This window comes from Pectinophora gossypiella, chromosome 25 (assembly GCF_024362695.1).
Source record: "Pectinophora gossypiella chromosome 25, ilPecGoss1.1, whole genome shotgun sequence".
Lineage (NCBI taxonomy): Eukaryota > Metazoa > Arthropoda > Insecta > Lepidoptera > Gelechiidae > Pectinophora > Pectinophora gossypiella.
In genome coordinates, this window is record NC_065428.1 from 5,810,467 (window position 1) to 6,087,433 (window position 276,967).

Here is a 276,967-nt window from a genome sequence, read left to right on the forward strand (position 1 = left end):
TGTCTACCCTACTGGTGCAGTGAGCGAGATGTTCTGCCGACGCGGGTCGAGGCACCGCCTGCTTGCTTCCACCAACGTCGTCGTGTGCGCGGCGCGCGACTGGCCCGCTAGCTTCCTACACGAGCTCTGGCGAAGCCTCCACACCCCATAACATAACATAAACAGCCTATATACGTCCCACTACCGGGCACAGGCCTCCCCTCAATCAACCGGAGGGGGTATAGAGCATACTCCACCACGCTGCTCCAATGCGGGTTGGCGGAGGTGTTTTTACGACTAATAGCCGGGACTAACGGCTTGACGTGCCCTCCGAAGCACGGATCCATCTTACATTTTCGGACAATCAGGTGATTCAAGCCTGAAAAGTCCTTACCAAACAAAGGACAGTCTCACAAAGTGATTTCGACAATGTCCCCATCGGGAATCGAACCCGGACCTCCAGATCGTGAGCCTAACGCTCTAACCACTAGACCGCGGAGGCTGTTACACTACTCCCCACTCCATTTGGGATAAAAGAACTATTTTATTTTTTAAATAATGATAATCACAATTTTGAATCATAATTGTATTAATTTAATTTATTGGATATGGATATTTTAATCTGGAATAAATTAATTTATTATTGAAATTAGCTCCATTTAAATCATTGGGGAGTATCGGTCTGTTTACCCTACAATAAGGTGCTTTGCATCTCGGAATAGCATTTACCCTCGTCTCCTCTGAATAGGCGGTGACATTGATGTGGGTGGATGAAATTTAGCGATAAGCGTGCCTGTTGCCAGACTCACGCCTGTATTCAACACTTCACGCCACCAAAACGGTTTATTATATTTACTAAATGGCTGTAAAAGGATAAATGGTGAAATAAATTTTCATAAATGGACTTACCCTTGGTATGATAAAACAAAATACACAATACTAACTGGGTTAGGCCAAGGAGTACGTATAATACTCTGTTTTAAGTTTACTTGGTTATTATCATTATTAAAACACATAATAACGGGTTCTTACCGCGTTTAAAGTAGGGATATGAGACCCCCGAATTTCGACACTGTTGCAAGTGCCATGATCACGGGATGACTGAAATTATGGATCTACCTACTCCACCCCAATCTCATCAGTCATCCCGTGATCATGGCACTTGCAACAGTGTCGAAATATCGGGGGTCTCATATCCCTACTTTAAACGCGGTAAAAACCCGTTATTATGTGTTTCAATTACGTAATACTCGTTTATAATGAAAGTTTATTTACGTAGATAGACAAACCATAAATTCATAAGCTTGCGTCCGCAGGTATGGTTCTCAAGATTATCTTTTCATCTGCATGAAAATGACTTGAAATGAAACAGGTTTTAATATAGGCGAATATTAAATATTTTATTTGTAATATAAATCCTAAATTTATCAGCAATTTACAGGAAATCCAGCGAGATTGTATGGTGTACATGGGTGTAAAACAAACATTGATTATTCCGAAAATCGATGCAATAAGTACATAATACATACATCATTTTGTTTCCGAATATGACATATAAGTAAGAAAAACAAATTTACCCTATAGATTCATTTAAAGGCAAACTTTAAAATAATAATTTCAGGATAAAAAACAAGCGGGTATTCAGCCACTAAATTCTATTTTTAATAATCTTAACACTACATTTATCATCAATAAAATCTTAAATATCCAACAAACTTTGAAAGAAGGAAAAAGATATGGAATGTTTAATAATTATAAAAGCAATAGCTCGAAGAATTGTATTTTTGATTGACACGAAGTAGTGTGACCAAAATTTTGAAATAGAAAAACGGGACAGATACCTATATATTATTTATTATATTTTTATAAATTCCCACTTTTTTCTACTCTTTAGTATTCATGAGACACGTCAATCCAATCTATTGATAGATAAGTGTAGTTTTGAGTTGCAACGGTTTCAGAATTGACTTTTAATTGTTTAAAAAGAATTGACATACCATTCACGATTACTCACTTTTACGTAACTATTAACGACAAGTTAGTCTGACTTCGTATGTTTGTTGCAATAAATTAAACTAGCAATATTAACTAACACAAAAATAAAATATTAACCTAAAGTTATATATAAACTTGTTGAACTAAGTTTGTTCATTTACTTACATTAAATTATGTAAATCTGTCAATCTGAATATTGGATACTAGATTTATACAAAAACTTCATAAACAAAACCACATCTTTTGCCTTTAATTAACTTGAAATATGCTGCCAAATCATAAACTAATAGCCAAATAACATAAACATTTTTATTGTGTTTAAAAAAACTCATTATTTATCTGGCTCGCATTCGTGACAAAACAGTAAATTAGATGTTAAAAACGATTAAAAATCCCAAATAAACAAAATAAAATATCACATAATAAAACTGTAACTCATTTACAAATGATAAACAAACCCCAAAGTTTCCTTCCACAGATTACAGTAAAATGTAGTTCCATACGAAGCCAGAGACTTTCCACGTTCTACCGCGGTGTGGTCACCTTAGTTGGTGGTGTCCTTGCGCACCTTGTGGCCACGGAAAGAGGCTTGAATCTTGGTCGCGGCCTTGTTCAAATCTGGGTCGGTCATGTCGATTTTCTCGATGTCTTCCTGTGAAGAAATGAGTAGTAGATTTTAGTTTTTGGATACTTCGTATAAACGCAGTTATATCTTAGAGTAATTATTAAAACAATATCCTTATTATAGTGGTAAATAAAGTCGATCTTATTAATCAGAGAGGTAACAGCGAAACCAAGAGGAACCTATTACATATGGAGACACTCCTCTTCTTATCATGGAGGTTATGAGGTGGATTACCAACCTCATCAACCCTGGTGTCAGGGTTACTATTGAGCCGGCAAAGGCTCCTGACATGGCTCCTGTAACGACTACATACTTACATCAGTAAGTAGTAACCGGGACCAACAGCTAAACGTGCCTTCTGAAGCACGGATCATCTTACTATCGGACAATCAGGTGATCAGCCTGTAATGTCCTTACCACACTAAGGAACACAAAGTGATTTTCGTGATATGTCCCCACCGGGATTCGAACCCAGGGCCTCCGGATCGTGAGACCAACGCTCAACCACTGGACCACGGATACCGTTAATGACACATGAGGACATTTAATGAGATTTACGGTTTAATTTGACAAAAAAGTTAATGTGACATGGTTTCAAAATGTAGTACCCGTATGAGCATTCGTGACCGTACAATGCAAGGGTGTATTGTAAAGATCAACCAATCAATCAATAATACTCTATTGCACAACAACATATACAAAGGACATAAACATACGAATAAAACTAAGCACAAAAGGCGGCCTTATTACTAAACATAAAAAAAAGAAAAAAGAAAGATATAAAAAGAAGATCAAAAGGTAAAGATCTACTTTTAAAGCAAATAAACATTTTTTTTATTTTTATTTTTGGGAAACGTGGCTTAGAAAGTCCCTTATCACCAAGTTTCATCAACAAAAATCATATTATACGATCATGATTTCTCAAAAAGTCGTTTACGTGGTTTTCATCTTAAAGCGACAATCATCACCATCATCACCAGCCCATTAACGTCCCCACTGCTGGGGCACGGGCCTTCCCTATGGATGGATAGGGAGATCGGGCCTTAAACCATCACGCGGGCCCAGTGCGGATTGATGGTTATTAACGACTGCTAATGCAGCCGGGACCAACGGCTTAACGTGCCTTCCGAAGCACGGAGGAGCTTGATGTGAAAACTTTTTTTTGTGGTCACCCATCCTATGACCGGCCTTTGCGAAAGTTGCTTAACCTCAACAATCGCAGACCGAGCGCGTTTACCGCTGCGCCACCGAGCTCCTCAAAGCTTATTACGGAGTTTTATCAACAAAAATCATATTATACGATCATGATTTCTCAAAAATTCGTTTACGTGGTTTTCATCTTAAGGCGACTATATAGGTAATTAATTTTGATATTACATGATACGTTACTTATAATTAGGAAAGTTATAATGAGTAAGTTAGGTAACATAATTTAAATCCTCTTTCAAGTCAGGAATATGTCGGAAATTAGTTAGACATCAGATGTCTATTCATCATCATCCCCCTAGCATTATCCCGTTTTCCACAGGGTCCGCTTACCCAACCTGAAAATTTGACAGGTCCGGTTTTTTACAGAAGCTACTGTCTGTCTGACCTTCCAACCCGCGAAGGGAAAACCAGTTCATACAGGTTAGGTCACATACCTCCGAAAATGCATTTCTCGGGAATGTGGGTTTCCTCACGGTATTTTTCTTCACCGGTGAGCACGTGATGAACAATCATTGGTTCAGACCTGTGCTAGATTCGAACCTGCGACCTCAAAGCGAGAGGCAAGCGTTCTACCAACTGGGATACCACGGCATTACTTCAGATTTCTATTAATATAAATAAATTGTAATTAAAGAAATAACTTGTTGCTAGGTACGGATCCACACCTACAATAAACCTTTTTTAATAATTATGTAGGTACATAATGTGGGTTGTGAGGTGGATTGTCAACCCCATCAACCTTGGTGTCAGGGTTACCATTTGGCCGCCAAGATACCTTGACATGGTTCATGTAATGACTACTAAATTACATCAGTAAGTAGTAACCGGGACCAACGGCTTAACACAATTTTGGACAATCAGGTGATCAGCCTGTAATGTCCTAACCAAATTAGGGATCACAAAGTGATTTTTGTCCCCACCGGGATTTGAACGCGAAACCTATAGACCGTGACCCCAACGTTTAGACCACTGGACCATGGGGGCCGTTTAATGTGGATAAAGTAGATGGATTAGAGGCAGGGGACGACTCATGAAAGTGGGCAAGGATTGTGAGAAGAAGGATATGTGTGTAGCAGAGTACAAACTCTGCACATACTGGCCTTTCGTTCTGACCGTCATCATTTTAGATTACGAAATTCTCATTCCATTCCGCATTTCCTTTCATTTTACACTTTTTTGACTCATTGCATCCCCGACCTTTATAAACACAACACAAATATATTATACTGTTTAGGGCCGTGCCCTCTAATTCTTGATTCTTTTGTGAAGTGTGTATATTGTGAACTATGTATGTTTGTGAAGTGCTTTTAATAAAATGTATATATTCCTGCTTGCTTCTAATTTATCATCGTTATCACCAATCATTCAGGGGAATGATTGGTGATACAGAGTAGGGACTCTGCCGGCACGTCGGGATACCATATCCTCAGCACCCAGCGTGCCGCATGTTTGTGGCAGATGAGACGAAGACGAAGACTAAGACGAAGTTTGACAGACCCCACAGTGAGATAAGGGCCGGAGGATCGTTATTAGGATGTGTAGGGTCATGCCTGACATAAAATACTTATGCCTAATGAAAAAAAAAATGTAGAAAGACAGATGTACACATACATACATACATAAACTCACGCCCGCAATCCCTAATGGGGTGGGCAGAGCCACAAGTAATCAAAGACAACTTGCAGCCACTGTTGATACGAAGTCCTAAGATGGATATGATGAACCTTATGGTGATAAGGGATCAGCCTATCGCCCATAACATTAGTCCATCATGTTAGAGAACGCAATCCCTCTGTCGGTTTTTACGACATGCCCGGGAAGACAAGCAGCTGAACGTGTTCTATGTTTTTTATTTGCTCCCAGAACAGCATAGAATCAAATAAAGAAACTACGATAAAATTAATAACTTGATTTGATTCCCACATAAAAAAAACGCATACCGGTTGATATGGTTCACATATCCTGAGGCACAGTCTTCTCTTTTAAACTTCTATTTTGTTGTGCCCGAAAGGGTCTATGATGCGAAACTCATAATTATGTAACTTACAAACTTGTACACCATCATAGTATGCAAATAAAGAATATTGAAATATATATATTCTTTATAAATATATATATATATATAGATATATATATATATATATATATATATATATATATATCTGGAGCTGAACATTAATATTATTTTTTATGAAATTTGGCATGTCACGTAATACTTCAAACAACCCAGAGGTTGCTAGGGTAGTTACAAGGAACAAAAGTTCCGAAGGTTGTGGGATTTTCGAACGTGTGTTCTGGGGATGTTAAAGCCGTGGTAGCCCAGTTGGTAGAACGCTTGACTCACATTTTGAGGTCTCAGATTCGAATCCCAGCATAGGTCTAAAACCAACGATTTTGGATTTGGATATGCTCACGAAACCCACATTCCGCAGAAATGCATTTCGGAGGTGTGTAACCTAACCTATATTGGGCTGGTTTTCCCTTCGCGGGATAGAAGCTCAGACAGGCAGTTGCTTTTGTAAAAAACTGGACCTGTCAAATATTCAGTTAGGTAAGCGGGCCTTGTGAAAAAATCGCTAAGGAGATGATGATGTTCAGGGGATGTTGTCAGCAAGGCAACCAGCCAGGACGTGAAGTTAGCAAACCAGAGAGTTTGATATCGTTAGAATATCATCTTAGCTTAAATGTCAACGTACATTCCACTCTTACCTCCCTACTCTTCAAAATACAAGAGGCGACCCAAATACCACAAATCAAAGACCAAAGAATCGGAGTATAAGTAATATATACGGCAGAGCCAAATCCGCAAAAAGGTTCGATAGAAAACATCGCCAAAACCTCAATTCATTTTACAGATCGAGTCACTAACTCGTCGCAGATTCCGAAGGATTATTTACGACCGCCTTTTGTGCAAATACATTAAGGCTCAACGGTAAGGTATCTTCGTCGAATAGTACCCGTGATTGCCTTTTCGGAAAACGCCTTGACTTACATTTCAGTGTCACGGGTTCGAATCCTGCTAATGATCTAAACCGCTGAATTCGAGTTTATGAATTTGAATTCATGTTTGGATCAATGTATTTATTGGTAAGTCGTACTTCTAGATTGTACCCGCAATCTTTCAATTTCAATTTTTACATTTACCTCGCTTCATGGTTGTCTGAAAGAAATCGCTTTAAGCGATAAGGCCACCATTTGCCATGTACCTGGTTAAGAGTCTTTTATAATTATATATTTTTATTTGGGTGCAATAAAGTATATTTTTATCATAGTTAATTAATAGCTCGTGGTTTTCAGTTACATTGGCTCTCAAACATAGCCGGCGAGAAGAGTTAGTGACATCGTAACGAAAACTTTACGAGATGATTCTGACTATGATTCTGAGTTGATATCAAGTGCTTCTATGCTGTTCTGGGAGCAAATAAAAAACATAGAACACGTTCAGCTGCTTGTCTTCCCGGGCATGTCGTAAAATCCGACAGAGGGATTGTGTCCTCTAAATGACGGGCTAATGTTATGGGCGATAGGCTGATCCCTTATAACCATAAGGTTTATCATAATCCATCTTAGGACTTCGTATCAACAGTGGCTGCAAGTTGTCTTTGATTACTTGTGGCTCTGCCCACCCCATTAGGGATTACGGGCGTGAGTTTATGTATGTATGTATGTATGTATGTATCAAGTGGAATTTTCCGTCGCAAAAGTAGGTAGGGATCTGTAAATAAATAGAAAAAAACACAAAATTTTTCACGAAATTTCCGATAAGAGATTCCGCTTGGTGTCTACTCAGAATCATGGTCTGAATCATCCTCGTATTCGTGACGATGTCACACCTTACACATATACACAAGTCATGTCAGGGGCCTTTGACGGCTCAATAGTAACCCTGATACCAGGGTTGATGAGGTTGGTAATCCACCTCACAACTCACACGAGAGAAGAAGACCTTATTGGTACCATGTACGTATATATACTAGGCTAAAGAGGCCTCCAGTAGGTTCCAATCGATAGCTTCGAAAATGTTTCATCAATCGTTAGATACGTGAGCTAACTTGCATTAGGACTTTACAGTGGAAATTCTCCTTCAAAAATGCTTGGTGAATACGGGAGTTTGAATTTCTTTTGGCGAGGAAATTTTAAGTACATTTTTTTTTATTTTAAAAATGCAAAGTATGTAAGAAGGTATAGTGACAATGAAGAATATTATAAAGATGACTATAATGACATTTATTCTTCTACCCAAGACTCGAACCATCTCACATTGGGTCGAAAGCGCTATTGCAGGGACTTACGATTCAACTTTCGTTAATCACATATTTGATTATGCCAATAGATAGCGCTAATCAAACACAATAAATTTGGTAATTTTTTCCTAAATTTTATACTTTGGTCAGAAAAAAACATTTTCTGTTTTTTTTTGTATGAAACGTATCAAAGACAGTTAAATTTCTGCCAAGTCCATACCGATCCAGCCGCGAGACCTTATTTTCTGTAATCTTTGCCATAGATGCATCTATGGCAAAAAAATGTTTGTAAAATAACCTACCTAAACACATAAAAAGACTCATTCACCGCATTCAAAACCAAACTTGTCCAGTATATATCTACAAACAAATTTTAATCTTCACTTTAAAACTAATGTTGTTTAACCCTTTCACGGACAAAGACCATGGGTCATTGATGGTTCATAATATAACACCTTGGAATCGGAACGTCTGTAGACGTTCTGTCCTTGAAAATGTAAAAATCCTAGTTAGATGCAGTGAATGTGTTCTTGTTTTCTTAATATCTACTGCTTCTACGAGGTGTCATAATATTTGATTCATCTACGTTTCATTGTCACAACTTTTTTCCCATGTAAGTGACATTGTATGTCTTGCGATGAGAAAGTAAAAAATATTCATTAAACCTGACAGTCCTTAAATATAAAATGTGTCCTTCTATCTTTTTTTTCAATCAAAATAACGAAAATAATGTAATTTATGTCGGTGATATTATTGATGATAACAGACAGACAATGACGAAAATAATGATAGGAAAGTCGCAGCTAACAACAGTGTAATGATGTCAGTAACGACGTACCTTATCCTGCTGCTCCTTGTCCTTCTCAGCCTGGGTCTGCTTGCGGGCCTGGTGGCCTCTGAACGAGGCCTGGATCTTGGTCGCTGCGTTACATAGGTCTGGAAAGAAGAGAACAATATGTTAATATTTGTTTTCGCATAAGAGCTACGCGACGACGCGACGCGGCGACACAACGTCAGCGCCGCGCACGCTCGGCGTTCGGCAGCCGGCCAGCGCTGGCGTCGCGTAGCCGTCGCGCTGACGCTGGAACGATGACGACCCTCGAAAAACGCTAGTGGGGGGGGGGAGGGGGGTCTCTAAAATGTTCAGCAGCTTATCTATCTAAGCACTTTGAAGTTGTCAGAAGATCGAGTCCTTGCTTTTAGGTTAAGATCTGGGCACATTCCATTAAAGAGCTTTGCTTACTTAACGAAAAAACCTCTTCCCCAAACTGCGAAGTTTGTGGGAAGAGGAAAGATACATACCATATCTCATATGAATGTACTCGGAACAATTAAAATTAGGAGTCAGAATAGTGATATAGGTATCTTGGAGCCCTTTTTATCAGAGCTTACGAGCAGAGAATCATATTTGATTTATGCTTTCATTCACAACAGCATTACATCTTAGGCTGTTGTGGGTGGGGGCATGAATTAAATATGTTTTTTTATCATTTTATCAGTTTTAGTCAGTCTTGACCGACGGGGCTGACATAACAAATTATGTTAAAAGCCCTTAAAAAGTAAATAAAAGACTTAAAAAAAAGATCGAGTCCTTTTTAATTACAAGTGATCATCCTCTCGGCATATAAAAATGATTAATACTACGTATAGAACGGCAACTTTCCGCTCCCCACCAGCGACTGATATAGTTTTACCTCACCCCCCTCCTCGGTCTTATTTTAGTCTGGTGGGAATCTTGTAAAACGTATACCCTTAAAAGATATGAAGCATTCAAATACCGCGAAATTTATTTAAAGAAATGGTATTACATGAACGACCGGCGCCATGTTATTGTAAATTACAATACGGAGTGATTGGCAGCTTCGTTTCCAATAATATTGGAAATGTAATATTTGAATATGTTCGTTGAACATGTTTTATTGCAAGTTGTAGATTGTATTTTTATTTAAGGCAATTTATATCACTATAGCACAGGTACACCGGCTTTCTTCTCAAACGGGGAGCGCCGGTTCCTACATTTTTTTTGTGTGCAGTTTTCACTAACACAGTTTTCACTAACACATAGAAAAGAATCGATCGGCTCGTACATCACTATGCTAATGACGTCACAACACTAGCATACGTATTTTGACAGATCAAATTGATAGCGCGCATTGAGACTATTGTAAAAGGTTATCTTATTGAAATATAATAACTAGGTAATTGTACTAAAGTGGTCGTTTTGTTTATTAGTACTTAGTTCATCTTGCGATGGATGCACCTCTGCTACCCTAATTGGGATAAGTTGGTAATTTCAATCCGCGTAAAAATTCAAAGTAATAATTACGAGGTTTTGTTAACAAAAATAAAATCCCAGTGTGATTTTTCAACATACATACATAAACTGACGCCCGTTATTCCTAATGGGGGCAGAGCCACAAATAATCAAAGACAACTTGCAGCTACTGTTGATACGATGTCGTAAGCTGGATATGATGAACCTTATAGTGAAAAGGAATCAGCCTATCGCCCATAACATTAGGCCATCATGTTAAAGGACACAAACATATTGATTTTTCAAACAAGCGATTATGTGGTTTTTACAACAAGCCGACGATATAGGTAGGTATATAAAGTTTAAACTACGACCAATAATTAATTGCCTTTTGCAATATTCAAATACACCACGCGCTGTGGTCGTAATTAATTAATGTAAAAACACTGAACCACAATTATATGACATTTACAATTGTTTTCCACATACATTTTTGTAAATTGTTTTATTTACTTACATTATATAGAAAATCGAATCTAGTAAGGCGTGAAACAATTTATTGTATTAAGTAAAATCAGTAATTATATCCCGTAACTAATAGCTGCCTGGAAGAAATTGCAATATCAGCAATAAGGTCGTCTTTTGTACCAATTGTTTAATATTAAAGGTAACATAACACCAGCATAAACATTTTATTTTATTTTATTATTTTTTTTATTTACCAGCGTTCGAACCCAGAACCTCCAGATCGCCAACCCAACGCTCAACGACTGGATTACGGAGGCTGTAAATGTAAACTTTACGCATCCGTGGTATGGTATAACAATACAACATTATAACTTGTAAGAAATTACCATACATTACACAAATGAGAATTTAATTTTAATCCCAGTCGCAAAGGAAATACATCTGTTCGAAGCCTCGTTTGTAACTTGTGTGAGAACAAACTGACGGAACTTACATACTTGTTGTTTCGAAGTTAAGATACGTACATAGAAAATTAATTAATGTTCGGTAAGGGCCCTATCTCACCAGGACATCATGGTGGCGCAACCAGCAAAATGTATGCAGTTGTATAAACATCATCACCAGCCCATTAACGTCCCCACTGCTGGGGCACGGGCCTTCCCTATGGATGGATAGGGAGATCGGGCTTTAAACCATCACGCGGGCCCAGTGCGGATTGATGGTTATTAACGACTGCTAATGCAGCCGGGACCAATGGCTTAACGTGCCTTCCGAAGCACGGAGGAGCTCGAGATGCAAACTTTTTTTTTGTGGTCATCCATCCTATGACCGGCCTTTGCGAAAGTTGCTTTACTTCAACAATCGCAGACCGAGCGCGTTAACCGCTGCGCCACCGAGCTCCTCATAAAAAAGTTGTATAAACATTACCTCACTATTCAACCAACAAGACACCATGGGATATACAAAGTTCACATTAAAGCAATTAATCCTAAAAGCAATGTTGTTATTTGACATTTCCGTACATAAAAATAAGTGCGTAATGTGAACACATATCGAATAGCAAAATTGTTTTTTTAGTAGAATTGCTTCAATGTGGCGTTTTCATTTCCCCCGGTGTCTTGTTGCATAGTAACGGATGAAATATCCACTGTTGTGTCGACGTACTTTGTCGGTTTTTACGAACGACATAAGATATTCTCAGAATTACTTAAATACAAAAAAAAAAACACAAAATAAAGAAAAACAAAAAATATTTAAAAAACTACAGAAAACCATTAGTCTTCCTGACTTATCTCATTATTATCAGCAAAGTGGTCACCAATTGTCCGCTGAAAATGTCCGGGTGGATAACATCATTTATCATAGTAAAGAATAGTTCCCTTTTTAGAACGGTTTTTTGGCTCTCCAGACGGGCGTAAGACTCTTTTGTGAGAATTTACTGAGAAAAAGTTTGCTCTAGATATTTTTGGTGGCAGTTCTGTTAGATATATGCAGGATGTTAGTGACATCGTCCGAATACTAAAGGGGATGATTCAGACCGTGATTCTGATTTAATATCAAGTGGATTTTCTTATTTTTTTAATCTTCTTCTCTTTCTTCTATCGTGTGGATTGTGAGGTGAATTACCAACTCCATCAACCCTGGTGTCAGGGTTATTACTGAGCCGCCAAAGGCCCCTGACATGGCTCATGTAACGACTACATACTTACATCAGTAAGTAGTAACCGGGACCAACAGCTTAACGTGCCTTCCGAAGCACGGATCATCTTACTTAATTAATACATCATCTTACTTATTTTTTAATTATTTTCAATTTCAAAAATACAATGAAAATTTCTTCTTGAAAATAGGTAATTATCACGTTAAAACTGTTCAATGCCAGTTGTTGTGGCACGTTGTACCGGGTGAGAACCTTCAGCGCTCCCCATTTGTCCGGCCAAGTAGTTAATGCCATCTGCGGCAAATCTACAATAAGTCACGTCAAAAAAAATGTTCAACGCCATTTATATTGTTTTCGGTGGACGAAGTCTGGAAACTCTCTCATTAGAAATACAATAGGTATTCAAAAATACTATAAGCCATGTCAAAAATAACCTTCTATTAAATAAAAAAAGGAAAGCAATCCATCACACCATCCTTTCAAACGTTTTCAACTTAATGGGAAAACAATTTGAGTCGCAATGAATCGAAATGACTCATCGAAACTATGGTGGAATCGAGTAGCAATTATCGAGATGACATTGTGAATAAAATCGATTCTATTATTTCGCCCTATTGCAATGGAATTCTACCTATTGGTAACAAAGCCTGCCTCTATCGGGCCAGACCTGTATTAAACGAATGTTCGTTTGTATGAAGTAGTGGTTAGAATCGGGTCAGTAGAACTGCCAACTTAGTGAAATGAGCGAATGCAAAACTTTTATTTTAGATTTGAGGATAAAAACTGCCAATGTTGATTTTTCTTAAATTTGACAGTTCCCCACACTATTTGAGTAAACAAACATTTGGTTATATTTTTACGCTATAACTCCTTGTGCAGCGTTTAACTGCAAAATCATAGTGTTATGTTTATTCCCTAAGGATCGGAAGGAAGAAAACTTAGAAAAACTTACTTTGAATTAAAACTGCGTGTCGTTTTCGTAACTTATCCGTCAGATGGAATACACTCCACACTGCTCACAATCCGGAGGTCCCGGGTTCGAATCCCGGTGGGGACGTATCACAAAAATCACTTTGTGATCCCTAGTTTGGTTAGAACATTACAGGCTGATCACCTGATTGTTCGAAAGTAACACGATCTGTGCTTCGGAAGGCACGTTAAGCCGTTGGTCCTGGTTACAATACGCTACGGCTACAATACAACCATCTGTCTAGCGTTATCCCGTTTTCACGGGGTCCGTTTACCTAACCTTAATATTTTACAGGTCCGGTTTTATACAGAAGCGACTGTTGACTGTGAAGGGAAAACCAGCCCAATACTGTATTGGGCTGTATTGGGCGCAATCCTCATGTATGTATATATGGGGTATGGGTTTTACCTTAGAGGTAAAACCACATGAGCCCCGTTTTGAGTGCCGACGCTCATGTCAACAGACATTTAACACGATCACGTAAGCAACGTCAAAGCAACGTAATGTGGAATATCGTCTTATCACGTCGAAATCAAATGTCAGTTATAACGCAGAACGTTCAAGAACGTTAAAGTTTCTTTGTAAAGATATGAAACTAAGTCATAACGCCACAATGTTTCATAATCTGAGACCTTTACCGCCACTGCATATATTTTTTTCCCACTTTAGTTACAAGTCACCCACACATTAATAAGTGGTTAACTTACACGCGCAACGTCATTACACATCGACGAGGGGAGAGGAGAGGGTAGTCAGCGCTGTTTCATGACGCAACGTGTATATACGTTGAATAGTGACGTTTTATGACGTTGTTCTACAATACAGGGTTCAACTTTAAAGTGGGCACAACGTGTATAAACGATGACGTGTTACGACGTTACGGTAATGACGTAATTATATGGCAGTAACGTGTATGATCGTCCACTAATTTGTATGAAGGGTTAGTAGTAGTTAGTAGTTAACGGCCTCTGTGGTCCAGTGGTTGAGTGTTAGACTCACGATCCGGAGGCACCGGGTTCGAATCCCGGTGAAGACATATCACAAAAATCACTTTCAGATCAAAATTAAACTATTATACTATTTACTGATGTAAGTGATAATCGTAATATGAGCCATGTCAGTGGCCTTTGGCGGCTTAATCATAACCCTGACACCAGGGTTGATGAGGTTGGTATTCCACCTCACAACCCACACGATAAGAAGAAGAAGAAGTTAGCAGTTACTTACGCGAACGTGTTAAAGGATCCATTCGTACCGATTTTACTCAAGTGGACGCGCAGCCTAATGGCACATTTGTCAAAGATTCACCAAGTGGCAGACTAACGATGACATGAATCTTCGGTATAATTTTTCATGGAACAGCGAATGCGTACGACAGGCGAAGGATGTAGGCTTCAGCGAATTTTACTGCTTTTGGCACAAAGCTTGAAGTAGTTTCTATTTTACTATGTTTTAGTTCAACACAATGTACGCATATAGCTTCGGGAAGTTACGAATATTTTATGATAATATTATAAGGGTAATGTTAGGGTAAGGTTGACCGAGAGTTGAAAACTCTCGGCATGTCGTGGGAACAAGCGACAGACGCTGCAAAAGATCGCGAGGAGATCATAATAATGATAATTATTATTACCCGAATTGACCCGATCTTTATTCAAGCTCAACTCTCAATAATATAAAGTAATGGCCCCGATTCCTGCAAACACCTCCTAATTTTATTTTAAGTTATACCTGTCATTTTCTTATCCTCCGAAAAGGAAGGTGATTGACATCTGCTAATTTTAAAATGAATGAATAACCCGGGCGAATAAAATATATGCAACCCGTTTGACGTGTGCTGTCAACTTAATTCTGTCGGATTATTGGTCAATATAAAATTTTGCCTAAAATTGACGTGTGTTCCATAAAGTTTCTGTCGATTACCCGTACCTTTCTTTTTCAGCGGATAAAAAAAATTACAAGTATAACTTAAAATGAAATTAGATGGTGTATACTGGCATTAGCACCATTAATAATGCAATTTTCTCACGAACTTTATGGTGTCTCTATTTACAAAGTAGCGAACTGAAGTTACGTTCTAATATTTCAGTGAAGCGTACTCTGAAATATGAAGCCTTCTACGTTTGCGACGTAGTGAAACGTGATGTTACGTTCACAGATATGTGACGTCTGATTCAAGTGTGTGTCTGAGTGTCAGCGAATGGCGAGATGCATAAAGTTGGGTTATACCATAAAATGGGGAACCGATGGCCGCTGGGGCGGAAAGGTTCTAGAATGGCGACCACGTGTCGGACGACGCTCAGTGGGTAGGCCCGCTACAAGGTGGACCGACGATCTGGTGAAGGTCGCGGGAAGCCGCTGGATGCGGGCAGCGTAGGACCGATCGTCGTGGAGATCCTTGGGGGAGGCCTATGCCCAGCAGTGGGCGTCGTACGGCTGTTGATGATGATACCATAAAATAAAGAATAATACTACGTATAGAACAGTAACTCTCCGCCCCGTACAAATACGTTTCGGGCGTCGACTTCACCCCCTCTGGGTACTTTAGTCTTAAATAGCCGTAAACCGCTAAGGAGTAAGGGGAAGAGCGCGTGTATTCTCTCTCGCACTTAGGCATCAGCCGGCACACGGTTAAAATGTTTTTTTTTTTAATATGAAGTGTTCGGGGTTTGGTAATACACAAGTATCTATATTGTGTGTACCTAACTGCGTCTTAGGCGACAACGCGGGTGTCCTCAGCGCTCCACATTTGTTCGGCCAAGTGGTTAATGCCACATGAGGCAAACCTACAATAAGACACGTCTAAAACATTTCATTATATGTACTCAAGTATATAATATTTCAATCATATTTCCTCTCGGGTTCTCTAAAGTATCTATTATGGTTATTTTTTCAATCAATCAATAATTCTTTATTGCACAAATACAAAAGTATAGGACCTGTACAAACGAATACAATAACCACAATAGGCGGCCTTATTGCTAAACAGCAATTTCTGCCATGTAACCTTAGGGTGAAGACTTTAGGGTGAGGTGAGGGTTTATAGGGTGTTTTTCCAGCGCTTATTCATTTGACACCATTTTAGTCCAGTTAAGCCCTCCATTCTTCGCCAACATCACATCTCAAACTAATATTCAATATTCTTTATTTGCATACTATGATTGATGGTGTACAAGTTTGTAAGTTACATTACGAGTTTCACATCATAGACCCTTTCGGGCACAACAAAATATAAGTTTAAAAGAGAGAAGAAAGCTTTTCAAATAGTAACATCAGTATCATTAAGGTATTCACTCGTGCTGTAGTAACATTTATGATAATGAACTATGCATGTTAAAACCCGCCTTCTCGCTAGCACTTGAACGAGTACCGGTCCTAGTGAAGCGCAGTACAGTGTAAGTTCATTATATTATGATGCACTCCAGTTGCTTGAGAGCAGTCTGACGCGATGTATTTTGATGTAGCGACTATCTTTGTTTATTTAGAGTTATTCTGAGTTGATATTAAGTGGAATTTTTCATCGCAAAAATATAGAATTATAAAATGAACAAAAAGAAATAAAAAATAAACACGAATTTTGCGGCGGTATTCGTTACGATGTCACTTCTCTTCTTTTTTCGTGTGGGTTGTGAGGTCGATTACCAACCCCATTAACCCTGGTGTTAGGGTTATTATTGAGACGCCATAGGCCCCTGACATGACTCATGTAACGACTACGAACTTACATCAGTAAGTAGTAACCTGGACCAACGGCTTAACATGCCTTCCGAAGCACGGATCATGTTACTTTCGGACAATCAGGTGATCAGCCTGTAATGTCCTAACCAAACTAGGGATCACAAAGTGATTTTTGTGATTTGTCCCCACCGGGATTCGAACCCGGAACTTCCGGATCGTAATCGTGACTAACATTCTGTATAGTTGTGAGCCTATATTAAGTACGTGTTATGTTACTTTGTATTTGTAGTTGTATGTGCAGAACACATTAGATCGTAATATTTGCATGTGAACATTACATTAGACTATTGTATGATTCCGATGTCGGTTCACCAACTACCCACATATTAATATTCCAATTTGAATGATACAAGACATGCGAGAGGTATTATTTCAGTATTCAGTTCATACACATTACATTCTTCATGTCGTATCTACTTAAGTAATTGTTTTATGGTGGATGGGTTATCTTTGTTTATGGACAGTTCCTGCAAAGTTTGCATAGGATATTGCGCGATTAATTATCCGGGAAGCCCAGCTGGAAAACTTGACTCCAGCTCTCGAGGTCGCAGCTTCGACTCTTGAGGTCGCAGTAGTAACCGGGACCAATGGCTTAACGCGCCTTCCGAATCACGGATCATCTTACTTTCGGACAATCAGGTGTTCAGCCTGTAATGTCCTAACCAAACTAGGGATCACAAAATGATTTTTGTGATATGTCCCCACCGGGATTCGAATCCAGGACCTCCGGTTCGTGAGCCCAACGCTCAACCACTGGACCACAGAGGCCGTTAGGTGAAATAATTATGAAGTACTTATGATAAATTGTGGACTCAGCGATTAAGACGCTGAAACCAACCTTTATGATTATTATGGTAGCTCATTTATCATATCCATGTTAGAACTCCATGACTGTGGTTGCAAATATCCGTCATCATAAGGTTTAACCTATCCATCAAGTTGTATGACTGATTGCGGGTATATTGCTGTCAACCCCGATAAAAGTATGGGCATGATGTAACCGTATATACCTGTGAACGTTAACATTACATAAGCTCATTACTTTATCCCAATTGGGGGTGTCAGAAGTATATCCATGGCAAGATGAACTAAGTACACACTCCTCGCCGATATTTCTGTTAAACCAACGTGGCAGGTTGATGAATTTATGAAGGAAACGATTATATTTCTTTCATCATCATCAATTTAAGAGCTACGCTCTTGTTGGTGCAGCATTTTCCATGCTACTTTTTTAGGGAAAAATAGGGCCTCTTGCCTTCCGCCCAATATATTTGTTTACTTCATCATCATCATCATCAGCCCATTAACGTCCCCACTGCTGGGGCACGGGCCTTCCCTATGGATGGATAGGGAGATCGGGCCTTAAACCATCACGCGGGCCCAGTGCGGATTGATGGTTATTAACGACTGTTAATGCAGCCGGGACCAACGGCTTAACGTGCCGTCCGAAGCACAGAGGAGCTCGAGATGAAAACTTTTTTTTTGTGGTCACCCATCCTATGACCGGCCTTTGCGAAAGTTGCTTAACTTCAACAATCGCAGACCGAGCGCGTTTACCGCTGCGCCACCGAGCTCCTCATTTGTTTACTTACCTTTGTTTATTTACCTAAAACGTTTTATAATTTTGTTCGTTTTCCCATTTTCCAACAAACCGTCCGCAATTTCCCTGTCATTCTGCAATCCTCTCTTTTCTTTCGCTCACTCCTCGCTCACTCTTTCACACACCTTTGCGTTACGTTTCATTCGGCCTACCATTCCTACACTCGGCTTTTCTTTTTTTTTTTTGACGTGACTTATTGTAGATTTGCCGCAGATGGCATTAACTACTTGGCTGGACAAATGGGGAGCGCTGAAGGCTCTCACCCGGTACAACGTTTAAGACAACAGGCCTGATGATGACCAGTTGGGCGCGAACCTCGGCTCAGGGCGTCGTCTGAGAGGAAAAGTATTTGAAAGAATTAATCGACCCTAGTAGGTCAATAGCGTTAAGCGCTGATTGAGGGAAGTCGTCGACCACGCCGGCGGGGTCGGTATCGGGGTCCTCTACACGCGGCCATCCTGCTCTCAGTCTGTGCTCAGACTGACACGTTCTAATATTACATTTACTTACAGTTAATAATTATTATGATAATAGAAACCTTGCATAATTCTCCTTTGACGAGTATATTACAGTGACCTACTAGACCTCCCGAGTCGGCTTTCGCCGGATTATCTGTCTGCTTAAGCCGTAATTAGCGGCTTTCGGCTTATATCTGTTTAATTAAGGATACCTCTTTGATAAACTATTTATTGAAGCCGCTCGGGAGAATTCTTTGAAGTCAAATACACTCCTGCCAAAGGCTTTGTATTTAGTTGACTACAGTACTTACGATGTTATAATAAGTTCTGAAATTAATTGTATGCGATAGATTTTCTCTTTTATCGTGTGGGTTGTGAGGCGGAATACCAACCTCATCAACCCTGGTGTCAGGGTTATGATTGAGCCGCCAAAGCCCCCTGACATGGCTCATGTAATGACTACGTACTTACATCAGTAAATAGTGACCGGGACCAACGGCTTAACGTGCCTTCCGAAGCACGGATCATCTTACTTTCGGACAATCAGGTGATCAGCCTGTAATGTCCTAACCAAACTAGCAATCACAAAGTATTTTTTGTGATATGTCTCCACCGGGATTCGAACCCGGGGCCTCCGGATCGTGAGTCAACCTCAACCACTGGACCACAGAGGGCGTTATCAGTTGGAAAGTAATTCTAAAATCAATGTTCACAGTTCACTAACACGATGTGTATTAGGGCGCATTCAACATGAAGAAAAAACATGTTTTAACAAATTCAAATTGGTGTGTTATTTTAGGGAACTACGCGTCTAATAACAGAGGAATAAGGTAAAGGTAGAGTTTGACAGCCTCCGTGGTTTAGTGGTTAGAGAGTTAGGCTCACGATCTGGAGGTCCGGGTTCGATTCCCGATGGGGACATTGTCGAAATTACTTTGTGAGACTGTCCTTTGTTTGGTAAGGACTTTTCAGGCTTGAATCACCTGCTTGTCCGAAAAAGTATGATGATTCCGTGCTTCGGAGGGCACGTTAAGCCATTGGTCCCGGTTATTGGCCGTAAAAGCACCTCCACCAACCCGCATTGGAGCAGCGTGGTGGAGTATGCTCAATAGTAACCCTGACACCAGGGCTGATGGGGTTGGTAATCCACCTCACAACCCACACGATAGAAGAAGTTTGTGCCTCCTAAGAAATGCACGAATGAAGAAATGTTGCAAGACGATACAATTTCAAAGGTGTAGGAAATGAAACTGGTCGAGGTTTACCGTTAGGAAATTGCTAAGCGAAATTGGATTGCATTCCACCGTAGTGGATTTATTTTCGTAAATATTTTTGGAACTGATCTTTGGCGATAGTTTTTCCCTGATAGGCTGTGTGCCCTAAATGGGAAGCAATTATTAAAAATAACACATACAGCCTATAAACGTCCCACTGCTGGGCACAGGCCTACCCTCAATCAACTGGAGGGGGTATGGAGCATACTCCACCACGCTGCTCCAATGCGGGTTGGTGGAGGTGTTTTTACGGCTAGAAGCCGGGACCAACGGCTTAACGTGCCCTCTGAAGCACGGAATCATGTTACTTTTTCGGACAATCAGGTGAGTCAAGCCTGGAAAATCCTTACCAAACAAAGGACTCACAAAGTGATTTCGACAATGTCCCCATCGGGAATTAAACCCGGACCTCCAGATCGTGAGCCTAACGCTCTAACCACTAGACCACGGAGGCTGTTGCCACGAAGCAATTATTAGCTCATAAATGTTATCGTCTCTTGGCCTCTATAGCTATAAATACACCAATTGACCAGCCATCGTGACGTCTGGACCACCGGTCACCTTTTAATGTTATTTTATTGTTAAAATACTTCGGAAGCAATTCTCTAGTGATCGGCACTAGGTGGCCCCTAGCTCAGCCGCTGGTGCGGAGCAGAGAGTTGCCGTTCTAGACGTAGTATTATTCCTTATTCTATGGTGGTGGTTAGACCTTTTTCTAAGAAATTATCATCAAAAATCCTTACTCTCACTAGGGGGCAGGTTAGGTTGTTGATACGGGCCCTCACGGGGCATTGTAGACTCAATAAGCACCTACACAGAATGGAGCTGACCGAGTCTCCTCTATGCAGATTCTGCTTAGGGGAAGATGAGACGCCACTACATCTGCTATGCAGCTGTGAGGCTCTCATACATAGTAGAAGCCGTACACTTGGGGGCCACATAATGGACCCCCAGGAAGTCATGGAGCTTTCTCCCAAAAAGACGTTGGATCTATTCGAACGGATCGGTCTAGAGGAGGATTTTTAAATGTAGGGATTTAGGGTCACAATAGATCTGTCAAGGTCGCAGTGACCCCGCGGGCTGCATTCGGTCCGGCCCTCACAACTTTCAAATAATAAATAATAAAATAATAATGGTGGTGGTTTATGTACGTATGCAGCGGAGATTTTCCCGACGAAAATTAAGTCCTGTTACAGCACCTGCCGACAGCGGTAAAAGGCAGGTATCGATTTTGTATTGTGTGTTGTGTAAGTGATAACTTGACTGATGTTTCCGACAAGTAACCTTAAAATGGAATGTCTGTTTTACTAATGGACGCAGAGGAATGTGTATTAGTTACAAATATATATATCCTAGTATATATATATACTAGCGACCCGCCCCGGCTTTGCTCGGGTGCAATGCTGAGGAAAAAATGAACGTAATTTACGACATCACATTAAAAACCTCAAAAATAACAGTATTTCTTCACTATTTAATGAATGTTACTATATATATATATATATATAAACCTTCCTCTTGAATCACTCCATGTATTTAAAAAAACCGCATCAAAATCCGTTGCGTAGTTTTAAAGATTTAAGCGTACATATGGATATAGGGACAGAAAAAGCGACTTTGTTTTATACTATGTAGTGATAAGCACTAGAGATCTTCTTCTTATCGTGTGGGTTGTGAGGTGAAATATCAGCCTCATCAATCCTGGTGTCAGGGTTATTATTGAGCCGCCAAAGGCCCCCGAAGTGGCTCATGTAACAACTACATACTTACATCAGTAAGTGGCACTTGAGTTGCACCGACTACTCGCCGAATAGGACGCTGGTTGCCAGAGTTGCCATTCTATACGTAGTATTATTCCTTATTCTATGGCAATGTCCTGTACCTAAATTAATGCACAATAAAAATCTTTAACTTTTTATCTTTATCCCTTAGTATTTCAAGGGAGTTAAAAAGCCACATCGAATCAATTTATTTTTATACGCGCAAATGTCAAATTGCAATATTGCTTGTTTAGATGAATAGCTTCGATGTGGCATTTAAGCTATTGTTTATTGAGGCATCCATCCATCTCTCGGGATTACGGTATGGTTTTGACGTTTAATTAATAGTCATTTCTGAAAACCGGTAAATTACTACTTTCATGCAAGGAGATTTGTTCTTATCACAGGAAAGGTAAAAACTATGTTCGAATATTAGAAAAAAAAAACTTTTATATGAAGTAACTTAAGAAAAGGAATGATAAAATTGCAGACTATCACATCAAATATACATTATATTACCTCTTTAAGTCTTTATTCTATACCGGTATAGGCTTTGCACCAATGAGTTATTAAATTATCTTATGAGTAGTTTTCACTAACGCAGTTGGCTCGACCATTACAGACGGCGATACGGCTCACCACCTATCACGTTTGTCTAATAGAAAGCTCGGTGAGGCGTGGGTTTGGTCCTTAGTTCATCTTATGATGGATGTACCTCTGACTCCCATTAGATACCAATTTAATGGTAACACTCATGTAACACTTACGTCATCAAACGGCTAGCAATGGCGGCTTTTAGCGTACCTTGGCTTAGCATACCATAGGATTGAGCATAAGTACCTTGTTTTGTTGTATAATGTTCGTACCTACACTGAACTAAATCCCTTAGGCTTAATCTTGACAACACTTGATTCGGGTTCGCAGTCGGCTTAAGGTTTCCCAAAATGTTTTAGGGACTAAAAGATGGTTTGTTAGCTCATTTGTTAACCTCAGCGATAAATATGGTGATAACATAAAATATGAAAGTAGCTAAGTTAGTTTGTTAAACACTTTGTTAAATGTTCTTTTATACATATAAATTGTTGTTATATATCAAATATCATATCAAATAATATTACAATGCTATTTGGCATTTATATAGAGGAGCTCGGTGGCGCAGCGGTAAACGCGCTCGGTCTGCGATTGTTGAAGTTAAGCAACTTTCGCAAAGGCCGGTCATAGGATGGGTGACCACAAAAGAAAAAGTTTTCATCTTGAACTCCTCTGTGCTTCGGAAGGCACGTTAAGCCGTTGGTCCCGGCTGCATTAGCAGTCGTTAATAACCATCAATCCGCACTGGGCCCGCGTGATGGTTTAAGGCCCGATCTCCCTATCCATCCATAGGGAAGGCCCGTGCCCCAGCAGTGGGGACGTTAATGGGCTGGTGATGATGATCAAATATACGTATATAATTATATTGCTATGAATAAGAATAATAATGCTAAGAATAATAATGGGTAGAAGTTGTTGTTGAAGAACAGAGAGAGACTCGAGGCCTTTGAAATGTGGTGTTGGAGGAGGATGGAAATAATAAGTTGGACAGAAAGGGTTACAAATGAGGAAGTGCTAGTAAGAGTAAGGGAAAAGAGACAAATACTGAGAATTATTGAGGACAGAAGAGGCAAGATGATTGGACACCTAATAAGACACGACGAATATATTAAAAACATCATAGAAGGAAAGCTAGAAGGAAAAAGAGAAAGGGGAAGAGCTTGCATGGAACAGATTAAAGAAAAGGTTAACGTCGTGTCTTATAGGGAAATCAAGGAATTGGCCTTTGATAGACTGGAATGGAAAATGCTACATCGACAAGAGCGTGGCTCTTAAATTGATGATGATGAGAAGTTGTTGAGTGCCTGGGTGTGATAACAAGGCATCATTTATTTGTGGTAGCTTGTAATTGGCCTTTATTTAATACTAAGTGTAACATTGTGTGAATTAAGCTGTAAGCTCCTCAAACAAAATAAAATAAATAATAAAATAAAATAAAAACAAATATAAGAGATGCATTATGTCTGATATCCATGAAATTAGAAGGTTGGACGAAGGGAAATCTATACAGCGCTCTCTGTTTTTCTAGGAAATGTAGTCTGGAAAGTCTTTCATTTTTTTCGTTAATGGATCTGACCTGAAGGGTTGTATTTATTTTTAAAATCTGTAGTTTGTTGTAGGTAATTACGTTGAAGTTTCAACACAACAACAGAGAATATAATGAACTGAAATAAAAGGGAATGAAATGAAATAAGTGGGAAAATTTTACAATCATTAGTGGAACGAAACTTGGGTACGTAGCGAACGATTTCTAAAGCTCTCTTCAACTTATGTTTTCCTGGTACTCCAACATGCTATTGTTAGATGTTTTTCTCGGAAAATATAAATTTATAAAATGTTTTCCAGTGCATTTCTGTATAAATAAAATCACTGACTATTGTGTTGATTTGTTCTCGTTCAGTGTATTAGGAGAAATATGGTTGTTTACGAAATAACTAAGCGTCGGGAAAGTATGGCATTTATATTATAAAGATGATAATATAACACTCATGCTTATCGCAAGATGGACTAAGTACAAACTAGGGATCACTAAGTGATCTTTGTGATATTACCCCACCGGGATTCGAACCCGGGGCCTCCGGATCGTGAGACCAACGCTCAACCACTGGACCACAGAAGCCACTGGGGGCCGTTGTAGGTGGTGGTATACCGTGATAAATAGCAAAATGTCCAAATCTAGCAGATGTCTTTAGAAAAGGTTTAGTATGATCTACTCTGAACCGGCGTGCGTGTACGAAACGATTGATGAATGTGGAGGAAGCAAGAGAAGTGTGTCAGGATCGAAGCATTTAGAATTTCATAGTTCTGCTTACCCCAGTGGGAAATAGGCGTGAGTTTATGTATGTATGTATGAAAAGCGAACAGATTATTATGATTTTCCGCTTCTTTTTATCGTGTGGGTTGTGAAGTGGAATACCAACCTCATCAACCCTGGTGTCAGGGTTATTACTGAGCCGCCGAAGGCCCCTGACATGAGTCATGTAATGACTACATGCTTACATTAGGAAGTAGTAACCGGGACCAACGGCTTAACGTGCCTTTCGAAGCACGGATCATCTGACTTTCGGACCGACAGGTGATCAGCCTGTAATGTCCTAACCAAACTAGGGATCACAAAGTGATTTTTGTGATATGTCTCCACCGGGATTCGAACCCGGGGCCTCCGGATCGTGAGCCCAACGTTCAACCACTGGACCACTGAGGCCGTTATGATTTTTCGCTGAATAAGTGTTTTCTTCTTTATTGGCTACGTTCGCAACAGTAAAGTACACAGCTTTAGTCAACTAATTAGTAGGTCAGTAAACTGTAGGTGCAAAACGAAACAAAACATTATTGCTACACTGATTCGGTGCAAATTCCAGTGTTTTGCTTTAGTTAATGAATGTTTGCATTTTAGAACAGTTCGTAGAAGCCGTGTGTTTGATTTGGTAGACAGACTGAATTACTGTGTAAAGTTTTGTCTAGAATGTCTGTGTAGGTGGCTTGTCCGCATTGTCTATTCTATTTCATAAAGGTTTAAATTTTACTAACTTAGATCATCATCCCCAGCCCATTAACGTCCCCACTGCTGGGGCACGGGCCTTCCCTATGGATGGATAGGGAGATCGGGCCTTAAACCACCACGCGGGCCCAGTGCGGATTGGTGGTTATTAACGCTTGCTAATGCAGCCGGGACCAACGACTTAACGTGCCTTCCGAAGCACGGAGGAGCTCGAGATGAAAACTTTTTTTTCTGTGGTCACCCATCCTATTACCGGCCTTTGCGAAAGTCGCTTAACTTCAACAATCGCAGACCGAGTGCGTTAACCGCTGCGCCACCGAGCTCCTCCACTAACTTAGATATAATATTCTATTACTAACAAAATATGGATAAAAATCTGAAAATAAAATATTTCAATCATTCCTTCATTCATTATGTATCTATTTATCTAAGTAGGTACATTGGCCCCGTTTCCTGCAGACCCCTCCCAATTTTACTTTAAGCTATACCCGTCATTTTCTTATCCGCCGAAAAGGAGAGGGACGGATGACTGACAATTGTTAATTTTAAAATGAATCAATACCGAACCCGGGCGAATAAAATAGACATCTCGCTCATATGCAACCCGTTTGACGTGTGCTGTCAACTTAATTCTGTCGGGTTATTGGTCAATATAAAACTTTGGGAGGGTCTGCCTAAAATTGAAGTGTGTTCCATACATTTTATGCCTGTCGATTACCCGTCCCTTTCCTTGTCGGCGGATAAGAAAATGACAGGAATAACTTAAAATAAAATTAGATGGTCTCTACTGGAATTAGCACCATTATTATGTTCTTATTATTATGCACCTATTTATTATTTATTTATTTACTGTTATGTAAGCGAGAGAAATACATAATCGAAGTCTTAGAAATCCTAGCAAACTTGTTTATACTTACATAAACAGCCTATATACGTCCCACTGCTGGGCACAGGTCTCCCCTCAATCAACCGGAGGGGGTATGGAGCATACTCCACCACGCTGCTCCAATGCAGGTTGGTGGAGGTGTTTTTACGGCTAATAGCCGGGACCAACGGCTTAACGTGCCCTCCGAAGCACGGAATCATCTTACTTTTTCGGACAATCAGGTGATTCAAGCCTAAAAAGTCCTTACCAAACGTGATTTCGACAATGTCCTCATCGGAAATCGAACCCAGACCTCCAGATCGTGAGCCATACGCTCTAACCACTAGACCACGGAGGCTGTTTTTTATACTTATAAATTTTATTTCATTTCATTTCCGGAGAAGAAACAAATGTGTTAATTAAAACTCTTTATAACAGAGCAACTCAACGTAGTTCTTATATCACATCAATACTTCATTATGTATACAAAAAATATTTTTCTCTTTTTTTTTTAATTAAGATGGGTTTGCTCTTGACTTCGTTCTTCCACAAGGAGAGAATCTTTCAACTAAAACTCGATCAAGAACCGAAAACCGACTCAAATGCAACAAAATTCCAAAGGCAATAAAAACATATCACGCTAACGGCACTGTGGAATATCCCACATATTCAGTTTTAACGGTCACAAATTCTAGTTTGGGAACTGTGATTAAAAGCTGCTGGCCTAATGGATACTTTGGATTAAGGCCAACATAGGTCTTGGGCAAATTTTGTTTTAGGAAGTTCAAATACCCAGTTGGCATGGCCCCTTGACTCTCAATTTGAGGTTGCAGGATCGAGTTGGTTCGAATCCAGCACAGGCCTAAATCAATGGTTTTCGAATTTGTTTTCGAATTTATGTTTGGATCATAAATTTTAATGATTATCACGTGTTCAGCGGTGAAGGAGAATATCGTAAGGAAACCCACATTCCCGAGAAATCTATTCGTGGGCTGGTTTTCCCTTCGCGGGTTGGAAGGTCTGACAGGCAATCGCTTCTGTAAAAACTGGACCTGAAAAATCTTCAGGTTAGGTACGCGGACCCCGTGAAAAACGGGATAACGCTAGGGAGATGATGAAAGTTTAAATAAATAGCTCTTTGCTTGGATATATGGTTTCGTTTGGAGATTCTTTGATGAAGCATGACTTATTTCAAATAGTTTGTTTCCCTACTTATTTGTTTTCATCAAAAGAATGATACTCGTAATTCTAAAAAGGCTCCTTCTGATGCAGTTAGTTTAAAAATAAGCCAAAAAAGCCGAAAACTTGTGTCCAAATACAAACCTATCAAAAAAAAAAATAGAACAAACCCAAAACTACTACACCGTTGTATTTAATTCTATAAATTATGTTATACAAACTGGATATGGATATGGAAAATACCCAAAATCCCAGCATACCCGAAAACTACCATAGCGTGTCAGGCATTTAATAGCCGTTACACGCAATAAGCCTACGGAAACAGGCATTCGGCAGACGCAGGCGTTGCAGGCATCGACAGGTCGTAATTCATAGATTGCAGCTCGATTACACACAAATGATTTATGGCTATAGACACTATATTTCACCTCGGAAACCGTAAAAGAGAGGGCCACAGCATTATATAACCAGTGATCGAATATTCGCCGGTTGACTACTATGAAAAAACTCGTTGTACTCCTGTGCTTCTATTAATTCCGCTTAGCTTATATTATGACTAACCTCCTAAGGCCCACGGCCCTACTAGTACCTAGTACTAATCCCATTGTTTAACTATTGTGTCTGGAAATCCGGGCCTTACGACGATAAATAGCACTTACTTTGAAAAAATCCCGCGAATAAAGATTGCATACAACAAAATGTTATAATTTTATGTTGAAGTGTGTACTTCAACAGCCTCCGTGGTCTAGTGGTTAGAGCGTAGTGGTTAGAAATAAAAATCGTTTTATACATAATCTTATCAGCTTTCTTTGTAGCTATTAAACGACATATTTCTAACATTTTTAAGTCGTTCTTATTTCGAATGTTTATTTTGTGTACTTGCAAAGTGATTATAATTTTAAAAGTGTAATGTGAAGTGTATATTTCAAGACATTCAAGCTTTATTGTCATCATTTATTTTGTAAAATTATGTACTTACATTTTGAGTTTCCTTAGAAACATAAGGCGTTTTCCCTGAGATGTACGATCTATGTTATGGTCTAAGTGAATGGCGTGCGCGTTGAATCGTTATGCAATGGGTCAATAAAGACCTTAGAGCACAGAATTGTTGATCACCATAGCCAGTCATTTATCTAGCTTTAGATGTAGACCTCAGTGGTCTAGTGGTTAGAGCGTTAGTCTCACGATCTGGAGGTCCGGGTTCGATTCCCGATGGGGACATTGTCGAAATCACTTTGTGAGACTGTCCTTTGTTTGGTAAGGACTTTTCAGGCTTGAATCACCTGATTGTCCGAAAAAGTAAGATGATTTCGTGCTTCGGAGGGCACGTTAAGCCGTTGGTCCCGGCTATTAGCCGTAAAAACACCTCCACCAACCCGCAGTGGAGCAGCGTGGTGGAGTATGCTCCATACCCCCTCCGATTGATTGAGGGGAGGCCTGTGCCCAGCAGTGGGACGTATATAGGCAGTTTATATGTGTACTTCAAGTCGACGAGAGAGATATGAGTCGACGATATTGCGTGTACAATCCCGTGGACTCATTATAAAATATGTAATGGGAAAAGTAACAACGAAACTTCCATTTTACGAAACTAACCTACAACAACCTATATCGAAAGTTGGAAATTGAGTTTTACTTTTATGCATAGCGGTTTTTGCATTTATGTCGCCGGAATTGAGTCAAAAATGTTGTGAATTTTGAAACGCAAAATGTTGCGGTGACCAAAATTCAATTTCGTTAAAATCAAATTACAACAACTCATTGAGATTGTTTTAAGTTTACGCGGTTATTATCATAATTAAAACACATAATAACGGGTTTTGACCACGTAAAAAAATAAATAAAAAAAATCGAAAATAAGAAATAATAATTAATAAATAGAAATATCGGGAGTCTCATATCCCTGATTCAAACGCGGTAAGAACCCGTTATTATGTGTTTTAATTATGATAATACCCGCGTAAACTTAAAACAGTCTCAATGAGTTGTTGTAATTTGATTGAGATTTTTTTTTGTAATTACATAACGTAGTCGTCGTCGTAGTCGTAGTGTCAAATGTTTGAATCCCCGCTCTTACTTCCCTCGGTCTTACTTTAGTCTTCGATCGTATGGCGTGTGTAAAACGAGGTTTTTTGTATGGAGTGCCTGGGGTGTGCTTTCAGACAGATCTTGGAACTTCTTATTTTTAAATCTCATGAATTGAGAGAAAAATCAAACCATTGTGTTTAGAAGTGGTAGTAGAAGTGTATAGTACATACTCTATATCTACACACACACACACACACATATTTAAATCATACCTTTCTCATATTATCAATTAGTATTAATAGTTTAAGCGCCTTTCTTGTTAACATAAGTTCGCCCGCACTGTATATTGTTACTCAGTAGGTCTTAGCCCTAGTCTATAGATACTTTGTAAGCTACTGAAATAAACATGTTTTTTACCTCGCCAGCTATTTTTAAAGTCCCATATAAAAGGAGGCCAGCCTCCGTGGTCTAGTGGTTCTAACCAGGGCTCACGATCTGGAGGTCCGAGTTCGATTCCCGATGGGGGCATTGTCGAAATCACTTTGTGAGACTGTCCTTTGTTTGGTAAGGATTTTTCAGGCTTGAATCACCTGATTCCGTGCTTCGAAAGGCACGTAAAGCCGTGATTGAGGGGAGGCCTGTGCCCAGCAGTGGGACGTATATAGGCTGTTCATGTATGTATATATGTAAAAGGAGGCGAAAGTATTCCCAAATCCTGGAAACCACGTGATTACAATTATCTGTGACCCAAACATAAATTCAAACTATTTTAAACCCATTTATCAACTATTTCAACTCGACTTTATAGTCGAATAAATTCAGTGGTTTAAGTGCGTGTTCACACCAAACGTATAGTCAGCCGCCGATTGTGCGCAGGCTCACTATAAGCCTCAGTGTGAACGTAAAAATAAATGGTATTTTTTGTTCACATTAAGCTTACAATACGCTGTAGCTGACAATACGCCATTGGTGTGAACAAAACAGTCGGCTTGTATACGTTCACACCAAATGCGTACGCTGAGCGGCCGACTATTTTTCATATAAAAGAGCTGACATACTTGACTGAACTGAATTGAAAACAATCCGCCGGCCGATTTGAATCCAATACGCTGGCGTTCAGCCGCGTAGCCAATCAGCGTCCGCGGCGGTAGTGACGCACTTTATTAGTCGGCCGCCGACTATCAGCGTCTACGCATAGCGTCATGGCGTATTGTCGGTTTGGTGTGAACGAAAAAGCGAATATGTATGGAATTACAATACACTGCGTAACGCTCGCTCACTGTCGGCGGCTGACAGTCAGTTTGGTGTGAACACTGCCTAAAGCCGGAGCCCGGATTCGTATCTTTGTCCCAGGTTCGAATCTCGGGTCGAGCTTAAAATAGCTACGCGTTCTCTAAACATGGCCACGGATTAAAAATCTAGTCACCTATTAACACCTTATCAGGGTTCATATTTTGGGAATATTCGTTGAACTGTATGGTCAACATAGTCTTTCGAACTGGAAAACCGTTTGAAGTTAATTTGGTACTGTCTTTAACAAGGTTATGCATCCAAAAGGGATTATGACCCTTCCAATTAATATTTCGCCGTGACCTTGTGAAAGTAGACCAGTAGCCCCCATCACCTATCACGTTAGTCTAACAGAAAGCTCGGTAAGGCGCGGTAACTTAGTTCATCTTGTGATGGATGTATCTCTGACTATCCCAATTGGGATATAGTCGATCTTATGTTATGTTGGGTAGTCAGAGGTCCAAGAGAGATCCTTAACTTGGAAGTGTTTTTCTTATTCTCCTTATAAGTATGTATTATATTTACTATACAGGCTATTTGTATGTATGTGTGTGTATGTATGTATGTATATATACTGTGTGTGTGTGTATTTATAATAATAATATATTGCGTATATTTATATATGTATGTGTATATATTTATATATATTTTTTTTATAAGTTGTTAATCGTTACATTTAAATTATAAGCAAAACAAACAATAATAACATAGATAGATACATTCTCATGATGAACTAGGTACTCACGCTTCACCGAGCTTTTTAGACCAACGTGATAAGTAGTGAGACGTATCGCTATCCATACTTAATGGCACTTAAGATAAATGAATAACTACCGCTACACTTCTACCATTCAGCTGAATCCTTAGAAGCGTCTGATTAGACCTTTTTCTCAGAAATTCTCATCAGAGATCTTTACTCTCTAGGGGGCGGGTAAGGATTTTAACAAGGGCCCTCACGGCGCATTGCAGACTCAACAAGGACCTACATAAAATGGAGCTGACCGAGTCCCCTTTATGCAGATTCTGTTTAAAGGAGAATGAGACGCCATTACACCTGCTGTGCAGCTGTGAGGCTCTCATACACAGTAGAAGCAGAACACTGGGGGGGCACGTAATAGATCCCCAGGTGGTCATGGAGCCTCCTTCCTAAAAGACGCTGGATCTAATCGTATGGATCGGTCTAGAGGAGGATTTGTAAATTTGTATTATCACAATAGATCTTGCTACGTCGTAGTGGGCATTCGGGCTGCATCAGTTCGAGGCATTTCAAACTCAAATAATAATAAATACACTTAACGATGTGAGCAGAAATTCAAGTTACTAGAAGAATACATTTGTGAGCTTCCTTACGGTATAAGTGCGAGTGAGACAGTTAGATCGAGCGCTCCCCCTTACTCCTTAGCGGCTTACGGCCATTGTCTTCTTCTTATCGTATGGGTTATTACCAACCTCATCAACCCTGGTGTCAGGGTTATTATTGCGCCGCCAAAGGCCCTTGACATGGCTCATGTAACGACTACATACTTACTTAAGTAGTAACCGGGACCAACAGCTTAACGTGCCTTCCGAAGCACGGATCATCTTACTTTCGGACAATAAGGTGCTCAGCCTGTAATGTCCTAAATAACTAGGGATCACAAAGTGATTTTTGTAATATGTCCCCACCGGGATTCGAACTCGGGGCCCTGGGATAGTGAGACCAATGCTCAACCACTGGACCACAGAGGCCGTTATGGCCATTATTACGGGTGAGGTAAATCTAGTTCAATCTAGTTACCGATCTATGATAGGTAGAATTATTTAGTCTATGACCGTGAAGTTCGCGGAAGACCTTCGAGGTAGGGTAAAAGAGAATCGATTATTCTTTTTTCGATTTCAAGGTTCAGGTTAAAGGAGGTTTTTAGGCAAGCCGTTTACTGGCAGTTGTAAAAATTGGTTATGCTTAACAATTTAAGTATACTAAATTTACTATAAGTAATTTATTTAAGTATATTATTTAGTAAATAGTCAAACATACCAATTAATAACTAACGTAATTATTCACATAATTTGTCCCATTTAATTTTTATTATCCAACATAAACAAATAAATATTGATAAATAATATGAGCCGACTAGTCGGCATTTATGCCGACGAATCGCCGACTAGTCACCGACTATAAATGTGGCCAGATAGTCGGCTTTCCCGACTAGTCGGTACATCTCTACTATTTATTCAAATGTGGATTTATTTTGTTGTAGGGGTTGTTTGAGGCGTGGTAGCCCAGTTGGTAGAACGCTTGTCTCACACTTTGAGGCAGGTGCTCAGCGGTGAAGGAAAACATCGTGAGGAAACCCACATTCCCGAGAAATGCTTTTTCGGAGGTATGTGACCTAACCTGTATTGGGCTGGTTTTCCCTTCGCGGGTTGGAAGGTCAGACAGGCAATCGCTTCTGTAAAAAAACCGGACCTGTCAAATCGTCAGGTTAGGTAAGCGGACCCTGTGAGAAACGGAATAGCGCTAGGGAGATGAGATATTTAACTACTTTTATTCTTTTGAATTATAGTGCTTTGTAATATACTGTGTGGCGCATCCTGAATATTCAATACTAAACTATCTTTCTGCATATGGGCTGGTTTTCCCTTCGCGAGTTGGAAGGTTAGAAATTCATTTCTCTGGAATGTGGGTTTCCTCACGACATTTTTCTTCACCGGGACTCGAAATCAGGTCTTCTGGATCGTTAGCTCAACACACACATACACAATACACACATTAAGTACAACAAATATCATACATAAAACACATGACATAGTATATTTAATTGTAAATATTGAAAGGTTTGTAAAGGCAATTTCTCCAAACCAATAGCGATTAGCATGTATTAAGTATGTTGAACACAAAGTAGTAATTCGTATGAATAGGACGTAGGTATAACGCCATAATATTTAATGATTAATGTTAACACTAATTTATCACATTTTAGACGTACAAATTACCTTATATAAAAAGTAATGGCCTATAATTTCTTGTTTAAAAAGAAAGGTAAGGCTTTTAAGAGTTAACGATGTTTAGATAAAAGTATTTTCTCGAGTTTGTTTATATCATTAATTGTAAAAGAAAATTTAAGGCTAAGGATTACTTATTTAAGAACCGCTTCAGGAAATTTTTACATCGTTAAGATTATTTAGGCACTTATAAATCTATTATTTTGTAATTGAGAACAATCAGAAGAAAAAATACTAAAAAGGGGATGATAGTTATACATGAGGAGCTCGGTGGCGCAGCGGTAAACGCACTCGGTCTGCGATTGTTGAAGTTAAGCAACTTTCGCAAAGGCCGGTCATAGGATGGGTGACCACAAAAGAAAAAGTTTTCATCTCGAGCTCCTCCGTGCTTTGGAAGGCACGTTAAGCCGTTGGTCCCGGCTGCATTAGCAGTCGTTAATAACCACCAATCCGCACTGGGCCCGCGTGGTGGTTTAAGGCCCGACCTCCCTATCCATCCATAGGGAAGGCCCGTGCCCCAGCTGTGGAGACGTTAATGATGATGATGAGTTTACATGTAATATACAGGCTGTTAGTGACATATCGTAAATAATAATAAGGGGGATGATTCAGCTTATGATTCTGAAATGGATATAATTTAATATTTTTCTCATACATACATAACATAAATAGCCTATATACGTCCCACTGCTGGGCACAGGCCTCCCCTCAATTAACCGGAGCATACCACCACCACGCTGCTCCATTGCGGGTTGGAGTCTTTTTCTCAGTTACCATTATTTCTCCCCTATTCCCAGTAGTCTTACCGAATAGTTGAATTACTGGGAAAAGCGAAGTCTTACTATTCAGTAAGACTATTGGGAAGGAAATTCCCTGTAGTTCAACTGGTAAGACTACTCGGTAAGAGTACTGGGAATTGAGGTTATTTCTGAGTCATAGACGATCACTAACTTAATAAAGGTGATATAAGTGATATTAACTCAGAATCATGGTCTGGATCATCCTCCTTAGTATTTATTCGTTAAGATGACAGGATTTTAGCCTGTATAAAATATAATAACTATTTGGCGATCGCAACCACCCCATTAAGAAGTACATGCCTCCGTATGATTTTATTGTTTCTCACATAATAAACTACTTAACAATTTTTTCTTTACGTTTAATGCCGCAAAACGTACTCACGAAAATACTTATATACGGAACATTATTCTGGTTCTTTGAAAGCTTTTTAATGTGTTTTTTTATAAGACGTGTTTTTTCCGTCGTTTAGGTATTTTATTTTTTTCTCATTTTCTCGTTCTCACTACCTTTATGGTAAGTATCGAGATTCGAGCGGAATCACCAATTCCTTTTCCGGTAGATAGATTAAATAAATTTTGTCAAAGTCGATGATTTTGTTTTTTCCGTAACATGCGTGGCACGTGATTTTGTTCGAATTTTTTACAGAACAACTTGACTTATTTGGGTTCACATATTAGCACCAATCGACAAAACAACATAATTATGTCTATATACCTAAAGATAAAATTTTGCGATTTACAAATTGGGACCCAAGATGTCACTTAGAAATAAATTTAAAGAAATTAATATTTTAACTTTGGCATCACATATCTTTGAAAACTTAATATATGTAAAAAAAACATATAGGATAATTTGCAAAAAATAGCGATCGGCACATTGTTAATACCAGGAATAAAAATAAACTTGCTTTACAAATCAGTCGATTACATAAGATTACTAAATCTTTTAAGGGGCAATGTATACGTTTTTACAATAAGATTCCCATTGACATTCAGAATTTGCCTTTCAACTGTTTTAAGACAGTAGTTAAACAAAAACTTTACAAAAAAGGTTATTATAAAGTTAGTGATTATTTAGAAGATATGAGTGCATGGGATTAACTGTCTGAGAACTGATATTAGGCAGCTAAATTACTCAATTGTATACCAATATTTTATGTTTTATGTTTATTTTTATTTTTTTAAAGAACGTCTAGGGCCCTGTGCCGAGGTTTTTCTTGCAGCTTCTTTTCCCCGGCTATACAGGTTGTGAGAAGCTGCAGTAGTTTTAGGCGGATGAGACGTTCGTTATGTAAAATTGACGATTCAAAGTGTAACTATGTTACCTACTGAATAAAGATATTTTTGAATTTGAATTTGAATTACCGTGACAACATTTTAACACGTTGCGCATGTTAGACCTACTGAGCTCTTTTACCCTTTTCTGAAGTAAACTTAGACGTAACAATACTTAAAACATTTTTTAAACTTCTTCTTATCGTGTGGTTTGTGAGGTGGAATACCAACCTTATCAATCCTGGTGTCAGGGTTATTATTGAGCCGCCAAAGGCCCCTGACATGGCTCATGTAACGATTACTAACTTACATCAGTAAGTAGTAACCGGGACCAACGGCTTGACGTGCCTTCCGAAGCACGGATCATCTTACTTTCGGACAATCGGGTGATCAGCCTGTAATGTCTTAACCAAACTAGGGACCACAACGTAATTTTTGTGATATGTCACCACCGGGAATCGAACCCAGGACCTTTGGATCGTGAGCCCAACGCTTAACCACTGGACTACGGAGGCGTTATGCCTCTATGCCCTACTGGGGTTTTGCCCTATTACCCTATTATGTTAGCCATACTGGGCCGTTTTACCCTTTTCTGAAGTAAACTTTGACGTAACAATACTTATACCATTTTTTAACTTATAAGTCCGTTTTCTGCTCTATGGTCTGTCCTTGTAAGTAACCAGACTTAACCGATTTGAAAACAAATAACTGAGTAAAGATAACGTCACAACCGACTAACTGGATTACAGCTAACGCATGACGGCACACGTAGACAGGATTAGTGGGTAAGTGGCATACACAAGTACACTTAGCTCCTTAGTCTATATTTACCTATTATGATTATTCAGTTCTTGTACTAACACAATCAGCCTCCGTGATCTAGTGGTTAGAGCGATAGGCTCACGATCTGGAGGACCGGGTTCGATTCCAGATATTTCGATCGTAAGAACTTTAATAAAATACCAGATAATATTTTAAATTTGTCAGAAAACAAATTTAAAGCTCATGTGAAGCTTATTTCATATAAAAAAGCTGACTAAGACTAATGACTACCTAAATGATATAAATGTCTGGTGTTAATTCAAAATGTTACATTGACCTTCAACAAGTTTATCCATGATAATTACGTTGAATAAATGATTCTGATTTCTGATTTCTTTGCAGGCTTGAATCACCTTCGGAGGGTACATTGGTCTTGGCTTTTACCCGTAAAAACACCTCCACCAACCCGCAGTGGAGTAGCGTGGTGGGATATACTCCATACCTCCTCCGGTTGATTGAGGGGAGGCCTGTGCCCAGCAGTGGGACGTATATACGTAGGCTGTTTATGTTATGTCACTTAATATGATTATTCAGTTCTCAAATTAACACAATGCATTACAAAATTGTAAGTAAATTATTAAATAAAAAAATAACATTACAGTCGAATAATAGAATTTCCTTTTGAAGTTCATCAAAAAACTCTCATCCAGTATGTTTTATATGAGTCTGTATTTGTTGTCTGTTGTTGTTGACTGTTGTTGTTGTCTGTTGTTATAGTCCGTTGTTGTTGTTGTCCATTGATATTAAATAGCCAGAAAATAGCTAAGTTTCAATTATATAAAAATAATACGTAGTTTATTTATCATTTACATTTATAATTTATCTCTAGAAAGCTCTATTCTGCATTTTACGAAATTGCATTCTGCATATTCAACTTTTAGTCAGCTAAACCTAAGTAAGTAACTATTTAGAGGTAAGTATAAATTGCTTTGAAAGCGTGAAATGGTTTTTGGCCCAACTTCCTTATAGTTTCTGCTTGAATGACCCCCGAAAAGCGATTAGCGAGTTTGGAAACTACCGGATACCAACTTATGAAGTACCTACCTTTGTAAGCAAAGTTCAGCACATTAAATGATTCTGTACTTAAATAATTTCTCGCCTCTTTTGTGTCTTACTTTATTGGTCTTAAATGGCCGTGGTTTGAGTAGGATGGGAGAGCGCGCGGGTTGTCTATCTCACTCACACTAACGCGCTAGGCACACAGTATGGATTCGATTTATGTATGGAGTGTCCGAGGTGTGCTCCCGGGGCAACGCGAGTATAAAAAGAGATAATATACAGGTGGGGGTGTTAGAGACATGGTAACGTAAACTTTGAGGGATGACTCAGGCCATGATTCTGAGTTTTTTTTTGACATGACTTATTGTAGATTTGCCGCAGATGGCATTAACTACTTGGCCGGACAAATGGGGAGCGCTGAAGGCTCTTACCCGGTATAACGTTTAAGACAATAGGCTTGAGGGTGCATACCTATATATATAAATACGGGTTATGTGTAGTCAAACACATAACCCTCTTTTTTCTTCGCCGCTGTCGGTTAAAAATAAAATTAGGTGTTTGGAGGAAACGGGTCCAATATAAGTTTAAAATATTTGTTACACTACGTATAACGTGACTTCAGGTTTCAAAAGAAACTTGTGTATGTGTACGTCATTAAAACTCAAACTGTAACAAGCCGGCTTATCCGGTTGTTGGGAACCGGGCGTTGAGCCAGACTAATGAACTGGGTCAGTATATCCGGGCCGATGCCGTTTCAACCGGATCGGATCGCAATCGTCGTGAATCCGAATCAAATTTGGAATATTCGTAGATGAAAATGGAAAATGATTTAAAAACTGTTATTTTTAGGAGCTAGTACTCGTACTAATTTCACATCTCAGATACTTCGTATAAAACACCTCGTTTTACACATACACTACACATTGATGTTATCGTTTACGCGCACGTGTGTGTAACGTCTGACGCCCATACGATTGAAGACTAAAGTAAGACCGAGGGGGTGAGGTAAACCTAGCTCAGCCGCTGGTGGGGAGCGGAGAGTTACCGTGCTATACGTAGTATTGTTCCTTGTTCTATGCTAATGTGTAAAAGAGAATAATAATAATAAAACGCTTGAAATTTGCTTATAATTCGAAGCCCTTCTAAGAGATGTCAGCGTATTGTGCGAAGTATAATTTCCACCATAACAATTCTAACCAGAACCCAAGCAATGTGATGGAGTATGCGCCCTAACATGATTAATATGAAAGGGCCGAACCCTGCATAATGTATACTCCCTTCCCTCATTGCCTACTGATTTCGGGAGGTTATTTCTTAATTATAGGAAAACAACATCCATTTCCCAGGGGTCTCAATGAACCATTACAATAGCTAAACAAAGCGAAGAAAGCGTAATTGTGATAAGACGTTGTTAAAAAACTTGTACATTGTAGTAAAAAACGCTGATTATTTTGGCACTTCGCATAATATTCACTTAAAAAAAAACACTAACTCACACTTCACTTTTTACAAAAGGTTGCAAACACCTCCGAGAATAAGAAATAGGCCGATGAGTATAAAATTAATTAAAAAGTAAAGAATTAATATTTTTTATTTATAACCTTTTTTTAAAGATATTTTTATGTTGCAATTGTCAACAGATGTACCTCATCGTAATTTTGAAGAGATAACCTTTGTATTTTAATCCTAATAATTGGGATATATCTTTTTATAATAGTTACTCTCATTATTTATACAACTGTATTGTTTATTTTTAAATCTCTTTCTAAAAAAAATAACAGAGTTACATTACAAAAATAAATTCATAAACAGAACAACATGTGACATTGATAAGAATATAAGGTCAATTCCATATACTTTTATCGCTGTCAAAGTCGTTTTTGTAATCGTGTGCAACTAGTGTAAAGTCCCGGATATAATAACTGTCTTTAAGTTCTAGAGATTTGTCACTTAGATGATAATATTCAGGAATTTTTAAGTTTGAATTTCGTTTAGTGCGTGCAGGTTTCAGGGAACAATGGTCATGCGATTAGGTGGGACATGTCTGCGGGGCTGTTCCACACTCACACTGAAGATCTGCCTCATCTGTGGAACTTCACCTGGCCAGGATTTCTTCGTTCCGGTCGACTTGCGTACGGAGCGTTATGTGTTTTACTAAATTATGACACAGATATAAATATACATGATATGCCAACTGATACAAATACGACTACAGCAAATCACAATGGTAAATCCCTTTCCGGAAGATGACGGAAAACGTGTTCATTTGTCAACCACGGCGAATGAGATCGTAGATTATGTCAAGATAATATTGCGATCTCTTCAATAAATAGCATAAAAGGTAGGCCTATGAACGTTCAGGTTAATAATGAGAATTACGGAATGGTTTTGCATGTGATTTCTTGTCACGGACAGCGCCGTAAATTACATAAACAGCCTATATACGTCCCATTATTTGGCACAGACTTCCCCTTAATCAACCGGAGGCGGTACGGAGCGTACTCCACCATGATGCTCCACTATGGGTTGATGAAGCTCCGAAGCACGCAATCATCTAACTTTTTCCGACAATCAGGCGATTCAAGCCTTTTAATATCCTAATCAAACAAAGAACAATCTCACAAAAAGATTTTGATAATATTCTCATCTGGTATCGAACCCGGACCTCCAGATCGCGAGCCCAATGCTCTAATCACTGGAATACGGAAGCTGTTCTACTCTTTCTACTCACAATATATACCAAACTTAATAAAAATGGAAACACCTTAGTTACTTACCTTCTAATCTACAGATTCTAATATGAATTGTTGCATTAGCCTGCGGGGTTAAAAACGCGACATCAAAGCAATTCATCTTAAGAAGCAATATTGCTATTTGTTAGTGGTGTGTATTGCGCACTAACTTTTATATGCGCAAATGTCAAATTGCAATATTGCTTTTTTAGATGAATTGCTTCGATTTCACCTTTTCAACTTCATTGTCTGATAATTAACTAAATTTTTTTTCGTAGTCTTCTCTCTCTAATTAATATCGCCAAGATAAACTGTTATAAGCCACTGGGCGTATAAACCCAGGTACTACAAATATAATTGAAACTATCAAACTGTAATATGAGCTACCTTTATTAATACCCGTTGTTACCAGGTGCCCGGGTTACCAGTACCCGGGCATCGCGCCAAAGTAATGAACCGGGTATGTTACCCGGTTTCAGTTGAACCGTTTCGAAATTTGAATATTCATGATAGCGGTAGAGGGAAATGATTATGGATATTTTATTCGTGTATCGGGTATTTTTAAGTGATTATTTTTACTAGCTTTTGCCCGCGACTTCGTCCGCGTGGCGTGTTTCTTTGTTTGTGTGGGAGTGCATGTCAAATTTTAAGCATCTAACTTATGCAGTTTAGATTTTTTTGATAAGTACAACATTTTTTTCCCGCTCTCATTTTTCAAAATACAGCCATATCTAACTAAACTTTATATTGACTAAGGTATGCATGCATGCTAGATTGAAAACATCTACTCGTATCTTACGCGGTTTAGATTTTTTCATACAAATATTTTTTCCTGCTAACTCCCGTTCCCGTGGGAATTTTGCAATATCCTGTTGCAACTAAGCTTTAAGTTTACTAAGGTACCTGCATGCCAAATTTCAAGCGTCTAAATTAAGTGGTTTAGATTTTTCATACAAAAGGATTTTCCCGCTAATTCCCGTTCCCGTGGGAATTTCGGGAATTCCTTTCTTAGTGCACCTCTACGGTACCTAAGCTACGTCCCTTCAAAATTTCAAGTGCCTACGTTTAGCCGTTAAGGCTGTGTGTTGATATGTCAGTCAGTCAGTTTCTCCTTTTATATATTTAGATAGATTAATTCAGAATCGTGGTCTGAATCATCCCCCCCCCCCCCAGTGTTCGTTACGATGTCACTAACACCCTGTATAATATAAAAATAAATCTGCCTACTTCTAAAATGTAACTCGTTGGGTTTTTCTTTTTTTGTAAGCTTAATGTGAGCATCCTGTCATTAATGACCTCAATTTGTTACACTCATTTCGTATTTACTGCTGTGACTTCTGTAAATCACTCTTTCGCACTGATGAATGGTACAATTTTTTCATAGGTATATTCACTAATTTATGAGCCACACTCGTGGTGTGTAGCATTCTCCATGCTAAGTTTTTAGGGAAAAATACGGCAGTGGTTTCCCTCTTGCCTTCCGCCCCGCAGTACCCTGTCTGACGCGAGTACGTACGATCTGGTGATCAACCTGTAATTTCCTAACCAAACTAGGGATCTCCATTTGTGATATATCCTACCGGGATTCGAGCCCAACTTTAACCACTGGACCGCTGAGGTTACGGGACCAACCACGGGACCTTATGATGGTATTGGGTATGATTTGTCTCACTACTGAGCCAAGCGATTCGTTTATAAAAAACATGATAGAAGGAACAAAATAAGGAAAAAGAGGAAGGAGTGGACCTAGGAGAACATTTATGAAACAAATTATGTACTTTATGTAAGCAAAACGCGGCGCGGGTTCGCATAAGTCTGCTCATAATTACAACGTAAGTACCTTTCTATCTGCGTAACTTATCTAGGGTAACCTTTAAATAGCTTAAGTTGGTTTGTTAAATACTTTGTCAAATGTTCTGTTTTATAAGCTGTTGGTTATCTAAATAAAATAAAATAAATAAAAAACTAAAATAAACAATTAAAATAAATAAATAAACAAAGAAAAATAAATCAGGTTTGTATTACTCATGTTCTTACGCATGTGTAGGTAGAGTTACTTTACTATCTTTAATGTCGCCTTTATACACTAGAATTGATTAAAATCGATATGGTCACAAGCTCGGGCACTATCCGATGTCGCTCCAATACACCTCAACACAATGTATTGCTTGTTATCGGCTTGAAATTGGATACATTGTGGCTCACGAATACATTGTGTCCCACGGATACACGATGCACCATTCCAATACACTTGTTATGCATAGTGTGACGTTGGGTAAGTAGGTAAATTGAGTGAGTATGTTAGGGCAAATTGGTAGGAAGCTTATATAGGTTTATCGTCTTGAGCTGATGACCTATTGTAGATATCGGTGTAAATAGTATTTTGCTTTTTTTATTGACATATCCAAATTGCTTTGGCTAAGGCCCTGGATAGTTAAAGAGTTATTACTTGCGGCTAAAATCCATGAGGTTTGAAAAAACCACACCGAAGCAGTTCTTTATTGCTTTTTTAGGTGAATTGCTTCGATTTGATTTTTTTTAACCCCCCAGGTATTGAAATTAGAATAAAATAAATAAAAAAAAAACAATCGGAATTGAAATTAACTAAAGAGTATGAGAAAGAACAAAATAAGAGTGAAAAGAATAAGCAATAGTAATGACCTTAAAATACCTGTAAAGTATCGGTTTCTTTATTTAAAATTAAAATAAAGATAAACATGTAAACTGGAAAGAGGTGTGTTATCTTCTTTATTTGAATTTTTTTATTTGAATTTCAACTTTTGGCTTTAATGTTTCGGTAAAAAATAAGTGACCTGGATATTTTAGAAAATTCTGGATGGCATAACAACAGTGCAACCGAAGTCAAAATCCTTTAAAATTGTATCGTTTTGTACTTGTCGGTTCCCGCGCTATGCGTCTTCAATCTCAATTTATCTTAGCCGTAAGGCATCCGACTGACGGGAAAAGAGTCTCGAAACGATAAACGAGCTGTTATAATGGCTCTATCTCTAAATGGGACAGGAGTGTTTGGAGTTTAAAAAATCTCTTGGAGGAAGAGCGGGCTGCGTTAGTAAGGTTGGAGCTTTGGAGGTTTTAAGTCCTTTAAATAAGCGATATTTATATTGTACATACAGACCACAGGCCGGTCACATTCGACGATCGATTTACGAATTTACAGTCGATATGTATGGGTGACATGTTAGGGTTTATGTAAAAGTTATATCTAAGTACCTGGCTAGTCAATTAATGAAAGTGAATGAAGAAATATAAAGAAATACGTCTGTACATTTTTTTAAGTTTACTCGGTTATTATCATAATAATTACCGCGATCATGGCACTTGCAACAGTGTCGAAATATCGGCAGTCTCATATCCCTACTTTAAACGCGGTAAGAACCCGTTGTTATGTGTTTTATATACGTCTGTAATCTATATAACTTTAATATTTAGACATCATACCAGTTTATATATTACCCAAAAAGATATAAATAGTGAATCATATGACGTCAAACAGATTAAAATAACGTAAGCGCACGACTATATTTCAATTGGGGTAGTCAGAGGCACATCCATCGCAAGATGAACTACTCGTAAGTACCAACACCTCACCGAGCTTTCTGTTAGACCAACATGGTGAGCCGTATAGCCATCTGTAATGGTTGAGCCAACTGTGTTAGTGAAAACTGCACTTAAGATAAATTATTAACTTTTGGCTGCGAGAGTATGCTGCCGTCGAAGAACATTTTTGGGGTACCGAATAGAGTATAGTACCCCGCTAGCTACGACTTAGTAGTGTGACTAGGGATCGACGACCCACTTGAGTCGTGAACTTCGATAGCGCGTTTCAGGACTGCTCTAATGAATGGTGGCGGCATCTGTTGCATGTGGGTGGAACTAGCTGGTCAACTAGTTCGGTCCGCCACAATCTCATTGGTGCAAGCCAGTGTACCACCTAAATTATTAAAATAGGTATACAAAAAATTCAGTAGCATGGAGAGTATTTGGAAAATGCTACACCGACAAGAGCGTGGCTCTTAAATTGATGATGATGACAAAAAATTCGTGTTATATAAATAAGTATTATTAAGGTAAAGTAATAAAATATCCGGTGTCATCAAAGGAAAATTAACTTTTTTCTAAGAAGGTAACTTGATAATTTCCTTACAAAAGAATCCTTTTCAATCTCGACATTGAACATGCTTAAACATATCTCATTTTTCTTATTAGATACTAAAAGAATGCTCAAAAAGTTCTTGAAGATAATTGGAAGCGTTGGACCGTATGAATCCGATAAACGTAGAAATATTTTACAACGAAAATAGCTGAGGGAATACACGTGCTGTTGGGCACTGTGCAAACAGTTGCTTGTGTCCACTCCAGCGTGATGGACGCGTTATATTGGGTGATGGGCTGGTCGCTTGACCGTTAATCGTATTAAAAACCTTAACCTTGTAGAAACTAATGTTTAAAACATTACCCTCCTTTGGCAATCAGGTAAAAAGGAGATCGGTACACCTTTTTCGTCTGTCATGTGGATTATCGACGGCCGACCACACCAACACTTGAATTGAATAGTTCTGACTGAAAAGTTTATCGGGAGATTTGGTCTTCTTCTATCATGTGGGTTGTGAGGTGGATTGCCAAGCTCATCAACCCTGATGTCAAGGTTATTATTAACCCGCCAAAGGCTTCTTAAATGACACATGTAACGACTACATGCTTACATCAGCAAGTAGTAACCGGGATCATCTTACTTTCGGACAATCAGGGGATCAGCCTCCAATGTTAATTCCTGATTTTATTATTTTTATAATAAATATGTTGACCTGTTGTTTACTTTCCAATTAATAGACTTGGCTTGGTTGACCTTGTAAAAGTATTGAGCCGCTAAAGGTCCCTAATATGGGAAACAGAGAAAAAGTACTACTGAATCGGACCTTTGCCTGCCAGGTTAGAAGGAAACCTTTCATTGGCTCTACTATTATAAGATAATGTAAATTCGGTTCGATATTCGAATTCAGATATTCGGTCCATTTTCCTTGTATAATTTTTCCGCGAGTTATTTATTGGGGAAAATACCCTGAGGTGAAATTCTTTTACCATAAACCCGCTTACGTTTTCAGGCGTCGCTATACTGGTGAAATCTCTATTTAAATGGCTTAAGATAACATCAAGACGCATACTCTTGAGCTCAGGGCTTTAGCTACTAAAGAGATTGTGTTGACGGAATTTGCAATGTGATTAAATTGGAAATACATAGTTACAAACATACGTAGTACAAACTCACTTGTTCTTCCTTGCGCTATCCCACTTTAGATGGGGTCGGCTCTCCTAATTTTGCGGCGCCATGACATTCTGTCTAGGGTTGTCGAGTCGGGTAAATTTTCATTTTGCAGTAATCGGGACATGCTGGTCCACCAAGTATAAGGAGGGCGTCCTCTGCCTCTTTTGTTCTCGGGTAGGCAAAGAGCTGTGTGGACTGCGTGGTGCTGGTCTCTCCGCATTACGTGGCCATACCACCTCAAACGAGAAACATAGTAGAAACTCACGCCTAAGTACGTATATCCCAAATGGGATAGTCAGAGGTACATCTATCGTAAGATGAACTAAGTACCCACACCGACCTTTTTGTTAGACCAACGTGATAGGTAGTGAGCCGTATCGCCGTCTTCACCGGTCGAGGCAACTGTGTTAGTGAAAACTGCACTTAAAATAAATTATTAAGTCATTGGTGCACGTCTGGTAGTGGGGTTGGAACCGGCGCTCTTCGTTTGAGAAGCAACTCGGTGAACCACACGACCAAAGTGACTTCACAGGTTTAGTTACAAATGACGATTGCATATCACTATTTCAAAGCCGTACTAGGACTCCTATCCTCCGCCTCTGAATAGTACTGACAGTTACTGCTGCCCTCTGTCAGGTTCCTGGTTACAGTCTCTGTGACTTGCCCCTTCCAGCTCCCATCTCCGTCACACCCCGTATCCCCGGGCAAGGGTTCTACACCTCACCTTGTCGCATATCATGCTGCCTAAACAGCGGCGACGAAAAAGTAACTTTACTTTCATAATACGTCTATTGGTTGAAGTCCGTGTTAGTTATACATAAAAAAAAATGTTTTTAAACAATATTGTTGCTTATTCCAGTACGGTCACGAGTACTAATATGTATACACTTTGCAACCATGTCACATTAACTTTTTTGACAATTTAAACTGTAAGCCTCATTAAATGTCAAGTATGATAGTGCGAGAGGGTTCTAAAGTGGGTACATGATATTGCTCATGACTGTACACACCATCTAAGTTTTTATCCGCCGAAAAAGAAAGAGACGGGGAATCGACAAGCATAAAATTGATGGCAAACACGTCTATTTTATGCAGAAATATAAAAATCTCTCCCAAAATTTTATATCGGCTAATAACCAGACAGCACACGTCAAACGGGTTGCATATTATTATCAGCGAGGTACCTATTTTATTCGCCCGGGCTATTCATTCATTCATTTTAAAATTAATAGCCGTCAAACATGCATCCTTTTCCTTTTGAGCGGATAAGAAAATGACAGGTATTACTTAAAATTAAATTAGGAATCGGGGCCATTGTAAATTATACCTTAGTTTGTTGTCTTATGTCGTAACAAATGATGAAATTACCTGAAACAAAATAAGGAATTGTTAGATGATTGAGGATTACGGTACGTATGTATCTTTCAATAATAATCTTTCTTTCTTTATTGAACACAGTATTACAATTTTACATTAATAAAAATACAGACAACTATAATCAATTACTTTAGTTATGCGGCGGTCCCTGCACTAAGCTCAGCTTGTATCGCAGGGGCCAGAGTACGATTTCCTATGTTAGGAATTACAAAATGGACACACGGACAGAATACAGAGCACTATGTATCTATAGTCAAACCATAAATTAATAATAGGTAGGTAACTATTTGAGATTGCCTGTTTGGGTCCGTTTAGGAATAGCTTACCAGTTATGTTTAAGTCCCATGTAATAGGCATGTGTAGTACGCTTTGCACTTCTCCAATGTGGCCCAGAGGTTCCCGTTCATTGGTTACCAGAAACACCCCCATATACAGCAATTATTCACAGCATTCAGCGATTATTTACGGATTAAAGACACATTCTGTACCTTTTTCAGAATTTTCTACCTTACTTCAGAAATCATTACTTTGTCGCTATCTCTTTCGCAATATTTCTTTTATTTTACTTCATACCTATTCGCAAGGAAGTGGACCATTAGCTCAAATAAAACTTATTGAAAGTCAAACTGAGAAATTGACCGAAATTGTTACAGTTATTAAAACTTTGCTGAAGAATAATAAACACATATTTGTTATGGACCGTGAAAGTATTTGTAAAAGCTGCTGGCATGAAGTAAAATAAATCAATCATTCAAAAGGGATAGTTACAAACTTATGATTTGTGAACTAAGGTAGGAAATTCTGATAAAGGTAAAGAATGGCACATATCTCCTTAACCGTTAATAATCGCTGAACATACATGGGGGTGTTTCTCGTAGCAAATGAGCCCCTCTATCTAATTATTCATTTTGAACGTGAATCTCTGGGCCACCCTTTATATGGCTGCTTACACATGTATGTATGCTAAATAGTGCGGTGTCAATTTCACAACTTATCTCCTTTAAATCGTCCATTGTGCTAGACTACGACTACCCATATTAATTTCCCATTCATATTCTAGGCACGTCCCGAATTTCAGAGACATTATTCACCTTCTAACTCAGACATGATAAATCATATCCCAGAGTCGTCGCTTGCATATCGATCAGACGTCATTCAGATGCCATTTTAGTAGCCAAAGTTGAAATTTCAATAATTTCATAGTATAAGTACTAAGAAGTCGTTATGCAGTCCAATTTGCTGCCCAAAGGACGTAATATACGATCCCGACGACCCGATTACTCTAGCCATAGATGCGGCCAATCAGCTCACGACAACACTTCAGAACGCCGATACCGACCCCGCTGGCGTAGTCGACGATTTCCCTCATTCAGCACTTATCGCTATCGACCCACTAGGGTGGATTATTCTTTCAAATATTATACTCTCATACGACGCCCTAAGCCGAGGCCCAACTGGGCAACCCTTAGGCCTGTTGTCTTAAATTTTGTAACTGGTGAGGGCCCTCAGCACTCCCCAAATGTCCGGCTAAGTAGTTAATGCCATCTGCGGTAAATATACAATAAGTCACGTCAAAATAAATAAAAAAGTAGATAAGTACTTATTTTCCTATCACGTTGGTCTAACAGAAAGCTTGATGAGGTGTGGGTTCTTATTTCATCTTGCCATGGATACACCTCTGACTACCCTATTACCCCCTATTAGGATATAGCCGTGAGTTTATTTTATGTTAAATAGTTATTTGATTCTGGACATATTCTGTATGGTAAATGAATGTAAGCGGCAGTTAGAAAATTAAATTTAAGCAGTTTCAGCCCCACTTTGCGGCCATTGTGGAAGTTATGAAAATATATGCTAAGGCAAGAGGATCGAGTCGATGAAGTGTGCTCCGTTCTTCCCGATGAATGATCAATAATGGGACGTTTATTCACATTGCATAAAGAGCTTACTTATGTCTTCTTCTATCGTGTGGGTTGTAAGGTGGATTACCAACCCCATCAACCCTGTTGTCAGGGTTACTATTGAGCCGCCAAAGGCCCCTGACAAGACGTATGTAACGACTATGTACTTACATCAGTAAGAAGTAACCGGGATCTGCGGCTTAACGTGCCTTCCGAAGCACGGATCATCTTACTTTCGGACAATCAAGTGATGAGCCTGTAATGTCCTAACCAAACGCTCAACAACTGGACCACAGAGGCCGTTATGGGTAACTATGTTTTATCTGAATGGAAAACGAATAGTTTTGGTGAGGTAAGTAAAATTTAATATAAGTATTCTACTTGGGAAAGGATCACGATAGTTCGATACCGTTACCGGTAAAATGGCCGACGGTAGCACTAAATTGCAATCAAAAACCTTTTAGCGGATTGGGCGCGTTGAAAGACCTTTGAACTCGCCTTAGACAATTTTGATCCTTTTGTTAAAGTGAAAATGGGTTTACGAACGTAAACTGCCTATATGCGTCCCTTTACTGGGCTGGCAGAGGAAGACCTAGAAGGACGTATATTGAACAAATTGGAGATGTCCTTAGAAAAGGTTTAGTACGATCTATTCTGAACCGGCGAGCGTGTATGAAACGATTGATGAATGTGGAGGTAGCAAGTGAAATGTGTCAGGATCGAAGCAAATGGCATTCCATAGTCTGTGCTTACCCCGGTGGGAAACAGGCGTGAGTTTATTTATGTATGTTTTTCTATGTATCTATCAACACGTTCATTACTAGGGATATTTTATATAAAACTTTAATAGACTAGTGTGGAAGTAGAGTGTGTTATTTTGAGACATAATTCAGCAATTTCGGTTTATGCATGTAATTCTAATCTTACATATGTCAGAAGTGAAAAGACAGATTGAAAAACAATATCGTATATAAAAGTAAAAATATTCTAAATAAAAAGATTTGATATCAAAAGTAACCTACACTAGTAACGATAAAAATGCAAATGAGAATTGCAACTTGTCTGTTTAAATATCACGTACTTATCTACAATTGTTTATTATCCCATGAAAATAAGTAAATAAACTTTTTATAATTCAAACATCCTGTGTTCGAGACATAATACTCCGCGCTCGAAATACGTGAAAAAAAAACCGAATCGAATAGTCGCCGTGTGAACGCAGCCTTACTCGATATTCTCAAATGAAAAAGCTAGCACAACAGGGGTTAAAAAGGCCACATTGAAGCAATTCATCTAAAAAGCAATTTTGCAATTTGACATTTGCGTATATAAAAGTAAGTGCGCAATACAATCAAATTCAGTATTAAGTCAATGCAGAGGTTGTCAATTTTCCAATCCATTGACTTTAACGTTGTCAAAAGAAATATTTGAATTCGTTCGATTGGATGCAGTGGAGAGCAAAAAATGAAATATAACGTTATTATAAGCTACTTCAGAAACAACCTCCATGGTCTAGTGGTTGAGCGCTGGGCTCACGATCCGGAGGTCCCGGGTTCGATTCCCGGTGGGGACATATCACAAAAAATTACTTTGTGCTAATTTTTCTGATATGTGGGAATTCCATAGTCTGTGCTTACCCCGGTGGGAAACAGGCGTGAGTTTATTTATGTATGTTTTCTGTGTATAAGTCAACACGTTCTTTGCTACGGATGTTTTATGTAAAACTTCAGTCGACGTAACGATAAAAATGCAAATGAGAGCTGCAACTTGTCTCTTTAACCGACAGGTCATGAACTGGGTTACCTACCTGAATTGTCGGTCGTTTCATGAAGAAAGTATTGATGCTTATTTATTACCCGACTTTTACGTTCAATTCGTTTCCACTGCAGTACGATGTCGATTTGCCTTTTGTTGAAGTTAAATTAAAAAAAAAAACTAAATTTGACCCAAGAAAGAATAAAACAAACAGGTCAAGCTAAATAAAACCGTTTAATAAAGAGAACGAATGGGAATGGTTGATTGGTAGCTCGGTGAGGTGTATGTACAGTCATGAGCAATATAATGTACCCACTTTAGGACTCTGTCGCACTAACATATTTGACATTTAGTGAGACTTACAGTTCAATTTGTCAAAAAAGTTAATGTGACATGTTACCAAAGTGTATACATATACATATTAATGCTCGTGACCGTACTTAGTTCATCTTGCGATGAAGGTACCTCCTGACTACCCCAATTGGGCTATAGTAGTGAGATTATGTTGTTTGTTAAAGAGAACACGACAAGTGCCATGAGCTAAATTCTTAATTATGAAGCCCATAAATTAATTTAAGTTATGAAGGGGTCATATAATTCCTAAGAGAGTAAAAGTTCGATCATCATCACTAATTTTAGAGCCACGCTCTTGTCGGTGTAGCATTCTCCATGCTACTTTTTAGGGACAAATAGGGTATTGTAGCGTTGACAGCGACTTTCCGAACGGCGACCCGCGCTACGGCGACTCTCTTTACGGCGAGTGGCCTTATTTTCCCTTTACGTCGAGCGAGTTTTGACGTTATTGTACAGTTATGGTAAAAACTGTTTTGCTGTTTTCTTATACTTTTCAGTTCGTTGTTTTTATATAAGTAGTAGTATTAGACCTATTCTTTTTATTTATGATTTGGTTTAAATAGACAAATACTTACAATTAATTTTCCTCGTATTATTTTCCTAGCTACTTACCTTTTAAGAAACATAATAATTATACTTATGTGGAGAAAATGGCTGCAACTAATGAAACTCCATTTTGATATAATAATATTATATTTTTATAAACATTGTTTTAAAAAGACCTATACCTTCTTTATATTGTGAAATAATACAATAGTTCTACGGTAGAACTGATAATTAAGTACATTTATCATGTAAATACAGGCTGGCGCAAACATAGGCCTCGTTAAGTTAAATTCTGCTTTAAAAATCTTGTAATGGATATTTCGAAGGATGAAACTTCCTGCGTAGCCTCTGTGTGGGGATGAGCCCACCCTACCTCTAGGACGCCGTCGGCAGGGCATTGAGAAAGGGTTGGTCCCAGGGCATAGGTGTTAGTTGCCGAACTCAGAGAATAAAAGGGATCTTAATAGAGTGCAAAAAAATAGAGAGTAGGATTGGGCGCCTTGAACATGATACTCTCCTATTGCAAGCAAAGCAAAGAGGATGGAATTAAAAATTTCACTTTTAAAAAATGTATATTAACATTACTTCTTCTTATACAGCAAAGAGTTTAGCATGTCTAGGTTATTTCATGATAACACAAATTTAGGAATAATCCTGTTATTACAATCAAGCAAAGCTTAGTCAAACCACTTAAACGCTAAAGTTTCACCCAAAAAGTGATATATTAAGTGCCTGGACGGCAGGTCTTAGGCAAAATCATGAAGCAAACCGCTGGATAGCAGGTCCTATACGAAGAGCATGATGTAGATGTAGAAGACAATTACTCCGAGTGTAAGCACAACATTATCTTAATGGGGAACTCCCCAGGTAGCCCTTGAAGATAGACATCCAAGTTGGACTTTGAACCCTGCAACAAAACGACATATTACAGGTCTGCCTACCCCGTTAAGACGCGGAAATATAGGTAAACCACATTACGTGTGACGGTATAACAGCATAATCGATAGTCAATGTACTAAGCCAATGATTTTTAGGTGGTTTTACAGTGATTATTATTCTGAGGGTTTTACACTGAAAGAAAGATAGTGAGATTAAGCCATTGTCATGGACATGTGGAACTTATTTTAGCCAAAGTTCAGAGATAATAATCACAAAAAAACTCACCAAAAGATTTTAACATCATTTCAACATCATTGACGTGGCACACCACTTTAAAAATAAGGCATGCAAAGGGAGCTTAACCCATACAGCCTAGTCTTTGGTCATCTTAATCTTTTTTAAGTTGCCATCGTCATTCGATAAATGTTAATTTGACACAACTTTTTCCAAGCGCGGAGGCACATACTCGCATGCGATTACCGGGTGAGAGCCTTCAGCGCTCCTCATTTGTCCGGCCATGTAGTTAATGCCATCTGCGGCAAATCTACAATAAGTCACGTCAAAAAAAAAAACTCGCATGCGATTCAGCCTTGTCGGAAGTCTAAAAACAGGTGTTACAAGAATACCAAACATAACTATTATGTTTAAGTAGGTACCATGATTATTTATAATCATTAAACCCGTTGCCTGAATAATATAAAATGAATTTTGATTTAGATAAGTAATACCTAATAAGTACCTAAAATATTTGTCCCTGGCTCCAAACGCGTGGAGAGTGTTTTCTATAGGTAGTACTATTTTATTAGTTATTGCTGTGCTGTAACGTAACACACAATCAAACTCACATTCGAATTTATTCTGTTCTATTTATTAGTTAGGATCAAATAAAATTGAACAATTTTAATAAATTATCATAGCATATAATCTTCTTTCAATCTAATTTACAGTTTTTGGTATGTATGTTTTGACTGTTTAGTATATTATAAGTAATAAAATTACAAATAATAAATAATGTTCCTGTCATGTCAAGCATTTGTCATGTCTATTGTTATTTTTATAGAATAAATTTCAATTTTATTGTAAAAATTCAATAACAGTATCAAAAAATTGTGAAACAAGGATGAAACAAAGTACTTACTCCTATTGTGTGGTTATCAGTGTTTGGAGTTATTCGTTGATAAATTTTGCCAAATAATCAAGAAAAGAATGGTCGATACTGGACTGGTCGAGTTACCTATATGCTAAGGTTGGACGAAATTCATTGAACGTTACTCTCTGATGTGAAAGTCACCAGTTTTTCAAAAAGTTGGAAGACAACGAATGCATCCGTTTACCAATTTCAGAGTTGAAGGAAAGGTTTGTCAATAAGGTAATTCGGCTATACTTACCTTTGCTATTAAAATATATGTAAATACCTAGGTATCCACTTTATTTATTTTTACATAAAAATACTCGAATAATCGAAATAATCGAATCATTGCTGCTTATCATCGTTATGTATCATAAAGAGTGTCACTCTTCCCTGGGAACAGAAGTTGCTATTGATCTGTTAAAAGCCACCAAGATTGCTCATGATCCAACTGAGTGCGAACTTACTTGTATGCTGAGGTGATGAGGTGAAAAGTCTTAGTCCGGGATAAGAATTTAGGCAATGCCTGAGAGTAACCACGTGGGCGCAGGATGATGTTGAAGCGATAGCAGGCCGGAGTGGACCTATAGCAGCAAGCGCCTAACAAGTACGGTAAAGCTACGGCTGCTTGAAAGTACATCAGGTGGGATTCATCTATTTTTACGTTTATAAGTAATTGACGAGGTGATGCTCTCCCAGCGAACCCGCTGCAGAGTTCATAGGTTCTTCGAGTACTAGAGAGATAATGAGAATACGCCACACAGTGTACGAGAAGAACACGAAAGGACGTCGAAGCTTATGTGTGTGCGCCTGTTCTGGAATTTTAAAAATATAAACGTTATATATATAAATAAGAGTCTATTGATGACAATGTGTTTTATTAATTTAAACCTCTCCACATCGGTTCTTAAAAGTTATCACATTATCATCCATCATTGCTGCTACTAAAACTATCATTTATATATTAATTGATAAACTTAATTATATCCTATACCTAACAGCATAAAGTTCTAGCTACGCAATAAGGCCGCTTTTGTAACAACTATTACTCTGAGATTGTTTAAATAATGTGTTTCTTCAGTATCCAATAAGCACTTTGTATTGTATTGATGACAGACTTAAATGAGGTTGGGCCGGACATGCTTGTCGCATGCACGCTGAGCGGTACGCACGGATCGTCACGCGTTGTGTCTTATGATGGCGCAACGACATGGACGCTTGCCGGAGGGACTGGCTGGAATGCGCTCAGGATCGCGATGATGGGAAGAGGAAGAGGAGGCCTTTGCTCAGCAGTCGGATCTTGTAGGCTAGATTAGACAAGATTGTATTGATAATTGAGAGTAGGTGCCAGTAACCAGCCATCCGAAAAGATATAAGTATATATTAAAAAAAATATCGAGATAAGATGTAAGTATATATACCTAGTAGCTTTGTATCACATATTTAATCCCATAAGATTACTGCATTTATAAAACAGGCTGGAAGGTTTTCAATATTATGAAACAAAAATGAACCAAAAATGCAATTATTTCAGTGGAAAAAAATATTGTATGTAGCGTGATTAAAATTGTGTTTTGAACTGTACATGTAAATGACAGATGTGATGTCAAGCAGTCGCCGTTCCGGGAATCGCTGTCCACGCTACAATTCCAAATAGGGCAGTGGTTTCCCTCTTGCCTTACGCCAAAAAACAAAAAAAGTTCGATAAATAACAATACAATACAAAAACTATTTATTGCACTTAAAATAAATATTAAAAATAAACAATTGTAATCAGTTAGATAGTACAACAGGCGGCCTTATTGCTAAGGTAGCTATCTCTTCCAGGCAACCTTGAGGCATAGAGATATAAAAATGAATTTAATTAAGAATAATCTCCCGTTATCTCGTTTTCAAGGGGTCCGCTTTCTGAACCTGAAGATTTGACAGGTCCAGCTTTTTACAAAAGCGAGATGGAAAACAGCCCAGTATAGGTTAGGTCCAGCCCAATACAGGTATTATTTTTTCTTCAGTCCTATAGAAAATTTGTTGAGGATTCAATTAGGAAGATTCATCAAATTTGACAGGTCCAGCTTTCTACAAAAGCGAAAAGGGTAACCAGTCCAGTATAGGTTAAGTCCAGCCCAATAATTAGTCCTATAGAAATTTTGTTAAGGATTCAATTCGTAAAAAATATAATAGCCTAGTCACCCCACTTCCGCAGAGCTACATAAAACTACCGCAACTGAGCTGTATCGACTTTTCAAATAGCTCAGTGACACATGGTCGAGCTATTTCCTTTCTGGCTCTGCTATTATAGCGCTTCGAGTGCAATAAACACTTTAGAATGAATGCCGTTAAGAAACAGAACGACTTTGGACGATAAATGCATCGCTATGACAGTACTCTAGACCAGACCTGAGTATATACCTAGAATGTTTTTTTTATTGAGCCGTTGGTCTCGACTAGCAGCCGTAAAACACCACCAACCAGCACTGGAGCAGCGTGGTGGAGTTGAGGGGAGACCCGTTCCCAGCAGTGGGACGTATATGGTGGCCGATGGCAGAAGCATTTATAACTATATAAAAATATTTGTTGCTTGATATTTGGATCAGAGTATACCTTATTGCTTCTCTTTATATTGATCATATTAATAATGGGTTGTGTTGTGCCTGAGTGTAATAAAAAGGGTCATCATTTATACCCAAAAACAAAGATGCCAGTAAGTAATTCACTGGCATTCGATTCAATCAAAATACTATCCATTCAATCAAATCCAATCAAATTTTGTACCACTAGTATCCGATGATCCTTTAATTTTTTTATAGGCAATTATTTTATTTAGCACTTTATATCGCAAATATGTAATTTCCTAGTGCTATACAGCTGGCAATGGGCAACTCTAGTTATCAAGACAAAATCGGACAGCAGCTATCTTCCGCTTAATTTCCCGAAGATATATCTTCCGGTGAAAAATGTTCAACGCCATTTAAATTGTCGCCTTCTCCTGAATTTTATCTTTGAGGTGGAAATATATCGCAGAGAGGTTCCTAGAATCCTTTGAGTGAGATTGGAAATGCTCGACAAAGTTGCAATGCTTGCTAGCTGGCTAGTCAGTCATTTGATGTGGCAATTTTGTAGCTTGCACTTTGAGCTTTACTGTGCTTCAAAAGACGAGACCTTGGCTCTTAACACAATTATAATATTGGCACGCACCTAATAATTCAACCAAAACCCAAGATGAATAACATCTCTCTTTAACCATACTACGTATAGAACGGTAACTCCCTCGGGTAGTAGCTTGCCTGCAAGAGATTGTTACCTTAGCAATAAGGCCGCCTGTTGTCCTCTTTAACTGATTACAATTTTTTTTGCAATAATTAGTTTTTGTAGTGTATTGTAACTCCCCCGCACTTATTCGTATCAGCCCCTCTAAAGTATCAATGTTGCCTGGAAGAAATTGCTGTTTAGCAATAAGGCCTCCTATTGTACATTTGATTGAGCAATAAAGAGTTTTGTTGTAAAAGCCCTATCCAACGCGATTTAACCGGTCTCACGGGCCATTACAAATGAAATTACAAAGAAAATCCAGTTGAATTTATTGTGCAATGTAAGATAAGTAAGTGCATCGTTATTCTCTGAATATTTCACTTTAAATGTCCTCTGCGGTTTGAGTTTTACTGTTTCAGTTCCTAGGTACCTAGATATTAGGTGTGAAGTTGCTATCTGTCTTTGGGATTTTTCTTAGGGTATTGTCTTGTGGCCTACTATAGCTCTGCTACAGATAGCACCCTAAATGTTGCCAAGTTTTGAGCCGATATTGTTTAGTTTGCCATCGACACGATAAGAAACAAAAATTGCCTATTGTGCTCTTTATTATGCCTGAAGGCTTTTTACAGAAGCGACTGCCTGTCTGACCTTCAAACCCGAGGGGAAAACCAGCCCAAAACTATCATATACCCCCGAATCGCAACTTTCGGGAATGTGGGTTTCCTCACGAAGATTTTCACCCCATAAAAATTTCATTTTACTTCAAAAGCACAAAGGCTGCTTACACAGATATTAGACAGAGTCATCTCCCTAGCGTTATCCCGGGGTTTCTTGAGGAGTCCGCTTAACCTGAAGATTTGACAGATCCTGCCTGCCCGAAGCGGGAACCAACCCAATACAGGTTAGGTCATTTCTCAGGAAATGCATTTCTCCGGAATGTGGGTTTCCTTGTTTTCCATTACTGCTGAGCACGTGATAATCATTTGTGATCCCAACATGGATTCGAAAACATATATTCGGAAATCATTGGTTTAGGCCCATGTTGAGATCTAAACCTACGACCTCACAGTGAGAGTCAAGCGTTCTTCCAATTGGGCCACTACATGGAGTCTGAAAGAACAAACAAAAAGAAACGCTAAGTTTCAGTAAATTCTTGACCCAATTTCGTCAAAACTCTTGCCAAATATAAGTTGAGGAAAAGCTCAGTTTTTCGCTACTTGCCAACTTCTCGCCTGACAAAAATACATTAGGCAGTCCTTATATTCTAAGCAAATTGACAGGCCCACAAATTTGCATCGTTATAGCAGTAAAAAAACGAAATAATGCGAAATATATAATGTTGTGCCGATCTTGAGACTTGGCCAAAAGGAAAATCTAGGGGACGATGACAATTCCTCCTTTCCCCTTTTATTTACTGTGGCGTCAGAAAGTCTACGACTGGTGATGACGTCACACAAGGCCGTTTGATATTTGTCACGGGATCCTTGGAGGCCATAACGTTCTGGCACAGATAACTAAGCACCCTAGACACAAATAATATAGTGCTTTATGTAAAGTTTTTTTATCATTAAGTTAATACCTATATTGTAACTCACAGGGCCTGTAACCTGGAACATCAGAGGTGGAGGACAGGAGTCCTAATACGGCTTTGAAATAGACGGCGCCATCCCACTTGCGTCAGACAGGGTACTGCGGGGCGGAAGGCAAGAGGGAAACCACTGTTCTATTTTTCCCTAAAAAAGTAACATGGAGAATGCTACACCGACAAGTACCTATATTGTATTCTTCCTGGCTAGTTCAAAGCATTCTAAATATCAAATAATAATGACAAATATCGGCGCCCGAAGGACGTTTTATACGATCCTGACAACATGATTCAAAATTCAAAAATATCTTCATTCAGTAGGTAACATAGTTACACTTCAATTTTTAGGTAACGAACGTCTCATCCGCCTAAAACTACTGCAGCTTCTCACAACCCGTATAGCTGGGGAAAAGAAGCTACTTACAAGAAAAACTCTAGATTACTCTAGACAACAAACACATCAGGGCTCCGATACTGACCCCTCCGGCGTGGTCTATGATTTCCCTCATTCAGCGTTTAACGCCGTCAGCCCATTAGGGTTGATTAATTCATCCAAAGAAGGGTGTTAGTGTTATCATAACGAATACTTGGAGGGATGATTCAGACCATGATTTCACTTGATATTAACTCAGAAACATGATCTGAATCATCTCCTCGGCATTTGTTACGATGCGTCACCCCAGGCGTGCAGTCTTAAATTTTTAAACCGCTATAATTAAATGCCATTTGAGGCAAACATACAATATGCCACGTCAAGAAAAAAAAAAGGCTAGCAACAAAATAAACTATATACTATGGACCCTTTGTCTGTTTGCCGATAATTTCATTAAAATCCCTTTGACTTGGCAACACAACAATAAATAGTATAGCTATATTCTAAGGATATGACGACCGGATTACCAGATTGTATGTCTGTTTCGCAGAATGTGCTGAAGTTCGATACAAAGACACATGGTATCGACTTTGATGGATTGACGAATGTCGGGGGAGAGGAATCGTATGTCATTGTGTAGGAAACCCGAGTGCTCAACAGGGCAGGAAATACGTACTGGTACCTATATGGATTATAGCATAAACTGATGGCAACTACAAATAATTAATAGACAATTTTTCTAAAAAGGCCACATTGGATAATTACACAATGTGGCCTATTTAGACCCCCAGCCCTCGTGGCACAGCGTCCGCACTGTTCACATCGCGAAGTATATCGATGACTTCGACCAATATCTACGTAGATAACATTCGCTGCTTCTATAGGTGGAATCCCTCTAATCTGTTATCTGGAGGTACTAGCCTTGAATAAAAGTTTATTTATATTTTCATATGTTAAGAAAATAATTGAATATCGCTCGCTTTATTCTTGTATTTTCGGTGCTATGTGACTTAACCTGTATTGGGCTGGCTTGCCTCTTGCGGGTTAGAAGGTCAAACAGATAGTCGCTTCTGTAAAACACCAAAGCATTGAGAACCTCTTGAATATTAAGTAACAAGCTAATGATCGCGATTGAGAGTGCAGGAACCCTGTGTCGTTGAGATCAAAGTATCGTTGAGAAGAGCAAAGTTAGCTATAACAAACTTTGCTCAAGTAAATTCCTATCTCAGTAACTTAAAGAGATACAATGTTACGTCTTAAAAGCTTTTGTGTTTCAGCTTTGTTGTAGAACAGGTTTATTGCGTAGGTAATTAGTTATAGTTACCATGTTGCAGCAAAGATTTTCCCTAGTTATGCCTAAGTAGAATATATGAGGCAGGCTAAATGCGTTGTGGGTCTGTAGGATCTCTGAGCGGAGTCTAGTAATATGTCATTCAGGTATGTGCAGTGATCCTGGCAAATTTGTTTATGATATAGTACCTAGCTGTACTTATAATGACATCACATCAGAAGTCAACGCACACACGAAATACTTATTTTCATTTTAGACACCGTATCTTTAATGTGGAATTATAATATTGTTAGTTTGAAGAAGAATAAGAATAAAATAAATTTATTCGCAGTAACAATTTACATTTGCTAAAAGAACAAGGTAATTATGAATATTACGAATACGCGCAAAAGGAAATGGCTCAGCTTGTGCTGTGATGGAGCCATGCTAAGGCGCCATCCAGCGCTGGTTTTCAGTCATTTCCTCTTCTTGTGATATTGTGCGGAAGTAATTGTCAACGAGGGCTAGAGGACATTAAATAGAAATATACAGCAGCTTTAGGTAAAAAAAAAAAAACTAAAAACAAAAGACAATTAAATAAAATTATAAGTAGGTAATAAATACGTAATGATATAATATAAATATATTCTGTACATTATTATTCAAAGGTGGGGATCTTAAATCATAACACACATCTCATATAATAAGGTGACCTAGTTTTGTAAGAAATCCTTCTGGGTCATTCAATAGAAAGCCTTACAGGGATGGCGTAGGCAAAAGGTTACAAAGAAACAAATAGAAATAAAATTGTTACAGTAAAAAAAAGATTCAAATTTTGCATTGTTCATTTATTTGAATTTCTTCTTTTACCACAGTTGGGAATTTGTTTTTTTTGTAAGCGTTTTTTATTAAAAGATTTGAGTGCGTCTGATCACGATCCAGTCTGGTCTAAAGCAGCAATGTGGTCTGAATTGGAGCACGCAAACACAAATAGTGCCTATTCAAATTCAAAAATGATTTATTCGGACAACATTAGATCCTAACAAAACTTACATACTAAGTTGGTTTACGAAATAAGGTGGACGATATTCGGATTGAAATCCGCCCGCCATCTCTTGCGTGGAGGACCCCGTTACCGACCCCGCCGGCGTGGTCGACGACTTCCCTCAATCAGCGCTTATTGCTATCGACCCGCTAGGGTCGATTAATTCTTTCAAATATTTTTCCTCTCAGACGACACCCTGAGCCGAGGTTCGCGCCCGACTGGTCACCCTCAGGCCTGTTGTCTTAAACGTTGTACCGGGTGAGAGCCTTCAGCGCTCCCCATTTGTCCGGCCAAGTAGTAAATGCCATCTGCGGCAAATCTACAATAAGTCGGGGAACAATGACACAGGAAGAGAATAACATTCTTTAGCAGTTTGCATAATCAAGGAGGTAACGAATCTAGCGGTTCGACGAGGAGGAATGTCGACCACATATGGATGGAATCCCTCCCCGCGCCGTGTCCCTGATGGTGAAAAGGTTAACATTATTTTATGATTCATCTATCAACCAAGTCATAATTCCTCTGAAAATATCGAGCTAACGTCAACACGAAATTGGGAAGATCTGATTAAAGCTAGCTTAAATCCATCCAGCTTCAAATAGCTTTCGGCGAAATGCAGAGTTTGATCAAATCTCTCGATTTTAGGTCAGCGTTGGAGTGCTCGATAATTTAATCAAGTCTTTTTATTTAGTTGAATAAATAATGTTTAATTTTGAATATAACAGATCACGCCTGTATAGCCGAAGGGGTAGGCATACATTAAGTTCCATGTAAAAAAGCGAGCCTATTGCCTTTAACCGGACACAAATTTTGAAAACCACGTGATATCATTCTATTCAAATGCTTCAGTGGTTTAGACCCCGTGCAGGGTTATCACGGATTCAATTTTGAATTTAGAATTTTTATTTAAATTTAAAAGTTTAGCAAAGAAAGCATGTCACTGGCCAGCGATAACCATTATCTGGTTATTACTGGCTATTTTTTAAAATATATTCTGACGGAGCGTTAGAATGTTGCTTGATTTTTCTTCTTTTATCGTGTGGGTTTTGAAGTGGATTACCAACCTTAGCAACCCTAGGATCAGGGTCATTATTAAGCCGCCAAAGTCCCCTCATAGCTTATGTACGTACGTCTTACATCACGCGCTCCCCATTTGTCCAGCCACGTAGTTAATGCCATCTGCGGCAAATCTACAATAAGTCACGTCAAAAAAAAAAGCTTACCCCGGTGGGAAATATATAATTTTAGTTTTAGTTAGTAATTTTAAAGCTTAATGTGCATCAAGATAAACCCCTTTGGGAGTTTATATAAATAAATAAAAAAATATTGATGTATTAATCAAGTGAAAGTTTTATTACCGTAACAGGATTTCGTTTCTTTTATTGCCCTCATTCGTCGAATTCGTATCTTATCTAATCGTTATCGGGTAATGTGTGTGGGTTTCCATTTTATCATGATCAAAGGTTCTGCAGGAAGCCACTTACCTAATTTTCGTATAACAAATTTTCTTTTCGGGAGTTTTTTTTTTGGGCCCTGTGCCGAGGTATTTCTTGCAACTTCTTTTCCCCGGCTATACCAGTTATGAGAAGCTGCAGTAGTTTTAGGCAGATGAGAAGATTTTATGTAAAAAAAAAAACATTTCAAAGTGTAAAACTATTTACCTACAGAATAAAAATATTTTTTGAATTCAAGTTTGCTGTGAGCAAGTTCAAATCCAGCACCGACCCAAACAAATGACTTTGAAAAATTTGCTTTCGAAATCATGTTTGGATCATAAAATGATTATCACGGTGCTCGACGTCTATATTGAAGAATTCGTCTTTCTAAAGCCGAGTAATGGGCCAGTGGGTTAGTCGGCCAAATCCGTAGCCTAGAGATGTAAAACAATCAATTTAAAACGTTTAAAACCAAATGTTGCCGTTTGAAACCCCAAATGAACAGTTTTAAATAGTTGAGAACTCGCTTACAAAAATAACCGAAATATTTTGTACACTAGATTATGGGCAAGTTTTAGTCATCTGACTTTAAGTAAGTACCTAGTTTATAGAAAATTAGTACATATACACCTACCTACACTACAGGGTGTTAGTGACATCGTAACGAATACTGAGGGGGTGATTCAGACCATGATTCTGAGTTAATATCAAGTGTAATTTTCCGTCGTTCTGAGTTGATATCAAGTGGAATGAAAATTACAATGGTTTTTTTAAATGATTTTAGTTCCATACTTTTGCCACAGAAAATTTTACTTGATATCAAGTCAGAATCATGGTATGAATCATCGTGTATGGTTTATTTCGGTTTTAGATGGCTGTAAACGGTTTCGTTTTAAACGAGTTGGTTTATTGGTTTTAAACCGGCCTTACTCCCGACCTATTTCTAGGCATAACAAAGCACTGTAGGACCTTTGAGCACAGAAATTTAAAAAATATAAAATTCTTATTCTACCACAAGAATCTATCTAAAAGTTTTAATACAAGCAAAATAGATTTACAATGACTCAGGGATTCTCCTGTAAAGTTACAGCATGGCTTCCGACCAAAGTCGTTACTAACTTCAGGTTGGTGAAAAAATCGATACAAGTTTGTAAGTTTACGACGTGAAGTTAGCTGCTAGTTGACTGTGTAGAAGTAAATTGTTCTAAAGTGTATCTACTTATATAACTTCTTTGCTGGAATAAATAAAAAAAGGTAAGTAAGTAAGTCAATAAAAAAAATAGAATGTGACCGAAAAAATAAAATAAAAAAGAACGGAGAGAAAATAATTACTATGCCTAATTATTTAAAGCTCGGTGAGGTGCGGGCACTTAGTTCATCTTGCGATGAATGTACCTCTGACTACCCCAATTGGGACATAGTCGTGAACTTTTTGGACGCCACATTACATAGACAAGTATACAGATGAATATAGTTGATGTTGCGTTTCGAAATCACCACCAATCAATATTCGATTTATTTCATTTTCAGGTTGCCTGGCAGAAATTGCTGTGTAGTAACAAGGCCGCTTATTGTGCTTATTTTATATGCGTAATATATGCGCATTATTGATTGATTGATTAATTTAAAACGACCGACTGCATTTTAGATTTAATTATGGTCTAAAAGCACAACGTAACAAAGTTGCAAAAGCTTAACTAACTGGGCCAACGTAATTTCAGCTTCAAACTTTTTACGTTTAACGAATTTTAATTTAATACGGTCACAAAACTATATTACAATCAAGTGAAATTTTAGACCAGTCTTTGTGTAAAACAGGAAAAAAGTTAATTTACATTTTTGCACCGACCCAATTCATTCTCAAAGGCTACATTTTAACTTTTTGTGATGTGAAATAAAGACCCATAATCCATTTATAAAAAAACCCATATTCCCGAGAAATGCGTTTTGGAGGTATGTGACATGACCTGTATTGGGCTGGTTTTCCCATCGGGATGCAAGATCTGACAGCAATCGTTTCTTTAATAAACCGGAACCATTAAATCTTCGTATTAGGTTAGCGGACCCTGTGAAAACGGGACAACACTAGGGATGTGATAATACCATGTCCTTCATGTCTATATTTTTTATGGTTTTATTTCGGCTCAATGCAAAACGCAAAAGGGGGCGGCCCAAAGAGACCTGGCGACTCTCGGTTGACCGACAAGTTGACCGAGAGTTGAAAACTCTCGGCATGTCATGGGAGCGTACCACAGAGACTACAAAAGATCGCGAGGAGTGGATATTTGTCATAGCCCTAAATCCCTGTTGGCAACATCAAAGTCTTATAATAATATATTTTACTGTAATTAATGAAATGAAATAAAATTTTATTCGCTCAATTTATATTTATTAGTACCACTCTAGGTACAAAAGATCTAAAATATATATTGTAACAAAAAAGTCCATCACTCAACCATATAGCGTACGAATATTAATATTAAATAATTTATAATTTAAGGAACATACTTACTTTAAATAAATCTGTCTTAAAAAAAAAAATACATATTTTAAATACACAAAAAAAATTAACCTTAATTTAAATAAACGGTTGTGACTTTAAATTAAAATATTCATTCACTGAATAAAAGGCATGGTGAATAAGAAATGTTTTAATTTACTTTTAAATATTGGCAATGGTAACTCCTTTATAGTAAATGGTAAGGCGTCATAATTTTTAATACAGATACAATTACATTATTATTGGTTAGAGTTAAATTAGTTCTCATACCTAATAATAATAAAACCATAATATATTTTGCTATGGCAATATGACAGGACTTACGCCACGGACTTTGCCGACTACGCATATTTTCTTATTTCTCGCTAACTTATATGTAAATAATTTCCTAGTTTTTAATTTAATACAGTCAACTTAACATCTCGAAGAGTTTTTATTTACCGGAGCAACCGTCGCCTCCAACCATCCCAACAGGGGATAAAAGGATTAGAAGAAGATTGGCTCAATGCTACACCGACAAGAGTATGACTCTTACTTTACAGGACAACATAATATAAGCTATAGACTATATCCCCACTATGGTTGTCAGAGGTACGGTCACGAGCATCAATATGCAAACATTTTTGTACCATATCACAGGATTTTCTTTGACAAATTGCACTGTTAGGTCTCACTAAATGTCAAACATGTTAGCGCGACAGAGTCCTAAAGTGGGTACATTATATTGCTCATGACTGTACATCCATCGCAAGATAAACTAAGTACCTACACCTTACCGAGCTTTCTGTTAGACCAACGTGATTGGAAGCCGTATCGCCGTCTCAAATTCAAAGTCAAATTCAAAAATATCTTTTTTCAGTAAATCAGAAATCAGAATCATTTATTCAACGTAATTATCATGGATAAACTTGTTGAAGGTCAATGTAACATTTCTGAATTTACGTCATTTCGCAAGGTGTTATGGCTGAGGAGAAGAAATGACAAGAAACTGCAACAGCAACACATCTTTTAAACCAATAAGGGTACATTACAAGTTATTTAATAACTAGAGGAACACATTCAATACCAGACATTTACAGACGTAGGTAACATTGTTACACTTTGAATCGTCAATTTTTACATAACGAACGTCTCATCCGCCTAAAACTACTGCAGCTTCACACAAACACACACGTTACAGAAGTCAAGACACAAATAATTTTCTGATAAGCATTAATAAGAAAAGTGAAGGTAAAGTTATACTTAAGTACAGTTGGTTGGAATAAGAAATCGCAAAGTAAGGAAACAGGTCTGTTGATAAAACTTACGACATTATCGCGTTCCGAGAGATTGCTGAGATAAAGTTGCCGACGACAAAATTTGGGTAAACGAAAAGGTTTCTTTGGCCGAAAAGTTGCTTGTTTTTGTTTTACTCGGGTTGTTATTACAAAGCACTACATTTTTTTATGAAGATGAGACGCTATGACACTTATTGTGCAGCTGTAAGGGTCTCGTACACAGCAGCCGGATACTGGAAGACCATGTAATGGACTCCAAGGATATCATGGACCTTCCTTCTAAACATACACTGGATCTTATCAACCGGATTGGTCTGAAGGAGAACTTTTAAATTAGGGACTTGGTCACGGGTTGTATCAGCTCGAACGATACTTTATGCACTCTATTACTGCAACCTGCGTATATTGCGATTGTCGTCTTAAGCCCTACTCTATTTAGATATGTTAGTGACATCTTAACGAAAACTTTGAGGCATGTTTCTATTTAAAGTATTTTATTCTACTTATTCTTTTTTTATTCAATGATTCTATTTATAGAGGTTATGGATTCTTTTTATATCACCGGTAAGATATATATTTCCACAAAGTAACGTCTGATTTATATATTGCATCTGAAATTTAACTAGTTATTTTTTCAAAATATTTTTTTTTATTATTATTTCAAAATCCCATTTTTAATCAACTCTCGGTTTCACAAAAAGCTTCCAATTGTCACAAAAACGGGCAATAACAATGAACCGCTGTCGTTCAAATCCCAAATCCATTAATTCTGAAGCTACAGACAACAATGGAATCACAAACACACTCTGGAATACACATTTCTACATCAACATGTACAAAATAATACAATACTCATTTCTCTGATGATTTAATCCTTTTATTTCGAAATGATTGCTACGATTTGATAATTAATTCATTAAATGACGGTATTATAATGACATAAACGTGTGTATATCAGCCCGGTCTGCATGTCGACTTTGCGGCGCGCGGCGAATTATATCGAGAGTTTCGGCCAATAAACGCGAATAAAATCTACGTATATAGACGTCGAACGGCTATTGGCCGCCACGAGGGCATCATACTATAGCATCATGCCTGTATTCCTAATGGCGTAGGCAGAGTTGTATAGTAAATACACTTTATATACCTACTCCTCACCGTCTAGCATCATCTCCTTAGCGTCGTCATCACGTTTTTCACAGGTTCCCTTACCTAACCTGAAGATTTGACAGGTCCGGTGTTTTACTGCTGACTGGCGACTGCCTGTCTAACCCGCGAAAGGAAAACCAGCCCAATATAGGTTAGGTCACATACCTCCGAAATACATTTCTTGGAAATGTGGGGTTCCTCACGATGTTTTCCTTCGCCGCTGAGCACGTTATAAGTAATCATTAATGATCCAAACATGAATTCGAAAACAAATTTGAAAATCTCGGAATCTTGGATTCGAACCTGCATTCTACCAACTGGGCTACTACGCCTATAAGGAATAACACTGCGGTTTAAGGCCCATGTAACACGGGGCGAGCCTATTGAAAACTAAAAAAATAAAAAAAGTAATAAAAATAATAATAATATTAGAAATTTATGTAACGTCTTAAACCTAAATAAAGATTCTATCTATCTATCTATTGTAGGAGTTTGTATTGTGGCGTACCTAATAGAAATAAATCCTTTTTCTTTCTTTCTTTTGCCATGAACCGGTGACAAATTAACGGGTGATTTTTTGCTGGACTAGTCCCCACTGGTTTAATTCGCAGAGTCTCCGTATCACGGGCCCAAAACTCGAGTGTCTGTATTATATAAAAGTATAAACAGGGTGCCCCAAATTGAAAAGTTAGATAGAGGGGCTCATTGGCTACCAGAGACACCCCCATCTATGTTCAGCGATTATTTGCACTTTAGGATGTGATCTATTTTCTACCTTTTTGCAAGGTCCAGACCTTAGTTCAGAAATCATAATTTTGCCGCTATCTCTTTCAAAATAACTATTTTATATTGCTTCGTACTTATTTCTAAGGAAGTGGACACCTAGCTGAAATAAAATAAAAATAGCCAAATCGAAGATAAAAAGAAAGTTAATGGAAGTCATATAAAGTTAAAAAAAAAGAAATACCCACAAACTACAAATGCTAGAAGTCATAAACTTTGCATGGGGGTTCCTTTTAGGTCCCAGGTATAGAATAATAACACTAAGTATAGAACGGCAACTCTCTGCTCCCCACCAGCGACTGAGCTAGGTTTACCTCACCTCTTTCGGTCTTACTTTATTCTTCAATCGTTGTGATATTATTATATACTTATAAATAATAAATGTAGTTCCGTTGACCAACGGGTACATTCGCCCCTCACTTCTTACCTGTCACTCGTGACGTGCGGACGTGCCTTCGAGCTGCGGGCTTACTTACTGATTACCAATACTTGTATCATTTACCTACCTGTACTTGCTGTGACAGCCCAGGAAATAACAATCGTTTCGGCGTTAGACGTCATCACGTCACACACACAGATGCGCGTGTACGATAACGTAAATGTGTAGTGTCTGTGTAAAACGAGGTATTTGGTATGAAGTGTCCGGGGTGTGTCTTGGTTTTGTTACAAACTTTTGACGCGGGGATACCGGTTGAGAATTGGGATCAGGGTTCCCTGGATTTTGGGTTCTAGGGATTATAAGGTTGGTCCACCAACCAGTAATAGAAAGAGGGTAGTGACGAATACTTTGTAGGTGTACTCTCTGTGTAAAATGAGCTGTTTTGTATGAAGTGTCCGGGATGTGCCCAGAATTCAGGCCTCTGTATTTTTAAAAATAATGTCTAGCTCAGTAAAATTAGTGATTATATTTCAATAAAGATACAGTTTTACTTTAGCTTCAATGCGCGGTACAAGTTACATGTGCCAAAGTGCAAAAGTCAGTGCTGTGACATTAATTAGCATAGTGATGTATCAATCGACGTGCGGCCGACTGATTTTGTTTTATATATTTCGAACGTGAGGTCTTCATACAAATGTTCCTAAAATTCCAGCGTGAAAATAACCTTTTAACTTTATTCATTTAACTTTCTGAATTGGGCCTGTTGTGCCGTTCCTCTTTGCAAACGAATGAACTCGAATGCCAGTTGTTTTGATATCGCCTTTGTTATTGCGAACGTGCGGGCTTGATTCTGTGAAATTTCAAAACGAAATTTCAAGCGAAAATAAAAAAAGTAAATTTTCAGAAATACATACTTAGAATTTGAATTTGGAGTACATACTTGACGCCCCGACCTATATCCTCTCGGTGCTGGGTTTAATTCTCGGTCTTCTTATCGTGTGGGTTGTGAGGTGGAATACCAACCTCATCAACCCTGCTATCAGGTTATGATTGAGCCGCCAAATGCCCCTGACATGGCTCATGTAACGATTACTCACTTACATCAGTAAATAGTAACCGGGACCAACGGCTTAACGTGCCTTCCGGATGCAAATTATCTTCTGATTACTTGTGGCTCCTCCGTGCTTCGGAAGGCACGTTAAGCCGTTGGTCCCGGCTGCATTAGCAGTCGTTAATAACCACCAATCCGCACTGGGCCCGAGTGGTGGTTTAAGGCCAGATCTCTCTACCCATCCATAGGGAAGGCCCATGCCCCAGCAGTGGGCACGTTAATTGGCTGGTGATGATGATGATGCCCAGCAGTGGGCGTCGTACGGCTGATGATGATGATGACTAGTCTCTCAGACACCCTGAGCCGTGGTTGGCGCCCAACTGGGCACCCACACGCCTGTTGTCTTAATTTTTTGTGCCGAGTGACAGCCTTCAGCTCCCCATTTGTCCGGCCAAGTAATGCCATTTGCGGCAAGTCTACAATAAGTTACGTCAAAAAAAAATACATATCAACCCACCTGAAGGAGAGTTCAAAAATGTTCATTTTTGAACTCTCCTTCAGAGTTCAAAAATGAATTAATACTCAGGCAACTATATTATAATATGTTTTATATTATACTTAATTTTATCATACTACGTAAATATTAAAAAAACATAATTTGCAGCGTGTGTTTACGTGAACACGATAAACTCAAAAACTACCAAACGGATTTTCATACGGGTTTCACCATTGAATAGAGTGATTTAAGAGGAAGGTTTTAGAATATAATTCATTAATTACCCTTTTGAAACCGGGGCGGGTTGCTTGTTAGAGCTAAATATATGAGTAGACCCACGTATAATCCGAAGTCTAATTTCCGTTAACTTTTGATGCGCATTTTATATCGTCACTGGAAAAGCAAAATTACGTAAGCGCCAATATCGTAATATTGCAGTCAATGTTTTAATGTCTTACTAGATACTTATAGAAAATGAAAAAAGCTATGTAGTATGTTACTATGTTACGTTGACGTCATGTAAATTGAATAAATGGATAAAAAAAACGAAAAATAAACTTTAAATTACTTTTTCCCGAAATGGCCTCTTGGCGCTTACGTATTTTTGCCTTTTCAGTGACGATAATACGTAATGTTGAAGCGGATCCCAATTCGAGTAGGCAACGAAACTTCAAACCGCAACTGAAATAATTATATTAGCTGTCCATTGCCACTAGTGAATGTAAAACAGGGAAACATAATAAAATTGTGGTAATGTTCAGATGTCAGGGGCTTACTAACCGAATTTACTGTGGACGGTTGAAGTTAAATGGAATTGTTCCTAATGGAATAGGGACAACAAAATTTTCAGCATCATCTCCTTAGCATTATTCCGTTTTTCACAGGGTCCGCTTACCTGAAGATTTGACAGGTCCAGTTTTTTACAGAAGCGACTGCCTGTCTGACTTTCCAAGCCGAAGAGAAAACCAGCCCAATACAGGTTAAGTCACGTACCTCCGAAAATGCATTTCTCGGGATTATGGGTTTCCTCACGATGTTTTCCTTCACCGCTGAGCACGTGATAATCATTTATGATCATGAATTCGAAAACAAATCCGGCAATCATTGGTTTAGGCATGTTTTTTTTTAATTGGTTTAGGCATGTACTTGATTCGAACCACAAATTGTTTGTCAGAGACGACAAACTTTTATCTTTTTAATTATATTATCTGCGAGGAGTGGACGAAAAGTGGGAAGGCCTTTACCTAATAGTCACGTACTGCAGGCTAAAGTCAATGTGATGGTGTGAACTCCAGTCATGCCATTCATCAAGAATTGAATTGAATTGAACACCAGTCATTTGTTCGCGAAACTCGTGTAAGTTATGCCTTACCTAGTACAAATCGATGATGGACTGCTTACCTACTAATTATAGTAATATTATAATGCTATTTGGCCATCTCTCTATGGGTACAGATGTATAGTTCACCGTGCTTTCAAGTAAACAGAATTATATTTCGTGCACAGATGAAGGCCAGGGAAGCAAACATGAAATATTCAATGATCTGTCTCGACCGTGGCCAACATTAAAACAGATGGGTACAGGAGAAGTCGAGATGCTTTAAATATTTAACAGAGAACTTGCGGCAGACTCATTGTAATTTAAAGGAAAACTATTTATGGCGCTGCCTGGTAGATATTGCAATCTTATGTTTACAATGGTGCATAGCAATTGGTGTAGTCGCTTCTGTAAAAAACCGGACCTGTCAAATCGCCATGTTAGGTAAGCGCCGTCTTCTTCTCTCGTGTGGGTTGAGAGGTGGATTACCAACCTCATCAACCCTAGGGTCAGGATTACTATTGAGCCGCCAAAGGCTCCTAACATGACTCACGTAACAACTACTTACTTACATCAGTAAGTAGTAACCGGGACCAACGGCTTAACGTGCCGGATCGTCTTACTTTCGGACAATCAGGTGATCAGCCAGTAATGTTCTAACCAAACTAGGGATCAATGTTTAGCTAAACATGTCATGGACCTGTATAATTTATTCCATCTCTGTATACCGTGTTTAAAGCAAATAAAGATTCTATTCTATTCTATTCTATTCTATTCTATTCTAAAGAAATTTTTGTGATATTTCCCCACCGGGATTCCAACTCGGGACCTCCGGATCGTGAGCCTAACGCTCAACTACTGGACCACGGAGGACGTTTAGCGCCCTCTAAAAACAGGATAAGGTTAGGGAGATGTTGATGATGATAACATTGGTGCACAGTAACTCTGACACCAGGGATGATGAGGGTGGTCATCTACCTCACAACCCACCAAGATTGGTGCTGGCTGATTCCCGTACACACCATCTAATTTCATTTTAAGTTATACCTGTCATTTTCTAATCCGCCGAATTATAAGGTACGGGTAATCGACAGGCGTAAATGTTAAGGATGACACGTTAATTTAAGGCAGAAATGTAAATTACCCTCTAAAAATTTTACATTGCCCAATAACCCGACAGAATTAAGTTGACAGCACACGTCAAACGGGTTGCATATTAGTGAGATATCTATTTGATATGGCTAGTTACAAAGTCCCTCTGTAAGTTTTCCGGCTTGCCCGAGAAGGTAAGCCGAAAGCCTTTGTTTTTTTTATATTTGCTTGCAGTCTGGCAAGGAATCTTTTCCTAAAAAAATGTATTTCAGTTTCATAATAAGTAAGTTTGACATTATCTCAAGTAAATAAATGATTAACGATCTTTTTTTAGGCTTTAGTAAGAAAAAGTGCTGAACTTTCTTTATTGCTTTTCAGTTACAATATTTATTAGAAATGTATCTTTTGAAGAGAAAATACTTCAGAAGGAAACTTGAAGTGGCTTCTTTAACAAGATTTTGATCGGTTTTTGTTTAGACTATTGACGTTATAATTTTATTATATAAGTTCGCTTTATGTCTAGTAAATAAGTTTGTAGAAATTTTCAAAGAGTAAGTAGGTACTACTAGGTAGGTAGGTACTTACCTACGTTTATAAGGCGATTCTCAAACGATGCAGATTTTGTTCTTGTGTTAGACATCAGCGGATTACATACAGTCAATACGACCTTGTGGAGTTCCCGAGTTCGAATCTCAGTAGGGAAATATGACAAAAATGACTTTGTGATTTCTAGTTTGATTAGGACATTACCATGCTGATCACCTGCTTGTCCGAAGGTAAGATGTTCTTGTGTAGCGTCTTTTTTATTTTTATATTCTTTCTTTTCTGTCATACAGTTATTAAAGACTTCGATACCCACCCCGCGTGGTCGATGATTTCTCTCATTCAGAGTTTACCGCTATCAACACAATATAGAGTCGATTAATTCTTTCAAATATTATACCTTCAGACGACGCCCTGAGCCGAGGTTCGTGCCCAACTGCGCACCATCTGACATGTTGTCTTAAATTTTGTACCGGGTGAGAGCCCTCAGCGCTTCCCATTTTTCCTGCTAAGTAGTTAAAGCCATCTACGGCAAGTTTACAATAAGCCACGTCAAAGAGAAGAAAAAAAGTGACAACCCATTGTGTTGTGTATTGAAAGAAACAACAAGGCAAGTAGCTTACTGGACAGGTATCTCAAATGAGAAAAGTGCAAGGAAAATGTATTATATTTTCCATGAAACAAGATGTTGTGAAGCTGTCTGAAAATACTTTCACGGCGTCATGCCAACAGACTTGTTGAAGTCACGACAGAAATAGCTACGAGAGGGAATTTTATACATTGTTGACGCTTGCGACAAGTTTCTAGAAAGGAGGTGTTTTGTCCAAAAGTTGGGTGGGAAACAATCTGAAAACTTTATATTTGATCTGAAAACTTTCCCTAAGTGTTGTTTTGTTTGCCGCCCAGAGTAGTCTATTTCAAAGCCGTACTAGGATTCCTGTCCTCCTACTTTAAATAGTACAAACAGCAACTGCTGCTTTCTGTCAGGTTCCAGGTTACAGTCACTGTGACTCGCCTCTTCCGTTCCGTTCCCACTCGCGTCAGACAGAGTACTGCGAGGCGGAAGGCAAGAGGGCGACTACTGCTCTATTTTACCTTAAAAAGTAGCACGACCACTGTTGGAAACACCAACATTACCAACGTAATTTTCGCTGTCAATTTGACAACCAACGTCCTTTTTTTTGTAGCTGTCATAATTTTTTGATATAATATATAGTTCTCCATATTGATTTATCGAACATCGTTCGCATTGTAGTCAAAAATACTTACAAAAATATACGTGAAAGTGCTACCAACAAATCGTGGTTTTCTTCCATTGTGCTTCCACCACACACCAGCCCTTCAGCCCAACAGAAGTTGTACACCACAGATAATTGATAACACGTGGTTTCCAGGACTTGTGCCCGGTTAATGGCAGTAGGCTCACCACCAATTACATGGGATTTAAACATAGCTGGCGAAGAGTGGGCGTATATACCATAAACCTCTGCTTACCTCTTTAGGGATACAGGAGTAATCGTTCAAATATAAGCCTTCGACTATATCCCAATCGGGTTTTGGTCTCAATCACATGATGAACAGAGTACCCACAACTCACCGAACTTTCTGTTAGACCGACGTGATAGGTGGTGAGCCGTATCGGCGTCTATAATGGTCGAGGCAACTGTGTTAGTAAAAACTGCACTTAAATTAAGATAAAGTGAATAACTCATTGATGCTAGGCCGGTACCGGGGTTCCAACCGGCGCTCCCCGAATAAGAAGCGAGCCCGTCTATGGTCATGTCATCATGAATTTCCGGCAAAGTAGTTAATGCCATTTGTGGCAAATCTACAATTAGTCACGTCCAAAAAACAACATATCATGAATAAAATACTTTCCGTCGAAATTTTAAAAATTACTTCTATAATAAGTTTGTAGATGTACCTACACAATACACATGTACTGTACAGTGTTGTTATCCTAAGTACCATTATTTATTTCCAAAATATTTTTCATTTATAAACCTTTATTGAATTAAAGCGAAATGTACTTAAGTACGGAGAACTTTCAGTTCCTAATTTGTTGGCTCTGCGTGTCTGAGGCACATAAAATTAAACAATTTAAAAGAATCAATATAGTTATCTCTATATCTCTTGTTTAGTCTCTAACTTGACACGACTTGACGCCTTTTTAGTATCTTCATCACGAATACATATATCCTTTTTGTCCAACCAATCGACGATAAGGAGGGTTATGCCATTTTTAGGTACATATTTGAAAATAAGTGTACGGTTACGAGTACTAATATGAACGTTGATAACATGTCACATAAACATTTTTGACAAATTGAACCGTAAGTCTCTTTAAATGTCAAACATGATAGTGCGACAGGGTTCTAAAGTGGATACATGATATAGCTCATGAATGTACCACATCATCCCTAATTCAAAAGCTACGCTCTTGTCGGTGTATGCTATTTTGTTGGGGAAAAATAGAGCAGTGATTTCCCTCTTGCCTTCTGTCCCACAATACTCTATCTGACGAGAGTGGGATGGCGCCCAGCGTAGTTTATTTCAAAGCCGTACTAGGTGATGAAATCTAAGGGAATGCAAACAGTGCCTGACAAAACTTGAAGAGCAATGTCACGCTTATCCGTAACGTTCTTGAAATATAGACAGGCTTGCTCTCTGTCATCGATCTCATCATACGCGCTCATCTACATCTCTGTATTTTAAGAGAATATCTCATTAGTGCTTCGGAGGGCACGTTAAGCCGTTGGTCCCGGCTATTAGCCGTAAAACACCTCCACCAACCCGCAGTGGAGCAGCGTGGTGGAGTATGCTCCATACCCCCCGGTTGATTGAGGGGAGGCCTGTGCCCAGCAGTGGGACGTATATAGGCTGTTTATGTATGTGTTATGTATCTCATTAAAACTGTTAATTACTACATTCAAACGGGGTTTAATTTCATCAGGTTATGGGCCCAGCACGCTTCCACTGCTAGGACTCCTGACCGCCGCTGAATAGTACTGACAGTTACTGCTGCCCTCTGTCAGGTTCTAGGTTACAGTTCCTGTGACTCGCCCCTTCCGTCTTACATTGCAGTATCGATGGCTCCCATTTCCGCTTCTGTAACCGTAGAGGTATTCACCCGTTTCTCTGAGCAAGTGTACGGTCACGAGCATTAATATGTATACACTTTGGTACCATGTCACATTAACTTTTTTGACAAATTGAACCGTAAGTCTCACTAAATGTCAAATATGTTAGTGCGACAGAGTCCTAAAGTGGGTACATTATATTGCTCATTACTTTACCTATGTACTTATCTATTATTATAAAATATGCGACAAGCTTCCCTTCAACTCTCAAGGAACCCTGATGTTCACGGTCTGTAGAAGTTTCCACATCGCTTGCTAATCGAATACACTCTGATTTCACCACTCGAGCGGGAGGGTGTTCTCGGGATCCTCTCAAAATAGTACTAGAGCTGTTTGCCATTTTCTCCGGCTTCCATGTTTAGTAGGAAAATATAACATTAATAAAAACGTTAGTTTTTTTTACATAGGTAGTCTCAGATAGAAAATAATTAATCAACTTAATATCGACTGCTACATCACTATGCTCATAAACACCACAACACTAGGTTACGCACTTTGACAGAACTACGTAATTCTTGACCGCGCATTGAGACGATTGTAAAATGTTATCTTGTTGAAATATAATCAATTTTTGTACTGAATTGGTCGTTCTGTTTAATAGTAGGTAGGTAATCTTTGAAACTACGTACTGAACCCATTTAAAAGTAGATTTTGTTATGTCAGTGCACTTTTCACTGACTCTGTTGGCTAGACTTTTATAGATGGCGATACGGCTCACCACCTATCACGTTGGCCTAACAGAAAGCTTGATGAGGTGTTAGTACTTAGTTCATCGGTCTCCAACTATACTGGACGCCGATTGCTGCACTCTCTGTTGCACTTGCGAGGCTTACGGGCGACCATAGTGACGTACCACTGTTGTGTCGATAGTAATAATATAAAAAATATATAATGTTTGCACACAATGCGCCCATCCCTAGCGCAGCGATATTTATGGCACCGCGGGCAGCGAGCGCTTGATTTTAGTATAGTCAAATCAGTTACTTTTTACTTAAACGTCAAAACACGAAATTACTATTAGTGTATAAAGGAAGCTAGTGGACCCCAATATTAATTTCTCATACGACGAAACTTTGCAGTATGATAAAGGAGAATACATACAAAAACTTCGTTCCCTACTCTATATGGAATTCGTATGAAAAAGCACCCTCTGACGTCATAGAAGAACATGATAAAATGTCCTCAGACTTATTATTACGTTTTTCATGATCAAAATTCATAAATAATGTTAAATACTTTATTTATTCGTAGGTTAAATAGAAAAAGATAATGTTTTTCTTCAGTTTTGGATACATAAACTCACGCCTATTTCCCACCGGGGTAAGATGAGGCTATGGAATTCCATTTGCTTCGATCCTGATACTAGTCTTGCTTCTCCACATTTATCAATTGTCAGTTCGTCAGTTTTAGGTCTGTCTTTATTTAGTAATCAGATATTATAAGTATTTTCAATTCGTCATATTTTTTCTAAGACCTATTCGGCGTCCGAAGGACGTAATATACGGTCCCGACGACCCGATTACTCTAGCCGAAGAGGCGGCCAATCAGCTCGCGACAACAAACATTTCAGGACCCCGATACCGACCCGCCGGCGTGGTCGACGAATTCCTTCAATCAGCGCTTATCTCTATCTTTGGCGATTAATTCTTTCAAATATTTTTCCTCAGACGACGCCCTGAGCCGAGGTTCGCGCCCAACTGGGCACCCTCAGGCCTGTTGTCTTAAACGTTGTACCGGGTGAGAGCCTTCAGCGCTCCGCATTTGTCCGGCCAAGTAGTTAATGCCATCTGCGGCAAATCTGCAATAAGTCACGTCAAAAAAAAGTCTAAGACCTAGGATACTACGAGATTCTGTCATAACTGACTGACTTACCTTTATCATCAGCTCGGAACTCGGCCTCGAGCTCGGCCTTGCTGGGCTCCGGCTCGGGCTGCTGCGGCTGCTTGCTACTGGCCTTCATACTCATTGATTTCCTAGTCTTGTGCCCCCTGAACACTGCCTGGATCTTGGTCGCCGCCTGCTCTTCCGACGGGAGGTCCTTGTCTGGTTTGTCTGTGGAAGAAGACAGGAGAAGTTAGAAAATAATGTTATCTTCTTCTATCGTGTGGGTTGTGAGGTGGATTGCCAACCACATCAACCCTGGTCCGGGTTACTATAGAGCCGCCAAAGGCCCCAGACATGGCTCAAGTAACGACTACTAACTTACATAAGTAGTAAGTAACCAGGACCAACGGCTTAACGTGCCTTCCTAAACACGGATCATCTTACTATAATGTCGTAACCAAACTAGAGATGAGAAAGTAATTTTTGTGATAGGTATGTCCGCACCGGGATTTGAACCTGGGACCTCCGGAGCGTGAGCCTATAGCTCAACCACTGGACCACGGAGGCCGGTAAAGTTATGAAGCGCGACAAGAACAGCTGTCTCCTTCTCTCATGTGGGTTGTGAGGTCAGTGACTGATATCACCAACCCTGGTGTCAGGGTTTCTATTGAGACGCCAAACGCCCCTGACATGGCTCATGTAACGACTACATACTTACTAAGTAAATCACAGCTGAGAGCGATGTTAAATTGTTTTTTTTTTTTTTGAATTTATTTCCTAGATTCAATTATAAGAAGATTTGGCGTCCATTCAAGAAATAAAACAAAAGGACATTCTTTTTGTTTGAAACAAAGTTAGTTTCTATTTAAATCCGTTCGAATTTAATACCCTGCCAAATTGAATTCGGCTTGAATGAGAATATGACTCAATTCTTTACTTATACATTTACGTATACTGTGATTTTCGGGAAAGGTGTAGTTACTATTGAAGTACTCTGTGTAAGGTGATTCTCACACTGCCCCGCATGATGCAGCGTAGCGCGTGGATGCGTGTTCTTCCGTTGCTTGTAAGTATCTCCGTTTGTATAGAAAACACGCACAGTCTAACACACAGAAAATGCATCCACGCGCGTTCATGCGGATCACGCGCATACAAGCGGAGAAACATGCACCCCCGCGCGTAGGTGCGGGGCGAGACAAGGTATGGCACACCGAATCCCGCAGTGCCGCGCGTGATTTTGGAACGGCTTTGAATGAAATGAGAGCCGCCGTGCGTTAATCTACAAAACGCCCAGCGCGTGAGTGCGTAAAAAACCCACACGATGATGCAGATCTGCGCTCCCGCAGGTATGCGCGTAGGTGCGTCGACACGCAACATGCAGCATGATGCGGGGCAGTGTGAGAATCGCCTAAATACTATTAAGCGTCGTATTTCTTTTGGCTTTGCCCAACCCATTTAATATCACAGGCACGCCTTAATAATAAAATACTTTATTGTGCTTAATAGCACCAAAATGCACACAACAATATAATCGTTAGATTTACATATTTTATGCACACATAAAATGTTGTATAATAAATATGGAAAGGGATGCTTAGATGGTTCGGACATGAAGAGATAATGAGCGAAGGTAGACTTCATCATCATCAGTTTAAGAGCCACGCTTTTGTCGGTGCAGCATTTTCCATGCTACTTTTTAGAAGGTAGACTTACGAAAATTATTTATGATGCGGGTGGAAGTGGAGCTTCGATGTGGCCATTTTAACCCCCACAGGTCAAGAGTCTACACCAGCGAGCATGCATGAAGTCTTTGATGAGAGTAGAAGGAGTCCCGTAATTTCAGTGTATGTACAGTCATGAGCACTATCATGTACCCACTTTAAAACCCTGTCGCACTATCATATTTGACATTTAAGGAGACTTACGGTTTAAATTGCCAAAAAAGTTAATGTGAAATGGTTGCAAAGTGTAAACATATTAGTACTCGTGACCGTATACCAATTTCTTTCGCCCTATGGTTGCATGGAAGAAATTGCTGTTTAGCAACAAAGCCGCCGATTGAACTTCTGCTGTCATTTTGTAATTGTATTTTATGTTCTGTTAACGTACAATAAACTGTTTTGAATTGAACAAGCGAATGTGGTGTGTGAACGAGAAATAGGCGGGATCTTAAGGATATATGTCATCATCATCATCATCAGTCCATTAACGTCCCCATTGCTGGGACACGGGCCTTCCCTATGGATGGATAGAGAGATCGGGCCTTAAACCATCACGCGGGCCCAGTGCGGATTGATGGTTATTAACGACTGCTAATGCAGCCGGGACCAACGGCTTAACGTGCCTTCCGTTAGCACGGAGGAGCTCGAGATGAAAACTTTTTTTTTGTGGTCTCCCATCCTATAACCGGCTTTTGCGAAAGTTGCTTAACTTCAACAATCGCAGACCGAGCGCGTTAACCGCTGCACCACCGAGCTCCTCCACCTAGGATATATGTAGCAAATATGAATTAAAACTCATAGCTTTGGCCTGTGAATCACGGGCTGCGACTAAAAAGCAATCAAAGCCATGGACTTTCGGCTGAATATCCAATGACGTCGTGAAGACTATTCGGCTTAATTGAAAAAGTTTTCCCTTTGTATTATATTGAGAATGCGGAATATTGCGGGATGTCCCTAAAAACAATTCCCAGAAGTTTAAAGCCGGATTTAAATTGGAAATTGTTTTTTTGTCATAAATTGTTCATTTTAATAACTAACTGGTATACTTGTAGTACTTCTTCTTCTTCTAACGTGTGGGTTGTGAGGTGGAGTACCAACCTCATCAACGCTGGTGTCAGGGTTACTATTGAGCCGCCAAAGGCCCCTGACATGGCCTGCATGGTGACTTGTAGTACCATTGTTAGTACACATTACATAAAGAGATCACTCGTATTTCCGTTTGGAATAATCCCCTGTAAGTCACAAAACGGGACAAAAAAAAAACGCCTTAAGGACTAAACGCGCTCGGTCTGCGATTGTTGAAGTTAAGCAACTTTCGCAAAGGCCGGTCATAGGATGGGTCACCACAAAAATAAAAAGTTTTCATCTCGAGCTCCTCCGTGCTTCGGAAGGCACGTTAAGCCGTTGTTCCCGGCTGCATTAGCAGTCGTTAATAACCACCAATCCGCACTGGGCCCGCGTGGTTGTTTAAGGCCCCATCTCCCTATCCATCCATAGGGAAGGCCCGTGCCCCTACAGTGGGGACGTTATGATGATGATGATGACTAACAAGTAATAGCATTTTATCAGTACGACACAGCAAGTTTGCTTTAAAACATGACAGACTAGAGACGGAAGATGAAACGTAAACATCGAAACATTTAATAACAATATTATGTAAATTAACCCAATTCCGAATAGGGAAATCAAATTAGTCTAATAAGTATAAATGTAGGTGTGATGTCAGGTTAACAGAGGTGTAAATAAACACTCCATTGAAAGGGATATCAAGGCAAAAAATTACAGACAAGTTATGTTTTAATGGAACCTTAACTATGTATTCTTTAGAGACAAGTTGACAACTATTATTTTATGTAATTTACAGCTCTTAAAATTACTTGAACGCATCGGTTATTGAGGCGTCGCGAGCTAAACATCGCTGTCATGAATGGTCTCATACACCGCTGTATGTTTGAATTCACCGCGAATCGCGTCGCGAAGTATATACTTTATTTTATAGTAAATACTTATAAAATGAAGGTTCCATCAAACACACGATCGGTAATAATTGTACAAAACTCTGAAAAAGATTATAATAAAAAGAACTTTTAATTATTTAATCACTGGACCACGAACGATAAAAGGTATGAAACACACAAAAATGCAACATCAATTATAAAAATGTTTGAATCAAACATGGTAGATAGTAGATAGAAATGGTATATTAAAAAACCGAGGTGTGCCTATAGCAACAATAGTAATAGGTTGATTCTCTCAGACAAATAATATTTTCAATATTATTTTTGTCGCGTCGGTTGAAATGACTGTCAGCTGGAATAAATCTCTTTCTTAGAGATAAGCTTACTTTCTATCTGTTTTCCTTTTGTTTTTTTTTATTGTGTAAAATAAATAAATATACAATACTTAAGCTCTTTAAATGGTATTGTCCTTCATTTTTGATAAGTGCAAGACAGAGATAGGACTAGTTTTAAAACTGTCAGATCAAATTAAAATAAAGTTAGTGTCTGCCAGAATCGGCCTATTACTACGCTTTTATTATCCTTAAAAATGGACATACCGTCAGCAAAGAAAACACCTCGATTTTTTTCTACCATTAAATTTGAGTAATAAATAACAGACGTTAGGAATTACCAGACCAGGGCTTGAATAACTGAAATAAAACGGTTAGCGGTACGATGTCATAATTACGGTACCTTCAAATGACGATACTGCTATTTTCTACCGAAAAATAAAGGTACTTAAGATTAACGATACCGAAATTATAATAGAAAGGTTATATATGAAATGTAGAACTGGCAACGTCTCGTGTTATTTTAGAGAACTGGCAGCATCGCGCACACAGCTCATCGATTTTTCGGTACCGAAAATGATTTCGGTTAGGAATTGACAAATAAAGCGCTACCGTTACCGTTATTAAACCGGTACCTTAATAACAATTCTCAACCGTTATGGCTCTACCTTTAAATTAATTCTAATTCAAATTTATTTTATTGCTCGAAAATATTTACAAAAGATAATTAACTGAGTGCACGGCAAATGGCGGCGCATAAAATCGGTACCGTATTTTATATCTTTTTTTTTACCTTAACCGTTTTCAAGCCCTGCAGAGCAAACATGCGCAACGTGATAAAATTATAGAACGATTCAATAAATTTTGTCGGAATCAATAAGTCTGTTTTTTTTTTTCTTAACATGCGTGGTATGTGATTTTGTTCATATTTTGAAAGAACGACATGACTTATTTGGATTCACATTATTAGCACCAGTCGACAAAACGACATAATTATATCGTCAAAATCGATAAAATGTCCGTGACAATTTTTTATCACATTGCGTATTTTAGCCCTACTGGAGGGTACACACAATATTTGGGATTTATGAATAGATGTGGCGGTCGCCACTGACCTAACAGAAACCTGGTAAGCGGCATTGCGCCTGCGACTGTCGATGGTGTATAGCCTCTCAGTGATGAATGGTCCTGTATCCTGTTATAAACATGAATATTGTAATATTAGAAGATAAATTTAATTTTTAGATTAGGAGATAATTATGTACCAGAGCAATGAGAAGATAGGTAATTGACCCGATTCCTGTAGACAAATCCTAATTTTAGTTTCAACAGTATAGCTATTATAGTTTCGGAGAAAAGTGGCTGTGACATACGGACGGACGGACAGACATGACGAATCTATAAGGGTTCCGTTTTTTGCCATTTTGCCATTAGGCTACGGAACCCTAAAACCTAAAATATTCACATGGATTACTGTATTCTTACATAAATGTATGTGGGATATATAAATAAAACGGGATATTTTAAATATCTTTTTTCCTCTCTCTTTCTCTCCTTATATTTTAACAAAATCCTCTAACCCGACCGACATTGCACCATAGACTCCCTTTCTTACTTTTTAAAACCGCCTTACGTCCCATTCAACCATCCTTTCATACCATAAACAATCAAATTCTCATTCATTATCATACATACATACATAAACTCACGCCCGTAATCCCTAATGGGGTGGGCAGAGCCACAAGTAATCAAAGACAACTTGCAGCCACTGTTGATACGATGTCGTAAGTTGGATATGATGAACCTTATGGTGATAAGGGATCAGCCTATCGCCCATAACATTAGTCCATCATGTTAGAGGACACAATCCCTCTGTCGGTTTTTACGACATGCCCGGGAAGACAAACAGCTGAACGTGTTCTATGTTTTTTATTTGCTCCCAGAACAGCATAGAAGCACCCATTCATTATCCTTCCATAGTATTCTCACTTTCCTACATGTATGTGTGTGTGTATGTATTTCATACACAATGAGATTGCACTCGGTAGTTTGAGTTCATGAATTTTCATGAGCCGAGGCTTCCGTGATTCCTCTCGTTTCCCGTATTATATGAAGAGCCCATAATTTTTGGTTGAGACCGAACTTAGTGTATGTATGTATGTGATTATACTGCTAGTAATTTTGCTTTAACACGTTCACTATGTAACGTCATCAAAATCGGACTTGTTCCTGGCAAATAAGTTAGTTAGGAGCGTCTGTTCTATTATTATTGTGCAAATGCAAGTAATTATATAAATCCGTTGGTCCCGGCTATTAGCCGTAGGGCTGTAGAACACTCCACCAACCGGCGTGTTGGTGTATGCTGCATACCCCCTCCGGCTGATTGAGGGGAGGCCTGTGCCCAGCAGTAAAACGCATATAGGCTGTTCATATTTTGTAAGTAAGGCCCCGATTCCTGCAGACACCGCCTAATTTTATTTTATGTTATATCCGTCATTTTCATATCCGTCGAAAAGGAAAGAGACGGATGATTCACAGCTCTTAATTTTAGGAAGAATGAGTAAATGAATGAATAACCCGGGCAAATCAAAATGTACGTTGCTGGTATGCAATCCGTTTGACGTGCTGTCTACTTAACTGTGTCGGGTTATTGACGGATGTAAAATTTTTAGACGGTTGGTTTAGATTCGTGCTTAAAATTGACGTGTGTTCCATAAATTTTATGCTTGTCGATTACCCGTCCCTTTCCTTTTCGGCGGATAAGAAAATGACAGATATAACTTAAAATAAAATTAGATGGTATTTACAGGAATTAGCACCACTATTTATGTATACGCGTTCATCTTGAGTAAACAATGTAACAAGACCATTTTACTTAAGTAGCGTGCCCTACTTAAGTTATCTCCTTGGAAGCCTCTTTACGTAGTTAAGTGAATGTAAACAAGAGAGCGAGATGCAACACTTAGTACTATATCTCTCTGTTTACGTAGATACGTACTAAGTGTTCCTGTTCTAAATATTTAGCTAAATAACGAATAATACTCGAGATAACGACGCTTATAAACTGCCTATATACGTCCCACTACTGAGCACAGGCCTCCCCTCAATCAACCGGAAGGGGTATGGAGCATACTCCACCACGCTGCTCCACTGCGGGTTGGTGGAGGTGTTTTTACGGCTAATAGCCGGGACCAACGGCTTAACGTGCCCTCCGAAGCACGGAATCATCTCACTTTTTCGTAAAATCAGGTGATTCAAGCCTGAAAAGTCCTTACCAAACAAAGGATAGTCTCACAAAGTGATTTCGACAATGTCCCCATCGGGAATGGAACCCGGACCTCCAGATCGTGAGACTAACGCTCTAACCACTAGACCACGGAGGCTGTTAACGACGTTCAATAGGTACAATTTCCCAGTGGTTCGTAAAACAGCTGTTACTTAAATAAAAACTAATAGGGGCCATTCCCAACGATATCACAAAACTCAAGTACTTACAGAAACATCGTGTTTTTTTTTCTAAATTGACTTTAAAAAGCACTGCTACTTGGCCGAACAAGCGGAGAACGTACAAATAAACAGCATTCCAGAGGGTGCTTAGCTAGAGATGAGCGCTGGGGGTCGGTAACATTTACCACGCCAGCGGGGTCGGTATAAAAGAGCTGCACGGGCGGCACGGGTATCGTTATCGAGGGCAATTCCCAATAGACGCAGTAAGTTTTATCTATGTAGAGAAACGTCGTACGGGTATACAAGTCAGGGGCTTTTGATGGCTCACTAATAACCCTGACGCCATGGTTGATGAGGTTGGTAATCCACCTTACAACCCACACGATAGAAGAAGAAGTAGTTCCGAAGGACGTAATATACGATCCCGACGACCCGATTACTCTAGCCATAGAGGCGGCCAATCAGCTCACGGCAACCAACACTTCAGAACCCCGATACCGACCCAGCCGGTGTGGTCGACGATTTCTCTCATTCAGCGCTTATCGCAATCTATCCACTAGGATCGATTAATTTTTCAAATATTTTCCTCTCAGACGACGCCTTGAGCCGAGGTTCGCACCCAATTGGGCACCCTAAGGCCTGTTGTGTTAAATTTTGTACCGGGTGAGAGCCCTTAGCGCTCCCCATTTGGCCGGCCAAATAGTTAATGTCATTTGCGGCAAAACTAGTAGTTACATGATAATTCGCTTCCATCGGTTTACGATTCGTCGGCCATTATCGGAAATTGTAAAAGAACGCTCACCGGGAAAGCATATAGCTAACCGTAACTTATTTAAGTGGAAGTTTCCGAAGGCTACTACGTATTTTTCTCATGCAATACTGATAAGCAGTCGCCGATTCTATGCGAGTTGTAAGTGCACTTAACCATCTTCTTCTATCGTGTGGGTTGTGAGGTGGATTATCAACCCCGTCAACCTTGGTATCAGGGTCATTATTGAACCGCCATAGGCCCCTGACATGACTCATGTAATGACTACGTACAGTCATGAGCAATATAATGTACCCACTTTAGGACTGTCCCACTAACATATTTCACATTTAGTGAGACTTACTTACAGTTCAATTTGTCAAAAAAGTTAATGTGACATGGTACCAAAGTGTATACATATTAATGCTCGTGACCGTACTTACATCAGCAAGTAAGTAGTAGCCGGGACCAACGGCTTAACGCGCCTTAGCGTGACGAGACTCAATAATAACCCTGACACCAGGGTTGATGAGGTTGGTAATCCACCTCACAATCCACACGATAGAAGAAGACAATATTAGCTGATGGTACCTATGTGGCGAAGCAACACAAATGTCGCTGACAGTCAGTACCGTCCATACGTTTACTGTGAACACCAAACAAAGACCGTAGTAAACCGTGCTAACTACTTCTAAAACTAATTAAGGCTGTATTCTTAAGGTAACCTGTTTTGCTGGAGGTTCTCAAGGGTACTTCGCTTCGGATCGGCTTTTTTATTTACTTAGAGTCATGGCCACTGTGGTCACTGTGGTGTGTCCTGTCTCCTATCGTGTGGGTTGTGAGGTGAATTAACAACCTCATCAACACCAGGGTTGACACCAGTGTCAGGGTTATTATTGAGCCGCCAAAGGCCCCTGACATAGCTCAACAACTACTCACTTACATCAGTAAGTAGTAACCGGGACCAACGGCTTAATGTGCACGGATTATCTTACTTTTGGACAATCAGGTGATCAGGTGATGTCCTAACGAAACGAGGGATCACAAAGTGATTGTTGTTAATGTTCCCACCGGGATTCCTGTGTCGGGATTTTTGTAGTCCTGTGGTATACCAGCTTCCCAAACGGGGTCGACTTTGCGTACCGGACTTGCACCAATGTGTTCTTAATTTACAGTGGAGTTTTCACTAATACATTTGACCATTATAGACGGTGATACGGCTCACCACTTATCACGTCGGTGTAATAGGCTGCGTTTCCATTGACGCGGAGCTGTGCGGAGATGAGCGGAGATGTGCAGGAATCGACCAATCACCGTGAGGGAGAGAGCGACGGAGCTTCTTCGTTTTTCGCTCTCTCGGACGCTGTGATTGGTCAAATCCGGACATGTCCGCTCTTCTCCGCCCATCTCCGCGAAAACATACGCCATTTTTAATAATATAAATACTCGATTCATGCGTATGTTGTGATTTTATACCTGTGATTGTTGTGGTTATAGATGCTTTACATTTCCTCCATTTTATATTACTTACCTATTCGTATACTAGTCAGGGCATGGATAACAATGGAGTCGCGTCAAATGGGAACAAAGACCTTAATAAAATAACGAATCTGATAGTAATTGAAAATAAATGTAGCCGGGTATTCAGAGCCGGAACCCTTTGGGGTTTCCTGTACCCTCGCTTGTCGTTCCAAATAATAACGAATTATTTTGTAACTCCCTACTCGCGAAAGCGTCTATTTACGTATAGATAGCCATAACGTCGTAGTATTAGTCACTGTGGTATATTGGCTTACTTCTCAAACGGAAAGCGCCGGTTCGAATTGGACTTGTATCAATGAGTTATAAATTTATCTTAAGCAGTTTTCACTAACACAGTTGGCTCGATCATTATAGACGGCGATACGGTTCACCTATCAAGTTGGTCTAACAAAAAGCTCGTTGAAGTGTGGGTTTGGTTCATCTTGCGATGGATGTACCTCTGACTACCTTTTACCTAATTCGGATATTGTCATGAGCTTATGTTTATATATAGCGTCGCCTTATTGACTGATAGTTTATACAAAAAGAAGTTTTATTAATGTTAAAAAGAGTTTTAAATTGTTGACATTATTTTCAGACGTGACCATAGATTAAGGAATAATAACTACGTATAGAACGGCAACTCTCCGCTCCCACCAGCGGCTGAGCTAGGTTTACCTCACCCCCTCGGTCTTACTTTAGTCTTCAATCCTAGCGTCAGACGTCACACACACAGTTGCGCGTGTACTTTAACGTCAATGTGTAGTGTCTGTGTAAAAGAGTTTTTTTTTGTATGAAGTGTCTGGGGAAAGACAGCGTGCCTATTGCTAGGTTTTGTTTACAAAAATCACATCCAAATGTGATTTTCCAAAGAAGCATTACGTGGTTATCACTATAAGGCGAAGATAGTTGATTTCCCGGAAGAAATTGCTACCCTAGCAATGAGGCGTGAGGAAATGTGTTGGTCCAACGGCTTGCCGTGCCTTTCAAACCAAGGGACTCAGCTCACGAAGCTCAGTCCTTATAAACTTTTTCTTCTACCTTTTTTCGCTTCACCCGCTCAATTCTTCCCGGCCTAATATGCACAAATTACAAGACCACGGTAACATTTGTTACAGGGGAAACCAATTAATTTAATTTCCAATGAGAAACGGTTGTTTAATTTCGGGATTAAAGCACTCGCGAACCAATTTATCAAATACGTGAAACGGAGCGTGTTTTAAGCTGAACACACACAGAGACGTTGCCAGGTGTATTCTGGTTTTTTTTTTTTATATGTGAGCTTCCTCACGATGTAATTCGGGCAGGAGCGAGTCTTGAGTTTATGCGACCGAGTGACCAAGTAGTGAATGCCATACGTAGCAAATCTATGATAAGACTCGTCAAAAAAGAACGTTAATGCGTTTCGGTATTTTTTATTGCCGGCGTGCGTGTACGAAACGATTGATGAATGTGAAGGAAGCAAGAAAAGTGTGTCAGGATCGAAGCAAATGGAATTCCATAATCTTTGCTTACCCCGGTGGGAAATAGGCGTGAGTTTATAATATATATAGGGATGTAGAATTTAAAGGGAATTGTATTTATCTTCACTCCATTCATTTTTTTAATTCTTTACAAAAACAAATACACCTTTACACTCCGACCCCAATAATCATAGACAACTTTTTATTTTTAAAACAAAAAACTTCCTTCCGTCCCAATCATTAACTATCCTAAATTCATACCATAGACAACCAAATCACCATTAATTATCCTTCCATAATATTCTCTCTTACTTTTTTTTCACTTACGTTCCGTTATACTCACTTTGCTACACGTAAGTGTATGTATGCCTTTTCATTTATATTGTCTTTGTCAGAGAAAAAGTATGTAGTTTCGATTGCATACAATATCTAGAGGCGCGTCTCTTGGGTGTCTGTGCCTCGACGCTGCCTCGACACTTGATTGTGTGGGCGTCGCGCCTTAGCAAGAGAGTGAAAAGAAAGAAGAAACTGTGGAAAAAGTGCCTTTTTCCGGTAAGCACTGAAAACAGCATGACTTAAGGGAAGCCTTATGGAGAAATGACTGCGAAAAATGTTCGTTAGGTACCTACTCGAAAGTACGGGTTCTATTATTCTTGGTAATTTTCTATTTATCTTTGGTCGAACGAAGTCAAAATGATCAAATTGGAAATGACACTAAGATCTGTCGGGATGTCATTTTTGAAGAATGATTTTTAATACATACAAGCTTAAATAAACTCACGCCTATTTCCCACCGGGGTTAGCAGAGATTTACTTTGATCCTGACATAATAATAATATACACATACATTGTATACTTTATTAATAAAATACAGCTATTTTATAGCTGAAGTATTTTTTTTTTTAATGCTAATTCACGGGAAAAGAAATGAGCACAAAATGGTACTAAGGTAGCAATGTTTTCCAGTTAAATTATATTATATTAGTTCATTACTTATTGCACAGCCTTGGAAAGAACAATATGTAAGATCTTAAACCTAAATATATATTTTATCTATCTATTTAAGAAGATTATTCCGTAAAATTAAGACGTCTAAAATACGGACAAAATTGCGGATGTAAGATACCTACGGACAAAACCTACCGTTGGGTTTTTAAAAGGCTTTTAAGACAATTTACTGAGGCACCTATTTCCTTTAGTCGTAAACTACGTTCTAACAACGTAAATGCTGTTCAGATAGTGAAAGAAATTGGCTTTTTCTTGCAACTAGTTCATTTTCTAATGCAAGTTAAAATGGAAACGTGAAGTACTTTAAGTAGTGTGAATTGTGCAGAATTTGTTAAGTGGATTTTTTTATGAATTTCAACTAAAAAAGTATTTAAAAAAAAATTATGTACTGTATATCTTATTTCTCATAAGACAGTGTTTTAATTACTTATAATTATTTGCTGATTGTACAAAATGCTAATTTGGGCCAAAGTAAATATTAAGCTTTGTCATATAAAAAAGAAGGAATATGAAATAGGACGAAGCGAATTATATTTTTGACGAAGGAAGCATTATTGTTTGGGACGAGCTAAGTTTTTTAACGTGGAACTCAGTGGGACAAATAAAGAATAAATCGAAAAAGTAGACAAAGAAATTACCTAGAGGAGGCTAAGGCCTCCTTGCTTTGATAAGTCAAAGCATTTTTTTTTTCAGGCAACCACTTTCAATCAGTCAGTGTTCGTCTTTAGAAGAAATACTCAAATCTTAATCGCGAGATAGTTTTATTCAATAAACGACTTTAAAAAAGGAAATATAAGATACGTTTGAAAGACTGCCGATTATAAAAATATTTTGGAATTTAGCCAAGTCTGTGTACTATAAAGAATTTAGTGTTTTCATGCCTCATAAATGTGAAATAGGATAAAAGCATACACAGAGCAGACAACTATTTTACATACACAGAGCATAATCGACATGAAATATAGTTAGTTATATAAATATAGTTGTAAGGCCGCCTATTGTGCTTATGTTTTTAATCGTATGTTTATGTCCTTTGTATAAGTCGTTGTGCAATAAAGTATTATTGATTGATTGATTGTTATTCCTTGTTTTTTTATACTTGTTTCTGTGGTGTCCCTTTCTAATAAATATTTTACACGTTTTTTAAACTTTCTATCAACGAGCGAAATCAAAGATGACCAACTCGTTAGAGATCACAAAACTATAATAATGTAAAAAACCTTACACCCCCGTTGCTATGCGCCATATAATCAACATACCTAGACAACTGGGGTTGCCAGATCTGACGCCAACACTTTCTATCTTTCTTAATTGTTGAAAAATATCTACGACTGTATATTGCATAACCCTGGGCGAGTAAGAAACAGAAATGATCAGTCTCTTACGTTCATGGATAAGACTGCGTACACTACAGTAGTTACCGTAATTAGTAGTCGTAGTACTGATGTTACAAACATTATAGAAGGAAAAATTTAAGGGAAGAGAGGAAGAGGTAGGCCTAGGATAACATTTATGAAACAAATAAAAGAGAAGGTGCAGGTCGTGTCGTATCGGGAGGTGAAGGTTTTGGCGGGAAGAAGAGAGGAATGGCGGTTACTCCACCGACAAGAGCGCAGCTCTTAAATAGAGAGAGAGAGAGAATACTGATGGTAATGAGAGACTTTCCAGGCTACGTTCTCGATAAATAATATAGATGGCGCTGTTGGGATTTAACGTGATAATTACGTATTTTCTCATTACTCGGGTACATAATTATTCAAAAATATGATGATGATGATGATGTGATCCAGCCGATTTCGGCTACAGCGACTGCTTCAAGGCGAGGCATATATAAAAATAATCGTTGCTAGATATTTGAATCAGATTATGTATAGAATGAGGCCCGATCTCCCTATCCATCCATAGGGAAGGCCCGTGCCCCAGCAGTGGGGACGTTAATGGGCTGGTGATGATGATGTATAGAATTATGTTGCTACCTATATTGCTTCTACTTATTATGAACAGAATACTAATGGGTGGAATTGTTGTGCCTGGGCTTCGGTTACGATAACGGATCCCTTTAAAAAGTCTTAAAATATTTTTGCCTTTGGTTTTGGTTTCATACAAGATCATTACCCCGGCCCCAGGGGGACAAAGTTATCTTCTCTGCCCTCCACTGGGACAGTTCCTCTTCGGTGCGTCCTTGCCGCGAGGATAGGCGCCTCTTACTTCTGTAGGTCAGAGTGAGATGGCTGAGTTCGGATAGGTACCTAGACCTACGGGGTATAACGTAGAACCCTTACCTAGGGATACGGGTGAAGACCTCAACGGTTTCAGAGGCGGAGATGGGAGCCATCGGTACGGCAATGCAGAACGAAAGAGGCGAGTCACAGGGATGGTAATCTAGAACCTGACAGAGGGCAGCAGTAACTGTCAGTATTATTCAGAGGCGGAGGACAGGAGTCCTAGTACGACTTTGAAATAGACTACTCTGGGCGCCTTCTCACCCGCGTCCTGCGTTACTGCGGGGCGGGAGGCAAGAGGAAACCCACTGTCCTATTTTTCCCTAAAAAGTAGCATGGAGAATGTTACACAAAAGCGTCGCTCTTAAATTAGTGATGAGATTAATTTTACCAACTAATTTATTCTAAACCTGCTTCCTTAGAGCCTGTGTAATTTCAAGTCAGGGTACAGTGTCCCACAAAGCTTTTGTGCCCCTTTGTAGTTACATTCTGGTACATTTTCACAATTTCCTTGTACATTTTGTCATACTAATGTTGCTGTATTCCTTGTCCGCCATGTAATAATATAAGGAGATTAGGTTTTGAGGAAAATTTCTGGTATTTGTTTACATATTACGTGAAATATTCAGTCTTCTCCTATCGTGGTCTATGAGCCCTGGTGTTAGGATTATTATTGAGCTGCCAAAGGCCCCTGACGTGATTCATGTAACGACTACGTGCTACTTAACGGGACCAGCGGCTTAACGTGCCTTCGGTATAGTTCCGAAGCACGGATCATCTTACTTTCGGACAAATGGGTGATCAGCCTGCAATGTTCTAAAGAAACCAGGTCGCACAGAGAGATTTTTGTGATATTATTATGTCCCCATCGGCATTCGAACCCGGAATTTCAGGATCGTGAGCCCAACGCTCAAGCACTGGACCGCGGAAGGCGTTTCAGTAAAAGCAGAGAATAGAGAATAATAATGTATTATTATATCGATATCTTAATTGTGAAGACCATGTAAGCGCATTTTTGAAAGATCACCATCTAAGGTGATTTTCTTCAACAAAACCTTTAATAAATTACTTTCAATTATTTTCAATCTGTGTAAAAATTGAGTCTACTTCCAATTTTTTTAGCTGGATTAAAACTAGTTTGTCTTTTGCGAGGTTTTGTTAACAAAAATCACATCCGGTTTATGTTCCGTCCGATTATTAAAAAAAGCGCTTACCAGATTTTCACTATAAGGCAACGATATAGAGCGGTAACATTCCGCCCCGCACCTATTCGTATCTGGCGCCTACCTCACCCCCTCTGGGTCTTATTTAGTCATAAATGGTCATAAGCCGCTAGGGGCAATTATTTTATTTTAACGCGATGAATGGGTGTTGTTTTAATGTCATGGATGTCGAGACAAAGCTCTGAGGTATAAGGGCATCATTTAAAAAAAAGAACTTGGTACGAAGGACTGTTTCTCTCCCGCACTTATGCGTTAGGCGGGAAGAATGAAGTTTTAGGGGTGTGCTATAGCAAAAAAAAAAATGTTAGAAAGTGAAGAAATAAAATAAATCCCTGCCCGGAACGCTCCCGCTATCTCCACTAGTGCACAGACCTTTAAAGTCTTTATAAAATTATTTGGCATATAATTGGGCATTAACTACTTGACCGGACAAATGGGGAGGTCTGAACGCCCTGAGAATTTCCTCGAAATTCTCAAAATGGATGGTATTTAAACATTGTTTAATACACATTCATTGCAAAATGTAAAATAAAAAAAAACCACTTGCGCTGTTCCTATATGAGTACCTCAAAATATCCCAGCTTAAAGAAAAAAGATCTAGTAACAAGAATTTTAGCTTCATTTTTGTGGTACATTTTATTTTGGCTGACTAGCCTACTTTACGTTTAAAACTAAGCTACGGGCTTTTATGCATTCTGTCTCCCGCTAGAAATGCAACTTTACTATTTATGTCTCTGCTGAGAATAAAATAAAAGTGGGTCTCACAATGTGGCATGTATGAACCGAGAAATAAAATTACGTTTAGAATGTTTTAAGCTTAAACATTTTTTAGCTGGACGGATTTGGGTGTTGGTATATAAATAAATTAAGAACTGTATTAACACATAAAGGGATGCGCTTAGAGTAGGTATTTTACACATGGTGCCTGTTTAATAAAACTTACAATTGTAAATTACAACGACAATTTGATGTTCATTACGTAGCTAATATGAAACTGCAAAATATTCGTGATCACACACTCCGCAGTGTACATCAAATTGTCATTGTAATTTACAATTGTAAGTTTTATTAAACAGGCCCATGGTGTTAGTGACATCGTAACGAACACTCTGAGGGATGATTCAGACAAATATTCTGATTTAATATCAAGTGGATTTTACCATCACAAAAGTATGGAACTGAATATAATTAAAAAGAAACACTAAAAAATGTTCATGAATTTTCCGATTGGAAATTTCATTTGTTGTCAACTCAGAATCATGGTCTGAATCATTATCTATGTTTAACTCCCATGTAATAGGTGCAAGTAGGTATATTGGCACAGATCATGGTACCACTTGATTTCAACTAACAACACACTTTTTTTTGTCTGTAAGAAAAAAGAAAGTTTATTTACTGGCATCATCACTAATTTAAGAGGCACGCCTTTATCGGTGTAGCGTTCTCCATTCTTGTCTATCAAAGGCCAATTATTTTACTTCTCTAAAAACACGAAATTTGCCTTCTCTTTGATCTGTTCTCTGTAATAACTTACTTTACTAAAGCCATATAAAACTAGTATGTACCTATATTTGAGTACAGCACAGCATACACTTTGTATTTGCTTTCTAATTTTACTCTTGCTTGTTCTACTTTGTAGAGAACATTATTTATTATAAGCCACACTAATATCCCACGGCCTGGACTATCAAAGGGAATATTTTATCAGGCGCAGCCTGCATATTCCGTTCCATACTACAGTTTCACCTTTATGAAAAAATGTGATACACAATGTTGAAACGGCATTTCGCCTGAAATGTGAAATAAAACCGACACCAGTTAAATGGGTCACTTTTTCGAATACGAATACGACATGTTTCGAATACGAAAAATACGAATACACATTCGCAGGTTATTTGATTTGTAACTAGAAGAAGCTTTGAGAAATTAAAACGTAAGTTGAAAGAATTTGTCTCAGTGCCTGACTTGCAATGAGTTATTAATTTCACTAATACTGTTCGCTCGACCATAATAGACGGCGAAGCGATTCGGCTCATCCTATCACGTTGGTCTAACAGAAAGCTCGGTGAGGCGGCGTACACCATCTTTGTTCATCATGTGTTGGAAAATACCTCTGACTCGCCCAATTGTGATTATAGTCTTCAGGTTATGTTTGAAAGAATTTGTGCTAATATCTACTTCGGTATACTTCTGGCTTGGGAGTAAATATTAATGTTTACCTGCTTATAATCCTAAGAATGTCGTAAATTTCGACATAGTAAAGGCGGATTTAAATATTGCAAGGCATGTTTAAATTCAAAAATATCTTTATTCAGTAGGTAACATAGTAACACTTTGAATCGTCAATTTTTACATAACGAACGTCTCATCCGCCTAAAACTACTGCAGCTTTTCACAACCTGTATAGGCGGGGAAAAAAAGCTGCAAGAAAAACTTCGGCACAGGGCCCTAGACGTTCTTTAAAAAAAAAATAAACTTAAAATATTGAGTAATTTAGCTGCCTAATATCAGTTCTCAGACAGTTAATCCCATGCATTAATATCTTCTAAATAATCAGTAACTTCAAAAATTCTCATACGCCGCATGTCTTGCAATGTTTGTACATTCATATTCGATGCGTGGCATATGCTACGCACGTATAACATGCATAGCATGGTGTGCGGCGTACGGCGTGCGAGGCACATGCTTCGCAATTTACAATCACATGACACCAGCTCCGCGGCCCGTGCTAAGCTCATGTTACAGCATTATGCTGTGGAAGATCCTTTTTTATTTTGGACGTTTATTTTAGGTGCTTAATTTTTATAATATTTTTAATAACATTAAAGTTTGTTAATGTCGCGTCCAATATGAATTTTTCTTTTGTAGTCTTAGTCTGCATAATATAAAGCAGACTAGAAACAAGGTATAAACATAAAGTTCGCCACAAAATTGTCCCTCTCAACGCGAGACAAAGGAAGCAATTGAGGCAAGAACCTCCTCTGAGGACGTCGCTCGTGTGAAATTTTAAACACGACACGTTCATCGAGACTGCTGTGAATTCTATTTATCTATCTGTAGATAAACTGTCGCTTTTATGGTAGACTGGGAGAGGATGAAAAACATAGACTCAGCATATAATATTCTATTACATAATATGAAAATCACGCCCGCAATGCCTAATGGGGTAGGTGAAGCTACAAGTAAACAAAAGATACGTAACTTAGGGTTTTTTTTTAAAGCACAGAGTAACAGGTAAGGGAAACTTACAAAGAAAAAAATAACAAAAATTATCTCGATAAATTTACTCGCGAAGTTCCTGCGCACATTCACCGAAGTGTATCCTATAAAATACAGACAGACAAGCTAGTCTTCGTCTGTGGTCTAGACTTTGGAGTCGAGTCTTCACTAACGAGTAAGTAGTAGTAAATACAATTGGCGATCAAATTCTAATTTCTTCCACAAAACCTAAAGATTCAATACATTGTCAAAGTAACTTGTGGCGTCACTCCTCGACTTCCCACCCCTTGTATCGGGGGTAAATTACTCATTATCCCTGCCTCAGAGCACGGTTCGTTACCGCTGACGGAATAGTGTCAGTAGACCACTCTAGTGGAGTGTCGCTGTGTCAGCTACACTAGAGCACTATCGAGCTAGCGACACTCGTGTAAACACGCTTTGTTGCTGAGACTAGTGTCGCGTGCTTTTCGTAGATCATTTTTTTAACCCCCGACGCAAAAACGACGGTGTGTGTGTAAATGTGTATGTGTCTGTCTGTGGCATCGTAGCTCCCAAACGGATGATCCGATTTTAATGCGGTTTTTTTGTTTGAAAGGTATATCAGTCGAGACTGTTCTTAGCTATGTTTGGTGGAAATCGGTTCGGTCTTTAAGGTCATCAGGTTTGTTAGGTGTGATAGGAATGTTACACGCTCAGTTTGCTTGCAAGCATATGTGGGATCTGACATTTGAAATTCATTCATTCATTATTTATTTTTTGAATTCTCAATTAATTCTTTATTTTTTTTTCTTTTTTTTTGTCTTCTGGAACCACTGAGCTGGTCTGCTGTTAGCGTACTTTTTTTCTGGTCGGGGGTTTTTTATATTTTTAATTTAATTTTTCATAGATTTACTACTACCGTAGATTGAACATCAGCGCTCAAAAATTGGGACGCTAAGTTACTGTTAATATAGCGACGAAAATAATATAAATTAAATAAATGCTGTTGCCGAAAGCTGTTTTTTTTTAAATTCAAATCACATTGTTCAGCTATTACGTTTGTAAATCTGCGCCTTAGAAGGTTTTTTTCTGAAGGTTTATTGTTTTACAGTGTTTGACATTATAAACCAGTGAAGGTTAATGTTGTCTTAACCTTTCGATGTCCCCTTTGTTCAACCCGCGTTCTACTCTTGATACAATAAATAAATAATGAATTGCTTTAGAGCTAAATTAGAACGGTAAACGTTTAGCTATTACAGTAAGTAGGTACCTATCTATAAACAGTACTATAGCCAGTTGGCCAGTTAGAAGAACGCTTGGCTCTCACTGTCTGGTCGCCGGTTCGAATCTCAGCACGGGATTTAAACAATGATTTTCGAATTGGTTTTCGTGTCCATTTGGATCATAAAACTAAATGTTTATCACAACTCAGCGGCGAAGGAAATCGACATCCCCTCTTCCCGAGAAATTAGTTTCGAAGGTATATGATCTAACCTGTATTGGGCTGGTTTTCCCTTCGTGGGTTGGAGAGTCAGACAGGTAATCACTTCTGTAAAACTGTTCCTTGTGTGGCCAAGACACTACAGGCTGAATTCACCTGATTGTCCGATAAATAAGACGTAGATAATCCCGGTCCAGCATGCATAGAATCCATTCAATTTGTAAATATAGCATGAAATACTAATCCGATCAGTCCGTATCATCCCACAGTTGGGTATAGACCTCCGTCCATTTATCATCGTCCGTTCCTACTCTAACCATACATATACCACACCCGGACACTCCATACAAACAACCTCGTTTTACACAGACATCACACATTGACATTATCGTACACGCACATCTGTGTGTGTGACGTCTGACGGCATACGATTCAAGTCTAAACTATGTTCGGGGGTTTCTAGCGGGAAACGAAAGCAGGGCGGGCAATACCTGCGTTACAAAGACGTGCTCAAGCGCAACCTTGTGGCTTGTGATATTCCACCTGATAGTTGGGAGGAGCGAGCTCGTCTTAGACCGGAATGGCGTTACACTGTCCACAAAAACGTGGAACTGTACGAAAACAAGCGTTTAGAAGATCTTGACGTAAAACGTCAAATACGGAAGACTCGACACAAGCCCTCCTACAACTATACATTTAATTCTGCTGGCCAGTTATTCTGTGCGCCATGTGGCCGAATCTTCAAATCGAAGTTCGGTTTTGCTAGTCATATTAGAGCCTATCATAACATCGACCTGGGATAGACATTTAGGAGTCGCCGTCGCCGGACACGGCTTGGATGATGATGATGATGATGATGTTCGGGGGGTGGGGGAGGGGGGGGGGGGGTTAAATTTAGCTCAGACTCTGGTGGGGAGCGGAGAGTTGCCTTTCTATACGTAGTTTTAGTCTTTGCATATACACTACTTTGTCAAATTTATATTATTCATTAAACCATGTAGCCTCTCATATTATAACCCTGGTTGTATACATGTAATACTATAAAACCTCTGATGTAGGTAACAACTGTGCCCCAGTATGCCGCATTATTATTGCACGTCCAATTACCAACAGGCTGGGCAGATGAGCTGGAAAATATTTCATTTAGCGGACTATGTGGTTTCCTCTTTAATTAAGAAAATGCTTGATTAATATTAACTTGCTCGTGTCGAGCGGTAATGAAAATGTATCCTTTCAATTTATTTTGTCTGTGGGTGTTGTTCGAGGTATATAAAGGAGGATTCTATATTCTGATAGTGTTTCATCAGATTGTGGTTGTACTTAAGTACGCAACTCTAATACCAAACAGCCTTATAATAATTAAAACATATAATAACGGGTTCTTACCGCGTTTAAATCAGGGATATGAGACTCCTCATATTTCGACACTGTTGCAAGTGCCATGATAACGGGGTAACTGATGAGATTGGAGTGGAGTAGGTTGATCCATAATTTTCTACGGGCAGACATATCTGTCTACCCTGTCATATCCCTGATTTAAACGCGGTAAGAACCCGTTATTATGTGTTTTACTCGTAATTATGATAATAACCGCGTAAACCTAAAACAATGTTTAAAATAATTGCTTGTATTCTGCTTCGCTGGGTATTAGATTAGGCTATTCTTTTTATTAAACAATTTTATTAACTGCAGTTTTCACTAACACAGCCGGGTCGACCTTTATAGACGGCGCGCGGCGATACGGCTCATCACCCATCGCGATGGTCTAGCACAAAGCTCGGTGAGGCGTGGGTACTTAGTTCATCAATCAATCAATAATACTTTATTGCACAACAACATATACAAAGGACATAAACATACGAATAAAACATAAGCACAATAGGCGGCCTTATTGCTAAACAGCAATTTCTGCCAGGCAACCTTAGGGTGAAAGAAGATTATTCATTGGAGCACGGGCTGGTGCAATAAACATATAATGATACATAACAAAAAAAAAATATGAATAATAAATAATATATACTTATCTAAAGAAATAATATAAAAAATACAATATATATATATATAAATATATATAAACATACACACATATATACACGCATACATAAACATACATACAAATAGCCTATACAATATAATACATATAAGGAGAAAAAAGAAAACCACTTCCAAGTTATGCCTGCAGGAAAAGCGCCTTCACTCATCATGCGATGGATGTACCTCTGACTACTCCAAACGCGATTTAGTCGTGAGCTTATGTTGTGTTTTTGTTTTCTCTCTCTCTCTCTATTTAAGAGCTGCGCTCTTGTCGGTGGAGTAATCGCCATTCCTCTCTTCTTCCCACCAAAACCTTCACCTCCCGATATGACACGACCTGCACATTCTCTTTTATTTGTTTCATAAATGTTACCCTAGGTCTACCCCTTCCTCTCTTCCCTTCAATTTTTCCTTCTATAATGTTTGTTATAAATGAATCGTGTCGTATCAGGTGGCCAATCATATTTCCTCTCCGGTTCTCTTTTTATTCCCCGTAAAACTAATGACCCGTCCCTTCTTCGCACGGGAAGAGTATTATGTGAGTTTGGAGTAAAGAACTCCTGTTGTGTTGTGTTGTGAATCTCTTTAGCCATAGAAGCGGATAATCAGGTCGCGACAACAAACCACAGGACTATGATACCGACTCCGCCGGCGTGGTCGACGATTTCCTTCAAATAATTTATAATCCGATGATTATTAGATGATTCCGTGCTTCGGAGGGCACGTCAAGCCGTTGGTCCCGGTTATTAGCCGTAAAAAAAATACCTCCACCAATCCGCATTGGAGCAGCGTAGGAGTATGCCTGTGCTCAGCAGTGGGACTTATATAGGCTGTTTATATTATGTTATGTAATATACTGGGTGTTAGTGACATCGTAACGAATACTGAGGGGGTCGATTCAGACAATGATTCTGAGTTAAAATCAAGTGGAATTTTCCGTCGCAAAATCCATGATTTTTTTTTAGTTTTTTTAAATTATTTTCAATTCTATACTTTTGCGATGGAAAATTCCACTTTATATTAACTCAGAATAATCAGATGAATCATCCCTCTCAGTATTCGTTACGATGACACTTACACCCCGTACAAGTACATACGGTAGCCATATAAGTAGGTATGGATGTTAGTGACACCGTAACGAATACTGAGGGGGATGGTTCAGACCATGATTCTGAGTTGATATCAAGTGGAATTTCGTGTTAAAAAATTCATGAAAATTTTTCTTTTCTTTTTAATTATTTTCCAATCCATACTTTTGCGACGGAAATTTCTACTTGATATCAACTCAGAATCATGGCCTGAATCACCCCTCAAAGTTTTCGTTACGATGTCACTAACACCCTGTATAATCCTAAAAGACGACGCGCCCAACTGGGCACTGTCAGGCTTGTTGTCTTAAATTTTGTACCCGGTGAGAACCCTCAGCGCTCCCCATTTGTTCGAAGAAATAGTTAATGCCATTTTTGGAAAATCTACGTTAAGTCCAGTAAAAATAAACCTAAAAAACTATGAATCTTAGTTTAGATTCTATGCAAAAGTAATTTTGCAAACATAAACATTCTCAGAACTGGAATCCCGGCTGTCTACAGTGGCACTCCAATTTACTCTATTTTACTCCATTGAACAAACTAATTCTAGTGCCAGTTGCTCTCAACTCCAAGCTAGTTGGGAAGTTCTGAATTTCATAATGTAGTATGATTTATCTAGTTATGTTTTATACGGTATTCTGGTCTAGGAATCTAGGTCGTAAGGTAAGCTGGCTAGGGTTGTGTGTGTTATTCATCTTCTATCGTGTGGGTTGTGTGGTGGATTACCAACCTCATCAACCCTGGTGTCAGGGTTACTATTGAGCCGCCAAAGGCTTTGACATGGATCATGTAACGACTACTAAATTACATCGGTAAGTAGTAACCGGGACCAACAGCTTAATTTGCCTTCCGAAGCACGGATCATCTTACTTTCGAACAATCAGGTGATCAGCCTGTAATGTCCTCACCAAACTAGGGATCACAAAGTGATTTCTGTGACATGTCCCCACCGGTATTTGAACCCGTGACCTCCGAATCGTGAGCCCAACGCTGAAACCACGGAGGCCGTGTGTGAATATAGTCTGGTTCATATAGCTGATTTCAAATTAAGTAACATAAATAGGAAATGTTTCGTTACCTCTTTTTCGTTATTCATGAATGTAGTAATAAAAATACACAATACATATAAATGCGTTTTTTTTTTGTAAATATTACTCCAGTTATCTATAGAAAGTGAAGAAAATACTGGTATTTTCTTTATTTTCATAAAATTACGTAGTAAAGTAGGTTTTTACCTTTAAAAAATAAAAACAAAAGGTAAGATATGTAGAGTTACAAGTCAGGAAATGTTTTTGTAGTTTCAGGAAGAGATCGTGACACATAACGTAAAATTATAAGGCCTACTTACACGGGACTTTTTCTTTTTTCAAAATAGACTTAACAATTTTTTTTATCCATTGCAAAAGTGCCCACAGTAACTGACCGACTCTCAGTGAGTGCTGAGTGGTTCAGTAATAGTGTATGCATTAGCAATGAGCTAGCTGACGTCTGGTTATATAGCTGATGTATGATTCAATCAGCTTTAGCTTGGGCTTGTATTTACTTAGCTTGGAGTGCTAAGGAAATTTGAAAAGAAGCCACGGCATAGTTGGTAGAACGCTTTCCTCTCACTTTTTCCAAACCAATGATTGTCGAATTTGTTTTCAAATTCATGTTTGGATCATAAATGAAAACCCACGTTCCCTAGAAATGCATTTTCGGAAGTATGTGACCTAACCTTCGCGGGTTGGAAGGTCAGACAGGCAGTCGCTGCTGTAAAAAGGCGGACCTGTCAAATCTTCAGGTTAGGTAAGCGCACCATGTGAAAAATTGGATAAAATTTGGGAGATGACGGCGTACTAAGGAATTTGTTAAATAAAATGCAATTTATTTTGTTTTTCAAAAGAGCAAACAAGTTCTGTGTGTTAACATAATCAAACCTAAAGAAAGATTTAATCTGTCTATCTACTTAATTAGGTACTAAAATGTATGCAATAAATTTACAACAGTCACTTTTAAACATTCACGTACATAAGACAGTAAAATAGCATAAAAATTTAAATATGGAAGATGGACTTAAATTCGAAATATCGCGAGATACTCGTATACAAATGAAATGCATCATTGTTTGTCTTTTTTAAATGTCAATTTGTACAAGTTTTGTCTCTGATGTTTTTGTGTTGCTATTGTGTAATTATTTCCTTCTTTAAATCCTATTTTAGATTTATACGAAAGAAAGAAACGTACGTACCTTCAACCAAGTAAATACTATTTTTTTCTTTTCATTTCTTCACTTTTATTTGCAAAAAAACTATGAGTATTCTAAATATTTAATGTGTTGAAAGTTATGAATCGATTATAGGGCTGTTCCCACGTTTGTCAACAGACAATCAATAGTCATTCAACAGCCTTGATTATAAGGTCTTAGTGACGACAAAATAGCAAAGTAGAACATGCATAGTTTCCTTGAATAATTTATAGAATGGTTTTAAACCGTTTATTATTGGAAAAAGCTGGTGTGTTTTCACACGTTGTCGATGCGCTTTTGTTATTTCCATCATAATATTGGTAAAAATAATTTATGATACATCCGCTTGCTTTAGTACTAAACTATTTATTTTCTAAACTGTAGAATTTAGATATTATTTAAAATAAGAACGTTTTATAAGTAGATAATTTTATCAACTTTCTTTGTAACTATTAAACTAAACATGAGTAACATTTCGAATCCTTTTTATTTCGACAGTTCATCTTGTGTATTAAAAAGTTATTATAATTTTAATATAATATATTGTGGTATGCAATAAAAATAGATAATTTCTATCTACGTATGACCACGGAATATTAAGGAAGAAAAGACGATAGCTTATTTTGCAATAAAATCGGCGACGTGTAATTATGTTGGCAACATAAGGCCAGAGACTTAAGGTCTAATATTGTTTTAAAAATCCTCATTGTTTGACTATTGTGTCTGGAAAACTGATCCTTGCGAGGAAAGAGTAACCCATATACTAGAATTCCTTAATATACCTACCAATTGAATAAAGATATTTTGAGTTTGATGTTTTTACAAGAAAACACCAGACAGTATTTTGAATTTTTCAGAAAATAAAAAAGCTCATGTGAAGCTTACTTTGCGTAAATAAAACTTATTATAAGATTCATGATTACCTAATAAAAAGGCCTGGTATTAAACGTGTTCCTATAGTTATTAAATCACTTGTAATGTACACCAACATCAATTTAAAAGATGTGTTGCTGTTGCAGTTTCTTGTAATTTCTTCTCCTCAGCCATAACACCTTGCGAAATGACGTAGATTCAAAAAGTTTATCTATGATAATTGCATTGAATAAATGATTCTGATTTCTGATAGAGTTTGAGTCAATCAATCAGTGCCTGACCAGTCAATCCATAATTACGGTCACTGCACCGCGACCGAAACGTTTAATAATAATACTTATATAGTGTGTATTGACTGAATCATCCCTCAGTTTTCGTTACGATGTCACTAACACCCTGTATTTAGGAAAATAGAGTACAAGTTGTGTAATGAGTTGTTATATGCATCCCTGCAAATTTATATGCAGACACTAAGGATTTGCATACATGCATACACATACATAAACTAACGACCGTAATTCCTAAGATATGATAAACAGCGAAGCTTATTTCCAGATAGACATGGAAAGCATTTTCGCGTGATATTTGAAATAATAAATTTGAAATATTTTAATTTGATATGGGGACATTGTCGAAATCACTTTGTGAGACTGTCCTTTGTTTGGTAAGGACTTTTCAGGCTTGAATCACCTGATTGTCCGAAAAAGTAAAATGATTCCGTGCTTCGGAGGGCACGTTAAGCCGTTGGTCCCGGCTATTAGCCGTAAAAACACCTCCACCAACCCGCAGTGGAGCAGCGTGGTGGAGTATGCTCCATACCCTCTCCGGTTGATTGAGAGGAGGCCTGTGCCCAGCAGTGGGACGTATATAGGCTATTTATGTTATGTTATAATTTTGATGATCCACCACTCATCGTAACATCACGCAATTCTTATTTACACAATGCTTTACCTCATTGTAATAGTTTGCAGTTTTGACTAATTTAAGTTAATTTGGCTAATATAAGTTATATGTTAATTTTTATGATAATTTTGGGAAACTTTGTAAACCTAAATTTTAGCACACCTACATTTAATTTTACCTTATTCGTACAAACGCAGCAACCTAATTGTAATTTGGTTCCCCAAGATACAGGCTCTGCCTAGTTTGGGGACCTCTGCTCAGTTTTTTAAGAGATGGATTGATTTGGGTCTAAGTTTAAATATATCTCTGTATTTATAATTAAATGAATGTACCTAATTAAGTCCTATATAGGATACAATAAACAATATTTTCATTTTTTTTTTATTTTTTTTTCAACAGAAGAAAAATATATTTTTTTCAATTACATAAAGCTTTTTCGAGAAAATAAAATATTTTAAGAGGTATAAAATAAGCGCTTGTATTTTTTTAAATACTTATCCGAAAACTATCAAGTAGCCAATTGTGAAAGTAACTCTTGTCTGTCTGTCCGCTCACGCTTAAACCGCTGAACCGATTTAGATGAATTTTTTATAAAGATAGTTTGAGACATAGGAAAGATTGTAGGATATTTTTATCGCGGAAATCACCCTCTAAGGGGATGAAAAGTGGATGGAAAAAAGTACACGCGAACAAAGTCGCGGGCAGAAAGGTATTTTATGTAATATTTGACTTCAACATGCCCAGGATGATAAACAGTTGAACGCATTCTTTGTTTTTATTTTATTTTTAGACAATCACATTTTTTACATAATATTTAAATGACTTCAAAAATAACACAAGCTGCAACTGTTTCTCACCGCTCGCGCAAAATGCTAGAGATTTTCCGGAAAATAAAATCTATTTTATTATACCAGTACGTGGGCCACGAAATAAAGTAACATTAGTATGATAAAATGTACAGGAAAATTGTAAAATCTATCCACGTTATAAGCTACAAAAGTATTTGTATTTTGCGCTGATATTATGTTGAAAAACAGCCTCCGTGGTCTAGTGGTTAGAAAGATAGGCTCGCGATCTGGAGGTCCGGGTTCGATTGCCGATGGGGACATTGTCGAAATGACTTTGTGAGACTGTCCTTTGTTTTGTAAAGATTTTGCAGGCTGGAATCACCTGATTGTCCGAAAAAAAAAGAAAATTCCGTGATTCTGGCGGCACGTTAAGCCGTTGGTCCAGGCTATTACCCGAAAAATACCTCCAGGTACTGCCATCTGCGGCACGGCACATCTAAAATAAGTCACGTCAAAAAAAAAATTGCCCGACCCGAGATTCAAACCAGTGTCCTTACTTACAATAACTGCCTCTGTGGTTCAATGGTTGTGCGTTGGACTCAAGATCTGGAGGCCCCGGATTCGTATCTCGGTGGGGACATATCACAAAAATCACTTTGTGATCCCTAGTTTGGTTAGGACATCACAGGCTGATCACATGATTTTCCGAAAGTAAGATGATCCGTACTTCAAAAGGCACTTTAAGCCGTTGTCCCGGTTACTATTTACTGATGTAAGTGAGTAATCGTTACATGAGCCACGTCAGGGGCCTTTGGCGGATCAGCCATAAACTTGACACCAGGGTTGATGAGGCTAGTATTCCACCTCGCAACCCACACGATAAGAAGAAGAGACTCACTATGTACCTAAGTCACGCGTTCTATTAGGCTGGGCTATCACATATTTTTTAAAATTCGAATATATTTGTAAGTACGAAAATGTTTTTTTTTTCCACAAACCGTTTTTATTCTGATCGGTGGCAATATCCTCTTTTTAATGGCGGAAAAAAGTCCGGATATTAAAGCAGGTGGACATTCACACAATAGAGGCTGCCAGTAAGCGAGAAATACCTTTTTTCGGGTTAAAAAAGACATTTTAAGGACGTTTGACATAATATTTGATATAATTTACAAAGATACATTTGATATTCTCCGCATCGGGTACTTTCGGAAATGAGCATTCAGTTGCTTTTGATATTTAACCGACTTTAAAACAGAAGGAGGTTATCAGTTTGACCCTTAATGCATGTAATAGTGTTTTAGCATAAGGAGACATAATTATTTATGCCGCTTATTAAAAAAAAATTAAAGTAAGTATATTAAGTCAATCATTTTCGTTACTTTTGAGGTGACTTATTGGTAATTAGCCAATAGATGGCACTTGGTCGGACAAATGGGTAGCGCTGAGGGCTCTCACCCGGTATACAATTTAAGACAGCATAGAAGTCAAATTCAGTGGTTTTGAGTCCGAGCTAGGATTCAAACCTGTGACACTACGAGGTCATGGGCTCTCCGAACATCTTTATACATATATATAAGTGATGAGTTTATACGGTTTATAAGGTTATTCCCAGAATAAACTAGACTTTACAAAGAGGAAGCTAAACTTTACGCCATAATGATAACAATTATTATAATAAACCTTACTTACAATAAAACTCATGAACATTTCACAACAGAACTCCAAATTGTTCGTTACAAAAACAATAATATTTCCTTTGAACAAAAGTCTCGACTTATTAAATAACTCAGCAATCCCCAAAGGAAGAACGTAGACGGAAAAAGTGGAGAAACATTCTCCATTTTAATTTTGATTTTGCTTTTAATTTTGGACGTGGTTCGTAAAATGAATTATTCAACTTGCAACATCCCGCTGGCTGAGAGTTAGGTGGATGTTCCAATGTTGGCGTGTAACGATGGGCAAACTGGTTGTAGATTTGCTTCAGCTGGCGTTCGTTATCCAGACAAATGGGGACTAAAGGCTCACGCACGGTGTAAAAACTCAGGGTAAAAATATAAGACCACACTCGTGAAGGTGACGCGAAGGGACAGCAAACTTCAGGATCAGGGCGTAGAACAGTTATCTTTAGGCGGATAGTCAAATATTATGAAAGTATTTTATGTATTCAATCTGCATTGAAACCTGCGCTCCTGGTATCATCATCACCAGCCCATTAACGTCCCCACTGCTGGGGCACGGGCCTTCCCTATGGATGGATAGGGAGATCGGGCCTTAAACTACCACGCGGGCCCAGTGCGGATTGATGGTTATTAACGACTGCTAATGCAGCCGGGACCAACGGCTTAACGTGCTTTCCGAAGCACGGAGGAGCTCGAGATGAAAACTTTTTTTTGTGGTCACCCATGCTATGACCGGCCTTTGCGAAAGTTGCTTAACTTCAACATTCGCAGACCGAGCGCGTTTACCGCTGCGCCACCGAGCTCGTCAAGCTCCGAGCTTCTGGTATGTTAAACATAAAAGTACACGGAAGAATGTACACATTAAGTTATGTAATTGTTTATTCAATGTGGATGGTAAGCAAAAAAAGGGCCGAGTCAGTTGTAAAGTCCATTTAATATGATTATGGGAAAGCGTGTGTGTGCTATAAAATCTACCTTACGTTTTCAGTTCTTATAATCAAAAACAACCTGTAATGTTCTACTGCTGGGAACAAGCATCCCTTCAATCAAATATGAGTATGGAGCATACTCCACTTCGCAGCTCCACTGTGGGTTAGTGAACCGCCGTGGTCCAGTGGTTAAGCTCGACTCTCACGATTCGGAGGTCCTGGTTTTGATTCCCAAGAAAGACATGAATTTTACGAGGGAAAATTCCACGTGATATAAACTCGGAATCATGGTCTAAATCATCTCTCTCAGCATTCGTTATGATGTCACTTACACCCCGTACAAGTACATACAGGTTGCCAAAGAAGTACGTATGGGTGTAAGTGACACCGTAACGAATACTGAGGGGGATGATTCAGACCATGATTCTGAGTCGATATCAAGTGAAATTTCCTATCGGAAAAGTATAGGATTGAAAATAATTTAAAAAATCTAAAAGCAATAAGGATTTTTTTGACGGAATATTCCAATTGATATTAACTCAGAGTCATGGTCTGAATCATCCCCCTTAGTATTCGTTACGATGTCACTAACACCCTGTACGTGCATGTATATAAAAGCCAGAATTCATAATTGATAAATATACATATGGGGTATTTATAAATATACAACGTAAACACATACATATTCAACTGGATTTTTATTTAATCCGACATCGTACCAAATACTACTGAAACGTGGTTTGCTTTTGAATTCATGTACCGACTTGCTTTGTAGACTAACAAAGGACTTAACGCGGAAAATAAATTGTATATTGCTTCAACATTTTACGTATTCAGCGATTCACACACGACGCGGTTTCTGAAGCGTTGAAATCCCTCTAGTATTTTTACATCAAGGTAAAACTAGTTAAGTATAGTTAATTTAAGTTAAGTAATATCTTTGAATTATGGCATTGACAGTGGCTCCCGCTACAGTGAGTCTCTTTACGGCGAGTAGCTTTATATTCCCTCTACGTCGAGCGAGTTTTGATGTTATAGTAGGTACAGTTCTTTATGGTAGAAAGTCGTTTGCTGTTTTCTCAGGCTTTTTAGTTCGTTGTTTTTATATAATTAGTACAGCCTTAGACCTATTCTTTTATTTGTGATTTGGTTTAAATAAACATATACATAAACAGCCTATATACGTCCCACTGCTGGGCACAGTCCTCCCCTCAATCAACCGGAGGGGGTATGGAGCATACTCCATCATGCTGCTCCAATGCGGGTTGATGGAAGTGTTTTTACGGCTAATAGCCGGGACCAACCGCTTAACGTGCCCTCCGAAGCACGGAATCATCTCACTTTTTCGTACAATCAGGTGATTCAAGCCTAAAAAGTCCTTACCAAACAAAGGAGAGTCTCACAAAATTATGCTTACTTACAATTAATTTTCCTCTCAATATTTTCGTACTTGCCTTTTAAATAACCAACTTATGATAGGTATGTGGATCAAATAGAATTACAAATCAAATCAATTGCGTTGTGCATTGTACTTGTTCGCAAAAAACGTTGAACTGACGCCGCGGCTACGCGACGCTAGCGCAGCGCACGCTGGGCGTTCGGCCGCCGGCCAACGCTGGCGTCGCGTCGCCGCGGCGTCGACGTCGCGTGGACGTTCCGCGGACGCTGGCACGACGACGACGCTCGAAAGACGCTAGTGAGGGGGGTCTCTTATGTCTTTCGACGAGTTTGCAGTTGTGTTTACCCCAATAATAAAATTATCCACCCCACAACCAAAACGATAGGAGGATAAAATTAAGATTATCCCTCTCTCATTGCTAAACGGGTTTACAATATAAAAGTCCCTCTGGTAAATACAAGTTTTGCCCAACGTCTGGGACACTATGCTCGGGCTAAAATCTATAACACAGTTGCTAACCACTGTGACATCAAATCCAGCACTGTTAGGGCTGCAAAACTCTCAATTGTAACATGGTTAAAGTCCCTTGACTATGATACTACGGAATCACTTTTACATCCTTGCATCTAATATCTTCTACCTTCTTTTAAAAATACTTGCGTAACATACTCGTTCATAACATACCTTCATACAAACTCACCCTTACACCCACACATACTTATATTCACATACATAAATTGGAAAAACGTACACCCTCACACACATAAAATTATCCTAACTCTGACCCCCACACATACACTCTCACATACATAAATACATATGCACTTATTTTGATACTGACTTATTATTGTTATGATTACTTCTACTATTACACTGGCATACACTAAACTCGTATACTCACTCATTCATATTGCTACTTAACACACACCCTTCGCTCTAATACTTAGATGTAAGTTTAATTTTAAGTTTCCTTTGGCAAACTATGCGCCAATATCACATGTACCCATTTTTTTACGGTTTCCCAAGATACAGGCTCCGCCTAGTTTGGGAACCTCTGTTCATTTGGATATATTTTTAATATAAGTACTCATCCTATTTTATGTGCCAATTTGTATTGTTTTCTGGTAATAAAAACATTTTTCATTTCATTTCATTTTCATTATTCTTTACTACTAAATTAATAGGTTTTGTTTTATGTAGTTGTTACATGAGCCATGTCAGTGGGCCATTGGCGGCTCAATACTTTTTACCTTAAACGAACAATAAAATGAAATTACACACATAAAATCACACCCGCAATTTTAATGGGGTGGGAAGAGTCATAAATAATCAAGGACCGACCCAAGATGGATGTGATAAACCTCAAGAGAATTTTCCAACAAGTTAGGATATACACAATTCGTTTGTCGGATATTACGACATGCTCGAAAAGACAAGCAGCGGAAACGTGAAATGGAATTACTTAAGTATAAATTTTACCTGTCTGAACGTTCACCACTCTTTTGTGGTGTCCTAACGGGAATACCTGCGCTCAATGGATCTCGAGAATTTCGTGCGACAGCCAGGTCAAACCACAGGTATTTAGCTTAAAGCCTGATCTAAATGTTGCATACCTACTCGTAGGCTATAAGGCTCAGACTCCACCAAAACGAAGCGGAAAGGGGGTGCGTTTTGTTATCTAATTCCATCGGCATTGGAGACACATCTCATGGAATTCCATTTGCTTCGATTCTGACACACTTCTCTTACTTCCTCCATATTCATCAATCGCTTCATACACGCACGCCGGTTCAGAGTAGATCGTATTAAACATTTTCTGAGGACATCTCCAATTTGGTCAATGTAAGAAGTCCTTCTCGGTCTTCCTCTGCCTGCCCTACCATCAACGTTCGCTGTATATACCGCTTTTGCAATAAGACAAGAAGTCAGGTAAAGCAATAAATAAAGGTACGTACACCCTCTGTATGCACTGGGCTTAAGCCTGCTCTACACCTAGCCATATTACACGACTATGGAGACCGCCAATGTGCAGTTTGGGTATGTAAGGCATTTGTAATGCCCAGTTTATGTTCATAATACTCAAATTTATTTTCTTATCGTTGTCTCAGGGAAAACTACGTAAACGCCTTTTAAAAAGTCAACAAAGACTAGAAAGGGCTGTGTTAGTAGATTTTTACGTAAAAATTGAGGCTACTCACAAACCTGGATTAAAACTAACGTGTCTGTTGCGAGGTTTTGTTAATAGGCGATTGCGTGATTTTCATTTAAATCGACGACATACATATATAAGCTCACGCCTATTTCCCACCGAGGTAAGCAGAGACTATAGAATTCCATTTGTTAAAACGACGACTATTTTGAAAAATCTATAAATTAACAAAACCCAATAAAGAAGCTAGACAGCTAGATTAAATCCAGGTAAAAAATTGTGGTTTCTATTTTTACTCGAATTGAAATCGATTGAAAGAAATCGAGGGTTTGCTATAGAAAATCACATCAGCACTCGCGACACGACACTAGAATTCGTCGCTGACGTCGCAAACAGACGTACTTGCAATGTTTTGCTAAACTAATTTGTATCTTATTGACAATTGCTAATGGTGCAAATCAGATTCGCCAAAATTTTGAGATACGTCTGTTTGCGACGTCCGCGACGAATTATATCGAGGGCTTTGACCAATAGACGTTCGACGTAAATAGTATAATAATTCGCGCCGCACTGCGGTTGCTGTGCAGAACATGCTGAGTGTGACTTTTCAAAAAGGCACTTTCGTGGTTTTCCTTGCACATGCCAGCTACTTTCATGTGTATTTCCGCTTTTACACTAGATAAGATAAGATAAGATAAGATAAGATAAGATATTTATTGCATTCCTGATGTTTTACAAAGGTCTTAAAAATAAAAGAAAGTACAAACAGGAACCCTGTAAGGGCACTACAACAGCTTAAAATTTAAAGAAAAAATAGTAAAGATCATGTTAAAAAAATAAAATAAGAATAAAAGATAGCTACATTTACAATTATCAGTATTTCATAGATTCGTTAAAAAACTCATGCAGCGTATAGAATGCTTTTTCAGTTAAGTATTTTTTTAACGACAATTTAAAAAAATACTTAACTGAAAAAGCATTCTATACGCTGCATGAGTTTTTTAACGAATCTATGAAATACTGATAATTGTAAATGTAGCTATCTTTTATTCTTATTTTATTTTTTTAACTATCTCTTTTATAACTAAACTAAGAACTCTACGCCTTATAAACTGAATATTCAGGCCAAAAGATTAAGGAAGTTTAGTAGGTACTGAATGAGATAGATGTTTGAGTAGTAAGTTTTAACTTAGGAAGTCGTATGCTCTGGTATTATGTTCCGTTAAAGGGTGAGGATTTGGTACCTGGTATGATGCGATTGCGAATACAGTTTTATTACCAGACCGGAAGCGTAGGATGAAGAATAATACTACGTATAGAACGGTAACTCTCTGCCCCGCACCAAATCGTGTCGGGCGCGCGAGCCAGATTTACCTCACCCCCTCTGGGTTTAACTTTAGTCTTAATGACCATAAGCCGTTGAGGAGTAAGGGAGAGCGCGGACGGACTATCTATGTCGCTCGCACTTACGCGGTTAGACTGCGTATCTATCTGCTGTCTATCTCGTCATATAAGTCAGAAGGTTTCTTCAGAAGGTTTTATAACGCGCCCGGGAAGAAAACAGCTACTGGGGACGGCCTCTGTGGTCCAAAGGTTGAGCGTTGGGCCCACGATCCCGAGGTCACGGATTCGAATCCCGGTGGGGTAATATCACAAAAATCACTTTGTGATCCCTAGTTTGGTTAGGACATCACAGGCTGATCATCTGATTGTCTGAAAGTAAGATGATCCGTGCTTCGGAAGGCACGTTAAGCCGTTGATCCCGGTTACTGCTTATTGATGTAAGTAGTCGTTACATGGGTCATGTTAGGGGCCTTTGGCGGATCTGTAATAACCGGAGACCAGGGTTGATGAGGTTGGTATTCCACCTCACAACCCACACGATAAGAAGAACTGCTGGGGCTGGGTTGGTGGAACACCTCAGGCTAGATAGGATAAGATCTTTGGTTTCCCGTGTATGCAATAAAGTATCTGTTAATTTTATTCCGCTAACGCTCCTCAGCGTGCTATGATCTCAAGTTTTATTTGAGTTACAAACTCCACTTCGAAGTTAATAAAGTTGGATCTGTGCTGCACTTCTGTTACCGCATAATGTTCTACTGAATGCCTTGTCTTGTGGTAGTGTAATGGCATTAATGACAGTTTAATAAAGTTGACATAAAACATTCGTGAATCCTCTCTTCATCTCACTCTAGCAAATGACAGTTCTAAGTCACAGAAAAGGATAGAACGAGGCATAGTTTCATCAAACTCTCTATTCATTTACGTTAGACCTTTCCTGAGAAATCCTAAGTTGAGGATTGTTTCAACTTGAATACCCTCAGGAATGTTGTTTCCTATACCCAAAGATTGAATGGATGAGATGGCTATTTCAGCAATAAGGCCACGTGGTGAGGTGATACAACTACCACATAACTGATTGTAATTGTTTATTGTAAGTACAACAAAGGGTTTTCTATTTGTTGTTAGTATAAACGAATGCATTTTTAAGGTTTTTTACCTACACTGTCTATCTATCTATTCGGCCTTTGTCCACCCACTGCTGGGTATAGGACTCCTTTCTTTCACACCATCCTTTCCGGTCCTGTGCAAATCTTATCCATTGCTTTCCGGCGTACCTCACAATGTCATCCGACCACCGGGCTGGTGGTCTGCCTCGATATCGCATACCATCCCTTGGCCACCAGTAACAGCCGTAGCCTATCTGTTATCTCCCCGTCTTACCAAATGTAATGACAATGTATAAAAAATACAAATAAATTTATGAATATGAATGTCCTGCCCATCTCCACTTAACCCTAGCGATTCGTATACCTACATCTTTGACTTTAGTACGTTGCCGTATTTCGACGTTTCTCGTCCTTTCTTTATATTCTAGTAGATAAAAACTTAATTTTAATTTAACAGTTCTAAAACTAGCTCTGTCTCTTTCTTCCACTCAACGTAAGTGAAGGACGGCACTATTTTTAAAGCTGTCATACTAAAACAAGTTTAAGTTCTGGCTGCCAGAAACGTCTTTTTCCAGTAAAATTGGGCATCTCGTAATAAAAACGAGTTAATTAATTACGTGGTCTTAATTAAGACAGTTGTCTTTATATTAGCAGAAGTCGTCACTCAGAGCTTTTTGAGGAACTGTGTTACCCCAAATTTAACGCGAGCGAAGCCGCAGGCAATAGCTATGAGGCTATATTTAAGTATGTATGATTATTACGCCACTTTCATAAATTTAATTTAAAGTGGTATAAAGTAGGTTTATACACTTATATTCCTAACCAGCTATCTTTAAGTCTCATACAGGGTATTAGTGACATCGTAATGAAAACTTTGATGATTGATTCAGACCATAATATTGAGTTGAGTTGAGTTATCAAGCGGAATTTTCCGTCGCAAAAGTATGGAACTGAAAATAAATTTCATGAATTTTCCGAGAGAAAATTTCACTTGTTATCACCTCAGAATCATGGTCTGAATCCTCCTCAGTATTCGTAACGGTGTCACTAACACCCACATGTACCTGTATGTACTTGTACGGGGTGGAAGTGACATCGTAACGAATACTGAAGGAGATAATTCAGCTCATTATTCTGAGTTAATATCAAGTGAAATTTTTCATCGCAAAAAAATCTTGAATTTTGCGACGGAAAATTCCACTTGACATTAAATCAAAATCATGGTCTGAATTTTCCCCTCAGTATTCGGTACAATGTCACTAACACCTTGTATAATAGGGGACGAGCCTATTGCCGTTATCAGATGACAGACGAACATAGAATGTTCTGGATTCAGCTATCGATTACGATTCGACAGAGCTTAGTTTGCAGAGCATCTATTACATTAACGTTTGGCATGGACAAGGGCACGACACAAAGGCATTTGGAGCACAAAAGGAAATTGGATTTGCTTACAACTAGAACCACAAGAAGTTCGGAATATCTCTAGTTTCAGAGAATTGAAGAAGACTTTAGCTAAGTAAATTAACGCTAGCGAGGCAAATCATTCGTCCAAAGGTATCATCTTACTTTATTTATTAAGTACAGGGTACCCCAAGGCTCAGGGCGTCGTCTGAGAGGAAAAAATATTTGAAAAAGTTAATCGACCCGAGTGGACCACATCGGCGGGGTCGGTATCGGGGTCCTAACCGACGCACATTACACAGCCCTATTAATGCAGTAGCATTTTCCTCTACTCTTGTTTAAAACAGAATTTCAGTAGTCATTTGATATTTGTACCTACTTTTAGTTTCTCCTTCTTCCGTTTACAGTTTACTTGGTCCCAGTTTGAATCGGTATTCTTAGACGTTGCCTCAACCTTACCTCGAGCTTACTCCAGCGAGGTTGAGTGTTGGCAAGACGTCATTATTTTTTTTTAATTATGTTGGCTCTAACCACTAGACCACGGAGGCTGTGGCCCACGATCTGGAGGGCCGGGTTCGATTCCCGACGGGGTAATTGTCGAAATCACTTTGTGAGACTGTCCTTTGTTTGGTAAGGACTTTTCAGGCTTGAATCATCTGATTGTCCGAAAAAGTAAGATGATTCCGTGCTTCGGAGGGCACGTTAAGTCGTTGGTCCCGGCTATTAGCCGTAAAAACACCTCGACCAACCCGCAGTGGAGCAGCGTGGTGGAGTATGCTCCATACCCCCTCCGGTTGATTGAGGGGAGGCTTGTGCTCAGCAGTGGGACGTATATAGGCTGTTTATGTTGCGTGGCTCTTAAATTGATGATGATGATGTTATGTAATTATGTTGGCAGTATGACATGCTCGACTCCGGTGAGAAAAGTTTTCAAGTCGCGGACGAAAATGTCAACTTAAAATATAGTGTTACTTAAAACATAGTGTTCAGCTGAGGCCGATTCGAATGCAGGAGGTTTCGTGTTCATCATCACCAGCCCATTAACGTCCCCACTGCTGGGGCACGCGCCTTCTCTATGGATGGATAGGGAGATCGGGCCTTAAACCACCACGCGGGCCCAGTGGGGATTGGTTTCGTGTTAACATCTTAAAATACACAACATGTGTACCTCGTAATCCCTAGGGGGCAGTGTCAAACTTATAAAATTATATTTTATGACAAGCAAAATTCCACGTTTTATGACCAAAATTGCAATAGTACTACTAGATGCACTATATGGAAGTGAAACGTGGACTATGACAGAGAGACAGAGAGAGGTTTAAAGTGTTTGAGATGATGGTGATGCCGAAGGATAGAGGGTATAAGCTGGACCGAAATGGTGTCAAATGAAAAATTGCTGTAAATAGTAGAAAAACAAGAAACGTAACAGAGACTTTAGAGAAAAGAGGAAATATGTTTGGCCCCCTGATACGACACGATTCATTTATAAAGAAGAAGAAGAAGATCATACAAGGAAAAAAATAAGGAAAGAAAGGAAAGGATAGACTTAGGAGAACATTTATGAAATAAATAAAAGAGAAGGTGCAGGTCGTGTTGCATCAGGAGGTGAAGGATTTTGCGGAGAGAAGAGAGGAATGTCGATTACTCTACCGACAAGAGCGCGGCTCTTAAATAATGAGAGAGAGAGAGAGACAGACCACTGGAACAGTGCAAATATTTGCGTTAACTTGCTACTCTGGGTAGGCTGAGCACATGTTTGCAAGGCAACCATCGACCGGATACGATGAGCGTGAGTTCAACCACTGTGCTCACTTGAAGTGGAATATTTTTGGGTATAATGGATATGGCAGAATTAGTATATTTAATATACTTATTGGTATATGATACGGCAGAGGCATATAATATAAATAATTATTGCTTGATATTTGCATCATATTTGGATCATGAGGAACTTGATGGCGCAGCGGTAAACGCGCTCGGTCTGCGATTGTTGAAGTTAAGCAACTTTCGCAAAGGCCGGTCATAGGATGGGTGACCACAAAAACAAAGTTTTCATCTCGAGCTCCTACATGCTTCGGAAGGCACGTTAAGCCGTTGGTCCCAGCTGCATTAGCAGTCGTTAAGAACCACCAATCCGCACTGGGCCCGCGCGGTGGTTTAAGGCCCGATCTCCCTATTCATCCATAGGGAAGGCCCGTGCCCCAGCAGTGGGGACATTACCATTAACGTCAGCCCATGCTGATGATGATGATTTGGATCATATGATACAGAATTATGTAGCAACATAATTACACAATACATCTTTTACCCATTAATATTTATTAGGTCGTACGTAGGTGTAATAACAGTGGTCATCATTTAACCTCAAACACAAAGATAAAAGATGCATATATTATATCTGTTATCCATGAAATTAGAAGGTAAAACGAAGCAAATCTGTACAGCGCCATCTATATATTTTTTGGGCAACTTAGCCTGGAAAGTGCCTCATTGCAAATTCTCACTCACTCAACCGGATATAAAACAACCGCATCCACGTAGCTGACATCGGGGTATCTGAGCTGGGAGGTCACCAGTGACGTCATACCCGGGTCGTTCCAGCCTTCAACACCCACCTGACGAAATACCACCCGGGTGGGTTGTGGTGTAACTATCAGCGGTAAACGGAATTATTGAGGATACAACAGTAAACTGCGGTTAGAAACAGGTAAATGGGACATTGATAGCCTAAGACATTGCCAAATTGACTTCTATTTGACTAATACATACATACATACATAAACTCACACCTATTTCCCACCGGGGTAAGCAGAGACTATAGAATTCCATTTGCTTCTATCCTGACACACTTCTCTTGCCTCCTCCACACTCATCAATCGCTTCATACACGCACGCCGGTTCAGAGTAGATCGTATTGAACCTTTTCTAAGGACATCTCCAATTTGATCATCGTAAGTCCTTCTCGGTCTTCCTCTGCCAGCCCTACCATCAACTTTCGCTTTATATACCGCTTTTGCAATTCTATTATCCTTCATCCGCTCAACGTGTCCAAACCAACCTAACATTCCCTTCTCAATCCTAGTCACTATATCGTCTTTTACACCACATCTCTGTCTTATCACACTGTTTCTTACTCTATCACTCAACTTCACACCGCAGATATTTGACAAATAAAGGGGAATTATGGCGGGGAGTGTGGATAATCCTGTCTTACGCCACTGGACAAAAATGCATGGGGCAACATATTATTATGATGTAAATTGTAAATAGAATAGATACTAAGTTTCCTACTAACATAGTTTTTAAGTTTTTTGTCACTAACACGATATGGATTTTGGTCCGAAATAAAAGTTTATTATTATTATTTCATCATCTCCCCAGCATTATCCCGTTTTTCACAGGGTCCGCTTTTCTAACCTGATTTAATAGGTCCGGTTTTTCACGGAAGCGACTACCTGTCTGACTTACCAACCCGCGAAGGGAAATCCAACTCAGTACAGGTTAGATCACATACCTCCGAGAATACATTTCTCGGGAATGTGGGTTTCATCACGATTTTCCTTCACCGCTGAGCACGTGATAATCATTTATGATCCAATCATGAATTCGAAAACAAACTCGATAATTATTGGTTTAGGCCTGTGCTGGATTCAAATCTGCGACCTCAAAGTGAGAGGCAAGCGTTCTACCAACTGGGCTAACACGGCTATTAAACTTCTTGGAAGTCTAAGAATGAATTAAAAAAATAACACTCTAGTCTTGCGTTCTTTTTTTAGTACGTCAGAGAGTAAGCAAATTAGTACTTTAAAATTCTATTACAGTCTCTCAACCTTTGATCTTTTAATATTTGAAGAGATGTAAGCCGGGAAGTGTAGACCTTAATAGGCGGGGCGAGATATTCACACTCCAAAAGTATTGTAAACAATTTACGAATACATCAAAGATATTCCAATTTATCCATCCTTGAGAAAAAGATAAAAAATATGAGTAGATAAGTATTTGTATCTACCTAATTCAGTTCGTATCGATGTTTCAAGTGCAGTTTTAAAATCACGGATGTACGTACAGTACATACATTGACTAAACTGAAGATGCCCTTAGAAACGGTTCAGTACTTTCTACTCTGAACCGGCGTGCGTGTATGAAAGTATTGATAGTGGAGGAAGCAAGAGAAGTGTGTCTCTGCTTACCCCGTTAGGAAATAGGCGTGAGTATGTATGTACATTATGTAGTTTCAGAATCATAGAAGTATTATAATCGTCGTAGTCTTTCCGATCTAGGAGGCATGTGTGCGCCAGAGACATTCTAGGTTGTCTGTTCGATTAGACAATTAGTTTATTTTTGGAATACTTTTGTTTTTCTTTTCTTCTTCTTTGCGAGTCGATGGCGATCGATATTTAATTTTTGCTGACCAGTAATTGGCCACGCTTACAGCATTGTTGTTTTTCTTTTAATTTGATTTTTCTGTCTCTATTTTTTTTTGTGAAATCAAGCCAAGTTTCAAACCAAGTAAAAAATTGTGGAGTAAAAACGTAATTCTCATTGTTCGTATTATTCTAATACTACCTCTGGGTTGGCTGGAAGAGATCTCTCTTAGAGATAAGTCCACCCTTGTAAACGTCAATTTCTTGTTTGTGATGTAACTAGTTGTTAAGTGCAATAAAGTATATAAATAAATTCTAAAAAACAATGTGATTCAAACATCAAACAACAATATTTTTTATATTATATGCATTAGTTCTTATAATATAAAAATAGTTATAATAAAAATAAAAGTAACTACTATTATTAATTATTTTTTGAACATCGACGGCGCTTAGAGCTTGACGCCAAGCGCGATGAATTGAAAGCCCGACCGCCTACGGCGGTCAATTATGCATATTTAAATGGTGTACTCACATGCCCACTATGTGCGAGGATCTTTTCCAATAAGATTGGCTATATAAGCCACATGCAAGCACATGAACGTCGGAGTTGAAGCAGTCGCCGTACCCGAAATCGGCTGGATCGCATCATCATCATCATTATTATTGGCCACACAAATCGTGTTATTAACCAGCCATTAGACATAGTTAACCGTCAACACAGTACAATTACGCACATGTTTCATCAATAAGTTAGCGAGGACGAGATACAATGGAACTGTCTTAGACATCAAATTAATACAGTATTATTTATGGGCGAATCGATTCCGTGATAAGGTCGTATTAAGGGAAATCATATTGCTCGTGTGGTTTGTAAGTATTTGTAAATAGATTTGATTTTGATTTATTTATTCATCATTTTGTTGTACACGGGGTAATGTAATCTGTTTATATGTATCTACATATTTGTCTTAGACAAAATTATTAGCCAATAAGTTACAAAGACCAAGAAGAGCTTACATGGAACAGATTAAAGAGAAGGTGAACGTCGTGTCTTATAAGGAAGTGAAAGAGTTTGCTTTTGATAGACAAGAATGGAGAATGCTACACCGACAAGAGCGTGACTCTGTAACTGCAACATTTCTAAATTAACAATAAAAGTATTTTTCCTATTTCGTTTCAACACGTACCATCAATATATCTCCCCTTAAGGTTTCACCTCGAAATGCCAAACAAGTATAATAACAAAAAGGAACACGGCTTTACGAGCTTTGAAAACCAAATTAATTGGCAAGTTTTAATCTTTTCAGGAACTAAAAACGATTACCGGCGTGAGAAAGGTGACAAGAGAAAGCTGGCAAAGTTGATAGGAGTAAGGACTAAGTTTTTTCATCATTATCCCCCTAGCATTATCCCGTTTTCACAGGGTCCGCTTACCTAACCTGAAGATTTGACAGGTCCGGTTTTTTACAGAAGCGACTGCCTGTCTGACATTCCAACCCGCGAAGGGAAAACCAGCCCAATACAGACAGGTTAGGTCACATACCTCCGAAAATGCATTTTCGGGAATGTCTTCACGATGTTTTCCTTCACCGTTGAGCGCGCAATAATAATTTATGATACAAACATGAATTCGAAAACAAATTCGACAATCATTGACTTAGGCCTGTGCTGGATTCGAACCTGCGACCTCAAAGTGAGAGGCAAGCGTTCTGAATCTGGGCTACCGCGGCCCCTGTTTTGGTACAACTAGCGAAGAAAATTATAGCGTTTCCATTTTAATGTCATATACTTACAGACAGTAATAATAACATACAAGTTGTGAGCAGATACAATGTAGCGTAAAATATGTAATTTTAAATCATTTATATAATATTTTTATATTGACGTGAATGATTACGGACGTGATAAATGTATACAGGGTGTTAGTGACATCGTAACGAAAACGTTAAGCGATAATTCAGGACATTATTCTGGGTTGATTATTATCCGTCGCAAAAGTATGGAACTGAAAATATAAAAAAAAACACTAAAATTTTCATGAATTTCCCGACAGAAAAATACACTTGATATCCACTTGATATGATATGGTCTGAATCATCCATCTCAGTATTTATTACGATGTCACTAACACCTTGTACAGTACTTAATTTTTGAAATAAATAAATAAATAGGCAAAATATAAATTTGCAGTTCCAATTATATTTTTCTTTACCCTAGGCCGAAGACAATTTGCTAAAACGGAGCATGACGGGCGCTTTCACTGCTGATTTATTGCTGTATTAGACGGGAACAGCCTAACACCCCGACCATGCCAAACTTTCAAAGGTGTGCTGCTATCAATAATTATAAAATATTTCTATAGAATGTCGTTTCTTCTATCTTCTATCGTGTGGGTTGTGAAGTGGAGTACCAACCTCATCAACTCCGCTGTCAGGGTTACTACTGAGCCGCCAAAGGCCCCTGACATGGCTCATGTAACGACTACTTACTTACATCAGTAAGTAGTAACCGGGACCAACGGTTTAAAGTGCCTTTCGAAGCACGGATTATCTTACGTCTTGGACAATCAGATGATCAGCCTGTAAAGTCTTTACCAAACTAGGAATCACAAAGTGATTTTTTGTGATATGTCCCCATGAGATTCAAACGATATTGGTGTTTTGTGGCCATTGTATAAAACTAAACATCAGAGGCATAAAATCCAGGTCAATATAAAAATATAAACAAATAAAAAAATCAAAGATAACTTGCAGCCACTGTTGATACGATGTCGTAAGCTGGATATGATAATCCGATGATCAATATTTCTCTGAAATTCTTCCGGATTGTGTGATATGTAGGAGATATCACATTGGTCTAACAGAAAGCTCGGTGAGATGTGGAGACTTAGTTCATCTTGCGATGGATGTATCTCTGACTACCCCATTTGGGGTATAGTAGTGAACTTATACGTGTTTTTGTTTTCTTTTAAACGAAACGGCAGCAACAAAATTAAGACAATGAGAAACAATTTCTAAACCCCGAAACAATGCTAAAATTATCGTGTTTCAAAACTTATTAAGTCCTTCGTCCGTTTAGTAAACACTTTGTACAAAAGCGTCGGAATAGACTAAAACTGGATTAAATTGTTCCATTGTTTAGTTTCGGAACCTCCGACAGGTATCATTATTAGTGATAATAATAGATGGAGCGAGCCTTTATCGGCAGTTTCCATACTGTTTAATTCGATATTTTGTCATGGCAACACGTGGAGTGAACTAAAGCTTAAATTGTGAAACTATGTGGTTTAGGGCGATCTTGTTGCCTTGTTACTTGTTAATAATGACTTCGCACGTTGTCATAATAATAATAATGTGTGTGTGTGTGTGTGTGTGTGCGTGCGTGCGTGCTTGCGTGCGTGCGTGTGTGTGTGTGTGTGTGTGTGTGTGTGTGTGTGTGTGTGTGTGTGTGTGTGTGTATGCGTGTGTGAGAGGGAGAGAGTAAATATGCAAACTAGATCTATAAATTGTGCCCGTCAACTCTACCAAGCTAAATCATCACATGGGTTTTGGTCAGCTTATCTGTCACCATAAATGTTTTTATCATAATTAATTAGGATTTCGTATCAAAAGTTAACGCAAATGAGTTATTTGTGGATCTGACATAGAATAAATAATACCTAGTAATAAATACACAGATACTCTCCGTCCCGAACCAATACAAGCTTGGAGCGAGTTTGATTTACCTCACCCCCCGCTGGGGGCCAATGTATTTTATTTAAGCCGTAAGAAGTTAAAGAGTAAAGGAGCGCACGCGGTCTGTCCTTCTCGCTCTTACGGCCCGGATAAGGTGAAACACAGTTAGAATGAGCTTTATCTATAGTTTGTAAATATATTATAATAGAACTGTAAAACAACAAATATTTTTTTTTATTAAATAACACGTTTTTTGCAAATACTATATTTCGATAAAACCCTGAAATACTTTTATAAGTAAACCTTTACCACCGTCTGAAATGACTTGGCGAACACGCCCTGAAGGGAAAGTTTGGAAAGAGTAAAAACAAACATAAGCTTACTAAATTTGCTCATCATGCGAGGAACATAAATCATGACCAAAGTACACTGGCCAGCATGAGCTATGCAATATTATCTCAAAGAAATTCTATATTCGTATAATATTATAATAAAGAAATACTCGAGGCCGTTGTGCGGAAGGAGATGGAAGGAATAAGTTGGACAGAAAGGGGTACTATAAAAGTGCAAAGCGCTTCGCATCGTCCTTCATTACGCATACTGCTAAGGAGTGGAATTCTCTGCCGTCTTCTGTATTTCCGAATGCATATAACCCGGGTGCATTCAAGGCCAGAGTGAACAGGTACCTTCTGGGCTAGCTCGCTCTATCTTAGGCCTCGTAAATGCCTTCGGGTAAGTCTGGGGGCCAAGAGCAAACCCATCAAAGGTAAAGAAAGAGGGTAGACAGATATGTCTGCCCGTAGAAAATTATGGATCTACCTACTCCACTCCAATCTCATCAGTCATCCCGTGATCATGGCACTTGCAACAGTGTCGAAATATCGGGAGTCTCATATCCCCATTTAAATGCGGTAAGAACCCGTTATTATGTGCTTTAATTATGATAATAACCGCGTAAACTTAAAACAGAGTTATTGAGGACAGAAGATGCATGATGCTGTTTAGCAATAAGGCCGCCTATTGTGCTTATGTTTTTATTCGTATGTTTATGTCCTTTGTATTATGTCGTTGTTCAATAAAGTATTATTGATGATGATTGGACAAATTTATTAAAAACAAGAGAGGTATGGGGAAGACCAGGAAGACCTTACATGCAATAAATTAAAGAGAAGAAGACTTATCTTATAAGGAAATCAAAGACTGGCTTTTAATAAGACAAGAATGGATAAGCTATACCGACAAGAGCGTGTCTCTTGAATTAATGATGAATATTTTTTTTATTTTTTTTGGTCTTTTATTTACTTAAGGGCTTTTAACAATTTGTTATGCCAGCCCCATCGATCAAGACTGACTAAAACTAATAAAAAATCATATTTAATTCATGCCCCCATCTACAACAGCCTAAGATGTGATGCTGTTGTGAATGAAAGCATAAATCAACAAATATAATTCTCTGCTCGTAGGTTCTGATAAAAAGGCCTCCAAGATAACTATATCACTATTCTGATTCCTAATTTTTAGATGTTTAAATAAAAACAGCCTTTGTGAGGCATTCCGAGTACATTCATATTTTATAAGATATTGTACGTGTAAGATATTGTAAAATACGAGTTCTTATGATATTAAATATAATTTTATTCCGTATAATTTCGTCCAAGTGGACATTGGTTTACCCCCAGAATTTAGGTTGTCTAAGGTCATCTCTGGGAAATGTCGTATCTCCTTGAGTTTCAAGTCTATATTATGTTTAAAGTTTTATCCAAATTGATCTCGAATAGGTAACAGACATTGTGCTATAATCTTCTTCTTCTATCGTGTGGGTTGTGGAGTGGATTACCAACCTCATAGTTATTATTGAGCCACCAAAGGCCCCTTATATGGATCATGTCATCATCATCATCATCATCAGCCCATTAACGTCCCCACTGCTGGGGCACGGGCCTTCCCTATGGATGGATAGGGAGATCGGGCCTTAAACCATCACGCGGGCCCAGTGCGGATTGACGGTTATTAACGGCTGCTAATGCAGCCGGGACCAACGGCTTATCGTGCCTTCCGAAGCACGGAGGAGCTCGAGATGAAAAATTTCTTTTTTTTTTGTGGTCACCCATCCTATGACCGGCCTTTGCGAAAGTTGCTTAACTTCAACAATCGCAGACCGAGCGCGTTAACCGCTGCGCCACCGAGCTCCTCATGGATCATGTAACGACTACTTACATCAGTAAGTAGTAACCAAGACCAGGCTTCAGGCTTCACATGTACTTAAGTAAGTACCTAAGACTGGTAGTGCCCAAGTAAAAACAAAAAAGGTCCATCTAAAAATAAACCTGCTATGTGACTCCTGCGTGAAAACAACACAGCTTTTTATATTGCCGGCGTTAGACCGAACCCCAATCAATTATTAATGGACGTCGGTCGATACCGTGTGGACCGAAATAATTGGGGCGAATAATCAATATACAATGTTATAGAGTGATAGGCCAAAATTTAAATTTAAAGATCTTAAAACTGAAACCGGATGAATGATAATAGAATTACAAAAGCGGTATATAAAGCGAAAGTTGATGGTAGGGCTGGCAGAGGAAGACTTACGTTGACCAAATTGGAGATGTCCTTAGAAAAGGTTTAATACGATCTACTCTGAACCTGCGTGCGTGTATGAAGCGATTGATGAATGTGGAGGAAGCAAGAGAAGTGTGTCAGGATCGAAGCAAATGGAATTCTATAATCTCTGCTTACCCCAGTGGGAAATAGGCGTGAGTTTATGTATGTATGTATGTAAAACTGAAACCACCGGATGGTCGAAGCATTATGTACAGTCATGAGCAATATCATCCGGAGGCCCCGGGTTCGAATCCCGGTGGGGACATGTCACAAAAATCACATTACAGGCTGATCACCTGATTGTCCGAAAATAAGATGGCCCGTGCTTCGAAAGGTACGTTAAGCCGTTGGTCCCGGTTACTACTTACTGATGTAAGTGAGTAATCGTTACATGAGCCATGTCAGAAGCCTTTGGCGGCTCAATAATGACCCTGACACCAGATAAGAAGATAAGAAGACGAATAAGTAATATCATGTACCCATTTTAGAACCCTATCGCACTATCATACTTGACATTTAATGAGACTGACGGTTTAATTTGTCAAAAAAGTTAATGTGACATGGTGTCAAAGTGTATACATATTAGTACTCGTCTTCGTACGTGTTATAACTTGTTCATTCACTCCAGATAAGTGATGTAAAAAAACATCACAACACAATAACTCTTAGGGTGGTATTAATAAACGAATCTCAGCTGAGACTGCCCTCAAGATCATGCTCAAGTCTCTATTTTTATATGAGAAATGTCACAATGACAGTTTATTAATACCACCCTTAAACTAAGAACGAAAGAAACCGCATCCAAGATTCATTCATAACATCTACCAATCAATATGCAGTGAAGCTATATGGGAAGCAAAGTGGAGCGATATGATGCTAGCCTGGTTTCGGTCCACTGACATGGAATCAATCGATCCGTAAACAAGCTTCCAAGCTACTGGCTAGCACTGAGTAACCACACACTGGAGAGGGTTTTCAATGGGTTTGTTTTTTTAATGCCTAACCTAGTTCTATAGTCTTCTTCTTCTATCGTGTGGGTTGTGAGGTGAATTACCAAACTCATCAAACCTGGTGTCAGGGTTATTATTGAGCCGCCAAAGGCCCCTGACATGGCTCGTGTAACGACTACTTACTTACATCAGTAAGTAGTAACCGGGACCAACGGCTTAACGTGCCTTCCAAAGCACAGACCATCTTACTTTTTGGACATTCAGGTGATCAGCATATAATGTCCCAACTAAACTAGGGATCACAAAGTGATTTTGTGATATGACCCCACCGGGATTTGAGCTCGGGACCTCCGGATCGTGAGCCCAACGCTCAACCAGTGGACCGCGGAAGGCATTATATTGAAGTTGTTTATAGTGAAGAATATAGAGAGGAAAATGAGAATAGAAAGATACTTACGTATGAGAATAAATTTGAAAAGAACGAAAACCTTACGCAATATTCAATAACACAGTTGGCTAGACCATTAATAGACGGCGATACGGCTCACCACCTATCACGTTGGTCTAACAGAAAGCTCGTTGATGTGTGGGTACTTAGTTCATCTTGCAATGGATGTACCTCTGACGAAGCCGTTCGAATATAGTCATGCGTTTATGTTTTATTATGAGAAAAAGTTATTTCCCTTTCAGCAAATTGAATTGGTCTTATAACGCACATTAGAAAAGAACATAAGGTCAAAGGTGTATTCAGTGGGTAACAAGGTTACACTTTGAATCGTATTTTTTTAACTTAAGTATTAAATATTTTTCTCTAGAAAGTCTCATCCGCCTAAAACTGCTGCTTCTCAACATGTAGTGTATATTGTATACAATGGATAATATTTCATTGAACCTCTGGTCATAACACATAGAATAGGATTAAATGATTTTAAAGAATTTTGGAAACCGAATCTTGAACAAGGTAATAATACCTCTAAATTCCGACCACATAAAAGAGACATGTACATACAGGTTGGCAACACGAGCACACTGCGTTCTTGCTTCCGGAACATTACATTATGTTATATGTTTGAAAGCCCCGTAAAGGTAGCATGATAAATTTCATTTCATTGTACACGAACATGAAACCTGGAAAGATTTTGGAACGTTGGTATTTATATTTAAGCAGCAATTGTGCTTGATAGCGAATGTCTTGAGTGAAGTAAAGTGAATTTTGTAGACACGAAGATACAATTGTGGAAGCCATGATATTTCCATTATCTGGGCACGAGGTTACCCCGTTAGAGGTGGAAGTATTCTTTAAATAACTTACAGACAATAATGCTGATATAAGCATATTATGAGTTAGTAGTTAAGTGTATTTACCCAGTTCATAAGAACTTACTAACTTCTTGAAAGTTAATCCAATTTGCACGAGAAAAACTTTTTTATTGCGAAACCTAGAAAAGCAAGATATTATTATTTTCTTAAAAAATCTGAGATAGCCTGGCTGTGTGTATTGTAAGGATGTGTGACTTACATCTTAGGGTCACGGTTTCCCCTTTGGCCACGTGGATAACTAGATTTACCTGACCAGTTACCAGAGAAGACTTTACTTTCACTGTTTCGTAACTAGTTATTGGGTCGGGGTCTAAGCCTCTACCTTCGACTACATGAGTTTGAATTCATATTTGGACCCGAAATAATTGGTATCACGTGGAGTTCAGGATATTTTGTGTTTTATGTTATGTTATGATAATTATAATATAATAATATTATTGTTCGTTTCATGTAGACTTCATAATATTGACATTACATTTTTTCTAAGATTAGGACTACCGACCTAGTTAACGACGTGTAGCTTTTCATGTATTTAAACGAGTCTTTTGTTAGTAATAGGCATCTATCACCATTAACTAACAAAAGCTATTCAGGTGTTTGAATCGCTCTGATCAATAGATATGACAAATAGAAACTACCCGTTAGTTATTCTCGATGACTGACTATGACATTTTGCTTTAGACATATTAAGAATTCATCATATTTGAGTATAATAAGTACCAAAATTGATCTCGCCTAATGGGACAATAAATAGTGGGATGAATTTCAACAAGGGTCAAAGATCTGAAACCGGGTCGGTGCGGTTCGCGTGAATTTTTCAGCGTTACCAATATTAATATTTTAGTGTTTCGTGCTCGCTGTTGTGAAATGTTTGGATAAATATAAATTACCTACAATTTGAGTAATTCATATTGCTGCTACATTTCAAATTTGATGTGAGTGTTAATATTAATTTATTTATACCCTATCGAAATAACATAGTTTTATTAGTTACAAATATAAACATGTATTATGTAATTTCCAGTACTTTGCACAGACCTCGCTTTATATATTCCATAGTAATAATAATAATAATAAAAGAAGTTTATTCAACCACAAGTATTTTTACAAAATTGCTTAAACCTAATTACATGTAACACATTATCAGTTGTGGCCGAAAAGGAGGAGCCTCAGCATTGCTGCTGCTTTTCAGTCACCCCCTGTATAACCAACTGAGTCGCTAGACTGGACGCCGCGAGAACATTTTACCAAGACAACAACACAATTAAAATTAAAATTTTAAATTTAGACAGAAACATTTAGATAGATAGACATCTTAAAATTATAAGTAAGTACAGTCATGAGCAATATCATATACCCACTTTAAAACACTGTCGCACTAACATATTTGTCATTTTCTGTGACTTACGGGTCAATTTGTCAAAAAAGTTAATGTGACATGGTATCAAAATGTATACATATTAGTACTCGTGACCGTACCAAGACCTACAGTAGGAACATAATCGGCCCTAATATCATACCCTGTGGTACACTTCATTGATCTGCCTGAGTATAGACTAATGATGATGAAAAATTTTGAATGAAATGGGGCAAAGACAGAATAATTTAAACATACTTTATAGGTATTTTTATTATTAAATTGCTATTTCGTGAATATTGAATATTTATTAACTCACTTAATGTGATGAAAAATATCAAAAGTATTGGAGTGGTCTTTTATAAGCTTTTACTTACTCTTATTAATGCTAAACAACTTAAGTGCTCCTAAGTACCAATAAAACACGAAATCTCAACACTAATAGCCCTTAAGGCGGTTAGAGGGTTTGGGTCTAATTAGAGAAGGAATTCTTATAACGTCGAGATAAGTGGAGAATTATAAGGGAATCTCTCAGTCTATATTGGTCGAATAATTATTGTATACAAGTGGGAAAAATGTTTTCTTGTTGCTACGGAATCTTATTAATATTTCTTTACTAGTTCTCTTTCTTCATTATATAAACTCACGACCGTCATCCCAATGGGATGGGCAGAGATAAAGAGAGAGACAGAAGATAACTCGCAGCCTCTTCTGGTAGTCATAATTTATGTCGTAAGATAGCTAATGCTGAACTCTACGGCGAAAAGTGACTAACTGATCATCTGTAATTGCTAATAGGTCAATAATAATCCAGACACAAGAAGTGATAACGTCAACTTGACAAACCTCACGATAGATTGAAAAGCTAAGTAGAAGATTTTTAAGCGGATTTGGCGCATGCTCAGTTTGATAAGCACCATGAAACATTTTAAATTGTTATTTTCGACTCTGATTATACATAAAATATAAAACTCTATATGTATGTGCGCGTTGCGTTGGTTATGTAGGTTACGGTTAGGCTTCCAATCAATCAGGGGATTATTTATGATGTTGAGGTAGGAAATTAGAATTCGGGTGGCTACTTTGCACTAAAAGCTTTATCATGTTATTGCTTGATAAAATATTAATGGAGCTAAAATTTTCGAGTTTAATGTAAACAGCAAACATTCCCGGAAATACGGAAATCCTCTTTAGGGTTAGAGAACATAGAATACATACAATCAAGATTCCCAAAATTTCAGTTTAATTGTACCCAAAGGGTTGTAAAAACAAATATTATCACTTATAATGGAAGTTGAAAGACCTCTTTACTAGACTGGTGTATCAAAAAAACATATACTTTAACACACATGTTTTGCAGCTCATTAATTTGATTATGTTATACTAAACTAAAAAAACTACATTCTTTAAGCAAAGTAATCATTTCACCCTAGCATTACCCCGTTTTTCACAGGGTCCGCTTACCTAACCTGAAGATTTAACAGGTTCGGTTTTTTACAAAAGCGACTGCCTATAAACAAAGTAATAATTCATAATTCATTATACACTAGATTGTCACTAGAGTTAAAACAATTACGTTACCTAGAAATATGATTTCTATTTTTTCAATGCAATTAAAAGAATTATCACAAAACAGAATTACGTTAGCAACCAATGTATTTATAATATGTGACTATTTTCGTCTACGCTCTATTCAATCAGACAAATAAAAAAGTTAATTAATTCCGACACAAATTGCATGTTTTCAAATCTGTGAAATATTCCTTTTTGTATCCAAATGGTAACGGTCACGCTAACCGTGTATTAAATGACGTATGTAGCCTGTTGTTATATTGTTGCTTGTTGTTAGGTCATTATAATCAATAGTTGATGATATATCTTCCAATCAACAACAATTTAGGAAAGAATATAGCAAGTTAGTCACTCAAAGACTAACTTCACTGAAATGATTTCGTTTTAGTCTTATATTTATAAGACCTGTCAGATTCATCTTCTTCTCTTGTACGTTATCAATGACCAACCTCATCTTATAACTGTCACTTTATGTCAAAGTTTCCCTGCTGCTTTTTCTCTTTCAGCGCTTATCGCTATCGACCCACTAGGGTCGATTAATTCTTTGAAATATATTCCTCTCAGACGACGCCCCAGGCCGAGGTTTGCGCCCAACTGGGCAACCTCAGGTCTGTTGTCAGATGAGAGCCCTCAGCACTCCCCTTTTGTTCGGTCAAGTTGTTAATGCCATTTGCGGCGAACGTACAATAACACGTCAAAAAAAAAACTAGCTTTTCGACATCGTTTGTTAGCAACTTTGTTGCCAATAGTGGTCCTAGTAACATAGGACCCAAAGGGTTGTTGTATATAGGTAACACACTATCAAAATACAAAATAAAAGCTCTCTATAGGCAAAAGTAAACACCGCAACGGCACAACACAATAGTCTCGCGAAGATATCCAATCAAAATGGAGGATAGCGGTCCGTTTGAATAAATACAAACTTCAATTCAGTACTGCGTCGCGACAGGTATATTGCCTGAAGAATCACTTTACAGTTCCAATATAGAAAGTACTGTATTTCTATATCACTGTCTGTTGTTAGAAAAGTTTTATTATTAGAAATATACATTTATTAGGCTAAATAGAAAAGGTGGAAAAAGTGTAAAGGCCATGTCTCACTAGAACACCAACAAAATGTATGCAGTTGGTACCGTTTATACAACTCTATAGATTTTGTGTGCTAATCAGATAGGCCCCTTCGGGCGAGTTGCAATCTATGATAGAAGCTTTGGTTTCTATTCAAAAATGAACCCTTGCTAAATTCGACAAATCAGCTAATATTTTTTTAAGTTAGTATGTAGTCTTTGGCGACTTTATAATAACCCTGGCATCAAGGTTGATAAGAATGTTGATCTAACCCCTTCCAAATCCTTTCTGTTTCACGTTCATCCATGCATTTGTCCTGCGTTTTGTGCTGAAAGCACATCAATGATATTCTGCACTTACGCTATTAGAATTTTCAGTTTTGTATGGAATCTGTGTTACAGACACCTCCGTGGTCTAGTGGTTGAGCATTGGGCTCACGATCCGGAGTTCCTGGGTTTGATTCCCGGTGGGAACATATCACAAAAATCACTTTGTGATCCCTAGTTTGGTTAGGACATGTACACACACCTTACCAAGCCTTCTGTTAGACCAACACGATAGGTGGTCGCCGGCGCCGTGTATAATGGTCGAGCCAACTGTGTTAGTAAAAAAACTTCTTTATTAACAATTAGTTAATTTTACGACTAACAACACTGTTTATATTTAGACACAATGTAGTGTGTCGGTAATAAAAAACCGGAGATTGCAGCTTTTGCCGTAATTTTATGGGTTTACTCTAGGCCGTTGGGAGGGGAGGGGTCGTTGGCCATGGTATACTTGACTTGACCTTGGCTTGATTAGATCAGCTGGTAGGCGTCACCTTGTCTCAGACGCTTTCCCTTAGATAAGGGTATTGAGACTTTTTTAATATCACACAAATCACCACTTTGTGATCCCTAGTGAGGTTAATATATTACAGGCTGATCATCTGATTGTCCAAAAGTAAGATGAACCGTGCGTCGGAGGCACGTTAAACGGTTGATACCGGTTACCACTTACTGAAGTAAGTAGATTACATAAGCTATGTCAGGGGCCTTTGGCGGCTCAATGATAACCCTGACACCAGGGTTGATGAAGTTGGTAATTTGCCTCACAACCCACACGATAAAAGAAGAATTGTGGAAGTAGTGATCGGTGAAATTTGAAATCTCGGTGGGGACATAATCATAAAATGTATCATTTTGTGATCCCTAGTTTGGTCAAGATGGCGCGGTCGACTAATTCTCTTCTCAGCGCTAATCGCTACCGACCGACTAAATCTTTCAAATATTATCTTCTCAGACGACGAACTGACCCGAGGTTCGCGCCCAATAGGGCACCCTAAGGCCTGTTTTCTTAAATTTTGTACCAGATGAGAGCCCTCAGCGCTCTCAATTTTTGCGGCTAAGTAGTTAATACCATCTGCGGCAAATCTACAATAAGTCACGTCAATAAAAAACCAAGCAGATCACCTGACCGTAAAGCCTAAATACCTACGCTAGTTTTAATTGAGCTGTGTTGTGATGTAGACTCTATTCGCACGAAGCCTGTATAATACAAAGATTCGATAACGTACGCGATAAACCAATTTCGCCAGCCATACGGGTAATTACTGTTTAGCGAAATCGATTTTGTTTGTACGTGGTACGGCCTCCTAGGTTGGCAATATGACATCAAAATGTATAACCTGGTATACATGCTTGATTAATTTGACTGTGATTAGCTATACTACAGGTATAAAGTATACAGGGTGTTAGTGACTTCGTAACGAATACTCAGGGAGATGATTATACTGTGTTAATATCAAGTGGAATTTTCCATCACAAAAGTATAGAATTAAAATAATTTAAAAAATAATCTTTTTGCGACGCTCACTTACACCCCGTACAAGTACATACGGTAGCCATACAAGTAGCTATGAGTGTTAGTGACACCGAAACGAATACTGAGGGGGATGATTCAGACCATGAATCTGAGTTGTTATCAAGTGGAATTTCCTATCGGATATTCATGAAAATTTTTGTGTTTCTTTTTTAATTATTTTCTGTTCCATACTTTTGCGATGGAAAATTCCACTTGATATCAACTCAGAATCATGGTCTGAATCATCCCTCGTTTTCGTTACTATGTCACTAAAATGTATAATGAGTATATATACTAAGTACACCCACTCCTTGCCAGCTATATCTCTCTCTCTATTTAAGAGCTGCGCTCTTGTCGGTGGAGTAACCGCCATTCCTCTCTTCTTCCCGCCAAAACCTTCACCTCCCGATACGACACGACCTGCACCTTCTCTTTTATTTGTCTCATAAATGTTATCCTAGGTCTACCCCTTCCTCTCTTCCCTTCAATTTTTCCTTCTATAATGTTTGTTATAAATGAATCGTGTCGTATCAGGTGGCCAATCATATTTCCTCTCCGGTTCTCAATAGTCTTCAATATGGTTCTCTTTTCTTCAACTCTTTCCAGCACTTTTTCATTTGACACCATTTCAGTCCAGCTTATACCCTCCATCCTTCGCCAACACCACATCTCAAACGCTTCCAACCTCTCTCTGTCTCTCTGTGTCATAGTCCACGTTTCACTTCCATAGAGTGCAATGCAGCTATATCTAAGTCCCATGTAATATTGCCATTAAATAAAATAAATAAATAAAAATAAAAATAGCCTTTATTCACCGATATACAGTTCTACTTTACATAGGTTTATTATAAGTAGTACTTGTTCTAATCGGGCTGTCCTGAGACATAGGCCTCCTCCATCATGCGCCAATCTGCTCTATTGTGTGTGTATTGTCTCCACCCCTTAGTTAGGTCGTCCTCCCATCTTTTGATTGGCCTCCCCTATATATGCCTCCCAATATTGCCATTAGCCTGGCGCTAATCCTAGAAACCACGTGATATCAATTGGGCCGTGTACTAGTTTCATGATAAATTATGAAATAAAGGTCACATAACGTTATAAGTAATCACTTAACGTCTCAGCTCAAACATTTAAGGCTGCAGTTTCCGCAAAATTTAGTCGTGGCAAGTTTTTGGTAATAATTATTTTCCTTTTTAAGCAATGACAACATTTGAATGTGGGTGATTCAATTCCAGACCATATCCCGCGAGCATTAAGTTTTCTTTTCCTTATTTCGTTGTAGAATGTTTGGAGCAATAAAGTATAGCAACTTCAGGTATAGTGACGTCAGCGGGGGTGCTCCCTAAGAGGGGTGCAAATATTCGAATTCCGAAAATATTCGTTTCTGAATTTCTGGGACTGGGCCATTAAGAGGAAGAATTTCGGAAAACCTTATCCGAAGAAGACAGATCTTTCCCTTTGAGACAGATAAATGAGAAACATCGAATTGTTTCCAAGTTTCTTTACTGATGAAGCAGAAAACTTCCACTTTGTAAACTGTGGTATTTGTTTTATTAAGACTTTCTGCTAAGTTAGCTGAGCGGAAAAAAGTTAGAGGACGCGCTCCAAAATTTTGTGGGTCATTTTTACTTGTACGTAATTTTTTCTTCTTTGTTATTTTGTAGCTGAATAATTGAAAATTCTTGACGAATATTGTGAGCTTGTTTTTGTATGAAGTAAGTAAAAGGTGCTGGGTGACGCGTGGGTACTTACAATACAAAAAAAAAACTCTTTACAATTTTTTTTTTAATTTTTTTATACTTATTTCTTTTCTTGTGATGGATGTATCCCTACCCAAATGAGGGATTTTCCAAGCTATGTATACCTCAAAAACAATATATGTAGAACAATAAAGATTTTTCTTCGTTTAACCTTCTAATTTCATGTATCATATATGCATCTTTTATCTTTGTTTTTGGGTATAAATGTACCCTTTTAATACCCCCAAACACAACTACTTCTTCCAACCATTATTTTTCTGATCAAAATAAAGAGAAGCAATATACGTAGCATCATAATTCTATACATAATGTGATCCGAATATTAAGCAACAATTATTTTTAGGCATATATACTTTTTCCTTTACATTGTCTCTCTCTTTATTTAAGAGCTGTGCTCTTGTCGGTGGAGTAATCGCCATTACTCCATAGATAGGGCGTGTAGAACGGTGGTTGCCCCAATCGCCTTCCGTACTTCCTTTCCTTTACATTGTATTTTTGAATAATTATGTACCCGAGTAATGAGAAAATAGGTTAAATCTCAACAGCGCCATCTAGTATATTATTTCTGGGGAACGTTGTCTAGAAAGTCACTCATTGTATAGTCGTGAGCTTATGTTGTATAAATAAAAAGTTTTTTTTATTGATTCCTTTACTAATAAAGCTTCTAATAGAGAATAACAAAACATTTAGTTTGTATTATCGTTTCTCGCCTAAACTGCTGGACCGATTTGGATGAAAATTGACACATTCGTAGATAAATTAAATCACATACCTAATCAAATCCTACACACACCGCCGTGGGCGGAAACCATTCTGTAAATATTAAGTTGTTTAGTAGCAAACTCGATAACAACAAACACGAGCAGAACAGCAATTAAATGGAAATCCGATGCTCCTCAATTATTTTGTTCAAATACGGGAATAGTCTTAATGAAGAAATGAGATACGTAAACATAGGTATTGAAACATTAGAAAGCAATGGGAAATGCTTGCCAGGTATGTATCTAGTCGCGATATCGCTTCGTTATCTACCCGAAACAATCGCACTTTTTAAATTTAGAACAGGGGGGTTAAAAAGGCCACATGGAAGCAATTTAAATTCATAAATGGAACGGGTTGCCGGCTCAAGCGTTCCCTCCTTCTTACAACATGGGGTCCTTTAAGCAAAGCCTGAAGAAGCACCTAGTAGGCCAGTATGGTAGTCGCAATTGATTCGAAACTGACTCATTGCGTTGTTTTTCAGTTGCTACTACAATTAGGGCTTCTCTATGTTTACCATCAAATTAAAAAAAAAACAGCTATATAAAGAAAATATTGCTATGTGATATTTGATAACATCATGCATTTTATGTGCGAAAATGACAAATTACAATATTGCTTTTTTGATGAATTCCTTCTATGTGGCTTTTTTAACCCACCTGTTCAAGACCAGATATTTTATCATTTAGGTAGTCATTAATCTTATAATAAGCTTTTTTACTTAAAGTAACTTAACGGCCTCCGTGGTCCAGTGGTTTGAGCGTTCGGCTCACGATCCGGAGGTCCCGGGTTCAAACCCCGGTGGGGACATATCACTAAAATCACTTTGTGATCCCCAGTTTGGTTAGGACATTACAGGCTGATTACCTGATTGTCCGAAAGTAAGATGATTCGTGCTTTGGAAGGCACGTCAAGCCGTTGGTCCCGGTTACTACTTACTGATGCAAGTTAGTAATCGTTACATGAGCCATGTCAGGGGCCTTTGGCGGCTCAATATTAACCCTGACACCAGGGTTGATGGGGTTGGTAATCCACCTTCACAACCCACGCGATAAAAGAACTGACAAATTTAAAATATTATCTGGTATTTATGTTAACTAACCACACCTGACTACTGATTCCGGGCCTGAAGTTTCCAATAAGAAGGATAAAACTACTCTGTATCTAGGGACCATAAATCTTCACAGTTCCTTTATTATGTTGCAATATAGATATACTAGTATATAGTGTGGTAGGTAGGTACATTGGTTGTGATATAAATCACGGAAATGAAGGAGCTGTAGGTATAGACTATGAATAGAAAGATATATTTATACCCCCAGGGAAAAAAATACTACCGAAGTATGTATGAATCGGGGAAGAGAAAACAGTATGTTCTAAAAAAGGTTTTGGGATTCATACACAGAAATAAACAGCCTATGTACGTCCTACTGCTGCGCACAGGCCTCCCCTCAATCAACTGGAGGGGGTATGGAGCATACTCCACCACGCTGCTCCACTGCGGGTTGGTGGAGGTGCTTTTACGGCTAATAGCCGGGACCAACGGATTAACGTACCCTCCGAAGCACAGAATCATCTTACTTTTTCGGTCAATCAGGTGATTCAAGCCTGAAAAGTCCTTACCAAACAAAAGGCAGTCTCACAAAGTGATTTCGACTATGTCCCCATCGGGAATCGAACCCGGACCTCCAAATCGTGAGCCTAACGCTCTAACCACTAAACTACTTAGGATGTTATTTAAGCAGTAAGTTGAAGAAATAAAGGAGCGCCCCCCGACTGTCTATCCTGCTCACACGCATTGGGTAAAACGGCACACGGTAAGAGTTTTTTTTTTATATGGAGTGTCCGGGCAGTGCGCTTCTATGAAGTTCGAATTACCTTAGTACCAAGTAGATCATTAATTCTTCTTTGCGAGTCGATGGCGATCGATACTAAATTTTTGCTGACCAATAATTGGCCACGCTTACGGCATTGTCAGTGGCTTCGTAAAGGTATTTAATAGTGCAGGTGTTAGGGCACTTAGGACAGCACAAAAGGTGAGCCATAGTTTGTGGTGATACTCCACACTCGCAGTCATCGCAACCATCAACCAGATATCCCCACCTGCAGAGATTATCCTTGCAGCGGCTTTAATATTACACCTCATAAATAAGTAAGTTTGTTTCGTTTATCTTCTCTCATACAATTTGTACCATGCGATCCTCTGATACGATACGATTAATTTAGAAGAACAAGGTAGGTCGCATTAAGCAAAGACCACATATAATTTACATAATCACCTGATAAAAGAGGAATATTGCGTTCTGATGCTGACTTTAATGTGCCATTAGCCCTTGTCTATCGCTAACGAGATTACCGGCGAGATAACGTGAAAGAATTATTTTTGGGGTACATCCCAATTGGGGTAGTCAAAGGTAATAAAAAAAATGTTTATTGAGAGGAGCTCGGTGGCGCAGCGGTAAACGCGCTCGGTCTGCGATTGTTGAAGTTAAGCAACTTTCGCAAAGGCCGGTCATAGGTGATGTAGCAGCTAGCAGTCGTTAATAACCATCAATCCGCACTGGGCCCGCGTGATGGTTTAAGGCCCCGATCTCCCTATCCATCATCGGGCAGGCCCGTGTCTCAGCAGTGGGGACGATAATGGGCTGATAATGATGATGAGTCAGTAACTCACACATTAATCTATAGGCTAGGGCTAAGACCTACCTAGTAGGTATGCAAAGATACCTGTGTCAAGAGGCCTCGCTCTTCTGTGTCTATTAACAATATAAAGTGTGGGCGTCTAATTACAATGTAACAAGAAAGGCACAACGGTACATAAGAAAGGTACATCAGGTGAGAAGTCAGAAGGTGAGACGTGTATTTATACAACATAAACTGCCTATATACGTCCCACTGCTGAGCACAGGCCTTCCCTCAATCAACCGGAGGGGGTATGGAGCATACTCCACCACACTGCTCCAATGCGGTTTGGTGGAGGTGTTTTTACGGCTAATAGCCGGGGCCAACGGCTTAACGTGCCCTCCGAAGCACGGAATCATCTTACTTTTTCGGACAATCAGGTGATTCAAGCCTGAAAAGTCCTTACCAAACAAAGGACAGTCTCACAAAGTGATTTCGACAATGTCCCCATCGGGAATCGAACCCGGACCTCCAGATCGTGAGCCTAACGCTCTAACCACTAGACCACGGAGGCTGTTTTGTTATGTATGTAATGTATTTATTTATTGGTAAGTTGTACTTACAGCTTACAAGCTTTAAGCTTACATGGAACAGATTAAAGAGAAGGCGAACGTCGTGTCTTACGAGTATAAGGAATGAGATGACAAGAATGGAGAATGCTACATCGACAAGAGCGTGGCTCTGAAATTAGTGATGATGAAGTTGTACTTATAGTTTGTACCCGCAATCTTTTAATTTTTACATATTTCCTCGCCTTATAGAATCATGAAAAAAAAACGCTGGTCTGGAAGAAATCGGTTTAGGCGCCATTATAAGGTCGCCATTTGCCATGTACAATCAAAGATCAAAAGTTCAGTCACTGAGCTCGGCGAATTATTTGTACAGTGGTGAAAATTATGAACCATTACTTGTCATAATTACGAAATTTATGTTTTTTTAGGTGTTTTTTTTCTATTACAAAAACGACACGTAACCAGGAAATCTTAAGTGCAACCAGTTATTTATTACATTGCAAGAAACTGCACTTTTGCAGCTTATCGTGATTAGTTAAGTCTTTTAAGAATATTTCCTTTTATTTTGGTGCAATAAAGTATATTTTTATTGTATTGTATTGTACATCCATCGCAAAATGAATTTAATACCTACACCTCACCTAAAAGTAAGGGACGAAATCTTGAAAATGTATTCGAAAAAAATCGTTGAACTGACATGGGAGTGTTGCTTATCTAGTGATTCGTTTTGGACCTGTTTGAAGGAACGCCATAAAGGAATATACCACTATATCTACATGTCATAAAATACATTCGTCAACTGACATAAGGAAACATCACACGTTTACGAGCAATAAGATCCAATTGATGTGTCCTTCTTCGTATTCAATATACAGGTGACCCAAAGGTTGACGTTCAAAACTAAAAATTTGTAAGATGGGTTCATTGGCTACCAACACCCCCATGTATGTTCATCAAAGAATCAAAAGCAGTGAAACTAAAACTGTACCTTTTTTCTTTTATTATGTGGTGGGTTGTAAACTATTGTCACTTTTTATGGAATAGTTCTAAAATTAAATAAAAGTATTCTTCTCTCGTGTGGTTTGTGAGGTGGATTACCAACTTTATCAACCCTGGTGTCAGGGTTACTAAAATAAAAGAAAAATAAAAGAATGATTACGAAAGATATAGCGGGAAAATAATGATTTCTGAAATAAGATAGAAAAAAATGAAAAAGATACAAAATGGGTCACATTTTCTAAACCGTAAAAAATCGCTGAACATACATGGGGGTGTTTCTGGTAGCCAATGAACCGCTCTATCAAATTTTTCGTTTTGAACGTCCACCTTTGGACCATTCTGTATCAGTTAAAATATATTTACTGCATCTTCATAGCTTTGGGCAAACATTCACGACTACTGGTAAGAAAACTTCACGCCAGTTTCTTACGGGGTGAGTAGAAGTATCAGATAAACTTTTTTCGGGCGCCGATGCTTTCCAGTACCTTCCCTAAGCGAAAGTGGTGTGTCAGGATCATAGTAAGTAAAATTCCGTGATGTCTGCCTACCCCCAACGGGAAATAAGCGTGATCTTGTGAATGTATGTATAAAACCACTCAACACACATCCAATCTACTTAAGGTCATTCCGTAACGGGCTTTTTCAACAAATACAATCAGAGAACGACCTTAAGGTACCCATATACCTCCCATTTCAGTTTATTTATTTCCCTCCATGGCACTGGATTAAGCTCAATGCACATACAAAGTGGTATCGGAAACGTTTCGGGCTGGGATTTCATTTGTAATGTTCGAGTTTGTATACGCGGGTTTACACAGAAATCCGCTGCGGCGCGGTTTAACATCATATCCTTCTCCCTGGACCTGTCTCTGACGACCCGATTACTCCAGCCATAGAGGCGTCCAATCAGCTCGCGACAACAAATGAACAACCACTTTAGAACTCCGATACCGACGCAGCCGGCATGGTCGAAGATTTCCGCCATTCAGCGCTAATCGCTACCGACCCACTAAGGTCGACTAAATCGTTCAAATATTATCTTCTCAGACGACGCCCTGAGCCGAAGTTCACGCCCAGCCTGGCACCCTCAAGCCTGTTTTCTTAAATTTTGTACCGGGTGAGAGCCTCAGCTCTCCCCATTTGTCCGGCCAAGAAGTTAATGCCATACGCACTACAAAAAGTACCTTTTTTCGTACACTACAATAAAAATATAAATATTGATTGGGTGTATACATACGTACCTATTTGATAGCCAAGCGAACTTGAATCTAATTATCAAATAATTCGATTGAACTTTGGTTGGCTGTCAAATACCTACTTAATACATGTTCACCGCTTGTTTATTTTTTATTGGTATTGGTATTTTTTTGTTTTTTTTTTGTATGTTTTGTCCGAGCTACTCATGGCTTACCCCGTGCGTGCGAGCGGGACATAAGTAAAACAGAGTCGACACATCGTGAGTGATTCTCGCGTAGCCACGGCAACAATTATCAGGGGTGAAGTGAGGGAAGTTTGGAGTGGCGCGGGGCAGAGAAGTGTCCAGTGTCCATTCTATTCGTAGCGTAATTGTTTACTCTATGCCACAACGCTCGCGGTACCGCGGTACCTCTGTGTGAATAGGACTTATAAACTGCTACAGTTGAGAAGGTCTCCGCTTTTCCTTTGGGAACTGTATCGCGGGAAACTTATTGCGCTCATCCTGACTTTGGGCAGTTCTAAACATATTTTATGCATCAAGCAATAGAATTTCGCGTTGAATAAATGAGGGGTTGGGGGAGGATTGAAAACTTTCTGAGTGTCCTGCAACATAATAGGATGCCGTAAAAAACGTCTCCACCAACCTGCAGTGGAGCAGCGTGGTGGAGTACGCTCCATACTTCTTCCGGTTGATTTAGGTGAGGCCTGAACCCGGCAGTAGGACGGGAGGTATATAGGCTGTTTAATGTTCTATTAAAAGAATGGTAAAAATAGAGTTATCCAAGACTGTTAGCATATGTATCTGATGCATTTTTAAATTAAAAAACTTAATTTTAATTTTTATTATTAACATTTTATCATTACTAAATTTCGAAAGTAATATTCTTTTCACGACACCAATGCAAGCCTCAAGGTGTAAAAACAAAATGTCAGCGAAATCCAAGATGGACGATGACACGGTTTTTTATAGAGGCCGCTAACTGAATAAAACGCGAAAGGGTATTTTTATGTCGCGTGACATTTAAATGTTATCGATTGCAATAAAAATAATGTAAATCCTTTATAGGCGGCGACACGGCTCACCACCTATCACATTTCTGTTAGACCAACATGATAGGTTAGGATTGAGGCTCCCCTCAGTCAACGGCTTGTGCCCAGCAGTGGGATAATCATAATAATCATAATCAATCATTTTTTTGAAAGAACATGAAGTATATTCTATTGAATGTATATTCTAAGCTATTTAAGTTACATAACATTTAACTTATAAAGCCCAACTAGGTAGATATTATAGTATATCCTAGTGTTTGGGCGTGTATCCGAATAAGTAATGTCAAATTGACAACGGTCTGTCAAGAAAATAAAATCGTCTTGTGTTCGTTATTTAAATATTTCCCACGCATTTGAATTGTTTTCTTTTCTGACAATTTTTTTCAGTTTGTTTTCCGATCACTTAGACACTGGCAGCTTTGGTTGTAAGATTTAGGGACACATTGTCATAAATAAATAAAAAATCCCGCCCCCGTCAGATATCAAAATATTTGACGGGAACTGGGCAATCGAACGCCAACAATCCCATAGTATTTCTAGTATCCATTTAGCAACATGTTATCGTCGACTGCAACACAAAATGACTAGAGCCAAAACCGCCAGGCATCAACCCTGCCGCCGGTACTCTAACCCCAGAACTAGGTCACAGAGCCAACTCGACTCAATCTAATTAGAAAGATTGAAATGTCACAAGCCTTGTTCCCGTACAAAAGAGTTCTTTTTTCGCCAACATCCGCACGATGTTCGTGTGACGAAAAAAAAGTAGGATAGGGCTGAAAAAATTGCATACATTTGTTACGTTAGAGTTGCTATAAAATAAATTCGTGCGTGCCGAAAGTCGGTGGGTTTCTGTTTACATAAGGTTACCACCCCATCAAAGTGTACGTCATATTACGCGATTTAAGCGGTATATACAACATAGGGTTAAAAAGGGCCACATTAAATCAATTCACCTAAAGCAATACCTATAGAATTCGTAGTAATATTGTCTGACTCGAAATAAGAATGCGAAATTCAATACAATATTGAACACAAACATAAGTGACTATCCACTTCTGTTATCTCAAACAGTCAATAATCTTGACCCTTGTAAGGGTACTTACACAAAGAAACAATACAATACAATAGGAGTAAATAAAAATAAACTCCCGAATAGTCTTGTTGACATCTGCGATAAAAAGATTCTATTTTATTCGGGAATAACTCGTGGAATTCTGATCATTGTTAGGTACCTACTGTGAAGTAAAGGAAAACTGTAAAAAAGAAACAGAAAATGTATAAAAAAGGTCAGTGATTATTTAGAAGATAGATAGATAAAATACTTTATTGAGCACAATGGACACAAGAAAAAGAAAGAAAGAAATAAAAGATATGAATGCATGGGATTAACTGCCTGGGATCTGATATTAGGCAGCCATATTGCTAAATTGTATAACAATACTTTATGTTTTTTTTTAAAGAACGTCTCGGGCCCTGTGCGAGGTTTTCCTTGCAAATTCTCTTTCTCTTTCTTCTTTTCTCCGGTTATACAGGATGTGAGAAGCTGCAGTAGTTTTAGGCGGACGAGACGTTCGTTATTAATGACGATTCAAAGTGAAACTATGTTACCCACTGAATAAATATATTTTTAACTTTGAGTGTATTATATGTTGTGAGTATAATACATATTATGTTGTGTGTGCTCGTCTTAGACCGGAATGGCGCCGCCGTTCACAATAGCGTGAATTTATTTGAAGAGAAGTTGTAAACGCTTCGCAAAGCGCCAAATACGGAAGACTCGACCGAAACCCTCCTATTTCCTCCTACACACTCAATTCGTCAGGCCAACTTTATTGTGTGCCGTGTGACCGGACCTTTAAGTCAAAGTTCGGTTTCGCCAGCCATATCAGAGCCCACCACAACAACGACCCGGGATAGATATTTAGGAGTTTCCGTCGCCGGATACTGTTTGGACGACACGATGATGATGTTGTGAGTAATAATTTATGTGTAAGAATTTACTATACGTTGTAGTCCCCATTTCTCCAGCCAAATAGTCAATGCAATCTGCGGCAAATCCACAAAAAGTCAAGTCGTTAAAAAAGTTCTGCCTACGCCGAATTGTGTCTAACTGTCATTTGTAAAGGTCGAGACTATGTTCCCCAGAAAATATAGATGGCGTTGTACAGAGTTCCTGGTCATCTGATTGCCCAAAAGTAAGATGATCTGTATTTCGGAACAAGTTCGTGCTACGTTAAGCCGTTGGTAAGTATAGTAACCGGGCTACTTACTTATGTAAGTGCGTAGTCGTTACATGAACCATGTCAAGGGCCTTTGGTGGCTCAATAATAACCCTGACATCAGGTTTGACGAGGACATCAGGACCTGACATCATGTGGGTTGTGAGGTGAAGGATTAACAATAATCCTCCGATTTACTCTGAACCGGCGTGCGTGTATGAAGCGATTGATGAATGTGGAGGAAGTAAGAGAAGTGTGTCAGGATCGAAGCAAATCAAATTGTATAGTCTCTGCTTACCCTGGTGGGAAATAGGCGTGAGTTTATGTATGTATATATGTATTAGGAAAATGTTGGATTCTCGTGAGAGGATTGAGAGCGCTCGTTTGTACAATGTATTGTCGTAATACCAGGCCATAACGGCAGGTAAGCGGTAAGCCTATTTTGCCTTCAATTTTGTTGTTATTCTTGCAAACATGTAGGTAGTAAGTAAGTACTAGATCATAACATATCATAGAAGGGAAGCTACAATGAAAGATATAAAGGGGAAGACTAAGAAGAGCTTACATGGAACACACTAAAGAGAAGGCGAACGTCGTGTTTTATGAGGAAGTGAAAGAATTGGTATTTGATAGACAAGAATGGAGAATGCTACACTGACAAGAGCATAGTTTTTAATTAGTGATGATGATAGAAAGTAACAGCCTCTGTGGTCTAGTGGTTAGAGCGTTAGGCTCACGATCTGGAGGTCCAGGTCCGATTCCCGATGGGGACATTATCGAAATCACTTTGTGAGACTGTCCTTTGTTTGGTAAGGACTTTTCAGGCTTGAATCACCTGATTGACCGAAAAAGTAAGATGATTCTGTGCTTCGGAGGGTACGTTAATCCGTTGGTCCCGGCTATTAGCCGTAAAAACACCTCCATCAACCCGCATTGGAGCAGCGTGGTGGAGTATGGTCCATACCCCCTCCGGTTGATTGAGGGGAGGCCTGTGCCCAGCAGTGGGACGTATATAGACTGTTTATGTTTTATGTATGATAGAAACTATTGAAGACAAATAGGCAGAATACATGCTCAACGTTTTGAAACTAGATTAGGCAAAGAAGTAACGTTCCCTTATAATAAAAACCAAGCAAGCGTTCTTTGATTTTTGTTAACAAAACCAAGCTATAGGCAAGCTAGTTTCAATCGAGGTAAAAAACTATAGAATAAATTTTTACCTGGAATGAAACTAATCAAAAAAAATCGAGGTTTTGTTCAAGAAATACACTTTAGAATGTGATTTCTCACAAAGGCGCTTACTTGAGATATTAATGATGATTATTTTATTAGTATCCTACTTCAAGATACATTTCCGTTCGTTAACGAATGGTTCATTTACTCATGAAACAAAATTAGAGATTCAAATTAACTCTGACGTGTAGAAACCTGTTCAACTTGACAAAAGATATCTTTCCTTATTTCTTGCCTAAAGGTTTAAAATATCGCAAAGCTTTAAAAAAATAGTAATTCTTAAATACATGCATTTACAAGCTCTTGTAGCTAATTCTTTTCTGTTCACCTTTTTTACCCATATTGCTATAAAATAATTTGCGCGTTTCTGTCAACCCAAGTCACGCTTAAGCTTTTCAAAATACCAAGCAGGTTTATAAAGGACAATAAATTTTAATATGCCAGGCCTGTGTCAAGAATAGCCATTATACCCTCACAGTATAGCCCTACGTAAATATAAAGTGAAGGGAAACCTCCCTACTAATTAGTTCTAACCTAATTAGCTCATAAGCGACCTTTAAGTTGCACACACATCATTTCACTATAAAGAAAAACTATTGACACAAAAAATATGCAATGTCAAATAACCTCTTCGTTCAAAAAATGATAAAAATTAAAAAGAAATGACATGATAATTAAAATTAAAAAGAAACACTCACCTGGCTCGACGCGCCAAAACGTAATAATTCAAAATTCGAATTTGAAGCTCACTTATTTTTCGAATAGTGATAGGAACGCACGGAATTTAGGGAAAAGGCGATAAGTTTGAATTCGGAACGCGACGACGTGCGGCCCCAGTGGTCTCGCGGCAACTGTGGACCGCGATTGCGCGGGAACTCTTAAGGGGGTGTTCGCCTGTTCGTCTTCTGATTGAAATGGATTAGTGGAAATTTACGTTTCATCGTCCAACTTCCGTGTATTGTCAGAATAATTCAGGCTAGTGATGTAACCTCGGGTTGTTTATAATTAAATCGTGAAATATTAATGCATTTTGGATAGACGGACTACAGTCGCAGATTTATAATTTACCGCATTTTAAACAGCTGAAAATGGTACGCTTTTAGCTCAAGGGATTTAATATTACAAATACCTGCAAGTGATACTTGGAACACATCTTTATTCCTAAATTGGCGATTAAAAAATTACGTATAAAAAAAAAGTTTTATTACATAAAAACCAATTGAAACGAAACTATTGTTATTGTATAAGTACATTATTATGTAAACAGATTGACTAAAGATGCAGACACAAATACAACAAAAAGAAAAATAAAAATCAGTAATGACGTAGAACTTGCCCTTAAGACGTGCGTTGCTAGCTTATTGGAGAGAACGATTTTATTTTCCCGCCATATTTTATAATAGGATTATTTACAAATGTTCTGTTTTACATCAACTTGCATTTATGTGTTTACAATGTAAACGTTAAAACATTTATATAAATAAACCCAGATTCAAATAAGAGTATGTTTGTCTTTCGGAAGCCATTCCTTTATATTATTTGTGTTATGTTGAAGGCTAATTTGCTAAGGGAATTTCATTAGACACGTCTATTTGTTTGGTGAGGTAAGGTAAGGTAAGATTAAATGCGAAAATAACTTTGTCTGTTACGATTTCACGCCTAAACCGAAACGAATACGACTACCACGATTTAAAAGAAATTGGCAAGTAATTAGATCTAAGTGGGGGTTTGAAAAGCAATATTGCTATTTGACATATGCACATATAAAAGTGCGCTATGCAAACAAATGACAAAAAGCAATAAATTAGAAGTATACTTAATAATAGTTAAATTAAGTATACATAGAAAGTGGAATGGTGGATTAGTGGAATTATTAATAAGTAGTTAAGTTTTTAATAGATAAAAAATCGGCACTCAATCCCTACTGTAGGTAGCTAAGATTTTTGAAATAAAGAACTTTTTATTTAGTTTATTTTTGTAGGTATTGCTTCTATGCTAGACCGGGAGCGAATGAAAAACATAGGACGCGTTCAGCTGCTTATCCGGAGCATGTCGTTAAACCCGACAGAAATATTGTATCCTTTCTAACATGATGGACCATTATATGGGCTATGGGGTCTTCTCTTCTATCGTGTGGGTTGTGAGGTGGATTACCAACCTCATCAACCTTGGTGTCAGGGTTACTATTGAGCCGCCAAAGGCCCCTCACACGACTTATATAACGACTACGTGCTTACATCAGTAAGTAGTAAGCAGGACCAACGGATTAACGTGCGTTCTGAAGCACGGATCGTCTTACTTTCGGACAATCAGATGATAAGCCTGTAATGTCCTAACCAAACTAGGGATCACAAAGTGATTTTTGTGATATGTCTCCAACGGGATTTGAACCCAAGACCTCCATCGCTCAACCACTGGATCACGGAGGCTGTGGGGTGGCTCGTATCGAATTTACGGGCTTCATTATACCGAGGCAGTCAGAAAATGTATCATATTGCTACAAAAAGTATAGCTACATATACATACATAGTAGGAAACCAAAATAATTGCAAAGATAAAGATTTTTATTGTGTTTAAATTTAGGTACAGTTTTAAATAAATGTGGCAGTTATAGTTCCAAATTCCGTCTCGCTATTTTTTCCTTTACAGGCATATACAGGGTGTTAGTGACATCGTAACGAAAACTTTGAGGGATGATTCAGACCATGATTCTGAGTTGATATCAAGTGGAATTTTCCGTCGCAAAAGTATGGATAGGAAAATAATTAAAAAAAAAAAACAAAAAAAATTCATGAATTTTTTGACAGGAAATTCCACTTGATATTAACTCAGAATAATCAGCTGAATCACCCCTAACAGTATTCGTTACGATGTCACTTACACCCCGTACAAGTACATACGGTAGCCATACAAGTAGGTATGGGTGTTAGTGACACCGTAACGAATATTGAGGGGGATGATTCAGACCATGATTCCATCGCAAAAGTATAGAATTGAAAATAATTTAAAAAAACTAAAAAAATACATGATTTTTGCGACGGAAAAATCCACTTGATATCGACTCAGAATCATGGTCTGAATCATCCCTCAAAGTTTTCGTTACGATGTCACTAACACCCTGTGTACACGTTTCACTTTTTTTTGACGTGACTTATTGTAGATTTGCCGCAGATGGTATTAACTATTTGGCCGGACAAATGGGGAGCGCTGAAGGCTTTCGTTTCACACATATAATGAAATAACATTAAATGTACAAATAACATAACAATAACTTTTTTATTATCAACAAAAATTAAATCAAATCAAACATACTTTATTGCACAGAACTACATAAATTATGAAAAAAAACCAAAAATACAAAAAATGAAGGTAAAATTAAGAATTTTTGATAGCATATATAATCAGTTTCATAGAGCCGAGCATAACCAATACCATCCAAGGCCTGATTGGTAAATGTAAAACATTTACTTTGTACAAAGTGTACACCGTAGTGTTATGCCAATCGAACATAACAACATAAGCTCGCGTCTATACAGGGTGTTAGTGACATTGTAACGAAAACTTTGAGGGATGATTCAGGCCACGATTCTGAGTTGATATCAAGTTAAATTTTCCGCCGCAAAAGTATAGAACGGGAAATAATTTAAAAAAACACTAAAATTTTCATGAATTTTCCGACAGGAAAATCCACTTGATATCAATTCAGAATCATCCCTCTCAGTATTTCTCTCAGTATGTACTGAGAGGGAACGAATACTGAGAGGGATGATTCAGCTCATTATTCGATAATATAAATTATTTGAGATAATATCAAGTGGAATTTTCGATCGCAAAAGTATAGAATACACATAAAAAATCAATATTGCATTTTGACATTTTCGCGTAATATAAAAGTACGTGCGCAATGCGAACAAATGTCGAATAGCAATATTGCTTTCTCAGATGAATTGCAACAATACGACCTTTTTAGACCCCCTGGTTTACTTATCCGAGCATGTTTAGTTTAATTACACCCATTCTTAATTTGAATCAACAGTCGAATACTCATCACACATCAATGGATACTGAAATTAATATTCCCTGGGTACCGGTACGGTGAAATCGCTGTACGTACATACATAGGTATCTATTTATCCGTGGTCATTGAGAAGAGTTAATTACTTTCTCGATATGCCGAACATGGCGACACAGACCATTCAATCAAACCTTCATTGTTTCATGTGCTGGTGTTTCAATGCGAATGATTGTTTTTTGTTTCATTTTTCTAACTCTTTTTTATTTCGGTGACCAACAGTTTGTTATGTACCTATTGCATGGGTACACAGATACAAAAAAGAACTTGGTTTTTTACACAAGCGACTGATCTTGATCCCGCGAAGGGAAAACCTGCCCAATACAGATTAGATCACATACCTCCGAAAATGCATAAGAGTTTCCTTACGACCTGCAACTCAATCAGCGCTTATCGCTGTCGACCTACTAGGGTCGATTAATTCTTTCAAATATTTTTCCTCTCAGACGACGCCCTGAACCGAGGTTCGCGCCCAACTGGACATCAGGCCTGTTGTCTTAAACGTTGTACCGGGCCTTCAGCGATCCCCATTTGTCCGGAAAATCTACAATATTTCACGTCAAAAAAAAATACGACTTACGAGCTCAAAGTGAGAGGCAAGCGTTCTACCAACTGGGCTACCAGGGATAAAAATAGAGAACAAAACATGAAAACAAAAGGAGTGGTTTGTCGGAGTGGGATTAAAGAAGAAAAAAATAGAGCGCTAAACATATATATCCCTGGCGTTATTTTGTCTCTCACTGTGTCCGCTCATATAACCTTTACAACCCGCGAAGGGAAATCCAACCCAGTTTAGGATAGTAGGTCACACACCTTCGAAACGCATTTTCGCGGAATATGGGTTTCCTCACGATGGTTTTCTTTACAGCTAAGTACGTTATCACTTAATAGTATAAAACAAAGTCGCTGTTTCAGTCCCTATATCCCTATGTTCGCTTAAATCTTCAAAACTACGCAACGGATTTTGATGTAATTTTTTTAATAGATAGAGTGATTCAAAAGGAAGGTTTATATGTATAATAACATCCATTAAATAGTGGAGAAATACTGATATTTTTGAGGTTTGTAATGTGATGTCGTAAATAATTTAATTTTTTCCTCAGCATTGCACCCGAGCGAAGTCGGAGCGGGTCGCTAGTAATAAAATATGATCCAAACATGAATTCGAAGATCATTTATTTAGGCTAAGATTCAAACCTGCAACCTTACAATGGTAGTTAAACGTTCTTCCAACTGAGCTACCACGGCTAAAAAATAGAAAGCAAAAAATCACCGTAATATAGCTAGCATTCCAGTCATTTAAAAAATATTTATTTAAAAACATAAATCGAGTTTGAAATATTGAATTTATCGTCGCATCGCGTCCAAAAATGTCGACAAAATGCAACATATTCAATCAAGCAGCATGTTTCAGCGAAACAAATTAACGAAACATGTTTCAACAATGAATAATTCTGGTAAAGGGCCATCAATTTCATATAGTTGTTAGTTCAACAATTTGTCGAAATAAATTATTTTATTCACCTACATCGCGTGCAGTTTGTATTGAAGTTTGGTTTTACTGGCTATTAATGGCTATTCAGCTATTATATTTACAATGGTAAAACTAAAAATAAATAAATAAAATTTCATTAGCTTCTATGCTGGACTGGGTGTGAACATAAATCTGCATAATAAGCTTACCTGTACTATCTGTTTTCTTTGTATGTTTTTGTGTCTGTTTTATTGTGTACAAATAAATAAATAAATAAATAATAATAAATAAATAATACGTAGCATCACGCCTATATACCCGAAGAGATAAGTATAGGTGCATAATATAATAATATTATTAAATTCACTTTATAAAACCAAAAACAAAATTATTCAGATAACAAAGGTTCGTAGCTGGTACGTAGCATTGACTACGTACGTAACACAGTCGTAGCTATTCTACGAGTAGTACAAGTACATAAAGTTATTTCTTATGATTTATTCCGTTTCTGTTTCATTTTGTGTTTGATCTTTATAATTTGTTACACGTATTTAGATTGCTCGGTGGCGCAGCGGTAGCGGAGGAGCTCGGTGGCGCAGCGGTAAACGCGCTCGGTCTGCGATTGTCGAAGTTAAGCAACTTTCGCAAAGGCCGATCATAGGATGGGTGACCACAAATAAAAAAAAAAGTTTTCATCTCGAGCTCCTCCGTGCTTCGGAAGGCAAGTTCAGCCGTTGGTCTCGGCTGCATTAGCAGTCGTTAATAACCATCAATCCGCACTGGGCCCGCGTGATGGTTAAAGGCCCGATCTCCCTATCCATCCATAGGGAAGGCCCGTGCCCCAGCAGTGGGGACGTTAATGGGCTGGTGATGATGATTTACATTGCATACGATACGTTTCTTTTGGTTTTTTTAGTCCTTTTGTGTTTTTTAAGTGCTAACTGTGTTAACAATGGTCTGTTAGTGATCATTTAGAAAATATGAATACATGGGATTAAGTAACTGTCTGAGAACTGATATTAGGCAGCTAAATTACTCAATTGTATATCAATATTTTATGTTTATTTTTATTTTTTTAAATAACGCCTAGGGCCCTGTGCCGAGGTTTTTCTTGCAGTTTCTTTTCCCCGGCTATACAGGTTGTGAGAAGCTGCAGTAGTTTTAGGCGGATGAGACGTACGTTATGTAAAATTTGACGATTCAAAGTGTAACTATATGTTACCTACTCTACCTGTGTTTCACAAATAAATCAATTTGTATTTGTATTTGTACTTACTGAACAAAGATGTTTTTGAATTTGAATTTGAATCTGCATCCCTCCCTATACCTATAACGCATATTTAACGGTATTTTCAAAAAAATATTTTTCGTATAGGCTTCAAACAGGTTGTTAAGGTGAATTCCCTTTTATATATTATTTATTTTATTACATTTCCCTCGTCTATTTTTAAATGAAAAATATACTCTCGAGCCCATTTAGATTGAATACCAATATCAATCACATTGAAAAGGTTTTATTATCAGATTGGCTGTGGGCGGATCGCTCAATTTGTATCAGAGGTCGATCATAAAAAAGAACGTTCTTTTATTTTTTATTTTCTTTTCAAACCCATTTTCCATAAAAAATGTTCTTTTCATTGATTTGCGTGATCGCCCTGTTCGGAGAACGTATGGCTTACATCGTAGTGTCCACGGTTCGAATCTCGACTTGGGCTTTTATCCACTTGATTTGCGTTTATGAGTTTGGATCATAAATAATAAAACCTGCCGCGAACGCATTACGAATCTCAATGTGGTTATTCTTATCTCATCAAAAATATAATTGTAAAATGAGCCAAGTTAAATATTATGATATAACTATGCCTTGTTGTTGACTTCAACGACAGAAGAAGTGAGTTTTAAATAAGTGCCAAGTTCTATGGTCAGTTCTGACATTTATTTATAACAACATAAGATATAATTGCTCCTAATAATTTAAGATTGTAGCTTGAGTGGCTGTTGGCTTAGTGGATATCAAGTGGAACTAAAAGTGTGGAACTGAAAAAAAAATAAAAAAACCCAAAAAATTTCATGGGTTTTCCGAGAGGAAATTCTACTTGTTTTGAACTCAGAATAAAATATGGTCTGAATCAAGTACATACTAGGAGTCTCATTTTTCCACGGGGATCCCTTTTGGGACCTAAATCAGGAGTTTTGGAAATTCATGGTTATAAAGTGGTTAAAAAGGGATTTCCAAATTACTAGAAAATATGCCTTATTAAATAAATCAAAATGTATTTAAATAGTTTTCTATATAACTAGGGTAAAGGAGTGGGAATCGGTCTTTCATCATCATCACTTATTTAAGAGCCACGCTCTTGTCGGTGTAGCATTCTCCTTGCTACTTTTTAAGGGAAAAATAGAGCAGTGGTTTTCCTCTTGCCGTCTGCCCAAAGTTAGTCTGTATGAAAAATAATTTATTTTTAAAGCTATAGACTCCAAACACAAAGACGACCCGTGCGAAGCCGGAACGGGTCGCTAGTATTATATATTATTAACGCTTGAAACTCCAGAACAAACCGAACCTCTCCTTTCGCTGAACAAATTGAAAGGATTCCTGAGGTATTGGCGTGGATTGGCGTGGATTGGTGAGGGTTGGTGAGGGTTGGTGAGGTTGGTAATCCTCTTCACAACCCACACAATAGATAAAGAGAAAGGCGTGGGTACATCTACAAATGTTGCTAAAGTTTTACTTAGATACGGGTTTCACTGCATTGATTTTTTTAAAGCTTGACTTGTAGATATATTGATTATTGATTTGTAATTAGCTTAAAGTGTACTAGTGAATTGATTTACTATACTATTCTGCTGTTAATCTTTCTAAAAGTTAATAAATAAATGAATAAGTCAGCCTCCGTGGTCTAGTGGTTAGAGTGTCAGGCTCACGATCTGGAGGTCCGGGTTCAATTCCCGATGAGGACATGGTCGAAATCACCTGATTGTGTGAAAAAGTAGGATAATTCCGTGCTTTGAAGGGCGCGTTAAGCTGTTGGTCCCGGCTATTAGCCGTAAAAACACCTTCACCAACCCGCAGTGGAGCAGCGTGGTAGAGTATGCTCCATATCCCCTCCGGTTGATTGAGGGGAGGCCTGTGCCCAGCAGTGGGACGTATGTAGGCCGTTTATGTAAATGAATAAGTAGTATAAATAAATATGCTGCTTAATATAGATTTAAGAACAGTCTCTGTGGTCTAACGGTTGAACGTTTGGCTCACGATCCGGAGATCTCGGGTTCGAATTCCATATAGAACCAAACCAACCTGAACCTGATGATGAACCTTATGGCGACAGGGGACCAGACTATCGCCCATGACAGTTGTTGTCCATGTCATGTTTTTACTTATTTAAAGTAGGAAGAAGCGCTTACGAGATTTTTCACGTTTCAGTTATTCCTGACGTTATCTCCCGATTACAATAGTAAATAACAGCCTCCGTGGTCCAGTAGTTGAACGTTAGGCTCACGATCCGGAGGCCCCGGGTTCAAATCCCGGTGGGGAAATATCACAAAAATTACTTTGTGATCCCAAGTTTGGTTAGGACATTACAGGTTGATCACCTGATTGTCCGAAAGTAAGATGATCCGTGCTTCGAAAGTCACGTTAAACCGTTGGTCCCGGTTACTACTTACTGATGTAAGTAAGTAGTCGTTACATGAGTCATGTCAGGGCCCTGACAGGGGTATTTGGCGGCTCAATAGTAACTCTGACACCAGAGTTAATGAGGTTGGTAATCCACCTTAAAATCCACACGAGAGAAGAATAGTAAATACAGCATCAATAAATATTCAGAAATTGGCACAAGATTTGTTTACTACAGCAAAAACAAATGCTTGACAAAATGTCGTCAAACTCTCGAAGGAAGGGATGCGTGAAAATCGTGTTACGAGTAATAATATATGAGAAAATTTTACCTTGCCTGTGAAAAACGAGTACTGAATAAAAATGTATTGAGGTTTATTTAAATCCAGAAAGCTAGATAAGAGAATTATTTAAAATAAGAAAGAAGAAACATTATTATTTAAGGTCACTACAAATTACCTAAAGACTATTAATAGAGCCGTGGTAGTCCAGTAGGTAGAAAGCTTGCCTCTAATTTTGAGGTCGCAGGTTCGAATCCAGCACAGGCCTTACCAATGATTATCGAATTTGTTTTCGAATACATGTTTAGATCCTAAATGACTATCACGTGCTTAGCGGTGGAAACCTACATTCCCGGGAAATGCATTTTCGGAGATATGTAACCTAACCTGTATTGGGCTGGTTCTCCCTTCGCGGTTTGGAAGGTCACACAGGCAGTCGCTTCTGTAAAAACCGGACCTGTCAAATCTTCAGGTTAGGTAAGCGGACCCTGTGAAAAAACGGGACAATGCTAAGGAGATGATGATAAATTACCGGTATTGCCGGTTGGTTTATTTATGGCAGGAAATTTTCAAAGTTGTTTTTTCTTCACCAACCCCCAATGGAATAATGCAATGAAGCATGCTACTACTATACATGATAGGAAAAATTCAATTTTACTAAACAACAAAGTCACGCCATCTACTGTTCAGTCAAACAACTATTACAACTTGTGTTTGACTAGTGCTTTCAGTTAGAAGCCTCTTTCAGCTTGTGTTTCAATGAATAAGGTACAGATGGCGTTGTCACAATTTGTCAGGACCATTTTTTATTTTATGTATTGTTTTTTTTTCAACTACAATAATATTCAGTGGGGTGACGGAACGACCGAAATTCTCTTGACTTACGAAAACCGTAATCCACAATAAAACAGGGGGGGTTAAAATGGCCACATCGAAGCTATTCATCTAAGAAAGCAATATTGCTATTTGACATTTTGTTTGCATTGCGCACTTTCTTTTATATGCGCAAATGTCAAATTTCAATATTGCTTTCTTAGTTGAATTGCGTCGATGTAGCCATTTTAATCCCTCTACTAATATAACAGGGAAAATTTAACTCGGGTTTGTATCGAGTGAGAGTCTTCACCTACCGTTCCCCATTTGTCCAACCAAGCAGTGATTACTCAAATTCAAATTCAAAAATATCTTTATCCAGTAGGTAACGTAGTTACACTTCGAATCGTCAATGTGGGTTTGTGGGATGTGGGTTTCGTCTGCATGTTTTCCTTCACCGCACGTGCATGTGATAATCATTTCTGACCTAAACATGAAAGTCAGTATGCCACGATAAACAAAAAGGGAATATACAACTTACCTGCAGCATTGTTAGTCTTCTCAGTGTGGTTTTCTTGACTCTTGTCCTGAGTCTGTTTATCTTCAGAGGTCTTCGCTTCAGAGCTGGTGTTGCAACCCATTTTTTTCTACTCACTCACACACTCACACACTATACTCTATATGTAGGTACTCTAGTTTGTCACTGTGAGACTATAACATAATTTGGCTTCTCGAGTCTTGCATGTATCTGAAACAAAAGAGAGAAAATGAACATACATGGACGTAGCCGAGCCATGGTAGCCCAGTAGGTAAAACGCTTGCCTCTAATTTTGAGGTCGCAGCTTCGAATCCAGCATAGGCCTGAACCAATGAGGTTGAATTTGTTTTCGAATTCATGTTTGGATCATAAATTACTATCACATGCTTAGCAGTGAAGGAAAACATCGTGAGGCAACCCAGATTCCCGAGAAATGCATTTTCGGAGGTATGTGACCTGTAAACTGTATTGGGCTGGATTTCCCTTCGCGGGTTGGAAGGTTAGACTGGCAGTCGCTTCTGTAAACAACCCGACCTATCAAATCTTCAAGTCAGGTAAGCGGACCCTGTGAAAAACGGGATAATGATGATAAACTGGAGGTGATGGTGAAGGAGATGATTATAATAAACATAAACATAGCATCAAGTCTGTATCCCCGAAGAGATTTAAAAAGTAGAAAATGAATGTAAAAAGGTTATGCATCTCTTTAGGAAAACTTACTAAATAATCAGCCTAGTCCCACTGCTGGGCACATATACAGCTATTACATTACTGCAAGCTGTTCCACTGCGGGTTGGTGGATGTGTTTTATAACTATCAGTCGGAACCAACGGTTAACGTGCCTTCCGAAGCACGGAATTATTTTATTTTTTCAGATAGTCAGGTTACGCAGGTTTTTTTAGATGGGTATTATTTTAATTATTTAGCGCTCTTACTTACTCCTTAGCGTAAAGTTACCTTTTTATCTAATCTAATCTAGCCGATAAGATCCCACTGCTGGGCACATACTTCCTCTTCTTCTTTCCATTTTCGCGGTCCTAAACGAACTTGGGCCAACCTTCCGGCAAGCGTCCAAGTCGTTACGCGATCTCTTTCGAGGTCAACCACGACGCTTTCTATATGTAGTCATCACCAACTTCCTAGTATTATCCCGTTTTTTCACAGAGTCCGCTTACCTAACATGCTTTCTATATGTAGTATTATTAATAGAATAGAATAGAAGTTTATTGCAAGTCACAAGTTGTTTATTCTATGCTAAAGGTACAACTACGAGTATGTACACCTTACCCAGACACCCCTCAATCTGACCCCAACCCCCCAACGCATTATATTCATTAGTCACCCTTTGTCTGAGCCTTCCCGAGTCATCTCGAGGCTAAACGTTCTGTATTCTATATATATGCGACCCCTTTAAGAGTTATCTTGAGATTTGATTGCTGAATAGTGATTCGGTTGAGGGGATTCAAGGATAAACAGGGATAGTGTGACGTCATCATTAGTCCCTAGTTTGGTTAGGACCTGATTGGCCGACAGTAAGATGATCCGTGCTGTTAAACTTTTATTTTTTATAATATTAATCATAAACTGCCTATATACGTCCCACTGCTGGGCACAGGCCTCCTCTCAATCAACCGGGACCAACGGCTTAACGTGCCCTCCGAAGCACGGAATCATCTTACTTTATCGGACAATCAGGTGATTCAAGCCTGAAAAGTCCTTACCAAACAATGGACAGTCTCACAAAGTGATTTCGACAATGTCCCCATCGGGAATCGAACCCGGACCTCCAGATCGTGAGCCTAACGCTCTAACCACTAGACCACGAAGGCTGTTTTATAATATTATTTAGGTATTATGCTATCGCACAGAAACTATCTCACGTAATTGTTCAATGAAAGCAGAAAGCAAAGTTTGCATTGTCTACGTATGTTTGAATTTAGCCTCCCGTATACATTTTCGCTTGCATTTCCTGTGTTCGTAGAACGATGTTTGCTGTTGTTACGAAGACGACGAAGCCAAAATTTGCTCTTCGGTATCTCCCCCTAGCATTATCCCGTTTCTCACAGGGTCCGCTTACCTAACCTGAAGATTTGATAAACCGTTGGTTCCGACTGCTAGTCATAAAACATCTCCATCAACCCAAAGTGGAGCAGTGTGGTGAAGTAAGCTCCATACCCCCTCTTGGTTGAGCAGTGGGACTAGGTTGATTATGTAGTAAGGTTTGCTAAAGAGATGCATAAACTTTTTGCATTCGTTTCTATTTTTTAAATTCTCTTTGGGGATATAAACGTGATGCTATGTTTATCACCATCACCTCCAGTTTATGATCATTATCCCGTTTTTTTTTATCAAAATACAAAATAGTCCTGATACGGATGTGAGAGAATAGGCTACGAAACTGGAACAATCATAATATTGAAAGTACCCTTGGGTTTAGACTTAGAGAGATAGTATCGTTAAGGTCGCTGTGTTTGACCCAAAATATGGGTTTTGAACAAAGTTTTTAAAGATAGGTGTTTTGACATAGGTATTTACCATTGAGTTTTAAACTGACTTTTATACACACAATCATCTCCCTAGCATTATCCCGTTTTCATAGGTTCCGCTTACCTAACCTGAAGATATGACAGGTCCGGTTTTTTACAGAAGCGACTGCCTGTCTGACTTTCCCATCCGCGAAGGGAAAACCAGCCCAATACAGGTTAGGTCACATACCTCCGAAAATGCATTTCTCGGAAATGTGGGTTTCCTCACGATGTTTTCCTTCACCATTGAGCACGTGATAATCATTTATGATCCAAACATGAATCCGAAAACAAATTTGACAATGGTTTAGGGCTGTGCTTGATTCGAACCTGCGACCTCAAAGTGAGAGGCAAGCGTTACCAACTGGGTTACCACGGTTCAATTCGCTTTTCGGTATGTCTGGAAATAAAATAAACCTTAAATCGATGATATTGTAAGGGTTCCGTTTTTTCTTTAGAGGCACGGGACACTAAACACAAGAGAGAAGTAAGCTGAGATAAAATAATATTATTAAGTATAAAAAACACAAAATATATAAAAAATAGCTGCCTAAAAGTAGAGTAGTTGTCCATTTGAAGGTTTTCTTAATCCTTACAATAATAATTATAAATAATAATCTAATCTTAATAATAGGTCGCGCTAGACAAATGTGACAAAATGTCGGACTTATTATTATGTTTTTATTGATTACAATTCAAAAATAAGTCAATTAGAAAAAGAAAAATTATGTTTGTTGAATAAAAAAAATGTTTTTCTTTACCTAGTTTTAAATGTGTTTTTATTTAGTAATCAGAAATTCATAATTTATGTTGAGCCTAGTACACCACCCAATTGTTACTAACACTCACTTGCCAAAAACTACTATTTACATAGTTTATGAAGCCAGGATATAGTGATATCGCTGCCAAAATATTCCGCACTCGTAATCCCTTCTGGAAAGATCTACCACATACATTTTAGGAAAATTCACAGCGTCTTGTTTCCTTGCCATAAAATATTAAAAATGTACAGTCATGAGACTATTGTGTCTGATTTTGTTAATTTCGAAATTTAATCATTATGATACAAATTTTAATCACTAGCAAAAAACGGCCTCTGTGATCCAGTAGTTGAGCGTTGGACTCACGATCCGGAGTCTCCGGGTTCGAATCCCGGTGGGGACATATCACAAAAATCACTTTGTGATCCCTAGTTTGATTAGGACATTACAGGCTGATCACCTGATTGTCCGAAAGTAAGATGATCCGTGATTCGGAAGGCACGTTAAGCTATTGGTCCCGATTACTATTTACTCTGACACCAGGGTTAACGAGGTTGGTAATTCAGCTCACAACCCACACGATAGAAGACTCTAAGGTTGCCTGGCAGACATTGCTGTTTAGCAAAGCAGCAATGCCGCCTATTTTGCTTATCTTATTTTATTCGTCAGTACATGTCCTGAGTTTATGTTTTGTGCAATAAAGAATTATTGATTGATTGAGACCTAAAAAGTTACTCATTACATTTGACAATAATTTGTTAGGTTCACGCAAGTGAAATCTCATTTTATATTCACAGAAATACAGTATATACTACGTATGATAAGTAACTAACATAAATTGTACAATAATATTTTATATTCTTAATCGCAATTTTATAGTATTTTTTAAGTTACGTAGGTCATTATCATCATCATCATCAGCCGTACGACGTCTACTACTGGGCATAGGCCTCCCCCAAGGATCTCCACGACGATCGGTCCTGCGCTGCCCGCATCCAGCGACCAGATCGTCGGTCCACCTTGTAGCGGGCCTACCCACTGAGCGTCGTCCGACACGTGGTCGCCATGTTAGAACCTTTCCGCCCCAGCGGCCATCAGTTCTCCTCGCTATGTGTCCTGCCTACTGCCATACACGTAGGTACTATAATTTAACTTTTAAAGCACTTGTAATGGTTTTTACAAAAGATTCAAAACCATCTTCAGTTATGTACGTTTCAGCAACCATTTGCGATTACCATAATCTCTCCAATTTAGAGCCAGTGATGTGAATGTTCCCAGTTTAGAAACATCCCTGGCAGTAAAAAGGCGCAAGAGTTATGTAAAAAAAGCATAATTACCTAGCCTTAACAGATAGAATCAGTGTACAAGAAAGAGCAATGGGTTACTGGACTGGGTCAAAGATAAATTATAGAGTGCTAATTTAGAAATAGAAGCCAGTCTAAGATAATCAAAAATCAATCTCAATTCACTCTACTACTTATTTTCGAATTTTATTTATGAATTAAGTAATAATGAGTAGAGTACGACGTTTGACCGCGTTTATTGATGACGTCACAGTATTTCCATACAAACTCCATAGAAAACTATCTTCTTGTTGTTTTGGTTTTCCCCGAAGGGCAAAGCAAAAGGAACTATGACCATACAGCCATGTCTTATGTATTTTTTCTTAACGATGAAAAGTGATGACGATGGATGATGAAACTTAAGCCTCAGCTCACACTCGGAGCAGACTTTTACTCCGAACCCCAAACGAATTAACTCAAAAGTCCGCATAAACTTTAGAGTTATGAAGCGGCTTGTTGGCACGAAGCGAAAATGGATAGATACACTTTGTTTATTGAATATTCCGATATAATAACACTATCGTGAATGTTTTCTGACTAACTTAATGCGATCACTAACCACAAAACACCACTTCGTATTGATTATATAGATTATTCAATGAAGAAAGCAACCGTCCCGTTTCCGTTCCCGCCAAAAAGCCTAGAAAACTATCGTTTTGACGTTTCGTAAAAAGTATCTCTTTTGTCAGGTAGCCTATTTGGAAAAAGCAGCCAGTGTCCTTATTATTAAAGAGTTTTTATAACGGGAACATTCTCGGGACGGCACAACACTGTTTAGGGCCATCTTTCGCCAGAATTACACAAAGTAATTCAATATTCCTCGCTACATATTTTATATTTTTCGCTTCTTCTGTTTCCGACTTTCACAAAGTGGCTATAAGGATAGCTATTAGACTAATTAAATATATATACGTACCTACTTAGAGTATAATATTTGTCTTTTGCGATGGAGTGACAACTTGCAGCCTTGAGAGGTTAGAAAGAACACGACTCTTTACTCCATCATCTCCTGTTTTTCACAGGCTCCGCTTACCTAACCTAAGGATTTGACAGGTCCGGTTTTTTAAAGGAGCAACTGCCTGTCTGACCTTCCAACCCGCGAAGGGCACGAGCGACCGCGAACGGCCTCCGTGGTCCAGTGGTTCAGCATTGGGGTCACGATCCGGAGGTCCTGGGTTCGAATCCCGGTGGGGACATATTACGAAAATCACTTTGTGATTAATTTGATTAAGGCCCTTGTATCGATCGCCATCGACTCGCAAAGAAGAAGAAGGCCCTAGTTTGATTAAGGCAATTTTTTTGGGTTTGGTGGCTGTTGTCCAAAAAGTAAGTTGATCCATGTTTCGGAAGCACGTTAAGCCGTTGGTCCCGGAGCAAGAGCAAACCCATCAAAGGTAAAAAACAATATTCTGCCTAACGTGTAGGGTTTGTGAACGTAGTGTTTGTAGAGTTAGAAGCTTGGCTCTACATGAGATCTAATAACTTTATGGCATTACGATCGATATGATCTCGTTTGGCAACATTTTACGTAAAAATGTTTTTGTACAGCCTCCGTGGTGTAGTGGTTAGAGCGTTGGGCTCACGATCTGGAGGTCCGGGTACGATTCCCGATGGGGACATTATCGAAATCACTTTGTGAGACTGTCCTTTGTTTGGTAAGGACATTGCAGACTTGAATCACCTGATTGTCCGAAAAAGTAAGGTGATTCCGTGCTTCGAATGGCACGTAAAGCCGTTGGTCCCGGCGGGCTACTAGCCCAAACACCTCCACCAACCCGCAGTGGAGCAGCGTGGTGGTGTATGCTCCATACCACCTCCGGTTGATTGAGGGGAGGCCTGTGCCCAGCAGTGGGACATGTATAGGCTGTTTATGTATGTATTTTATTCTATGGTAGAGTAAAAATAAAACTACTTGCTCTACAGAAAGTTGGTCCGGCGTCCGCTGTCGTCAGTTTACAAAACGCCGGAAGACCTTTGTTTAGACGCATAGCCACACAAAGGACACATGACCCTTTTAACTAGTACACTAGTATAAAAATAGATAATAATGTTTCATGTTACATTACATAAACTAACGCCTGCAATCCTTATGGGGTGGGCAGATGCACAGTTAAACAAAAAAGAGACTTTGCGACCTCAAAGTGAAAGGCAAGCGTTCTGCCGACTGGGCTACCATTACGAGTATGATTTAAACATGACTGTATAATAATGACAATAGTGATAATTTCCTCAGAATTAAAAAAAAATGTATTTTTTTTCTAAGTACAATAATGCTGTATCGTCTCGTACTACTAATCAAAAATAGTAAGCAGACACTATGGAATCCCATTTGCTTCGATCCTTACACACATCTCTTGCTTCCTCCACATTCATCAATCGTTTCATACACGCACGCCGGTTTAGAGTAGATCGTACTGAACCTTTTCTGACATCTCCAATTTGGTCAATGTACGTCCTTCTAGGTCAAAATTAACAAAATAGTGTAAACCATGACAAGGCTGAATGCCAGTAGTGCAAATTAAATCCAAATTTAGTCACAGCCATAAAATATGTCCAATTTTAGCTCTCGACTTGCCGACGCGACTTAACAGCCGTCTAACACGCGACATGGCCCATCCGATGGCTCATCTAATTGATATTTTTCCTTATTTATTCACAGATTTTAATCTATTAAGTGTGCATTCAGGACTGTCTGTCTAGTTTTATAATAATAAAGAATTAATTAGGCTAATTGTAAGTGAGGTAGAAGGACAAAAAGACAATAGGGATATTTGGTGGAACGTATTGACCATTTAAACTCATTTAATTAGTCACTTGCCTTTGGTCTTGGTTCCATACAAGACCATTAACCCGGCCCCAGGGGAGACATAGTAATCTTCTCTGCCCTTCACTGGGGAAATTCCTGTTCGGCGCGTCCTTGCCGCGGGGGTGGGCGCCTCGTACTTCAGTAGGCCGGAGTGAGATGGTGGCTGAGTTCGAATAGGGACCCAGACCTACGGGGTATAACGTAGAACCCTTGCCCAGGGATACGGGTGAAGACCTCAACGGTTGCAGAGGCGAAGATGGGAGCCATCGGTACGGCAATGCAGGACGGAAGGGGCAAGTCACAGGGACTGTAACCTGGAACCTGACAGAGGGCAGCAGTAACTGTGAGTACTATTCAGAGGCGGAGGACAGGAGTCCTAGTATGGCTTTGTAATAGACTACTCTGGGCGCCATCCCACTTGGGTCAGACAGAGTACTGCGGGGTGGAAGGCAAGAAGGAAACCACTGCCCTATTTTTCCCTAAAAAGTAGCATGGAGAATTGATGATGATGAGTCTTCTGATGATTTCTACCTAATATGTCTATCTATAACAGCCTCCGTGGTCTATTGGTTAGAGCTAGCTCACGATATGTAGGTGAGAGTTCAATGCCCGATGGGGACTGTCCTTTGTTTGATAAGTACTTTGCAGGCTTCAATCGCATTGTCCGGATAAGTAAGATGTGACCGTGCTTCGGAGCACAGAGTCGGATCGTGGTGGAGTATACTCCATACCCTTTCTGGTTGATTGAATGGAGGCCTGTGCCCAGCAGTGGGACATATTATAGGCTGTTTATGTTATGTTCAAATCAAATCAAATATACTTTATTGCACACAACTAAATTTCAACAACCAGATTTATTTTTTGACTTGACTTATTGTAGATTTGCCGCAGATGGCATTAACTACTTGGCCGGACAAATGGGGAGCGCTGAAGACTCTCACCCGGTACAAATAGACAAGACAACAGGTGCCCAGTTGGGCGCGAACTTCGGCTCAGGGCGTCGTCTGAGAAGAAAAAATATTTGAAAGAATTAATCGACCCTAGTGGGTCAATAGCGATAAGCGCTGATTGAGGGAAATCGTCGACCACGCCGGCGGGGTCGGTATCGGGGTCCTGAAGTGTACAACAATCAGACATAACACATGAATACAGTATAACTTTCAATCAATCAATCAATTTTCAAGTTATTTTTATGTTATATATCTATATCGTTATGAAATAACAGGTGTTAAAAGGTAAACAATGGATTGACGGATGGAGTCATAGTTTTCATGATAATAGAAAATATGACTACGAATAGAATGTTAATAGGCACACGATGGAATTCAAAAATATCATTCGCTTTTATAAATATTACTGTAGATTCATTAAAGTGGATAGAATTCCTTGTCGTTACAGCATTCTTTGCTAAAGGAATAATAGGCCTCGTAGCGGATTAGGAATGCAAGCGTCATTTTTTTTTATGTTGAAGGAATGGTACTACATTTGTTTATATTTGTTATGCTATGTTGTGTAACAACATGGCCGCGGTGAAACTCGGTGTGACATTTTTTATCCGACTGCGGCGAAGCAAAAAGGAGGGTTATGTGTTTGACCGCTATGGATGTATGTGTGTATGCACGTCTGTTTCAACTTCTAACAACTTCAACTTCTATACCACCTGTCAGAATTTAACAAATGATATGTCACTAGAAGCGTCCTGATTTTGCAATGGTTTTAAAAAAGCTGGCTCCAAGCTTGTATCGCTGCGGGGTGGACTGTTCCCCTTCTACACGTAGTATTTTATTCCTTAATCTATGTCTCCACTTCCTGGTCCTGATTGCAGTCGAATCAAAGACTTTAAGGATGGTATTAATAAAAGAGGAGCTCGGTGGCGCAGCGGTCAACGCGCTCGGTGTGCGATTGTTGAAGTTAAGCAACTTTCGCAAAGGCCGGTCATAGGATGGGTGACCACAAAAAAAAAGTTTTCATCTCGAGCTCCTCCGTGCTTCGGAAGGCACGTTAAGCCGTTGGTCCCGGCTGCACTAGCAGTCGTTAATAACCACCAATCCGCACTGGGCCCGCGTGGTGGTTTAAGGCCCGATCTTCCTATCCATCCTAGGGAAGGCCCGTGCCCCAGCAGTGGGGACGTTAATGGGCTGGTGATGATGATGATAATTAATAAACTTATCTATAGTAAGTATAATATAATATAATGGCCCCGACTCCTGCATACACCTCCTAATCTATACATATACTTATAATAAATCTGTAGAGGTTAATTCTGTACATTAAATATATTTTCAAAATAACTATCAGGGGGTGATTAGTGATCGATACTGATGCCAAAAATGCAATCAGTAAAATTTTTGTCTGTCTGTCTGTCTGTCTGTCTGTCTGTATGTTCCTTATAGAAACAAAAACTACTGGACGGATTTTAATGAAACTTGGTACAATTATTCTTCATACTCCTGGGTAGGTTATAGTATACTTTTCATCACGCTACAATCAATAGGAGCAGAGGAGTGAAGGGAAATTTTGGGGAAACGGGAGAAGTTACTCCATTTTTTAAGCTTCCGTCGCGTGAGCAGCCTTAATGGTTAAAGTTACATAGAAATCATGTATGACGGAAATATCTAAATATATAAAAGGAGAAACTGACTGACTGACATATCAACGCACAGCCTAAACGGCTAAACGTAGGCACTTGAAATTAGGAAGGGACGTAGCTTAGGTACCGTAGAGGTGCACTAAGAAAGGAATTCTCGAAATTCCCATGGGAACAGGAATTAGCGGAGAAACCCTTTTGTATAAAAATTCTAAACCGCTTAAGTTAGACGCTTGAAATTTGGCATGCAGGTACCATAGTTAACTTAAAGCTTAGTTGCAACTGGATATTGCAAAATTCCCACGGGAACGGGAGTTAGCGGGAAAAAACATTTGTTTGATAAAATCTAAACTGCGTAAGATAGATGTTTTCAATCTAGCATGCATGCTACGAATAATAGCATGCATGCATACCTTAGTAAATATAAATTTTAGTTATGGCTGTATTTTGAAAAATGGGAATTGGCGGGTAAAAAAAATTGTATGAAAAAATCTAAACTGCATAAGTTAGATGCTTGAAATTTATTTTTATTTTTATTATATACCTTAGTGAATGCAAAGTTAAAAATTTCCCTGGGAACGGGAAGCGAGTTAGAGGCTTGAAATTTATAGCTCGCGGTAGTGGCAACCAAGAAACGTCGCGGCCGCGGCGGCGTTTGTGGGGCGGCGACAGCGGTGGCGAGGCGCGGAGGGGGGGCAGATACCCGAGTGAGCAACCGGAACGCGGCAGACGCGTGAGGGCAGACGTCGTTGATGGTCGTGTCAAATATTGAATTTTGCGTGCGAACTTTTCACTATTCTTGGATGGTTCAAATCTTTCGTAGGTAGTTTTCTGTTGAATTTTCCAGGCGGACGTTTCACGGCGTATTTCTGTTGTAATTTTTAAATTTTTGAAACTGATCGTATTTTCCTAAAATATCAAACCAAATCATAAACTAATAATCTAGAAATTAATAACAATTCATTATTTAACTGAGCTACTTATACTGTAACCTCATTTAAAAATAATAAAATTAAGGTTTAGGTTTAAAGAAATCTTTATTCTCAATAAGAATATAAATTCACTTACTTGAGAATTTAAAAACTAAGTATACGTACAAAAGCATTTTGAGGGTATATGATAAATAAGAGCTACAATAACACATTTTTTTTTATTCGAATATGGCATAGCTTGCATCACCAGTGTATTCTGAGTTGAGACATTGCGTTCGCAGCATGTTAAATCACGCGGACACATTCCAATATAAACTGGTTGCCCGGTTTGTACAGAGAGTAGTATCATGGATGTCTTAAACTGCGATTTGTTAGATATGGCATTATATATTATTACGTTTTAAATTATATATATATATAATTATATATGTATATTATAATATATTAGGTCAGTAGTAGCTATTTAATTTTAAACTTATTATAAATGGTGTTTAAGGATTTAATGTAAGTTGCTTGACACAAACTTTTTTAGGGACTTTTTGAAGATTGACATGGATTTGGCCTCTTTTATGTCTTTCGGAATTTTATTATATAATTGCGCGCCTTCATACAATATATTCTTTTTACCATAGTTGGTTCTTGGTTGCCGTAATATTAAGTTATTAGCACTTCTAAGAATGCGCTTACTGATTTGACATTTTTTGGTGAAATTGAGATGAGTGTGGATGTCCTTATTTAAAATTTTTCTGATCAGAATGCAAGTTTTATATATGTAGGTCTGTTCAATTTCATGATTTTTGTATTTTTATAAATTTCCGCTGTCGGAGTTAAATAATGGTATCTAAAGAGAGATTTAATTAATTTGTTTTGTGACGTTTGCACATGGTTCAAGTTTGTTTTCGCCGCGGCGCCCCATATTTCTATTAAGTATTCAATGTGTGGTTTAATGAGCGAGTTATAAATAGTATATCGAACCACTCGTGGCAAACATTTCGAAAATCTTCTAACTGTACCTGTTAGCGATCTCATTTTGCTGCTAATATTATCTATGTGATTCTTCCATGTCAAGGATGAGTCTAAAGTTAAACCAAGGTATTTTTCAGCATTTTTCTGATTTATTACTTCGTCATTAATAGTTAATGGTGTAAAATAGGGGATTTTTTTATTTTTCGCTGCAAAAATTATAAAGTTTGTTTTAGCTACATTGATTGTGAGTAAATTGTACTTAAGCCATTCATTAAGCTTATTCAAGTCACTTTGTGCATCGTTCATAGCTGTTTCGATTGAGAGATAATAAAATTAAGCATTTTTTAACCTTTCTCCCACACACACAAAGACCTTTCTTTTATAACACGCCACGCGGACGGAGTCGCGGGCAAAAGCTAGTTTTACTTTAAGTTAGTAAGCATACAAGAGAGACACCTTTTTGATTCGACCGGGTTATTCATTCATTTACTCATTCTTCCTAAATTTAAGAGACGTAAATCATCCGACCCTTTCCTTTTCGGCGGATAAAAAAATGTCAGATACAAGTTAAAACACAATTAGATGGTGTTTACAGGAATTAGCACCAATATATATCTATGGACACCCACATTAACGATATGGCCAAACGATATGGCCAACTTAAGTTGCCTCTTTTATGAAATATGACCTTTTCATGAAATGATCAAGCACAGCATGAAATGATCAATTCTAAGATCTGGCCACGACATAATATATATCTCAAGTATGGAATATTTTTAACAATGACTTTGTGTGTTAACCACAACGCCAAATTTAACAGCCATTAGTATTGTCATTGTTAAATTAAACCCATCTGTTGCTCTTTGCTTTGCCTCCAAGTTAATCTTTGTTTGTTCGATATCACCCAGTTACAGTAACTAGTTTGACCTAGTTCAACTTAAAGTTCAAGTTAAACGGTTAACTGCCAGAGCAAACATAAGAACTTAAGTGGCTATGTTGAAACCGTTACATAACACAACAAGTACTTTATTATAAACACAGGAAATACAAACGAAAACTAGAAAGAATACAATAGGCGGCCTTATTGCTAAGTTGCAATTTCTTCCAGGCAACTTTGAGTATAGCAGATATTTAATATTATATGTCACTAACTTTAAAATATTGCACTTGAATCCTGCAGATTGTACCTATATAACTTAGTTAACATCTCGCGTCTTGATTGAAGCCGACTAAAATTAAAAACAAAGTACATTCTATACAGGGTGTTAGTGGCGTCGTACCTTTGAAGGATGATTTACGCCGTGATCCAGAGTTGATATCAAGTGGAATTTTCCGTCGCAATAGTAAGGAACTGAACTCTTTAAAAACAAAACATTACATTTTCATGAATTTTACGACAGGAAATTCCACTTAATATCAACTCAGAATCATGGTTTAAATCATCCCCTTCAGTATTCGTTACGATGTAACATACATCCCGTACAAGTACAAGACCAGATCCAGAGTTGATATCAAGTGGAATTTTCCATCGCAAAAGTATAGAATTGAAAATAATTAAAAATAAATTACACTAAAATTTTCTTGAATTTTCCGATGGAAATTTCGCAAAGGCCGGTCATAGGATGGGTAACCACAAAAAAAAAGTTTTCATCTCGAGCTCCTCCGTGCGTCGGAAGGCACGTTAAGCCATTGGTCCCGGCTGCATTAGCAGTCGTTAATAACCATCAATCCGCACTGGGCCCGCGTGATGGTTTAAAGCCCGATCTCCCTATCCATCCATAGGGAAGGCCCGTGCCCCAGCAGTGGGGACGTTAATGGGCCGATGATGATGTGTGTGTTTGGGCTATAGACTTGCGTCCTATCACATATGGCTTAAACGTAGCTGGCGTGGAGTGGGTATATATACCATTTACCTTTACCTACCCCACCCCTTAGGGAATACAGGCGTGAGGCTTTGTATGTGTGTATTTAAAGTCATGTATGATTGTGTTATGTATGTAACAAGCTAGACAAGGGTCAAATCAAATCTTATCAAAAATGGAAAATATCTTCGGGAAATCTTTCCATGCCTACATATTTTCTATTCCCCGAAGGCACGACCCTATTGAGCCTCTGCAATATTACTTAACTAGGGTCACTCTCATACCCTTAGGGGTCTGACCCTAAAGTCCTTGACTGACTATCAGCGACGGGCAAGTAGCGAGAATCGAATAAATTCAATATCAAACGAACGGCCTCCGTGGTCCAGTGGTTTGAGCGTTGGGCTCACGATCCGGAGGTCCCAGGTTCAAATCCCGGTGGGGACTTACCACAAAAATAACTTTGTGATCTCTAGTTTGGTCATTACATGCTGATCACCTGATTGTCCGAAAGTAAGATGATCCGAGCTTCGGATGGCACGTCAAGCCGTTGGTCCTGGTTACTACTTACAGATGTAAGTACGTAGTCATTACATGAGTTATGTCAGGGGCCTTTGGCAGCTCAGTAATAATTCTGACACCAGGGTTGATTGAGTTGTGAATCCACCTCACAACCCACACGATAGAAGAAGAAGAATAACATACGTTTGGGGTTATGTATGCGTTTTTACAATAAAATACCAGATAATATTTTGAATTTGCAGGAAAATAAATATAAAGTTCATGTAAAGCTTACTTCTTCAATAACAAGTTTATCCATGATAATTACGTTGAATAAATGATTCTGACCACTGCGCACGTGGTAATTAATCATTTATGATCGAAACATGAATTCGAAAACAAATTCGACAATCATTGGTTTAGGCCTGTGCTGGATTCGAACCTGAGTCGTCCAACTGGGCTACCACGGCTCTACCCAAAAACAAATACCACTATTATTTTATAATTAGCTTAAATTAATTACATAAAGCCTCACAATATTTATTTTATTTTTTATTTATTTTATAATTGCGTCACTGTTTCGTTGAATCAGTGTCTAATTGAACAGCCGGAGACAGATCCAATCCTCAGATAATTGGATGACTTAATGGGTCTGACAGACCTCTCGCATTTCCAAAGATAAATCAAAAATATTCTAACGAAAGGCGTGGGTGAATTTTAAAAAGGATTGGTAGGCGCGTTGTTCAGTAAAATATTACAACTTAAATTGGTTATTTTACACTGAGATTGTCATTAATTTGGAATTAGGTATTATCCCTTTTAGCTTTTTTATATATTTATGTATAATATAAATATGTAGTTAAATGTACTTATTTTATGTAGGTTGTTCTTTTAATTATTTATTTTGTTAGAATGCCCGCTATTATTATACTTGTACAAAATTTTCCTGTACCCAAAGGTTGCCTGGAAGAAATTGCTGCATGGGCAATAAGGCCGTCTGTTGTGCTTTTCTGTATATGCTGTCCTTATCTCTGTATTTTGTGTCCATTGTCCTCAATAAAGTATTTTATCTATCTATCTCATTTCTTGTAAGTTTTTGCATGCCATACACTTGGTGGATCATGAGATCCTTATACATAAAATTGTGACCATCTTGTAACAACCATGTATCCAAGCAAATAAAATTATTCTATTCTATTCTATTCTATCTGCAGTGATAGCTGACATATAAAAATGTAAACTGTATTGCTATATATATAATGAAAATCTAATACTTAGCTTGAGAGAGAAATTTTAATTGTGCTTTCACCAACGAGAAGGAAAAAAAAACATGGAAAAGGGCTATAAAATCTGCGAAGAGTACGCAACAACACTATCACAAAACATAAAAAATCAACCTTATTTGTTATGTAATAGTGACGACAATTCCATGCAAAATAACAGCGCGTATGATTCGGAAGAATTCTGATCTGATTTCAGCTTAAGCCATGCGGAAAATATTAATAGAGATTTACCAAAAACTATTTTAGATTGTTATGGACAACACGCCTAAGAGAACTTATAGGAAAGTAGTATACAATAATAAATATTGATATAATAATATGAAGTAAGTATGTGAATCATTATTATTATTGAATAATTAGGAAAGGCGTAACCCTTGCTACGATTTGCTACGGCGTAGCACTCATAGGCATCCATTCGTAGCCAATTTGTTCAAGAAATCGTCATTGGATTTAGCTTCCTTTAACGTTTCGACTGTCAAAATTGGTTAAAATGTCTACGTCACATATTGAAATCTACATCCACTTTACATTAGTGATCGAAATTACTATTTTAATTGATCGAAGAGGATGTATTTTCGTAGTTCGTATTTATATGAGGCTAGATTCTATAACTCGCAGTAGTGTATAGTGTGAATAAAAATATATTTTGTTAACTCCCTCCGTGAAATAGTTACATACATACTTACAAAACACACGCCTATTTCCCACCGAGGTAAGCAGACTCTATGGAATTCCATTCGCATCGATCCTGACACACTTCTCTTGCTTCCTCCAAGTGAATTGTGAATTTGTTATTATGTTTATTTTACTAGTGAAATACTATGCATGTCACAGTGTCGAGCTTAATTATAACAAACAAACGGACAGCATTGGTTAAGTTATGGAATAAGCTCAATATGTGTGATGTGGTTGTACTTTTTAAATAAATAAATAAATAAATACCCAACCGAACCAGTATTTAAACCCACTGGTTTAAGTTCGCGGTTGACCTGTCAAGCACACTCCTCCGGGATTCATTTGAAGCCCGTTTTGTGCAAGGATATAGAAATACTTGATTGATTGTGAGGTAGATTACCAACCCCATCAACCCTGGCGTCAGGGTTATTACTAGAGGCCCCTGACGACTTAACGTGCCTTCCGAAGCACGGATCAATTAGGACAATTAGGTGATCAGCCTGTAATGTCCTAACCAATCTAGGGATCACAAAGTGATTTGTCCCCACCGGGATTCGAACCCGAGACTTCCGGATCGTGAACACAACTCAACTACTGGACCACGGAGGCCGATGACGTTTAAATGATGAACATATCAATGTACTAAAGGGATTGTAAATGCGATGTGTGTCGTTACCGGGAACAATTTGACCTGAACGCCCCGCCTAGTCACGAGGGTAGTGACATACTACGGTTTAACACGATACTATTGGAAGTACCACTGTTTGGAAGTAACTTTAGGAAGAAAAATACCATAATAATAATATCAGCCCCACGCACGCCTTCCAAAAGTCCGGGACTCCATAGTCCCGAGATATGGAAATTACAAATATAATAATAATAATAATTACAACTTTGGCATCGCATTTCATTACAGGTTGTACCATAAAATTATATAATCTTACGACTATATCGCAATTGGAATAGTCAGCGGTACATCCATCACACGATGAACTACTCGTAATAACCCACACTGAGCTTTCTGTTAGATCAACGTGTTGGTGAGCCGTATCGCCGTCTATAATGGTCGAGCTAACTGTGTTAGTGAAAACTGCACTTCAGATAAATTAATAACTCATTGGTACAAGTCTGGTACTGTGGGTCGAAGCCGCGCAACCAGATTGAGAAGCAAGCCAGTGTACCACAGATGGCGGAGGATCACAGTGACTAGAAATATATCATCATCATCAGCCCATTAACGTCCCCACTGCAGGGGCACGGGCCTTCCCTATGGATAGATAGGGAGATCGGGCCTTAAACCACCACGCGGGCCCAGTGCGGATTGGTGGTTACTAACGACTGTTAATGCAACCGGGACCAACAGCTTAACGTGCCTTCCGAAGAACGGAGGAGCTCGAGATGAAAACTTCTTTTTTGTCCCATCCTATGACCGGCCTTTGCGAAAGTTGCTTAACTTCAACAATCGCAGACCGAGCGCGTTTACCGCTCGTTTAGCTCCTCGAATATCTAATCTAATCTAATCTAGCCTACAAGATCTCACTGCTGGGCAAAGGCCTCCCCTTCCTCTTTTCGACTAGAAATATAAATATACGAAAATATTTTTCCGATTGATGCTTAAATTCTACAAAGAATAAAGTTTTAATTTCATTGCAGCATGTAAAATATTTTATATATTTTCAAATCCTAGCTTTTGCCCTCGGCTTCGCTCACGTTAAATTCGGGGCAACATGGTTCCCCTTCCTAATGTACCAATTTTTAGCTTCTTACCCTGAAAACTGCGAAAAGTCCCATATACAATTTCACCCCGGTTAACCCTTAAATCTTCCCCCAAACCCCTGTTTGGGGGTGTATTTCCAAAAAACATCGTGCACAATTTTTTTTCGTTAGTCACAAATAGTCCGCATACCAATATTTAGCTTTCTACCTTGAAAATTACGGAATGCTCCATACAAACTTCAACCACCGTTTTAGGGAAGTAGGAAAAATACTTTTGATTTAGGAGTTAAGTGATTTTCTGTTATGAATATAATATTTCGTCAATAACAGTATTTAGTTTCCGAACGTATGACTATGTCAATATGACGTATTCAACTTTTTTTAAAGAAAAAGTCTCCCTGTTTTACTTCTTTCCGTCTGGTCCGTCAAACCTACATAACGCGTTATAAAATTATTTATTCATATTTTATATTTATCTTTGATTATTATTGCTGTATAATAAAGATTACTACTGGCAATGTGAAGCCCTCAGCGCACCCCATTTGTCCGACCAAGTAGTTAATGCCACCTGCGGCAAATCTACAAAAATGAACTAGCAATGTGAACCAACTTGTTTTTATGAAGATTCCTTCTGCCCAAGTATCGTCGAATCACCTCTGTTCGATCCACGTGACACCGGGTAACCTCTTAGTCACATTTGCTCCACTACAACTCCGCAATTTTCCGCAGTTTTTCAAGTTCATTTCTAGCTTTTAATGAACCCTGTTAAAGAAAAGTTATGCTCACCGCTGTATCAGACCATGATTCGAGGTCATTCATTAACACCACCTTTTAATCACATTTACATAATAAATAGGTCAAAATTACACGTTTTCCAAGTATCATGTATCCAAACTAAAATGACTACCCACATATCAAGAGTGTTAATCCACTTTTCCTTTCATATCCTCAATTAATTTGTCATGGTAATTTGTCATCATATAAAATTGGGTTAATTACTTATGTAATAATAAGCTAGACACAAAAATGGGTTATAAATGCTGAAAGTATGGTAGGTAGGTAACTAATGAATACTATTTTTGGTATATCTAGGGTACGACTTAATTTCAATCTTAAAGTCTTATTACACCTACTTACCTGTTTAACGGTCTCTGTGGTCTAGTGGTTGAGCGTTGGACTCACGATCCGGAAGCCCCGGGTTCGAATCTCGGTGGGGACATATCAAAAAAATCACTTTGTGATCCCTAGTTTGGTTAGGACATTAGTTTATCTGATTGTCCAAAAGTAAGATGATCCGTGCTTTGGAAGGCACGTTAAGCCGTTGGCCCCGGTTACTATTTACTGACATAAGTGAGCAATCGTTACGTGATCCATGTCAGGAGCCTTTGGCGGCTCAGTTATAACCCTGACACCAGGGTTAATGAGGCTGTTATTCCACCTCACAACCCACACTATAAGAAGAAGACCTAACTGTCCGACAGTCATGTGTCAAGGTCACGGATGGTTACCATGGTCACTCCTCACCAACTCGCTCGAGATTGTGGTTACCATGGTTACGCCCAGCCGATTTGCTATTAGACTACACGATCTAAAGGCAAACCCGTGACCTTGACGCATCTAACCCGATGGACAGGGCAAAGTAATAATCGCTTATAGAACGGCAACTCCCCGCTCCCCACCAACAGCTGAGCTAAGTTTACCTCACCCCACCTCGATCTTACTTTAGTCTTCAATCGTATGGGTGTCAGACATCAGACACACACACACAGATGCGTCATGTACCCACTTTAGAACCCTGTCGCACTATCATATTAATTTGACATTTTATGATAAGTACGTTCGGTTTAATTTGTCAAAAAAGATAATGTGACATGGTTTCAAAGGTTATACATTAGTACTCGTGACCGTACGATAACGTCAATGTGTAGTGTTTTTTTTTTTTTTTTTGACGTGACTTATTGTAGATTTGCCGCAGATGGCATTAACTACTTGGCCGGACAAATGGGGAGCGCTGAAGGCTCTCACCCGGTACAACGTTTAAGACAACAGGCCTGAGGGTGCCCAGTTGGGCGCGAACCTCGGCTCAGGGCGTTGTCTGAGAGGGTCGATAGCGATAAGCGCTGAATGAGGGAAATCGTCGACCACGCCGGCGGGGTCGGTATCGGGGAAATAGTGTCTGTGTAAATCGAGGTATTTGTATGAAGTGTCCGGTGTGTGCTGTAACTACAATCGTACAATGATAAACTAAGTTAACTTCTCACAACATTGGCTCCTATTCATAGACTGTGACAGTTTACATCTATAGAATGGCAATTGTATATTTTTTTTGTTGAAAACATGTTTATAAAGACCGTCGAAGTCGTGGGTATATTGTAGGAAACACTTCTGCTTAATGCAAATACGATGAAGTGTGACTACTAAAACAAACACATAAGAACAAAAAATATTTTTTAATTTTTTACCAATGAAACGGGCATCAAAACGACGGATCGTGTCAGAAACTCTGACATCTGATCAACAACTGGAGTTATAGATGTTGGCGAAAAAACAGCGAAATTGAAGTGGAATTGAACCAGCTATGAGCAGAATGCACACAGGTGGGTGAATAAAGTGCTCACGGAATGGGTACTTTCATATATGGACGTCGCAGCAAAGACCCCAAGAGAAGGTGAAAAGACTCATCATCATCATTACCAGCCAATTAACGTCCCCACTGCTGGGGCACGGGCCTTCCCTATAGATGGATAGGGAGATCGGGCCTTAAACCACCACGCGGGCCCAGTGCGGATTGGTGGTTATTAACGACTGCTAATGCAGCCGGGACCAACGGCTTAACGTGCCTTCCGAAGCACGGAGGAGCTCGAGATGAAATTTTTTTTTGTGGTCGCCCATCCTATGACCGGCCTTTACGAAAGTTGTTTAACTTCAATAACCGCAGAACGAGCGCGTTTACCGCTGCGCCACCGAGCTCCTCCGAGCATGTGAAAAGACTATGAGAATATTTTGGAAAGTGACTAGAAAATCATCTACCTGGATGGAGAATAGTTCGAAAAAAGAAGAAGCAAGAAAGAAGAGCGTTTGCTCAGCACTAGACAAAGACGGTAACATAGAACCAATACACAGGAGAAGTGAGTTAAATACACATGAATAGGCTAAGTATATCTGGATTGTTGAAAAGGCCACAATGAAGCAATTCATTTAAAAAAGGAATATTGCAATTTGACATTTGCGCATATAAGAGTAAGTGCGCAATACAAACAAAATGTCAATAGCAATATTGCTTTTTTAGATGAATTGCTTCGATGTGGTCCTTTTAACTCACCTGATAGCATAACACTATAATCAGAAATGGGATTCTATCTAACCATACCGTCTATACTCACATTTTTTTCCGAAGTCGCAAGTTACCATTGTCCACATATATACGTACTTAATTGACCGCAAGGTTGAATAGTAGATGTTTTAAAAACAATGTTTAATCAATGGTTGACTCCGCCGCAGGTAGTCGTGTCTGTTAATCCAAACGCTTATGTTATGACACTATGGCGTCCGATTGGTTGGTGGCGCTCATTTTTGTCATCGTTACAACCAAATTCACAACCAGAGCAACCAGTGACGATGCGATCGGAAAGGTTGACGACGTATACCCTGACTGGTTGCCGATAAAAGTGAAACAGAGCAGTGCGGTCGAAGAATTCCTAAAGGTAGAAACTAAAAAGCTTACCAAACGATTAGCCCGACCTAATAATTATGTTTTTGCTATTGCCGCACCAGATTCCGATGATTACTACGACAAAGGACAAGGAGATAGTGAGGGAGATGATTATTATGAGAAAAAAGAGTGGTCAGACGTTTATAGGGACGCTCACCCGACAAAGCATGTTTCTGTCAAAATCGACCACCCAGATTTATCTGATATCGACGGCGTTGGCGTAGACGGTCACAAAGGACACCACCATCAACAACATCGTCAACAGCATCATCAAAAAGAACAAAAACATCACCAAAAAGAACATCAACAGCAAGAAAAAGACGAACAAAAGCAAGAAAACGAAGAACAACAGCAAGATAAAGAAGAACTACAGCAAGAAAAGCAAGATCAACCAAAGCCTTCAACAGCTGCAACTAAACGTGACGAGAAGGAGGTAGCGAAGAAGAATAAGAATAACGAAGTAAAGGAAAAGAAAGCAGTTAAGACTAAGAAGAGCAGTAAGAAGGCCACTTCGAAAGTAGTCCGTAAGAATAAGGAAGGAGTGGTTCTATCAACTCGAGCACCAAGGGCGTCTTGGCCTGCACCCGTTACTGTTGGGGCCTTTGAATTATTTGGCTGAAGACAGCAAAAAGACGTTACGACTGTGAATATAAGTTACAAGTTATACTGTGAAACATGATTCATTCTAACTAGTAAACGTGTAAGTAAAAGACACCTTCTAAAGCGGCTTGTTATGCATTTTCGGTGGCGTTTTGTTTGGAGTTCTTTCTAATACTTTTTAATTAAAAATAAATATGAACATTAGGAAAATTTCTGAGGAAAATTGTTTTATGGTGAAAAATGTATTTCCGCCACCGAAAATACGGCTACAGAATCTACAAAATAAGGAAATTACGTAACAAGATATTTTCAAAAAATCACCCGAATATGAGTAGGTGCCAATTTGGGCCGGCAAACCTTAATTTAATTTTACTCTGACATCTCTTAAAATAGTGTCATCCTTCACTTACGACGAGTGCAAGACAGAGATAAAGATAGTTTCACTTACAAACTAAATTAAAATTAAAGTCTCAAGGATCAGTACAATGGGCTCTATATTCATAACTCACTCTTCTTCTGCTCTTGTGAGTTGTGAGACTAATATTCGACCTCATCAAGCCTGGTGTGAGTAATAATTCGTAACTTATAGTTTATAGTTGTAAGGTCTTAGAACAAACATTACGTTAGTTTTTCTCTAATGAGGACCCATGTTGTTTTGAAGTTTTTCATTTGTAGTGTGACTTTTATTATCGCTATGTAATTTTGTTATTGATCATTGCAACACATTAGCAAACTTTGTGCAAATGTTAGGGTACTGAGTATCCTATTCGGTTTTTGCTTTACAAAGCGTGCTATGAACATTTTCTTTTTTAATTTTTCTTCTATAAGACGAAGGTATGATCTTTTTGGTCTTATGTTTTTGCTCTTATTGATGTTATAAGATCAAATACAATACCTATTTTTTACTGTTGTCAAATCGATTACGAGGTCAGTGACCGACTTCAGCAACCCTGGTGTCAGGGTTTATTATTGAGGTGCCCGAGACCTCAAACGCGGTTCGTTTAACCACTGCAAGAAAATTAATAGTAAGCGATGTAAATAGTAACCGGGAACGAAGATAATTTGAAAATATTAACCATATTTTCATTTTATTTATGTCCAAGTAATACCACTATCTCTGTCAAGTATCACTATCTCTTTTAATTTAAATGCTAATGTCATTGATAGCAAGTATAGAAATTTTAATCTTTCAATTGAAAGCGGTCAAAACAAACGTGGGTCTTGAATTGTAGTAATTACCTACTTAGTAAGAAACCACATTACAAAATTGTTTTCAAAAAAACTTACTTATATTTTGAACAAAGCACAATATGCACAAAAGGTTAGATGTATAATTATTTATAGATGTGTTGTTTTTGGTAAAGAATAAAAGTAATTTTCATGTTCTTGTATTTTATTTCATGGTTAATATTATCTCTAGTACGGTCACGAGCATTAATATATATACACTTAGGTACCATGTCACATTAACTTCTTTGACAAATTGAACTGTAAGTCTCACTAAATGTCAAATATGTTAGTGCGACAGAGTCCTAAAGTGGGTACATTATATTGCTCATGACTGTATGTATGTAACAATATACATTCATCATTATAATTAATGTTACTTAAAGACAGAGGAAGACCTAGAAGAACATACATTAACCAAATTGGAGATTGCTCATGATTGTACACTTTTCACTAACACAGTATCGACCATTTAGATGGCGATACGGCCCTGTCTGACAGGAAACTCGGTGAGGTGTGGGTTCTTAGTTCATCTTGCGATGAACGTACTTTTAACTACCCCAATATAATCGTGAGCATTAGAATGTTACGCTTTAATATGAGCAGAATAGAAGTCTATTCCATTCTCTAATAGCAACACGCCCACATCTTTTTGTTGCGCAACCAACCTCTACACATTCGACGATTAAAGACGAGTACGATTGTATGAGACACGCCGATCATTGTCTATGTTTGCGAACGGATTTCGCTCGCCTGTCACCACCTGTGAACGTCTATAGTATAGTGCAGAGGAGACAAAATTGATGAGTCTATTTTCCCTTCTAGTCTGTGGAAAAACAGTATTAAAAGCCGTAAATGTACGGTAAAAGAGATATAAATTACAAAAGATATATTAGCTTGGAGTCGTACAGGGCTAAGTTGTAAATAAAGAATAAAAAAACAAAGAAACTCGCGACTGTGGGGAGTACAAATTTCATTTCAGACGGTTTATATCCGCCCTTTGTCTGTATTTTTTTCTTTTATTTTCAAAAGTAATAATAGACAGACAGCCATGCCCGTAATCTATGGGTGGTGGGCAGAATCAGAAGTTTCAGTTTAGTTTAGAAGTTAATTTAGAACATATTTAGAACGTACCATCATCTCTCTAGCGTCATCTTTCAACAAAAATAACGCAATCCGGTGTGAAAGGTATTTTTGAAGGTAAAATTTATATTTTTAAATGAAAAATTAGGCTGTTATAATTTTCGTTTTATGCAGTATTTATTTTAAATAAATTTTATGCTTGTCGAGTACCCGTCCTTTTCCTTTTCGGCGGATAAGAAAATGATACATATTATTATAAATTAAAATAAAATGAGATGGTGTCTACAGGAATTAGCACCAGTATTGATCTAAATGAGCTATTGATACTATATATTTTTTTGAGAACACTAACTTGTAGAATTGCATACATTTCAATGGATGGCACAACTTTGTGCCACCATGTTGTACTGAGTTAGGGCCCTAATGCTCACAGAAATAGCATGGCATGTCTTTGAAGATAAAGACAGTGCACATTTTTTGTCGTGATTTTTAGTATTGCAACCTTGACTTTTACGTGGCAAGGAAATGAAAAGGTTATGCATTTTATTATTGTTTCTTCGAACAAGAATGGTTTGATATTGAACTTCGTGGCTTCTTTATTTGTCAATATTATGACTGTTTTAGGTTTACGCGGTTATTATCATAATTAAAACACATAATAACGGGTTCTTACCGCGTTTTAATCAGGGATATGAGACTCCCGATATATCGACACTATTGCAAGTGCCATGATCACGGGATGACTGATGAGATTGGAGTGGAGTAGGTAGAGCCATAATTTTCTACGGGCAGACATATCTGTCTAAGTGTCTACCCTCTTACTGTTCGAGGGTTATGACTGCAAATTAATATTATAACTGAAAATGGCAGGAAATAGGCGCTCTTTTTCTTCTATTGTGTGCGTTGTGAGCTGGATTACCAAACTCGACAACTTTGGTTTGAGGGTTATTATGGAGACGACATAAGTCCCTGGCATGACTAATTGAGTAAGACTATAAAGTAACTTACTTCCTTGACTTTCATCTGTAAGTAGAAAGTGGAAATACCGGCTTTACTAAATAATTAAATAGGTACTGATATACTATAAATAAATAGACACATAGTCATCATCTCCCTAGCATTATCCCGTTTTTCACAGTGTCCGCTCACCTTACCTGAAGATTTGACAGGTCCTGTTTTTTTTACAGAAGCGACCGTCTGTCTGACCTTCCAACCCGCGAAGAGAAAACCAGCCCAATACAGGTTAGGTCACATACCTCTGACAATGCATTCCTCGGGGATGTGAGTTTCCTCACAATGCTTTCCTTCACCGCGGAGCACGTGATAATCATTTATGATCCAAACATGAATATGAAAACAAATTCGACAATCAGTGGTTTAGGCCTATGATGGATTTGAACCTGCGACCACAAAGTGAGAGGCAACAAATTTAACAGACTCACAGTCGCTAATGATTTTTTCAAAAATGTTTTCTAACCGTATTGTAAAAGAATGTAAGTTCGTTTCCTCAAATTAAGATTTTATGGTTGTTAAAATAAAGAGCAATATCGGTTGTACAGTGGTGTCATTAAGCCCTTTGCGACTTAATTCGACACATATACGTCCCACTGCTGGGCACAGGCCTCCCCTCAATCAACTGGAGGGGTATGGAGCATACTCCACCACGCTGCTCCACTGCGGGATGGTGGAGCAGCGTGCAATTAGCGACATAAGCAACGATATTTTGTAAAATAACAACACTTTCTCAAACCATTTTTATAACACTTCTCAAACACCATGAAAGGATAACATATGAATTTTTGATAAACAAGCATATCCCTTTTGCATTTCCGTCGTCAGCCCTTTTCTAAACCTTTTATATAGGAATGGTACTAACGACCCCTACATCAAAGGAATAAATAAGAAATATGTAAAACATCTTTAAATAAAAGTACGTAGGGTCGTATTTGAATACATAACATTTTATAGACCTTTTTACTGAATAAACAAAATATATTTTATTTATTTACACATAAAAGGCAACGGGAGTTTTTAGAAATGATGGTGAAGGTTACGTGTCAATAAAAGTAAAAATCAAAAAGTATGTTTCTATTTGGTGTAGGTAACCAAAACTTCTTCTCTCGTGATTCGAATCTGCGTCCTCTAAGTTAGAGGCAAGCGTTCTTCCAACTGTGCTACCACGGCTTTAGTACCTATTAGGTACTCAAATACATTAAACTGTTTTTTTTTTCTTCTTTGGCGTCATGCGACTTGCATATTTGCCATGACACGTTTGTCGGATGCATCCGGAGCGGTGGGCACGAGTCGTTACTCACTGGATACCTCAGGGCGGGCTTAGAAGTCGAGGCAGACCGCGTAAAAGATGGTGTGACGACCTCAATGCTTATCGCAAGGATTGGCCGGAGATCGCACAAAGTCGAGAGGAGTGGAAAAATCAAGAGGAGGCCTTTGCCCAGCAGTGGGATCGTATAGGCTAAATAAGATAAGATAATGTACTGATTTACACATATCAATAGATATAAAATATATTTGAGGATCATTAGAAGCAAGTAGGACCGAAATAGATGTAGAAAAAGGGACTTTTTGTAATAAAAGACTCTGTAATAAAAGACTCTTAAAAAGAAGGGAGTTGTTATGTAGAGGGCTAAACTGTATTTCTATACATCGACGATGAAAATTAAGCAAAATTAAAAATTTTGAAAAAAAACCCACGACGGTAATAATCTCATCGAAAAAGAATAAAATAACTCAAAACCCCCGACTTAACCCACTTATTATAAAACGAAATATTATAATAGACTTAAAAATACTATCTATAAAAGAGTTGATATCTCGAGAAATCGGTAATAGATATACCTACTTAAGTACCTAAACAATGAATATGGATGTTTACAGTTTTTTCCTAACGTGTCTGTTTCTCGAAGATATACTTAAATGTAGCTATAATAATTTTACCATAATACATAACCGAGGAATATCCTATGAGAGATGTCTCTCACCCTAAACGCATATACCTGGGGCCTGTTTAATAAAACTTACAATTGTAAATTACAATGACAATTTGATGTACATTGCGGAGTGTGTGATCATGAATATTTTGCAGTTTCATATTAGCTACGTAATGAACATCAAATTGTCGTTGTAATTTACAATTGTAAGTTTTATTAAACAGGCCCCTGCTCCGTTCCGTCGTGGGTAAAAGAGAACATTTAATTAACCAACCCTATTCCATCCAGTACGAGTATTATCCAATTTACCTTTGATTAACAATCGAGTTGTGTATTTATATTTTTGAATTAAAACATTTGTAATAATTTCGCTTCAATATAAAAGGCATGTACGGTCACGAGCATTAATATGTATACACTTTGGTACCATGTCACATTAACTTTTTTGACAAATTGAACTGTAAGTCTCACTAAATGTCAAATATGTTAGTGCGACAGAGTCCTAAAGTGGGTACATTATATTGCTCATGACTGTAGGTACATTTTATATGTAACGATGATCCACATAATCCGTATCGGTGTGACCATGGACACAAAATGGTGGACGTCTGAGTGTCTCAAATGGCAACATTGAAGAAATTCATCTACTAAAGCAATATTGATTTTTGACATTGCGCACTTACTTTTGGGCGAATGTCAAAATGCAATATCGCTTTTCCACATATTTATTATTCGATTGTCGTAATCGAGGGATCCGCTTTCCTACCCTGAAGATTTGACAGGTCATGTCGTACGGTCTTTTACAGAAGCGACGACTGCCAATCAGGGGGGGTTAAAAAGCAATTGAAGCAATTCATCAAAAAAGCAACATTACAATTTAACATTTGCGCAATGCAAACAAACGTCAAAATAGCAATACTGCTTATTTAGATTAATTGCATCGATGTGGCCTTTTTAACCACAGGGAAAACCGGGCCAACACAGGTTAAGTCGCATAGTCACCTCTAAAACGCATTTCTCAGGAATGTGGGGTTTCTGACGATGTTTTCCCTCGCCGCTGAGCACGTGATAATCATTTAAGATCCAAACGTGATATCGAAAATTTTTAGTTTAGGCCTATACTGGATTCGAACATACCCTCGAAATGAGAGTCAAGCGTACTTCCGACTGGGCTGTTACGGCTCGTATCAAGGCTATTTATACGTATAATCAACATAAACTCATGACTATTGAAATTGAAATCCCAATTTAAGTAGAGGTACAGCCGTGGCAAGATGAACTAAGTACCCACACCTCACCGAGCTTTCTGTTAGACCAACGTGATAGGTGGTGAGCCGTATCGCCGTCTATAATGGTCGAGCCAACCAACAAATGAAAACTGCACTTTAGTTCAGTTGTAAATTGTATTGCGCGCACTTGACGGCAGAGTCACCGTAGCGGTGCAGTATTACAGTGCGACATTATGCCGCTGCTTTTTTCTGCCGCTCAGCGAAAAACTCGTAGTGCGCGCCTGGCCTAACTAATTGGTGCAAGTCCCGTACCGGGGTTCGGAACGGCCCCGTTTAAAAAACAATCCGGCGTACCACAGGGCCAAAGTGACTCGTGTAATCAAAACCTTAGCATTGATGATATTACGTTATCCATCGTCTATAAAGGTCAGATCGCTAATAAATTTATGGTGAATTAATATTCAGGGGAAGATAATTCACGCGTCCAGCAGGAGTGGTTCTGTTTGAGGGTTGGTCGTCACGCAATCGTATTGTGTTCTAACTAATTCTGTTAGAATTCGGAATTCACTGTTTTATGAAAGACTGCTTTTTACTGTAGGCAAAAACAGGTGAAATGCGTCGCTACTTGGTTTTTATTCCTGACGGTTCAGTACAGTAATGCATTCAGGGTGTTGGTGGAGTTGCCTCGCTTCTTCAGTGCTTCAGTTACGTTTGCTGGGGCATGTACAGTCATGAGCAATATAATGTCCCCACTTTGGGACTCTGTCGCACTAACATATTTGACATTTAGTGAGACTTACACTTCAATTTGTCAAAAAAGTTAATGTGACATGGTGCCAAAGTGTATACATATTAATGCTCGTGACCGTATGGCCTGCTTCCAGACAATATTGCGTAAAAGACTCCTCCAGAAAACACCAGCTTTCTCCTGGATAGCACATAGGCTAGGTTCCAACGAGTCAAATTAGTTACTTCTTACCAAACGTCAAAACTCGAAATTACTATGGAATTTGTATGGAAAAGCACACTGTGACGTCGCAGAAAACGTGATAAAATGTCGGATTTATATTTCATCTTTCTTGTTCAAAATTCATAAATAAGTCAAATAGAAAAAAGAAAATGTTTTTCGTTAGTTTCAGATGTGTCTTTATTTAGTAATCAGAAACTCATAATTTATCTTGAACCCAGTACACGATCCAATTATACAAAACACAAACAACATTACACAAAAACTACAAAATACAAAACAAAAATACAAAATTACATTAAATTAAATTACAATACAATACAAAAACTCTTTATTGCACTTAAATCACATAAAAAAAAATAAAAATAGTATTATAATAAAAAAAAAATAAAAAAATATCGTTAAATTATTTATTATTTATTTTTTGATTTTTATTATTAAATTAGATTATACAAAATTGTATATGAATTTAATTTACAATTTTATTATGTATTTCGTCTGCTGTGTCTGACAGCCACGTGTCTTTTTTAAGTAAAGTAATAATTTCACTGCACTTAGGATAATTGTCGTAACGTTACGTGTAGACTGCGATGTACTTAGTTCAAGTACCAGCTTAAAGTTGAAAGTGCCATGTGCACATAAACTTTTTTCTTTTATTTACCGTATGTTCACTCATGAACGTGTTAGGTCGATGTTCCTAATGTCCCTATATTTAGTTAAAAGCATTATAACCGCAGCTATTTTACAACTAAGTCAAATGAGATACGTTTTACGAAACGCAAAAATGAAAATTTCCCATTGAATTTGGATGGAAATACTGTCTGAGTGACGTCATCAATAAAAGCGGGTAATTCGAATTCGAAAATACAACAAAATGAAAAAAAAAATACTGATTTTTGATCATCTTAGACTATAGTAGATCAACATTTTAAAATTCACCTTGGTTTTACCATATATTACTGACGACTTCCCATGGCAGTTCTCTGACTAATACTGCCATAAGTCACGTCAAATGAAAACAATGACAGCTGTATAGAAGTCAGTATTTTCCATACATCATTAATATTGATACAACGTTATTAATGTCAAATTAAAGGGTCTAGAAACGGGCAACCGTAAGGTCAACCCTGAATCTAATCGATATGTTTTATAGAAACTACTCAATCGACCGAATGCAGTGTGGTGCAATATTATTATCGACACGGCATGTACTTTCCGAGGTAGTCAAACTGATTTCAAATATTGACGTGAGTTATTGTAGATTTGCCTCAAATTGCGATAACTATTTGGCCGAACAAATGAGGCGCGCTGAGGGTGCCCAGTTGGGCGTGAACGTTGGCTCAGGGCGTCGTCTGAGAATGTGTGTATTTGAATGAATCAATCGACCCTAGTCAACGGCCTCCGTGGTCCAGTGGTTAAGCGTTAGGCTCACGATCCGGAGGTCCCAGGTTCGAATCCTGGTGGGAACATATCACAAAAAAAACACTTTGTTATCCCTAGTTTGGTTAGGAAATTACAGGCTGATCACCTGATTGTCCAAAAAGTATGATGAACCGTGCTTCGGAAGGCACGTTAAGCCGTTGGTCCCGGTTACTACTTACTGATGTAAGTAAGTAGTCGTTACAGGAGCCATGTCAGGTGCCTTTGATGGCTCAATAGTAACCCTGACACCAAGGTTGATGAGGTTGGTACTCCACCTCACAACCCACACGATAGAAGAAGAAGAAGAAGACCCTAGTGGGCCGATAGCGTTAAGCACTGAAAACATGGATCATGCCAGCGGGTTTAAACTGGATAAAATGCCATCCAGATTCGGATGACATGGAGTGACATTACTCTCCGGATTCCCGCCAAAGCCGCCAAAGCACCTTGACGTGACTCATGTAACGACTACATACTTACATCAGTATGTAGTTACCGGAACCAACAGCTTAACGTGCCTTCCGAAGCACGGATCGTCTAACTTTCGGACAATCTGGTGATTATTCGAATCCGAGGCCTCCGGATCGTGAGTCCAACGCTCAACCACTGGACCACGGAGGCCTTTGTTGGTCTAACAGAAAGCTGCTACGGACGTCCTTCTGACTACCATAACTGAGGTTAAAATATTCGTGAGATTTTGTTTATTGACATTAAAATGTATTCCTAAGAAAACTCCATTAAAATCCTCTCAAGGAAGTTATTCCTGTCGATGCCTGAATTAAATTTATTCTTCGAAATCTCTTCGAACTTCGGTCGCTTTTCTTTTTTGCCAGCAAAACAAAAAGTTCGCCGCTTCGAATGTGAATCAGTCTGTGACTGGGCTTTCCAAACTTTAGAAGAAAAATAAAGTCACCACAACTAACAAATACTAAAACTACTGTCCTTTATATTATTTAGGGTGTTAGTGACATCGTAACGAATAGAAAGAAAAAAATATTTATTTGTCATACTTAACATTAATTACCATACCATAGTTAGGTAATTAAATTACTTAATAATTATTATGCTTAATGCCGAAACGGCTTCAGCTCAGCAAATGTCACAGCCTAGCTGTAGCGAGACTATGACGCTGATTGTCAGCTGCAGCCGGCTGGGGTATCAAAAGACAGTTAAACAAATAACTGGGCTGGAATACCAATGGGGATGATTCAGACCATGATTGATGATTTGTTACGGTGTCACTATTACCCATATGCATTTTTATTTATGGCGACCTGTACGTACTTGTACGGGGTGGAAGTAACATTGTAACAAATACTGAGGGGGTGATTCAGCTCATTATTCTGAGTTAATATCAAGTGGAATTTTCCGTCGCAAAGTTCATGTTTTTTTATATTTTTTTAATTATTTTCAATTCTATTCTATCGCGATGATTTTGAGTTGATATCAAGTGAAATTTCCTGTAGGAGAAATTACATTTCTTAATTACGTCATACGTCAAAAATGTTGAGCACCTAATCGGTCTTATTTTGTATACATCTTACCACTTTTCCTATATTCAGGGCAAAGTCTTACTGAAGGGACTTTAAATTTTTCAATCAATCAATATCAATCAATAATACTTTATTGCACAACGACATATACAAAGGACATAAACATACGAATAAAAACATAAGTACAATAGGCGGCCTTATTGCTAAATAGCAATTTCTGCCAGGCAACCTTAGGGTGAAAGAAGTTAATGCATTGGAGCACGGGCTGGTGCAATAAACATATAATGACACGAACAATAATAAAAAGAAAAATAAAATAAGAAAATAGTAATAATAAATAATATATATATAATAATATATATATATATATATATATATATACACATACACACATACATACATACACACATATACATACATACAAATAGCCTATACAATATAATAATACATATAAGGAGAATAAGAAAAAAACACTTCCAAGTTATGCCTGCAGGAAGAGCGCCTTCACTCTTGCCCTGAAAGAAAGCCCTGAAATTTTTAATACTCCAATACGCGACTTCATATACTGTTGACCTAAAAACAAAATATTTATTACTTTTTTTACGCGCGGGTACGTACGCTTTACGACTGAGGGGTTTAGAGCCTGTTACATGTATTAATATTATTATGTATACTATGTCATTTCCATATCTCAGGCCTATGGAGTCCCGGACTTTACGTAAAGTCCGGGACTTACTTACGTACCTACGGAACTTACTTTACGGGAAGTCTTTACGTACAAGTACGTACTTGTACGGGGTGGAAGTGACATCGTAACAAATACTGAGGGGGGTGATTCAGGTCATTATTCTGAGTTAATATCAAGTCGAATTTTCCATCGGCAAAGTATAGAATTTAAAATAATTTAAAAGTACAAAAAATAACATGAATTTTGCAACGGAAAATTTCACTTGATATTAATTCAGAATCATAGTCTGAATCATCCCCCTCAGTATTCGTTATTACGTCACTAACACCCTGTTCCCTCATTCAGCGCTTATCGCTATCGACCCACTAGGGTTGATTAATTCTTTCAAATATTTTTCCTCTCGGACGACGCCCTGAGCCGAGGGTCGCGCCCAACCGGGGACCCTCAGGCCTGTTGTCTTAAACGTTGTACCGGGTGAGAGCCTTCAGCGCTCCCCATTTGTCCGGCCAAGTAGTTAATGCCATCTGCGGCAAATCTACAATAAGTCACGTCAAAATAAAAAAAAAAAAGAAAAGCTAACACCCTGTATATTCTTATTTGTTAGAGAGGGAAGATACAGTCTCTTAATCGAGATACGGCATGTCTGAGATGATAATGATATGCAGCTAAACGCATTCTATGCGGCATTGCTCCCATCCCAGTACTATTAGAAGAGATCATTATAATGCTAAGGACCCTATATAAAAAAAGACAGAAAGAAGAAAGAAAGAAAGAAAGAAAGAAAGAAAGAAAAAATATCATAAATCACTCACCACCTATCACGTTGGTTTAACACTAAGAAGAAGTAAGTAAGTAAAATGTTTGTTTTTCATAAGAATACATAATTACATAACATACATAACATTAACAGCAAAGCTTTAATACGTCCCACTGCTGGGCACAGGCCTCCCCTCAATCAACCGGAGGGGGTATGGAGCACACTCCATCACGCTGCTCCAATGCGGGTTGGTGGAGGTTTTTTTTTACGGCCGGGTCCAACGGCTTAACGTGCCCTCGGAAGCACGGAATCATCTTACTTTTTCGGACAATCAGGTGATTCAAGCCTGAAAAGTCCTAACCAAACAAAAGAACCACTAAGAATACGAAAAATATAAAAAAGTATAAACACTGTGTGTGTGTGTGTGTGTGTGTGAGCGTGCGTGCGTGCGTGCGGGCGTGCGTGCGTGCGAGCGTGCGAGCGTGCGAGCGTGCGTGCGTGCGTGCGTGCGTGCGTGCGTGCGTGCGTGCGTGCGTGCGTGTGTGTGTGGTGTAATTAAGTCTTGTGTTAGGTCGAGCCTAAACAAATTTAGAATTAAGCTAAGCCATTTTTCTTGTTTTAAATACAGTTTTATTATTATATTCTATTTTAAATAGCGCACTAAAAGTGCGATATTTACTTAACTTTTACAATCGATTCCTGTCAACAAAAGCGTTGCCGTTGTGAGAAAAAGTATAATATCTCTGCGGGTAGTTTTTACTCGCCACTGAAAAGGCACCTAACCTATACTTTCGATGGATGAAGGAATAATGGAGCGAGTCGTCCGAACAGTGAAGAACCTTTCCTTTTGTGTCGCAGCTATTGTACTGCAGATTATTTCAGTAGTATGCTATTGCTTTGGTGGGGAATACGCGCGAGTGATTGTCATAATAACGTCCGGACTGTCACTCCATATTTCCGTACTCTATGTACCTTATTGCAATTGCTGTTTAGCAATAAGGCCGCCTATTGTGCTTATAAAGTATAAAGTGCTGTACAATAAAGTATTATTGATTGATTGATTGACAATTGGACATGACGTTGACCGGGTGAAAGCCCTCAGCCTACCCTCAGCGCTCCCCGGAGCCCACAGCGCCGGCCAAGTAGTGAATGCCATATGCGGAAAATCTACCTTCACGTTAAAAGAAATAATAAGTAAAAGTAAGTAGTAAGTAGTCTAAGTAATTGTTAATAGTTAGTTATTATGTTTCTTTATTACTTATCTTTAGCATTGTTAGTATTTATAAAGAAAAGAGAGTGTTTTTATGTTTTTGTTAATATGTGGTTCAGATTTCAATGTTTATTATAGAAATTTATTGTAGAAATAGGTATATTGTTTACATATGTCGCAATAGGCATGTACCTATAATGACTATGTGTATTGAATACTTTAGTAAATAAATAAATAAAATTATGCACACACAGTTGACTCGACCATTGACTACGCGCCGCCTTGGAATGGTGCTCTTCAATAATATTTGGTGTTGTTTCAACTGTTTCTAGACTTTATTTACTTTTATTATATAAAATTACAAAAATTTAATACAGCTTCGTCAATGACGGAAAACGCAGTGCCGGCCCCTTCCTCTTGACAGGTAGACGTCACTTTGACATATCGTAATTCTGATACACGCTCAAACAACCATCATAGACGGCGACACGGCTCACCACCTATCACGTTGGTCTAACAGAAAGCTCGGTGAGGTGAGGGTACTTAGTTCATCTTGCGATGGCTGGACCTCTGACTACCCCATTGGGACATATACGTGAGCTTATGTTATGTTATAAACATAAGTGTAAGCACTCAAGGGTAAACCTAAGAAGCACCTTCAAAGGTTACACTATCAATTACATAGTACCAATGCCCTTAGCCTCATATCGGCTTGTAAGCACCATTTGCTACGCTTCATTCATTAATTATTCTGTTACATCTGGCCGTATTGATTACTAGCTTTGTAGACACGTATTTTTTCTTTTATTCTTTTCGTATTTTTCTTATTTACTAAACTTATAGGATGGGTGACCACAAACGTGCTTCGGAAGGCACGTTAAGCCGTTGGTCCCGGTTGCATTAGCAGTCGTTAATAACCATCAATCCGCACTGTGATGGTTTAAGGCCCGTTCTCCCTATCCGTCGATAGGGAAGGCCCGTGCCCCAGCAGTGGGGACGTTAATGTGCTGATGATGACTAAACTTATAAACTAAAAACAATAAATCACATCAATAAACCCCAAAAGGGTTTGTCCTGATGAACATTCCGCTTCAAAATTACTACAATTTGCTTATATTAAAATTATAAATGTATTTACTTAACTAATTAACATTAACAATATTGATACCCACTACTCGCCACAATAGGTACCGAGTTAGAGTTCTACACTTGAGCCTACAGATTCTCCTATGGTAGTTGCGGCTTCCGAATACATTCCGCTTAGGCACGGTACTGAAAAGTATCGGCGTGACGGTACTGAAAAGTATCGACGTCCGAAGAACGTAATATACGATCCTGACGCGACTACTCTAGCCATAGAGGCGGTCATTTCTACTCTCTCTCTCTTGCGATAATAAACACTCCAGGCCCAATACCGAGCTAGCCGGCGTGGTCGACGATTTCACTCATTCAGCGTAACGCTATCGATCCACTAGGGTCGATTAAATCTTTCAAATATGACGCCCTGAGCCGAGATTCGCGCCCAACTCGGTACCCTCAGTCAATATTGACACCGGGATTGATAAACAGTAATTACTAATACAAATAAATTAATAAAAAAAGTTTATTTAGGTAAAACCTACGACACATATGCATTTACAACATTCCAAATCATTCATCATCATTCATTCATTTTTATTTCTCCCTTTTTTTATTTCATCTTTTCGTTGCAAATTCCTCCAACGAAACGATTTCTAATCATATCAAGTTAATGGTTTTTTTGACAAACAAACAGATTGAGAAATAAATGGCTTTCATTAGTTTCTGATAAGGTTTTATCAGTAACATGCATTGATATTTTTCGCTTTACAGTGCGTAAGGGCCTATGTGAAAAGTCACATGCGGATGTATACCTAATAAAAACGTTTTTTTTTTTCGGACAAATGCACAACACACGTATACATACAAACAATACAAACAATTTAACAACTTACACAATTAAACAGTCTATGGAATTCCATCTGACACACTTCTCCTGCTTCCTTCACATCCATCAAGCGATTCATACAAAACGATACGATGTCTAACACACATACTTATATGTTTTCAGGATGAAATGAATTGTATGAAATGGAGGTTTAGTTGACAAACACATCAGATTGTGGTTTATTCAAGCGCTTACGTGGTTTTCAAGACAAGTCAAAAATATACGTCATGACATGATGCTTCACAGTCGATTTCAACTATAGCGACAGCAGCTGGTGGATTCATTGACGGTTGATTACAGTATCAAAGTAAAGCGAAGCGAGGTAAGGGGAGATGGGCAATGTAGGACGGAAGGGACAAGTCACAGGGACTGTATCCTGGAACACGACAGAGCGAAGCAGTATCTATCAGTACTATTCAGAGACGGAGGACAGGAGTCCTAGTACTGCGGGGCGGAAGGCAAGATGACCACTGCCCTATTTTTTCACCAAAAAAAGTAGCATGGAGAATGTTTCACCGACAAGAGCGTGGCTCTGAGTGATGATGATCAAGGTAAAAATACTTACTATGCTATTATCTCCAGTTTGCCGCCCAAACCCAAGGGGATTACGATCGTAACTTCAGATAGTTATAAAGTGTACTAACTAGCAATTTATCCCGAATTCGTCGTTTAAAACTTTCGCCTACAGTTACAAATTTTAAACATCAACTAGGTACCTACTGGAACCCAAAAATTAAGTTTAAAGCACGCATAGGTTAAAGATACAAAACGTTTTGCGTTGAAAGGATTCGCCAATACTGGAGAATTGACATTCAATCATCATCGTCTCCGTAGCATTATCCCGTTTTTTCACAGAGACCGCTTACCTAACCGGTTTTTTTAACAGAGGCGACTGCCTCCCTGACCTTCCAACCCGCGATGAGAAAATCAGCCCAATACAGGTTAGGTCAATGCCGAAAATGCTTTCTAAATGGTAAAGTGGATTTCCTCGCGATATTTTGTGTCGATGTTGGTTGTGTTGTTTTGTTGACTGTTTTCCAGTTGTTGTGTGTTGTTTGTGTTGTTCACGATGGTTATATGTTGAATTGAGATTAAATTTTTGTCTAAATAAAAAAACAGACTAAGTTAAAGAAATTCACCGCTGTCCATCTTACGACATTGCAACAAAAGTGTCTGCCAAATTAATTGCTGGTGTTAATAATCATTATTAATCATGTTCCAAAAGTGGTATCTAGTATAAAGTTAGTTTATAATTTGAAACTAGCTGACCTCAGCTGATTGGAAAAGTTTGCCGCACAACTCTAAAATATACTGTCAGTATAATTTTGAGTAATACTGTAACTAATTGAATTAATTATGCCTGTCAAACCTGGGTACATGTTTTTAATGAGGGACTTTTCAGTCTACATTCTTCAAAAACATTATAGATGGCGCTGTAAAGATTTTTCCTTCATTTCTCTCTCTCTCTCTCTCTCTCTCTCTCTCTCTCTCTCTATTTAAGAGCTGCGCTCTTGTCGGTGGAGTAATCGCCATTCCTCTCTTCTTTCCGCCAAAACCTTCACATCCCGACACGACACGATCTGCACCTTCTCTTTTATTTGTTTCATAAATGTTATCCTAGGTCTATCCCTTCCTCTCTTCCCTCTTTCTTTTTTCTTTCTTTTTTTTTCTTTTTTTTTCATCTTCTTTTCTTTTTTTTGGGCTAATTTCATGAATTAACAGACATAAACTTGATACATCTTTTATCTTTGTTTTTGGGTATAAATGATGACCCTTTTATTACACAAGCATAATTACATCTACGTCCCACTATTATTATTATCGAAATAAAGAAGCAATATAGGTGAAGTGGGTACTTAGTTCATCAAATTCTCATCAACTCAGAATCACGGACATTACATCTATGAACGACTAGATGTAGGCAGGAATATCATCTTTATGTTGTGGATATACCAACAATCCACACTAAACGTTTCGCCTCTTCCTTTTTGATGCGAACGGCAAAGGACTGGAACTGTTTGCCGTATTTCCAACTCGTTAAAATCTGGGAGTCTTCAAGGCTATAGTGAATAGGCATTTGCTAGGTAAGCGTTATCCTCCCCCGACCACATCGTCACTTACAATCAGGTAAGATTATGGTCAAACGAGAGCCTATTTTAATTTTTAAAAATGGTCTGAATCATCCCCCTTAAAATTTGTTACTACATCACTAACACCGATTGATGAAGCGATTGATGAATGTGAAGGAAGCAAGAGAAGGTAAGTCTCTGTTTACCCCGGTGGGAAATAGGCGTGAGTTTATGTATGTATGTATCACTAACACCCTGTATATTCCAAGACGAGAGTATACCTAAGGGTTTCTCCACTCGAATGGGCAAATGGGTCGGAAGGTGTGTTGAAAACTATTGATGTCTGTCCCACTTTATGTTAGACCCTTTTATAAAGTTAGTGGGTAAAGTAGGTACCCCTCGACTTCACTTGCTGTATCCATACAGCCACATTGGCCACGTCACGCTTGTTTAGGGATAAATAGAAACAAAATGGTTTTGTTTATGACATACAACTGCCATCCAAATCCGACTATCCAGATTCGGATGCCATCGAGTGACCCGAAGTCGCGAGATCTCGTCAATTTTTTCGAGATCAATCCCGAAGCATAATATAACAAGATCCTGTTGGAGTTTGACGGGATTGGACGAATCTCCTTGAGTTATACTTTTTGTTTTTCAAAGAAAACTTACTTAAGTTAGTAATATTGCAGAATAAACATTTTTGTTTTCTTTAAAAAAATATTTAGTTTTCATTAACCTCACTATTACAAACAAGCAGTTTTCATCTTTTTCATCCATCCTAACTTTACAATTTTTTTATAAACTAGACGAGATCCCGAAAATTTCGGGAATTTTATCACGTGGCGTATGTACTGCACAAGGTCTACCCAACCAAGAAAACAAACATTACCTATAAAACACCTCATTAAAAGTTTTCAAGCACAATTTTCATCATAAAGCACCTAAACAGTTTACTCCTGATATAAAAAAAAACTTCTAAGAGATTAAAAGCATGACTAAGGACGTTGTGAAGTCTCAAATTATCTTGATTGGGCAATCTGTCTCCCTGTTCCCCTCTCAAGAGGATTGGGGTGAGGGAGATGGGAAATGTTTTACATAGACATTTGTGGGCATTCAGATGTTACTGCGTGTCGTTAGGGAAGAAATAGGGTAGATGTCAACTTAGTCAACTGATATTCTTTTTACGAAACGTCAAAATGATTATGACCAGTGGCGGCCCTAGGGCGGTGTGAGGTGTGCCACCGCACCTGGCGCCGAAATAGGGGGGGGGGGCAAAATGAACCAAGACTGGTTCACCCTGGCCGCAAACTAACTTCATCGGATTAGATTGCGGCCACATAAAACTCATACCGGGAGGCCGCAAACTAATTGAAAAAATTTTGAGCGGCTGAGGGGCGCCCCTTTGAGGTCTCGCACCACCTAAATATTTTGTTGGGGCCGCCACTGATTATGACGATATAAAATTGGGCTTGATACCCGCGTGATTCGGTGATACGTGCTTTTCTCGGGAATCATCCCACTTTGAGAACGTTCCCGACAGTAAAAACTTATGTCTTAGCTTTATTACCCAATCTTTGGGCAGATAGGATGGGCAGTGAGGAGCTCGGAGGCGCAGCGTTAAACGTGCTCGGTCTGCGATTGTTGAAGTTAAGCAACTTTTGTAAAGGCCATAGGGTGGGTGACCGCAAAAAAAAAGTTTTCATCTCGAGCTCCCCCGTGCTTCGGAAGGCACGTTAAGCTATTGGTCTCGGCTGCATTAGCAGTCTTTAATAACCATCAATCCGCACTGGGCCCGCGTGGTGATTTAACCTCTCATCTGCCGGAACGCGGATCTCGACCAGACACAATGTAAAATCTATTGTGTCTGGTATCTCGGCAGATGAGAGGTTAAGGCCCGATCTCCCTATCCATCCATAGGGAAGGCCCGTGCCCCAGCAGTGGGGACGTTAATGGGCTGACGATGATGATGATGGGCAGATAGGATCACAATGAAAGAAAGAACATTTTGAAAAAGAAAAGAAGCCAGTGTTTTTACTATTAAAGAGTTTTAGCATTCCTAGGATCAGCACATGACTGCGTGTGATAATGCGTAACAGTGGGTAGACCAGCGGCCCGGTGGTCGGATGACATCGTTGCAACGGCGGAAAAGTTGTGGATGTGGAAAGGGTGGTGCAAAATCGATGAGGCCTATACCAAGCAGTGAAATGATGCTAGTTGATTGATGATGATGAACGCGTTACTCGTACAAAGCGTCTCGATTCCGTACATAATACGACCGGCTAAGGTTGGAATTCTCTGCTCCTGAAATATACTATCGAATTCTTACCTAAGTTCTATAACAAAACGCTTTTGCCTCAGCGCTCTTTTCCATCGTAATCTATTAATCTCACGACTTCAATAGCTTAGTGTTAACATACATACATAAACTCATGCCTATTTCCCACCGGGGTAAGCAGAGAGTATGGAATTCCATTTGTTTCGATCCTGAAACATTTCTTTTGCTTCCACCCACATTCGTCAATCGTTTCTTACTCGCACGCCGGTTCAGAGTAGATCGTACTAAACCTTAATGTAAAAATACTCTTAAAAAGTCCTATCTTTATTGCTCACCATTATGCTAAGTTGTAAAACAGCTAAAGCTAGGTCACGGTTTAAAACTAAGCACTAATCTAGACCCAAATGGTTTAGCACTAAACATTACAACGTTGTTACTTAAGTGCTAATTGCCTTTTATAGTATGATGGGTACCCATCATGAGGTGTGCGGTAACGAGTACTAATATGTAAACACTTTGAAACCATGTCACATTAACTTTACGACAAACTAAACCGTAAGTCTCATTAAATGACAAATATGATAGTGCGACAGGGTTCTAAAGTGGGTACATGATATTGCTAATGACTGTACACCTCACCACCTTAGTTGAAACTTATAGTGAACCTCCAAACTCGTTGTCCTGTCCATCATAATGGAATATCTTGGTAAGTATACGAGCCATGATCTAGTGTTCTGTCACTGCTTCCTGTCTTCTAACTAGTTGGTCCTTCATCATTAGTTAAATAGTAATTAATACTTCATCAGGTATGTTACTTCTTTGTTTATTTTTTATTTTCTATGTGCTTTTTGGTCTTATACGTATTAATGAGGAGCTCGGTGGCGCAGCGGTAAACGCGCTCGGTCTGCGATTGTTGAAGTTAAGCAACTTTCGCAAAGGCCGGTCACAGCATGGGTGACCACAAAAAAAAAGTTTTCATCTCGAGCTCCTCCGTGCTTCGGAAGGCACGTTAAGCCGTTGGTCCCGGCTGCACTAGCAGTCGTTAATAACCATCAATCCACATTGGGCCCGCGTGATGGTTTAAGGCCCGATCTCCCTATCCATCCATAGGGAAGGCCCGTGCCCCAGCAGTGGGGCGTTAATGGGCTGATGATGATGATAAAGATTAGGTAATGTATTGTTTGGAATTCTATAGTCTCTGCTTACCCCGGTGGGAAATATGGGGTGACTTTATGTATGTATTGTAAGTATGTCAGTGTTACTAATTTAAGTGCCACGCTCTTGTCGGTGTAGCATTCTCCATTCTTGTCTATCAAAGTCAAATTCCTTCATTTCCTTAAAAGACACGACGTTCTTTTCTCATAAAAGGGAGGTACCTGGATTATTAATGTTTTTTTTTATTGCTAACTCCACCCGGATCCGTGAGTTTTTGTCCGTCTGTCAGTGTCGCAAAATCCTCGCTCATAATAACAAAACAAACAAAAGTTAACAAATCAAATTCAATATTCATGAACCGACTGAATCCTGATACACTTATCAGCCCTTTTCAAAACCTCCAACAAATTCGTATGGTAATCGCGGACCCTACAAACTGCCACGGCGAATTCCCTTTCTCTTGCTTCAAGAAGTCAACAACGATGCTGAATAAGATAACATAATCTCTAATTAAAGCACATAATAACGGGTTCTTACCGCGTTTAAATGGGAATATGAGACTCCCGATATTTAAACGCATTTAAACGCGGTAAGAACCCGTTATTATGTGCTTTAATTATGATAATAACCGCGTAAACTTAAAACAACATAATCTCTTCAACCCACAGGTTGTGAGGTGGATTACCAAACCCATCAACCCTGGTGTCTGAGTTACTATTGAGCCGCCAAGGGCCCAACAACAACATAAACAACAAAACAACAACATAATATAAGCTTACGACTACTTACTCGGGATGTGAAGCAATAGGGTATTAGTTTCCAACTAGTCAAATCAGTTACTTTTTACTAAACATCACAACACGAAATTACTATGGAATTTGTATGAAAAAGCAACCTGTGACGTCTTTGAAAAACGTGACTTTATCAAAAGTCATAAATAAGTTAAGTAGGTACTTAAATAGAAAAAAGAAAACGTTTTATGTCACCTTTAGGTCTGTCTTTATTTGGTAATCAGAATTTCATAATTTATCTTTGACCTAGGAAACTACCCGATTGCCTACCTTTTCGTCACTCACAGTCCTGTAGAGAATAAAATGCTAAAAAATATGAATTGAAGTCTCGACGATTTGAATCGGTTCCTATAATAAAAACGTCAAATGAATCCAATTTCGAATCCAAATGTACCCTCTAGAAGCTGCTCTTGCGAATCCTTTCATCTTAGCTGCAATTCGAGAAGGCTTCCAGTCGTCTGGAATTACATTAGCTGATTGAAATGCATTAAAGAGAGGTGAAAGGTCTGAGCTTATCTATAGCATAGAATAAACATTAAGAATAGCTACAGAAGGGACATTCTCCGTTAAGAGCTGAGGCCTCCGTGGTCCAGCAGTTGAGCGATAGGCTCACGATCCAGAGCTCCTGGGTTCGAATCCCGATGGGGATTTATCACAAAAATCACTTTGTGATCCCTGGTTCGGTTAGGACACTGCAGGCTAATCAACTTACTGACGTAAGTCAGTAGTCGTTACATGAGGCATGTCAGGGGCCTTTGGCGGCTCAATAGTAACCCGCCACCAGGGTTGATGATGTTGGTAATCCACCTAACAACCCACACGACAGAAGAGAAGAAGGACGTAGGTGCTCGCTAAGACTAGATTTTGAAATTCAACCCGCAACGGGTTAAAAAAGGGGATGAAAGTTTATTTAAAAGTCAATTTCTAGAATCATGTTATTTCACGAACGAAGTTGCGATTGCACATCTAGTTCATAAATAAATCTATACATTTCAACGCCGTGGGTACCAGCAAACCTCAATCTTTCAAAGGTAAAACTTTGATAGCAAAACTTTTTTTATTGGAATCCAATCATAACTTTTCATCGCTTTTAAAAACATTGTCTATTTACAGAACAAATTCTATAAATAGAAATAACATACAAGCATTGACCTCGTATATAAACAAATAGACTACCAATCTCAGTAAAAAAGTGTCTGCAGCGCATCTTGTCACTAAGCGACGGCGCGGCGGCGTGTCAAGATCGAATTTAGTCGCAATGGGCGAGAGATCCTTAGGGGAGGCCTATGCCCAGGAGTGGGCGTCGTACGGCTGATGATGATGGGCGTAATAACGACACTGTGCAACCGTTATTGATCTTTATTTTAACAACCATAACACCTTAATTTGAGAGAACCAACATATACTACGTATATAATAATAATGTATACGTATTTACAAGGTTACAAGGTTTGGACGTTTTTTTAGAAAAAATCCTTAGCGATTGCGATTGATACTGAGTCTATTTCTTTATACTATGTCATGAAAAGAACTAGGATACCCGCTACTATTATACATATAATAATACTATAACTATAACATGTCTGATCGAGTTTATTGTCTATATATATGTCATAATAGAGTAGTTTCCAATTAGTCAAATCAGTTACTTTTTAGTTTTTACTAAACGTCAAAACACGAAATCACTATGGAATTTGTATGAAAAAACAACCTGTGATGTCATAGAAAAACGTGACAAAATGACGCACTCATTATTACTGTTTTTCTTTATCAAAATTCATATATGTATAATTTAAATAGAAAAAAGGAAAGGTTTTTTTGACAGTTTTGGATCTGTCTTTATTTAGTAATCAGATTTTTACTTGTACTGGAGAGAAGGTAAGTATTACACAACATCCTAGAACCGTAGCATACCTCACTACACTACCGCTTCCGATCGGTGACAGCTGACATGTGCCAGCATTGTGTTACTCTGGTGCATCACGGCATTGCTTCTACGGGTTGAACAGTATTCATGTATCCATGTTATATATTGTTAGAGATATAAGTAATTAAGATTTAGTGGACGTTAATATACACGCTGTTGTAATAATAAATCATCTCAATATGAATCTAAAGGTTACTTTTTAAGCTGGATTATGTCCGAAGGACGTAATATACGGTCCCGACGACCCGATTACTCTAGCCATAGAGGCGGCCAATCAGCTCGCGACAACAAACACTTCAAAGCCCCGATGCCAACCCCGCCGGCGTAGTAGACGATTTCCCTCAATCAGCGCTTGTCGCTATCGACCCGCTAGGGCCGATTATTTCTTTCAAATATTCTTCCTCTCAGACGACGCCCTGAGCCGAGGTTCGCGCCCAACTGGGCTCCCTCAGGCCTGTTGTCTTAAATTTTGTACCGGGTGAGAACCCTCAGCGCTCCCCATTTATCCGGCCAAGTATAATAGTTAATACCATCTGCGGCAAATCTACAATAAGTCACGTCAAAAAGAAATATGCATGATGTGTGGCATTTGTGGCGTTGATTGGCCGCCTCCATGGCTAGAGTAATCGGGGCGTCAGGACCGTATATTCCGTCCTTCGGACCTACCACCTAAAGATAAAAGATAAAGATTTTGATTGTGCATAACAATTATCCATTCCTTTCCTATTTTATCAAATGTCACAGAAGTTTGACCGCTTTGGCAAGAGCGAGTTTTAATGTAATCGATCGGATTCACCAAACGCGTTCATTGGCAGACATACTATTGCGAGTTGGCAGAGTACTCTTTTGTTATTTACTAGAGTCTTTTGTTTTACTTTGACACTATAGGGCGTAAAGTGGGCATTGTACTTTTTAATAGCTCTGTAGCATTTTTCTGGAGGTATGCGACCTAACCTGTATTAGGCTGGTCTTCCCTTTGGGTTGGAAGTTCAAACAGGTTGTCGTTTCTATAAAAAAAACCGGACCTGTCTTTAGGTAAGCGGATCCTGCGAAAAACTGTAAAAACGCTCTTCATTTGTCCGGCCTGGCAGTTAATGCCACATTCGATAAATCTAAAATAAGTAACATAACATAAGATCACGACTATATCCCAATTGGGTTAGTCAGAAGTACCGAGCCTTTGGTTAGACCAACGTAATAGATGGTAAGCCGTATCGCCGTCTATAATGCTCGAGACAACTGTTTTAGAGATCTAATTCAAATTCAAAAATATCTTTATTTAATAGGTAACGTAGTTACACTTTGAATCGTCAATTTTTACATAACGAACGTCTCATCCGCCTAAAACTATTGCAGATCAATAAGTTTCGTGAAGAAAAGGATAAAAAAGAAACTGTCTTGGTATGAGGTAAATACGCCAGATCAAATTGCCATCATATAACTACAAACGATATACCTATAGAACTGCACGACAATCATGCCTTTCTTCCCCATCTTCAAAGAGATATGTAAGGAAGTCATAGATAGATAGATAGATAAAATACTTCATTGAGCACAATGGACACAAAATACAGAGATAAAGGCAACATATACAGAAAAGCACAACAGGCGGCCTTATTGCTCATGGAGCAATTAGCAATTATTGACATATTTATCTCGTATTACATTCTCCCCTATTAATGGGGATCGTGTGTCGAATGTCACATAGCAAGGATATGGCCCCGATTCCTGCAGACAACTCATATTTTTATTTTCCTTTTCGTCTGATAAGAAACTGACAGGTACAAGTTAAAATAAAATTAGATGGTGTGTACTGGAATCAGTACCTACATCTTTGTGATTCATCATCATCAGCCCATTAACGTCCCCACTGCTGGGGCACGAGCCTTCCCTATGGATGGTAGGGAGATCGGGCCTTAAACCATCACGCGGGCCCAGTGCGGATTGATGGTTATTAACGACTGCTAATGCAGCCGGGACCAACGGCTTAACGTGCCTTCCGAAGCACGGAGTACTTATTGTCATTAACCGGGCACAAATCCCGGCAACCAGGTGATATACAGTAGGGAGATGATGAACTCATGATTTTTTTCCCTCGTCTGGGCTGTGAGATCAATTAACGACCTCATCGACTTTGTTGTCAGGGTCACTATTGAGACTGACATCTGAACACCTGATTATTATATAATATTATATTACAATTGAAAGCCAAAAAGCTTTTTAAAGAACAAATAAAAGTTAATAAAAAGCAAATGGAATAATCAAATCCAATCTAAGTTAGTCAAGTCATAAAATAACGCAAACGATTTGTTAACAGCAAACTCCGTAAATTCCGTAAGTAATGGTTTTACGAAACCATAATCATTAATTAATATTCACAAGAAGACTTCATTAAAATTTTAATTAAACCACCGGCAATCAACAGTCTATTGTTATTGGCTGTACATTCGATTTCCCTAGACTTACTGAAAAAAAATAAAGATTCTATGTCACGTTTCGTTGCCCTTAAATGGCCTCTGTGATGTCATTGCTCCAAAAAGTTTTCAGACAAAGAGATTATTAAACTGTTACCAAATTCAAAAATGAAAACAATTTTAACATTCGTTATTTCGACAATAAATTGTAGATTCCATTAAAATATTGAGCTTTACATTTATAAAAATGTTACATTACGGACAGGAATAGAAAAATAACATAAAAGGTGACACAAATACTTACAAATAAGCTGTATAACCTCAAACCACTTTAACTTCACAAATCCAACTTTATAAACAAACAATCACTTCTCCAACTCAGTCCTTATTTATTTTTTATGAACAGACACTGGCACGCTTTTTATTTATTTTTATATTTTTAAATGTTATTCTTTTATCAAACGCGCGCGGGCGATTTTTGGCGGGAAAACGCGCGATCTATGGGGTGGCTGACTCACAACTGAGGATTGTACGAAAGATGGAATAAGGGTGGTGTTCCATTAACTAGAGTAGAGTCTAGGGTGTGTCGTGGAAATGAGGTAATTTTCGTTTTACTTTTTCATTTTGAAAGTAATTGTTTGCGTTTGTACTTAATTTAAGGACTGTTAAAGTCGAGCGGCGGTGAGACCCGTTCGTTTATCGATTATGTTTTTCAATATTTATCTTTTTTTTTTTTAATTAAATTATTGTACACTATCTTAGATAAAGAGGTAAATACTTAAGTAAGTATTCATGTTTTACACATATATTAGTATAAATGCACATATACAACCATAAGGTATCGGAAGAGAATTTGTTAATATAGGTAATAATGTCATAGCAGCAGCGCAGGAGCAGCGTGGTCGAGTATGCTCCATACCCCCTCCCGTTGATTGAGAGGAGGCCTGTGCCCAGCAGTGGGACATATATAGGCAGTTTATGTTTATGTATATGTAATAATGTCATAGAGAAAGGGATAAATAGCAAGAAATTGAAATAATTAGTCGATATCTAAACCAAACTTTTTCCAACAAAACATAAAGTAGAGATTATATTAATATAGACATGTTTTTAAAACCTTTACAGATATAACTTCTTCTTCTATCGTGTGGGTTGTGAGGTGGAGTACAGTCATGAGCAATATAATGTACCCACTTTAGGACTCTGTTACACTAACATATTTGACATTAAGGTGAGACTTATAGTTCAATTTGTCAAAAAAGTTAATGTGACATGGTATAAAAGTGTATACATATTAATGCTCGTGACCGTACCACAGATATAACAATACATTTCAAGTCGAATTTGTATGTACCTATAAACTTTTCAAAGCACAACAAAATCGCTACCCGCTTCTCCTATCACCGTACCCACCTTCTAAGGATGGGGCACGAATCACCCTGCCTCTAGTAATGTAATGTAATGACGACTCACGTACAGTCACGAGTACTAATATGTATTATCTTGGAAACCATGTCACATTAACTTTTTTGACAAATTAAACCGTAAGTCTTATTAAATGTCAAATATGATAGTGCGACAGGGTTCTAAAGTGGGTACATGATATTGCTCATGACTGTAGCTACACGTCAATAACGCGTTTGTATTATCCTTCATTTAACCCTCGTTTTCACCACTTGGCCGTACAAATGCGGAACGCTTAGAACATTTGTAAGTATTTAAATGTGATAAGTTCCTAATTATGTATCTTATCGGTGGTCTAAATCCTGATACAAACATTGCGAGGCATGCTCAACATGTGTCATTAAGTTATATCGATAGTATACAGGGTGTTAGTGACATCGTAACGAAAACTTTGAAGGATGATTCAGGCCATGATTCTGAGTTGATATCAAGTGGAATTTTCCGTCGCAAAAGTATGGAATGGAAAATAATTCAAGAAAACACAAAAATTTTCATGAATTTTCCGACAGGAAATTCCACTTAATATCAACTCAGAATCATGGTCTGAATCATCCCCTTCAGTATTCGTTACGGTGTCACTAACACCCATACCTACTTGTATGGCTACCTGTATGTACTGGTACGGGGTGTAAGTGACGTCGTAACGAATACTGAAGGGGCTGATTTAGCTCATTATTCTGAGTTAATATCAAGTGGAATTTTTGATCGCAAAAGTATAGAATTGAAAATAATTAAAAAAATAATAAAAAACATCATTAATTTTGCGACGGAAAATTCCACTTGATTTTAACTCGGAATCATGGTCTGAATCATCCCCCTTAGTATTCGTTACGATGTCACTAACACCCAGTATGTTCGTTTCCTCAAATTAAGATGTTATAGTTGTTAAAAAAAAGTGTCTTGTGACAAAATGCGCCACGGACACTTTTTACAAAGATTGGTTGTATATTTGTTATACGACGGACGTCTTTGAACTTGGGCCACACTCAGTTATAATCCAAAATTGGCCAACAAGAAAGCTCTGTAATTACTCTGCAATCAACGGCGCCCTTTGTCAAAGCAGACTAATTTACTGCTGTAGACAAATATAATGAACTGCTAGACAGTATGAGCAGAAAAGCGGTTCCGTTACTAGAAGAAAATTGGATAGTATGCTAGGTCAAAGATTAATTATAAACTTCTGATGAAATAAAGACAGATCTAAAACTGACGAGAAACATTCTCATTATTCTGACATTTTCTAAGAAAAACTTAATGAGATTTCCGAAATTTTATCATGTTTTTCTACGACGTATCAGGGTTCTTTTTCATACAAATTCCATAGTAGTTTCATATTTTAATGTTTAGTAAAAAGTAACTGGTTTGACTAGTTGGAAATTAGCATAATATATGTATATTTATAGCACATATCGCCTTACTTATAAAAATATAAACAAGCGGTGAACGCGTGTAAGTTCAATCGTATTACTTGATAGTTGGATTCAGTTTTACTTGACTGCCAAATTCCATTTATGTTTCCTGTTCCAAATTCTAATTTTAAATTTATTTAATCTCGTATTTAGTTGATCCAAAATTCAAAAAAGTATTTTTAATTCATTTGTTTATTATTTTGATAAAAACCTTCTTACGTGTGCGTATCGATTCGCCGTTCCCTATGTACTTATAATGAAATGAGTGAAGAACGGGAAACGAGATGCATCCACTTTTACCCTGAACAGCAGTAATATTTTCACTTGACAGAATTCGAATTGTCGTGTTCACATTCAATTTCCTCATACAATTGGGTATGTGCGCTATATTATTTATACCACAGGACGTGAGGAAGCTTTCTAAGATATTGGCGACTGAGTGAGGTTTTTGAGATAAGTATACTATATATCCCCCTAGCATTATCCCGTTTTACACAGGGCGGTTACCTGTCTGACCTTCCAACCTGCGAAGGAAAAACCAGTCCAATACAGGTTAGGTCACATACCTCTGAAAATTCATTTCTTGTGTGGGTACTATAACATAACATACGAATTTTATAAATCTTTATTAAGTATTATAATTATTACAAGCTTACGACTATTCCCAATTGGGGTAGTCACATAACTAAGTACTGACGCGTCACAGAGCTTTCTGTTAGAGCCAAGTGTTAGTGAAAATTGCTTGTAAGATAAATTCATTCATTTTTACAAAAAATATCATTATCAATCAATATTCTATACGATAGAGCTAATCTCAAAAACTACTGCATGGATTTGAATGAGGTTTTTACTATTATCATCTGTACTTCTCAAAATTAGGTAATAATTGTACCCGGATCATATTGTATAAATAAAGAAATATCTTTTAATTTCGCAAAATCCTTAAAAGGACTTTATAATGAAAAGAGATATTTCTTCCTAATCATAGAACATTACTTATTTTCGATATACTTACTTAAATATAAATAATTCCATAAGTAAAACATGACGAATAAAGATATTTTTGAATTTGAATTTGGAACTGAAAAAAAAATTACATGACATTTACAAGTAATTTAATAGGGGCATCTAACAACAAAATACGTGTAACACAAATGACTATAAAATTCCGCGTTTGTCGAGTGGCGGTGAAATAAAATTATGATACTACTGTGTGGCTTCTACCACGATATCACAACTACTCATGATATAACAATATTATAATACACTAGTAAGTACCTATTACATTAAAATAATCCTTACTTACTATAATCCTTCCGCATCGGAATTAATATATCTATAACAGAACAGCTTAGGTCGAATTTTGTTTTGTTCGTTTGGAAATTTCCAGTGACATTTTCATGACCCTATCCAAATTTTTCGAATTTAGAATAAGAATACCTGGTGACGTCATCATATTTTTTCAAATTCAGAATACAAATATCGAACTTAATACTTATGTGTTCGGTGATAGTGATTACAATTCCAGGCAAAAATTTTAAGTTCTGACAGCGTATACGATTAGTATGAGTATGAATCTATATTATGCCTTTTCAGCATAAGTTTGTTAAGCGTCTTTTTTGCCATTTTTGCGTCTTAATTTGCCACAAATGGCATTAACTAGGGACAAATAGGGAGCGCTGAGGGCTGTCACTCGGTACAAAATTTAAGACAACAGGCCTGATGGTGCCTATATAGTTGGGCGCGAACCTTAGCTCAGGGCGCACATCAACGTTTTAAAAAACAGAAACTTTGTTAAATAGGATTTAAGATTATGATTATTTGGAAGATATAAATGAAAGGGATGAACTTTACTGTCTAGGAACTCATATTAGGCAACCAAATTACTAAATTTTAAAATAATATTTAATGTTTTTTTAAAGAAAGTCTAGGGCTCTGTGCCAAGGGTTTTCTTGCAGCTTCTTTTACCCGGCTATACATATAAGCTGTATGAAACTGCAGTAGTTTTATGCGGATGAGATGTTCGTTATGAAGAAATTGACGAATTAAACATATTTTTGAATTTTAATTTGATGAGCGTGTTTGATAACGTCAATGTGTAGTGCCTGTGTTTAACGAAGTTTTTTGTATGAAGTGTCCGGTGTGTGCTCAAGTATTAAAGATAATCTAGAGAAAATAAAGTCAAAACGACACGACCAACCGCCACATAACGTGGTACAAGCCACGGGGTGGCGTCCCGTGCGTCGGCGACGTGATGTCTGCGTCGTACACAGGGTAATGTCTCCATACAGAGAAAACATATCAATCTGCCACTTTTATAGTCGCGCACAACATGCTGATCTGAATCCAGCCGTAAAAATGAAATGGTTGTAGATACGTAGTTCCACGATACAGATACCTAATTTAGGCGGTTCTCACACGACACTGCGCACCAACGCGGTTGGCGGTAAAGCGTCCCATCCACTTGCATGTAATTTGCTGATGCTAAAGAAACACGCGAACATCGCATTGCCGCGCGGTGCACCAAAATAAAATCTGCGTCGTGTGGAAATCCCCATAATAACCTAGGAAGTAAGTTGAAAACCACGTGTCATACAATTATCTGCTTATAATGAAAACATGCATTAATGTAACACTTCTATAATCGCGCAAAAAAAAACAGATCTAATATCAGTCATAAAAACAAAATGGCTGATACTTTCATTAGGTACGCAGTCATATGATACTTACAGTAAGTTTTACTGATGATGATGATGACTAAGTTTGCGAAGGGAATATTAAGTTGGTTTTTGGACACGTAAAGCGAATGAAGGATAGTAGGATTATGAAAGCAATATGTAAGGTGAAGCTTGTTGGTAGGACTTGCAAAGGCATGCCTAGAAGGACGTACATTGACCAAATGATCTTCTTGAATTGTGCAGCGATCGAACAGGATCACTGGCTGGTTCTTTAGTACATTCGTAAATTCACGTGATCCTTAACTATGTGGGGTAGAGCTACAAGTAACGACTTGCTGTCACTTTTGATACGTATACCTCAAAGGAACTAGTAAATTAGTATGCTAATAAAATAGTATCAAGTCAAAGTTTATATAGGCAACTATTTTAATTTCAATTTAGATACAATTTATTAAACATTTATTGTGTTGTCAAACTCATTGGTTAAATTACATATAAGTTTGAATTTAGAAATTTACCAGACCGGACGATAGTATTTGCATTATCTTTGATTGAAATTCTGTAAATTATAATGATGTATATAGGTACTCATACAACAACTCATACATACTCGTACCGACACAAAAAACACAGGGTTTGTGCAAAAGTACTATTATTCATACATACATACATAATCTCATGTCCATTAGTCCCTAACAGGGGTAGAACGGCCACTTTTCAGAGGTTATATATTAATAATTTAAAATATAACTTATTTTTCTTATTTATTTATGATCTTATGAAGTATGAACTACTTATATAAAGATAATAAGTAACAGAAAATTCTAAGGTTTATTTTCTTTGCTATCTCAGTGAATGTTTTTACACACACAGATTTTATGATTCTATTCTACGCATTGCTCTGTGCACAGACCGTTGCTAGGCAACCGCCGATCGTTGGCAGACGCTCTACGTTCTGATTTCGAACGAATTTGAATTTTTAAACGAACGATCAACGGCTTATAACTCGCACGACCTTTCGGGTTATTTGTTGCACTTACAACAGCTTATATAAGTCCCATTGCTAGGCATAGAGTTTCTCGGAGTTTCTTGCAGGTGCTTTATCCCGGCTATAAAGGTCTTGGAAAGCTACATGTATAATATTGTCGATTCAAGGTTTAATTATCTTACCCACTAAATAAAGATATTTTTGAATTTGGAGGGGATTAGTAACATATTGTCACGTTGTCCTACTATTATTATGTATTAGTTGTCTCCTAATTACTTGTGGCTCTTTCCGTATCTTACATAAGGTATTGCATAACATAAGTTCACGGCAATATTCCCAATTTGGCTTATCAGAGGTACCTACTACCTACATCTATCTCAAGATGAACTGTGTCGCTGTGCTTCACTGAGCTTTCTGTTAGACCAACATTGATTGACACTTATGTAGTGAGCTGTAGCGCCGCAGTGAGTGTTAGCTAAAATTGCACTTAATTTTGTATGAAAAATCACACTGTGACGTCATAGAAAAACGTGATAAAATGTCGGACTTAATATTACGTTTTTCTTGATTAAAATTCATAAATAAGTAAAATAGAAAAAGGAAAATGTTTTTCGTTAGTTTTACCTCTAGATCTGTCTTTATTTAGTAATCAGAATTTCATTTATCTTGAACCTAGTACACGACCCAATTATCTCTTACACGTATTAATAAAAGAAACTTGTGAGGTAAATTAGCAATCGCAAAACTTTGATTGTATTCAACGGTTGATTACGGTAACCAGTATTCATTTGCAATAATTATCTACGCAAAAGACCAAGTCTTTATAAAGGAGTTTTGGCGTACATTAATTTCAAGTTCGCGTTGGGTTGCGCACGAAAATGAGGTATTTAATAACCTTGTGCTTAATCTTGGCTTGTACCTACGCTGAGCCAAGGGTGAGTGTGCCTATTGAAACAGTTTCTGGTAATAAATACTTATATAAAAAGAAATCGAAAAAAAGAAGAAAAAAAAGAGAAAAGAACATGTCAGGATCGAAACAAATGGAATTCTATAGTCTCTGCTTACCCCGGTGGGGAATAGGCGTGAGTTTATGTATGTATGTAGTATAAAAAAAAATCGACGAAATTAATGAAAACTTTCTAGAACTAATCGTTAACAAAGTTTAAAAAATATACATAGGGTGTTAGTGACATCGTAACGAATACTAAGGTGGATGATTCAGACTATAATTCTGAGTTAATATCAAATGGAATTTTACGTCACAAAATTTATTATTATGATTTTTTAATTATTTTCAATTCTATACCTTTGCGATGGAAAATTCCACTTGATATTCACTCAGAATAATGAGCTAAATCAGTAATCACTAACACCCTGTATATTAAAATATATCTCTGCTTACTCCTTACGGGTGTTAGTGACACCGTAACGAATACTGAGGGAAATGATCCAGACCATGATTCAGAGTTGATATCAAGTGGAACTTCCTGTCAGAAAATTTTAATGTTTTTTTAACTATTTTCAGTTCCATGCTTTTGCGACGGAAATTCACAATGATGATATCAACTCAGAATCATGGTCTGAATTATCACTTAAACATTTCGTTACGATGTCACTAACACTCTGTATTTGCCTAATTCAAGGACGTGTTAAAATAAAGCCTGTTTCACATTTAGCTGATCTTTGAAGCCTATCTACATAATAAATATTGGAAAATAAATATTTTTAAAATTATAATTGTAATTAATTACACTGCGAAATATGAATACAATAAATAACAATACATACCCAGATAAGTCCAGTGCACATTAAATATAGTTCAGTGTTCAGTATTTATAGTAGAGGTCTAAATATTGCTCCTGCAAAGTGAAAAAGTTTTACTTATTAGGAATTATGTCAAAATACTTTCCAGAGTAGTAAAAAATTAAAAGATTTTCCTTATAGAACTGTTTTTACCTTTTTTTTTATTAGTATCAAATAATCTCAAATAGTGTCAAATGAGTATTATGACGTCATTTACTAACTTACCAGAAAACCTAAGGGTTTTTTTTAATAAAGGGTAAGTAAGCCCTTACCTTTTCCCTGATATTAAGATTGATGAGGTTGGTACTCCACCTCACAACCCACACAATAGAAGATTTACTAACTTCACTATTAGTTTTTTTTTTATTAAGTAGTTGTATATTTACAGGACGACGATGAAGATTATTACGTGAGTTGAGAAAAAAAAATATCGCTGTACTGGTGATTCGGGTGACTACCGTCGTAATTTAAAGTTTCGACTAGACTAACACTAGCTTTGTCTCTTTCTTGCGCATATTGTAAGTGAAGGACGGCACTAGATTATGAGCTGTCAAAATAAAATTAGGTTAAGTTTGTGTCCGCTCGAATAGGCACCACTATTTAGTACTATTTGAACTGTATACAGTTTCGTTACTATTAAGGAACCTCATACGTGAATTATGAAAATGTATTTCGTTTAAAATATAATTATCACTTTCTTGCTACTTGCGGTGAAGGAAACATCGTGAGGAAGTTTCGAGTGTGACCTAACTTGAATTAGGCTGGCCCTTCGCGGGTTGAAAAGTCAGATTTTTTTTTACAGAAGCGTAAAAGACGCGAACTTTCAAATGTGTAAAGTAGGTAAATAGTAATTGCTAAGGAACTACGAATAATCAATTATTAGGAATACTTTGATTAATCATTTATATTCTGTCTAACAGTTCCCATACGATGATGTCAGAAAGGTAAAAACATTTTTTTTTTATGAAAATAAAAATATTTTTCACGAGCACTTTAGGAAAACAAAAATATAAAAAATATTATTTGTATGTCGTTTTCACATCTCAGTACTCTCGGTCCCGGACTATAGGAAAGCGTTTGTGAAGCCAAATTCAACATTTAATCTAAATGTGCTGTGACACCATCCACCCATTTGCCGCATAAAATACACCCAAAGACAATCCCCGGTTCGTGTAGGGCTATTGCATATTATGGGAACAAAAGGAACCGGTTTGGGTTTAGTGGAACGCGTTATTAGGGCTATGGGGGACTATGGCGCCTGCTCGACCAATGTTAATAACAAAGATACAATGAGCAAGCTGTGACTCGCCACTGAATGGATGGGCCATCTAACTAGTCGACGCGACAGCACTGCAAGGCGGTGACATGGTTGTGAGCAGCTCGGAGTACCGAGAGGTGTACTGTTACGAGCATTAATATGTATACACTTTGGTACCATGTCACATTAACTTTTTTGACAAATTGAACTGTACGTCTCACTAAATGTCAAATATGTTAGTGCGACAGAGTCCTAAAGTGGGTACATTATATTGCTCATGACTTTACACCGCCATATTATCACCCACTTACGACTTATACACGCACCTTTCACTTCCACCCTGCGAGCATATATCTCTTCCCACTTCCAGCTCGCCAGTGAAGGCAAACCCGAGACGGAGGACCTAACTCTCGATGATCTCAGCTCCATGGCGTCATCACTCACCAACAGCTCGCCACAAGCTGTACTGATTTCTCTAATAAATTCACCAGGGGGCGTTGGGGTCGTCACATCCCTACGCCTAAGTTCTCATTTATTATTTTAAAAATGCCACAGTAACAATACAAAATCATCAATTAATGAAACAAACTCAATATGTTATATAAACAGAAACAAAAAAGACAAACAGTAACTGTACAAAACTGACCACTGCCCACAAGATTACGCCTATGTCCTAACGGGATAGGCAGAGATCACCGGATTCTAATATATGACTTTTATGTACTATTACAATATTTTATAATAGTACAGAAAGATCACTACTCATAATAAAATATAAGTTTAATTACTCCGAACAAAATTTATATAAATAAAATATAATTACTCCAAAATAAATATTCCACTAGGTATTACGTGCACATCCAGACGCACAGGTAAATTATATAATTCTCTTGCTCTTAAATGACTAAATTGTAAGCTTTTAAAACTAGTACTTTTTGATCTACTTATACCTTATAATATGTATTATAAAAATCATAAACACAGTAATTAATTATGAGCACAAAGTGGTGCTAATTCCTGTAAATACCATCTAATTTTATTTTAAGTTATATCTGTCATTTTCTTATCCGCCGAAAAGGAAAGGGACGGGTAATCGACAAGCATAAAATTTATAGAACACACGTCAATTTTAAGCACAAATCTAAACCAACCGTCTAAAAATTTTACATCAGTCAATAACCCGACACATTAATTTACTCATTCTTCCTAAAATTAAGAGCTGTGAATCATCCGTCCCTTTCCTTTTCGACGGATATGAAAATGACGGATATAACTTAAAATAAAATTAGGCGGTGTCTCCAGGAATCGGGGCCATTGGCTCCTTTATCCAGCTATTTTAGTAACGAATAACTTCTAAATATTAACTTCTCACACTTCTAACTCCACTTCACATCACTTCACTTCAATTCACTTCACTCAGTAACTACACTTCTAACTTCTTTTTATTAGAAACAAAAATGGTGTGTCAGGATCGTGGTAAATGGAATTCCGTGGTCTCTGCCTACCCCAACATGAAATGGGCGTGATCTTACGTGTTTATGTGTCTTAAACTATGCTGGGGCTCATACATAATAATTTGAGGCCAAACAAAGCAAAGTGAATAAATTATACTATCAATTTTCAATGACCATTTGGTATGGAATCATCATCATCAATTTAAGAGCCACGCTCTTGTCGGTGCAGCATTTTCCATGCTACTTTTAGAGAAAAATAGGGCAGTGGTTTCCCTCTTGCTTCCGCCCTGCAGTACTCTGTCTGACGCAAGTGGGATGGCGCCCAGAGTAGTCTAGTAGTACCTAGTTCGTGTGGATTAGCAAATATATATTTTTTTATTCTGTCATTTATAATGATATTTTAAGAAGCTGTTGTTTTTGTTTTTTTTGTTAATTTTCCATTTTGTTTTCGGTCGTGGAAAATATGAAGTATCTATAAGTACTTTAGGCTGAAAATTACTTCATAATTAAACAGTAACTTTTTGAAACAAATAATTGATTTCTTCCTTAAACAACGCATATAAGTACGTAAATATTGATTTATCCATGGTATAACAAAATCATGGCTTTAACTTGCAATACATTCATTTAGAAATATGATCTGTTAATGCTGTGAAGTACGAAAGTGTTATAAACGGAGCGAGAGTCACGAAATGATACACGGCTGTATGTAATTATAATAAAACGTAATTATATGTAATAAATAAATAAACATTAGAGTGAGAGAAAAGGTAAAGGGTGTTAGTGACAGACATCATACTAAAAACTTTGATGTATTATATTCATCACGTAATAACAGTTATTATTATTTTTATACGCAGAAGAACATATTCTAATTATTAAATAATACATTTTAATACATAAAGTGAGCTTGTAAAAGTTAAATTTTAAAAACGATAAAATAATTATTTTTATATTTTTAGCACCCAGTACAAGTTCAGGTATGAATTATAATTGATTAATTACATATACATACATACATACATACGATCACAGCTATTTCCCGTTGGGATACGCAGAGATCACTGAATTCCACTAAAGTATTAACATTGACCACAATCAATACATACCCATAGCTAATAAGGTATTTGACTCAGTCAAAGATAATCTATAAAATGCTAATCTAGAAATAGAAGCCAATCCGTGATCATCAAAAATAAATCTCATTTTATTTTGCTTATTCCAATTTTATTTATAAATTAAGTAACGATGAGTGTGGCGTTCGATCGCTTTTATTGATGACGTCACAGCACAGTGTTTCCATACAAGTTGAAAAGAAAACTTTCGTTTCGACGTTTCGTAAAAAGTATCTCATTTGACCAGGTTGTCAAGTAGCCTATTAAATCATTAAATTAGATTCTAGACGTAATACCATTAATAATATAATATTATTATTATATTATACAAGCAAAAACATTTATTTTACACTTCTCATCAAAAAAATCGAAACACCTTGCAAGTTTACGTTTTGTCAGGATTATCAGAAAAATGTGTACATTTAGGAATAAATGTTAAATGTCGTTTAATAGTGAGTAATATGAGCTTATCAAATCTTAATGTTAATGTTCTAAATTTAAATGAATTTTTCATAGGTTTCGTATTTTGTTAAATGAGTCATTTTTATTCCGTATGGAGTATAAAGGAAATGGATAAAACAACTCACGTAAATGAAAAAAAAAGCTAAAAAACGTTTATTTAATAACTTGTATTCCCTCCCCGAGCTCTAATTACTGCTTCCATACGGTTCTTCATCGATCGGATGAGAGTCACGATCACATGCTGTGGTATATTGTCCCATTCCTCTTGGATTGCATCTTGCAGCTGGCTAAGTGTTTCTGGGGCAGGATCTCTTGCTCGAATTCGTCTCTTTAATTCATCCCACAGATGTTCAATGGGATTCATGTCCGGGCTTCTTGCTGGCCATTCCATAATAGAGATATCGACTTCGTTAAGATAATCTCGTACGACGCCCGCGGTGTGAGCCCTAGCATTGTCGTGCATGAATATGAAGCCGTTGCCAATAAAATGTGCATAGGGCATCACATGAGGCTCGAGACACTCTTCGACGTACCGATGACAGTTTAGTGCAGGCAGACGTGGCCCAGACACGAAAGCAAGCTCTGTCTTACCGTCGGCGCTAATTCCTCCCCAAACTGTCCACGAACCGCCACCATAGCTGACCTTTTCTTCAATGCAGCATTGTGCATAGCGTTCTCCGTCTCTTCTGTAGACCTTGTTCCTTCCGTCGTTACCATACAGCATAATTTTACACTCATCAGAAAAGAGAACTTTGCTCCACTGTAGGTATGACCAATTTAGGTGCTCACGTGCAAAGTTAAGGCGCGCTCTTCGATGGTCTGCAGTTAATTTCGGCCCATTTGCTGGCTTATGCGGTACCAGTCCACGATCCTTCAACCTTCTTCTAATTGTAAAGTCACTTACAGCCACCCTTCGTACAACACGAAGCCGCTGCTGCAGTTGAAAAGCGTTAAGGCGTCGATTTCTTAAAGAAGTTGTTACAATAAATCGATCATCTCGCTCAGAAGTGACCCGATTCCTGCCAGATCCTGAACGGCGCGTGAACAAACCAGTCTCCCGATAACGTTTATAGACTCTATGAACAGATGACAGGCTTAGATGCAGTCTTGCAGCCACAACACGCTGACTAAGGCCAGAATCCAGCAATGCCACAACTTGGGCGGCTTCTGTGGGCGAAGTATCCATACGTTTTAGAAAAAAAACCTTTTTTCAGACGTCCCAAAGTCACAGTATTGAAATAAAAAACAAAAAGTTTAAGGATAGGCGCCAATTTTTAGTTTTTAAACGCTAAATGTACTCCAACCCTAAACACACATTTGTCTCAAAACAGTGATTCATTTCGTTTATAAGATAAACAAATGAAATTCTAATTTTGAATTTAGAATTTTCGCTTATTACTGTAATGGCCAAACTGCCAGCTATACATTTATGTATTTTTTTTCATCGTATGAATTCTTTATTGTGTTAAATTCGGACAGAAACAATGAAAACGGAAGTGTTTCGATTTTTTTGATGAGAAGTGTATTTTATTTTATTTTCTTCGGGAGCTAACAGCTTCATTTACAAAAGAATACAAATGTAGTTAACCAAAAGGGAAAAGGGTCCTTTTCCCGCGTAAAACAGTGAGAAAAAGTGCTTCATCACTTAAGAGACGAAGTCGCTTTTTTATATTCTTATTTTCTTGTAAGAAAAGACACCCTAAAAGGGAACCTAGACATACTGCCTGATCTGTTGTGGTCGCGAATTCATATTTATTTTAATTATTTTTATGATTTAATTTAAATTATTTTTAAATAATATTTACAATAAATACTAGTAAACATTAATTTTGTTTCAGTTTCTAAATAATGCTTTTTTTGTTTAAGAAATAACTATTATTACCGTTTTAAATTTTGTTAGGTACACACGTAAATAATAATGACACTCTATTCTAGCACCCACTGGGCCTTGAATATTTATTAATTATGTTCACAACACAGTCCCTGTTTAAAACAGTTTATATTTACATTTATATTTTATTTACCGATTACAGGTTTCAAGTTTAATATCGTAGTTAAACATATTAATAGTATTATATTCCATTCTAGCACCGAATGGGTTTTAGTCAGGTACAATCATGCTATATTATTAAATTATTATTATTTTAATATGTGCAAAAGAAAAACCCTTTCCAAAAAAATTTGCCTTTTTACTGCCAGCCACAGTATACTAAGGCTTACTACGATTAATAATGATATTATACTTTCAGTCACAGGAAAATCATCAGCAGGTAAAAATACCATTTAAATATAAGAATAACAAAACTTACCAGACGCAAATGTACTGTTCATATTGAATATACACCACTACTAACATTAAGAAAATATATTAATTATGTGCACAAAACAGACCATTTCTCAGACAGATCATTTTGAATTTATTTTTTATTGCAAATCACAATTCGATGAGACTTACGTAATGTTTAAGCACAGAATAAGTGTAATTTTTTTCGGATTCAGTTGTCAATGGATGATTTATTTTATAATTTTCTAAGCAATTTGTAAATAAAAGATGTAAAGTCAATGTGGTGAAGACCGTCTGGGCTAAAAGACCGTCTATTGCCAATAACTTCTAAATTTGAATAACTAGCGCCTTACGTCTTTGTCGATAAAATAGTCCCTAAAGAGCCAGTCCGAACTAAAAACCGTAGATGGTGCTAGTATGATTAGTTTGGACAATATCGGTCCTGCAATATTTTTTACCATTTCGCGCTCTAGAATGCAGTGGCCAGTGGCGGATTTTTGATCAAAAAAAGTGGCAAATCGGAGGATTCTCAGAAGTTTTTCTGATCACTTAGGTTATTTATTGATCCATTAATGTATTCGTTAAACATAATGCAGGAATACAGCTTTTAGTTAGAATTTATACCAGTGTGAAATTTTAAATTAGAAAATATAATAGTTGGAAAGACCGTTTACATTAAGAGAGGGAAGTCCGTCATATGCCGATCTTGCCTCAATCCAGATATTGACAACTATTACAGCAGAGCGTATTTTATGCAAGACTAGTGAGATAGTATTTTGTGTCCCATTCTGTTAATATTTTGTGTTTGTGTGTGTTCACATTATAAATCTTATTGACTTATGCCTAATATTAAGTAATATGTGTACGTCACATAGTCTACCACCAGACAATCAAGACGCTTTTTAGTGACACCTCATTTGTTTAACTCTGATAAGTGCTTTAGGGGTTAGGAGGGAACAAACGTGTATACACACATACATACACACATAGCGCATAACCCTCCTTTTGTTTCACCGCAGTCGGGTAAACAATATGAAGAAATGTTTACAACCACTGTCACCAAAGATATGCCGGTCTTGCCTTGTTTCATAAAAATAATCATTTATCTATGTAATGAAAGCCTTATTCATAAATCGGTAAAGTACGTATCAGAATGACATTGTTGGTTCACCGCCTGAAAGTATTTTTATACGTCTAGGCCTACGATTTCTTACTAATAATGCGTTTTTCCTTTTGTGGACGGACTTGCCTCACACTGCATTGGAAGACCGTCTACTTTGACATGTTTTAAAAAAACGATTGTATATCAAAAGATTACGGCGCTTTCTCTTATATTTAGACTTATAAACATAGCCAAGTAAATTATCTATCATACCCGATCATTTGACTTGGTCTACAAATAATATCTTCTTCAATAAACTCAATCAAACTCAAATTTTAGAACAGTATGCCGGTCTTCCCCACATTGACTTATGCAAAAGCTAAAGCGTATAAATATTACATTTTATTCTTTAGGCAATGGAAGACTTACAGGTAAAGACATAATTAAGTACTTAAATAAATATTACATAGTTACTAAGGCTATTAGAGCTGGCGCTGAACATAACGCAGCCCTTTAAAACGGAGATTCATTCGCTCATTTATTTTAAAATTACACACATTCGGTGTTTCGACTTTAAAATAAAATTAGGGAGAGTCGGAATCGGGGCCAATGCGTGATTTTAATATCTAATATGTATCTAGAGATTTCTTATAACCATTGTTAGTGTAATTCTTTTAACTAGAGTGACAGTTATTGTTTGACTTTACCTTTTTGTTTATTTGCTACAAACTCTAAAACATTTGAAAAACACACAAAAAAAGTTACCAATACCGACTGAATACATTGGCCGATAGTGGGTATCGATCGGACCGGATATCATTTGGAAGAATTAACCGAGGAGGATTCTTTCAATTGATCCCCTTAGATGACGCCCTGAGGTTCGTACCCAACTGGGTACCTTCAGGCTGGGTAAAATTATACTAAATAATTAATTTTAAAAATTGCTACCAATTCTAAAAAAATGCGCGACACTGCTATTCACTGAGTGCAGTATATAGCACAGTGTCGTGCGGGTAATTTATTGTGTAAATTATGTGTAAATGACTTATTTAATAAATTTATACTAAAATAAATCACTTAATTTTATTATATTCTAGCGTTACTTGGGTCTTCTTGACGAGGTACAAACATACTATAAAATAAATGATATATAATTTGTATAGCCGATCAAAACATATTTTTTTAATATTACAAAAAAAGAAGCTAAAACATAAACAGGTAAAAATAGTATTTAAGTAAACGGAAAATGAAACAAATAAACTTAAATCTAAGTGCATCTACAAACATTGCACAAAAAGAAAATATGACACAAAAATACAAATTAAACAGCAATTGGAAAATCCTTATCTTACAAACATACTATGTAGTTATATACACTACAGAAACATAACATAACATAACAAATACTTTACCAAAGAACCTCTTTATCAAAGTGGTATTTTTTTTAATATACTTTATTGCACTTAACAACTAGTTACATCACAAACAAGAAATGGACGTTTTTATTTTAATTCTTATTAAGTACTCTCGTACAAATGTTACTTAAGATTGTATTATGATAATATTCAGCACATCAATATATTCTATTCTATTCTAGCACCCACTTAAACAACACAAGGTACAAAAATCACGAAAATAATAAAAGCATCATAAATTATTAATATTTCAATAAAACTAATCATTTTACGATTAAATATCTAACAGGTCTATGAATACCGACAGGTAAAAGCAAACTATTTTTAACAACTGTATATATATTACAAAATTAAAGAAATAAACTTTAAATTAAAAATAAATTTTTACTATAAGTAGTGTTTATTTTTTAGCCAAATGTTGGAGAGCTTGGAGTAAGAAACATCAATACTTATGCACTTTAAATAGTTTTGTTTTTTCACTTTCTCCGATACTATAGTAATTTACTCTTGTTAGCCCAGTTGGAGTACAGACCCAAACTAATGATTTTCGAATTTGTTTTCGAAATCATGTTTAGATAAAAGATATCTATATGAACACGTGCTCAGCGATGAAGAAAAACACCATGAGAAAACCCACATTACCGAGAAATGCATTTCTGAAAAATAAGTATTTTTCATACTCGCACTAATCCACCTTTGGTTTTTTTTTGTTTTAGAGAATCAAAGTTACCTACGTAAGAATTTTGTATAAAAATATTATAAAATAGAGATACTAATGCTGATTCCTGCACGTACCATCTAAATTTATTTTAAGTTATACCTGTCATTTTCTTATTGAATGTGTCTTCAGGATTCAGTATTTTTATATTTGTGTTTAAAATTATAAATTGGATTTTATAAATAGGTAACTTAACAACTATTATTATTTTTTTTAAAACTTACTTAATTTTTATTTAGAGTCAAAGTGAACCGTGGCAAGTAGCGGTAAGTTCATCATTATTATTTTAAGGTCTTCTTCTTTTCCCTATATATCCCTATCTTGCGCGTCATCCGAGAAATTACTTACCTTATAAACAAACAATATTTTTTATTACAAATTGTGAAATAATTGTTTGCGTTACTTTTTAACAAATTATTTATTAATTCTTTCAGAAATACAATGGCGTTATTGATCTTGGAGTAAGTAAAATTATTTTTATTTTTTTATTGTATGTATGTAAAACAATGTTATATACAAAATTAAAAAAAAAAAATACAAACTATAACTTATATACACCATGCAGAGATTTCCCCAGTGTTATACTATTTTAAATTTTGTATTGTAAATATTATTTTGTGTATAATTCAAAATATGTTTATTATTTATTTATATAGTTATTATGCCCATTTACAGAACCTCCACCTTGAATATGTAAGTAAAATGGTACCAAAGTATTTTGTTTGCTAAAATAAAATTTCAATTATAATAATACTCTCAAATACCCTTTTCAAAATGGCCGTTCAGTGCCGCCAACTTTGATTAATTTTGGAAAGAACATTTAAAAATAAACGACTATTATATTTTCAGAAAAAACACTATAGAAATATTCAGCGTGAATGAAAAAAGACTAAACAAAATATTTCAGAATGAAACTTTTTATTGCTAATATTTTATGTCAAGGTATTGCCAGGCGCTGGGGTGGTAAGATATATTCCAATTATCAAATGTTTCAATCGAACTTTGCTTCGCTGTCAAATATTTATACACACGTTTAGGTACCGTTCGTTTATTTTTCATTGATGAGGTGGTAATTGCAATGAGTGTTGAACTTTTATAATATTTTATTGATCTAATCTAGTTTATGAGATACCACTAGTTTAAATATAATTTCATAAATACGCCTTTAGTATCTAACTAATCACTGTGACTTAGTAATAAATATAATTATATATTTTTATATATATTTTTTTTTATTATTATAATTCTTACTGATAATATTATATAAACAGATCAATTCTATTAATTGCACAACTTAAGGTATTATTCCTATTCATCTATTAAAATGTCACTCTAAGATTGTCATACCTTAATTTTCTAACTATACTATAAAATAGCAACATTTTAATGTTATTTATTACTTAATATAGATAGTGTATTTAGTATTTTTTATGAAACAATAGTCATATTATATTATTCATTTGGTGCCCTACGCTTCCCGCTTTGTGTTCAAGTACATGAAGACAATGCATTTATAAGCAATATACTACTACCTAAGACATGCCTAAAATAAATTGATATAATTAGTATTTTTTATAAAAATAGCTTAATATACTCTATTAATAAATTGCACTAAAGTTTAAGGTAATTTATAAAATGAATTTCCGTAAACTATTTTTTTATAATTCTTATATTATGATAATATTTCTTCCAGCAAACTTAAGAAACTAACATTTTGATATCTAAAATTCTCAGATATTACGTATGTGTTTGTCACCTTGCAATTAACTTACTTCAGTTTTCTTCATACTTATTACCCATTTCTACAATGAACGAACTATTGTGGATTGGAAATCAATATTATGAATTTTATAACTTAAATATTGTAAATCTTGCCGCCGTTAATACTGCTTTTACTTCGTCTTTTAAGATAAGTATGTATTTACCTTATTTCTCAAAAATTATTTTCTAACTTTAAATCGACTTCTTATAAGTAATACAGTACGTTTACGATTACAGAACTCAGAGTCAACGGTATGGTTATATTTTTATGTTTTGTCATTTTGCTATACATTTATTGTTTTATGGTACATCGATTTGTTGTGTGTGATATGTAGGTACTTTTGAAATGTAGATTTCGAATGAGTGGATATTAAAAATAATTTTATATCGTTTACAGGACTCAAATATAGAAGTAAGATCACGCTTACCTGCTTATTTTGATTTATTCATTAAGTAATTTAATTCAGGCAACTAATGTCTTACCAACTAACCAATAATTATGTAACTGTTCTTGTACTATACCGAATTTTGGGATAAACTAATTTTGTCAAGAACAAGCAATAGATACACAAAAAAGAGGTGCTAAGTTTTACATGTAATTAAGCAAAAATATTACACATTTTATACACATAAAGATATAATTTATAAGAATTTGTAAATACTAACGAATTTACAAATAAATATTTTGTAAAACATAAGCATATGTTTACCATACTAAATGATAAACATTGAAATTAAATTTGATAAAAATAACGCAACTAATGCAATTTTTATCCTTTACAGAGCTCCGGGGTGTGTTTATGTTATTATTTTATTTATTTTTAGTCATATATCCAACACATTTTAATACAAATGGCACCCTGTAAATATTTTTCAAATTATTTGAATTAGATTTATAGTCTGTATCATACATTTATTTTATATTAAAAAAGACTTACTTAAGTAATTCAACTTTTCTTAATGTACGATTTTCTTTCATTTACAGTACACAGACATTATCAAGGTATGCTTGTTTTTTTTTTCGTATCACATCCCACTCACTCCCTTTCCTGCACCAAATCTAATAAAAGATTTATTTAATGATTTCTTTTTCCATTTCCAGAAATTAATTGTAAGTAAAAATTATGTTTATCATTAACTTTAATGGGATTGAAAATCATTGAAAAAAAAACCGGGGTTTTGTTGAAGATTCTAAGGCCGCCTATTGTGCTTATGTTTTTATTCGTATGTTTATGTCCTTTGTATATGTCGTTGTGCAATAAAGTATTATTGATTGATTGATTGATTCTTATGTGAACAAAAAGGTGTGTCGCTTTAAGGCGACGACATACAAGATCGGATTTAGGTTGTATGTAGACTGAGCAGCTGTTCCCAAGTGACGTTGACAAGGATGTTTTTTGACGGCAGTTATAGCTATCAGCCCAATGTAGCGACCGAAATTAAAGTTAGCGGAAACGTGAAACCTAAAAGCTTCAGGTGATGTATAAAGGGTTACCACCCCCGAAACTCGGAGTATAAGTACACACAGATCGATATTCACGTATATTTTTACGAAGACTAATTGAAAATTTGCAATTTCGCTTAATTGATTCTCTACTTATAATAAAAAATAATCACTTTATTTGGGTATCTTTAACTATTTGCCTAATTCTTGTTCTTATCGTGTGGGTTGTGAGGTGAAATACGAGCCTAATTAACTATTTCTAAAAATAATTCCTATTTACAGGATGACGCACTCTCTGTGGTATGGAAAAATCCTTATTACCTTATTTTACGTCATTTTATGTTTTAACTGAGAAGTTAAAGAGAGAAAAAGGGAGAGAGCTATCAAGACATTAGTTAAATAAGGAGAGCAAAGTACTCAAACCCAAAAACACGACAAAGTTTTAGACAAGAAACCTGAGAATGGTTAGGCGGGAGCAAATCTTTACTTAGAGAGTGTTAACAGTACCAGCGAGCTGATAACGAACCCGATTTTATTGTGTGAACTTAATTCATTACATTTGACTCCTTATGATTGGACTTTATAAAAAAAACACTATTTTTACCAATTACAGAGCTCAGAGGAGGTTTGTAAAAGCAACTATCTTATTTACTTAAAGCATATCACATAATTGATACGCAACCCTTGACCCGATTACTCTAGCTACGGACCCCGCCGGGTCGACGATTTCACACATTCCGCGCTTACCGCTATCGACCCACTAGGGTCGATTATTTTTTTCAAATATGATCCCCTCAGACGACACGTGACGCATGATACCTCTGTTTGGAAAACATGGATGTATGGAGTGGGTAGAACATCACTTGTTAAATCTTAGGATTAACATGTAAATCTTAAGATATTGTTCGGACTTTTGCAATAACATACATATATCTCAGCCTACGCGCGATGTTATATTATGACATTTAATTTTATGGTATTTACTGGTTTTTATACCTTTAAAAAATTGTGTGTTAAATGAAGAAACTGTATAATTATTACAGTTAAAACAAATATGTAACTATACCTACTTATTGTTTTTTTTTAGTGTGTGCCGTGCAATAATAAAAAGGTTAGTTTATGCAGTTTTATTTTTTCAAATAAAATCTATTGCGTATGTCACGTTGTCATCCACAACAATATAAATATTTTTGTAGAAATATAAATATATCATAATTTTTCATTGGACTGCTCAAAAATAATGCATTACTTAAATATTTTTTATCGTTTACAGGGATCAAATAAAAAGGTTGGTTTAGGCTGTATTGTTTAAAAATAATAATATATTTATTTAAAAAACTATTCAGCACATACCTTTACCTCACTCAACACTTATATAAAACACACACTCACTCACATACACACACTCACCCTCACACACCATACACGCCTTCACTTACGCACTCAACTCACATACCCACACTCCAACACTTATATGTAACCCATTCTTGTATGTTTACCTGGCAAATTTTACGCCAAACTTACTTGGAACCCATCGTCTACAATTTCCCAAGATACAAGCTCCGCCTTGTTTGTTCCTCCTCTGTACTTTTAATTATATACCCTACCCACCCTACATTACTCATGTGCCATCTTTATTTTTTATATTATTTCTGAAAATTAACACATTTTTGATTTGATTTGACACAAAGCTTTTAGTAGACTACCAGCGTAACCAACGTTTCTGTATCACACAAAGTTTGTTTAATGGATTTATATTCACATAATTTTTAATTTAGCATCACATCTGCATACCCGAAAGTTTATCACCTGTGTCGCTGAGACAGACAGGTGTATAGTATATACACTCACTTCTCGCCAGCTATGTTTAAGTAATTTAATTTGTCTATACAGAAATAAAACAAACATTACCTGTTTCTATTTCAGCATACACATCATATATATAGTATTTTCATCTTGTTTTTTCATGACCATAGTTTATAGCTAAAAGGATTTTTAAGAATTTATTTAAATTTGTTTTTTCATTATTAACTATTATTGTTATTGTTGACAGCAAGGATGCTGTCAACAAGCTTATGAAAGCTTAGGAAAGTATCAGGTTTGTATACACTCTTTCTTAGTATTTCTTTCCCGCTGCACCTATTACAAAGTGTTTTTTTTTTTTTTTTTTAATATTGTTTTAAGTTTTAAGTATAGAAAAAAAATAGAAAAAAAATAATTCTAATTTATCTCGTATATAGATAAAATGCAACATAACCGAAATATTGTAAAAGTCAGTTTCCAACATACATTTCTTAAATAAGTCTATGATAATGATGATTCTAATTTACCAGTGATGTTTCTTTCTGATATAAAGATAAGGCATTTTCTAGATCAGCGTGATCTGATGCTCTAGCCTTGAATACTCCCAGATTATAACGAGTTGGAAAAACAGACGACAGCATACAGTCCCAGTCTTTTGCTGTTCGCATCAAAAAGAAAGGACAGATAGACGCATTGACTAATTATTAAAGCTTTATATTGTTCATAGGACCCAGATGATGCGGTATGGTTATGTTTCGTATTATTATTATGCTTTTAATAATGTATTTATTAAAATAAAGTACTTACGTTAAGTTAAGTAATTAAGTTTTATTAATTTCGTTAAACTTTTAACTTTATAATTTATTTTCATTTTTATCGTTTACAGGACTCGGATAGTCAGGTTCGTTCGCAATGTTTTTTTTTTAATTTTATCATTAAAGAATATACTTATCTCTAACATACAGTACAGGTACAAAAATACTACCATCTTATCATTTTAACACCTACTTTAAAAATATTAAAGTATCGCATATAACAGGTCACTTTGTATATTAAATAATGCATTTCATTATTATTTTCATTTACAGAGCTCTGAGCAGGTGTGTTTACACGGTTTCATTATTTTTATATCTAGTTTATAATTAACCTATAATATTCGTACATGTATACTTGTAGAAAATGTTATAATACACGTTCTTTAGTATAAAGTAATGCATAATTTTAAATTAATACACTCATTATTTAGCCTTCTTATAAATAATGTATTATTTGTTTTAAATTTACAGAGCTTCGAAGAAGCTTTTTATTATTTTTATAAAACTAAAATATATCATAAACATTTCTAATTAATTTTTATACTCGTTCTAGTTAGAAGATGTAAAACATCTTATATATCATGTACCATCTTGATTAAATATAAACACATTTATTTCGTTCACAGGAATCAGATCTGGTATGGTTATGTTGCTGTATTTTTATCTTCCTTAAAATACGTACAATATACACTTCTCATCAAAAAAATCGAAACACTTCCGTTTTCATTGTTTCTGTCCGAATTTAACACAAAAAAGAATTCATACGATGAAAAAAAATACATAAATGTATAGCTGGCAGTTTGGCCATTACAGTAATAAGCGAAAATTCTAAATTCAAAATTAGAATTTCATTTGTTTATCTTATAAACGAAATGAATCACTGTTTTGAGACAAATGTGTGTTTAGGGTTGGAGTACATTTAGCGTTTAAAAACTAAAAATTGGCGCTTATCCTTAAACTTTTTGTTTTTTATTTCAATACTGTGACTTTGGGACGTCTGAAAAAAGGTTTTTTTTCTAAAACGTATGGATACTTCGCCCACAGAAGCCGCCCAAGTTGTGGCATTGCTGGATTCTGGCCTTAGTCAGCGTGTTGTGGCTGCAAGACTGCATCTAAGCCTGTCATCTGTTCATAGAGTCTATAAACGTTATCGGGAGACTGGTTTGTTCACGCGCCGTTCAGGATCTGGCAGGAATCGGGTCACTTCTGAGCGAGATGATCGATTTATTGTAACAACTTCTTTAAGAAATCGACGCCTTAACGCTTTTCAACTGCAGCAGCGGCTTCGTGTTGTACGAAGGGTGGCTGTAAGTGACTCTACAATTAGAAGAAGGTTGAAGGATCGTGGACTGGTACCGCATAAGCCAGCAAATGGGCCGAAATTATCTGCAGACCATCGAAGAGCGCGCCTTAACTTTGCACGTGAGCACCTAAATTGGTCATACCTACAGAACCGCCACCATAGCTGACCTTTTCTTCAATGCAGCATTGTGCATAGCGTTCTCCGTCTCTTCTGTAGACCTTGTTCCTTCCGTCGTTACCATACAGCATAATTTTACACTCATCAGAAAAGAGAACTTTGCTCCACTGTAGGTATGACCAATTTAGGTGCTCACGTGCAAAGTTAAGGCGCGCTCTTCGATGGTCTGCAGTTAATTTCGGCCCATTTGCTGGCTTATGCGGTACCAGTCCACGATTCTTCAACCTTCTTCTAATTGTAGAGTCACTTACAGCCACCCTTCGTACAACACGAAGCCGCTGCTGCAGTTGAAAAGCGTTAAGGCGTCGATTTCTTAAAGAAGTTGTTACAATAAATCGATCATCTCGCTCAGAAGTGACCCGATTCCTGCCAGATCCTGAACGGCGCGTGAACAAACCAGTCTCCCGATAACGTTTATAGACTCTATGAACAGATGACAGGCTTAGATGCAGTCTTGCAGCCACAACACGCTGACTAAGGCCAGAATCCAGCAATGCCACAACTTGGGCGGCTTCTGTGGGCGAAGTATCCATACGTTTTAGAAAAAAAAACCTTTTTTCAGACGTCCCAAAGTCACAGTATTGAAATAAAAAACAAAAAGTTTAAGGATAGGCGCCAATTTTTAGTTTTTAAACGCTAAATGTACTCCAACCCTAAACACACATTTGTCTCAAAACAGTGATTCATTTCGTTTATAAGATAAACAAATGAAATTCTAATTTTGAATTTAGAATTTTCGCTTATTACTGTAATGGCCAAACTGCCAGCTATACATTTATGTATTTTTTTTCATCGTATGAATTCTTTTTTGTGTTAAATTCGGACAGAAACAATGAAAACGGAAGTGTTTCGATTTTTTTGATGAGAAGTGTATATATTTTTTTATTACAATATATACTAAATTTTATATCGTTTTCAGTACACAGAAATTATGGTATGTTTGTTTTAGTAAAAAAGCTTATAGGAACCTAGGATTCGTTCTCAGGCAGACAAAGGGTTTTAAAGGAATTAGTGTGGTTAAGGCTCTGTATGATGCATTGATTAGGAGCCCGCGAGAACGCGATGGTGTGGGCTCCGCATGAGTCTAAGTATATTACCATGTTAGAACGCATCCAAAAGAAATTCGCGCGGCGTTTATGCTATACATTATATGAGGTTTATCACAGTATCTCACATTATAAGTGCTCGGCATGGTTGGATACAATACATTTGAGGTGCGAAGAAGTTTCTCTTTAGCCCAAACTATATTTAAATTACTTAGGAGAAAAGGTTTCAACTCGGGAGTGCTGGGAAAGATAAATTTTTCAGCACCTGATGGATACACAGAGCGGCGGCGGAGGCGTGTTGTTCAGTTCCTCGCGAACGAACCAAGTTGCTGGATAACACCTCTCTCACGCGAGTCATGCATGTGTTAAATGAGGTTGCAGAAATTACAGATTTGTTTTCATGCTCTATGAGTGAATTTACAAAGATGACGCTATGTGTTAAGTTATAAAATGAATATTTAGGAACAATAGTAAGGTACCTAATAAATTAGTAAGTGATGTCAAGTTATGTTCCTACACTATCGAATTGGTTATATAAACTGTAATGGTAGATGTAAGTGTTTTTAATAAATAAAAACATAAAGAAATAGACATTTAAGTAATGTAGGCTGGCGTTGACCACAATCTCACCTGATGATAAGTGACGATGTAGTCTAAGGTGGATCACGCTCATGCTTATGTTATGTTTTTTTTTCTCCTACGGTTTTACTCCAGCGATCAAGCCTTAGTGTTTGTTTTTTGTCATTCTTGCAAAACACCGTACAGTGTCGTGGTCTGTCTTCGGCATCGGCCGTGGTTAAAAAGGCCACACTAACGAAAAAAAGCAATATTGAATTTGACATTTCATAGTAAGACGATTCACACATATAAGCGTGTTTTCATTCGCCTTGATATTATTTGTTTTTTTCGTTTCCAGAAACTCATTGTAAGTGTTAATATAAAAAAAAAATATATCCCATAATTTTCATTTAATTTCTTACAAAAATAATGGTGTTCCTGTTGATTGCCTGTAGACGTTGATACTATAAACAATAAATACGTAAAATTATTATTGAAAATGACGGCTTTATCCCTGAACAACCCATAAAAATATGTACTTATTTTTTTTATTTACTTATTGTTAACTCGTCGCGCCACCTTTTTACCAACCCACTATGTAGCTTGTGGGATCTTACCTTTGCCCTGCAGTGGGACATCGAGGGCTATTAAAAATAATAATAATAAAGTTGGTTAAGGCCCGTGCTGTGGGTATAAACTACCCCTTAAAAAGGGAGAATAGAAAATAATATATAAATAATGATAATAATAGTGCATGTAGGGATAATCGCCGGTTGGTGTCACATCACATTTAGATTAAATTGTCTTAAGGGACCTCTACGTGTTGGCTTCGGCCCCACACACGTTTTCCAAAAGTCCGGGACTCCATAGGCCCGAGATATAGAAATGACAAACATAATAATAAGATTTGTAGTGCATCGAATGGCATTCATTTCTTGGCCGGACAAATAGAGAGCGCTATTCTTTATATGAAATAAAATGTAAATGACAGAATTTAATTTATCTCTGAAATTAATTTCAATTGTTTTATACCTAAATTATAAAATACACAATAATAAACCTTCTGTATACAACAGAAGCATAAGGTTTGTATACGCCTTTTATTTTAATTTAGTGAATTTAGTTAGTAATTTAATATGTATACCTATACGTATATATTGGTACCATGTCACATTAACTTTTTTGACAAATTGAACTGTAAGTCTCACTAAATGTCAAATATGTTAGTGCAACAGAGTCCTAAAGTGGGTAAATTATATTGCTCATGACTGTACATAGATGGTACACGTTTCACGCTTGTTTCTCTAAAGATAGTACAAAAAATCCACATACATGAGCATGATTGGACAAAAAAAAATGGGTGGATACAGGCGGAATCACAATCAGCTGTACTATTTACTTAATTAGATTAACATTATTATATAAAATAAATTTGTCAGAAAATAAATTTAAAGCTCATGTGAAGCTTACTTTATGTAAAAAAGCTTATTATAAGATTAATGACTACCTAAATGATAAAAATATCTGGTATTGAGTGTGTTCCTCTAGTTATTAAATGACTTGTAATGTATACACTCATTGGTTTTTAAAAGAGGTGTTACTGTTGCAGTTTCTTGTCATTTCTTCTCCTCATCCATAACACCTTGCGAAATGACGTAAATTCAAAAATGTTACATTGACCTTCAACAAGTTTATCCATGATAATTTACGTTGAATAAATGATTGTGATTGTGATTAATACAATTTATATTTTTGTCGTGCACAGCATCCAAAGCATCAGGTTTGTTTACGTTTTTAATTTTTGAACTCTAGCTAAATATATAAGAGGTAATTTTTGTTAACAATAAAGGTACCTATAGCGACAGTAAACGAGTAATGAAATACTTGCACTATATTCGTTTATAAAAGGAATCGATAAAATATAGTCAAACGATTCCAATGCGAATAATAGGTATGTATTAAACATCCCGTTATAAATAATGTACTTATATCAATGATGTCTCCAAGGCAGTACCAGCGTTTGATTCCAATACAAAATGTTTTGAGCCGCGATAGCCTAGATAAAAGAACGTCAAATCTTCATCATCGTCAATCGCTCGCTTATATAACCTGTCTTCAACAGGGGTAACATGCGCAACGTCATAAAATTATCGATCGATTAAATACATTTTGTCGAAATCGATAAGTTTATTTTTTCCATAACATGCGTGGCACGTGATTTTTTCCGTATTTTGCAAGAACGATATGACTTATTTGGGTTCACATTTTAGCACTAATCGACAAAACGACAATTAAATCGTCAGAATCGAAAAAGTACTTACCGTGACAAAATTTTATCAGGTCGTAAGCAAATCATGTAAAAACGACATACTTATATTTTAATCTTAAAATAAAACCAAATTTCTCATATATTATCAATACTTTGTATAATTATGAATAATCCAATTAATAATTGCCGTTTACAGCATACAAATAACACGGTTTGTCCTACGCTCTTTTATTTTTTTTTATAATAGGTACATCTTATTTATGGACGCAACGCTAAGGTACAAATAGAGACCAGCGATTTTTAAAATATTTTATGTTTACAGAGCTCGGAGGAGGTTTGTGGACGCGTTTTACACTAATTTATTATCTTTATAAATTAATCATAATTGATATAATTCAATTCGTTTATTCAATTTTATAACCTGATAGCACATACTCCAAAAAACTATAGTAAACTATACGTAGTTTAGTAACTAAGTATAAGTAATAGTTGTTAGTAGTTTGAAGAAACGAGAGAATATTTATCTGAAATTCTTCCTTACTAATTTGTATACGTCATTGCATAAACGTTTCTGTATGTGATGCGGTATGGTTATGTTTCGTAATGTTATTATGTTTTTCTTTTTCGTAATGTATTTACTAAAATAAAGTACTTACTTAAAGAGTCAATCAAAATATTGTGAAATCTACAGTTTTGTTAAGCTGTGGGCTCCTGCCTACATCTCATCTACCTACCTCCATCGGAGCCCCACAAAGCTTTTAACTTTATAATTCATTTTCATTTTTATCGTTTACAGGACTCGGATAGTAAGGTTCGTTCACACTTTTTTTTTAATTTTATCATTATATAATATACTTATCTAACAAAACAAACATTGACGAAACATTTGTGGATTTGTGGTTTATTCTTGTTTTTAGTTCCTTTTTGACGAAGCCTGTGGTGGATTTAATGATGTATTTTTTTTTCTTAGTATTTAAAAAAATATTTGGTACTAATAAATAATATTTACGTACTGTTATATTTAATACATTAAACTTATCTAAACATACTATACAGAAAGGTACAAAAATACTACCATCGTATCTTTTAATACTTTAAAAATAAATTATCACAAATAACAGACTTTTTAAACTTTTTATATTAAATAATGCATTACCTTATTATTTTCATTTACAGAGCTCTGAGCAGGTGTGTTTGCACGGTTTTATTATTTTTATATCAAGTTTATAATTTATCTATAATATCCGTACTTACATGTATAATTATACAAAATATTTTATTTATAAAATAGTAAATTTTCTTTAGTGCAAAGTAATGTAACATTTTAAATTAACACACTTATTATGCATTATATCTTTTATAATTTACAGAGCTTCGAAGAAGCTTTTAACACAGTTTTATCATTTTTATAAAAATAAACTATATCATAAACATTTCTTATTACTTTTTATACTCGTACTAGTTAGAAGACGTAAAACATCTTATCTATCATCTTGATTAAAATATTAACACATTTATTTCGTTCACAGGAATCAGATCTGGTATGCTTATGTTCCTGTATTTTTATTTTCCTAAAAATACGTACAGTCATTATTATGAATAATGGTGGAAATTCCCGACACGGGCATATTCAAAAATTAAAAACTTAATACTGTGAATGATTAACATTTAAATTAAACATTTAATTTTAATAACAATATATACTAAAATGCATGATTTTATATCGTTCGCAGTACACAGAAATTATGGTACGTTTTTTTAAATAATATAGGCTTTAAATAATAAAATGGATCACGCTCATGCTTATGTCGTGTTTTTTTTCTCCTACGGTTTTAGTTCAGCAAAAAAAGCCTTAGTTTTTTGTCATTATTGCAAAACACCGTACAGTGTTGTGGTCCGTCATCGGTATTGGCCGTTGTTAAAAAAGCCACACTAACAAAAAAAGCAATATAATTTGACATTTTCGCATAGTAAGTCGCTTCGCGGATAAAAGCGTTTTATTCGCTATAATATTATTTGTTTTTCGTTTCCAGAAACTCATTGTAAGTGTAAATATAAAAAATATGTTTCTCATATTTTCAATGGCCGACACATTTAAATTTTTACAAAACCATAATGGTTAACCTGTTGATTACATGTGGATTTGGATACTATAAACAATAATTACGTAAAATTATTATTTAACATGATGGCTTTATCCCTGGGCAACCTATAAAGAATATGTACTTTTTTTATTTACTTATTGTAAGAATAAGTTGGACAGAAAGGGTTAAAAATGGGGAAGTGCTAGTAAGAGTAAGGGAAAAAAGACAAACACTGAGAATTATTGAGGACAGAAGAGGCAAGATGATTGAACACCTAATAAGACACGACGAATTTATTAAAAACATCATAGAAGGAACGCTAGAAGGAAAGAGAGGAAGGGGAAGACCAAGAAGAGCTTATATAGAACAGATTAAAGAAAAGGTTAACGTCGTGTCTTATAGGGAAGTCAAGGAATTGGCCTTTGATGGACTGGAACGGAAAATGCTACACCGACAAGAGCGTGGCTCTTAAATTGATGATTATAACTTATTGTAAGATTTGTAAGCATCGGATGGCATTCATTTCTTGACCGGACAAATAGAAAGCGCTATATAAAATTTTAATCAAAGAATTTAATTATAAAATAAGTACTGTCTCTTATATTAAATTATAATAGACATAATTATGAACCTTTTTTATATAACAGACGCATAAGGTTTGTATACGCCTTTTATTTTAATTTATTGAACGACTTCACAGGAGTGGCTTACTGTTGTGTTTGATTAAATGTACCTCATTTGCTGTCTGATAGCTGAATACTTCTTACCTTCGACCATCTAGATAGATGGTACACGCTTTCTCTAAAGTTAGTACAAACAATCCACATACTTTTATAACAATTGAGTAATGTTGTCTATACAGACAGTGCTAATTGCACGTGGTTTATTTTAAAAGCCAGTAGGTGGATACAGATCACAATCGGCTATACTGGTTGTGGGAAGATATTATTATTATTATTATTAGCCTATATGATCCCACTGCCAAGATATATTAGTTAAAAAAAGTATAACTTTGTTACTTAATGAATAAAGATAGCTTTGAGTTTGATTTTAAGTCATGATGATTTCAACGTCCAACCAAAGTTCTGTATACTTATATCCATCACATAATAATTTATAACACATTTTCATTGTTTCTGTGCGAAATATTTTTTTGATTAATATCTTTTTTCAATCTGTTTTGTTTTTAAACTACTTATACATAGACCATAGCAACAAGCTTGTATCCCCGAAGGAGAAGGCAGAGATATAAGTGCATGCACTCCTCGCTAGCTATGTTTAGGTAGCAATACATTACTTTAATCATTTACACAATCATTTACAGCGCCTACATCATAAGGTTTTCACGCTGTTTTTAATAATATTAACGTGATACTTATAAGAATATCTTTTTTCCAATAAACAATCATCTTTTTTTGACGTGACTTATTCTATAGGTTTGCCTCAGAAGGTTAAAAAAGCTACATCGAAGCAATTCCGCTAAAAAGAAACAATATTGCTATTTGACATTTGTATACACTACGCACTTACTATCGTATGCGCAAACGTCAAATTACAATATTGTCTTTTTAGATGAATTGATCCGGTTTGGCCTTTTTAACCCCTCAGATGGCATTTGCAACTTACCCGAATGGAAAGCGCTGAGAGCTTTCACTTGGTACAAAATTTGAAAACGAACAATCAGCATTTCTACATAGATAAACAATAAAGATGAATAAAGATTTTTATGAATTAATTTACCTAATATATTTTTAATTAGACTAAACATTTAATTAATACAATGCATTTTTTGTCGAGCACAGCATCCAAAGCATAAGGTTTGTTTACGTTTTTAGTTTTCAAACTATAGCTAAATATAAATAAGGGGTATTTTTGTTAACAATAACGGAAATGCGACAGTAGACGAGTAATGAAATACTTGCACTATATCCATTTATAAAAGGAATCGATAAAATATAGTCAAACGATTCGAATTCGAAGAATTGGTATGAAAAAGAAACGTCACTGATTTACTTTAAACATCGCGTTATAAATAATATATTATGTCACATTATGTCTCCAACGCAGTACCAGCGTTTGCTACCAATATAAAATGTTTTGAGTCGCGATTGCCTAGTTGGAAGAACGTCAAGTTTCATCATCGTCAATTGATCGCTTATATAACCTGTCAAATCTTCAGGCTAGGTATAAGCAAATCATGTAAAACGACATACTTCTATTTTAGTCTTAAAATAAAACCAATTTTCTCATAAGTATTTTGTCAATATTCTGTACATGAATAATGCAATTAATTGTCGTTTACAGCATCCAAATAACACGGTTTGTTTTACGCTGTTTTATTATTTTATAATACATCATATTTATGTCCACAATTATTACCAGTGATTTTTAAAATATTTTAATAAATTCAATATTTTATTAAAAATATAATTGGGCTTTATATTTATTATTATCGTTAGCAGAGCTCGGAGGAGGTTTGTCGCCGCGGTTTTATTACTATTTTTATTCCCAAATCGTAAATTGTTTCAATATTATTTCAATATTAATAATAATTATTTAAATTATTTCAATATTTTATGAAAATTGTAATTGGGCTTTATATTTATTATTATCGTTTACAGAGCTCGGAGGAGGTTTGTTGCCGCGTTTTTATTACTATTTTTATTCCAAAATCGTTAATTTACCAATACATACAACATTATGTTAGTAAAGATTCTGCATACATATTTTTTACATAAATACAATCAATATAATATAATGATACATACACAAAGAACTGTATGTTCTTATTTTTAAATTTTTAATTTTTTAATTGAAAAAACAAATAGACAATTAATAAATAGCGCAATATTTTTTATCGTTTACAGCAATCAGATAATAAGGTTTGTTTTACACTTTTTTATTATCTATAATTTAGTCATTTAATACGTGTTCACTACAAAGGTTCGGTTCATGTAGTACATAAATGCATACATAAACTCAGGCCTATTTCACACCAAGGTAAGCAGAGACTATGGAATTCTATTTGATTCGATTGTAACACACGTTTCTCTTTGCTTCCTCCACATAACTCTTAACGCTTCACATATTAACACAGAATCGTAAGCTGAATTATCCCCCTCAATATTCGATACGATGTCACTAACACCTAAATAACTGCTCGGTTTTTTTTATTCGACTTTTTCATATAAATAAAAATGAAATTCAATTATTGAATTTTATTACCTGACTGCACAAACTCCAAAAAACTATAATAAACTATACACTAAACTAAGTATAGTAGTAGTTGTTAGTAGTTTGTAGAAAAGAGAAAATATTTCTCTGAAATTCTACCTTGCTATTTTGGTATACGTCATTGCATAATGCTGTGAATATGTTCTTATTTTTCATTAGACTTATTTTTAATACTATACATTTTTTTTATTTTGCACAGCATCCAAAACATACGGTTTGTTTACGTTTTTTATTTTAAAATATATTATTTTTATATACATTTTTTTTTTATTTAAATATAAATAACGTTCATTTTTGAAGCGACAGTAGAGGTATATGAGAAATTATTTCTTAGTTGGTAGAACGCTTGACAATCAGTAAGTCACTGTTCGCAGGTTGGTATCCCAGCACTGTCCAGTCCTAAACCAATGGCAATAACATAATTCATATTATGAAATAAAATATCGTGTGGAAACTCACATACACAAGAAATTCGTTTCAGAGTCGGAGGTGTATCATCTCACTAATATTGGGCTGGTTTTTCCTTCGCGGGTTGGAAGGTCAAACAGAGAGTCGCTTCTGTGAAACACCGGACCTCTCAAATCTTCAGAACCAACATAAGCCCAATTTTGTTTTAAAATAAATGCAATTTTCTCTCTAAACTAACATGAATATAAATAATGCAATTCATTATCGTTTACAGCATCTATATAATACGGTTTGTTTTACACTGTCTTGTTATATTCATAAGAAATCATAATTACTATCCACTACGGTAGGGTACCAACAGACTACCAGCGTTTCTTTTAATATTTTTAATAAATTCAATTTGTGTCACTATTTAATCAGTTTACATTTATATATAAATGCATAAGTTTTATTATTTCTATCGTTTACAGAGCTCAGAGGAGGTTTGTTTATTTTTATCATATTTTGTTTGTGGGTTATAATCTGTATAAGTATTTTTAACATAAATTCATTCAGTTTTTAAATAGTTCATACAGACAGAAACATAAAAAGATTTTTTTTAAAGTCCAACTTTTTGGACCATATTAGATAGAAAACTAATAAATAATGCAATGCGTTATTTTTATCGTATACAGCAACCAGATAATAAGGTTTGTTTTACGCTGTTTTATTAATTGTAGGTTTATAATAAAATCAGTTAATATATTTACACTACTATGGTATGATACAGAAACATTGCAATGCCTCAGTGTAATACAAATTATTAAATTAATTTAGTTCATACATACGTTATCTTATTAAATGGTCTTTGAATAAATAATGCAACATATTTTCCATTTACAGAGCCCAGAAAAGGTTTGTATACACAGTTTTATTACTTTTATAAAATACAATACATTGTATAATAACTGCCACACAAGAGAGTACAAAGAGACTTCTAAAGGTTCAGAATAAGTATTTTGGAAACTGATTTGGTGATGGGTTAAGGTAAAGTACTATTTATTCGTTGATGTAGGTAGAAGATGTAATACTTACGTTATTTAGAAGATACATTAATTAAATAGTTTATTTCGTTCATAGGATTCAGATAATCTGGTATGGTAAAATTTTTGTATTATTTTCTTTCTTTAAAGCCATACTACGTATTATTATATTGTGGTACATTCAGACTTGGGCATATTGCAATTTGTATTAGCCAACAACCTTTATAAATAGTCAATAACCTTTTAATTTATTAAATATTTAGCCTCATATATAAAATGCAATACATGATTTTATATATTTTACAGCTCATAGAAATCAAGGTAAGAATGTTTATGCTTGTGTTGCGATTATTCTATATTTTTCTCCGGCATTTTTTTTCCCAGCTAACAAGAAAAAGGCCTTTTGTTATTTGCATTGAGACAATATAGGCTAGAAATAGAAACAAGCTTTATTTCAACATTATTTTTGAATTTTTCGTTTCCAGAAACTTATTGTAAGTGAAACAAAAATAATAAAAATATTTCATATTTTTTCATTCGTCGGCACATTCTACATTTTTCATTTGTTTTTATTGTTTTGTTTTTATTCCTATTACTTACATGTGGATACTATTATGAAAATTTTACTCTTAACAGAAAACCATCATTCCTGCGGTAAGAAAAACATGTTTTTATTTTTTTGACGTGATTTATTGTAAAGCCTGGGATAGCCAAAGAAATAGAAAACGCTAACAATACAAACCTAGTACAAATTTTAAGACAACCGATCAGAGTTTACTCAGGGGAGAGTTAACCTCCCTCCACTCAGTGAGAGTGACTCCGAGTGATTCAATATTTATGAATTATGCGAGTGCATCATTGAGACTCGCACCCAATAATTGGTACATTAGTTAAAAGACGTGATGAAAATTATATTCAAGATATCTATCTTGGCACCGGCGTCGGCTTAATGATGATACATAGATGGACAAATTTCGCATGGACAGGAAGATCCGGTAGTGTAATGGTTAACAAGCTTGACAAAACCTGCGGGTTCAAGTCCTGTACGAGTCAGATTTTTTTCGATTTCATTTTTTTTTGTGAGTTTCCCTAAGCGCGATTGAGTGCTTTAAAAACCAAAATCCTTTAATTATTTTTATGCCATTTTTAAAACATTACTTTTATACTCAGTATTGGGTGAATATAGGCAGTAGATAGGTAGATCACGGTAGTCAAAAAGGGTGATTTTAACATTCACCCAGCGATCTGTATCTTCTTCTTATCGTGTGGGTTGTGAGGTAGAATACCAACCTCATCAACCCTGGTGTCAGAGTTATAATTGAGCGATCTATATGTGTGCATAACATAACAATGTTAACATACTTTCAACATTCTCATATTATTTCTTTTCCTTAATAATAAATAATACTTACATTACTTTTATCGTTCACAGCACGGACATCATAAGGTTTGTTTACACTGTTTTTTATATTACATAGAAGTTACACTTTACGATAATATCTATCATATCGTGGTTCCAAAGAAATACCAGCTTGTTTTTTGACGTGAAGATACTAATCACTAGACCTAACAAATGAGGAGCGCTGCTGGTGGCTTTTAATCGGCACAAATTTAAAAACGAATGATTTGAGTATCTTTATAATAATATGAATAATTATTTACTTTTGAAAATTTATTTTTATTAAATTTACACATTTTTAAATACAATAAATTATTTTTCTCGTTCACAGTACCCAAAACAAACGGTTTGTTTACGTTTTTTTTTTGTTTTAAATAATAATAATTTCAAATTATTTGAAGTGTAACTGAACTGGTTCCCCTATTACTGGGCTGGTTTCCCCTTCGCGGGTTGGAATGTCAGACAGGCAGTCGCTGCTGTAAAAAACCGGACCTGTCAAATCTTCAGGTTATAAACAAGGTTTTCTATAATATTTTTAATTATTTCAACGAATGACACTTTTTTATTGCTTTTTATATTTTTATAAATTTTCAATCGTTTAAGTATTATTTTCACCATTTACAGAGCTCAGAAGAGGTTTGTTTGCACAGTTTTATTATTTTTAACCGACTTCAAAAATTAATAAATATAACAATAACAAAATATTAGCGTTTCGGCATAGATGTATGTTACTATACGTTTCAGGATATTTTGAAATCATTTGGGCGATGAATCTGACAATCCGAATATTATATTTCAGTTAGGTACTTGTTATACCCGTCCATGTAGATATTAACATTTTATTTCGTTCTTAGGATTCAGATGAAACGGTATGGTTATGTTTCTGTATTGTTATTTTTTGGAAATAATTACATTCAACAAAATAAGACAACTTGCAGCCACTGTTGATACGATGTCGTAAGCTGGATATCATTCCTCATCTTTTCATTTCATTTTTTAGTTATCTTTTATAATAAGTATATTAATCTTTATATAAATAATACAATATAAATGATTTTACATTGTTTACAGTACACACAGATTCTGGTATGTTTATGGTTGTTATTATTAATGTTGAATATTTTTCGTCGACTGGTTGTATTTCTGAAAAAATAATGTATTTTATTAATACTTTTTAATTTGACGTTTCCAGAAAATCATTGTAAGTGAAAATATAATATTATTTTCCGCGGAATGTTTCTTTTTTAAGTTTTTGTATTGTTTTCATATGGGTACTATTTTATTTCTCTTTTGTTTTGTATTTTGTTTTTTCCTGTTTGTGCAATAAAGTATTTGTTATGTTATGTTATTAACTATGTGGAAAATTAATTATTTACAGGATAGCATGGTCCTTGAGGTATGACAAAAATATTTATGAAATGGGTTTTTCTGGCGTGACTTAGCTATTGTAAATCCTTGGATGTTAGAGAACACTAACAACGGCTTCAATCCGGTACAAAAAATAATACAACAGAGATAACAGATCAGGGGGGTTAAAAAGGACACTTTTGTTTGCATTGCGCACTTACTTTTATATGCGCAAGTGTCAAATTTCAATATTGCTTTCTTAGATGAATTGCCATTTTAACCGCCCAAAAGTGACCCAGGCGGGAGAAAAACTCAACGCAATAGCAATATTGCTTTTTTAATTGCTTTATGTGGACTTTTTGACCTACCAGATATACTATGCGTTATAATTACAATACGTTATGTTTATCATTTACAGCACCCTAAACATACGGTTCGTTTACACTCATTTTTAAATTCAAATTCAAGTTACTATTTATTTAACCAAGTAAACGATGAGGAGGAGCGTCAAGACAATATTAAATGTCTGTGGTCAGTACCTACCTAAATGCGCAAAAAGTATTATACTTTCTTGTCAATAGAATAAAATGGTCTACAACCAAAATACACTCAATCTATGATCAAGGCTTTTTGTAAAAAATAATAATATAAATATATCTCAACATTTTCATTAACTTTAATGCAATACAGTATAATTTATTATTTATACCCTTTACAGCATGCAGATAATAAGGTTCGTAAACGCTGTTTCTTTTATTAAATCATACCATTTAATATAGATACTTCTTTAAGTAACGCTATATCTTTTTATCGTTTACAGAGCTCAGAGGAGGTTTGTTCGCTTTTCTTTTTTTTATACAATTTACTATCTTTTAAGTTATTAAGGCTCTGATGATGACCAGATGGTCAAAGGAACTCGACATTAAAAGGACGCACCACCTGCGAATTTGGGCTTGTTTGATTTGTTTTGATGAGCATTCTGACCCTAATTTATTTTCTGATTTACGACAATCTGACAATTCGGAATCCTCGGTGCGCGAGTCGGACTCGCACTTAACCAGATTTTTTATATTTCCGTCTTAACTAGTCCTACTCGTACAAACAGCATAAAATTGAGAAATATTTTTGCCTATATACTTAAAGGCTGTTTTTTTGATTTCCTAATTTGTATTTCCAAATTGTATCCCTACTATTCTTACGTAATATAAACGAGGCATGAAATTATTTGTGTCATTTACAGATCTCAGAGAAGGTTTGTATTTTTTTTTTACTATTGTCAAAAATCAAAATATTCTGAATAGCGCAAATAAGCAAGTACACTTATGCTTGTAAAATAGTCCTCTTTCCCACTGTTGAAAGTTATTTCTTTTTTATTATTATATATTTAATACGTCTATCACAAGGGCGTACAAACAGCATAGGTACTTATGTAAAGTTGTTTCAAAGGAGTTTAATTTATTTGTAGTTATTACTTTTAAAACTATGACTTAACTGACTTATAAAATGCTGTGTGTACTTATCGTAAAAAAAAAACATTCAAATCATTGTTTTAATTTTACTTTAGCGTGGCCAATTATTGGTCAGCAAAAATTTAGCTTCGATCGCCATCGACTCGCAAAGAAGAAGAATTTTACTTCTCATTTTCAAAGAAAAAACGTCACATTGATTAAACATGGATACTTTATTTCTTTCACAGAATACAAATTATCTGGTATGGTTTTGGTCGTTTGTTGTTATATTTACTTTTATATTTTTTAAAGTGTATCTTTTTAACTTCATAACATACTGTACTGTTAGTAATACATGATATTATGGTTTACAGCTCTTAAAAATTCTGGTAAGTTTATGTTTGTGTTGTTATAGTTTTATTTTTTCTCGTTTGGTTTGTTATTGAACAACCAAATGTCTATGTTATTCATGACTCTCATACCGACTCCGTATTTTGTATTTAAAATTTAGTAAATCAGCTGATTTATTTTAATTGTATTTTTTACTTTTACATTCCAGAAACTCATCGTAAGTTTATAATATTTAATATGACTATTTAGTACATTTAAGATTACGCTATATTAATATCGCTTCGTTCTTAGTTTACATAACATAACATACATAAACAGCCTATATACGTCCCACTGCTGGGCACAGGCCTCCCCTCAATCAACCGAAGGAGGTATTTATTGCTTAGTTTATTTTTTAAAAATGAAAGCCTAAAAGATAATTTAGGCTTTCATTTTTTTGTGCCCAGCAGTCGGATGTTTAAAAGCTATTTATCTTACGAACAGTCGTACAAACTAGATAATATATTTATAATTATAATTATCACCACACAACATTTCTAGCATAAAAACAGTGCTAAGCCCGCATAAAAATAGTGTTAAAAAGAGATTTTTTTTTAAATATATACTCGGATTTTAAGAAGACAAGAACATAAGTTACCGTAGAGCCTGATTACAGTTTGAAATTGAAATTTAATTTTATGAAATTCTTTTGATATGTATGCACCAGAGTAGTTCTTCATATTTCTTTACGCAATAAGATAATGATAAATTAGTAAGTAGATAAAAGTAGACAAAGGTAAGCATAGATAAAGGTTTATCCTAAGAATGGTAGAAAAACCAAGTTTATATTATGTATTTCTTTTTGTGGCGGCACATTCAACTTTTTGTCATGAATGTTATTTTTTTTATTGGTTTCCAATTGCTTGCGGTGCAGTTAATAAAATACATAACAAATGTAGCTATTACATTAAATATTTGTAAAAATATTTCTTCACAGGACCGCGTTATGCCAGGGGTATGAATAAATAATTTATCCTTTTTCTTTTATGCTCTTTTTCAGGAAATAGCCAAAGCTCTTATTTCTCCGCTGAACTTAATATAACTAAAGCATTATATTGTTTTAATACAAACTATTGTTTTTATCATATTCAGCAACCACATCACAAGGTTAGTTATAACTCTTTTTTTAATAATAATGTCATAGTATTATATCGTCTATCTCATGATGTTTCCAACACTATGGGACCTGTTTTTATACTGGGTGTTAGTGACATCGTAACGAATACTGAGAGGGATGATTCAGACCATGATTCTGAGTTAATATCTAGTGGAATTTTCCGTCGCAAAATTCATGAAATTTTGAGTTTTGTTTTTAATTATTTTCAATTCCATATTGTGCTTTTAGCTGCATAGAACCCAAATTTCAATAAAAAAAACAATAATGACAAATTATCGAAAATTTTCGATGTAATGGAGACAACAGCTGCTCGAACGGGTCAACGGCCACACGCACCGCGCGCCGCGCGCCCCGCTCCGCGCGCCCCGCGCCGCACGCCGGCGGCGGCGCGGCGGCGGCGGCGCGGCCTACAAAGTAGGCACTACGAACCGATCCTATTTCTTTCTCTGTCTATCGTAAATTATAAATTTATTTTATTCTTATTCTTAAATGGACGGATAATCAACAGGCATAAAATTTATGGAATACACGTCAATTTTAAGCAGAAATCTAAAACAACCGACAGAATTAAGTTGACAGCACACGTCAAACGGTTTGCATACCAGCGAGATACCTTTTTGATTCGACCGGGTTATTCATTCATTTACTCATAAGAATCGGGGCCTTTATCTACCTAAAACAGTTGAAACAGTAAATAATTGTATTCTTTGTTGTCATTAGAATAACTAACAACCAACTAACACAACCACCACAGATTAGGTAATTAGTTACCTACTATGTCAACCATCCACCAACTTAGTATGTAAGTACCTACGCAAAACCTCGCTACACAAAAATCGAGCGAGATCGCGTCTAGAATTGGGCGGACACTCCGCCAGAGTGTTGCCTATCGATATTCTATCGATACCTAGTTAAAAAAAAAACAATAGTAGGTACCTATCGATAGATCTTTTAGATCAATACCCATTATTGTTACAAAGCAAGACCTATCGGTACTATCGCTAGTATCGATCTAAATGTACTATCACTACTTTCGATAGTTTAGACAATTTTCAAGTTCAACAATTGATAATCTACCTATCGATAGTTCGGCAACTCCGCCGCGTAGGCAATGTCGGCATGTTCAAAGAAAAAATTGTCCGAGAGGAGTGATCTTATTTTTTTTGTTACATGTTGGTACCGAGGTACTAAGTACATACTAAGTTATTCGTGTTTTAAATCTCATTGTTAAATCATCAGTAAAGAACTAATTAAACCTATCCTGTTCTGTGTACAATATTCATGTAACGGCTACGTGCTTACATAAGTACCTAGTAGACGGGAGCAACGACTTAACGTACCTTCCGAAGCACGGATCATTTTACTTTCGGACAATCAGGTGATCAGCCTGTAACTTCCCAACCAAAGGCCTTATAAACAGATTTTTGTGATATGTCCCCACCGGAATACGAACCCGGACCCTCCGCATCCCATCGCTCAACCACTGGACCACATAGGCCAAGAAGGTTCTAAGACATAATTAAAGGATCCTGGGACGCAAGACCTCCGAGTTAGGGCTTGTTTGATCTGTCTTGATGGATACTCGGACGTGAATAGCCTCACGGATCAAGGGCAACGCGCGCCAATAAAGTAGGCATTACGAACAGATACTAGGTATTTCTTTGAGTTGATAGGTATCAAGTGAAGTTTCCTGTCGCAAAATTCATAAAAAAATTAGATATTTTCAGTCCCATATTGTGTTTTAAGCTGCATAGAACGCACATTTAAAATAAACAAATAAAAATTACTAATTATTAAATTTTATCAATGTCATCAATAATAATAATAACGTATCTACAACTTCAGCTATGCGCAGGTGAATAGCCGGCGCACGGGTCAAGGGCAACGCTCGCCAATAAAGTAGGCATACGAACAGATACTATTTCTTTCTCTGTCACTTGCACCATAAACATACTTCTCTCTCTCTGTCTAGTCGTCGGCTCGACTCGGCCGCGGCCGGCGCGTCGTCGGCGCGCCTTTGATGCTTTGCGCTAACGCCGCCGCGCGCTTCCGCTCAGTCGAATACTAAGCTTGACCCGAATCGCGTGATGTTTTTCGAGGATATTTTTTTCGTGTTTGTGAGTGTTTTGTGTTTGTTTTATTCTGTAAATGAGTAGTGTCGACTATGATGATAGATCATAGACCATTTACTGCACAAAAGTATGGAAGATTGTTGATGTTTATTAAAGAGCAAGGTGTTGTGTTTGTGAGTGCGTGTGATACCTACCTACCGCGGAGGAAACGCGATGTTGCATACCTACGTGACGTGACATGTTCTAGGGTACCTACCTAGGTACTTCATCCGAAGGAATAACAATTAAGGTAAGGCAAGAGTAGGGTTTTTATTGTTAATAAGTTAGGAACGTTTTAATAACTGGTAGGTAGGTACCGTGCGTGAAAAATCGTGGCAGTAGGTGTTCTACTTCAACAAACTCAACATTTTTAAACGTTGCACCACTAAGCATCTAAATACAAGAGAATGAAAACTCCTACCTAGATACAACATCGTATCACGCACACACGCGTAACGTAGCCGTGCGTAGGTTTAACGTCTGTGTGCCGCGTTGTTCGACTTACATTGCGGCACAGTAAAAATTCAAAATCTTAATTAAACATTTGCGACAAGAAAAACACCCACCATCGTTTTTAGTATAATCAAATAGGCGTTCCATTTTTTTTTTCGTTACGATGTCCCTAACACCCTGTATATTAGTGATATGTAATGAAATCTTTGAGAGATGATTTAGACCATGATTTTGAGTTAATATCAAGTGGAATTTTCCATTAAAAATAATTAAAAAAAGAACATAAAATACACAAACTAAGTAAAACTCCACTTGACAACAACTCAGAATCATTAGCTGAAGCATCTTACTCAGTATTCGTTACCTTGTCACTAACATCCTGTATGTATTTTTTTAATTAATTAAAAGAGTATTTATTTTTAATAATTTATTTTCATTTTAAAAGATAATGTTATAGACGCTGAATATAATGAATTATAAAATTAATAAATAATAAAACGTACAAAATATAAATTACTAATAAATTACTAAAAAATATTTAAAAAAATGTATCTTTTTGTGGACTTCATAAAAAACATTATTGGACTATATATAAATATTATTATTTTTATTGTTTACAGCACCCAGATTATAAGGTTTGTTTACAGTTATTCATATAAAAAACGGACTACCTATCAGCGTTTCTTTTAATTCTTAAATTAAGACATAATAAATGTTGTTTTTATCATTCACAGAGCTCTGAAGAGGTTTGTTAATACATAGTTTTATTATTTTTATAAAATTATTGTTCTATTTAATTCGTCCATCATAATTTGAAAAAACAAATACAATGAATACGACACAAACAGATTGTTATGAATTTATTTCAAATTAATTTAAAATAAATCATATGTATGACTTTTTCATAGTTTTTTAACCAATTCAAAATATTACTTTCATGCTGAACACATAGGTACTTTATTATATACCACGCATTAATTTAATGTTAAAACTTTCTATCGTTCATAGGACACAAAGATAACGGTATGATAGTTTTATTATTTTCCCATAAATACATTCACTGCATTGTGAAATTAAAAGCGCATTTGAATTTTGATAAGTAGTTCATTTACTGTCCTAATGCAAAAAAAATATATAATTTACAGTTGGAAGAAATTCTGGTATGGTTATGCTAATTTTTATATTATTTCTCCTGTCCCGTGTAAAGACTAAGTAGCCCTACAGTGACTCGAAAGCCGAAAGTGCGCAATGTCAAGAAATGTCAAATAGCAATATTGTTTTTTTTTTTAATGAATTGCTTCGATGTGGCCTTTTTCACCCCCCTGGTCTGTCATGTAAGGCCTTAAAGGGCCTTGAATCCTTATTAAATCCCACTATATAGGTTGATGACATGCCCAGGTAGATAAGTAGCAGAACGCGTTCGATGGTTTTTATTCAATCACAGATGCATTATTGTACATATTTACATTTTTTACTTTTACATTCCCAGGTGCTCATTGTAAGTAAAAGTACTATTATTACATACTACTTAATACTTTGCTATATAAAAGACACGATATTATTATATAAATCGACTTTGGCTGTTTTGTCACGGTTTTTACGTTTTAAATAGTCGTATTAACTAGATACTGGGAAGTCACTTAGTCTTAGACAAAACATTTCTTTGAATGACTTGAGTGAGATGAAGGTCATCAAATACACAATAATGCTAAATGAGATAAATGAATCAAGTTTATAGTTTGTATGGTTTAATAATTAAAAGTACTAAATTGATTTCTTTGTTTATATTAGATAAGTATGTTATATTTTCAACAGACAGACACATTTAAATACTATGTTATTTACTATGCTAAGTCTTATCTATTTTCTACAAAACGGAAGATGAAACGCTTTATGTGGATACTTATTAACAATTTGTAAAATTAATTGTTTACAGAAGAGCATACTCGCGGAGGTAATAAATCATTAATTACATTCACAGTGACAGTTGTTTTTTTTATAACAAGCTGCCTCTACGACCCTCTTCTTCTTCTATCGTGTGGGTTGTGAGGCGAATTACCAACCTCATTAACCCTGGTGTCAGGGTTACTATTGAGCCACCAAAGGCCCCTGACATGACTCATTTATAACGACTACGTACTTACACAGTAAGTAGTAACGGGGACCAACGGCTTAACGTGCCTTCGAAGCACGGATCGTCTTACTTTCGGACAATCAGGTGATCAGCCTGTAATGTCCTAACCAAACTAGGGACCACAAAGTAATTTCTACGACCCTAATTATACTGATTTGAGCAAGCGCTTCAGATTGAAGTGTGCCCAGCATGTGGTTGTGGACTACTTATATTCCATTATATATTAGACTAATAAACAACGTACGGCCCCTGTGGTTCCCTGTGTTGGGTGTCAGGCATACAATCTGCAGGTTCTGGGTTTGATTCTCGGTCTGACACGTCTAAAGTTTATTTTGGCTGTTTTTAAATAATTATAACACACATAAATATTACTTACGTATTATACTTTTAGCCAACACATTAGAAATAGATGCAAAATATGTGCCACCGAAATTACGTAAAAAGTTACTCTTAAACATAATGCACATTTAATGCGTCTATAATACTTTTTTTAAATAAAAAATACCTACCTAATTTAAACAATAATTATAATAATGTTTAAAAAAGTAATATTATTATTATAAATTATTTAAAAATCATATAATTATCGCTCAGTTTCAATGGAGAATAAATAATGCAATACAATTTTATCGTTTACAGCACCCGAAGAGTAAGGTTTGTTTACGCTGTGTTATTAATTATTTAATTTAATATGTGCACTACAGTTAGGTACAAACAGAGTAACAGCGATTCAGTATAGCCTTAAGTTCTTATTTAATTCTTTCTAATTGTTCTTTATTCATATTATAATCTTTTTAATTCGTCTTTATATGGAATGTATTATTTTTATCTTTTACAGAACTCAGAGGTTTGTTTTTACAGTAGTATGTGTGTATAACAAACAATATTGTAAAACGTCCATCACAAATTAATTATAATTATAACTGTTTAACTTATTAAGGCATGTCAATTGGACTTAATAGTTAATAAATCATTATTTTTTTAACTAAATATTGCATTAATAAAATATTTAAACTTAATATCGTTTATAGGACACAGAAACAACGGTATGGTTTTTTATGTATCTTTTCTATTAAAACATTTACTAAAAACTTATGGTGCTCGAGTTTATAGATAAATGCTAAGCACTTATGTGATAATCTATTACCTTTTTATTGAAGTTTTATAAATAAATGACATATCATTTTATATTGTTTACAGTTGATAAAAATTTTGGTATGGATACACTTGTGTTAATTTAATAATACATACTCGTGTGTTTTTATTGTTGTGTAAGGCGTTAGCATTTAGGCACAGAATGTCCAATTCGCAAAATGTCGAATTCGTAAAATGTCCACCGGTCCCAAATAGTTCATTGCAAAATGCAATTCAACAATGCAATTGGACATTCTGCGCCTAAACGAATAAACTGCTACTAACTGTGACTACAACTGCGGCGAGGATCAATTCCTCTGTCGGATTTTACGACGTGTTCGGGAAGTTAGCAGCAAAACGCGACCAAACACAAACATTGTTATAATTTAATTAGATTTATGTTTTTTTTTTAATTTCCAGAAACTCATTGTAAGTAAATCATATAATTAAACATTGACATATTTTTATTTTTTGTAATCAGAGGCTTAATCAGATTTAAGGACTGATTCGTTTTGCCTAGGCTTTCTATATACGATAGGAAAGCATAAAAGCGTAGAATGACATACTTAGAATTTTTCTATGACTGATTGGAGAAACAAGGACTCGTATTTTTTTTTATTGGCAGCACTTTACATTATTAATTCTTTCATTACGTTTTAATTTTAAATTGCTTACGTCTAAACAACAAAATATAAAACACTTTATATACACACGATTTACTATTTTTATACTTACTTACCTCATTCTTTACAGCAAAGCATAATCATAAAGGTAATAAATAATTTTATTCCACACTAACTGTCCACAAAGAAAGCCGAATTTAAAACCTCGACCATATTGGCCCTGATTTCTCCTAATTTTATTTTAAATTATACCCGTCATTTTCTTATCCTTCGAAAAGGAAAGGGACGGATGATTGTCAACTTAATTCTGTTGAGTCACTCGCCAATATAAAATGTTGGGAGGGTTTTTTTTAATTTCTGCCTAAAATTAAAGGATAAGTTGTTGTTGTTGTTTAAATTTGCCTTATATAAGGCAGGCAAAGATCTGAGGACCATACAGCCTTGACTTTAGAAAATTACATGTATAACTTAAAATAAAATTAAATAGTGTGTACCGTAGACAGAGAAACTAATAGACTAAATCACCGTGTAACCGGCTATGAGACAGGTATAGTTTTTATACGTATTGCCACAAATAAAAACTACCCATAACCAGGGTAAACTTTACTATGTGGAAAATATGACTCATTGAAAGGATATTACCACATGGTTGGTAAACTGTAATAAGCCACGTAAAAAAAAGTTTGTATACTTTAAAAAAGAATACGCGCCCCGTTACAAGTCGTGCGGCCGCTGCGACTTGCCATTAAAATCCGCGGGACTTCTTTCGTGGCGCGGACCATCATCAACAGCCGTATGACGCCCACTGCTGGGCATAGGCCTCCCCCAAGGAACTCCACGACCATACATTTAACCAAACGCAACTGTTCCTATATGAGGGACTTTAGTCACAGCCATAGCGACTTTCGACAGTGGTTCAACGTGGTACACCAAGTGGCCAACGTAGTCGCTGTAGTCGTCTGCGAGTGGCGACCAAATGAATTAGAAGTTCAGTGAATTAAGTCAGTGCGACCAAAGTCGTAAACTTCGCTTGCATGGATAATTAGCAAATTAGCAGTGCTAACTTGAACACCATATACAGTCCGATTTTTAACCCAGTTAAATATGGGGTAAGCAGTCTGTAAAGCTAAAAAAAGTAAAGGGTAAGAGGACGGTAGAACAGAACAATAAAACTGCACATTAATAGAAAGAAACTTTGTTTAAATGACTATAAAAAAAAAAACAAAAATAATAAACTGAAAATATTCATTGATTACGTAACAGGGTCAATTTGTTGTACATATTTCGCACTTTTACATCAGGCTCTGATAAGTTTTTGGCGTAATGATGAAACCGAACTTTTAAATAATTCATAATTATGGCTTTCATTAAAAGCATTTCATGGCTTTCTAAAGGAGAATGGTCAAACCGGTTGCCGTGAAATTAAAAAAAATCTTTAATTGGGCTTAGTTGTATACATTTCCTGATTAAAAGCATTAAAATATTTTTTTGTTGACAGTATTTTTAAACCTAACCGTATGACATTTTGTCTAAAAATTCTTTCAGCAATTTCACATAAATTTATTACATCAGCAGAAGGATATCACAAACCGCCTTTGTCTTTTTTGGAAATTAATAACAAGTTTAAATTTGACATCTCCACTATGCTACTTAAGCAATCGTGACACTTTACTATTTTGGACACTTTGGTAACAACAAAGCCCGCAATATATACCACTACATGTTTTGTATATTCTGTTAAACGGGATGGATCTGGCAGATAGTCATGGTCTACTGAAAAATCAAGTTCCTCGGATTCGAAAGCTTCTTCTATTAACGCATCATCTCTTAAAAATGAAAGAGAAGAGTTGATCTGTTTTTCAAAATTTAAAGTTTAGCCGCAGTTCAGCAATAACGTCAGACAGTTCAGCATTTTTTTTTACTAAACGCCGGTTCGCTTGTCTTGCAGCACGTAGTTTTTTCAATCGAGTTTCTGACAAAACCCTTTTTCTTTCAAGCATAAGCTTTAACTTTTTCTTCCGAGGCGTATCTGTGTAATCATGTTCTTTTGCCTGAAATAATAAAAAAAAACATTCATTGACAATTTCAAGGCGTAAAAATTGAGAGAAAAGTGTTAACAGATTCTTAATTCAATCATCAACAGACAAATAACAAAAAATGGAAAATAGTATGTATCGATCAGAGGAATAAAAGTGGCCTCCCATTTTTAATCAAAAGTGGCTGCAAATATATTCTCGATTATTTGTAGTTCTGCCCACCGCTTCGGGGAATACGGGCGTGGGTTTATGTATGTATGTTGTTTCAAATACCAGCAGCTTACCTCGCTTAGTTGGATTTTCCTGCTTCTAAATATAGTTGGCAGGGATGCCGGCAACTTCACTATGTTGCATTGAGGATGGTGAACAACTTGGTACAGAAACATTTTCCAACTGTAAATAAAAATAAACTTAATAAAATATCAGGATTGATTGAAAGGTAAATTGACTTCTTCTTGGTCATAATATATCCAAGAGGAACATATAACTTACATGACAGAACTTGGTTGGGACTTGTTCTATCTCCATGTTTAATAAAGAAGTTGTCATCAAAATGCTTAGAGCATATTACAGAACTTTTAGGCGGTTCCCAGTTTGTTCTTCCACATGCTTTAACCCAATCAGTGCGTTCACGTTCTTGAAGTGGAAACCTTTAATGACAACAACATATAAATAATAATAGACAGTAAGTAATTGGTTCCACTTGTTATGACTTTTTTGTGAAAATCTAGGGTAAAAATAACTGTTCGGTAGGCAACACTAAAATTTCGTGGTGATTTTGTAATTACAGAAAAAAACACGAAAAATCACCTGCAATTACACTGGAATCTCTTTCTAACACCAAATTGAAGATTTTACGAGAATAAAACACAGAAATAAAGAGTTTTAAGGTATAATTTAATGGAAATTGTACCTGTGATAGGATGTACCCGGACTGCTTCGATATGTTCTGTTTTCACACGCTAAAACACTACATACTGGCATTGTTATTATTACGCTATTGATTTTGTCCAAAAAAAATGTACTTGGAAGCTAAGAAACACTAATAAGTATTTATTTAGAGTAAAAACGCAGAATCAGTTAAATGTTTGCACACATACTGTCATTTTGACGTTTTGTGGTCAGGTAAAAAACAGGTTACAGCGACAAGGACAAAAAAACGATAATGCTATCCCCTTTTTTCTTACGGTTACTGTGTTGGCTTATCTCTTTCTAGTGCGAATGAGACAAAAACATTATTTAGTCTATTAGTTTCTCTGTCTACGGTGTGTACTGAAATCAGCACCATAGTCAAGCTAAAATTTGTCTAGCACTTGGCATATTGACCCCGACTTTTTTTTTTTTGACGTGACTTATTGTAGATTTGCCGCAGATGGCATTAACTACTTGGCCGGAGAAATGGGGAGCGCTGAAGGCTCTCACCCGGTACAACGTTTAAGACAACAGGCCTGAGGGTGCCCAGTTGGGCGCGAACCTCGGTTCAGGGCGTCGTCTGAGAGGAAAAATATTTGAAAGAATTAATCGACCCTAGCTGGTCGATAGCGATAAGCGCTGAATGAGGGAAATCGTCGACCACGCCGGCGGGGTCGGTATCGGGGTTCTTGACCCCGACCTACCACATATTATTACATAAATTATATTCTATCTCATGATTTATTAATAATAATAATCCCAACGTACAATCAGTGTTTCTTTCTCATATAATATAATATATTTAAATAAGTACGAAGATCGCATATAGTACATAATTAAAACCATTACTTACTAAATTTTCACCGTTTACAGCACATAAATGAGGTTTGTTTACGCTGTCTTTTTTATTATTAATAATAGTATATATGTAGGAAATTGAGTAGAACGGAAGTAGTAAGAGAGAATATTACGGAACCTCAGAGGTCCGTGTTGCTGTATACTATGAAAGAATAATGAATGGGGATTTGGTTGTTTATGGTATAAATTTAAAAAAATTGAATTAATAATAATTAATAGAGTTGAAGAAAGATTTTTGTGTTTTAAAAACAAAAAGGGTTGTTTAGGATTATTGGAGTCAAAGTGTAAAGAAAAAAAACACATGCCCAAACATACCATGCCATATACTTTGATTCCTTTTTTATAAAAAAGGAAAAAATAAATGGATATTTTTTTTTTCTATCAATTAAATTGTCTATAAATTATAACTAAGTGCCATATATTTTCCATTAGACCTTATATTAATAATGCAAACCATTATTTTTGCACTTTACAGCACAAGAATGATAAGGTTTGTTTACCTGTTCACAAATGCTTTTTTCATAACACTATAATATCACAAATTCAATTACGAATGTTCCTAACAGACTGTCAGAATGTCTGTATTATTTAAACAAATGTATAGGATGTTAGTGACACCGTATCGAATACTGAGAGGGTTGATTCAGCTCATGACTCTGAGTTAATATCAAGTAGAATTTTCGAACACAAAATTATATGGAATTGAAAATAATATAAAAAAGACAAAACAATAACGATACCGGTTTTTTTTTTTATTATAGAAACCTGAGGATGAGGTTTGTTTACGCTGTTTAAATTAAACATTAAAATATTCAACAATCAACAATTTCAACGGACAATCAACTTTAATAGTATAATTCAAAAAGAGTATATAATTAAACAAATATAATTTATCTTAATTTTTCGTTTCACCAGGTTTTACCCATATAAATAATGCTAATAAATAATTGTTTTTTTCCGATTACAGGATCATGATAAGGTTTGTTTTTAATATTTTTTCTAAACTCTGTACCTTGTAATATTTGTGCTCAATAAAATATTTATACGCTTTTTATGAATAAAGATTTGGCTAATTAATTTGACATAAATAATGCAATATATTATTTCAATTGTTTACAGAGCGGTGAAGATAAGGTTCGTTTCGTTATTTTTAACTTTGCGGGTTTTTACCGGGGCTCATATTCCTGATTATAACGCAGTAAAAACCTGGTATTATTTATTTTAAATATGATTAAAAAAAAGATGATCAGACTTTTCCGTAAACTTAGCAAACAAACCAAATAAATAAATTATTTTTACGTTTACAGTTGATCATCGTGGTTAATACGGTACGTTTAGTTTTCTTTTCCGTCTCATAATAGTAACACACATTGATAAGACATTGACAGGAAAATGTTATGACGATTCTGTAAAAAGTAATAGAAAGTTTTCGTCAATGAAATTATAAGTAATGCAAGAATTTATTTTTAAGTTTGACAGATATGTATAGTTTTTACGTAGCATAGAAAACATTTTCAGAAGTATAAATTATTCGGTTCGTAGGATTTGTATGCAAGCACTCTAGTGCTATGTGATATCCAGAGTCTGTGATGGAGCTGAACGGTGGTCAAGGGAACTTTGTTACAAAACCAAGCAACCTTATAGAGTTTGCGCTCGTTTAGCAAGCACTCTTGTGCTACAACATTGCCGCAATATTATAATTATCGTATCGTTTTCAATACCTACCTACTGAATCGACTTACTTGGGTTTCGCAATCAGAATTTCCTTTTACATATTCAGCACGTTGTTTAGGGAGCAGTTGGGAAATTTTCTGCCCTCAGTACGCGAGTTCAATTCGCACTTGCTTGGATTTTTTTTAATGATGATGATACAGAAATGGTGATTCAGACCATAATTCTGAGTTAATAACAAGTGGAATTTTCTGTAGTTTTTTTTAAATTATTTTCAATCCTATACTTTTGCGACGGAAAATTCATCCCTCAAAGTTTTCGTTACTCAGACACTTACATCTTTTGTATTAAAAATAAATACAATGTTCTCATAATTTTGGTTAAACTAAAAGAAATAAACATTACTTTATAATAATATGCAATAATTTATAAATATTTTTATTATTAGATTAAAAAAAATAAGGTTGGTTTACATTGCGTTTTTATAATTTTTATTATTCCGTGTTTCGGAAGGCACGTTAATCCGGTGGTCCCGGTTACTACTTACTGATATAAGTAACTAGTCGTTACATGAGCCATGTCAGACGCCGCTGCTCAATAGTGAACCTGACACCAGGGTTGAAGAGGTTGGAAATCCACTTTACAATCCAAACGATACAAGAACAAGAAGATACTATTTTATTTGTGTATCACATAATAAGTCTAACACCCAATCAGCGTTTGATCTATAATTTTATCCCAATGGGATAGTCAGAGGTACACCCATAGCAAGATGAACTAAGTACCCACACCTCACCGAGCTTTCTGTTAAGCCAACAACATAGGTGGTGAGCCGTAACGCCATCTATAATTGTCGAGCTAGCTGTGTTAATGAAAATTAATAACTCATTGTTGCATGTTCGGTATCGTTATTTTGTTTGTCTTGTAATAAAAATACCACATAATTTCCGTGGCTTTTTTTTATAAAAGTAGATAATGCAAACCATTATTTCTAACGTTTACAGCACCGCAACGATAAGGTAAGCTTAAGCTATCTTATTAATAACCCACGTCATATATACATACATGAGATCACGCCTATTTCCAATTAGTGTAGGCAGACACCATGGAACTTCTACTCTAATCAAAATCGAATAGCAATGTCACATTATTAAACGTCCATCACACATAAGAGGCTACCAGTATTTCTGTATTTGAATTTACTCGTTTAGAATTTACTTTCTCTCTCTCTTTATTTAAGAGCTGCGCTCTTGTCGGTAGAGTAATCGCCACTCCATAGATAGGGCGTGTAGAATGGTGGTTGCCCCAATCGCCTTCCGTTCCGCAGAATTTACTTTATCTCTTAATTATTATTAAAAAAATAATTAATACATAAATAATATAAAAAGAATTGGAGATGTCCTTAGAAAAGGTTCAATACGATCTACTCTGAACCGGCGTGCGTGTATGAAGCGATTGATGAATGTGGAGGAAGCAAGAGAAGTGTGTCAGGATCGAAGCAAACGGAATTCTATAGTCTCTGCTTACTCCGGTGGGAAATAGGCGTGAGTTTATGTATGTGTATGTATGTATGTGTATAATATAAAAAGAGTTGCTCTAAAAGTAATGGTTAAGCCAACAATTTTAGTGAAAATTGCCCTTAAGATAACTCATTAGTGCAAATCTGGTACCAGGGTTCGAACTGGCGCGCAAGGCGATGTACCACAGGATCACAGTGACTACTCATAATATACAGGGTGTTAGTGACATCGTAACGAAAACTTTGAGGGATGATTCAGACCATGATTCTGAGTCGATATCAAGTGGATTTTTCCGTCGCAAAAATCATGTATTTTTTTTAGTTTTTTTTTAATTATTTTCAATTCTATACTTTTGCGATGGAAAATTCCACTTGATATTAACTCAGAATAATCAGCTGAATCATCCCTCTCAGTATTCGTTACGATGTCACTTACACCCCGTACAAGTACATACGGTGGCCATACAAGTAGGTATGGATGTTAGTGACACCGTAACGAATATTGAGGGGGATGATTCAGACCATGATTCAGAGTTGATATCAAGTGGAATTTCCTGTCAAAAAACTCATGAATTTTTTTGTGTTTTTTTTTTATTATTTTCCTATCCATACTTTTGCGACAGGAAATTCCACTTGATAACAACTCAGAATCATGGACTGAATCATCCCTCTCAGTTTTCGTTACGATGTCACTAACACCCTGTATTTATGTGTGTAGTAATTATAGAATTAGACTTTATAGTATAATAGTGCCATACATAGTTTTACAATGTTCACAGGACTCAGAGGATGACGTATGTACCTGCATTTTATTATTATGTTTTACAAATGAATTAAATCTGTAACTTGTGAATTATATTTGTATAATGCAATAAATACAAATTACAATATTTTTATTTTTTTTTACAGGTCTCAGATAAGGTTTGTTTGCGATGCGTCTTATTTGATATACTTAATAATATCGCTTTTTTATTATTATAATTACCTTGTCTTCCGAATAATTGTCTTTCGTTTTTCAGACCCCCGAGAATAAACTTTTAACAAACATGCTGTTTTGTTATTTTTAATAATAATAAATTATATGTATCCACAGGATATTACGGTACGGATACTTACGTTTTTGTTATAATAGTATTTTTGGTAAAAAAAATACGTACGGAAATTTCGACGTTTAAAAAGTTTTTTTTTTTTGGCGTGACTTATTGTAGAATTGCCGCAGATTGCATTAACTACTTGGCCGGACAAATGGGGAGCGCTGCAGGCTCTCACCCGAGTTATAAAGATCGAAACACAAAAATTATACACAAAAGTTTGAAAGCAAATTCTTCCAATTTGAGTCATGTGGTCCTGTGGTTCAAGGGCTTGCTTCTCCCGATTGAGAAGGCAGCGTCAGTTCGGTCTCCGGTACCGAACTTGCACCAATGTTTTTTTTTTTAGTTTTTTTTTATTAATTTATCTTATGTGCAGTCTTCACTAACACAATTGGCTCGACCATCACAGACGGCGATACGGCTCGCCAAGTATCATGTTAGTGTAACAGAAAGCTCGGTAAGGTGTGGGTACCTAGTTCATCTTGCGATGGATGTACCTCTATCTCAAGTGGGATGTAGTCGTGAGCTTATGTTAAGTTGATCTACAACGTTACATAAAAAAAATAAATAAATAAATAAATTATTGAATTGATTTTATATAATTTACAGGATGATTCACTTCTGGTATGTTTGCGTTTGTTTGATAGTTTTTTCTTCTTCTCGTACATATACAGTGGCTTAGTTATTTATTAGCCTATTAAAGTACCCACTTATACTTTAATTGTTATTCCACTTTTAAATTTCCAGAAACTCGTCGTAAGTTAAAATAATACCCTTAAAAATATGTAATAAAAACATAACATAGACACATTTTTAAATGGTAGATGAACATATATGATAATTAACTTGTTACATACATAAATAAATAATAATTATTTATTATTATTAATAATAATAATAATTATCATTATTATTTATTAGAGGCAAAAACAAAACCCATTAAACATAAAGTTACATACGCGCACCCTGAAGGGGTGTCACCACAAATAAGCAAAAGACTAACTACCAACTAACTACTGCTATGACTAACTTGTTATTTATAAATTAATTATTTTTACAGGCTGGGTTACCCAGTCAGGTATTAAAAATAATACTTATACTTTACGTAATATTGTAAGCATTTCATACGAAAATTCAGCTGTTATGTCAAAATGTTACATGCAGATTTGAAATTTTCCAGAGTATATCTTAAACCTTCGATGTATTCAGAAAAAAAGGAACTCTGGTCCTCTGTGTATACGGGCTAATTTTAAAAATCTAAGTAATTGATTTTTACAGTCATAATTTGAATTTCTCTAAAAATAAGATAGTGCTTATTGTACAGGCGTTAATGAAATATGTTGAAATGTGATATAAGTTTTTTTTTATAATTAAACGTTGACTTCTCAAAAACCTGTCGAAAGTTTCCGCTTAGCTCAATAACCACGATTACTATTGCTAAAGAAAGATGCTAAATTAAATCAATATACATACATACATACATACATAAACTCACGCCCATAATCCCTAATGGGGTGGGCAGAGCCACAAGTAATCAAAGACAACTTGCAGCCACTGTTGATACGATGTCGTAAGCTGGATATGATGAACCTTATGGTGATAAGGGATCAGCCTATCGCCCATAACATTAGTCCATCATGTTAGATGACACAATCCCTCTGTCGGTTTTTACGACATGCCCGGGAAGACAAGCAGCTGAACGTTTTCTATGTTTTTTATTTGCTCCCAGAACAGCATAGAAGCAAGCATAAATCAATATATTTTTTATTTTTAGCTATATCAAATTTATAAAAATGTTTACACATTATTTTTGCATTATTTGCAGGAGTCAAAAGAGCTGGTATGTTTAACCACTATTATTATTGAATTCCAATTTTATACATTTAATTCTAGCTCCGAAATACTTATTATGGTTTTTACAAACTCAAACTCAAAAATTGACTTATTATGGTTTAGCTATATTGTTAATTGGTCTGTTTCCGAGCAATTGTGTTACTGATTACAACTATTTTATTTTGACATTATTGTGTGTCTATTGTATTTATTCGAGTGACCAACAAATAAACAAACGTATGTATTTTTTTTTACTTTCATACAAAACATACGTTGTAATGAACACTCAACAAGAAGTTAACAAAAAAAAATAAACCACGCTATTATAAAACAACAAAAGAGCGAGAACTTGGAATTAATTTATACGTTTTAATTTCATTTTTTCAATTTATAGGATTCCATCGTAAGTAAAAAAGCGGCCAAGTGCAAGTCGGACTCGCCCATGAAGGGTTCCGTAACAGCAAGTAACATAATATAAAAGTTTTTTTTTAGTTCGTAGTAACTTTTGATGTTTTAACTATGAAAGTAAATTACGGTTTACGATTTATGATGTATTAAAAAAAAACTACTTACTAGATCTGGTTCAAACCAATTTTCGTTGGTAGTTTGCATGCTAATCTATATCATATATTTTTTTTTAGTTTTATCCTCTTCTTATTTTAGAAGTTACAGGGGTGGGGGGGGCACACATTTTACCACTTTGGAAGTGTCTCTCGCGCAAACTATTCAGTTTAGAAAAAAATAATATTAGAAACCTCAATATCATTTTGGAAGACCTATCCATAGATACCCCACACGTATGGGTTTGATGAAAAAAAATTTTTTGAGTTTCAGTTCTATGTATGGGGACCCCCAAAATTTATTGTTTTTTTTTCTATCATTGTGTAAAAATCTTAATGCGGTTCACATAATACACATATTTATCAAGTTTCAACAGTATAGCTATTATAGTTTCGGAGAAAAGTGGCTGTGACATATGGACGGACGGACAGACATGACGAATCTATAAGGGTTCCGTTTTTTGCCATTAGGCTACGGAACCCTAAAAAGTATATTCTCGAAAAATACTCAAATCTCGAGGCAGGAGTTTAGATTCCGAATGTTTCATTCCCAAAATGCTCCATCATTGAATCGACATTCTGTGGATATTTATCTTTCATTTGGTACCATTTTATTTAATTTAACTAAAGCACAGTACGGTCACGAGTACTAATATGTATACACTTTGCAACCATGTCACATTAACTTTTTTGACAATTTAAACCGTAAGCCTCATTAAATGTCAAAATATAATAGTGCGACAGGGTTCTAAAGTGGGTACATGATATTGCTCATGACTGTACACAAAATAAAGCTTTTTTTTCATGTTTTTTTAATAAGTAACTTAAAATATAATTTCTTTACAGTTAAACTTAGAAGAAAATCAAGTAAGAAAACAAGACATTGACTTAAACTTTATATTTGTCAAAAGAGGTAGCTTAGTTGGAAGAACGTTTGACTATAAGGTCGTAGATTCCCAAGTAGCAACCGATTGTCTTAAAAGAGAATTGTAGATATCTTGAAGGCAAGTAGACTAAATCAAGCCCTTGTCTTGGATAAGTCTTATATGTCTCCAAGATATCCCTCAAGATATCTTGAAGACACAGTTTAGTAAAAGTGGGCACATACTTTAACTCTTATACAAGACAGACTTAAGACAACGCTAAGTCAGACTTAAACCCTACTTTAGACAATGTTCTTGCGTATTCTAAACTTAGAATTCTTGTAGTATCACTTAATACCAAGAATGTATACTTGAAGATATCTACAATACTTAGTTAAGACTATAGGATTGAATTGCACTGAGTCAATTGTAACTTAACGAAGTAAAACTTCAGGTCATACTTAAAACGATTTTTACTTCACGCGTCTTTATTTTAGAATATAATGGCGAACATTTACATTAACACAAGAAATGAAGTCTGTAAGAAAATGGCGACTAAAATACTAGTTGTTATTTTAACAAAAGGTTATTCCGCCGTTTCACATACAGGAAATTATAAACGCATGATTGTTTCTCGTGTAAAATCGATAGAAAGTGTTAAAAAACAGAAGGGCCTTGAATATACCAGAAAAATAATAATAAAATTTGTATTGATTATTCAGCAAATAAAAAAAATGGTGACATATGGTACAGATAAATTCATTTTCTATTAATATGTGACAGCTGAACGCAGTAATTGTTACTACAACAGAAATATTATATTAATTTACTTCAGTTTTTGACGATAATATTGTCAAAAAAAATTACTTGTTTTCGTCCCGTAAGTGCAAAATGGCGTTAAGTAATATTTTTCTAAATGAAGTAAGACTTTAGAAACAATTGATTTCGTAAGAATCAGTTTAGAAAAGTAAAGTCAAGTTGCACTTCATCAAGTACTAGTTAAGATAAATTTTACTTCAATTGTCTAGGAGTATACCCACTTAAGACAAAAAGTATTTAGTGAATTCCTACTTAAAACTCTTATATCTAAAGTTATCCTCTATTTTGATTTAGTGAAGTATTGTCGTAAAATCATGTTTGTTTATTTTGTGCCAGAATTAGCTATGTAACAAGTAACAATTAAAATCGAACGAGCTTTTAAAACGTATGGAAAGTATGTTTGTTTAAGAGGTAAGTTTTTCGACTCGTGGAAGATAAACAATATTGTTATGCTAAGTTCTTACTTGGATAGGAATGTGATTTACTTAATTGTTTAATATTTATCAGAAATGGAACTAACAAACATAAACTCAATTTGCTAATGAGTCTCCGCGCATACATTCTCATAGGTTACCTACATGGTTCGCTGACGCAAAGTAGGTACGATCACCGCGCTTCTAATTGCCAACGGAAACAATGTGATTATTGTAAAAATTTACGAGTGTCCGTTGAATATTGTATATACGAAGAACCCTTGCAATTTGATTAACGTCGTGTGTGTGCGCGGTAGTTTCTAATCCCACCAAAAACATTATTGTTAATAAAGGCGGCCAAATTCCCGATGACTTTTATCAAGCTAAAAACATATTGGAATCGAATCTAATGCTCACTTTAAATGCATTTAACCATACACAAAACTTAAAATATATTTATGATTGTGAATAAAGCTTAGTTAAAAATAGGTACATTTTTAAAATTATTAAAAGAAATAATGAAATGAAAGAAGAAAGAAAAGTATCTAGACACGCGGTAGCGTGTCAAGCCAAGTTCAAGAAATAGAACTGGCGAGCCGCACCGTGTGTAATATTACACGAACCATCTGAAGCCACTTTTGACCCCCTCATAAATCAAAAACTATATCACATAAACGTATCAAATTTGGCTTGTATATTGAGACTTGCAACATACATATGTGTTCTAAATTTCATAAGCTTATCTCAAACGGTTATTTAGATATTAATATCCAAAAATCCTCATTTTTATCATTGACTGACTGACCTATAGATCAAAACTCTAACCCAGTTGCAGATGACCTAGAAAGTTAAAATTTGGTATGCAGATAGGTAATTAGATGAATACAAAGGAAAAAAAAACTAGCAACTTTTAAATAATTAGATTCTATTATGAACGCTTAACATAAATACCTATAATTAGTGCCTGTACCTAAATATAGATGTAAGAATCAGTAAGTAATCAAAACTCATGACAGCCGGTCTTTTTGTGGTAGGTATGTAGATTAACTTAACATAACATATCACGCCTATATGCCCTATCGGGGTAGGCAGAGCACTAAGTGATCATGGAACCACTTGATGCCACATTCGACAAGTACTATGAGGGTAGGTAAGCAAGTTGGAACATGTGTTTAGCGGTGATAGGTTGTCAGCTTTTCGCCCATGATACAACACAACTCTCATCCATTTTACTGGCATATATTTTTTTTAACTTAACGTGAATCTTAAACAAGTTTAATAGGTATTCAAATGTTTTATTTTTATAAAGTCGACTTTTAGTTTTGAATTTGTCCTTTTAAAAGGACCCACGCGTTACGAGGATATGTACTTACCTACAAAAAGTAATGATATCCAATCAAAAACATAAATGTGAAATGAGAGCCAAATTCAATATTATCGTTAGCAAAGTTTTTTAGTTACAAACAAACTCAATTTGCTAACGAGTCACCGCGCATACATTCTCATAGGTACATGGTTCGCTGACGCAAAGTTGGTACGATCACCGCGCTTCTAATTGCCAACGGATACAATGTGATTTTTGTAAAAATTAACGAGTATCCGTTGAATATTGTATACACGAAGAACCCTTGCAATTTGATTAACGACGTGCGTGTGCACGGTAGTTTCTAATTCCACCAAAAACATTATTGTTAAAAATGGCGACCAAGTTCCCGATGACTTTATCAAGCTAAAAAAATATTGGAAGCGAATCTAATGCCCACTTTAAATGCATTTTACCATATACAAAACTTAAAATAGATATGTTTATGATTGTCAATGAAACTTTGTTAAAAATAGGTACATTTTTAAAATTATTAAAAGAAAGAATGAAAGAAGAAAGAAAAGTATTTATTTATTATTAGACTAATAGGTACCTACTTTTAAATTTGAACTTAGCAGGTTTTTAATATAAAACTCGATTTTTCATGGTGTAGTGTTGCCGTGCGCTTAGACTAGGTTAGACTAGTTTAATCATTTTTGAGAAGATTTGTGCGAGACGTAGGTACCTGGGCCGCCACACGCTGGTTCGGAATTGAAAAACAGGAACTTACGACTTTTTTGACAAAATTGAATGATTGTGTTATACTAATCGATAGAAAAAATTGATAGCAATGAAGAAGATATCGCATCGCTAACAAAAACAGTAGGATGTGCATTATCACAGGTTAATTTTCTGTATTTAATTTTCTGCATTCGAAAACCACCAGATCTTTTTATTTTTTGAACTTCGTCCATCTTTCTGCTTGCTTCTATTTCGATTTTATCGTCCAGTGAATAGACTTTTCTTATGTTTTACTTATTGTAGTCAAAAACGAATAAAACAGTCTTGTATAAGAGCAACAAATAATCTTAACTAATCTAATCTCAAAGCTTAGTATTAAAATTGCCTTAAGTATATCTAGGCAATTCATTTTTTACTTTACAAGACTAAACTGATACTTCAGTAAATCAATTTAGTATTAAGTGAGCCTTCAAATAATCTGAGTAAAGTAAAAATATACTTTTAGACTTAACAGTAGGCTGAGATAAGACTAAATAGTTTTGAGAATACTTAACTTGGTTTTGTGTATTCTAAATTATCTAAAGTAGGATTTGTTGAAAACTATATAGTATTAAAGAAGGAAAAGAATTTATGAAGTCCTAATAAGTCCTATTTGATTTGGATAAATCTCACTTTAGCTAAAGTTTAGACATATATGACTTAATCACAATTCTTGTTTGCTACTTGGGTTCAAACTGAGCAAGGACCTAAATCTAAGGCCAGGCGCGCACTACGAGTTTTTCGCCGCGCGGCAGAAAAAAGCAGCGGCATAATGCCGCACTGTAATACTGTACCAAACAGTTGTAAATTGTATTGCGCGCACTTGACGGCAGAGCCACCGCAGCGGCGCAGTATTACAGTGCGACATAATGCCGCTGCTCTTTTCTGCCGCGCGGCGAAAAACTCGTAGTGCGCGTCTGGCCTAAGGTGAAAAATAATTATCACTTAATTGGTCCATCATGGTACGCCAAAACTACTCAGTAGCAGTATTTGGAAACGTAGCATGTTCAACAATATTAAAAAAAAAAAGGTACAGAAAAATTAAGCAAATGAGATTCTGCCAAATGAAATAAGGACGGGCAACAAAACTGTAAATGACGCTGAGGACATACCTACAAACAATATTTTTTAAATTTATTTTTTACTCCTTTGTATTTTTTTTTTCTCTGTTAAAGAATTTTTTTTTTAACAGGGAAATTTGGTGAGTAGCATTGATTTAAATTTTTACATAGGGGCTGAGGAAAAGGTTAGGAATGGTAGTAACAGAAAACTTAAAAGATAATACAACTGGCCGTTTTGAAATATTTTGTTTATTAAAAATAAATAATTAGCAGAATAGTCCACTCTTTATAATTCAAATTAAGATTTATTTAATTGTGTTCTTCTTTATAAAAATACCTACCTACATAAAAAAATGCTAACCTATAAAGTGGCTAATCAATTTTTACTAATAATTTTATATTAATGGTATATTTCAATATATAATATTACATCATTTACAGGATAAAAATGACGCAAATGAGGTAAGGTTAAGGCTATTTAAAAAAAAATCTTTAACAAAATGGTAAAAATAAGCCATTATGTGTCTGTCACAACGTAACTTCGAAGAATAAATGACTAAAGTAAAGGCTGTAAAATACTCAGATCTTAGCCTGCTTATTTAAAGCGAATTAAAAAAAAACAACTAATACCCGTATTCTAATATGTTAACGCCAACCTTCCTCGAATCCATTCTCATTTGAGACGTACTCAAAGTCTTCTTCGAATTCAACTCAAAATGAGTATTCTTAAACGGCGCCTCACCTTAACTCGAGTTTACTCTATTGAGGCAAGGCTGATAGAGGGAGGGAGGGAGGATGAGCTCAGCAGTGGGACGTATACATATAGGTTGTTTATGTTCTTTTACTTTCAAAGTTTTTTTTTTATTAAATGTATGATTATGTATTATTTCACCCCTACAGGAACTGAAAGAACTGGTATGGATATTTTTATATTAATATTATTATCACTTTGTGAGACTGTCCTTTGTTTGGTAAGGACTTTTCAGGCTCGGATCACCTGATTGTCCGAAAAAGTAAGATGATTCCGTGCTTACGGAGGGCACGTTAAGCCGTTGGTCCCGGCTATTAGCCGTAAAAACACTCCACCAACCCGCATTGGAGCAGCGTGGTGGAGTATGCTCCATACCCCTTCCGTTTGGTTGAGGGGAGGCCTGTGCCCAGCAGTGGGACGTATATAGGCTATTAATGTTTCATGTATAACAATACATATAAATAGGCCTGGGCGTACATACGTCGATCAGATCCAGGATGTTTTAAAGGAAAGCCAGGTCAAGAGTAAATCCTTGATGACAGTGGAAGAAGCAAAAGTGGCGCGTCAGGATAGTAGTAAGTGAAATTCCGTGATCTCTGCCCACCCCAACGGGAAACAGGCGTGATCTTATTTATATATGAACATATGTGGGTCGTTCTTCTTTTTTATCGACAATAAAAAGACATTTTCTCAATTTATCGGATTTAACATCTTTAAAATTATAACGGCAATAAATATTTTAAAACATCATATAAAGATGTGTCTGTAGAGGACCATTTAGAGGTTCTCTTTATCTTGGTAACATACTTTTCTTTGCAGGCGCATTCAAAAAAAAAATATTGTGACAGAGTGGCCCTTTTCATTGGAGACAGCATTTCAATTTACCACTCTGTCACAAAATTTTGTGAAAAACAATCAAGTTACGGTAATCACTAATTGAGGAACCGATTAGTATTTTGCTAGTATTTTGAGTATAATAAGATAACCATATTTTTGGACAATGGAAATATTAAATAAAATTCTAAAACATATACTTATCAGAACGAAGGATAAATCATTGTCAATAAAAAAGAAGAATGACCCATGTAACAATATAAAAAAGAAGAAGAAGAAAAGAAGTGTGTCAGGATCGAAGCAAATGGAATTTATAGTCTCTGCTTACCCCGGTGGGAAATAGGCGTGAGTTTATGTATTTATGTGTTGCGGTCATGAGCATTAATATGTATACACTTTGGTACCATGTCACATTAACTTTTTAGACAAATTGAACTGTAAGTCTCACTAAATGTCAAACATGTTAGTGCGACAGAGTCCTAAAGTGAGTACATTATATTGCTCATGACTGTATGTATGTAACAGTATACATTCATCACTATAATTAATGTTACTTAAAGGCAGAGGAAGACCTAGAAGAACATACATTAACCAAATTGGAGATGTCCTTAGAAAAGGTTCAGTACTATCTACTCTGAACCGGCATGCGTGTATGAAACGATTGATGAATGTGGAGGAAGCAAGAGAATTATGTCAGGATCGAAACAAATGGAATTAGAGTCTCTGCTTACCCCGGTGGGAAATAGGCGTGAGTTTATGCATGTGTGTACTTAAAGGCGTTTCTTTGTAATATACTTTTTGTTTATATTATTTGGTTATTTTATTTATTTATAAAGTACAACCACATCACATATATTAAAACATTTTACATTTATAATATTATTAATATTAATATTATTATTTTTTGGTTAATAACATAGCATCTATTTTTTTGTTAACAGGGCTCCACAGTTCAGAATGTAAGTAAAACAAGCTAATAGAATCAGCCTGACATACCCTATGCCATAGAAATCTATGATTCCTCCACTCAGATGACGCCCTGAGCTGAGATTCGCGCCTAACTGGGCTCCCCTTTCTTGTCTTAAATTTTGTACCGGCTGCAGCCTTCGCTTCGTTCGTTTTACATCTTAAGTACTTATAAAATAACATTAATAGAGTAATTGCTTAAGCTCAAATAATATATGATTTATTTATATATTTTTCTAGGATATTGATAAAAAGAATGATGTAAGTGATAACTATATATTATAATTTTAAATATTGTTTGGAAAAGAGACAAATTAAAACACTTAATAACGGGTTCTTACCGCGTTTAAATCAGAGATATGAGACTCCCGATAAAAACCGCAAAAACCTACAACAATGTATAAAGTCGATGACAGCTAGACGAGGGAAGATGATGGGACATTTGATAATGTACGACGAATTTATTCAACACATCACGGAAGGGAAGATAGAATAAAAGAGAAGAAGGGGAAAACCAAGAAGAGCATACAAGGAACAAAAAAGAAGGCGAATGTCGTGTCTTATAATTAAAGAAGTTAAGAATTGGTCTTGAATAGACAATAATGGAGAATGCTACACCGACAAGAGCGTATTGAATCCTTGTAATCCATTAAAACCTTTTCATTTTCATGACGTTTTATCGTCGTATAAAAAGCAATTCACCTTAAAAAGCAATATTGCTATTCAACATTTGTTTTCATTGCGCACTTACTTTTTATATGCGCAAATGTCAAATTGCAATGTTGCTTTTTTAGATACACTTACGAATGGCTTTTATGTGGCCTTTTCAACCTACCTCTTTGTTTACCGAATAAAGAGATGAGTTGTTAATATAAAATGTAATATTCAAAAGGCATCTAATGATGCATATGTATGAAATTCTAAATTTAAAAAACTTTTTTCGTTTTTTTTTTATAGATGACACAACCACCACCTTTACGTCTTGTAAGTGTTATACATATATATTTAATAGTTAGTGACAACATACGGGATACTGAGGGGATTTCAGCGCATGATTCTGAGTTAATATCAAGTACCGTTTTCGATACCAGAGGACTGTGTAATTGGTGGCCGAAAATGTATGAAGACTACCTATTTAGTGCCTCCAAAGAGCCGATAGACATGATTCTGAGTTAATATCAAGTGGAATTTTCCGTCGTCACCCACCTCAGTATTCGGTACGGTGTTACTAACACCCTGTATTTCCAGTTGAGAAAAACCTACTATATCTATCTCGACTATATTTGCGATTGGGGTAGCCAAAGGTACATTCATCGCAAGGTGAACTGTGTATCCACGCTTCACCTGAGCTTTCAGTTAGACAAGCATGATAGATGGTGAGCCGTATCCCCGTCTATAACAATGGTTGAGCCAACGATCTTCTTCTTCTATCGCGTGGGTTGTGAGGTGGATTACCAACCCCACCAACCCTGGTGTTAGGGTTATTATTGAGCCGCCAAAGGCCCCTGACATGGCTCATGTAACGACCACGTACTTACATCAGTAAGTAGTAACCGGGACCAACAGCTTAACGTGCCTTCCGAAGCACGGATCATCTTACATTTTGGACAATCAGGTGATCAGCCTGTAATGTACCAAGCTAGGGATCACAACGTGATTTTTGTGATATGTCCCCACCGGGATTTGAACCCGGGACCTCCGGATCGCCAGCCCAACGCATAAATCACTGGACCACTGAGGCCGTCAACAATAATGTATCTCTGAATTTGTGTTTTTCAACAGAAAAATATCGTAAGTAGTTTTGAATATAGCTTGCCATTCATTTTAACCCTATCATTCATAGAAAAATAAATAACTTAATTTAGTTATAAATAGCTATATCATAAATATGTTTCTGCGTTATTAGAAAACGAAGACTAAAGATAATACCATGTTTAAAATATAGTTCTCGCCACTAAATAAAATCCTATGGCCGCGGCGTTAGTGTAGCATATTCTGTATATTATAATTATTATGACTTAACAATTAGTTACATTAAAATCCGAACCTATATTTTAAAATATTATTAGGCTTCGTTGTATAATAAGGCGGTTATTGTATTTTTTTTTTTACATTAGGTACAAAGTAACCCCGGGCCCGATGTTGCTGTAAGTATTGCTATGGATGCTAAAGGGTACATTATAAATAACTTAGTTATTAATTTTGATTTACATTACAGGTAAAACCACTACCCCATATCACCGTACGTAATGCTTATTTTTAATATTTTTCAATAATTTTATATAAAAAAATACCTATTTAGTTATACCTGTCTTTTTCTTATCCGCCGAAAAGGAAAGGGACGGATGATTGACAGCCGTTAATTTTAACACATTCACTGTGTCACTGGATTATATATATATTACCTTATATTATTGGACATCATCACCAGCCCATTAAGCCCGTGGGGCACGGGCCTTCCCTATGGATGGATAGGGAGATCGGGCCTTAAACCACCACGCGGGCTGGTCACTGCTAATGCAGTCGGGACCAACGGCTTAACGTGCCTTCCGAAGCACGGAGGAGCTCGAGATGAAAACTTTTTTTTTTTGCGGTCACTCATCCTATGACCGGCCTTTGCGAAAGTTGCTTAACTTTAACAATCGCAGACCGAGCTCCTCAATTAATATTATTGGACATAAGAAGAAAATAGTAAGCCTACTTTAAGACATGGGAAAATGGCGCGATACATTTTTAGGCGTTTTTATGCCAATAAAGATTAGGATTTTAAAATAATTAGGGACCCAATATATAAATTTCATCCCTTGTTGTATAGCTTTTCCTTGTTTGTATTTTTGACAGAGATCTTTCGTAAGTAGCACAAATTGATTTTAATATACTATTTTAAATTCATTTCTATTTTTTAATACATAAAGTCACGCTATCGGAGTGGAAACCTACTTGTACTTGGAAGACAACACGCAGACACTAAGTTGTTTTATAAAGCCCAGCCGGGTATGCATGACAACCGCACCGCGCGCGTCGCGAATTATATCGAGCGCTTGGACCAATAAACAATACGAATGCTATCTACGTAGATGGACGTTAAACGGCTATTGGTCGAAACGCTCAATATAATTCGAACCGCGTGCGACGCAGTTGTCATACAGGCCCGGCAGTATGGATCATCATCATCAACCCATTAACGTCCCCACTGCTGGGGCACGGGCCTTCCCTATGGATGGATAGGGAGATCGGGCCTTAAACCACCACGCGGGCCCAGTGCGGATTGATGGTTATTACCGACTGCTAATGCAGCCGGAACAAACGCCTTAACGTGCCTTCCGAAGCACGGAGGAGCTCGAGATGAAAACTTTTTATTTTTTGTGGTCACCCATCCAATGACCGGCCTTTGAGAAAGTTGCTTTACGTCAACAATCGAAGACCGAGCGCGTTAACCGCTGCGCCACCGAGCTCCTCAAATATGATGTATGGATATGATGAGGCATATAGTGACAGGGTGATCAGCCCATAATCGCCCATATAGTCTATCATGTTCTCTTCCCATACCTGAACAAACACATGACCGCTATACGGTAAAGGGATACAAGTTGTGTAGATTTTGCCACAGGAGGGTGGAACCCCCCCTCCACATACTAGGGGAGTTTTAGCCCCTGATGAGCAAGCGATGTGTCATCCTTGAAGCATACCTAATAAAAGGCTCTTAAATTACTCACTCCTAAACTTCCCCCTTTACATAGACAATGTTGGGCTTAAAGTGTATCATACCCCGGACATCTCATACAAAAAACTTAGTTTTACACAGACGCTACACTTTTACATTATCGTATATGCGCATTTATGTGTCTGACGTCTAGCGCCTATACGATTGAAGACT

General features: G+C 37.1%; 1 protein-coding gene and 1 long non-coding RNA gene across 2 annotated transcripts; both read right to left on the minus strand.

Moving 5' to 3' along the window:
- Window positions 1–1,368: 1,368 nt before the first annotated feature.
- LOC126378220 (sperm surface protein Sp17) lies at window positions 1,369–148,747 on the minus strand. Its single transcript, XM_050026442.1, has 4 exons — window positions 148,605–148,747; window positions 78,585–78,764; window positions 8,891–8,988; window positions 1,369–2,626 (listed from the first exon to the last, which is right to left on the minus strand). Exons 2-4 carry the CDS (start codon window positions 78,676–78,678, stop codon window positions 2,519–2,521), a joined length of 300 nt encoding a protein of 99 aa, XP_049882399.1. The 5' UTR covers window positions 78,679–78,764; window positions 148,605–148,747; the 3' UTR covers window positions 1,369–2,518.
- Window positions 148,748–256,412: 107,665 nt separating this feature from the next.
- On the minus strand, window positions 256,413–257,981 carry LOC126378230 (uncharacterized). Its single transcript, XR_007568044.1, has 4 exons — window positions 257,770–257,981; window positions 257,349–257,506; window positions 257,141–257,249; window positions 256,413–256,871 (listed from the first exon to the last, which is right to left on the minus strand). It is a non-coding gene; the product is annotated as an uncharacterized LOC126378230 (long non-coding RNA).
- Between the last annotated feature and the right edge of the window lie 18,986 nt (window positions 257,982–276,967).

Excerpts from the sequence above, each read along its gene's own strand:
- LOC126378220 (XM_050026442.1), bottom strand. The coding sequence starts at position 78,678 with ATGAGTATGAAGGCCAGTAGCAAGCAGCCGCAGCAGCCCGAGCCGGAG. Across the intron at positions 8,989-78,584 it reads GTTCCGAGCTGATGATAAAG|ACCTATGTAACGCAGCGACC; the intron begins GTAAGTCAGTCA and ends TCTTCTTTCCAG. Across the intron at positions 2,627-8,890 it reads ACAAGGAGCAGCAGGATAAG|GAAGACATCGAGAAAATCGA; the intron begins GTACGTCGTTAC and ends ATTTCTTCACAG.